The sequence below is a fragment of the Magnolia sinica genome, chromosome 5 (assembly GCF_029962835.1).
Source record: "Magnolia sinica isolate HGM2019 chromosome 5, MsV1, whole genome shotgun sequence".
Lineage (NCBI taxonomy): Eukaryota > Viridiplantae > Streptophyta > Magnoliopsida > Magnoliales > Magnoliaceae > Magnolia > Magnolia sinica.
In genome coordinates this window covers 86,823,744-87,112,101 of record NC_080577.1, presented here as the reverse complement: position 1 = coordinate 87,112,101, position 288,358 = coordinate 86,823,744, and the positions used below count along the sequence as shown (strand labels likewise).

General features: G+C 40.5%; 3 protein-coding genes and 2 long non-coding RNA genes across 8 annotated transcripts in view; 2 read left to right on the top strand and 3 right to left on the bottom strand.

The window, feature by feature from the left end:
- Nucleotides 1-4,147, bottom strand: part of LOC131246244 (uncharacterized) — a 7,273-nt gene extending 3,126 nt beyond the window's left edge. Inside the window, exon 1 of the long non-coding RNA XR_009171259.1 lies at nt 4,029-4,147. This is a non-coding gene — a long non-coding RNA (uncharacterized LOC131246244). The remainder of the gene's footprint in view (nt 1-4,028) is intronic.
- A 59,180-nt stretch (nt 4,148-63,327) lies between these two features.
- LOC131247093 (ubiquitin-like-specific protease ESD4) lies at nt 63,328-64,475 on the bottom strand. Its single transcript, XM_058247533.1, has 4 exons — nt 64,206-64,475; nt 63,993-64,088; nt 63,808-63,900; nt 63,328-63,648 (listed from the first exon to the last, which is right to left on the bottom strand). Exons 1-4 carry the CDS (start codon nt 64,473-64,475, stop codon nt 63,328-63,330), a joined length of 780 nt encoding a protein of 259 aa, XP_058103516.1.
- A 40,822-nt stretch (nt 64,476-105,297) lies between these two features.
- Nucleotides 105,298-107,967, top strand: LOC131247092 (uncharacterized). Its single transcript, XM_058247532.1, has 2 exons — nt 105,298-105,977; nt 107,925-107,967. The coding sequence occupies exons 1-2, from the start codon at nt 105,298-105,300 to the stop codon at nt 107,965-107,967; spliced, it is 723 nt and encodes a 240-aa protein (XP_058103515.1).
- A 16,219-nt stretch (nt 107,968-124,186) lies between these two features.
- Nucleotides 124,187-267,887, top strand: LOC131246242 (probable thimet oligopeptidase). Of its 4 annotated transcripts, none has more exons than XM_058246169.1 (20): nt 124,187-124,478; nt 125,991-126,112; nt 140,272-140,435; nt 142,245-142,335; nt 143,268-143,447; nt 144,164-144,244; nt 153,125-153,205; nt 160,582-160,674; nt 195,570-195,650; nt 195,731-195,893; nt 196,025-196,145; nt 196,244-196,316; nt 205,015-205,122; nt 234,696-234,793; nt 234,886-234,931; nt 236,073-236,169; nt 255,211-255,284; nt 255,376-255,480; nt 255,582-255,662; nt 267,484-267,887. In XM_058246169.1, exons 1-20 carry the CDS (start codon nt 124,211-124,213, stop codon nt 267,592-267,594), a joined length of 2,238 nt encoding a protein of 745 aa, XP_058102152.1. In that variant the 5' UTR covers nt 124,187-124,210; the 3' UTR covers nt 267,595-267,887. The 4 variants fall into 4 exon arrangements, with proteins under 4 accessions (XP_058102152.1, XP_058102151.1, XP_058102153.1 ...); XM_058246168.1 differs by having other exon boundaries at nt 125,988-126,112; XM_058246170.1 differs by lacking the exon at nt 160,582-160,674 and having other exon boundaries at nt 125,988-126,112.
- On the bottom strand, nt 156,616-159,380 carry LOC131246243 (uncharacterized). Its single transcript, XR_009171258.1, has 2 exons — nt 159,071-159,380; nt 156,616-157,024 (listed from the first exon to the last, which is right to left on the bottom strand). It is a non-coding gene; the product is annotated as an uncharacterized LOC131246243 (long non-coding RNA).
- Nucleotides 267,888-288,358: the final 20,471 nt, after the last annotated feature.

The following is a 288,358-nucleotide window of genomic DNA, read 5'->3' as shown; positions in this document are numbered from 1 at the left end:
GCAATGAAAAACAAAACTGAATTAATCAAAACGCTATCTTCAAAATACCTGCAGCAAAAAAATGTTCACACATTCTTTCTTCTCCTTTCACAAGTCACAATTGTGCAGCAATCATACATGCAAGTGTAGAACAAATGTTGGAAATAATCTGATAAAAAACCTATATTCCGTCATTTTAATCTTACAGCAATGTACAACAAGGCTCCGGCTCCCATTTGAGTTAAAGAATTTGACCCGAGCTTTCGCCATAATGGGTGAGGTACTCACTTAGAACCGGGTGCATGCTTCCCATTTGAGTTAAAGAATTTGTCCCCATTTCAGCCATGTGCTTGGATAACCAAGCATGATAACCAAAAATCTACCTTTCCACCAAGCATGATAACCAAATATCTAACCAAAAAAATGCATACATGCATTTAGACAACAGTCGAACTTCAACAAGGAGTAGGTTATAGAATATTTCAACTTTGATTGGTTGATAGGAACCTTATCTGTGATTACTTTCCTAACTATTTCTTTGTTGGCCCCCAATTGAAAGATGTACGATTTTTCCCATCTGGGAGATTTTTGGTGCATGGAGTGTTCATACTTCATACTGACATCTATAATATCAACAATTTGGATCATTGAGAAATAGGCCCCACTTGTACAAAACTGAAAACCTGAGCAGTACCAAACAGTCTTAATCTGTAACTGTAAAATACCTCTACTCAAAATACTCTCTACTAATTCAAATCATGGCATAGTAAAGTAGATCCAAGGTAATAGAGAAGCAAACTAAAATCATATATTCACCTAATGATTCTTTGAGCATTATGAGCACACATGAAAGTCATTTCTACACGTTTAATAGGCTATGTTAAATATTAATTGTTTTCATGCCCAACAGTCCTATTGCCACAAACAAGTGTCCACAAACAAGCTCATTCCCATGGCTGATTGCAGCTCATTTCAATGGTCGATCACGGCTCATTTCGGTTAAAACACCTGATATGTTATTGGATCAACAACAATTCTTTCTTCTTCTTTTTTTTAACACACGCACGCACGCGCACACACCCCACACACTCACGCCTTAGTGGAATTTCACCACCTATGGGTACTCGAACCCTTGACCCGGTGTTGAAACTCCTGAGAGGCAAGAGTAAGGACATTTGTTGCATATGTATCCCAATTTCTCTTAATCTTTCATTTGCTAAAACTCATTTTTTACATGCTTATTGATCTCTGAACTGACTAACAGATTTTTAATGATTTAAATAGGACTGCACATTTAATCATCTAAAGTTCAGATCAACCATGCATTGTCCAAGTCGTTCAAATGTTGTCCACGATCATCAACAACAAAAGGTTTCTTCCTTCCATATCTGGCTTTCATCTTAAATTATAGCTGGTTTTGGGTCAGATGATCTACATGTTGTCATTTTAATTGGATTCTCCAAAACTCAGGCCCATAGCAAACAATGAAAATCCACTGGGACCTCTAAATTCACGTGGGCTAAATTAATTTTTATTTTTGGGGCATCCAAATTTCATGGTGGGGTAACTCTTTTTTGTGGTAGACAAACATCACAGTGGACCCCGTGTCAGCCCTTGTAGAATAAGCTTTTTCTACAAGGACTTGCGGAGGAGCCAACCCATGAGAGTTCAATGGTATTTTCCAAATTCTTTATTCATTTTCTAGTGGCCATTTTGGTAGACACCAAAAATCATCAGTTCATTACATTCTAGTTGATTGTAATTTTGCATGAGTGTTGGCTATCATGATAATTGGTAATTCATACCAAAAAGAAATATGATCTCTAGTGGCAAATTTGTATTACCATTTAAACAATGTATCCTCCATTGATAATATATATATATATACATATATATATATATATATATATATATATATATATATATATATATATATATAAGTTCTTTATTTTCATTTACATTCGTAAATACATTCATCATCCATCCAACTATTAACAACATTTACAAAAACTAAAAGGAAAATCCTCAGGAAGAAACTCACAAGGTAGTTAAAGATGATAAGTTCCCCAAAAAGGGTGGCAATTGTCCACTTAAGTTATTAAAAGACAAATCACTACACCAAGAAATATGTTAGCATCAGCATATAAATATTGGAAAACAAAAGGTTTCCAACTTTAGAAAGACATTCTTGCAAATTAATTAATCCAGTGAGGCCCTAAAAGACATCCGACAATTCTCCACTTAAAAGATTACCATTCAGCGACCTAGGAGAATAAAACAATCAAGACCATCAGTGAAAAGAGCAAAACAAAACAACTCAGACTAGTATGATGGATAAAGAAAATGAGAAAAAAGAAAAATAAAACAATCAAGACCATCAGTGAAAAGAGCAAAACAAAACAACTCAGACTAGTATGATGGATAAAGAAAATGAGAAAAAAGAAACACCATCACAACTGTGCAAAAAAATGAAGAAGTTTCAGTACACCAGGAGCATCCTACAACACAAAATCACACCCGAGCTAAGCCCTACCATCAATAAATAAACAAACCTTGGATATAATCTCCTTAGCCATGGACTCAAAGATCCATTTCATTGCTTGTACCTTTTTTATATTTAAAGCTATATCTGTTGACTTGCAAGAAGTTGTTGCGGTATCTTCGAGTTTTTTAAATTCTCATAAAAGATGCATACTTTTGAATGGTGTCAAACTGCACTTGTTCTATACAGGGAAGATATATGAGATTGGAGCCTCTAACATCAGCAGCTTGAAGGGCCATAGCAAGAGGAGAAACAAATGCCTCAATGACTTTATTTCCCTCTATGGAGCTATGCCTCTTGTATCAACAAATGTGAAAGCAGTAGATGCAAAGCATGAATGGTTCTGGTAGCCTTCTCTTCCTCCTTGCAACTTTTCAGCTCTTACCATTCATCTCCTCTTGGAGCATGCCCGGGATCTCGGCAACATGTCTCTGAATGGAAATACCTCTATCATTTCGAATGGGTGAAGCATCAGAGATATCACTTCAACAGGGTATGTACTACTGTTTTGCTGTTGTAGAAGCTTGGGCACTTATATTGTCATGAATATTTTGAAATGAGGTTGATTTTCTTTAAGATATTCATGATGCAAGCATTACGGCAACTTTTTTTTTTTAATCAAGTGTTTCTATTTATCTGCGGTCTTAGTTGTGAAAGATCGAGTAGTTGGTTAATGCTTTTATTTATTGAAATCTTGTGGATGCAGACATGATATATGTATTTCTTTTTTTAACATGTATTTAAGCTTATGTATTATGCCCTCCAGGAATGGATTTAAGAGAACTTTTAGGGGAAAATATAACTTCCACCCAGTGTGCAGGTTAACTGTGGTGTTGTGACCATTGACCTTGTAAACAAAAACCCTAGTTGCAATTTGGTGTGGTTGGACCTGAAACAGTCTTTGTTGTATTTGAGGGTTATTCTCTGATTATGAATGGAACTTCCACTCACTTCTATGAATTTTTGCTATCGTGTTCAACTGAATGTTGAAAAACAGATTTTAATCATCCTGTGTGCTAAACGAAAATTGGAAAGGTGGAATTTGAGAGATCTGAGAGCTAAAATATTTACTACCAAGGAAGCTCCCTTTATTAAAACTAGCTGTACCTGACTAGTCCTGATTTTTCACAGGCTTGTAAAGGCAAGACACGAACTTGAGACCTGATTTCTTGATGGACCTGTAAATGACGCCCAGATCGTGCTGCAGGTATTCACTGTGAACAGCGTGTGACGAAATGTGAACTCCCTCAGGTTAATAGGCTACACGATCCAAGGCTCATAACAGTTCCAAATCCACGCTCCCAAACAGGCCCTTAGGGTCATTTGGCACCGTGGATTCCAATCATGGGGGTTCTGAATCCAGGGGGTTTCCAATCAAGGGGATTTCCAATCATGGGGGTTCCGAATCCATCAGGTCAAAACAAAACTTAAAAGTGGGCCACGCCACAGGGGAACAGTAGGAATGAGAACCACCACTATCAATCGATTGACAGAGAGAGAGAGTTACCTCAATGTTCGTGGAGAGATCGACGGGAAGAGAGAGAGGTGGGAGAGATCTGTAGGGCCGGCGCTGGGAGAGGGACAGACGGAGAGGCGAGCATATGTGAGGGAGAGAGAAACAGAGAGGGTTTAGGTTTGGCGAAATGAAATGAAGGGAATGGGGTGGCTGACGTCAGCAAGTTCTGTGGGTCCCATCATGAGGTATGTGTTATATCCAAACCGTCCATCCCACTGGCGAGATCGTCAAAAGGCTTGAGACGAAAAATAAGACAGATCTAACTATCCAGTGGACCACACTGAAAAAAGCAGTGGGGAATTGAACGTCTACCATTGAAATCCTTTTGGGGGTCACAGGAGCTCTGGATCAATGAAGGGAATGGGGTGGCTGACGTCAGCAAGTTTTGTGGGTCCCATCATGAGGTATGTGTTATATCCAAACCGTCCATCCCACTGGCGAGATCGTCAAAAGGCTTGAGACGAAAAATAAGACAGATCTAACTATCCAGTGGACCACACTGAAAAAAGCAGTGGGGAATTGAACGTCTACCATTGAAATCCTTTTGGGGGTCACAGGAGCTCTGGATCAATATGAATTTTATTTTTTCTCTCTTCATCCATGTCTTTGTGACCTTATGAACAGATTGGATGGAAAATAAACATTATGGTGGGCTTAGAAAGGTTTCAACGGTGGAAATCATTATCTTTCAGTGTTTCCAGTGGTATGATCCACTTGATCATTGGATATGCTTCAATTTTGGGATCAACCCCTTAAATTAGATGGAAAAACTGATGGACGTCTTGGATAGACTACATACATTCAAGGTGGGCCCAACTGAGTTTACTCAGTACGATAAGAGCGTGCTGAGTAACTCATTGCGCAATCCGTTTTCGAAACGGACTGGCTAGATGATGGTCGGTGCTCTGTGGGCCCTACCATGATGTATGTATTTCATCCATGTGAGGCTCGTATCCTAGCCCATACTGTTTCGTAGGCTTCCACTGTCCTCCCAGTCGAATTTCGGCAACCCACGATCTATTATCTACAGTTGCACGCAACCTTGAGCCGTGTCCCATATTCGAAAGTCGAATTAACCCGAGACTTGTACCCTAGCGACCGCACCGTCGCCGCGGTTCCGATGCCGCGTCTCGTGCGCCGAGGTGATACCCGAGCCAGGAGATGTGGGCCCGCGTTCAGTTTGAGGAAAACATGCGTTGCAAATCCCAAGAGAATCCATCACATCAAATGTCAAGTACAGTCCCATCACTCACCATCACTCACACCCATCCTCAAGTACAACCACCCTCCCCAAAAGTCAACCTTTTCTTACAACAAAGTACCTATTTACATTACTCACCATCCCTCTCTCCCATCACTTCCCTCCCATCACCTCTCTCTCTCTCTCTCTCTCTCATTCTCTCTCTCACTCTCCCAAGCAATCCAAGCCTCAACGTCCAAGCTTCTCAAGCTTTCATGGAGAAGTTAATGTGGCCCACCTTCCTATCTCCTAATCTCACCCTTCAAGCCCCATCTCAACCGTTGGATCACATTCTTTGGAGCTATAGAACGTGTTGATGGAAGAATGAATAAGAGATCTTGAGGTGGGTGCTTTATAGGCTAGATTTTCATGTTTTGATGACGGGTCAAGTGAGAGCTACCGATTGATGGTATGAATCTCACTTTAGACCCTAGGTGTGGCCGATGGCCCACCTTCATTCTCATGATCATTCCATGATGGGGCCATTCTCCATGGACCCCATCATGATATTTATTTTCTTTGCATGAATAGAGGTCATCTAGACCTTTCATTTTGGTGGAGAAAGAATCTCCACCGTTGATCCTTGATTTGGTAGGCCCACGTGTATTGGGACCCACTTGATGTATGATTGAATGCAAGGGAGGGCCTATACTGTCGGGGTCCCTCCATCACACAGATGTCTCTCTCTCTCTCTCTCTCTCTCTCTCTCTCTCTCTCTCTCTCTCTCTTTTATGGTGTGTGATGATGTGGTTGTGTGGCCCATCCGGATGGACCCCACCATGAAGCATGTATTTGATCCAAGCCATTTGTAGATGGGGCTCACTTTATATATATCTATGTTCCACACCACCCAGCCATGTGGTGGCCCACCTAAGCAGGGCCCACCTTAATGATTTATTTGCATGCCCAAAAAGAGTCTAGTGTCTAGATGTGAGCTTGGAAACACAAATATTAGCTTTGGTTAAAAGCTTTTGAGAAGGGTTGTTCATGCAGGCCCCACCTTGATGTAAGGATCAAATACATTCCGTCTATTCTATTTCCCAACTCATTTTAGGCGTTGAGCCGAAAAATGAAGCTGATCTGACTAGTTAGTGGGCTATACCTTTGAAAATAGTGATTTTCACCATTTAAATTCACCTTAAATTTTTCTACACGCCGAAACACGTTAAATATTGGACTCATTTGATTTTTCTTGAGTCGTAGAGTGCAATGGCTTGAGCAGATTCACCAGATGTGGGCCCCGCACATGAAAAACTGTAAAAAAAAATAGATTTAAATACACACACACACACACACACACACACACACACACACACATATATATATATATATATATATGTATGCAGCAGATGCTGCTGCTGCTAGAGGCCCACAGGCAGCGCCTGCTCCATGTAGACGGGCGAACAGAGGACCCACGGTCCAGCCGTGGTCCCCACCATGATGTGTGTTATTTATTCACACCGTTCATTAGGTGGGCCCCTTCTTGAAGTGGGGCCCCTCCAAAAATCGGCCCTATCTAGAGCTCAGGTGGCCCGCATCATAGGAAATAATGGTGATTGAATGGCTGCCATTGAAACCCTTTTGGGTATCACAGAAGTTTTGGATCAGTTATGAAATTTGTTTTTCCTTTCATCCAGGTCAGCGTGACCTTATCAACAGATTGGACGGCATATAAACATTATGGTGGGCCCCACGTGGAACCACAATGATGTATGTGTTTATTCGCACCGTCCACAGTAGTGGACGGTGGAACCCATCATGATTTATGTGTTTTATCCACACCGTCCACACCTGGACGGTGGGACCCACCATGATGCATGTGTTGCATCCATCCAACCATTTGGCCAGCTTGTCTTACAGGCTTAAGACTAAAACTTAGACAGATCTAGGATTAAGTGGACCACATAGCAAAAGGTAGTGGGGAGTGAGTGTCTGCCATTGAAACCTTTTGTTTCAAGTAATTTTTAGATCATTAGGTAATTTCTTTCCTCTTAATCTAGGTCTGTGTGACCTTATGGCCAGATTGGATAGAAAATAAATGATACAGTGAGCCTTGAGAATTTTTAATGGTGGAAATCATTATCACCACTTATATTTAGAATGCGGTCTAGATAAACTTTCAATATAATTTATTTTCTTTATGCTCTAAATTGATCTTAAGCATATAGGTGAATGGTGTGGTTGGTGAGGCTCATTGGTGCGGCCCATTTGATATATACATGAGGCCCATGTGATTAGGCCCACCTTGATGTGTATGAGGCCTGTTGTTGAGGCCTACCTTGATATATACATAAGGCCCATTTGATGTATTGGAGGCCCATGGGTCGAGGCTCAATGGGATGTATATAAGGCCCATTGAATGTGATTCCACCCTGGTTTATGTGTTGACCTTTATGGTGGGCTATACCTTGGGAGCAATGATGGTTTGACGTCCATATTGTAAGAATAATGTTGGTTAAATGTCCGCATTATAACTCTCCCTAGGGCCCATGATAGGCCTATACTTGTTGGGTGTAGGCCACCTAAGCCCATCTTCGTTGTGAGGATAGTTCATCACCTTACTTTGTGTAACTCCATGATTCATGCCCATACACATCATATGTATGCTTGATATGAGTACTGACTGATCATAACATATGCCATTGGGTAGACTATTTATGGGACTCAGTGATAGGAGTTACCCACATGAGTTATGTGTTACATCTAAACTGTACATCGGAGGGCCCCACTGCCTATATTACTGTTGTAGTTGACGTCAACAAGTTCCATGGGGACCACCAGATATATGTGTTGTATACCCACACTATTTGTCCAGTTTTGTGGGAACCACTGTGAGGTATGTGTTCATCTAGGCCGATCGGCCATGTACCCCACCGTGATATATGTGTTTCATCAACGTCGTCCATCTACCTTCTGTGGTGTGGGGCGTATTGAGATGTACATGTCTATATTCACGCTGTCCATTTGGACGGTGCTGATTGGAGCCGACCTTGATGTATGTGGCCTTCCATGATGCGTGTGCTATATTCACACCGTCTATCCATTTGGATGGACGTGTGGTCCACTTTGATTTATTTATTTAATATCCACATCATTCAGATAGTGTTGGACAATGTTTGGACCCTATTGATTTATATAGGCAATGTTTAGGTGGTGTTGATTTACTTGGGAAATGTTTGGACAGTACTGATCACATTAGTGAACCATGTACCCCTATAATAGTGTACAGTGATACACATGATACATGTCACCCCCCAAACCCGAAAATCGGATTCACAGGAATCCCGATCGCCGAATCTGGTGCCGACAGCCTCCGTAGTACCCCATTGTCGGCTCCTAGTATCCATGCACCAGATTCCGATCGTGGGATCCTACAAGGAGGATTTTTTTTTTTAAATATACATTTAACTCATAATAAGCATAACCACAAGATTACCCAATTCACAAAGACAACATCATCATCACATATCCACTAATATAAACATTTGAATACAATACTGAAAGGGAAATACGAAAATCGAAAGTCAAGCTCCAGAAGACCGTTGCACGCTCCAAGCTCAACACTGCTGCAACCTGTCATCATCTGCACGCATCTATCGTGCATAAGCTTATAGAAAGCTTAGAGGGTAGTGTAAGTGTGTGCACAAGGCAAGTACCAAGTATTCAATACAATGTCATTGTTATACAATACCGAAAATACTGGTAATCCATAAGTCGTACAATATCGAAATAAGCAGGAATACTGACAAGATCATGAATTATCAGAGTAAATAGAAATGCTGACAATGCCACGAATCATAAGATAACAGAATAAGCGGAACTATCGACAAGTCCATAAGTCATACAATATTAGAATACGTAATACGAATCAACTATACAAATGAGAGGTCATGAAGAGTCAAATTTCAAATGTCGCCTCTAAACTATATAAATGCACAAACACAGTTAGCACAAAATGCCATATGCCGCGGATGTAATGCAATATGCGGTGCGAATGGAATGATCATGCTGGAGTGTGAAGTCGGGATGATAGTACGTAGTATCGCAGGCTATGGGGTCCATCACAAGGGACTTCTATCCAAACCAGTCCCATACCTAAATTTGGATAGTTAGACTCAATGTGGTAAACTCCCGATCTCAGGTTAGTCGCGCGCCCTAACCGAAATCTTGGCCATTGCGAAGACACACGTAACAAATAGTTGCGCACCACCAACCCGAGTGGATAGTGAATGAATGAATGCATGAATAGTATGCAACTCCTACTCACTAAATCCACATATCAGTATAGTTCATCTCTGGGATCATCACCGGGGTTTAGTACACTCCAAATGGCACTGCCGCTCTCCCAGCCGCACTGTCCAAGTGAGCGTAAGAAACCTCACTATCCGCCTGGCCAATAGTCTGCCAATACCTATTCGGCACGTCGATAGCGGACCCATTCACGAGCTGGTCAAACTCAGCCTAATATTGCCCCCTACCCTCGGGCGGGTAAGGCCACACCCCCTCCCAACCGACCACGACACAGTGGGAGACGCGGCCTCCTGGTATTCAGCACTCGGACGCTCATGTATCCACTCGGTCTCGACGTCGGGGCGTCTCCTGGCCACGGAGGTTTAGGGATTTTCACCCAGGGACATCTATAGCGCCCGTATGCTAGAACCAAACATTTCTGGTGTCCCATTGGCCATCCACGATATGCCTGTGGAGGCTACGGCCCTGATGTCGCTAGGGCATACAGTAATCATAATGCGAGATGCATGAGTCATACAATCCAGTCATGCATCAATCCTACACATACCGCGCGCTCATGCGAGATAACCTCCGCCTATCAGGGAGTCTCATAACAACATGCTCAATAACCTATGCAATGATCAACCACATCTCATAACAAACATGCAGATGATGCATGTGGGCATGTATCATGATGCTATGCTGTCACACACTCATAATCGGTATCAATAACCGGCATCGACAATTGACCTCGACAATGTAGACATTTAACCGACATTGCTCCCCAAGGAATGACCCACATAGAGCCAAACATATAATGGGCCCACGGCCTCACACAAAGGCCTAATATACAACCCAGTGGGCCTTACTCAAGGGACACATATACACAACAAGCGGGCCCTGCTCATGGGCCATGAATACATCACAGTGGGCCTTTCTCATAGGCCTAACATACATCATAATGGGCTCCATAGCCTGGTCCTCAAATACATCCTAATGGGCCTCATCGCATAGGCCTCATATACATCATATTAGGCCTTAAACACGGCTTGAATGCGTATCACAACGGTCCTCAAATACGGGTCGCATATACATCACATTGGGCCTCAACAATCGACCTCGATACTCAGCCTCAATACCCGGAATCGACACTCGGGATCGGCCTCGATAATCGGTACCGATAATCAAAATGTATAAACAAGGTAGGGTCCATAAATGGACAAGTAATCAACAATAATGTAAAAGAATCAGCTCACGGCCATGGTTATATCAATCCAATAGCACGAAGCTATCTATCTATGGCGAATGGGGCCCACTTATTTAGGTTAACTCACGAAGAGAATGGGCCTAACAAGGCCTAAGAGAAGGTTGCAATGAGGACACCTAACCGTCATTGCCCATCAATGTGGATATTCAACCAACATCGCTCCCAGGTAGTGACCCATGTAGAGTCAAACGTAAGATGGCTCAAATATCCAACATGTGGTCTCAAATAGTCATCACAGGTGGGCCTTACACATGTAGCAGATGGGCCTACACATCACGGTGGATCGATACATTGGGCCGCACCATTAGCCTAATATGCACATCATGGTGGGTCGCATCATTGGGCCGCATCAATGGGCGTCAATCCAACAAGTGGGCCGCATCAATGAGCCGCACTAATGGGGCTCATACACATCAAGTCGGGCCTCAATAACTGGGCTGGAAACATGTCATAATGGGACACGACATACGGGCCGAAAATACGTCGCAATGGGCCTCGACCATGAGCTTCTAACATATCATAATGGGCCTTGCATCAATGAGTCACACAAATGCACAATAGGTAGGCCCTGCACATGCGGTAGATGGCCCCCATCAGATGGTTAGTGTGGATATAGAATTCGTACATCTAGTGGGTCATACATCACACGGACAGTGTGAGTAAAACATACATCGAGACTGGCCCTATATGACCTGGACGGTTAGGGTGGAACATATGAGGTGGGCTCTGCTCACGGGTTCCAAATACATTACAATGGGCCTTACCAAATGGACTTTGAATACATCTCAATGGGCTTCAACCCATGGGCCGTGATATATATATATCACAATGGGGTGCCTGCCCTGGATGGCGTGGATAAAAACACATCATGGTGCATCCCATCCAAATAGTTGGACAGTATGGATATAAAAACATATATATATATATATATATCATGTGAGATCCATGCGTTCAACGGATGCATCAAGGTGGGCCTCACACAGATGGACTGCATGGAACGAAATACATATGTCACACGGGTTCCACATCCCACGGCCAGAGATTGGGCGGTGAGGATAAATAAATACATCATGCTGGCCCGCACTGCATATGGACAATATGCTTATTCAATACATAATATCATATAGTAAGGAGGGCCCCACTGTCCAGTAGCTGCTGGACGATGTGAATAAGGAGTGCATGCATGAAGATGGGCACCTCGAATGGACCACAAGATACATCAAAGTGGGCCCGACAAATGGGCCACGAAATACATCAAAGTGGGCCCGACAATTGGGCCACAAAATACATCAAAGTGGGCCTCATAACATGGGCCTCCTATACATTAAGATGGGCCGCCACTGGACGGGCCACAACACATCAAGATCCCCCCCCCCCCCTCCCTCACATGGTCATACGTACATCAAATGGGCCACACCAATGGGCCCCATGTATATCAAACGGGCCACACCCAAATAAAAGTGGTGGTAATGATTTTCACCATTTAAGTTCCTAATGTCCACCATAATATATGTTTCCCATCCAACATATTCATAAATTATCGTAATAATAGATGAAGTGGAACAAATATCAGCTTAATAGCAAACTCCCATGGCCCTTAGAAATTTGAGCGGTGGACGTCATTGTCCACTACCTTGAATGGTGGGGCCCACTTAAGCTTTAGATTAGACTTATTTTTAGTCTCAAGCCTAGTAAGACAAACTTGCCAAATGGTTGGACGGTTTAGATGCAACACATGTATCAAGGGCGGGGTCCACATGAGCTATGGATCTGACTCATTCTTTAGCTCACACCATGAAATGAGCTTTCAAAATGGATGGACAGCTTGGATGCAACACATGCATTATGGTGGGTCCCATGAAGGCCCATAATCAAGTATATATAATATAATATAATATAAAATCTATATATAAAATATATAATATATACAATATAATATATATATATACACACACGCGCGCACACACACATCAGCCCCCACACGTGGGGTGGTCCCACCGTCCAGGTGTGGACGGTGTAAACAAACACATACATCACCGGTGGGTTCCACGTGGGGCCCACTATAACGTCTATACGCCATCCAACCCGTTGATAAGGTCCACAGACCTGGATGAAGAGTAAAAACAAATTTCATATTGATTCCAAAAGTTCCGTGGACCCAAAATGGGTTTCAATAGTATACGGTCAATCCCACCGTTTCCTCTGACGTGGGCCACCTGAGCATTGGATGAGGATGATTTTTAAAGGGGGCCCGTTGTTGGAAGTGGCCCACCATATGAGCGGGTTGGATGACAAATATACATCATGGTGGGGCCCATGGCTGGAGCCGTGGGTCCCTGCCCGTTTTCACGCTGACGCCAGCAGCGTCTGCTGCACAGCAGCAGGCGCTGCACCCCCTTTCTTTTTTGTTTTTTTTTGAAAATCTCATTTATCTGAGGTTTTTCGTACATGGGGCCCACATCGGAAGAATCTACCCCGCCCACTGATTTCTACAGCCCATGACAAGTCCATCAAGTCCAATATTGGACATCTTCCGACGTGTAGGAAAAATTGAGTGAATTTAAATGGTGAAAGTCACTGTTTGCTATGGTAGGGCCCATCAGTAGGTCGGTTTGGCCTCATTTTTCAGCTCAACGCCTAAAATGAGGTGGGAAACATGATGGACAGAGTGGATCAAAGCCCTACCTTAAGGTGGGGCCTGCATGAGCAACCCATCCTAAAGTTTTCATTCAAAATTAAATTTGTATTTTCATTGGTGGGACGGTACCCGTCAGTTCACTCTTCACTCTTCAGCTACTTCACTCTTCAGCCACGTCCAGCGTCCTTGGACGCTGGACGGTTTGGGAAACACATACATATAAGGTGGACCCCACCTACAAATGTGTCACATGTGGGCCACCAAATGGCTGGATGTTGTGGATACAACACATATATAAAGTGGATCCCACCTACATATGGCTTGGATAGAATACATGCTTCATGATGGGGTCCATCCGGGTGGGCCACACGGCCACATCATCTCACAAGATGATAGAGAGAGGGAGAGAGAGGAAGAGAAAGAAGCACCCACTATGATCCAAAGGTCAAGATCTACACAAAAGAAAATCACCCACCTCGAGATTTCTTCTTCCTTCTTCCATCAACGCGTTCTATAGCTCCAAAGAACGTTATCCATCGGTTGAGATGGGGCTTTGATGGTAGAGATGAGAGGTAGAAAGGTGGGCCACACATGGCATTCTCTCATGGAGGTGGATGTGAGTTGCTTGGGAGGAAAATGAGAGAGAGAGAGAATGGAAGAGAGAGAGAGAGTGATGGGATGAGTGATGGGGGTGTGTAAGAGATGGGATGGGAAAGTTGACTTTAGGGATGGTGTTGTGTACTTGGGGATGGGATAGGGTACTTGATTTGATGAGTTGTGTACTTTGATTGATTGATGGGATTGATTTGACATTTGGTAGAGATTCTCTCGAAGTTCGCAACGCGCGATGTTTTCTCGAATTGAACGCAGGCCGACATCTTCTAGCTTGGGTATCGGGTCGGTGCATGAGTCGCGGCGTCGGAACCGTGGCGACGGCGTGGTCGCACTGGTACAAGTCTCGGGTCGAGCCGACTCTAGAATACAAAATACGAATCGGGGTCGCGCGTAACTGCTGATAAAAGATCGCGGGTCGCCGGAATTCGACCGAAAAGACCGCAGAGCCTACGGAACGGTACGAGCTAGGACACGGGTCTTACAATACACCTACAACTATTGAAATGAATTTTGGTGTAATCCAAGCCCACTTGAAGCCCATTGGTGCGGCCTATCCATGAGGCCCATCATGATGTATTATTGGCCCATGTACGGGGCCCACCTGTTTGTATTTTGGCCCATGTGACAGGGCCCCCACTTGCTTTGTATTTTGAGGCCCATGTGATAGGGCCCATCTACCTTGTATTTAAGGCCCATATGATGGGGCCCACCTGCTGATCTGAGGCCCATGGGCAAGGTCCATTGTGATGTATTCGTGGCCTAAAGGCAAGGCCCATTGTGATATGTATTAGGCCCATGATGTGTGGCCCACTTGATGTATTCAAGACCCAGGTACATGGCCCATTTGATGTATTTGAGACCCATGCGCAGGGCCCACCTGTCGTGTATATTAGACCCGTGAGATGTGACCTACTTGATGTATATGTGGCCCATGAGTGAGGCCCATCGTGATGTGTATTAAGTTCTTGAGTGAGGCCCATGGTGTTGTATAATTAGCCCTCGTGTGGGGTCATGGGTCCATTATATGTTAGGCTCTATGAGGGTCATGCCATGAGGACAATGTTGGTTAAATGTTCACATTGTCGAGGTCGATTGTCGATGCTGGTTATTGATACCGATTATGAGTATGTGACTGCATAGCATCATGATACATGCCCATACGCATCATCTGTATGTTTGTTATGAGATGTGGTTGGCCATTGCATATGTCATTGGGCATATTGTTATGAGACTTCATAATAGGAGGAGGTTATCTCACATGAGCGTACGGTATGCGTAAGATTGATGCATGACTGGATTGTGTGACTCATGCATCTTTCATTGTATGCCTTAGCGACATCAGGGCCGTAGCCTCCACAGGCATATTGTGGATGGCCAGACGGGACACCGAAAATTTGTTCTAGCATCGGGCTGCCATAGATGGCCCTGAGTGAAAATTTCTAAACCTTCTTAGTACCAGAAGATGCCCCAACATCGAGACCGAGTGGATATATATGAGCGCATGAGGGCCATATACCAGTAGGCCGCGTCTCCCACTGTGTCGTGGTCGGTTGGGAGGGGGTGTGGCCTTACTCGCCTGAGTGAGGGGGCAATATCTAAATTGGGTTTGACCAGCTTGAGGAATGGGTCCGCTACCGACGAGCCGGGCCCGATATTGGCAGGCGGATAGTGAGGTCTCTTCCACTTACCCAGTTGTGCGCTTAGATAGGGGTGGCAAGCTGGCGTAGAATGTAATAGACCTTGGTGATGATCCCAGAGATAAACAGTACTGATATGTGGACTTATTGAGCAGGAGTTGCATACTCATTCATTCATTCATTCAATATCCACTCGGGCTGGTGGTGCGTAAATATTTGTTACGTGTACCTCCGCAATGGCCAGGATTTCGGTTGGGGCGCGCGACTAACCTGAGATCAGGAGTTCACCACATTGAGTTTGACTATCCAAATTTAGGTATGGGACTGGTTTGGATAGAAGTCCCTTATAATGGACCCCATAGCCTGCGATACTACGTACTATCATTTCGACTTCACACTCCAGCATGGTCATTCGCACCGCATATCGCATTTCATCCGTAGCATATGGTATTTGGGGTTACTATGTTTATGCATTTATACGGCCTAGATACGACTGACGGTATTCGTGGACTCATCAGGATTTGCATATTGCATTGCATCATCGACATCTGATATTTGGCTTGCTGTATCCGCATTGCATAGCTGATCTACATTGCTTTATCGGTATATGATATTATTTTTATTATATTTCTTCATCGCATAGCCTAGATAAGGCTGATGGTATTTATGGGTCTTTCAGTATGTTTTCGCATTACACTGATATTGTAAGATTTATGAACTTGCCAGTATTTCTGATATTGTATGAATTATGAGCTTGTCAGTATTTTCGCTTACTCTGATTTCTCTTATATTGCTTACTTAGCAGTTACCTTGTGCACACACTTACACCAGCCTCTAAGCTTTCTATAAGCTTATGCATGATAGATGCGTGCAGGTGGCGTTAGTTTGCAGCGACGTTGAGCATGGAGCATGTAGTTGACTTCTGGAGTTTTGATTTTAACATATGTATTTCCCTTTCAACATTGTATTCAAATGTTTATATTAGTGGATATGTGATTTTGATGTTGCCTTTATGATTTGGATAAACTCGTGGTTATGCTTATTACGAGACAAATGTACGTTGAAAAATTCTCCTTGTAGGAGCCCAGGATCGGAATCTAGAGTATGGACGCTGGGAGCCGAGAATGGGGTACTACGGAAGCTGTCGGCACCGGATTCGGCAATCGGGAATGTTGTAGCCCGATTTCTGGGTTTGGGGGCGTGACAATCCATTCCATCTATCTATTTTTCCAGATCATTTTATGGTAAAATCTGTTTTTTTTACCACCCATGGTTTCATTATTCATCTAAATTAGGACCATTGATTTGGACAGTTAAATTTGAGTTATTGGGCCACCATGTGTACAATTTTTCGAATCCAGATCCTCTACTTGTCACAAACAGAAAATTCCTGTTTTCCTGCATCCTGATTGGTCCACGTCATCACTGAAGTTGTCAACACTGCTACATTAAATGCAGTGTGTGATGATGTGGCCCAATCAGATTGCAACAAACAGCAATCTACTGTTTGAGGCAAGCAAAGGATCTGGATTCATTTCTTATTGCCTGCATATCAATCATCACACTGGATTCATTGAGTTTGCAAGTTTCTATTTTTCATTTTTCAACATTGTGAAAATTTTCACAATTTTTTAAATATTTTTAATTTTCTTTTTCAGGATATTATTTTTTTCTCAAAATCAACTGCTTTTTTTTTTTTTCAAATTTATCAACTTTATTCAATATTAATTCTTTTTTGTTCCCACAAAATAGATTTTTATTAAATCACGAGTTTTATTTTTTTCAAAATCTAATTTTTTTCTCAAACATTGTTAAATTTTTTAAACTTCTCAATATTCTTTTTCATGTGATATTACAAATCATTTAAATATTAGTTTTAAATTTAAAAATAAAAATAAAAATTCCACTCATTTGATATAAAAACAAAATAAATTTTCTTTTTTACATTCAATCAATTGTTAAAAAATAATATTAGATACAAATACGTACAATTAAACCACTGAAATTCTATTAAAAAATAATTATTAGACTAAAAAAAACTTAATTTTCCACCATATTCTTAAAAGAATAATGAAAAAATTAAATGTTAAGGCAAAAGTCCTTTTACGACAGACCATGATCCGTCGCCAACTGAAAAGCATCGCCATTAGGTATTTTGGGCGGGAATTTGCAACTAATCATATTCCGTCACAAAATCAAAAGTTGTAACGGATTTAATCCGTCGCCTATTTATGACGGACAAAAATCCGTCATAAATACGTCGTAAATCAGATTTTAGTGACGGATTTTGGTCCATCGCGAAATTCTGTGACGTATGGACTGGATTTTCGAGAAAGACGGACTTAGCGACGGACTTTTTCAGTTAGCGATGAATTAAATCCATCGTTAAACCAAGAGATTTTTGCGACGAACAAAGTCCATCACAAAAATACGTCGCAAAATTACGATTTTGGCGTAGTGTGATGTCACACCCCATACCCAGAAATCGGATTCACATGAATCTCGATTGCCGAATCTGGTGCTGACAGCCTCCGTAGTGCCCCATTCTCGGCTCCCAGCGCCCATATGCCGGCTTCCGATCCTAGGATTCTACAAGGAGGATTTTCCAGCATACATTTATCTCGTAAGAAGCATAATCACAAGTTTACCCAAATCACAAAGGCAACATCATCATTACATATCCACTAATATAAACATTTGAATACAATGCTGAAAGGGAAATATATATGTCAAAATCAAAACTCTAGAAGTTAGTTACATGCTCCAAGCTCCACATTTCTGCAACCTAACATCACCTGCATGCATCTATCATGCATAAGCTTATAGAAAGCTTAAGAGGGTGGTGTAAGTATGTGCACAAGGTAAGTGTCAAGTATTCAATACAATGCTATAATTATGGAATACCGGAAATACTGGCAAGATCATGAATCATACGATATCAGCGTACGCAATACAAGTCAACTATACAAATGAGGAGCCAAATATTAGATGTCGATGATGCAATGCAATATATAATTCCTGATGAGTTCACATATAGCGTCTGCCATACCTAGACCATATAAATGCAGAAACACAGTAATCCAAAATGTCATATGCCGCGGATATAATGCAATATGCTGTGCGAATGAAATGACCATGCTGGAGTGTGAAGTCGGGATGATAGTACATAGTATCGCAGGCTACGGGGTCCACTACAAGTAACTTCTATCCAAACTAGTCCCATACCTAAATTTGGATAGTCGGGCTCAATGTGGTGAACTCCTGATCTCAGGTTAATCGCGCGCCCCAACTGAAATCCTGGCCATTACGAAGGTACACATATCAAATAGTTGCGCACCACCAGCCCGAGTGGATAGTGAATGAATGAATGAATGAGTATGCAACCCCTGCTCAATAAGTCCACATATCAGTACAGTTCATCTTTGGAATTATCACCGGGGTCTAGTACACTCAACATGCAAATCGCCGCCCACTGACGCGCGACCATGCAAGTGGAAGAGACCTCACTATCCGCATGACCAGTAATCAACCAATATCTACCCGGCACATCGATAGTAGACCCATTCACGAGCTGGTCAAACTCAACCTAGTAATGCCCCCTACGCTCGGGCGGGTAAGGCCACACTCTCTTCCAACCGACCACAATACAGTGGGAGACGCGGTTTCCTGGTATTCGGCACTCGGACGCTCATGTATCCACTCAGTCTCGACGTTGGGGGCGTCTCCTGGCCCGAAGGTTTAGAGATTTTCACCCAGGGCCATTCATGGCAGCTCGATGCTAATAACATATTTTATCCCGTCTGGCCATCCACGATATGCCTGTGGAGGTTACGGCCCTGATGTCACTAGGGCGTACAATAATCATATCACACAATACAATATGCATGAGTCATACAATCCAGTCATACATCAATCCTGCGCATACTGTGCGCTCATGTGAGATAATCTCTGCCTATCAGGGAGTCTCATAACAACCTACCCAATGACATATGCAATGGTCAACCACATCTCATAACAAACATGCAGATGATGCGTATGGGCATATATCGTGATGCTATGCAGTCACATACTCATAATCGGTATCAATAACCAGCATCGACAATCGACCTCGACAATGTGAACATTTAACCAACATTGCCCTCATGGCATGACCCTCATAGAGCCAACATATAATGGACCCATGACCCCACACGAGGGCTAATTATACAACACCATGGGCCTTACTCAAGAACTTAATACACATCACGATGGGCCTCACTCATGGGCCACATATACATCACAATAGACTCCATTACCTGGCCCTCAAATGCATCACAGTGAGCCTCATCACATAGACCTCATATTCATCACATTAGGCCTTAAACACGGGCTGCATATACATCACACAGGTCGAATATACACCACAATGGGCCTCAACTATGGGTCGCATATACATCACATTAGACCTCGATAATCGGCCTCGATATCTGGACTTGACAGTCGACCTATACAATCGGCCTCAACAATCGGAATCGGCCTCGATGATCGAAATCAGCAATTGGCTATAACAATCGAAATCGATCGATAATAGGCCTCGATAATCAGAATCGGTAATCGGCCATGACAGTCGGAATCGGCAATCGGTCACGATAATCAGCCTCGATCACTAATCGGTAATTGACTACGATAATCGGAATCGATCGATAATTGGAATTGGCAATCGACCATAACAATCGGAATCAGCAATCGGTCACGATAATTAGCTTCAATCGCTAATCGACAATCGACCACGACAATCGGAATCGATCGATAATCGGCCTCGATGATTGGAATCAGCAATCGGCCACAACAATCGGAATCGATCGATAATTGGCCTCAATGATCGGAATCGGCAATCGGCCATGAAAATCGGAATCAGCAATCGGTCACGATAATCAACCTCGATCGTTAATCGGCAATCGGCCACGATAATCAGAATCGATCGATAATCAGGCCATAACAATCAGAATCGATCGATAATCGGCCACGACAATTGAAATCGACAATTGGCCACAACAATCGGAATCGATCGATAATCGGAATCGGCAATCAGCCATAACAATCGAAATCGATCAATAATCGGCCTCGATAATCAGAATCAGCAATCGGCCACAACAATCAGAATCTATCGATAATCGGCCTTGATGATCGGAATCGGCAATTGGCAATCGGCCATGACAATCAGAATCAGCAATCGATCAGATAATTAGCCTCGATCGCTAATCGGTAATCAGCCACGATAATCGAAATCAATCGATAATTAACCTCGATGATCGGAATCCGCCATCGGCCATAACAATCGGAATTGATCGATAATCGGCCTCGATAATCTGAATCGGCAATCGGCTACAACAATCGGAATTGATCAATAATCGGCCTCGATGATCGGAATCGGCAATCGGCCACAACAATCAGAATCGATCGATAATCAGCCTCGATGATCGGAATCAGCAATCGACAATCGGAATCAGCAATCAGTCACGATAATCAGCCTCGATCGCTAATCGGAATCGATCGATAATCGGCCTCGATGATCGGCAATCGGCAATCGGCCACAACAATCGAAATCGATCGATAATCAGAATCAGCATATACAATTGGCCGAACAAGGCCTAAGGGAAGGTCACAATGTGGATATTAAACCATCATTGCCCATCAATGTGGGCATTTAACCAACATTGCTCCCAAGTAGTGGCCTATATAGAGCCAAACATATAGCGGGCCCATAGCCTCATGCAAGGGCCTAATACACATCGTTATGGGCCGCATCACAAGGGCCAGAAATACATCTCAAAGGGGCCTCATCATGTGGGCCAGAAATATATCACAATAGGCCTCATATACATCAAGTGGGCCGCACCAACGGGTGGCACCAATGGGCCTCATAAACATCAAGTGGGCCACATGACATGGGCAGCTCCAATCAAACATGTACGTCACGGTGGGCCGCATCACATGGGCCAGAAATACATCTTAAAGGGGCCTCATCATGTGGGCCGGAAATATATCATAATGGACCTCGTATACATCAAGTGGGCCACACCAACGGATCGCACCAATGGGCCTCATATGGGCTTGGACCACACCAAAAATCATTTCACTAGTTGCAAGTGTAGCAGGTGTATCACTATACACTATCATTCCATGGGGGCACATGGCCCACTAATAATGATCAGCATTGTCCAAATATTGACCAAGTAGCATAATCCAAACATTTCCTATGTAAATCAACACCATCCAGATATTGTCTATGTAAATCAGTACCGTCCAAACTTTGGACAGCACCGTCCAAGCACGTCCAACACCGTCCAGCACAATATGGATGGTGTGGATGAAACAAATACACCATGGAGGTGTCCATGCTGGCAAACAGGTGGACAACATATATATAAAACACATACATCAGAGAGGGTCCCACCCAACCACCGTCCAGGTGGACAGATTGAATAAAAAACAGCCCCACCTCCACACGTGCAACACGTGTGGGGTGGGTCCCACACGGGCTAAAAGGATGGACGGTTTGAATGTAACACATGCATCACATGGGACCCACAGAACCTACTGTCATCATCACACCAGTGGGTCCCACCGCCTGGACGGTTAAGATGAACACATACTTCAAGGTGGCCTCCTCACACGTGGCAGGTGAGTGCCACAGGTACATCACAGCGGGCCCACATGAATGGACGGCTGGAGTGGATGTCACGTACATCACGGTGAAACCCCACCGTCCCACCCATGGACGGTGTGGATATAGACAACGTACAATAAGGTGGGCCCACCCTGCCAATGGATGGACGGTGTGGTATATCACATACCTCATGATGATATACATCAGTTGGGTCCCACGTGGGGCCCATCAATGTATATATATATATATATACACATGTATATTATATTATATTATATTATAAACATCAACGTCCAGCCCCAGACGTTATTGATGGATGGCTTGGATTTCACATAAAACGTGGTGGCCCACAGAACTTTACTGACGTCAATCCAGCCGCAGTAAGGCTGGTGGAGGGACGGTCTGGATTAAACTCATAAATCATGTGGGCCCCCACGGTGTAGGTATGAAACACATACATCATGCGGTGGACAGCATGGATGGAACACACTTCACGGTCAGCAACTATACGTTGCTCGTCCAGCAGATGAACGTCTAGATATAACACATGCTTCATGATCAAGGTGGGGTCCATGTAGGTGGACGGTCAATGATTTTCACCGTCCAGCAGGCATTGATGAGACATATACATCATAGATGGGGTCCACTATCAGATGGACGGTGTTGATAAAACCATACATCATGGTTGGCCCTACCCAGCATGTCCAGATGGACAGCTGGATGCGTGGATTTACTGATCAGGCGGGCCACATCATCTCCAAAAAAAAAGGGAAAGGAATAGAGAGAGAGAGATCGGTTATGAGAGGGGCCCCGCCACCATGGGCCCCTCTTACATACAAAACATACATCAAAATGGGTCCCACCACAAGTGGGCCCTCGAAACAAAATCAAGTGCTTAAGAACACTCACCTTTGATCTCCCCTTCCTTCTTCCGCCAATATATGAAAGAGCTCCAAAGGTACGATTTCAACGGTTAGGATCAATTTTGGAGGATGGGATTAGGTGGTAGGGAGTGGGTCACACCTAGATATGGGAGAGAGGAGCTTGGAGATTGGAGCTCTAATGGAAGTTGGGAATTTGCTAGAGAATGAGAGAGAGTGATGTAAGAGAAGTGATGGGAGAGAGGGATGGTGAGGTGATGGGAAAGTTTACTTTTTAGGGTTGCTTTTGTACTTAGGAATGGGGAGAGTAATAGGTTGAGTGATGGGTGTACTTTTGACAAGTGAGGTGATTGATGTGATGGATTCTCTTGGAGTTTACAATGCACGGTGTTTTTCTCGAAATGAACACGGGCCCACATCTCCTTGCCTGGGTATCGGATCGGTGCGCGAGTTACGGTGTTGGAACCGTGGCGACGGCGCAGTCGCTAAGGTACAAGTTTCGAACCGAGTCGACTCCGATGTGCAGAACTCGGCTAAGGATCGCGCGCAAACGTCGGATATAGGTCAAGAGTCCCCGGAATTCGACCGGGAGGACCGCGGAGGCCTACAGAACGGTATGGTCTAGGATACGGGCCTTACATTTGATCCATTCATTTGTTTCAAGGTATCCAAGGACATCAAAGAGTGTTGATTTCATCTCCATCCGAGCCCTATGTGGCCCCCCAAATGGAGATTATACTGAATTTTTATCTATGCTTTTTCCTCTGGTGTGGTCTACCGTTGATGTCTTCTTTCCTCATAATTGAGGTCATGCCTTAAATTAACTCAGCTAATGATTGGAATGAATTTAAATGGATATACACAGTGAGCCTCATAATATCATTTTAAAAACATATATGTGCGGTTGAATTGGGAGTTCTAAGGCATTTTAGGTTTTTTAGAAGTTTCTTTAGAGAGAGGGTGACCACCACCAAAGAAAATCATTAAGACCATTGTTGTCGCCTCTGTGGAACCCACTCTAGTAATCTTCTAGCGTGCATCCGACGTTATTTCTTTCATTCTGACAAGTTTATGGCTGCATTTCAAGTTTTTTTTCCTTATAAAGTGTGAGACACCCAACTATTCTGAATGTTCTAGCAATTGGAATGTAAATATGTGGACCTTACTACAACCACACAAAACCTTACACTTGAAACTTAGGCTAGCATAGGAAACCCAATTTAATGATTCCTCAAACACTATCCTAGCAAAGGACCCTCCCTTGGTGCGTGAAATTCAGGTTCTGTTGGTTCAACCGATTGGCCTATCGGTTCGACCTATCTGAGTAGATTTGGAAACCTTAGAATTTGTTTTGGGTTGATCCAACCAACAGTTCTATCAGTTTCGGCCGGTCAGACCAGTATCCCCACCAATCCGACCGACAAGATGCATTTTTGTTCTTTTCAATCATATAACAATCCATCCAACCAATTTGGTGGGGGTATATAAAGCTTTAATTTCGTTCTTTCCTTCATTTCTACAATTCTCAGCCATGAGAGAGAGAGAGGGAGGGTGAGCTTAGAGCTGACCTCGTTGGTCGATCTCCACTGTAGGGTCATTCTCCATCACTCGTAGGCTGCCCCAATCTCTTTCGCTGTGAAAATCTTCAAGCTTAGGCTATGTAGAACTTATTCCATCTCAGTAGCGCACCTCCCAACCATTACATATAAGTTTTCTTCTCCCATCTTCATTTATTCAGCGGTTATCGTCGATAAATTCTCATTGATCCCTTATATTCTCTAAAATCCTAACCCTTGGGCCCACGCATGTCAGTCTTCGGACCTTCCATTTGTATAGAGATGCAGCCTAGACACATGCGCATGCCTCGCAAGGGTGTGGTGGCGTCAGATCGTCCAGCTATGACCCAAACTTGGGGACTACATCACCATAATGAGCCGATTCAGGTAATATACTAGAAGGATTGTCCTAATAATTTCTAATTAGGGTTAATTCCAGTTCTAATTGCGGACAATGTTGTTAGGATTATATTTTCCTCAAATATTCCACTGATCAGGGACCATAAAATCCGTTGCCATCATAGGATGTTCATGTCGGAGCGTTCGTAGCTTGGAAGCCCTAACAACAATAAGGTAAAGATCTACCCTTTAAGCTTTGCCCGACATTTTAACTTAGTTCCTGCTAAATATATACATGTATGATTGTATTAATCCTTTTAATGTATGTTATGTTGTTTGTAAGAAGTATTTTGTGTAAATTGATCAAATCATGCTAACATCCATAGTATTATGGGTATATGTTGAATTACTTATTCATGGATGACTTGTGTGTGTTGGAATTGTTGTTTTATACATAGTTAAGTGAATTCATCTAATAATTCTATAAATCATTTATGTAAGTTAATAGTTGCATATAGATTATTCATGCAAAATTGGTTATTGCTCTTATGGACCATCATTTAAGTATTTTGGACTAGGAGCCAAGCCCTGTGATTGACAGACCCCATCTTTAGGAAGCCATGTAGTCCTTTTGTTTGGACTTTTCCAGCCATAACAACGTTTCATGTTAGACCTTTGTATTGTAAGGGTTGTTAGTCAAAAATATTCTTGATAGTTTGGATTGTTTATGTATTAGGTTGTTAGTAATTAAGAATAGTGTCAGTTGAAAATATTTATCCCATAGCATAAAGATTTTACCATGTGCATAACAGTATAGGTGCATTTTTTTTATGTATTTTATAGCCTATTTTGTTTACTATGGGTGTCGCATGTCGGTGAGACACATATCTCCAACTTGGGCATACTGTAGATTAGTTTGTCATTAGACTAGGTCACAATCGGTTGTAGATATGCATCTAGAGCATAAAGAGTCTACCGGGTGCCTAATGATATGGGTGTAGTTTTTATGTATTTTACTAGCTAGTTAACTCACCATGAGTGTCACATGCCGTAAATTGTGCCTTCACATCTTGAATAGTTAAATAGGACGGATTGTTGTTAACTTGACTATATGCGAGTAGAGTTCAATTAGGTTGAAAATATGCATCCAAGGCATGATGACTATTCTGAGCACTTAATCAGATGGGTTGTACTTTTGTGCATTTTATCGGATGACTAGTTCATTATGGGTGTCCCTTTTCTATTGAGGATTTTACCATGTAGATAGCAATACGAATATGCTTTCTTGTACTTTTATCGACTGATCAGTATGAGGGGTCATTCACATGCCAATTAGATGCTCATCCTCAATCCTTGACTATGATTCATGCATTCTAGCATTTGATTATGATTTAATTTATTTGAATGCTCGTTGTATTGACGGATGTGCATTTCTCATTGTGAGCATGAACAATATGTATAACCTGTATGCATGCATGCATGATTCTTTTGTAGCGATTTTATACTTATTTATTATGTTTTGTGTACAATCTTTGGGGTATTTCTTAACTATGTTGGGCTCTGATGCCGTTTATTTGACATATATAGCTGGCCATGAGTATGACATGACAATTGGGGAGCACATATGAGAACATATGCCCAAGTCGAGATTTGCAGAGCTCTCTTCCTTTTTTCCTTTTTGATTAGCCTTATACTCTCTAACATTTTGGACACTGTGTTGTATATCCCCAGTTGTGGGATTTGACTTTTATATTTGTTTGAATATCGACGTATATTGTTATTGGTCTGGTCATAGTTATACGCATCTTTTAATTAATGTTATGTTATTAAATGGGACTTTAATTGTGGACTTCAACCCAAATGTAAACCATATTATGTAAGCATGTGGGAATTTTACCCCCGAACTTGGGTAGTGGGTTCTGTGTGTTACAGATGTGGTTGTGGATGTAGATGTGATTTTTGAATTGAATGAAAGAATATGTGTATGTGAATGTGTGAATGTGGATATGAATATTGAATTGAATGAATGAATATGTGGATGTGGTTGTGAATGTTGATTTGATGAATGAAAATGTGAATGTGAATGCTGAATTTGAATTGACTGAATGAAAATATGAATGTGGATGTGAATTTTATGAATGAAAAAATGAATGTCAATACTATGGATCTCACATGGGAGGGGTGGTGTAACGCACTAACCCTCTAATCATCAAGTATTGAATATCCTTGGGCGTTGCTAGATATTTTTTTCTTAGATTTGTTGCACGATCGTACGTGCTTACATACGTATCCTCTTAAAAACCTAGATTTTTTTAAGCAAAAACCCTAATTCAAGCAACCATTGGCTTTATCCAATTCTATTCGTAAATGAATATGGGTAACTTAGAATCGTGTTAGCGAACCTCGACTTTAAAAACTTATAACTCTATAGATTCCTTACCCCAACTGACTGCACTATATCAAACCCCACAAGACTCGAATTGTTGGGTCCATTGACCTCCTGTCCTCGAGTGTTTGACTAGGTATAGACGCGTTAAAACACATTGAATTGAATGTTTGATTCATTCGATAACCTACCCAGTCCGTTCGATAGTTCATCCATCTCTTTAGCATTCAGAATAGCATTAAACCTATCACGGGAGCCGTTGGTCAACCAGTAGAGGCTTGTATTTAGACCCTAAAACCTTAGAGTGGTAAGTAAGCCTAATTTGTGCTCGAAACCTAGTTTAGTTCAATCAGTCCGACAGGCTACCCCTTCAGTCCAATCGACCTGTGTAGCCCAAGAACCTAAGAAAATCATGTTCTATCGGTTGGAGTTGGTCCAACCGACAGTCCTCGAATTTTAATACTCTTACAATTCACCGACTTTTCAATTGAGATTGTAAATAGCTTTCCACTTATTTCTTTTCATTCAGAGAATGAGAGATGGATTGAGAGGGAGAGATGGAGATGGGAAGAGAGAGGCATACCTAGATCGTGAGAGATGGGTATGCGGGGCCACAATGCATATGCGGGTCTACCCTTCATCAGCGTATGCATGATGCTTGTGCGCTATCTAGCGCTTGCATGTGAGGTTTCCAAAGTCGGATCGATATGTAGTCGTTGCTCAATTGCGTGCTTGAGTTTTCTATTGGTGTTGTGGTACCGGATCATCCTTCCCGACCTAAATTTGGGGCTGCATCGCCGAATCGAGTTGGCATAAGCAATTTAGTTAGTAGAAATCCAATATTAGCTTCCGAATTAGGTTTAATTTAGATGAATTTCGATTCTAACCTTGGATTATGGAATTAAGGTTTGGTTTTCACCTAAACCCCCAATTTTCACTTGTATGAGTCACCATTTGGTAGTGAGATTCAGATTGGAGTGCTCAAACGTATAAACCACGATCACAATAAGGTGAAGAATTACCCTTCAAGCTTTCCACAATGTTTTAACTGATGTTCTTTTTATATGTAATTGATTATGTGTTTTCTTATTAAGCATGTGAATGATTTCTTAATGATCTTCTAAGGTAATGTGTTGTGAATTGTAATTCCTTGATAACTTAATTAAGCACCATGAATTATAACCATTATGAATTATTTAGATCATCCAACCATCAATTTTATAGATTATTATATGTTTTGATTTGTTTCCATGAACTATGTATATATAAGTTTAATTATCTACTACCTTTATGAAGTAATCATATGGCTTGCGGTCATCTATAAGAGTCGGACTAGGTTGCTACTTTTATGAATCTTGCACGTATGTTAACTATTGTATTTATAAAGTTAATCAAGTGTATCTAATTGTTACCTTTACGATTTGTGTGAAGGAAATTTTGGATTAGTAGTCCCATTTTACAATTGGAAGATCCCTGTTTTAATATTTACCCCTCGTGGTTTTTCTTGAAAGATCCATTGTTGTCCTTTTTAGGACTTTTTTTGCATGAGTTGCCATGAAGTTGATACCCTTTTTGTGCTAAAGGTTGTTGGTTTGAAGGATTTCTTGCATCATTTGATGGTTATAATCAAGATTAATATTGATTAGAGGAGGGCATCCGAGGCGTGGAGATTTTTCCAGGTGCCTACTAGTGTGGGAGTACTTTTCTCTATATTTTACCGATAGTTAGCCACTATAGATGTCGCATGTTAGGTAGATGCGAGCTCCCAACTTGATTTGGTTAGGATATGAATTTTTGTAGGATAGGTTATCTAAATTTGTTGCTTATGGATGCCTAGCTTGCTGACTAAGAGTTGGAAGCTTGGAGTAGGTCAACTGGAGAAAAGCATCCGAGCATGAAGATTTTACTAGGTACCTAACTAGTGTGGACGTACTTTTCGCTATATTTTACTAGCTATTATGGGTGTTGCACACTGGCAAGACGCACATCTCCAACTTAAAAATTTTGGTAGGTTAAGTTGTCATAATTTAGGTGGATGGTGGTTGATAATAAACATCCAAAGCATGTGGATTTTACTAAACGCCTAAATTATATGGACATACTTTCGAACATTTTATCGGCTGGCTAGTTTACTATGAGGCGTCCCTTTTCTGTTGTGAATTTTACTAGGTGGGCTAGTTAGTACGGACGTGCTTTTTCATACTTTATCGGTAGGTGGATATTAGGGGTTGTTGCATGCCAGCTAGATGTATACCCTCAATTTTGAGATTAGTTTTTACACCCTACAAGCTAGATAAGATATGCCCTGCGTGATTTATGTGCTATGCTATTTCATTGCATTTCATATATAAATGTTAGGTACGGATTGCATGTTGTAAATTCTCATTTTAATCACATACATGCTTAGTTATCATGTCGCGTGTTAATCATTCAGGTATTTCTTTACTATGTAGGCCTTTTATGCATTCTACTTGACATATGCAGGGAACTTAGGAGTGAAGAGAGAGAGAGATAGAGAGAGACTTGAGGTATAACTTAGCGCCAAACGGATAATTAACAGTGGAATAATTTTCTTTATGTGCTAATTTATGTTCTGTATATCTTGTTTACTGTGGTTGTGTTATCCCTAGTTAAAGGATTTAGACTCGATTACATTTTGGATAATTACTTTAACAGTCTCTAGTTTAGTTATATATGCCCATTTTTTGTTATTACTGTGCTGGTTTACGCTACTCTGATTTCAAATTGTGAGGTAGTCACTAAATTGACTACTCAAGCATGGATGTGCTACTTTCATGTGAGTTTTTATTTAATGGTCACACCTCGATCTTGGGATCTAGGCCTTATTGCTTGGGTACTCGAGATTGGGGTGTGACATGTGGATCCAACTTGAGACACTTTTAGATGTCACATGGGAAGGGTGGATGGCCCATGTGTGATCCATAGTACTCAAGTGGGATCCACCCCTCCCAAGTGAGATCCACGTTATCTTTGGTAGGATCCTTCCTAGGTGAGATCCACAGTTCTTAAGTGGCATCCACTCCTCCCATGTGCGATTTTAGCCTTTCAAAATAATGGATACATTCATTTAATTCAACACTAACATCCACATCCACATTTTCATTCATTTAATTCAACATTCACATTCACATTCACAACTTCATTCATTTAGTTCAATATTCACATTGACATCCACATACATATATTTATTTATTTGAACTTTTCACTTTCCTTTTAAACTTACCTACTTATTTTCTAACTTCTCTTATTTTTCAAAGATTCTAAAGTTTTTGCAATTGTGGATTGCAACTACCCTATAGCAAATGCAATTTAGTTATGAAATATAAAAAATTAATGTATATACAAAAAGTGTTGAAATTTACTAGTAGAGCCTTAGTTTACACCATTAGCAAATAGAATGTAGAATGTATATATTTTCATTGTATCAAAATGCACAATATATATTCTTGGACCAAACTCAACAAGGATGTTAATGGAAATGTAGAACAAAAATACTTGGAAATGATAACGGAGATCTATTTGAGATTGTTATGTTGTTATTCTAAGTCTAATAGCCCAAACTTTTTCCATTCAGGTATAATAATTTTAAAATCATAACCCTTCGGCCCATATATTACCATTATGATGGGGAGCTAGTATATGAACAATAGAGATAGACATACAAGGGTGGTGAATATAAGTTTATCATTGTGAGCGCGGAAATCACATATGAGGAGATCATATCTAAAATGCATAAGTTTGTCCTTAGACTAAGCGTAAGGGTGATTCTATTAGAAATACAAAACAGATATCCTTGGACTAACACTCAGCTTTTTTCCTTTCAAGCACAACAATAATTAAATGTATAATTAATAGATATGAGAAACAAGACAACGTGTATTGGATGTACGACTAATGACTTTAAGAAAGAAGGTGACATGTATTCATTTGTATTTGGAAGTGGGATGCAATGTATGTAAAACTAATTGGTGTTTTACATAACTCTATAAAAATAATTTTTTATAATGTATATTCATCAACATATATGAGTGTTGATAATATTGTGGTGTGATGAGGAACACCTTCGAACAATTTGCTAAGGATCCCTTTGGTTCTCCAATGTAAAATTGATAAGGATCCTTGTTGGATCGCCATTGGAGAAGGATAAATTTTGGGCCTACTTTAGGGTTATCAAATGATATTTAAATAATATGATTGTAAGTCCATTTGAAATTTCATCAAATTTTGTTTCCAGCGAGTATAAGATCACCCTAATCGGACATGTAATGAGAAAGTTATGACTGTTTTTGTAGGATCGCTCTCGCTCTTTTTTTCAAGTGCAATACATGTCATGAAGGACTTTAGGTCCACTTTGTGCTGTTAAATGGTATCCAAATGAGATGATTTTAAAACCATTTGAAATTTCATGAAATTATCTTTCTAATAAGTATAAAATCACTTCAATTGGACCTTTAATGATAGAGTTATGACTATTCTATGGAAATTGTCATAGGAGTGTCTAGATGCGACCCACAATATACTAGGTGTGACCCACCCCCCCTAAGTGTGATCCACTGTCTCAGGTATGATCCACCCCTCCCAGGTGTGATCCACAATACCTCAAGTGGGTTCCACCCCTCCTATCTGCAATCCAGAGTATCGCTAGTGAGATCCAACCCTCTTATGCGTGATCCACAGCGTCTCAAGTGGGATCCCCTCCTAGGCGCGATCCACAGTGTCTCACGTGGGATCTACCTCTCCCAAGTGCGATCCATAACCTTCCAAAATTATAAGTACATTTATTCAATTCAACATTCACATTTACATCTATATCTATATTTTCATTCATCAAATTCAACATTCACATTCACATCCACCTCCATTCAACTCAACGTTCATATGCACAACCACATCAACAACAATATCTTCACCCATTCAATTCAACATTCACATCCACATCTACAACTACATCCATATTCATATCTACATCCACCTTCATTTAATTCAATATCTATATCCACATCCATGACCACATCAACATCAACATCTTCATTCAATTCAATATCTACATCCACATCAACACCAACATCTTCTTTCATTCAATTCAATAACGACATGCACCTTTAGTTAATTCAACAATCATAAAAAAATTGATGAATACGTTCATTCAATTCAATATATATTTTTAAAAAATCATCACACTTTTACCAGGTGCATGACACGTACAAATAATTATATAACTCTTAAAATAGAAAACTGAAATTCCTATACTAAGAGGGATTCTTCCTCTTCTTCAAATAGAATCACCCTATCACCAACCTTTTTATGGGTAGTTGACTGACAATCTTCTCTGACTTCATTAAAGTCAGGCCTCCTGGTCTACTTTCCAACACATGTACCTTATCTTCCCCAAGAGGAAGTTAATAGGGTGTCACAAATGATGACAAATCCTTAGCGGCCGTGGCAAGGGCAATACAAACCTGTAAGACCCGTATCCTAGTCTGTACCATTCCGTTGGCTTCCGCGGTCCTTCCGGTCGAATTTCGACAACCTTCGCACCATATCCGATGTTTGTGCACGATCCTAAGCCGAGACCTGCATACCAAAGTCGGCTCAAACTGAAACTGGTACCTTGGTGACCGCGCCATCACCGCAGTTCCAACGCCGCGACTCGCGCACCAAACTGATACCCGGGGTAGAAGATGTAGGCCCACGTTCAATTCGAAGAAAATGCCGCGCGTACGAATTCCAAGAGAATCTTTACGACCCATCCCATCAATCAATCAATCAATCCTATCAATCAAGTACACATCACACATCAAGTCAAGTACAAGCAACCCATACCCTATCCTTACCTCTCTCTTACATAAGTAACCCAAAGTCAACTCTCTCTCTCCACCCATCCCTTTCTTACAACCCATCACTCCACCCATCACCCATCATACCTCACCCATCCTTTTCACCCATCACTTCTCTCTCTTCCTCATTTTCTCAAAAATCTCTCCAAGCAACAACTCTCACACGTCCAAGCTTCTCCCTCCTAAATGCCAAGTGTGGCCCACTTTCCCTACTCTCCCATCTCCCATCTTAACCATTGATCCATCATCTACCACCATCAAAAGTGTAGGCAAGGAGCTTAGGAGCTTAAGGGAGCAAGGAGAAGGCCTAGAGGTGGGTGATCTACCGTTGTTTCTTATCTTAGGGCCCACTTGTTGGTGGGACCCATTTTGATGTATGTGATTTAATCAAGAGGGGCCCATAGTGGCGGGGTCCCTCTATCTCATCGTGTCTCTCTCTCTCTCTCTCTCTCTCTCTCTCTCTCTCTCCCTCCCTCCCTTCCTCCCTCTTTCTCTCTTTTAGGTGTGGTCCACTAGATCCACACCGAATGTGGACCCACCATGATGGATGTATTTTATCGATGCCATCCATCTGCTTTTTCCATGTCATCCAGTGGGCCTGACCTAGATGATGGAAAAATACAAATATTAGACTGATCTGGTGGGCCACGTACATTGGGACCCACCGTGATGTCCATCCCGTCCAGTGTCTCTGGACGCTCGCTGGACGAAACAGGGGTGGCTAACGTGGAGTGCATGTACTGACATGGGTGTGTACTAACAAAGCAACAAAAAAAATTACTTTTAGGGTGGGCCGCTCATGTAGGCCCCACCTTGATGTATGTATACAATCCAAGTTGTCTAACCTTCTCCTCAGATCATTTTAGGCGTTGAGCCAAATTTTGGGACCAATCCGATTCTCAGGCGGGCCATACCATAGGAAATAGCGGAAATACTGTTAAAACCCACCTTGAATCTTCTATTCGCCGAGAATATGTCGCATATTGGCCTCATTTGGACGATCATGGACCATAGCACCCAGTGGTCGGGTTGAATTTTTCGTACGCTAGCCCCACCTAGGAAAATCTGTAGAAAAACAGATTTTAAAAAAATAAAAATGAAGCAGCCGCCGCTGCTGCTGCTGAGGACACAGCAGCGTCCTGCACTGGCGGGCGGTGAACAGACGAGCTGGGGCTTATGGCCCCAGCTGTAGGCCCCACCGTGATGCGTTTCTAACATCAACGCCATGCATTGGGTGGGCCCTTAAGGCAGTGGCCCCCCTGCCAAAAAATCAGCCGTATACAGAACTCAGGTGGGCCATACCATCTAAAATCATGTGAGGACATGCCTAAAACATATAAAATCACTCGGTGGGGCCTACCTGAAATTTGGATGCGGCTGAAACTTGGTTTGAACCCTCAGTCAAGTGGGACACACATAATGGGTGGACTGGATTTGTGAACAACACTATGGTGGGCCCCAGGCCCACCCCCAGGTCCACGTGACCTTATAAACAGGTTGAATGATAAATAAATATTACAGTGGGCCCTACCCAGGTCCACGTGACCTTATGAATAGATTGGATTGCAAATAAATATTACAGTGGGCCCTACCCAGATCCACATGACCTTATGAATAGATTGGATTGCAAATAAATATTACAGTGGGCCCTACCTTGGTCCACGTGGCCTTATGAACAGTTGGATTGAAAATAAACATTATGTTGAGCCTTAGGTTGGGTGGAAAATAAACATTATGGTGGGTCCTACTTAGAACCCACTTGTGTATGTATCGTGTCCACACCTTTCATCAGTGTGGAACTCCACCATGGAGTATATGATTTATCTATGCCTTCCATCCCTATGGGACCTACCATGATGCATGAGTTTCATCCCAACCGTCCAACCATTTTAGAGATTATTTTAAGGCCATTGATGAGGCCCATCTGAATGTATTTGTGGCCCGCCCACTAAGGCCCACCTGAGATATATGAGTCCATGGTTTGAGGCCCATTTAATGTATTTGGGCCCTTGGGTTGAGGTCCAACAAGATCTATATAAGACCCACTGCAATGTGTGATTCATGGCAGGCCGTGCCTTGGGAGCAATGATAGTTTGATGTCCACATTATAAGGATGATGTTGGTTAAATGTCAGCATTGTCACTCTCCCTAGGGCCCATTAATAGGCCCATACCTGTAGCATATAGGCTGTCTAGGCCCATCTTCGTTTTGATCAGATCCCATCACCACATAATATGTATAATATAGATCTATGATTCATGATCATATGCATTATATGTATGCCTGATATGAGAAGTGATTGATCATAGCATATGCCTTCGGGCAGATAGTTTATAGGCTCCCTAACAGGCGGAGTTACCCCACATGAGTGCTCAGTACACGCAGGATTGTTGCATGTCTGATAGTATGATTCATGTACTTGCATTAGTGTGATTGTGATTACTGTGTGCCCTAGTGACATCAGGCCCATAGGCTCCACAGACACATTGTGGGTGGCTGGATTGGATACCAGAAATATTGTTACTAAGCATCGAGGTGTTATAGATGTCTCTGGGTGAAAATTTCTAAACCCGATGGTACCAGAGGATGACTCTTACGTCGAGACCGAGTGGATATATGAGCGCACGAGGGCCGAATACTAGGAGGCCGTGTCTCCCACTGTGTCGTGGTCGGTTGGAAAGGGGTATGGCCTTATTCGCCCGAGGGTAGGGGGCAATACTAGGTTGAGTTTGAACAGCTCATGAATGGGTCCGCTATCGACATGTCGGATAGGTATTGGCAGACTATTGGCCAGGCAGATAGTGAGGTTTCTTACGCTCACTTGGACTGTGTGGCTAGGAGAGCGACAGTGCCACTTGGAGTGTACTAAACCCCGGTGATTATCTAGAATGAGAACTGTATTGATATATGATGAGGATTAGCATGCTAGCATACTTGAGTTGCATCTCGTATCGCATGACCGTGTTATGGCAGATAGCATTCATATCTTGCACCGCATAGCCTTGGTACGACTGATTGCATTCATGTACTCATCACCTTGATTCCACATTACTCTGACCTTGCATTCTAAGCACACTTATATTGCGCACACACTTACACCACCCTCTAAGCTTTCTATAAGCTTATGCACGATTGATGTGTGCAAGTGACGCAAGGACACAGCCATAGCATAGTAGCAGCAGGAGCGTGTAGACGAGTTTTTGGAGTTTCTATCTTTTACATTATCTTTTATTCCCTTCAGATGTATTGTACTTAAAAGTTTTTGATCATAGTGGATTTTGTGATGGTGTTCTTGTGGTTATTGTTCATGGGTTATGCTTATGGTTATGCTCATTATGAATTAAATTGATATTAGAAATCCTCCTTTTAGGATTCCAGGATAGGAACCTGGTAAATGGGTGCCGGGAGCCGAGAATGGGGTTCTATGGAGGCTGTCAGCACCGGATTTGGCGATCAGGAATTTTGTGAGCCCGGTTTTTAAGTTCGGGGTGTGAAAAAACCTCTCCCTAAATATCCATATCATTAGGGGCCTCCCCTACTTGATCTAATTATTCATAATGGACCCCTGGACTACACTTAACTAGATGGTGATGGACCTTTGCTTCGTCCCCTTCTGTCGTAACATGTTTACCTTATACGTGCATCGAATATACTAGTCAGTATAATATCTTAGATCACAATAACCTATACTTACACATGATAACAATTTGAATTTAAAATACCTTAATCGCTTAACTTGTTCCTTAGACGAATCACTTCAACACGTAATCTCTTATTCTCCTCTCTCACATTGGTCAATTCCGTTGAGAAATTTTCAATGGTTAAGTGGGATCCCACAAAGGCCAGGTGGGATCCACAATGCCCATGTGGGATGCACAATGACCAAGTGGGATTCATAGTGCCCAAGTGGGATCCATAAAAGCCGATGGGATGCATAGTGCCCAAGTGGGATCCATAGAAGCCGGTGGGATCTGCAACGGGCAAGTGCATTTCCAAGGATCTCCACTGTGCATTTCCAACAAGATTTCGATTAAGCATTTTCCAAAGATCCTCGTTGTGCATTTCCAACAAGTCCCCATTGTCACGCCCCGAACTCAGAAACTGGGCTCATAAAATTCCTGATGGCCGAATCCGGAGCTGACAGCCTCCGTAGAACCCCATTCTCGGCTCTCGGCACCCATTTACCAGGTTCAATCCTGGGATCCTATAAGGAGGATTTCTAATATCAATTTAATTCATAATGAGCATAACCATAAGCATAACCCACGAGCAATAACCACAAGAACACCATCAAAAAATCCACTATGATAAAAAACTTTTAAGTACAATGCATCTGAAGGGAATACAAGATAATACAAAAGATAGAAACTCTAAAAGCTCGTCTGCACGATCCTGCTGCTACTATGCTACGGCTGCATCTTGGCGTCACTTGCACGCATCAATCGTGCATAAGCTTATAGAAAGCTTAGAGGGTGGTGTAAGTGTGCACGCAATATAAGTGTGCTCAGAATGCAAGGTCAGAGTAATGTGGAATCAAGGTGATGAGTACATGAATGCAATCAGCCGTACCAAGGTTGTGCGGTACAAGATATAAATGCTATCGGCCATAACACGACCATGCGATGTGAGATGCAACTCAAGCATGCCAATCCTCATCATATATCAATACAGTTCTCATTCTAGATAATCATCAGGGTTTAATACACTCCAAGTGGCACTGCCGCTCTCCTAGCCACACAGTCCAAGTGAGCGTAAGAAACCTCACTATCCGCCTGGCCAATAGTCTGCCAATACCTATCCGGCATGTCGATAGCGGACCCATTCACGAGTTGGTCAAACTCAGCCTAGTATTGCCCCCTACCCTCGGGCGATAAGGCCACACCCCTTTCCAACCGACCACGACACAGTGGGAAACGCGGCCTCCTGGTATTCAGCCCTCGTGCGCTCATATATCCACCTGGTCTTGACGTTGAAGTCATCCTTTGGTACCATCGGGTTTAGAGATTTTCACCCAGGGATATCTATGGCACCTCGATGCTTAGTAATAATATTTTTGGTATCCAATCCAGCCACCCATGATGTGTTTGTGGAGGCTATGGCCCTGATGTCACTAGGACATACATTAATCACAATCACACTAATGCAAGTGCATGAATCATACTATCAAACATGCAACAATCCTGCGTGTACCGAGCGCTCATGTGGGGCAACTCCGCCTGTCAGGGAGCCCATAAACTATCCGCCCGAAGCCATATGCTATGATCAGTCACTTCTCATATCAGGCATACATATGATGCGTATGATCATGAATCATGGATCTATACTATACATGTTATGTGGTGATGGGATCTTATCAAAACGAAGATGGGCATAGACGGCCTATATGCTACAGGTATGAGCCTATTAATGGGCCCTAGGGAGAGAGTGACAATGCGGACATTTAACCAACATCATCCTTATAATGTGGACATCAAACCATCATTGCTCCCAAGGCACGGTCTGTCATAAATCACACATTGCAATGGGTCTTATATAGATCTTGTTGGGCCTCGACCCAAGGGCCCAAATACATTAAATGGGCCTCAAACCATGAACTCATATATCTCAGGTGGGCCTTAGTGGGCGGGCCACAAATACATTCAGATGGGCCTCATTAATGGCCTTAAAATAATCTCTAAAATGGTTAGACGGTTGGGATGAAACTCATGCATCATGGTAGGTCCCATAGGGATGAAAGGCATAGATAAATCACATACTCCATGGTGGAGTTCCACACTGATGAAAGGTGTGGACACGATACATACATAAGTGGGTTCTAAGTAGGACCCACCATAATGTTTATTTTCCACCCAACCTAAGGCCCAACATAATGTTTATTTTCAATCCAACTGTTCATAAGGCCACGTGGACTAAGGTAGGGTCCACTGTAATATTTATTTGCAATCCAATCTATTCATAAGGTCACGTGGACCTGGGTAGGGCCCACTGTATTATTTATTTATCATTCAACTTGTTTATAAGGTCACGTGGACCTGGGGGTGGGCCTGGGGCCCACCGTAATGTTGTTCACAAATCCAGTCCATCCATTATGTGTGTTCCACTTGGCTGAGGGTTCAGACCAAGTTTCATCTGCATCCAAATTTCAGGTAGGCCCTACCGAGTGATTTTATATGTTTTAAGCATGTCCTCACAGATTTTAGATGGTATGGCCCACCTGAGTTCCGTATACGGCTGATTTTTTGGCAGGGGGACCACTGGCCTAAGGGCCCACCCAATGCACAGTGTTGATCTTCGAAACGCATCACGGTGGGGCCCACAGCTGGGGCCGTGAGGCCCAGCCCGTCCTTCCGCCGCCCGCCAGCACAGGACGCTGCTGCGTCCTCAGCAGTAGCAGCAATGGCTGCTTCATTTTTATTTTTTTTTAAAACTATTTTTCTACAGGATTTCCTAGGTGGGGCTCGCTTACGAAAAATTCAACCCGACCATTGGGTTCTACGATCCATGATCGTCCAAATGAGGCCAATATGTGACATATTCTTGGCGAATAGAAGATTCAAGGTGGGTTTTAACGGTATTACCGCTATTTCCTATGGTATGGCCCGCCCGAGAATCAGATTGGTCCTAAAATTTGGCTCAACGCCTAAAATGATCTGAGGAGAAGGATGGATGGCTTGGATTGTATACATACATCAAGGTGGGGCCTACATGAGTAGCCCACCCTAAAAGCATTTTTTTATTGCTTTGTTAGTACACACCCATGTCAGTACATGCACTCCACGTTAGCCACCCCTATTTCGTCCAGCAAGCGTCCAGGACGTTGGACGGGATGGACATCACGGTGGGTCCCACATGCACGTGGCCCACCAGATCAGTCTAATATTTGTGTTTTTCCATCATCTAGGTCAGGCCCACTGGATGGCAAGGAAAAAACAGATGGACGGCGTCGATAGAATACATCCATCATGGTGGGTCCATGTTCGGTGTGGATCTAGTGGACCACACCCAAAAGAGAGAGAGAGAGAGAGAGAGAGAGAGAGGGAGATAGAGAGAGAGACACACGATGAGATAGAGGGACCCCGCCACTATGGGCCCCTCTTGATTAAATCACATACATCAAAATGGGTCCCACCAACAAGTGGGCCCTAAGATAAGAAATAATGATAGATCACACACATCTAGGCTTTCTCCTTGCTCCCTTAGGCTCTTAAGCTCCTTGCCTACACTTTTGATGGTGGTAGATGATGGATTAACGGTTGAGATGGGAGATGAGAGAGTAGGGAAAGTGGGCCACACTTGGCATTTGGGAGGGAGAAGCTTGGACGTGTGAGAGTTGTTGCTTGGAGAGATTTTTGAGAAAATGAGGAGGAGAGAGAAGTGATGGGTGAAAAGGATAGGTGAGGTGTGATGGGTGATGGGTGGAGTGATGGGTTGTAAGAAAGGGATGGGTAGAGAGAGAGAGAGTTGACTTTGGGTAACTTGTATAAGAGAGAGATAAGGATAGGATATGGGTTGCTTGTACTTGACTTGATGTGTGATGTGTACTTGATTGGTGGGATTGATTGATTAATTGATGGAATAGGTCATAGAGATTCTCTCAGAATTCGTACGTGCAGCGTTTTCTTCGAATTGAACGTGGGCCTCCATCTTCTATCCTGGGTATCGGTTTGGTGCACGAGTCACGGCGTTGGAACCGCGGTGATGGCGCGGTCACCAAGGTACAGGTTTTGGTTCGAGCCAACTTTGGTATGCATGTCTCGGCTTAGGATCGCGCACAAATGTCGGATACGATGCGAAGGTTGCCGAAATTCGACCGGAAGGACCGCGAAAGCCAACGGAATGGTACGGACTAGGATACGGGTTTTACACCCATTAAGCTTAGTCCAATGATTTTCGTCATGAATTTTTGATATGATCACTATTGAGCTTAGTTTAAGGATCTCCATTGTGCATTTTCAATAGGATCACCATTAATCTTAGTCTAATGATCTCCATTGTACATTTTCGATGGAATCACCATTAAGCTTAGACAAATGATTTTCATTATGCATTTTCAACAGGATCTCCATTGTGCACTTCCAACGGGATCCCAACTGAGCTTAGTCCAAGAATCTACGTTGTACATTTCCAATAGGATTCCTGTTGAGCTTAGTCTAAGGATCTTCGTTATGGTTTTTCAATAGGTTCACCGTTGAGCTTAGTCTAAGGATTTCCATCGTGCATTTTCGATAGGATCACCATTGGGCTTAATCCAATGACCTCTATTGTGCATTTTAAATAGGATCACTGTTGAACTTACTCCAATGCTCTCAGTTGTGCATTTTTGATAGGATCGCTATTGAGCTTGCTCCAAGTATCTCTGTTGTACATTTCCAACAGGATCCCCATTATGCATTTATAACAAGATCCCCATTATACACTTCCAATAGGATCCCAATAAAGCACCATCCAAAGATCTCCATTTTGCGTTTCTAACAGGATCCCTGTTGAACTTGGTCCAAGGATCTTCGTTGTGGATTTTCAACAAGATTACCATTTTGCTTAGTTTGATGATCTCCGTTGTAAGACTCGTATCCTAGCCCGTATCGTTCCATAGGCTTCCGCGGTCCTCTCGGTCAAATTTCGACAATCCTCGACCTGTATCCGACATTTGCATGCGATCCTAAGCCGAGACCTACATACCGAAGTTGGCTCGATCTGAAACTTGTATCTTAGCAACCACGCCATCACCGCGTTCCAACGCCACGACTCGTGCATTGATCCAATACCCAGGCTAAAAGATGTGGGCCCACATTCATTTCGTAGAAAATGCCACACGTTGCGAATTTCGAGAAAATCTCTACAACGTGTCCTATCTATCAATCAATCAATCAAGTCAAGTATACTTCATACCTCAAGTACAAGCAATTCATCCCTCCTTTTTCCTAAGTCAACACTCTCTCTCCCTACCTATCCCTCTTTTTTCAACTTTCAAACTAAACCTTACCTCTCCATCTCCTTTCCTTACAACACCCATCCCATATCATCCCATCACTCCTCTCTCTCTCATTCTCTAGCAATTTCTCAAATCCCATGAGAGCTCCAATGTCCAAGCTCCTCTCTCCCAAATACTAAGTGTGGCCCACCTTCTCATCTCCCATCTCAACCTTCCAATCACCATCAACCTCCATCAAAAGTGAAGGCAAGGAGTATACAAGTCCAATGAGCTAAAGAAGGAGTGAAATAGGTGGGTGTAACACCCCGTACTTTCCAGTACTCGAGTGTTACTAAGTAACCTAATGTAATATAAATACAAAAATAATACAACTTAAACATATACACTGTGGAAGGTTATTTATATATACTTGTAAGATTTAAGATTTTCATATTGATATGTAACCATAATCCATACTATGTGTATACGCTTCCAACATCATAAATATAAATTACAAATTATAGAATTTATAATACATAAAAATAAAATATACTAGAAAATTTATAGTGGATGACATATTTCAAGCAATTTAACAACTTGTATATGATTTAAAGCACAACACACGTATCACCATACAAATGACACACAAATAATATATAATAAGCTTCGCTTACTTACATTCATACATTTTATACATATTAACAATCTATGGAATTATAAATTAAATATGACAAATTATATAAATGATAATAATAATATAAAATCATAAATGGGACCCACAACATCACTAAAATGCATGCATACGTGAGGGAAATAATAATAGAGAATATGATGATGATGATAATAATAATAATAATAATAGTATAATATTATTAAAAGTTAGTATAACATAATATTTATTGTTATAGAAATCAGAACAGGCCATATTTCCATAATCTGACCATTAAGTCTTAGCTTAAATAGTCCCTTAGGCCATTTTAGCCGTTCACGTTCAATTTCAGGCTGATCCGAAAAACAAATCAGCAGGAAATCCATAAACGAGACTAAAAGGAATTTGTGGGGCCCACCTAGGCTTTGGGTCTGACCGATCTTCGGTCGGAGGCCTTTATTAAGGCCTATTAAGGGAATGAACGGTATGGATTTCATCAAATCCACTTGTGGACCCCACGTTTCCTTGCACGTGTACACAGTGCAGGACTACCCGCCGTGCACCGAACTACCAGGAGCGGTCAGAGCTCCTCTGACCGACAGTTTCCTTAAGAAGAGAGGTTTTCTCTCTCTTCATTTGAGACAGGGACGGACAGCGTCCATTTCCATCCGACCTGGCCCACCAAGATAACCCACCTGGGGGATCCGATCCGTCCATCAGCTTCAGAGGGTGGATCTGACCAAAAACCAACTGTTATGATGAATTTTCCGATACGTGTGGGCACACAATCCTTGACGCAAGGAGGCCCTACAAACACTAGCTTCCGAAAATGGAAACTGTTTGCTCCCTTCCTTTCTTCCAACTCAGCGATCCGCGTGAGCTACTCCTATGCCATCTTAACCCTCCATCCTAGAGAGATCTCAGCCGTCCGTTGATTGCTCACATGAGCTAGGTTTCTTGTGGAAAATCGAAGCCAAAAACCGCCCTTCCGCCAACTGTTTTCCAGAAAACTGGATAACGGGATTCAATCCCGGCCTTCCACTCTCATCCGATGGTCCTGAGGGAGTTCAGGGCACAATTTAAGTCCAAGAGATGGGAGTTGCAATGGGTCTCTCTCCCACTCCCTTGCCTCAACTCAAAAATAGCCGTTTCCTCCCTCCTTCAAAACCACCCACCAAACCTCCCTGAAGCTTCAAAAATCTGTCTCCAAGCTCCTCTTAGCTCAAATACACCACCTACAGCAATCAGTTCGAAGAAATAAACCCCCGTTTGCAATCTGCCATTAACGCTTGCATCTTCTTCCTCGGCGTTTTACCACATCGGGTCGACGTAGTTCGGGTCGGATCTTGCTGGACGTCCGACTATTTCAACTGGACCTTCAGTAGGTGAAAAGAAAAGAAATGGAGGAAGAAATAGAAGAGAGAAAAGAAGAAAGAGAGAAGAAGAAGGAGAGGCGGCAATGGTAATGCAGGCAGGTTGCTGCACTCGTCCGAGTTCAAGGCAGACCCTGCTGGATGTCTGGTTATTTTCGCTGGATGTTCAACAGGCAAAAGAAAGGGACAAAGAAATAGAAAAGAAACAGAGGGAGAAGAATCGGAAGAAAAGATGGTGCGTTGTTGCACCGACTCGAACCGACCCGAATCGAGCCGCTGACTCGCTCAGACTCAGTCAGGATGAGTCCTGAACTGGTTGCAACTGACGTCAGAGAAAAGAGAAAGGAACGGATATTTGTTGAGTGCGACTCTCCTAGCCCGGCCCAGTTGACTCGCCGAGTCATGGTAGAGGGCTGGTGCGTCTGGGAAGTTTCATTTGGGCCTTGTATGGCCCATGGCTTGCAGGACTTTGTAAAGGAGAGAAAGAGGGAGAAGTAAGAAGGAGAAATGAGGGTGATCGAGTCAACTCGGTTTCAAACCGAGTCAACTCACTGAGTCAGGGCTGACCGAATCCCATGCCATTCAGGGACCGTGCTCGGTCAGCGGATCAACTACATTGGGGCTCCCAAATCCCGAGCATAATGCTAGGCACCGTCATCAGGTAACCTTTCCAACCGAGACCAAATCGACTGAGTCGACTCGATGAGTCAATGCTTTCTTTCTAAACTAAACATGTCTCGTTGTATTAATATAATTGTTACCACTCTTACTTATTGGGATTGTTAATATTAAATATGACTAGACGTTAGTGGAACATTTATGCTAGGACTAATTATTATACACAAGTTTCAATTATTAAATCATAGTGTTTCATTTATCATTCTTAAACCTTTGTTAATGATAGTGGATTGCACTAAATGATGTCATCATAATGATTATTAACAAATACTAATTATAATATTAACATTGATAAATATTTCATAATTGTTAGATTAACTCTAAAATTAATAATACACCAAGTAGGGTTCAAATCCTAAGAAACCTAGCCTAGACCTAAACTCTAGGATAAAATCCTAAAGCTAAGTAATCTAAACTCTAGGTCAATACTCTGGACATAGATAATGTGTTAGCTTTGAGCTAATTATAGAACTTCATAACTCATGGTAGATCACAGTGTCTAGTATCATGGCTAGATTCACTATTATTAACTATTAGCATTTGAAAATACTTATCATGGGATTATTATAATACTTGTTAATATAATTAGTCCTTATTGTTTATTCTACTAATATTACCTATATTATCCAAGAGATTATTAGTCATTATAAAAATATTAGATAATGTTGGTACGTGCAAATATGAACTTATGAAAATATAGATGGATTAAAACTCCTACCATGAATAGTATTTGGCCCATGGAACAATAATAATAATAATAATAATAATAATAATAATAATAATAATAATCATAATCTTGGATTCAAATCCTATGATCTAAGCATTTAACTAAACCCTGGGATGGAACCCTAATTCTATATTAAAACCCTAAGATAAGTAAATTCAAAACCCTAGATCATGATCTTAAACCTAGGTAGTACATAGAACGTGGATCTAATGGTAAAAGTTCATGAATTGTGGTAGGATTCAATTCGAAAGGCGCAAGCACTTTGCGACACTAGTAGGCGATTCCAAGTATAAGGTGATGATTCTTCCCCTTGAGCTTTCCATCTTCTCATTAGCTTAAGTTATAGTTTTTATTAAAAATTATAATTGATATCTCTCTCTTATAATCACATGTATTAGCTGGTGGAAATTGAATTGCTATATTGCCTGCTTAATGTTCATCCTGTATATTTGTTCATGCTTGTGGATTATTTGTGTATTGCTTATGGACTTTAAACTGGTACATTAGTGGAAAACCCCCACCTATAAATGTACACCCATACTTGGGATGTAACCCGACTGGTTGTGATTAAAATGGACCTTCGACTTAGTGGTTATTGAGTAGTGGTCTAAATAAATCATTGATGTGGGCCTACCATCCAGGGTTATTGTGTCCAAATGGTTTTCAAGGATGGTCTTTTATCGCATGGTTTTGACACTCGCCCTATGAGGCCTATTTTAATAATTGCCCTATGTGGCTTGTTTGATATCGCCCTATGTGGCTTTGTTCTGATATTTTTCCTATATGGGTTCGATGTTTTATACTGTGTAACCATGCGATGGTAAGCCACATATACTATAATATAATTGGCCACTAGTCGATGGGTTTCCATTAAACATCCTAAGATGGTAGCCTCATGAGCCGGCGATGGTGGTAATGGGACACTATGCCCGAGCTGTCGACCTACGCTGGGCCCTGCGCTCCCCATAGTGACCGTAAGCTTATTCTAAAATGGTTGATTGCAATTGGACTAATAATGGGCTGGCAAATCATGCACGTATAGCATACTACGACGGCTTGGATCATTATGCCCATACGATTACGCTGCGAGTTGCGCTAATGACCAGCCGATCGATTTATGATGATGACTTGGATCACTCATGCCCATACGATTACGCTGCGTGTTGCGTTGATGACCACTCACATCTTTGGGTGACGACCCCATTGCCTGTCTGGATGTTTTTCCTGGGGCACCGACCGTCCGGATGATTTACCCAGGTTGATGATTGCATTCATGCATTCATGCACCTAATAAGACTGCATTTACTCTGTTTTGGTTGTCTGGATGTTTTATACTATTTCTTACCTAATGCGGCGGTGTGTAATCTTGAGGGGAATTCACACTGAGTTGGCCACTCATCCATCAAATATACAACTGTACAGGTAGTGCAGGTGGCTTTAGTGATATGTATGTTCAGACTTGATGAGGAGCAGGGTACAATTGCCAGGGATGCATCGCTGTATTTACCTGGAGGAGCTGCACGATCTTGCGGCTTATATTTATATGCTTTCCGCTATTCTTCATGTATTAAATTCTTGTACTTGTTAAATTCAGAGACATTAGTTTGTATAAGTCATTATGGGCAGCTTCTTGTAAATTTAAATGATAATAAAATTTTATTTTATATCGATTTGTCCATACTACGCTCATTTGCTTACTCTGATGAAGGAAAAAAAACAATGTACACTCGAATTCGATCATCCTTTAAAGCTAACACTCGGGTTTTTTGGACACGGGTCATATACTCAGGTCCTGAAAACTGGGGCATTACAATGGGTGATCCACCGTTAAATTTCATTTTTTAAGACCACATATGGTGGGACCCGTTTGAAGTGTGTAATGTAAGAAATGGAGGGCCCATAGTGGCGGGGTCCCTCCTCTCCATCACAATCTCTCTCTCTCTCTCTCTCTCTCTCTCTCTCTCTCTCTCTCTTTCTCAGATTTTGTGGCCCACCTGATGTGTGAGTTGTACCCACGCTGTCATGGTGGGGCCCACTTTACTGTTTGTAATTCACCAGCACCGTCCATTTGGACGGTATTGTTTAGAGAATCATGACTCTGTGAACATCCTAGCTGTCCATTGAATGGATGTGGACCCTACCACAGCAGCGTGTGGGGCCAACCATGATGTATGTGAACATCCATCTGTTCGTCCAGCGTCTCTGGACGTTGGACGCTGACCCTCCCACTCTCCCACACACATACACGTGTATAGATATATACATATATGATATATTATTATATATATTATAATATTTTATATTAATAAAGATGTGGTGGGCCACTCCCACGTGGGACCCACCTTTACTGTATAAATCATCACCATCCAGATGGGTCTGGATGGTGGGTCTGGGCAATCACTGCCATTGTAATATATATATATATATATATATATAATATTTAATAATATTATTATATATATAGTATATTGGTGGGCCACTTCCACGTGGGACCCACCTTTAACCCATGTGGTGTAGGGCAGCCACTCCCTCTCTCATATATATATATATATATATATATATATATATATATATATATATGTATATAATATTATACTATATTTAAGTATATGATATATTACATTACAGTATAAAATGTAATATACTATGGTGGGCCCCACGTGGGACCCACCAGATGTATATATGTATTTTTGCAGTGGGGCCACTTCCACGTGGAAGCCCACCTTACTGCATTAAATCAGAGTCGTCCATCCTTTTTACGTGTAGGGCCACGCTCGTGGACCGCACTTTGATCTATGTGTTTCATCTGCACCGTCCATTTGGACGGTGCCAGGTACAGCCTCACTATGATGGATGTTTTCCATCCAACCGTTCATTCATTGGTGGACAGCAACGTGCGTGGGCCCCACCACTATGCATGTGCTTTATCCATGCCGCCCATCAATGGGCCCCATGACGTCAACAGTCCTGTGGGGCCGCTGCTGTATGTGTTGCATCTAAACTGTCCATCCATTTGGCAAGACTGTCTCAAGGCTTGGGACTAAAAATAAGACAAATCTAGTTATCAGATGGACCACACTACAGAAAACAGTGGATTGAACGCCCACCATTGAAACGCCTTTTGGGATTACAAAAGATTTGAACAAATATGATATTTGTTATTCCTCTAAATCCAGGTCTTTGTAACCTTATGAACAGACTGGATGGGAAATAAACCCAATGGTGGGGCCCACTGGAATTTAACGGTGGAACTTCTTATTACCACTATTATTTGCGGTATGGTCCAGATGATCCTTTGGATATGATTTTTAGATAATGTTCTAAAATGATCTCTAACAATGGATGAAGGGTGTAGTAGGTACGACCCATTGGTATGGCCCATTTAATGTATCAGGGGTCCACTTGATGAGGCCAGATGAGATGTATTTGAGGCCCATTTGGAATGACCAATTTGATGTATTAGGGGCCCACTTGATGAGGCCTGATTTGATGTATTTGGGGGCCCATTTGATCCGGCCCATTTGAATTAGCCCGTTTGATTCAACCCATTGACTCGGCCCATTTATATCGGCCCAACTGACTTGGCCCATTTGATCCTGCCCATTGATTCGGCCCGTTTGATTCGACTCATTGACTCGGCCCATTTGTGTTGGCCCAACTGACTTGGCTCATTTGATCTGACCCATTGATTCGGCCCATTTGATTCGACCCATTGATACAGCCCAATGTTATAACATTGGATCATGAGCGAGGCCCAATGTGATGCATATATGCCCCATAAGCAAGGCCCATGATGATGTGTATTAGACCCTTGTATGAGATTGTGGACCTATTATACGATTAACCCTATGAGCATCATTCCTTAGGAGCAATGTTGGTTAAAGGTCCACATTGATGGGCAATGATGGTTGGACGTCCACATTGTGACCTTCCCTTAGGCCTTGTTAGGCCCTTCCTCATCATTGTCTCGTGGGTTAACCCAAACACTTGGGCCCCATTGATTTTAATTGGTCCATCATCGATTGTCTATCTATGGACCCCGCCTCGCGTCGAAGTTGAATATCGAGGCCGATTATCATGACCGATTATCGATTTCGATTGACATGGCCGATTTTTCGATTTCGATTATCAATTAATTTCGATTGTCATGGCCGATTGCCGATTAGCGATCGAGGCCAATTATCATAACCGAATGACGATTCTGATTGACATGGCCGATTCTGATTATCGATCAATTTCGATTGTCGTGGCTAATTACCGATTAGCGATCGAGGCCGATTATCATGACCGAATACCAATTCAATTTGCCATGGCTGATTTTTAGATTCCGATTATCGATCAATTCTAATTGTCGTGGCCGATTGCCGATTCCAATTGTCAAGGCCGATTATCGATTCCAATTGTCAAGGCCGATTATCGAGGCTGATTCCGATTGTCAAGGCCGGATATTGAGGCCGATTGTCGAGGCCCAATGTGATGTATATGCGGCCCGTAGTTGAGGCCCATTTTAATGTGCATTCGACCTGTGTTTGAGGCCCAATGTGATGTATATGCGGCCCGTACTTAAGGCCCGTTGTGATATGCATTCAGCTCGTGTTTAAGGCGTAACATGATGAATATGAGGCCTATGTGATGAGGCCCATTGTGATGCATTAGAGGGCCAGGCGATGGAGCTCATTGTGATGTATATTAGGCCCATGTGAGAGGCCCATCATAATGTATATTAAGCTCTTGAGTGAGGCCCATGGTGTTGTATATTTGGCTCTTGCGTGAGGCCATAGGTTCACTATATGTTAGGCTCTATATGAACCATTCCTTAGGGGCAATGTTGATTAAATGTCCACATTATCGAGGTCAATTGTTAACGCTAGTTATTGATACCGATTATAAGTATGTGACAGCATAGCACCATGATACATACCCATACGCATCATCTACATGTTTGTTATGAGATGTGGTTAACCATTACATATGTCATTGGGCAGGTTATTATGAGACTCCCTGATAAGAGGAGGTTATCTCAAATGAGCGCACGATATGTGCAGGATTAATGCATGACTAGATTGTATGACTCATGCATCTTGCATTATGTGTTGTGATTACTGTACGCCCTAGTGACATCAGGGTCGTAGTCTCCGTAGGCATATCGTGGATGGCCAAATGGGACACCGAAAATATTTAGTTCAAGCATCGGGCTGCCATAGATGGCCCTAGGTGAAACCGAATGGATATATATGAGCGCATGAGGGCCGTATACCAGTAGGCCGCGTCTCCCACTATGTCGTGGTCGGTTGAGAGGGAGTGTGGCCTTACCCGCCTAAGGGAGTAGGCATAGTTAGGCTAAGTTTGAGCAGCTCGTGAATGGGTCCACTATCAACGTGTCGGGTAGATATTGGTTGACTACTGGCCAGGCGGATAGTGAGGTCTCTTTCACTTACCCATTTGTGCGCTTGATGGGGCGGCAAGCTGGTGTAGAGTGTACTAGACCCTAGTGATGATCCCAGAGATGAACGGTACTAATATGTGGACTTATTGGGCAGGAGTTGCATACTCATTCATTCACTATCCACTTGGGGCTGGTGGTGCGCAACTATTTGTTACATGTACCTTCGCAATGGCCAGGATTTTGGTTGGGGCGCACGACTAACCTGAGATCAGGAGTTTACCATATTGAGTCTGACTATCCAAATGAGGTATGGGACTGGTTTGGATAAAAGTTCCTTGTGATGGACTCCATAGCCTGCGATACTATGTACTATCATCCCGACTTCACACTCCAGCATGGTCATTCCATTCGTACCGCATATTACATTACATCCGCGGCATATGACATTTTGGATTACTGTGTTTCTGCATTTATATGGTCTATGTACGGCTGATGCTATACGTGAACTCATCAGGAATTATATATTGCATTGCATCATCGACATCCGATATTTGGCTCTTTATGACTCTTCTTTGCATAACTGATCTGTATTACGTACTCTGACATTGTTTAACTCATGGCCTTGTTAGTATTTCCGCTTACTCTGATATCGTATGATTCATGATTTTACCAGTATTTCTGATATTGTATGATTATGGCATTATATCGAATACTTGACACTTACCTTGTGCACACACTTACACCACCCTCTAAGCTTTCTATAAGCTTATGCATAATAGATGCATGCAGGTGATGATAGGTTGCAGCAGCGTGAAGCTTGGAGCATGTAGCTGACTTATGGAGTTTTGATTTTAATATATGTATTTTCCTTTCAGCATTGTATTTAAATGTTATATTAGTGGATATGTGATGATGATGATGATGATGATGTTGCCTTTTTGATTTGGGTAAACTTGTGGTTATGCTCCTTACGAGATAAATGTACGTTAGAAAATCCTCTTTGTAGGATCCCAGGATCGAAACCTAGTATATGAGCGCCGGGAGTAGAGAATGGGGTACTACGGAGGCTATCGGCACTGGATTCAGCGGGATTCTTGTGAATCCAGTTTTCGGGTTTGGGGCGTGACATCCGTTTTGCAATTCAATAGGATCACCATCGAGCTTAGCCTAAGAATCTTTGTTGTGCAATTTTTTTATAGGATCACCATTGAGCTTAATCAAAGGATCTTCATTGTACATTTCCGATAGGATCACTGTCGAGCTTAGTTAAGAGATCTCCATTATGCATTTATAACAGGATCACTGTTGGAATGGACAACAATATTCTTACGAGATATCCGTATTCATATATTAAAAAATATAAACTATATGTTACACCCACCTTCTTTTTTTTTTTGGTTAGCTTGTTAGTACACCCCACTGTCAATTGACACTTCACTGTTAGCCACCCCCAATAGGGATCGATACCAAGACCTCAAGTGTTGAAATGAGGTATCTTTCACTCAGTCTACCTCTCGAGCTACAGATCAGGGTGTATGTTACACCCACTTTATGTCGATAGTCTCAGTTGTCATCACTGAGTCAGTGGTCCCACACTCTAGAAAAAAAAAAACTTTAAAAAGTCATTGGAAACTCACTGGAATGGAGAGAATGATGCCGGATGCATGTCCAAAACTTGCTAGACCCTGGTTGGTGAGAGCAACGGTCCTAACGACCTTTGTGGTGTCGTCCCCTCTATTAAAAATTAGAAAAAGGACAAATGGGGTCTTGGCCCCACATATAGATTTTTGGACCATTTTTGTGGGGCCAATTGTGAGTTTGTGGTGAAATCCATTCTGACTACTGGCTTAGAGATTTAATTTCGAGACATGGCACCAAGAACGAGGGAAGAAGACATCAAGGATGGACCACACAAGAAGGAACAACTCGGAAAAAGGAAGGCCACCATTATCTACATTTGGGGGCCATATATGGCTCAAATCAAGATGAAATCAACGCCTTCCGATGTCCCAGGATGCTCTAAATAAAATAAATGGATCAAATCTCCCAAGGATTGGGCCCATTCATAGTTTAGTGGGACCCACAACCCCTCCTTTGAAGAAGGGTTTTCATCTTCTATGACAAGCTACCGCTGGAGCTGTTCATCAAGTTGAGTTGGATTGGGTTAGGGTTGACCAAATCCAACCCAATTTTAAAATAGACCTGACCCCAACTCGACCCGACTCGGTACCAATTCTAACATGCTTAACTCGATCCCCGATCGAGTTTGGCCTGGACAAACCCGGATCGAGTCCGACGTGGTCACAGGGATTGTGTAAGACCCGTATCCTAGCCTGTACTGTTCCGTAGGCTTCTGCGGTCCTCCGGTCGAATTTCGGCGACCCGCGATCTGTTATCAGCGTTTGCGCACGATCCTGAATCATATCCCATATTCCAGAATCGGCTCGACCCGAGACTTGTACCTTTGCGACCGCGCCGTCACCGTGGTTCTGATGTCGCGTATTACGTGCTGAGGCGATACCCGGGCCAGGAGATGTGGGCCTGCGTTCAGTTCGAGGAAAACTCCGCGCGTTGCATATACCGAGGGAATCTCTACGACACATCACATCAATCCATCATTTCACAAGTCAAGTACACCACCCATGCTCCATGCCACCTCACCCCTCACAAGTCAACTCTCTCTCTCCCCACCCATACTTTTTTACACCATTTTCAAACTAACCCATACCTCCCCTTTCCCATCTCTTACAACAACCACACCTTATCAATCCATCCCATCCTTTCTCTCTTTCATTTTTTCTCCATTTTACAAACAAGCAACCCAACGTCCATGAGAGCTTCCCATGAGAGAGTTAGTGTGGCCCACCTTCCTTCCACCCAATCCCACCATCCAAAGTCCATCTCAACCGTTGAAACTCATCCATTGGAGCTCTAGGATGCCTTGGCGGAAGAAGGAGGAGAAGATCATAGGTGGATGATCTTATTTGTTGATTTTTTTTGATGATTTGAGGGCCCACATATGGTGGGACCCATCTTGATGTAAGCATATTCAAAAGGGGGCCCATAGTGGCGGGGTCCCTCCACCATCCGACGTCTATCTATCTCTCTTTCTTTTGTTCTTGATGATCATGATGATTGTATGGCCCACTTGATCCCTGCCGTCCACGAGATGGACCCCACCTTGATATGTGTGGCTAGTGGGCCACATGTACGTGGACCCCACCTTGATGGACGTATAGCACTCTGGCCATCCAAGCTGTGGAGCGTCCAGCAGCAAAGGCTGTTGAACTGCACCAAGGAAGGCAGAAATATCAACTTGATGCATGTATTCATCTCTGCCGTCCAAAATAGCATAGGATGTGTGGGGCCTGCTGTGCTTTTGTGGAGATCCACACCGTCAAAATCATGGGACCACCATGATATAAGTTTTATCCAGGCCGCCCATGCATGGACGGTCCTGTGGGACCCATGCATGATGAATGTATTAAGTCCATATCGTCCAGCGTCTGGACGTTGGACATGCTGGATGCTGGACATATTATATTAATATATGTACGGGTATGTATATATTATAATATTATATTATATTATATTATATAATATGATATGATATTATATTATATTATATTATATATATATGTATAAAATACTTATAGATATCTCTGTACATGTGGGCCCCATGTGGGACCCACCTTTTGAAATTTTAGCTGGCCAGCAGCCAGCCACGTGGCTGTTGTACGATGGAATAAACCCGCACCGTCCATCTATCTGATGGGACCCACCATCTTTGTATATGTTTCATCTGCACCGTCCATCTGGACGGTGCAATGTATGGCCCCACCATGGTGCGTGTTACACCCACACCGTCCATCCTCTTGGCGATAGCTGGCCGTCTATCTGCTGGATGGTCAGCAGCCTCACCATGATGGATGTTTCCCATCCAAACCCTCCATCCGTCAGGGACGTGGGACCCACTGCAATTAACGTCAGCAAACTCTGCAGGTCCCACGTGATGTACATGAATGTCCCAGCCGTCTTGATGGTGGGACCCATTGCTGGACGATATTTGAATGGTGCTAATACACATGGACAAGGTTTGGATGGTGCTGATTTATATGGACAATGTTTAGGTAGTGCTAGTCATCATTAATGGGCCATGTGCACCATGTATTGATAGTGTATAGTGATACACAGGTTACACCTACAACTACTTAAATGAATTTTGGTGTAATCCAGGCCCACTTGAGGCCCATTGGTGTGGCTCATCCATGAGGCCCACTTGGATGTACTTGTGGCCCACATCAGGCGGCCCAATGTGATGTATATATAGCCCTTGAGTGAGACCCATCATGATGTATTTTTTTTAACCCATGTGTGAGGCCCACCTGTTTGTAATTTAGCCCATGTGATGGGGCCCACTTGCCTTGTATTTTGAGGCCCATATAATGGGGCCCACCTGTTTGAATCTGAGGCCTATGGGCAAGGCCCATTGTGATGTAGTCGTGGCCTAAGGGCGAGGCCCGTTGTAATATGAATTAGGCCCATGCTGCGTGGCCCACTTGATGTATATGAGACCCATGTGTAGGGCCCGCATGCTGTGTGTTTGAGGCTCATATGCAAGACCCACCTGTGATATATATTAGGCTCATGTGTGGGGCCCACCTATTGTGTATTTGAAGCCCATGGGTTGTGGCATGTTGTGAGGTATTCGAGGCCCATGGGTAAGGCCAGACTTGATGTGTTTATGGCCCATATGATGAGGCCCATTTAGATATATTTCCAGCTCATTTGACTTGGCCCATTTGATTCGACCCGTTGATACGGCCCGATGTTATATACACTGGCCCATGAGTGAGGCCCAATGTGATGTGTATACGCCCCATAAGCGAGGCCCATGATAATATGTATTAGGCCCTTGTGTGAGGTCATGGGCCCACTATATGTTTGGGCAATGATGGTTAAATGTCCACATTGTTGGCCAATGATGGTTTAATGTCCACATTGTGACCTTCCTTTAGGCCTTGTTCGACCGATTTAACGATTCTGATTATTGATCGATCCCGATTGCCGTGGATGAATGCCGATTCTGATTGACGTGACCGATTTGCTGATTCTGATCATCGATCTATCCCGATTGTTGTGACCGATTTGCCGATTCTGATTACCGATCGATTCTAATTGTCGTGACCGATTGCCGATTCCAATCGATGTGACCGATTTACCGATTCTGATTATTGATCAATCCCGATTACCGTGGCTGAATGCCGATTCTGATTGACGTGACCGATTTGCCGATTTTGATCATCGATCTATCCCGATTGTTGTGACCGATTTGTCGATGATTACCGATCAATTCTAATTGTCGTGACCGATTGCCGATTCCGATCGACGTGATCGATTTGCCAATTTTGATTATTGATCAATCCCGATTACCGTGGCTGAATGCCGATTCTGATTGACGTGACCGATTTATCGATTCTTATCATCGATCTATTCCGATTGTTGTGACCAATTTACCGATTCTGATTACAGATTGATTCCTATTGTCATGACCGATTCCTGATTTCAATTGACGTGACCGATTTATCGATTTTGATTATCGATCGTTTCCGATTGTCATGACCGATTGCCGATTCTAATTAACTTGACCGATTTACCGATTCTGATTATCGATTGATTTCGATTGTCGTGACTGATTGCTGATTTCGATTGACGTGACCGATTTGCCTATTCTGATTATCGATCGTTTTCGATTGTCATGACTGATTGCCGATTCCGATTGACTTAACCGATTTGCCGATTCTAATTATCGATCATTTCCGATTGTCATGACCGATTGCCGATTGACGTGACCGATTTGCCGATTCCGATTATCGATCAATTTCGATTATCGAGGCTAAGCATCGAGGCCGGTTCCGATTTGTTGATGCCGATTGTATAGGCCGATTCCGATTGTCGAGGCCGATTATATAGGCCGATTCCGATTGTCGAGGCCGAGTATTGAGACCTATGTGATGAAGCCCATTGTGATGCATTTGAGGGCTAGGTGATGGAGCCCATTGTGATATATGTTAGGCCCATGTGAAAGGCCCATCGTGATGTGTATTAAACTCTTGAGTAAGGCTCATGGTGTTGTATATTTGGTCCTTGTGTGAGGTCATGGGTCCACTATATGTTAGGCTCTATGTGGGCCATTCCTTGGGGGCAATGTTGGTTAAATGTCCACATTGTCGAGGTCGATTGTCGATGCCGGTTATCGATACTGATTATGAGCAGGTGACAGCATAACATCATGATACATGCCTATACGCATCATCTGCCTGCTTGTTATGAGATGTGGTTCGCCATTGCATATGTCATTGGGCATGTTGTTATGAGACTCCCTGATAGGTGGAGATTGTCTCACATGAGCGCACGATATGTGCAGGATTGATGCATGACTGGGTTATATGACTCATGCATCTCGCATTATGATTACTGTACGCCCTAGCGACATCAGGGCCGTAGCCTCCACAGGCATATCGTGGATGGCCAGACGGGACACCGAAAATATTGTTACTAAGCATCGGGGCGCCATAGATGTCCCTGGGTAAAAATCCCTAAACCCTCTTAGTACCAGAGGATGACTCCAACGTCGAGATCGAGTGGATATACGAGGGCTGAATACTAGGAGGCCGCATCTCCCACTATGTCATGGTCGGTTGGAAAGGGGTGTGGCCTTACTCACCGGAGGGTAGGGGGCAATACTAGGCTGAGTTTGACCAGCTCGTGAATGGGTCTGCTATCGACGTGCCGGATAGGTATTGGCAGGCTATTGGCCAGGCGGATAGTGAGGTTTCTTACGCTCACTTGGACTGTGCGGCTAGGAGAGCGATAGTGCCATTTGGAGTGTACTAAACCCTGGTGATAATCCCAGAGATGAACAATATTGATATGTAGACTTATTGAGCAGGAGTTGCATACTCATTCATTCATTCATTCACTATCCACTCGGGCTGGTGGTGCGCAACTATTGTACATGTACCCTCGCAATGGCCAGGATTTCGGTTGGGGCGCGCGACTAACCTGAGATTAGGAGTTTACCGTATTGAGTCTAACTATCCAAATTTAAGTATGGGACTGGTTTGGATAGAAGTCCCTTGTGATGGACCCCATAGCCTGCGATACTACGTACTATCATCCCGACTTCACACTTCAGCATGGTCATTCCATTCGCACCGCATAATTGCATTATATCTGCGGCATATGACAATTGGGGTTATTGTGTTTCTGCATTTATATGGTCTAGGTACGGCTGACACTATTTGTGTTACTCATCAAGAATGTATATTGCATTGCATCCTCTGCATCTGATATTTGGTGCTCTATGACTCCTCATTTGCATAGTTGATTTGTATTGCGTATTTTAATATTGTATGACTTATGGACTTGTCCGTATTTTCGCTTACTCTGTTATCATATGATTTATGATCTTGTCAGTATTTTTGTTTACTCTGATAATTCATGATCTTGTCCTTATATCTGCTTATTCTGATATTGTGCGATTTATGGATTACCAGTAATTCCGGTATTATATAATGATAGCTTTGTATTTAAAATTTGGCACTTACCTTGTACACACACTTACACCACCTTCTAAGCTTTCTATAAGCTTATGCACGATAGATGCGTGCAGGTGATGTCAGGTTGCAGCAGTGTTGAGCTTAGAGCATGTAGCGGTCTTCTGGAGCTTGATTTTTTATTTATGTATTTCTCTTTCAGCAATGTACTCAAATGATTATATTAGTGGATATGTGATGATGATGATGTTACCTTTGTGAATTGGGTGACCTTGTGGTTATGCTTCTTACGAGTTAAATGTACATTGAAAAAAAAAAAACCTCCTTATACGATCCCAGGATCGGAATCTGGCATATAGACGCTAGGAGCCGAGAATGGGGTACTATGGAGGCTGTCGGCATCGGATTCGGCAATTGGAATTCCTTTGAATCCGATTTCCAGGTCGGGGCGTGACAGATTGAATCAGATCGAGTTAGCATCGAGTCTGGTCTAGTTGACCTTTTTTGTTTAGGGTTTATGGTTTAGAAATGGCTCAGCCCGACCCAACTCAGCCTCACTCGAGCTGGCTCGGATGCACCACAGCTAATCCATACACACCCCAGCCAATCCAGACCAAATACAAGCACCTGATCCATTCTAATTTGTCCATTCAATCCTACCGAACCCCAATTTCACAAAATCCCCTGAATTAGAATACCCTAACATGATATATTTCTTAAGAATAGATGAAAATAATAAAATAGAAGTCTTCACGAATACAAAATTATATTGATTAGTTTATTTGGAGAGTTGGATGATTGTCGAGTCGGTGATGAGCGAGCTGAGTGGGTGCGGACAAGTTGCTCAGTTCAAATAAGCAGGCGAGCTGGTGACTATCGGGTCGGGACTGTCGGGTGCAGGAGATGAGGGAGAGAGAGAGAGAGAGAGAGAGAGAGAGAGAGAGAGAGAGGAGGGGGGTGGCCTGATGGTGGTGGGTGAGTGTCAGGCTCGGGAGAGTAGGAGGGAGGGAGTGGAGGAGATAGAGGGGAGGAGGATGGCCTGGTGGTGATGGGTGAGTGTCAAGCTTAGTATAGGAGGAGGGAGAAACAGAGGTTAGGTCGAGTGCGGTGGGTAAGTTAGATTATATTTAAGTTTTGATTTTATTTTATTTATATATATACTCCCCAAACCCGAATTGGGTTAGGTTTTAGATTGAATCGAGTCAATATCGAGTCAGATTTTGGATTGATTTACTGATTTACTGGGTGGCTCGAGCTTGACGTGATTTGAGTGGAGTATACTCGGTTCAGATCGACTCATCCATTCAGTTTGGGTCGAGTCGAGTCAAGTTTAAATGAGTTGGACAAGTTGACTTGTCTCATGCCCAGCTATAACTAACTCCGTATGAGGGAGAAGCTAACACAAGGACAATTTCATATGAAAAAAAATTCTCAAAAGTGCCCTTGAGCTAAAGAACTAATGTTTAAAGAGGAGAGGCCACGATATTAATCTTGTCATATCCTAGGGCTATTGTCATAAAAATCCAATAGCAGATTACCTGCCACCGTAGATACAGCTAGGTGGGTGTTACCCTGACCGTGGCACCCACCTCGACGTATACATTGTAATCCACGCGGTCCATCTATTTTTTCAGCTTATTTTAGGTCATGGGACCAAAAATGAAGAGATAGGAATCTCAGGTGGACCACATAATAGCAAATGAATTCTCACCGTTAAAAACATCTTAGGACCGTAAAAAGTTTTGGATCAAACTCGTACTAGATTTTTCCTACGTCCAGGTCAGCGTGACCTTATTAACAGGTAGGATAACATATAAACATTACGGTGGACCTTAGGAAGTTTTCAACGGTTGGCGCTGAATGACCACTCTTTCCTGTAGTGTGGTCCATCTGAGATTTGAATCAGCTTCATTTTTGAGTCCATACCCAAAAAATGAGCCATAAAAAACGGATGGACGGCGTGGTTAAAACATATGCATCACGGTTGGCCCCCACTGTTTACTTCAGTACGCAATCCGCCCCAGAGCGGATCTGTAGATACGTGCAGCAAAGCCAGCGTGCACGTCTCTTACTCCACTTAGTTGGTTCACATTGAACAACTCGTATTGAACGTATGATCGCAAATGATGCACATTTTCTGATACTTTACAACGAGTATGTGGGTGCGTGTGGACAATCCTACTCCACTCGAGTATCGGTACTTTTTTTGTTTGTTTGTAATAGGAGAAATTTACCACTGTAGACAATACCTTTTATCTAGCGGTTTTTATGAAGGAATACAAACTTAAGTTACCAACTTAGACTAGCACGTGCAGACAGCGAATTTGAGGACAAAAATACTCCTACTTTTTGAGTAAGCAGTCCTTTGGCTACGGATTTTTGCCCTCTATAGCTACGGATTATAACCGTAGCTATCGGTACCATAACGAATCAGGTAGCTAACCCCGACAGTGGGATAGGCATTGAATCGGGGTCAACCGGGTCAGTGGGGTGTGGCTTCCTACATGTTTTTCATATACTAATCCCGTAAAGATGAAAGGAATTATCTAGTTCAGTTACAACAATAGTATAAGAAAATTTTCATTTGGCTAGGCTGTTAGTTTTCAACTTTCCAAGACCCGGATTTGATTTCAATGCTTTCTCTCATCAACACCCCAAATATTGTGAATCAAACTATAAACTAGTGGCGAAAGACCATCCAATGCAATGAACATATCAATACCAAAATGAAGCATCTCCATAACTCCACATTGTCAATCAAAATTCACATATAGAGAGAGACGAAACATGCAACGCTCAGTGCTAACTAGCAACATTTTAGTCCAGACCAGCGTTCTGTAGATGTGGGATAGCGCCACTCAGTGATCCCAACCGTTCATCAAGTGGGATACGAGAGACGGCATTAAATCTCCATCTGACAATCTAAGCCGCCATAAAAATGTCCACCCTTCGGAGAGCCGGTATTTTACTATCAAGGAAGTTCATCACCCAATACAAGGTGGGGTCCACAGGCAATTAGTCTAATGACTGAAACGTGGGTTCCACATGCCCACGGCTAGTTCATTTGACGCAAAGACGCTGCAATCCGCAATCTTCTAATATAATACAAAAAAAAAAACTACTTCTGGTAGGTGAAATTTCAACTAAATTCAATTTAGAAATACCCAACTCAATCAAAGAAGAGCATTTAGAAGAAAAAAAACAGCTAGATTTGCCTACATAACACCAAAGAGCCTACCAAGAAAAGGCTTCCAGATAACCAAACTCACACTAGTTAAATTGAGCGGGGTAAACATGAAATTCAGCCGGGCAAACTGAAATTTGAGCGGGGCAAGCATGAAATTGAGTGGGAAAAATATGAAATTGAGCAGGGCAAACATGAAATTCAGCGAGGCAAACTTGAATTTCAATGGGGCAAATCGAAAATTGAGCGGGGCAAACATGAAATTCAATCGGGCAAACAGAGTCTGAGAATGGTTTCTACAATGGTGGCCCACCTGTAATGATGGTGGGTGTGGATCAATCAGGCTATTCAGATTCTTTAAACTCTGTAGTTTCAGCAACAAAATCAGTGGCTAACATCAGAAATAGGCCCCATGTGTATGGAGGAAGTGATCATGGAAGAGAAAAGATGAGCTTGCCTTTCATTGATTTCCTTGGACTTGGGGCCACAGAGACAGAGAGAGATGTTTTCCATTGAAGTTTCCCTTGAGTCCTCATATGTACATGTATTCAAAAAGTAGAAAATGAAATGAATTGAATGACAGAACCTTGCAATTGAGCGAGGCAACCTAGGAATTGAGTGAGGCAACCTAGGAATTGAGCGAGGGAACCTAGAAATTCAGCGAGGCAACCTAGGATTTGAGCGAGGGAACCTAGAAATTCAGCGAGGCATCCTAGAAATTCAGTGAGGTAACCTCGCAATTGAGCGAGGCAACCTAGGAATTGAGTGAGGCATCCTAGAAATTGAGCGAGGCAAGCTAAAAATTGAGCAAGAGAACCTAGGAATTAAGCGAGGCAACTAAGGAATTGAGTGAGGGGAGCTAGAAATTAAGCGAGGCAAGCTAGAAATTCAGCGAGGGAAGCTAGAAATTCAGCGAGGCAACCTATAAATTGAACGAGGTAACCTAGGAATTGAGCGAGGGAAGCTAAAAATTAAGCGAGGTAACCTAGAAATTGAGCGAGGGAACATGGGAATTGAGCGAGGCAACGTAGGAATTGAGCAAGGCAACCTACAAATTAAGCGAGGCAATGTAGAAATTCAACGAGGCAACCTATGAATTGAGCGAGGCAACCTAGGAATTGAGCGAGGGAAGCCAAAAATTCAGCGAGGTAACATATAAATTGAGCGAGGCAACTTAGGAATTGAGCGAGGCAACCTACAAATTGAGTACGCAACATAGAAATTGAGCAAGGTAACATAAGAATTGAGTGAGGAAAAGTATAAGGTGAGCTAGGGAAACTTGAAATTAGGCGAGGCAAACTAGAAAGCAAGTATGAAAGTTGAGTGACAGAAACATTTACACGTTATGAAATTTAATTCATTATAAATTTTCCTGAAGTACAAATTATGCAGGGTATATACAACACTATATATAGTACAACATTCCACAAAATTTTCCTCTTCATCTCATGCCTACGACAAGTATCATTTACAGGTTATAGATAAACAATCATACACTATCGACTTCCTACAATGTATAGTGAATTTTTACAGGTTTGTTCCCTCCAAGGTGCGACCATTGCACAGTATATCGATGAATTTCATTACAAATATGCCACAATCAAAACCATTACTTTGCTCTGGCACAAATTTCTCTTCTTTGGCGGTCCATGTCTTCCCTTCAAGCGCGGTGACGTCTCTAGTGGCATGGAAGAGAATTGAGAGTGCCTCTGTCATCAATTTGATCTTCTGCTTATACTTTAGGAGGGCATGTAATACTAAGGTATCTATAATAATGATCTCCCATTGTCTTGGATATAGGACCATCATGAACCAATGAGAGTTATCATGGTTGACGGGTACATAAACCTATTATATTTAAGAAGTAGGCTATTAGTAAAAAAAACATGATCAAAGAACACATTATAACCAGGCTTGATGTTACGTGACGAATGCATTACCCGTTCACTATATCAAATCTCCTTGGAGTGTGATTTACCCCACCCACTGCTTGGCAATTGCAATTACATTTTTCATCTTGCCTACCAACTTTGCATGTTCCGAAGGAGACTTCAAGTCCCGATATGCCTTTAGAGTCGGCATACTAATTTGAAGGCATGCCTATTACAAACGTAATCAAAGATCAATACAAGTAGAAAAAACACGAATTAATAGAAAAAACATATTAGCGATAATCTGAAGTAAACATTTACTATAAAATAGGTAGGACAGAACTTGCAATCTTGGGGATATGCAATTGCATAATCAGGCTGCCTTTCCACTAGGAAGCCAACATATTTGTCGATAGCCTATTCGAGAAAATAATATGATTCAGCAATAATCGATTAAAAGATATAACTATATGAAAGTCAATATATATAGACACTCTCATAGAATGCTTACCACGCAACCCACGCGTCATCTACCCATAAGGACTTGAACCATGAAGCCGCCGCCGTCTCCTTATTTGCTTCATAGTAGTTTTCTAGCCTTTTGAGTTCATCCGTCGATAGCATCCTGAATGGATCCAACTGTAGATGAAATGGCATCGGAGATGTAGGAAAGGTTACAGCTTCCTCGGGTCGCCTCACAACGTTCGGGGTTGTATCGATCGAAAATAAGGACAAGAATGGAGAAACCATATAATAGGATGGCTTCATTATATAAGCAGGAGGAGAAACGGGTGCTTCATCCATTAGATTATGCTCGACCATATCATACGATTACACCTCCAACTCCACATTTCCCTATTCTTTTTCTTCCATATCTTCTACCTCCACTTTCTTCTTCAACTCCTCGTCCTCATCCCTCAAAAACTGTCCCCTCTGTATATAAAAATCTTCCTTCTCCTTCTTCAAGGCCTCCCTCTCTTTCGCTAAGTTTTCAGTTTCTCTCACCAACTCACACATCTGCCTATTCAACTCCTCTTTCTCCCTGAAAAACAATTCCTTCTCTTTCTTCAACTGCACTCTCTCGTTCAGATATTCTCTCTCCATCTTCAATAATTCTTCTCTTTCAACAATGCCTCCCTCTCATCGAGCCTCTCTTCTCTCTTTCTCAACTCTTCCTTCTCTTTCCTTAGCTCATCCCTCTCCTTCTTCAACTCCTCTCTCTCCTACAAGATTGTTTCACGATATTACCCCCCCGATCCCTCTCCCTGTACGCCTTTTTCATCACTTTCCGTTGATCCCTCCTCACCCTCGTCATCATTCTCGTTACCCTCATCACTCAATTCCTGGGTTTCGATGACCTACAAAATGCATCAATGCACATATAAGAGTCATAAAACTTTTAACGATGAATTAAACAACATTCCATTTTAATTAAACATTCATGATATCTCACCTAAAAACTATCATGAAGCAAGCAAACAGCGTCTGTTTCCCATTCTGGTAGGGTGGGTTCCAAGTTCTTTATTAAGATAGTCTGCAAACGAACCCAGACTGATGTTAATATACGGAGTGTAAGTGTCAAATCAAGCAAAGTGAACGGCGGAGAAATACATATACTTACAGCTTCACTCTTAAAAATTGCATGTATTTTGTTGTACCTCCAACCCCTCCAGCCTCGATATTGAATGAAGCATGGAATTTGCGAGGCAACAAACAAAATAACACACTCTCGTAGGGCCGGTAATCTCTCTACAGCCCATATCTGTTTTAAAGAAATTGCATGAGTATAAAAATCTACAATTGAATATAATCATGTAGAATAAAGAAAGAGTTCTTACCTACAAAGGAAAGACACAGCCATATACATTGTACCAAACCACACCTGATGCTATGACAGCAGCTGCGACCCGTTGCGACATTGTATTATAGGCCAAACTACCCTAAGGATAGCTATAGAAATCCTCTATGGAGTCTACTAGGTACATATAATCCATGTTACACGTAGTTTTTGATTCGATTCCCCTAACAAAACACTCTACACACATAAGTAGAGCAACCTTCACGACATCCTCGTGTTTATTGGTGTCAACTAATTTATTGAACACATCTAATAAATACTTCTTAAAAACTGGATATTCTTTGAAGAATTTGTCCATTAATGTACTCCTGATGAGATGTTTTTTTGGTATTGTAAGCTCCCCAGTCTTAAGCCCTATTATGAGGGCGAAATCCATCTCCGTGAATTGTAACCGTATCCCCCGTATCTCAAATATAAGATCACCTTTATATCTTACAAGAAGAAGGTGAAATAGAGCCCCTATAAATTGAAAGGATTAGAGATGCAATAAGAAGGAAAATGGGGATTGCTTAAATAGACTTAGTCGAGTATCATGCTCCTCTAATCCACCCTTCACCGTGTCGAACCACCATCTCAATTAACACTTCGAGGATAGGTTTGGGAATTGAGAACAAGAATCGTCACCTACAAACATGTAATGAAAAATATATTAAAAACAAATTTCATTACTTAAAAAATCATAACGCAAAAAACTAAACATAGTTGAAATTGAGCAAAGCAAACTAAAAATTGAGTGAGGCAAATTAGAAAATGAGTGAGGGAAACATGAAATTCAGCAAGGCAAACACTAAATTCAGCGAGGCAAGATGAAATTGAGCGAGGCAATCTAAAAAATTGAGCGAGGTAAGGTGAAATTGAGCGGAAAACCTAGAAATTGAGCGAGGCAACCAAGAAATTCAATGAGGGAACCGATACAATGAGCGAGGGAATCGATACAATGAGTGAGGGAACCTAGAAATTCAGTGAGGCAACCTAAGAATTGAGCGAAGAATGCTAGAAATTGAGTGAGGGAACCTAGAAATTGAGCGAGGCAACCTATCAATAGAGTGAGTTAACCTAGGAATTGAGCGAGGGAAGCTAGAAATTGAGCGAGGGAACGTAGGAATTGAGTGAGGCAACATAGGAATTCGGCGAGGTAACCTAGGAATTGAGCAAGGCAACCTAGGATTTGAGCGAGGCAACTAGGAATTGAGTGAGGCAACATAGAAATTCAGCGAGGGAACTTAGAAATTCAGCGAGGGAAGCAACAAATTGAGCGAGGGAACCTAAAAATTGAGCGACGCAACCTATGATTTGAGCGAGGCAATGTAGAAATTCAGCGAGGAATCCTAGGAATTGAGCGAGGGAAGCTAGAAATTGAGCGAGGAACCTAGAAATTCAGCGAGATAACCTAGGATTTGAGCGAGGGAAGCTACAAATTGTGCGAGGGAACCTAGAAATTGAGCGAGGCAACTTAGGATTTGAGAGAGGCAACTTACGAATTGAGCGAGGGAACCTAGGAATTGAGCGAGGCAACGTAGAAATTCAACGAGGAATCCTAAGAATTGAGCAAGAGAAACTAGAAATTAAGCGAGAGAACCTAGAAATTGAGTGAGGTAACCTAGGATTTGAGCGAGGAAAGCTAGAAATTGAGCAAGGGAACCTAGAAATTGAGCGAGGCAAGGTAGGAATTCAGCGAGGCAACCTAGGAATTGAGTAAGGCAACCTAGGAATTAAGAGAGGAAAGCTAGAAATTGAGTGAGGCAACCTAGGAATTGAGCAAGGCAAACTAGCAATTGAGCGAGGCAACCTAGGATTTGAGCGAGGCAACTGAGGGAACCTAAGAATTGAGCGAGAAAAGCTACAAATTGAGCGAGGGAACCTAGAAATTGAGTGAGGCAACGTATCAATTGAGCGAGGTAACCTAGGAATTGAGCGAGGGAACCTAAAAATTAAGCGAGGCAAGCTAGAAATTGAGCGAGGCAACGTAGAGATTGAGCAAGGGAACCTAGAAATTGAGCGAGGGAACCTATAAATTTAACGAGGAAACCTAGGATTTGAGCAAGGCAACCTACAAATTAAGCGAGGAAAATTAGAAATTCAGCGAGGGAAACTAAAATTTGAGCGAGGGAACTTAGAAATTCAGCGGGGCAAACTATAAATTGAGCGAGGCAACCTAGGAATTGAGCAAAGCAATGTGAAAATTCACCGAGGAAACCTAGGAATTGAGCTAGGGAAGCTAGAAATCAAGTGAGGGAAGCTAAAAGTTGAGAGAGGGAACCTAAAAAGTTAACGAGGTAACCTATAAATTGAATGAGGCAACCTAAGAATTGAGCGAGGGAAGCTATAAATTCAGCAAGGCAACCTAGAAACTGAAAGAGGGAACCTAGGAATTGAGCGAGGGAACCAAGAAATTCAGCAAGACAACCTAAGAATTGAGCGAGGGAACCAAGAAATTCAGCAAAGTAATGTAAAAATTCAGCGAGGCAACCAACGGATTGAGCGTAAGTTAAATCATCAACAAAGATGAGAGTGACTTTTTTGAGAGACTATCTATCCTCTCATAGATAGAGGAATAGATAGAATAGAGAAGATCTCTATATCTTTTCTCATAGATATAATATAGAAGAGAGATCCCTCTCCTTTTTTATCAGGAGAGAGATCTCTCTTCTCCGAGGGCTTTGGATTCAACGATTTTTAAGTGCAAGACAGATAAAAGAAGCATTGAGATAATACCTTTCATCCTAATCTCATCTACTAGAAAAGGGGGCCCTCTTGATCACCTGAAGAGATTTGTAGGCAGAATTAGCATAATTATGACCACGGGGATTGAGCTGCCAAATGAGATTATCCTCATTCCTCTGCTGGGGTTCTGAAATATAAGATTTATGCAGTAAAAAAAAGTCTTCTGAATTGAGCGAGGGAAGCTAGAAATTGAGTGAGGCAACCTAAAAATTGAGCAAGGGAACCTAGGAATTGAGCAAGGCAATGTAGAAATTCAGTGAGGCAACCGAGAAATTGAGCAAGGGAAACATGAATTTAAATGAAGCAAGCTTGAAATTAGGTGAGGCTAACATGAATTGGAATGAACTTTAAATGTAATTGACCTAGCCTAACAATTTGCTCTTTAGTGAATTTGACCGAGCAGTTAATGAAATTGACCGAGCTTTACATGAAATTCTCTTCGGTGAATTTGACTGAGCAATTAATGAAATTGACCGAGCGGTTCATAAAATTTTCCATTACATTACATGAATTCGTGGAAGTTCCCCATCATATTTTTATAATATCTCCATTAAATTTATGAATTGCTTAGGGAATTTCACCAATCATGAACTGAGAAGTACGTCAAATGGACCAAAACCTCTTGCAAATTGGATTTATAGTTTGCTCAGTAAGCTCTTATAGTGCTGAGTTAACTGAGTTGGCCACACCCAGATCCATAGCTCAATTGGCAGACTGAGTGGAGATACCTCATGTCAGCACTTGAGGTCTTGGTATCGATCCCTAGCGGGGGTGGCTAACATGGAGTGTGTGTGCTGACATGGGTGTGTATTAACAAGCTAACCCAAAAAAAATTAAAATAAAATAATAAAATAATAAAATAAAAAATAAAAAAACTAAGTTGGGCCCGCCTTGAATGTATGTGGACTATCCACAACGTTCATCCATTTTTCCATCTAAAGTAAGGGTTTCAGCCCAAAATGGTGGCATATCGAAATATCAAGTGGATCATACCACAAGAAACAGTGGTTCCACTGTAGAAACCTTGTTTTGCCCCCACAATGATGTTTTATTTGTAATCCATCATGTTCATAGGATAATTTTTGCATGGATGAACCGAAAACCAAGATGTGAGCTTCATCCAGCAATTCAATGGCCCACAAAAAATTTACATAGTTTAGGTAAATGTACTACATTATACCGTGGTGCGTGCTTTCTTCCATGGAGGGACCCTTTTCAGAAAAACGAGATAGTGCGGATGAATAGAGAGGGTGGGATCTAGCTAGAGGGTGGTGCAATCCAAGCAACGGAAGTAGTGCAGGATTTTTCGTCTCTTTTTTTCAAAAATGGAGCGAGGGAAGGGAGGGAGATGAAATGCAACAGCAGTGAAAAGGAGGGGTAGTTTCGTCCTCAAATTCACTGTCCGCACGTGCTAGTCTAAGTTGGTAACTTAAGTTTGTATTCCTTCATATAAACCGCTGGATAAAAGGTTTTGTCTACAGTGGTTATTTTCTCTCGTAATAGTGGAGAAATTTACCACTATAGACCCTACCTTTTATCTAGTGGTTTTTCTAAAGTAACGAAACTTAACTTATCAACTTAGACTTGCACATATAAATAGCCATTTTAGGACAAAAATACCCCTCCTTTTCACTGTGGTTGCTTACACTATCGTTTCTTTCACCCCCTTTCCTCACTCCCTTTTCAGTAAGAAAGACAAAAAAAACCCTTTTTCTGTGCCCCCCTTCCTTATCAGCATTGGATTGCATCCTCTCCATATATCAGCATTTTGTCATCTTCTAAAAATGGCCGGTCCTATGAAGAAAGCACGCACCACATGTATTATATTTTCATATATTGCCTGTTCGATGAAGCTTGCATCTGGGCTTTTGGTTCATCTATATATACATCATCCGATGAACATAATAAATTACAAATAAAACATCATTGTGGGGCATAGCAATCGAAATCGGATTACGTACTGAGTTACTCAGTATGCTCCTATCATACTAAGTAAACTCAATTGGGCCCACCTTAAATGTATGTAGTATATCCATGCCGTCCATATGTTTACCATGGGAAACAGTGGGGATAATGATTTCCATCGTTGAAACAATAAAAGGCTCAACAGTGATGTTTGTTAGTTATTAAACCTATTCATAAGATCATACAGACATGGATTAATAGAAAACACAATTATAAGCTTGATCCAAAACTTCTGTGGCCCCTAAGAAATGATCAACAGTAGAAGTTCAATTCAAAATTTTCATGTAGTGTGGTCCATTGGAACATTGGATATGTTTAGATTTTTGGGCTCAAGCCATGAAATTATCTGTTAAGTTTGCACTGCTTAATTTCATATTTGCCTTGCTAAAATTCAAGTTTACCCCGCTGAATTTCATGTTTGCCCCGCTGAATTTCAAGTTTACCGCGCTGAATTTCATGTTCCCCCCACTGATTTCATGTTTGTCCCGTTCAATTTCAAGTTTACCCTGTCAATTTCATGATTTGCCCTGCTAAATTTCATTTTGCCCCGTGAATTTTATGCTTGCCCCACTTAATGTCAAGTTTGCCCCACTCAATTTCATGATTGCCCCGCTCAATTTCCAGTTTGCCCCGTTGGATTTCTAGTTTGCCCCACTGGAATTCAAGTTTGCCCCGCTCAATTTCTAGTTTGCCCCGTTGAATTTCATGTTTATACCGCTCAATTTCATGTTTGCCCCGCTCAAATTCTAGTTTGCCTTGCAGAGTATCCAGTTTGCCCCGCTCAATTTTCAGTTTGCCCCGCTCAATTTTCAGTTTCCTCCGCTGAATTTTTAGTTTGCCTCGCTCAATTTCTAGTTTACTCCGATCAATTTCCACTTTGCCCCGTTGAATTTCATGTTTGCCCCGCTCAATTTTCACTTTGCCCCATTGAATTTCATATTTGCCCCACTGAATTTCATGTTTACACCTCTCAATTTCATGTTTGCCCTGCTTAATGTCATGTTTTGCCTGCTCAATTTATAGGTTCCCTCCCTCAATTTCTAGCTTGCCTTGCTGAATTTTCATGCTTCCCTTGCTCCATTTCTAATTTGCCTCGCTGAATTTTCATGGTTGCCTCGTTGACTTTTCTTGCTTGCCTTACTCAATTTTCATGCTTACCTCATGTAATTCCATGATAGATAGCGTCGTTGAATTTAGCGAGCACCAAATGAAGTCAATCGTATCTTTGAAGCCATGATCCATATAAGCTTACTCTCACTAGTTGTTTATTTAAAAAATTAACGCATTGCTAACTCTTTATTTCCTTAAATTCTTTATCATTCTCATCTATTATGGAACGTGAGTACTCGGTCCTCTATTATTTAATAGATTTTTGTATTATGGCAAGCTTACACGAATAGTTTCTAGTTTGCCCTACTCAATTTTCAGTTTGCCCCGCTCAATTTCATGTTTGCCCCACTGATTTTGTAATTTCCCTCGCTGAATTTCTAGTTTGCACCACTCAATTTCATGCTTGCCCCGCTCAATTTGCAGTTTGCCCCGCTCAAATTTCAGTTTGCCCCGCTCAATATCCAAATGTGGTCCGCTTAATTAGCAGTTTGCCCCGCTCAAATTCTAATTTGCCTCGCTTATTTTGATAGTTTGTCTTGCACAATTTTCAGTATTTCTTCGCTCAATTTCTATCTCTATTTCATATGAAGCTTGTTCAAATTCATCAAATGTTACATTATTTTCAATTATGTCTGATTATGTACACTATGTTTATCTTGTGAATTTTATGTTTGATATGTTTTTCAATTCATCTTCGCAGGTGACGAATATTCTGTTGTAATCCCCAACCCAACCTGTAGGTGTACACTGAAATGGTGGCTTAACAAGGCAAAGGGTGGAGTGGATAGGCATGATAGTCGACTAAAATTGTTTAGTCAATCCCCATTGTCATTTTTATTGCATGTTACATCCTTAGATTTATAGGGGCTCTATTTCACATTCTTTTTCTAAGATATAAATGTAATCTAGTATTTGAGATTAGGGGAAGACGATTGTAGTTTATCGAGATGGACTTCGCCCTCATTACGGGCCTTAAGACTGGAAATCTTACAATACTGAAAAATCGTTACACTACCAGTACATTAAGAGACAATACTTTAAAGAATATCCAGTATTAAAGAAGCACCTAATGGATGTGTTTGATAGATTAGTTGACACCAATAAGCATGAGGATGTCATGAAGGTTGCCCTACTTCTGGTTGTGGAGTACTTTCTTAGGGGAACCGAATCGAAAACCATGTGCAATATGGATTAAATTCACCTGGTGGACTCGCTAGATGATTTCTATAGCTATCCTTGGGATAGTTTGGGATACTATACAAGTCGCAAAGAATCGAAGCTGGCGTTGTCGCATCAAGTGCCCCTCGGTACACTATATGTGGTTGCGTCCTTCCTCTACAAGTAAGAACACCTTTTATTTTCTACATGTTTACCATCTATAATCAATTGTGTATTTTTAACCTGGTGCAATTTCATTCTAACAGGTATTGGACTATTACCGGCCCTACAAGAGTGTGTTGTTTCGTATATTCCCCATCAAATTCCATATTTCATTCAACATCGAGGCTGGAAGGGTTGGAGGTACAATAAAATACATGCTATTTTCGAGAGTAAAGTTATAAGTTTATATATTTCTCCGGCATTTACTTTACTTAATCTGACGTGTACGCTTTTTTATTTAACATTACTCTTTGTTCTTTTACAGACATCAGTAGTAATGAAATTAGAACTGACCCTACAAGAATAAGAAATGGATGTCGTTCGCTCGGTCCGTGACAGTTTCCACGTGAGATGCTATGAAAAATTAACTATATTTTTTCTACCATTGTAAAAGTGAAACACCCCGTACCTCTGGTACATGGGTGTTACCCTTTTTAAACCTGCATCAACCAAAATCAGAATGGATTAATCAGATAGTTTGAACTCAACGTATGCAGGATGGGAGTTCCAGTCTGCATTAAAGCCACCCATCAGGGGCCCAAGGAGCTGTGACGAACTCCATGTCAACCGGGAAGGTAAGATCAACCAAAAATCCCAACTTATAGAAGATCTGTGTCATTTAATTAAATCATATTAGGGACAACGCTCCTACAACCAACTCTTGAGTATTAGTTAGTGAAAAATTAAGCCCTCATTATAACATGGACCCCATTTTGACCGTTGAAACCCGAATTCAAAACAATCCAACCTTGGGATCAAGGTATGTTGGCAAAATAAAGGATGTAGATGTATAATATGGCCCAACTGGGCCTCAGCCCCCCCAAAACTCGGTCGGGACCCTTATGTCCGGCCCCCAAGACAATTGGATGGTGTAGATTAAGTACCAGGGTTATAGTGGGCCCCCAAACCACTGTGCACGTGCACCCTAGTGCTAGTGCATGAGGTGCGCTGGACGCCCGTTGCTAGTCAAATAGACTTAAACCAAACCAAAACACAAAAAATTCTAACATTTCTTCCCACCAACGGGTCATTTGAATCTGATGGTCTTTGGGCTCCAAAGTGGCCCACCCTGGGCACTTTCTAAAAGATCTAAACCGTTCATTAAGCTCATGGGGTCCGTCTGACCAAAACGGTATAGGCTTTTAAACCCACGTAAAGGAACAAAGGAGATAGGTTGAAACTGTCCAATGTGTTGCACGTGGCGGATATCCGTAAGGTTGGACCCATCTGGGACCACATGGGTCGCCCATGATTGTCCTGATCAGGCCATCCCATCTGTCCATCGCCAGGGAGAGCCATGCTCTCTCTTTTCCGGAAATGGCTGGGCAAGGCTTGTATATGGGAAAGCAAAGAAGAGACTTTCCTCTCTGGGAAAGTAGATGCTGGCATGATCTCAGCCATCCCCTAGCCATGTGGAGGTATCTCAACCGTCCTTTGTAAAGTAAAAAGAGATTTTGGAGAGAAGTTGCTCCATCTCAAAAGAGAATGGTGAGAATCCGAATATCTCATGAGATATTCCCAAACTAACGTTTGGGGCCAAAAAAGTGGGCCCCACACTGATCATAGACCTCATCTGGACCGACCAAACGGACTAGATCGTGCCCAAATACATCAAGTGGTGATCTGCCATTAATAGTTGGATCATCTTTCCCGGTAAACCATCAAATGAGATGACGAGTGGACTACGGAATTATGGAAGTATACACCTGCGAAGCATTCCCGGCTTGACTCAATTCTCAATCCTAGGCGACTACCAATGGACTCACTGCTTTGGCCGAGCAGAAGACCAGGATCCACCAGGACGAAGAAGGGATACGATGAGCCTTCTACCCTGGTCAGGTAGATGATCGACGTATCGAGTTCAAGCTTACTACAACCGTCTCTCCGTATTAGTCTACCATTGAAAACAAATATTTTTACTCTATATAGAGGAAAACCGTCACCATGAATCTAAATCTTTATAAATAAATTTTAATAAACCATCAGGGTGAAAAAGTTTTAAGGGGGGTAGACTAAAATGAGCTAGCTTAGCATATATAGTATACATCCCACCATGCATATAAACTTGAAATCAACAAACCTAGGCAAATGAAATAATAAAGCCTTTACTTACTACTCTTAGGCAATTTCGGGGATGAAATTATTTTTAAGGGGGGTAGATTGTAACATCCTGAATTTTCACTGTTTTGGATTTTCAAAAATTCATCAATTTTTATTTTTTTTAATTTTATTTAATTAACCTAAATATTACTTAATAATCATTAACACTCAATGTCAGTGTATACAGGGGTGGTACCAGTAAAGAGTTGCACCAGTCCGATTAATTAGCCGTAGGAAGCTAATGAATCCGCCTGATTACTTGAACATCAAGTGTAGTGTAACGTCCGGGCCAACCAGAACAGTATCTTGGGGCGTCCACATAGGATTTGTCACAGCACCGTTCGTTTAAACCACTCGAAGTGAGGTATTACAAATAAATTAGACCAAGATTAGCCCAATTTAATAGGTCAAACGGGTCCTGATAGATCCTGGTGCGGGCCTCTAAGCTAGATGGCCGTTAACACCTAGCGACAGCCCGTGCAGGCTATACCGCGGCACGGGAAGGTCAGAAAATTATAACAATTCAAGGGAGCATAGATCTCACTGGGCTTGGGACCATCGCGGACCACGGACCCAGTGGACACCCAGAAGTGGAATCTAGCACTTGCCAGATGCGCCCCACCAATGCCAAAATTGGAATCTGGCACGTGTAAATAAAACTAAAATGTAAGACATTTCAGCCATCAGATTTCTTCATAATTTACGGTGAGGGTCTAATGTATTTTTCTACACCCGCCCACAAAATCTGGGTCCCGATCGTGGCACGGTGACCGTTGATCGCAAATCAGACCCGTACGACCAAACTCCATATCCGATCATCCCCAAATTTTGCATGGCCCTTCATCGGGACATAGAGCACCTATCCTATAAGTTTTATGGCCAGAGGGCCACCAAAACTGTCCCGATTCTCCAAACAAGCTCTAGACCGCTCGTTGGTAGACCACTAGTTCCAAAACTATAGAATAATGTCCGTCTCATTGGGCTTGACGTCCATCGCGAGAGTCGAACCGGGGTACTGTCCAGAACCACTCAACTTGAGCCGAAGGATGAGTGCATGAGAAGTGCAAGTACCTTAAAGAAAGGAGTTGGAACTTAAGTGAATTAAGTCATCCATTCTTATGCAAAGTTGAGGATTTCAGACTGTCGGTTTGCGACCAAACTTTACCCATGGAGTAAGGATATTTTTCTGCTCATATCCGTATAGCCGCAGCCCCGATCGACCATCGGTGACCGTTAAACAGATTTCTAATCATATCTGTCAATCGACGCATCCAAATGGCGGGCCGATCGTATCCATACGTAGATCATCATCAAGGCTAACTATTTTGCGGTAGGTGTCGATTCTTACACCCCATAGTGGGCCCTAGAGCTTAGAAAGACCTTCTCATAGGTCTAGTATAGTGAAAACCCATCCCTTAGGGCCATTTGCACCAAACCTGGGACTATATAAAGGCCTTATTTGGGGCACCCCCTCCCCCATACGAATTTGCCCTAAGGAACAAAGGGAGAGAGGAGAGAAAAAGGAGAAGGAAGAGAGGAAGAAGAGAAAAGAGGAGAAAGAGAGAAGGAGAGAAGGAAGAAGGGAGAGAAAGGTGGGCCAAAGGGAGGTGAGATCTAGAAACCCCTCTTCCCTTTCCTCAAGAAACCCCACATCCACAAATGCAAGCGATTTCCATCCGATTAGCGAGGTAAGCACCCATCCTTTTTGTAATCCTTTGTGTTGAGCTAGGATTTGTATGAAATCCTAACATGCAAGTGCATTGTCTTAGGATTTCGGCCGATCAACATCGAGTTTGGCGCTTCTAGGTCGTTTTCCAAGATTTCAACGATCCATAGGTGCGGAGTATTATCCTTAGGTGGCCTAGCACCAATTATAGTTGGAGTTTAATGATTTTGTTTGCTTGGTATGTTGTATGGAAGAATCTAGAGGAACCTAGGGATGACATATTGTTGGAATTGTATGAATTGCATGTTTATTCCTCTTTGATGTTAATCTTGCCTCTCTCATGATTAGTGTATGGATGATTACATGCTCATGTTTGGTTGATTTCTTCTTCTCATATGTGTTGCTTCATCTTGTGTTTGATTCTTTTGCTCTAATGTATTTGATCCCTTGAGGTGTAGGAAGTGCTTAACTTCCTCACCAACCCACACCACACACATACACCTTATTCATGATATTGATAGTTTGCTTGCTAGAGAAATTTGAATTGTATATTGGGTAACATGAGAATATGGTGTTGAATATGTTTGATGGTACATTAGTAGTTAGCATGCTATGAATCACTATTCATACCCTTGGGTTGGTCTGGAACATGAGGAGAGCGAAGGTGGTTCCGTTGGTAGGACCACCTTGAGGCTAAACCCATGGGTTTGGGCGAGTACGTGTGGGCGCCAGTATTTAGGCTACATGGGTCGCTTGTACCCGATGTCATTCCGCCACATACTTGCCTGGGCTCGTGCGGTTTAATCCACTGGCTGACCCACCTGGTTGTTAACCTTGTTTGCTCACATATGTATGGAAACTGGAACACCCTACCACTGTTGTAGCCTATCAATACCGGATGGAATATTGATCCATAGTCTCGGGAGCCGGGCATGGTGGAATGAGACACTATGTCCGAGCTGCGGCCTACGCTGGGGTGACGCGCCTCCCCGTAGTGACCGCGAGTGACCCCACATTCAGCACCCCCCATGTGCTTGAAGTCGGGGATGGAGAAAATCCGTCAGGGTCAAGGATCGCGAGGTCTCGACCTCACACATTGGGGGGTCTTGGCCTCACAACTAGTTCAGGGCATTTAATACGTGGGGTGTATCAGATTCCCAAATCTGCTGGATGAATGGACTTTAACTAAGAACTCGGTTAACATCATCATTGCATGGCATTAGCTAGGTTGGCGACTCGGCAGTCGAGGTCGCACTAAGGGAGTGTTGGCATTGGCGATCGTTAGATGTTGTCGCACGAGGGAGCGTTATGGTGAGGACATACATCATATCATCCTGCATGCATGTACATTAACAAGACTAGATAGATGTTTATGATTGATTGCTTTTCATTAAATTCTTATTATAAGTGATGCTTGTTACAACTTATGGCTAATAACACCCACTGAGTTGATCACTCACTCTACTCTGGGACGGTGTTTTAAAACACCAACCAGACCCGTTCATAGATGTAGGTGATACAGATTTCGTGAAGCCTGGCGATGCGAACCTCGAGGAGGAGGATGAGTTCTCTTACTTTCAGCTGGTGGATGGTTCCCCGTCGGCTTAGTAGACAGGATTTGGATCGCTGAGTTGTGGACTCAGCCCTATTCCTTTAGACATGATATTCCTTTTGTGATTTTATTGGGCAACGCCTGATGCGACCCTTTTTATATCCTTTTGGACATGTATAAAATGATCTATTTTCATTTCAGCAGACTAGTTGTGATCGTGCTTCATGTTTCAAGTAATTCCATGCTGTGCCTTTAAACCTGGATTAATCGCATATCAATGAAAAACTGATTATAAGTGACCCCGGGAACTCGGGAGTCGAGTGTATGCACGACCCCCGATTTTCAGGGTGTTACAAGATGGTATCAGAGTAATAGTTTGGAATCCCTTGGGCCATGGGTCATGAACTCACTAACGCGTCTGTTGACTCGAGAGAAAACGCGATAGAGACTTAGAATGCTAGGAACCATCACAGGCCTTGAGCCGAAAATTGTAGACAGAGGGTAGGACTTCTAAGGCATTAGGGTTTGGTAGCGAGAGAGAGTAGTAATGTTAGAGAATGAGATCCGAGAGTCTACCTAATTAGGAGATTTAGTTAGTTTAGTCCACCAAATTTCTAGGGCCCGTTGGGCCAACTAAAGTAGGTGGGATTAGGGTGAAATGAATATTAGAGTAACGATTAATGTAGGTGTAAGGTATTGTCCATGGGATGAGCGCATCCCATGTTCCATGATGACCTGTTAAAATGTATCCAACTAGAGGTAAATTTCGGGTTTTCCTTCTGAAATTTACTTGGAAAGTCCATCATCATGAGATTTGGAAATCTCACATCACGCCTCTCAACACCAAGCTCATCTAGCAAGCCTAGGAAGTTAATCTGGAATCCCATCCCACACTCATTCCAGACATGTCTTTCCCAATCGTGAGTTGGGATTAGCGTTGTAATCCCGTTTCGTACAGCTTAATGCCACTAGGCGAATCGGCCTAAATCAAAATCCCTCTCCCCAACCTGTCCCCTTAAAATCTTCACCTACCATCACTCTGTCCTTTAGTTTTTCTGGAACATTGATAGAAACGAGCCGGAGACTTAACGATTTGACGGTCAAAGGCATCATCCTACACCAAATGAGCGAATATCGGCCAAATTTGATAGTTTCGACCCATTTGGGGGTAAAGAGTTAGGGGTGAATAAAAATTCACCAAAATTAGTAAAATTATAGAAAAATCATATTTTGACCCCTAATCGGGAAGAATCTCATGAAACAAGTAGGCTCATTGCGTAGATCGACTTTTCCTACCCCAAATTCATATATGGCACGTCGAATAACTCATCCTGGTTTGCGAGATATGGTCGTCGCAAGGCGCGACCATCCAAATCCCCGGCGTTGCCACGCCCAACGGGCGTTGCCTACGCCGGACGTCCAGCGGGCCGGCGTTGCCACGCCCAGCGGGCGTAGCCAACGCCCGACAGCGGGCCGGGCGGCCCGTTTTCTATAGATTTTAGCCTGATTTTAAAAATTCATATCTCCTTCGATATAACTCCGATTTAGGTGATTCAAAAGTCAGATTGAAGCTTGATGAGTCTAGTTTTATATAAAAATAATAAAAAAATAAAATAAAAATTATAATATAGTTAAAATTAGGATGTTTTACCAACTATCTAAAAATTATTAATTTCGGATAGTTGTTGCTCCTGGAATTTTAATAATTTATTTACAACTTCAAATGATGTGAAATTTTGTAAAATGACTTTAAACTTAGTGGTGAAATATTATAAAAATTTTAAAAATAATTCAGTTATCGAAAGTACAAGAAACCTTACAAGAAATAGGAACATTTTTGCAATCATACAAAAAAATTTTGTTAGTTTCAGACAAGTGTCAATTCTACGGTCTTAACAATTTTTCTATAATTCAAAATGAGATGAAATTTTATAATATGAGAGTAAACTTATTGATAACTTATTATAAAAATTTAGAAACTAGTTTAGTTACTGTAAATATGAAAGACATTACCAGAAATAGAGGTATTTTAGAAACAAATAAAAAATCATTGGTATTGGATGACTGATACTTCTAGAATTTCCATGATTTTTATGAAGCATGAAATAAATTAAAATTTTATAGAATAAAATTTAAATTATTAATGAACCACTATAAAAATTATAAAATAATAAGAATTTAGTAGCTAAAGTGACAAGGATTTACTTTCAAATAGCACTTAGATTGAACTAAATGAAGCAAAAATCCATCATCCATGGGATTGGTAAACCCATCTCACACTTTCTAACACAAGGCTCATTTTTCATACCTAGAAAGTTAATTTTAATCTCATCTCAAACTCCTTCCAAACATGTTATTTCCAATTTTAAAGTGGGATTAGTAATGCAATCCCATTTGGTACTACTTAATACTACTGTCCAAACACATTGGGAGAATCCTGGGGGTTCTAAATCCAAGGAGCTCTAATTCCACTGACCAAACAGTCCCTTAAGGGGTGTTTAGCACATGGTATTTGATAGGATTAGGTGGGATGAAATTGCATTTGGTCTATGTAATTATATCCAACATTGAAGAGGATGGAAAGGGTAAGATTAGGTGGGATGGAATTGCATTTAATTCCATGAAATTGCATTTGATCCCATGCATGAATTCCATGGATTTTGAAATCTACTACACATGTAGGCCCTACATTGAGGCATGCGTTAAACCATGCCATCCATCCATATGCACCATTTACATGTGACATTCTGATTATATACGTGTACAAATGAACGACATCCGTTGTGAATTTGGTTTGCTGATTACAAAATTTCATGGTCCACCAAACATGATTTAGCTTAATCTGGTGTTTTCTGTGGCAAAATTTTTTTATCCCAAACATGGGATTCGATGGTTGCAATACCATGGTATTTCCAGACATGCAATCATTGTGAAATAATGATGTTAATCCCATCTAATACAATTCAACACTATTCAATTCCACTAACCAAACAAGCCCTTAGGCTTCCAAATCCCAACCCATTTCCTCCCTATTCCACTCACCTCTCTCAAATCTAAGGACTTTGTGGGGCCAATGTCATATATGGATTGTATCCATGTCGTTCATTTAGTTTTTCGAATTATTTTAGGGTATGAGCCAAACAAATAGACGGCTGAAGTGAACCACATAGTGAGGACTGAACTCCCACCACTAAAAATATTTTTGAGGTATATGTGGAAAATGGCATATCAAAGAATGCACTCTACATGTTCCATAATATGGGGAGGTGTGGATGAGGCCTATTTTGAGATCCTGTAACAGTCTCTTCAATAATTTGGTTAGGAGCCGTGAAGCCCGTGTAGCGATTCATGTGTATGATCAGATAATTTGAGTTGCGATCATGCCTGATCTTTTCACTTTTACAACGATGGTGAATGTTTGCTTTAAGAATGGGATGATGCATAGGCCAGCTGAGTTTGTTGCAGGTGTAGAAGATGAGGGGTTTGAGCCAAAATGTGGTTACTTGTAATTCATTGATTGATGGATGGTGTGAGTTGGGTAATACAGAAGTTGCATCGGACATTTTGCTGTTAATGGGTGAGAATGGTATTTTGCCGAATGGGGTTAATTATACTTCGTTGATTAAAGCCTATTGTAAGGAAAGTGAGATTTAAAATATATATTTGTATAAACATGATATAGCTCATTTGACTCTATCGCGTAATTTGCTTGCTCGGCTGTACCATTTGAGGTGTGCATGTAATAGTTGTGTTAGGTTTAGTACTAGATGGGACCATGTCAAGATGCGAGGGTAGTCAATGTGAGGCTCCGCCATGGCCGGCTCCTGGATCCTAGTGTATTATATCTCGAGTACTTCCCTAAGTACAGACTATGAAGCATTCGCACACACCCTTGTTGCGAATGAGTCAGCCTACCACCATAGTGCAGTCAGGCTATTTTGGAGAGGAGAGTAACATAAGAGAGCCTTCAAGGTAAGCGAATTTGTTATACTAGAACTGAAGAATGATGTTTATTTGGTTAGTTACAAATGAGGACTCGTCTTCCTTATGTAGACCTAAGATCCTTTTAGCTACCTTACATGGATAGTTAAGATAAGACTTACGATGTCATCCTACGGTTGAAAAAGCTTTAGAAACCATCTAGATGATCCTACGTAGTCTCTATAATACATTCTTTTACCACTCTAGAATTTTCTATACATGTAGGAACCTCTTAACCTACAAAATATGCCAAAATGCCTAGTTTCATGGAATAGCCTCCTTGAAATTTCTGGTATATCCATAACATCAGTTAATAGATGAAGATTGATGCCCCGTGGGTTGCCAATGAACCAAGTGTATTTGTTTCCATATTTGAGTTAGTATTTTGTTCTTTTTAAAAATTACTTCTAAATATGATAGAAGTCGTCTTATATGATTAAAATTAGATTATTTTTAGTATATTTTTCTACTTCAATTAGTTTCTAGTACTGTTGAACTCTGACTTTTAAATAGGGTTGAGTTTGATTGTTTAATTCTTTTTAAGTTATATTTGATGCAGACTTCACTAAAATATTGTAAGTTTTCTTATTTTCTTATGTAATCAAGATTCATACCACATTGAGGAGATGATGTTCTTCCTCTTTTCATTCCCGCGGCCTTTCTAGGGTCACCATCCCTTCTAAACCCTAGAGAGAACTCTCCCATTCTAGATCTACTTCAAACCTATCTCCTAAAACCCATCTCAAACCCCATTCACAAATTCAACACTAAACCCATTTCATTTTTCCAAAAACATTCTCATCAACAATCCATTTCCTTGCCGAGGGAAGTGACATTCCTAGCAACTGTTGCCTCCTTCTTCTCCATTCCGGTGATTCTTTTCCTCATGGGGAAGAAGCACCCCCACCCTCATCCAACCCAGAAGAATAGAAGCTTAACACACGGATAATTAGTAGTTGTTTTGAGTCGGTTAGAACTATTTCCATGTGTTGAAGGATAATTAGAACTTTTGCTTGATTAAGCTATATTTCCCTTACGTTTGGAATATCTATGCTGAAATCCATACTGTAAGATGTAACTGGCCATACTAATGACACTTTGAATCCAATATGTATGTATGGATTGTCTTGAAATTTTCTTATTGCCTTGTGAATGTTTGTATGTATAATTGCCTTACTGCGTCCTTATTAATGTTATTAGCACTTCAAACCACCAGAATACTTTAAAATTTTTGACTATTCCTTCATTCTTGAAATTTATGAAACTAAAGTGCAGTCTGCTCCTAACCCACTAGACATGAGATCGAATTGGTGATATACATCTAAGATTTTATACTACTAGAAACCTTTTTAGGATAATCATTTGATCATAAGCACCGTGGGAGATTTAAATCACTAAGTTAGATAAGAATTAAAATGAGAACTCTCTCGGACCAAGACCCAAAGGACAACCTTATAAATAGGAGATTTAAACATTCCAATAATGGTCGTTTCCTAAACATTTAGATTGATCGGACTACAGAATTATGGAAGTATACACCTGCGAAGCATTCGCGGCTTGACTCAATTCTCAATCCTGAGCGACTACCAATGGACTCACTGCTTTGGCCGAGCAGAAGACCAGGATCCACCAGGATGAAGAAGGGATACGATGAGCCTTCTACCCTGGTCAGGTAGATGATCGATATATCGGGTTCAAGCTTACTACAACCGTCTCTCCGTATTAGTCTACCATTGAAAACAAATATTTTTATTCTATATAGAGGAAAACCGTCGCCATGAATCTAAATCTTTATAAATAAATTTTAATAAACCATCAGGGTGAAAAAGTTTTAAGGGGGGTAGACTAAAATGAGCTAGCTTAGCATAGATAGTATACATCCTACCATGCATATAAACTTGAAATTAACAAACCTAGGCAAATGAAATAATAAAGCCTTTACTTACTACTATTAGGCAATTTCGGGGACGAAATTATTTTTAAGGGGGGTAGATTGTAACATCCTGAATTTTCACTATTTTGGATTTTCAAAAATTCATCAATTTTTATTTTTTCTTAATTTTATTTAATTAACCTAAATATTACTTAATAACCATTGACACTCAATGTCAGTGTATACAGGGGTGGTACCAATAAAGAGCCGCACCAGTCCGATTAATTAGCCGTAGGAAGTTAATGAATCCGCCCGATCACTTGAACATCAGGTGTAGTGTAACGTCCCGGCCAACCAGAACAGTATCTTGGGGCGTCCACATAGGATTTGCCACAGGACTGTTCGTTTAAACCACTCGTAGTGAGGTATTACAAATAAATTAGACCAAGATTAGCCCAATTTAATAAGTCAAACGGGTCCTGATAGATCCTGGTGCGGGCCTCTAAGCCAGATGGCCGTTAACACCTAGCGACAGCCCGTGCAGGCTATACCGCGGCACGGGAAGGTCAAAAAATTATAACAATTCAAGGGAGCATAGATCTCACTGGGCTTGGGACCATCGCGGACCACAGACCCAGTGGACACCCAGAAGTGGAATCTGGCACTTGCCAGATGCGCCCCACCAATGCCAAAATTGGAATCTGGCACGTGTAAATAAAACTAAAATGTAAGACATTTCAGCCATCAGATTTCTTCATAATTTACGATGAGGGTCTAATGTATTTTTCTACACCCGCCAACAAAATCTGGGTCCCGATCGTGGCACGGTGACCGTTGATCACAAATCAGACCCATGCGACTAAACCCCATATCCGATCATCCCCAAATTTTGCATGGCCCTTCATTGGAACATAGAGCACCTATCCTATAAGTTTTATGGCCAGAGGGCCACCAGAACTGCCCCGATTCTCCAAACAAGCTCTAAACCGCTCGTTGGTGGACCACTAGTTCCAAAACTATAGAATAATGTCCGTCTCATTGGGCTTGACGTCCATCGCGAGAGTCGAACCGGGGTACTGTCCAGAACCGCTCAACTTGAGTCGAAGGATGAGTGCATGAGAAGTGCAAATACCTTAAAGGAAGAAGTTGAAACTTAAGTGAATTAAGTCATCCATTCTTATGCAAAGTTGAGGATTTCAGACCGTCGGTTTGCGACCAAACTTTACCCATGGAGTAAGGATATTTTTCTGCTCATATCCGTATAGCCGCAGCCCTGATCGACCATCGGTGACCGTTAAACAGATTTCTAATCATATCTGTCGATCGACGCATCCAAATGGCGGGCCGATCGTATCCATACGTAGATCATCATCAAGGCTAACTATTTTGTGGCGGGTGCCGATTCTTACATCCCATAGTGCGCCCTAGAGCTTAGAAAGACCTTCTCATAGATCTAGTATAGTGAAAACCCATCCCTTAGGGCCATTTGCACCAAACCTGGGACTATATAAAGGCCTTATTTGGGGCACCCCCTCCCCCATACGAATTTGCCCTAAGGAACAAAGGGAGAGAGGAGAGAAAAAGGAGAAGGAAGAGAGGAAGAAGAGGAAAAAGGAGAAAGAGAGAAGGAGAGAAGGAAGAAGGGAGAGAAAGGTGGGCCAAAGGGAGGTGAGATCTAGAAACCCCTCTTCCCTTTCCTCAAGAAACCCCACATCCACAAATGCAAGCGATTTCCATCCAATTAGCGAGGTAAGCACCCATCCTTTTTGTAATCCTTTGTGTTGAGTTAGGATTTGTATGAAATCCTAACATGCAAGTGCATTGTCTTAGGATTTCGGCCGATCAACATCGAGTTTGGCGCTTCTAGGTCGTTTTCCAAGATCTCAACGATCCATAGGTGCGGACTATTATCCTTAGGTGGCCTAGCACCAATTATAGTTGGAGTTTAATGATTTTTTTTGCTTGGTATGTTGTATGGAAGAATCTAGAGGAACCTAGGGATGACATATTGTTGAAATTGTATGAATTGCATGTTTATTCCTCTTTGATGTTAATCTTGCCTCTCTCATGATTAGTGTATGGATGATTACATGCTCATGTTTGGTTAATTTCTTCTTCTCATATGTGTTGCTTCATCTTGTGTTTGATTCTTTTGCTCTTATGTATTTGATCCCTTGAGGTGTAGGAAGTGCTTAACTTCCTCACCAACCCACACCACACACATACACCTTATTCATGATATTAATAGTCTGCTTGATAGAGAAATTTGAATTGTATGTTGGGTAACATGGGAATATGGTGTTGAATATGTTTGATGGTACATTAGTAGTTGACATGCTATGAATCACTATTCCTACCCTTGGGTTGGTCTGGAACATGAGGAGAGCGAAGGTGGTTCCGTTGGTAGGACCACCTTGAGGCTAAACCCATGGGTTTGGGCGAGTACGTGTGGGCGGCAGTTGTTAGGCTACATGGTCACTTGTACCCGATGTCGTTTCGCTACATACTTCCCTGGGCTCGTGCAGTTTAGTCCACTGGCTGACCCACCTGGTTGTTAACCTTGTTTGCTCACATATGTATGAAAACTGGAACACCCTACCACCGTTGTAGCCTATCGATACCGGATGAAATATTGATCCACAGTCTCGTGAGCCGAGCATGGTGGAATGGGACACTATGTCCGAGCTGCGGCCTACGCTGGGGTGACGCGCCTCCCCGTAGTGACTGCGAGCGATCCCACATTCAGCACCCCCCATGTGCTTGAAGTCGAGGATGGGAAAAACCCGACGGGGTCAAGGATCGCGGGGTCTCGACCTCACACATTGGGGGGTCTTGGCCTCACAACTAGTTCAGGGCATTTGATACGTGGGGTGTATCAGATTTTCAAATCTGCTGGATGAATGGACTTTAACTAAGAACCCGGTTAACATCATCATTGCATGGCATTAGCTAGGTTGGCGACTTGGCAGTCGAGGTCGTACTAAGGGAGTGTTGGCATTGGTGATCGTTAGATGTTGTCGCACGGGGGAGCGTTGTGGTGATGGCATACATTATATCATCCTGCATGCATGTACATTAATAAGACTAGATAGATGTTTATGATTAATTGCTTTTCATTAAATTCTTATTATAAGTGATGCTTGTTACAACTTATGGCTAATAGTACCCACTGAGTTGATCACTCACTCCCACTCTGGGACGGTGTTTTAAAACACCAACCAGACCCGTTCATAGATGTAGGTGATATAGATTTCGTGAAGCCTGGCGATGCAAACCTCGAGGAGGAGAACGAGTTCTCTTACTTTCAGCTGGTGGATGGTTCCCCATCGGCTTAGTAGATAGGATTTGGATCGCTGAGTTGTGGACTCAGCCCTATTCCTTTAGACATGATATTCCTTTTGTGATTTTGTTGGGCAACGCCTGATGCGACCATTTTTATATCCTTTTGGACATGTATATAATGATCTATTTTCATTTCAGCAGACTAGTTGTGATCGTGCTTCATGTTTCAAGTAATTTCATGCTGCGTCTTTAAACCTGGATTAATCGCATATTAATGAAAAACTGAATATAAGTGACCCCGGGAACTCGGGAGTCGAGCGTATGCACGACCCCCGATTTTCAGGGTGTTACACCTTAGTACTTATTTTCCATCCAATCTGTCCATAAGGTCATAAAGACCTGGATTTAAATATGAAACAAATATCGTAGTTGTCCTAAAACTTCTGTAATCTAAAGAGTTTCAATGGTAGGCGTTCAAAACCTGTTGATTTTACAATGTGGTCCACCTGATAGGCTGTTGGATATAACATATACATCATGGCATGGTCCACAGAACTTACTGCCTGAAAATATAGCAGCCAGTGTATAGGGTCCCACCGTCCACATGGACGGTGGAGATACCACCAGGCCCACGTGCCTTGCTGACGTGGATACAACAGCTAAATAGTTGTTGAAAGGTACACCAACCAATCTTCATTCACGTGGGTGGGTCCCACGTAGGGCCCATCATCACATTTATCTGCCATACAAACCGTTGATAAGGTCACAAAGACCCTGGATGAAGAGGAAAACAAATTTCGTAATGATCCAAACTTCTGGGACACCCAAAAAGGGTTCCAATGGCAGACGCTCAATTAACACTGTTTCCTGCCGTGTGGGCCACCTGAACTCCACAAAAGGCTGATCTTTGGAGGGCCCACTATCCCAAAGGGGACCCAACAAATGCATGGTGTTGATGGTCGACACACATCATGGTGGGCCCCATGGCTAGGACCCAACAGTCCCTGCCCATTTACCACCCACGGAAGCAGCACATTACGTTGCTGCATGTCAGCAGCAGCAGCGCTGCCTTATTTTTATTTATTTTATTTTATTATTATTTTGTGTTTTTCAAAGATTTTTCTATGGTAGGGCCTGCATCAGGTGGATCCACTCCATCCATTGGACTTTAGGACTTAAGATGGACCGAACGAGCCCAATATTCGGTATATTTTGGCGTATCGAAACATTAGGGTGGGTTTTAATGGTGAAAATCATTGTTTCCAATGCTATGGCCCACCAGATAGTCGGATGGGCTTCATTTTTCCGCTCAACGCCTAAAATGAGTCGACGAATGGAATGGATGGCGTGGATTGGATTGATACATCTAGGTGGAGCCTATACAAGTGGCCCACCCAAAAGCCTTAACTTCAAGTACCTTTTTTTGTGTTAATACACCCATCTGTTCACACTCCACTGCACGTCCAGCGTCCAGGGACGCTGGACGAACGTCGTAGGTATATATATCATCAAGGTGGGTCCCACGTGTGGGGACCACGGCTGGTGGGTCCCACGTGGACGTAGCCCACTTGATCAATTTGATATTAATGTTTTTTTTTTCATCCTCATTTAGGTAAGGCCCACATGGTTTGGACTGTTGGATAAGACATACATCAAGGTGGGGTACATTCGGGTGGGCCACACGGCTATATCATCACACTAAGATAATGAAAGAGAGGGAGAAAGAAGCATCCACCTTTGATCTCCTCCTTCTTCTTCCGCCTATGTAATCTAAAGCTTCAAGGGGACAACTTCAACGGTTGGGATGATGATCCAAGGGTTGGATTGGGTGGTAGGAAGGTGGGCCACACTTGACTCCTCTCATGGAGAGCTTGGATGTTGGCTCTCATGGGTTGCTTGGAATGGAGTGAAGATAGAGAGAGAGAGAGAGGAGTGATGTAAGGGAGTGATGGGTGATGGGTGATGGGTGGTATGGGTTGTGTAAGAGAGAGTTGACTTGGGGAATGGCTTGTGTACTTGGGGATGGGATGGAGTGATGGGTTGTATGGGTTGTACTTTGATTGATTGATGGGATTGATTTGACATTTAGTAGAGATTCTCTTGTGTGGTGTTTTTCCTCTTACTGAACGCGGGCCCACATCTCCTGGCCCGGGTATCGCCTCGGCGAGCGAGATGCGGCGTCAGAACCGCGGCGACGGCGTGGTCACAGGGGTGTAACTCTCGGGTCGAGCCAACTCTGATATACAAGACACGACTCAGGATCATGCGCAAACGCCGATAACAGATCGTGGGCCACCGGAATTCGACCGGAAAGACCGCCGAAGCTTACGGAATGGTACGGGCTAGGATACGGGTCTTACAGTAAACATGGGCCATCTTTTCATCCGTTGAAACTCTCTCTCCCACTATTATAAAAGGAGCCCTGTAGTTCTTGGGATTTGCACCTAGGAGAGAGAGGGAAAAGAGAGAGAGAGAAGGAGAGAGGAACGAGTTGGTAGAGTGAACTCAGTTCTCACTGCTCTAACCCAATCCGTGCAAGGTCAGACTAAGTCAGATCAGCGTAAGGCTTGTAGCTTCAGGGTCAGAGGGAGAGAGAGAGGAAGAAAGAGAGAGAAAAGGTAAGGGAGCAAAGTGGGGGTGTGTTGCTATCCTCCAGCTCAAACCCGACCAAGTCAGGTAACCCATCTCCTCCACTCTCTGAAGCTTTTAGCCCCAGTTGAAAATGACACTTGCACAGGCCAAAAATAAGTCAAATGATGGTTGTGTTTCGGACCCAAAATGAGGCTAGAAAGCAGCTCAGATTCAGACCAAAACCAAGCCAAACGATGGCTGTGTTTTGGGCTGAAACTAGACCAAGTTGTAGCTCTGTTTCAAGCTGAAACTAGATCGCGTCGTATCTCTGTTTCAGGCTAAGACTAAGCCAAGTGGTGGCTCTGTTTAAGGCGAAAACTGATCCAAACCATGGACGTGTTTTGGGCTAGAGATGGGCTGCAAATTGGGTCTCAAGCTTAGCTGCAACAGGCCTTGAATAAGCCTTCCACCTAGTTGAAAATATCTCCTAACCAGGCCTCAACTTAGGCCCTGGATCAGGCCAAAGGCATGGCTCTGTTTCGGGCCTGGATCAAGCCAATTAATGGCCAAATTCTAGGCCAGGATTTGTGGCAGAAACCAGGCCTCAGTTGGGCCGAAAATCGAGCCCTGTGATGGGTTGAGATCAGGCCAGATGTAAGGCTGAAATGCGGACCCTCATCAGGCCATATGTGAGTCTGAAGGGTGGGCTGGAACAACCCACCGATCAGGCCATAAGACTGCTGAAAACAGAGTCCAGCTGGGCCAGAAATTGGATCGAAATCAGGCCCTCAGCTGGGCCGAAATTCGAGCTGAAATCAGGTCCAATCTGGACCGAAAATGGTGCCACAATAGGCCCTTGTATGTGCCTTCAATCCCAGCTGAAAGTAGTCCCTTGGGAGGCCGTGAGTGGGAGATGGAAACCAACTCTCAGCTGGGCTGGAAGGAAAGCCAGAAAACAGGCCATGGGCCTGTGTAAATCTGAGCCCGGTAGTGGGCCAAAATTAAGCTCTGTGGGCTCCGCCTTAAGTAAATGTGGGCCGCACCAGAGTTTCAACACAGTGGCCACACCATTTTTGAACAATAGTGGGCCTCACCTTGAACACTGGTGGGCTGCACCTTGCAACACAAGTGGGCCGCTCCCTGCATAAGGTTTGTGGGCCGCACGCTGCCTAAGCATGGGTGGCCCACACTCAAATCGGATTTGGTCTTGTTGGGCCATGGATGGCCTAACCCAGCTCCATCCTGGGTTTGTATTGGACCCTATAGCTGGGCCAAAGCTAGGTCCTAGTTCGGCCCTTAGTTAGAGGTGATTTGGGCCCAGATTGAGCACACTCATTGGGCCAGGTGTGTTGGGCCTGGACTCCCCTTGATGAGAGATGGACCATCCTGATTTTGGGTCTTTCAACAAATCCTAGTGTTTTAAAACTTTAGAACTTATCGACTTATGCAAGAAATTTCTCTAGGGGACCATTCGAGCGACATGGAACCACTAACTTCTCAAGGGAATTCACATCAAGGGATGCAGTATGACTTGTCTGGTGATGATTTTTTTTCCCCTTGGGCTTTTCACCTCCAAGTTAGGCTAAGGATAGCTTTATAGTAAAATTGAATGCCGGTGAATCATTCGGGCAGTTGTTGAAATCTATGCTTTACAAGTAGATTAACACTTGGTCAGTTTGTTGGGAAGTGTGATTTAGGACTCATTTGGATACTTGAATAATCTAATTCATGCCTTAGACTTGCTTAGAATTGGTTAAGAATATTTGTGTAATTAGTTCATTACATGTCGTAAAAATAAACTATCTGTTTAGTTCACTTAACACTTGGTAGGATGTTTGGTTAGCTTACTTAACTAGATGTCCTAGAGTTAGTTGGAGTACTTGATTAGCTTGACTTAAAAGCATGATTTGAAATTGTTAGAACATTGATTTGTTTACATGGAAACATGTTCTAAGAATTGTCTTACTAATTACACACGTATAGGAGTCACTTAATTTGCTTTCTTTGAGATATATGCCTTAGAAATTGATATGCTATGAACACATGACTCTCGAACTATTTGTATATTTGAACTTTACTTTGAATGTTGAAGCGTGCCTGAATCTCGATATGGTTGCATTGGTTATAAGTCACATATTAGCTGAAATCTTTTTATGGAAACCTCTATTTAAAGAGAGTCCGTACTTAGAGTGTAACAGGACATATTGTAGTAAGATTACGCCCTCAACATGGTGGTCATGGATAATGGTAGTTTAAATTCGTGGGATGTACCACTTATGGAGTGGTCACATCTAACCGGCTATGAAATGTCCTTTTTCACATTCATCATTACCGTTGTTTACTCGCTATTGAATCATACATACCGTCTCACTTTAGTCGCTCTATTTAATGTTTTCGATGTTCATTCCTAGTCGGCTTATGATGGTAGTTTCCCATATATGAAGATTGATTGACCATGTGCTGATAGGTCCTATACACACCCTAAGGTGGTAGACTCATGGGTCGGGGATGGTAGTCATGGGATACTATGCCCGAGCTGTCAGCCTACGTTGGGTTATGAGCTCCCGTAGTGACCTTGAGCTCAATTAAACTTGCTAGTTATAACAGGTTAATAATGGTTGGACTAGTCATGCATACATAGCACTTGGTCACGTTGGTGGGTTTTTACACTATGCGTGTACTATGTACTTTCGCTGGTGATCGGTTACGTTGGCAAGTCTGGCACTACGCATGCACTATGTGCTTTCACTGGTCGCCGACCATAATGATGAAATGGCACTACGCTTGTACTATGTACTTTCACTGGTGACCAGCTGCATTGCATGAGTCCTGCCCAAAAGTCAACAGGATGAGCATTCCCAGTTGATCTGCACTCATAGATCCACTCATTTAATAAGACTGCATCTTGTATCATTTTGTATGCCTTGTCACTTTCATGTTATTTCTTGCTTAGGGCAGCAATGTGTAATCTTGAGGGAAAATCACACTGAGCTGGCCACTCATTCATCAAGGTTCAACCGTACATATGGTGCGGATACAGGGGCAGATGGATACGCAATAGACCCGGAGGCGGCTGCGGTCAAGGAAGAGTTTTATGATGAGGAGCCACAACAGGAGGCGATTGCTTATTTTGGATTAAATTAGTAGACTATTTACTTATGTCCATTTCGATACATTTTAAGATTTGAAGTTTTATATATGGGCCCCAGCTGAGTGGCCCAGTATATTGCTTTAGGTTGGTTTACATTTATACTATGCTTAATTCTCCATTAATCACACTTTGGCTTGGTTTAACTATCTTTTTAAGTATCAGTTAATAACTGAGTTTTTGGAAACAAGTTGTATACTCAAGTCCCAAAAATTGGGGCGTTACAAAAAGTATCCTTCCTCTTACATATCCATTTATAGATTTTGTAGCTCACTGAGACCCAAGAAGATGATGAGGAGGGTAATGAGAATGATTACGAGGATAATGACGAAGCAGATGAAAATGGTAAGAAAGGCATGGAGGGAGAGGGACCGAGGGGGGGTATTATGAAGAATGTTTTTTTTATGGAGGAATTTTGGGTTGAGAGGGAAGAGTTAAAGAAGGAGAGGGACGAATTGAGAAAAGAGAAGGAAGAGTTAAGAAGGAAAGAAGCGAGGTTTGATGAGAGGGAGGCGTTACTAAAAGGGAAAGAAGCATTGGAGAAGGAGAGAGAGGAGTTGAATGAGAGAACACAATTAAAGAGGGAGAAGGATTTGTTTTTTGAGGATAAGGAAAAATTAGCGGAGGAGAGAGAGGAGTTTAATAAGGAGAAGGAAGATTATCGTACATAGAGGGGACATTTTATGATAGAGGAGGGTAAGGAGTTGAAGAAGAGAGGGGAAGTAAATGATATTGAAGAAAAGGAACCTTAACATGGGGAGTTGGATGTGCAATCGTATAGTATTGCCAAAGGTAATGTATTGGATGCATCAACTTCTCATCCCGTCTATCAAAGGAGAACTAAAAGGTACTGAAGCCCTCATATTATAAGGTTTCTCCGTACTTATCCCTGTCTGCATTTGATACAACCCCTTGGGAGGTTCCCGAACCCGAGCAAGTAACAACTTTTGTTACTTCTCCGATACCATTTCCTCTATAGATGGATCCATTCAGGATACTATCCGCGCATGAATTGAAAGAGGTAGAGGACTGGTATGAAGCGAACAAGGTCATGATAAAGGGGAAATGGTTCAGTATGATATAGATGAAGGATGCGTGGGTTGATAGCGAGGTAAGCATTACTAATTTATTTTCTATATGCATTGATTGACATATAATTAATTGTTATATTAATCTATGGCTAAATTGTATTATCCTATTAATTAGGCTATCGACAAATACCTCGATTTCCTTGAGAAAAGGCAGTCTGACCTGTCAATAACATATTCTCAGGATTGCAAGTTCTATCCCACGTATTTTACGATAACTATTTAATTCGAAAGATCCTTAATGTATTTTTTTTTCTTACATGTGTTGATCTTTGATCATGTTTGTAACAGCAAAGCCTTGAGGGTTGTTTGTCGATGTTGATCATATACTGGGCCTCAAAATCAGTGTCAGAACATACCTCGCTAATAGGCGAGCTGACCACGACCTACGCAATTGCCAAGCAGCGAGATAAATCATACGCCAAAGTGATTTGGTGTTATAAATAGGTAATGCACTCGTCACAGAACATCATCTCTAACTATAATGTGTTCTATTATGTTTTGACTAATATAATATTTTTTGAATCATGGACAGGTGTATACGCTCATAAACCATGAAAATTCGCATCGATTTTTGCTGGTCATCTATCCTAGAGAAAGAGAAATCATTATTGTGGATAGCTTATGTACAAATCCATTACTAAAGTACAAGCAGAAGATGAAGAAGATGACTAATACATCATTCTCTTCCATGCCACTGAAGACAGCACTTGCTTGAAGGGAATAAGTGGACGTCAGAGTTGATGAATCGGTGGCGAAGCCGGACAATGGTTATGACTACGGCATATTCGTAATGAAATTCATCGACATTTTGTGTAGCGGTCTCACCTTGGCGGGAACAGACATGCAAAAATTCACTACCGATTGAAGGAAGTCAGTAGCATATGATTGCTTATCTCTAGTCTGTAGATGATATTTGTTAAGGGCATGGAAGAAATTTTTATGAGATGTTGTATTATATATATTGTTGAATATACATTGTACATTGTTGTCCCACTCATGTACCATTTCATGTTGTATACATTATATTTTATACATTGTTGAATATACATTGAACATTTGCTATTTTCCATCTTATTCCGCTCAAATTTCAGTTTACCTCGCTCAATTTCATGTTTGCCCCGCTCAATTTCATGCTTGCCTCGCTCAAATTTCAGTTTGCCCTGCTCAATTTCATGTTTTCTCCACTCAAATTTCAATTTGCCCCATTGAATTTCATGTTTGCCCTGCTCAATTTCATGCTTGCCCCTCTCAAATTTCAGTTTGCCCCGCTCAATTTCATGTTTACCCTACTAAATTTCATGTTTGTCCTATTGAATTTCATGCTTGTCTCGCTTAAATTTCAGTTTGCCCCGCTTAATTTCATGTTTGCCCCGCTCAATTTTATGCTTTTCCCACTTAATTTTCAGTTTGCCCCGCTCAAATTTTAGTTTACCCCACTCAATTTCATGTTTGGCCTGCTCAATTTCATGCTTGCCCCACTCAATTTTCAGTTTGCCCCGCTCAATTTCATGTTTGCCCCGCTCAATTTCATGCTTGCCCCTACTCAAATTTCAGTTTGCCCCGCTCAATTTCATGTTTGCCCCGCTTAATTTCTTGCTTGCCCCGCTCAAATTTCAGTTTGCCCCGCTGAATTTCATGCTTGCCCCGCTCAATTTTATGTTCTTGATAAAGATTACAAAAGTGATTTGCTACAAATTTTCTACTCAGCTTTTGGTGTTCCAATGGTTCCCTCGACCAATGACTATGTCAACCTGCAAAACGACTAGGAATTAAATGATCAACATGAAGTGAGTTTGGCAAAGAGGACATGGGTGGAGGTAAGTCTTGACAATGAAGCACAAAAATCAAAAAATGCCTAAAAGGACATGGGTGGAGGTAGTAAGAAAAGGCTTGATGACCTATGGTCTAACTGAAGCTGTGGCTCTTGATAGAGTGGAATGGCGAAACCGACTCCAATTAATTGGGATAAGGCTTAGCTGAGGATGACGATAATGGAAGAGAAACCACTCTACTTTGTACATGGATTAACAAGAGAACTTCTATTGAAATTGAGCTTGAGAAAGCCCACAAAAGCCATTCATCTCTCATTGCAGTGTTTTATCTTGGATCCAACTTCTCGATACTTCCCCTTCAAGAAGGATCTGACACATCCTATTTGTCTCTCCTTCTATACACCTTATTCATCTTTCCTTAGATCTCTCTTTCCATACATCTTATTGATAAGAATCTTGTTGTTTTTCTCTTTCCATACTTCCATCTTATTCATAAGAACCTTATTGTTTCTCTCCTTACATAAAGAATCATGTGTTTCTCTCATGATTCATAAAAATCATGGGAATTCTAGTTTCAAATATTAATTGGTGAGAATAAGATTGAGGATTCATAAAGCCTATGATTCATAAAAATCATGGGAATTCTAGTTTCAAATCTTGATTGCCGAGAACAAGATTAAGGATTCGTAAAGCCAATTCCAATAGTTGGGACAAGTATATGATGATGATGACAGCGACAACGAGAACAAGAAGGAAACACATGGGAACTTGGATTTGGCGAAAGCTATCACTACCTATTTCACCTTCTTGACAATCCAGTGCTTGTATGTCCACAAAAATGCTCTAGTTCATTAAAGCCATGACATTTTTGTGCGGGTAATACAAGTCATTAAGGCAACGCACACTGTTAAGTTCATGGCGAAGTTAGTAGATGGTGATGTTAAGCCTACCCATGGGCTACAACCATAAGTAAAATGATCGTATTGACTTAACGAAAGACGATTAGATCATCTAATGGGAGACCACAAGGAGTACCATTTCCAAGCAATTAAAGATTAAGCCCATATGAGGGTCCTGACTAAAGATCAAACCATCCAAGCTGAATATCTAAATAATGAATTAAGATCCAACCATCCAGGTTGAAGACCTGAACCAACCAACTATCTGGGTTAAAGATCCAGACCATATCATAAACCAAACTTACTTATCTCAAATAAGTTATTTATCTACTGCTGCAAGTAGAAAAAGTAACTTATTTAGTGGTATCCAAACGGGGTTGACAGGGTAAGTGGACAGATAGTCGAGGTCGACCGGGTCTACTAAGTTTTGATTATGTGAGGCTTATACCAAGCTAGGCAACATTAGGATACTTTGGCTTGAGAGGAAGTGTTTATGTTTTTTATCCTTAAGATGTGGTTGCCTAAAAAAGAAGGCTATCAAAATATGTTATATTTGGTTAAATAGTCTTTGAACTGGACCAAGGAAAGAATTTGTATATCCTCTTATTATAACTTCTGACATATGTACGAAGTTCTATTAAACTGGTTCTCTTCCCTTGATATGTTGATCTTCTTTGAACAATGACCATATCCTTTTATTGCTGTTGAATATGTTTTAAGAGCTTGTTTGTTGTTCTACATGAGGATATTTTTGCATGTGTGTAAAAGAAAGGATATAAGCCATATTATGCTTGACTAATTGATGAATACAAATACTTCCTTGGGAGAATCTTCCGATATTGCGAAAACAGGAGGTTTATCAGATGTCATATGTTGGTGGCATCTCTGCAGCACTGAACAGAAGCCACATCCATCAAGCTCAAGTTGGGAGAGTTGCTACCACATATCCATCAACGAGGGAACCTAGAAATTCAGCGAGGGAACTTAGGAATTGAGCGAGAGAACTTAGAAATTGAGCGAGGAAACCTAAGAATTCAACGAGGGAACCTAGAAATTCAGGGAGGAAACCTGGGAATTGAGCAAGGGAACTGAGGAATTGAGCGAGGCAACCTATAAATTTAGCAAGGAAACTTAGAAATTGAGTAAGGGAACCTAGAAATTGAGCGAGGGAACCTAAAAATTGAGAAAGGGAATCAAGGAATTGAGCGAGGCAAACTAGAAATTGAGCGAGGCAGCTTAAGGAGGGGTATTTTCATCCTAAGAATGGCTGTCTGTGCGTGCAAGTCTAAGTTGGTTAGTTAAGTTTCATGCTTGCCCCGCTGAATTTCATGTTTGCCCCGCTCAATTTCTAGTTTGTCGGGGTGAATTTCATGTTTCCCCCGCTCAATTTTCAATTTGCCCCGCTAATTTTCATGTTTGCCCCGCTGAATTTCTAGTTTGCCCCGCTCAATTTCATGTTTTCCACGCTGAATTTCATGTTTGACTCACTCAATTTCCAATTTGCCCTGCTGAAATCCTAGTTTACCCTGCTGAATTTCATGTTTGCCTCGCTCAATTTCACGTTTGCCCCGCTCAATTTCTAGTTTGCCCCGCTTAGTTTCATGTTTCCCCCGCTGAAATTCATGTTTGCCTCACTAAATTTTCAGTTTGCCCCACTAAATTTCATGTTTGGCCCGTTGAATTTCATGTTTGCCCCACTCAATTTATAGTTTGCCCCGCTGAATTTCATATTTGCCCCACTCAATTTCTAATTTGCCCCACTGAATTTCATGTTTGCCCCGTTGAATTTCTAGTTTGCCTCGCTCAATTTCCACTTTACGCTGCTGAATTTCTAGGTTCCCTCGCTCGATTTGTAGTTTGCCTCGCTCAATTCCTAAGTTGGCTCGCTCAATTACGAGGTTCCCTTGCTCAATTCTTAAGTTGCATTGCTCAAATTCTAGGTTGCCTTGCTGAATTTATAGGGTGCCTCGCTCAATTTCTACGTTGCCTCGTTTAGGTTTTCTCACTGAATTTCAAGGTTCCCTCACTCAATTTCTAGGTTTCCTCGCTCAATTTCTCGGTTCCTTTGCTCAATTCCTAGGTTCCCTCGTTCAATTTCTAGGTTCCCTCGCTCAATTCCTAGGTTGCCTCGCTCGATTACTTGGTTCCCTCGCTCAATTCCTAGTTTTCCACGCTCAATTCCTAGGTTCCCTCACTGAATTACTAGGAAGGTTTTGATGATAAAATAAATGAAGAAGCTCTAGTGTTAAAGTAGACCACGCCACATAGTGGGGCTTGAACATAACTTGCTAAAAACCTTTTTTAGGGGCTCAAGGAGTTTTGGATCAAGCTGATATTTTTATATTTTCCTTTTAAGCAGGTTTACGTTATTTTATGAATAGGTTTAATGACAAATATATATCACAATGGGCTCTAAGAAGGTTTTAAAAGCAATATCATCGTCATTACTGGTTCTTGTGATGTGGGTGTGATTTACTTGTGTTTTTTATCTACTTTCTTTTTAAGCTTGTGTTCTAAAATGATTTTCAAAATGAATGAACAACTTAAATAAAACACACATATTATAGTAGGCTTTATAAACGCCCCTAGTAGGACTGTTCAACTCTAAGTTACTCAATTAAGCATTTTTGAAACTCAACTGAGCCATATGCAAACTAAATTGTTTAAAAGTTATGCAACTTGCATGTAACCTAGGGTTATATGAATTCCTTATAATTCAAAGGGATGCAGATTGTCCACAACAACTTAGGGTAGGAACTCCTTATTATTAAAAGCTAAGTAGGTCTTATGTCAATTCATTTTGACTACTCTCATAATGATATAAGACAAAAAATGAGACAAATCTTTAAAAAAAATGAAATGATTACTCTCATTATGATATAAGACAAAAAATGAGACAAATCTAAAAAATGAGTGGGCAAGACAATTGACCCACCAACCCGATTGACCTCGACTAGCTGACTAGGTCGACCAGGTCCCAATCCTTCATTCAATCAATGGTAACTATGGCTACGGTTATAATTCGTAGCCATATGTTTACTTTGATAAGGAGAGGATATTTTCGTCCTCAAATTCGATATCCGTATGTGTAAGTCTAATTTGGTAAGTTAAGTCTTGTTTATTTCATGAAAACCACTGGATAAAAGGTGGCGTGTACAGTGGTAAATTTCTTGTAATAATGTTAAAAAAAAACTTTGATACTCTTGCCTAACATAACCAGCCATACGCAAGCACAACCGCCACTGTCCACGTAGTTTACAGTTACCAATTCAATAATGCAGACAATGTACACATGTCACAACCCAAAGATCACATTAAAAGATCATTCTAGCCATCTGACAATTGGTCAAAAAATTGGACGGTTAAGATGGAAATATTACAATAGAACCAAAGATATACATCAATAAGATGTTATAGTCCTATAATTTCCGTATATAATATATATATATATATAGAATGATTCCAGTTATCTGTATATATATATATATATATAGAATGATTCCAGTTATCTATACAGATCTGATATTCCTAAACGTGTGCTTCTTGTACATGGGTGCATTGCACGAGTATGGATATCCATAGTCGTAGTGTGTGTGTGGAGAAAATGACCACTGTAGACAAAACCTTTTACCCAGCGGTTTTTATGAAGGAAGACAAACTTAAGTTACCAACTTAGACTAGCACGTGCGGACAGCGACTTTGAGGACGAAACTACCCCTCCTTTTTACTGCCGCTGCTTTTCCTCTCCCTGAAACAGAAAACACATGCGCTTTTTCTCAGAACACATCCCTACGTTCCATTGCAACGAAAAACCAACGCACGGCCGTTTTACTTATCATTTTCCTTACTAAAATTCGAACTTTATCATCTCTATATTATCATTCTACATTTGGCATTTTCTATCTTGGTGAGGGTTACGTGGAATCCTTCAAAGTGGTTGCACCTCCAATCTTTGGAAAGGTACAAATTAATCCCTCATTTGAAAGCATTCATCCTCAACTTGCATTAAGCAAGGCTACGGTTGCTGGAGGTACAGATATTAAAAAAAAAACCCTAGTGTGGTTTATAGATTCTTTCCTTTGTAGTATTAAATAACGATTAACTAAGTACCTATGGAAATTCAGCTTGTAATTCAGCAAAGGTGCTTGGTCAAACTTAGCCATTGCACACTTTAATTTGAAGAAATAACTCGCGGAAGTCAACGACAATTGATCAACTACTCATCGAATTTTATGTGAAGTTCGGTGAATTTCATGTCAGGCTCTTACAATTTCATTTGTTGGGCTTAGTCAATTTTATGCGTTGATCGTTCAAATTCATGTGAAACTTGTTTAATTCCATTTGAAGCTCACTCAATTTCATTTTAGGGCTCACTCAATCTCATTTTAAAGTCGCTCAATTTCATGTTTGCCCAGCTCAATTTAATGCTATGCTTGCTCAATTCAATGTTTGCCGGGCTCAATTTCATGGTAGGCTCGCTCAATTCAATGTTTGCCCAACTCAATTTCATGGTAGGCTCGCTCAATTCAATGTTTGCCCAACTCAATTTCATGCTAGGCTCACTCAATTCAATGTTCGCCTAACTCAATTTCATGGTAGAATTGCTCAAGTTAATGTTTGCCCAGCTCGATCTCATGCTAGGCTCGCTCAATTTAATGTTTGCATTGATAAATTTCATGTTTGCCTCAATGAATTTCATTCTTGTCTCACTCAATTTCATGTTTGCGTTGCTCAATTTCTAGTTTGCCACGCTCAATTTTCAGTTTGGCATGCTCAATTTCAACTTTCCTCAATCAAATGTCAGTTTGCCTCGCTCAATATATACTTTGCCTCGCTCAATTTTCCCTCTTCCCTCGCTGAATTTCTAGTTTGCCTCGTTCAAAATCTAGGTTGCGTCGCTAAATTTCCAGGCTTCCCTTTCTCAATTATTTCTTTTGCATCACTCAAATTTGAACTTCCCTCGATCGATTTCATTTTTCCCTCATTCAATTTGTAGTTTGCCTTGCCCAATTTCTAGCCTGTCTCGCTGAACTTTCGCTTTTCCCTCATTGAATGTCTAGTTTGCCTCGTTCAATTTATAGGCTGCATCGCTGAATTTCTAGTTTACCTCGTTCAATTTATAGGTTACGTCGCTGAATTTTCATGTTTGCCTTAATCATTTCCATGTTTGCCATGCTTAATTCTAGTTGAGGTTTATTCCATTTTATCCGAACCTCACTCAAATTTATTAAGTGCTTGATATTTAATATTAATGTATATGATGTAATGCTTAAATTCTTATTACTCTAATTCTATTTAACCATGTGTAGAGAATTTAGCCTTATATCCCCTTATGGTACATTTGTGATTGCTTAAATATAGGTATACTTCTAATAGATATGACATGAACCGTTAAATTACATTTTATTTTGTCTTATACACCATACAATGTGGAATATTTGTTGAATGTTGAATGAACTTTTAAATATTCCAAATTGCTTAACCAAACTTGAGATTGATATGACACATTTGTGGGCCGTCATTTGAGCTTAGAGGAATTATAAGAATCCATCTTAAATTCATGTGTTAATGTTTAATATCATGATTTGATAATATGTACAATTTAAAGAGCAATCTGGCCAAATTTTAAGGGATGTACGTGGGTACCATGATGCCATGATGCATAACATCCACCCATGACATATGAGCTTTATCGGGTGCTCAATGTAAGCCACATGCTACTCCAGTTACTAGAATAGCTAATTGAACCTATATAGAATTCCCTCAGAAGAAGTAAAATTGCGAACCTAGAGACGTAAAAGTTTAGGACCTTAGGAAATTACAGATTTAGTTGTTTGAACGTAGAAATGAAACTTAGGTTCCCTTAAAATCATTAGAATAGCCATTTAAACTTGGTTGGAATCACTTTGGAATTATGACATTTGAGAAGATAGAAACTCAATATTTTAAGTTCTCTAGGAGATTGACTGCATAACCATGAAACCTAGGAACAAAACCTAGGTCCCCATTAAAAACTTTTAGAATGACTGTTTGAACTTAGAACTAAACTTAGGAATTATGGGAGAACAAACAATCTGTTATGATGTATATTAGACTAAACAAGAACGTTCCTTGAACTTGACCTCCAATGAACTTTTTAACAACTTAGGATTTGAATTTTACCATAATTTCCCTTAGTTGAAATGACATTGCAAAGACACTCAGTAGACAGTAGGTGAAATGAGTTTAGGCATTGTAAGCGGTTCCTTACCCATTACATTGTATATTAGATCAAATTTAAGCACTCCCTACACTTAAAACCCGCACTAGGAGTTAACAATGAAAATTCACTAAGAAATCTCATTAGTTAGAGATGATATTTCTCATAACTTTTAGCAATTAGCACTAACTAGAAGTGAATGTATAAAGGTTTGAGAAAAAAAATTCCATCACTAAATGGAGCATATTGAGATTAGGATTTTGTATTTCAAATCCTCAAATACATCTCGTTGATCAGAAACAACATCTCCCATATGCTCTAACAATTAGAAATAATTAATAGTGAAATTTTAGGTGAAATTTCAACCCTAGACTCTACTTGTTGAGACTATCTTTGAAAATATATGTAAGTTTAACATATTTTAAACCCAAATCCCCATGTAAAAATGTTAGGTTTGTATATTTTTTTTGAAAGTGTACTATGCCATCATAGAATTGTCCCTTGTTAAAATAGAAGACTATATGGATATTCCATGATAGATAGCATCACTGAATTTAACAAGCACCACATGAAATCATTCTTATCTCTGAATTTGTAATCCATATAAGCTCTTCTTGTTTATTTAAAAAAATTTAACCCATTGCTTACATTTTATTTCCTTAAGCTATGTATCATCGGCATCTATTATGGAACGTGAGTACTCGCTCCTCTATTATTTAATCGAGTTTTGTCTTATGACAAGCTTCCATTGCTTAATGATTCACTAATATAATGTCATTGTATCAGTTTTCAGATAATGTCTACTACGAGAATCATCTGCTATTATGGCAGGAAGATTGAATATGAGAACAAGCGATACTCGTACATTGGTGGGGATTCAAAAACTTTTTCGCTATGTGTCGAGACTACGTATGAGGAGCTTCTATCTAGAATTTACAAGATTATTAAGAGTCAACCAATAGATTGTAATATTAGGATGAAAGTAATGTATCCTTGCACAAACGAATCAATCCCTCCAACTGTAATCGCAGACGACAATGACGTGCGAGAGTTCCTGGCAACACAGTTGGAGCATTCGGATAAATTTATTCTCTTAATCATCGAGACAACGCAACACATTAATTGGACAACACACATAGATAGCTTGCCTGAGGAGCATGACGTGGAATTTGAATACAGGGCATCTCCATTACAAGTGGTAGTGAGCAACGATCAACTGCCCGAGCTGCCTCAAACATCAAACTTTGTGAGTAGCCAAGTAAGCAAGGCACGTGACCTTAACCTCATTTATGAGTATATAGCACCACCTTTAGCAACAACAACAGATCTGTCATCATCATCTACCACTCGAGCTGTACATGTAAGCGACATTCCGCTTTCAGACCTTGCTAAAAGCGGAAACTTCATCACTCGTCAAGTTCCTGTGCCATTTGATGATACTGCATTCACTAATGCAGCACTGCTAGAATATACAGATTTGTTGGGTGAACCGATCGATATAGATGTTGGACAAACATTTAAGGACAAGAGTCGATGCCAGTATGTTCTAAGCCAATTTGTAATTCGCAATAAATTCCAGTATAAGGTACTGTACTCAAATTCTAGGAGATTTAGCGTGGTGTGCTTTGAAGATAAATGCGACTGGAGGGTTGACGTAATTCGGTTGAATGATACCGGGATATTCAAGATACGGAATTATACGTCAGAACACACGTGCAGCATGTCGTGGATGAAGAGTGATCACCGGCAAGCAAGCAGTAAGTTAGCGTGTGATCTGGTTGTTAGCGGCATTGAGCAACGGTTAGGTTTGAGGCCACGTGATATTATCTTCATTGTGCAAGAGAAATATAATATTCTTATCAGTTATAGGAAGGCATGGAAAGCTAAGGAGCTTGCAATTAAATATGTGATGGGGTCTTACGAAGACTTTTACAATCAACTCCCCCTGTATATTGCATGAGTTGAGGATGGTCAACCTGGAGACGGTGACGGGGTGCTTGTTAACCAAGAGACTTGGAGGTTTGAGAGGTGTTTTGTAACGCTCGGACAATGCGTTCGAAGTTTTCAGAATTCTATGTAGAGGGTATTAGTCATTGATGGGACACACTTAAAGGGTAAATACAAGGGTATTATATTCATTGCCACGACCTTAGATGGGGACAATTGTATATTTCCAATTGCGTTTGGCATCGGGGAATCAGAGAACAGCATGAGTTGGAATTGGTTCCTTACCTACCTTAACGATGCGTTAGGGTATCTGGAGGGTCTTGTGATTATTTTCGATCGACTTAAAGGTTTAATGAAAGAGGTTCCCCAAGTATTCCCACATGCAATTCATGGGTATTGTGCGTACCATATTTATAGAAACTTGGTGGACACCTTTAAAGACAAGTCGTTGGAGATATACTACTAGCGAGCAGTTAAGACTTGCAGGAGGGTTGAATTTGAAAAATTAATGCATGATATTGAAATAGCCAACTCCCCAGTACATGCATGGCTGACAGAAATTGGCTACGAAAGATGGGCATCGTCGCACTTTCCAGGTAAAATATTCAACTTGGTCACCACAAATATATCTGAGTGTGTTAACGTCCTCTTCAAAGAAGCACGGGAATACCTTGTTAATAAATTGATAGAGGCCGTAAGATGTAAGATACAAGAATTGTTTTACAAGAGAAGAGAATCTGCAACCTCATTTGTCGGTCCGTTGACACCATGGGCGGAGCAACAGTTGAAGGATCTTATACAGAAGGCGGGAGATGTTCGCTGTCATCCGATTTCTCGAGATGAGTACTACGTTCTAGGAGATTATAATGATATAGTCAAGCTAAGCTCGCTTTCATGTACATGTCGTGAGTTTGACATGAAGGGGTACCCTTCTATGCATGCCATGTCCTCATGTATAAATTACAATCTTCCTCATTACTCGTACTACTCCCCATTCTACACAACGCAAAATTACTTGAGCACATATAACGAATCGGTGTACCCAGTACGTGACATGAGCGAATGGGAGATTACAGATGGCTTCAAGGAGTATTGTGCAAAAATTAAACCCCCGGGACAGAAGAGGCCATCTGGAAGACCAAAAAAGTTAAGAATTCCCTCACGTGGAGAAGAATCAAAAACATTAAAGTGCGGTCGATGCAAACAATCCGGACATAATCGCCGGACGTGCAAGTTCCCATACCTGATGTGTAGCATACTTTGTAATTTATTTAGTGTTTTGTATGATATATGTTGTAATATATTTCCTCTCATGCAATAATCTTTTGGTTGTCTTGCTCAATTTCTAAGTAACCTCGCTCATTTTCAGTTTGTCATACTGGATTTCTTATGCTGCCTCACTTAATTTCTTATGTTATAATATATTGGCACAGATATGATAGTCTGAGTATTTGACACAAGCATAAGGAGCCCTGTTCAAAATCTATTGTGTAAAACCAAGTTGCCAGGAGCACCTGAGCATTAAACTAAGGCTGGACAATTACACGATGATACAAAGATGACAATGGAACAAAGGAAATTAAGAGGAATGTTAGAAAACAAAAAAATTGAGCAGAAAAGAAAAGAAACACAAAAGAAAAGGTACATTTGGTTAAGAAAGTCAAGTGAAGCCAACATATGTGGAAAAATGGCAAAAGAACATTCCAATCAACCACGTGACAGTACCGAGGAAAAGTTACAAAAGATTAAGGCATGATAATTTGAGATATAAATGGCCTGTACAGCAGCTGCTTTCTTTAGTAGAATCTGCACTTATGTAAGAAAAAAGAAAAGTGTAACAAGAAAAAGGATGAATTAGTGGATATCAGAAGCATACCAGAAAAATCACATTACTGCACTGCCTGTTACCCATTGACTACAACTCAGCACTGTAACCTAGTTGCTGTTAGTACCTCACTAGTTTCAAATGGCTGATTTGAATTTAGAAGTATACCCAGGGCAATTTGACAATGAGCAAGTTGCAACTTCCACAATTTTCAGTTTGGCCCACTCAATTTCCAGTTTGTTCCACTCAATTTTCAAATTGGCCCACCGAAATTCATTCAATGTCCCGCTCAATTTCATGTTTGGCCCGCTCAATTTCCAGTTTATCCCGCTCAATTTCCAGTTTGGCCCGCTTAATTTCCAGTTTGGCCCGCTAAATTTCCAATTTGGCCCGCTGAAATTCTAGTTTGTCCCGCTCATTTCCATGTTTGCCCGCTCAATTTTTAGTTTGGCCCGCTCAATTTCCAATTTAGCCCGTTGAAATTCTAGTTTGTCCCGCTCATTTCCATGTTTGCCCGCTTAATTTCCAATTTAGCCCGCTCAATTTCCAGTTTGTCCCGCTCAATTTTGGCCCGCTCAATTTCCAGTTTGGCCTGCTTAATTTTCAGTTTGGCCCACTCAATTTCCAATTTGGCCCACTCAATTTCCTGTTTGTCCCACTCAATTTCCAGTTTGGCCCGCTCAATTTCCAGTTTGTCCCGCTCATTTCCATGTTTGCCCACTCAATTTTCAGTCATTTTCTAGTTTGGCCCGCTCAAATTCCAGTTTGGCCCGCTCAATTTCCAGTTTGTCCCACTCATTTTCCAGTTTGGCCTGCTCATTTTCCAGTTTGGCCTGCTAAATTTTCAGTTTATCCTGCTCAAATGAATATTCCAAGGACTACTAGTTGAGCACTAAAATAAATCCCCAACTAAAAGGAGTAATATGCATATGAAAGAATCTATTTCTTACAATGGAAAATAAACCATGCCTACATAAAGAAAACATAGCAACTTAAAGTTTTCCGATCAGTTATGGTAACAGACCCACTGGCTTTTCTTCCAATAAGACCTGTCTCAACTACTATCTGCAATAATGAATAGGCTTCGCGTTTACATGCTTGGAATGCGCATCTGATAGTGATATGGACCAGTAGTAACGATTGAGGAATTCTAGAAATTATATACTTTCATGATTTTTCAGCAACAAAAAAATAAGATAAGCTTACCAGAAATAGATAAAGGTTTCCAGAAAGTCAATCAAGTTTCATGGCAATTGCCACAAGATATCCAGCTCTAGACTCTTTTGATTAGTGCTTTTTGCAATTTTCAGATATCTTGAGGAAATAAAACCAACTTTTCATAGGAATCCATGATGAAGAGATTGAGGACCCCACTTTTCAGATATCATGAGGAAATAAAACCAACTTAGGTGTATTTTATGTAAATTGTATATCTTGTTTGATAAACACAGTAGGGTTGGACATCTAACCCCACTAGTCTTTCCTTTCTTTCAAAGCTTTTCTACTTACACAGAAAATAGGAGCTTTTAATGAACATCCAATCCCGCTCAATTTCCAGTTTGGCCCGCTCAATTCCCATTTTGGCCCGCTCAATTTCCAGTTTGTTCTGCTCAATTTCCAGTTTGGCCCACTCAATTTACAGTTTGTCCCACTCAATTTCCAGTTTGGCCCGCTCATTTTTCAATTTGGCCCACTCAATTCTCATTTTGGCCCACTTGTAGAATTGCCATAAGGTACAGGTTGTTTACCTCAATATCGAGACTGAATCCAACACATACAATACACTAAACAAAAGATGCTTACACCTAACTCCATAGCCCAACTGACAGACTGAGTGGAGATACCTCGTTTCAACAATTGAGGTCCTAGTATCGATCCCCAGTGGGGGTGGCTAACATGGAGGGTGTGTACTGACATGGGTGTTTACTAGCAAGCTAACCCACATTTCCATGCATTTCACGGTCAATTCGCTTCACTTCATGGTCATTTCCATGCATTTCACGGTCAATTCACTTCACTTCATGGTCATTTCCATGCATTTCACGGTCATTCCAGTGATTCTGTGTTGATTCTTGGTCATTTCCACGCATTTCACGGTCAATTTGCTTCACTTCAGCCCTAAAATCATATATGATATGTCAAGTAACTAATTTTGGTTTAGAAGGTATTCTTGCTATATGAATAAAGAAAGAAATGAGAAATAAAAAAAGAGAAATTTTTTTTATATGCTTATATATATACATATTTATATAAAATGTGTTAGAGAAAAATGTAGGTAGAATAAAATTTTACATGTCAAAATAGAAAGATAAAATCGCACAAGGATACGACTATAGCTACGGTTATAATCCGTAGCCATAGATAACAGTAATTCGGCAATCAATCGCGAATCCCGCGATTCCGCCCCAACTCGCTGTCCCATTCGGGGATCAATCGTAGATCCCGCAATTCCACCGCCAATCTATGGCTATGGATTATAACCGTAGCTATAATTGTATTCCTATGTGTTTTTTTTTTTTTAACATGGAATCAATCCTCTTTGCCTTAACCTTTCCCTCACTACTTTCACCCTCTTTACGTGGATTTTTTTTATTAGTCGTTATTGCATTTGTTTTTTAAAATGGCATTAAATCACGCCAATATTTAGTTCTTTTAGATTGAATGGCAAAATCATTTTAGCAGTTGAAGTTTTGTGATATTTGGTGGAGGTATCCAGAAATGGCCTCTTATGATATTTATGTTACTCAACATCAATTTGTTATAGGCTATGACAGGAATTACTGAAAAGAAGATTGGAGAAATGCAATTGGAAGAGATGCAACTTCAATTCAAAGAAACTGAAAAGATGCTAGTGAAGGAACAAGAGAAAGTGTGTTGTTAGATAAACTGACCTTTGAAAATGAACAACTAAAGGTGGGATTGCAATCTCAAGGAGTTTTGTGATGAATAACATAACATTTCAAATTAGTTTGATGACCCCAATACATGATGAATAACCTTCTCCAATGTGTGTAAGTAATACTTCTCCCTCGGATCCATGCACTGCCTGAATCCTGAATTCAGGTTTTGATGGCCCCAATACATGATATTTCCCATGCTCAAAACTTTGTAGCGTTTCCTTATTAGCACAAGTAATTTATTCTCTACCATGTGAAAGAGATGATGATAATGGTGCAATCTTGGTCCCTTTTCTAACACACATAATTCACTAACTTCACACCTGCCATCACCTTTTTACCCTTCTAACATATAGTGTTTAGCAATGTCAAGGAATCAAAGAAGTGTAGCATACTTTGTGCAATGAAGACCCTCTAAGAATCAGATCCTTTGAACCGGAAGAATGCTCTTTGATATCACCAAACAAAATTTCTGCAAATGACTTTCCACCAGATATGGACTGCCATGGAATTAAAATGGATCACCCTAACATGAAATGATATAGCAGCAAAAAGATCTGAAAAACTACTAAACCATAATAACCAATAAAAAATCAAATTGAAAATGCACTAACATATTTCCATGCTAGGAATTCAAACAATATATAGAATCACAAAGAAAATCAATTTAATTCAAAAGGCTAAAAGGGAGATGGGATAACATAGGTAATGTAAACAATAGAAACATCATGGTAAGCAAAGAGGAATCATAAATGTAACTTCAATTCATTATTAGGTGAGCTAATATATGAGAAATAAACAAAATAGTGAAGTTAACAGCTATGCTGCTCCTAAACAATAAACAATAAATGGATTAATAGTGAAATTAACTTCATCTATCTGTACTTTTCCCCTGTTATATAATATACATGGATCATATTTTCACTTTCATTCACTCATTCACTCTCCCTTTAACACTGGAAATGAACGGAGGGGAAATTGACCGATGAGTGGAAGTAAACTTGTCAGAAGAACTGCAGTTCACCTTTTTTGTAGCTACTTTTGATGGAAGATAAAGATATAAAAACTAGAAAAGAAGTACATAACTGAACTCAAAAGGGATAAAGACCAAGGCTGAAGTAGCAGACAAAGATGAACAAACCCAATAAATAGAAACCAATAGAATTTTAAAATTTTGAACTTAAACTCCAGCAACAATGAGTGCATGTTAGAAACTGGGTCTTGAATGACAACAAAGGGTGGACAGAAACTTACGTATGGGCATTTGATCCTTTAAGCAGAGTTGCATTTTTTCATAAACGGTTGTGACCCTTGGGGTTATGTCGTTTCCTAATCAAAATGATAGGAGAGCACATCATGTCCCAACGTTATGGAATCACTTTGCCAAATTCCTCAACATGGCGACAAAAATCTAAGATCTCAAATGGAGAACCCTTCACCTGTGAGATGAACAACCCAATAAAAACCCAACCTATCAGCCTAATCCATTTATTAAAAAATAAAAAATAAACATCTCAAAAGCTATAAATCCTAAAATGTACGACCATATCCATGGTAATGGTGGGCCGATACATTTTCTTCCTTTGACAAAAAAAAAAAGACCATTACAAAGTCGTGACGCCCATTACAACCCATATCATCACCTAACCTAACCCTACGATCAGTGCAATGACTAATTCTTAAAAGGCCAAAGATCGACTCACCAATTCCTAATGACCCTAACTGACATGACTCGTTGCTGAACAAAAGGAAAGCAAAGGTCCAAGGAGAGCATCCATTTAGAGGACAAAGCAAGTAGGCTGTAACACCAAGCTGGAAAAAGAATGGTTTTTTCAGAAATGCAAGAATCTGCTCAACAGCATAACTAGAAGGAAAGATCAGCACATTTACAGAGAGGTGAATAGTGAAGCAGATATTTTGTCTGCATGTGCTTAATTGCTTCTGTTAATAATTAATGCCTTGAAGAAGAAGAAGAAGAAGAAGAAAAGACATTCCTTCAACATGGTTCTCTTAAGCTTCTAGCATATAATTTTTCACCCGTGTCAATAGGGTGTATAGTTAGTTCACTGGGAGAATCACCCTCCCAACTCAAAAAGTATTTTTTGGTTGGAAGAAATCGATTTCCATGGATATGTATTCCACTATTTCTATTACATAAAGTATCTGTTGAAATTGATTGTCATTATTATGCTTTTCCTCGAAAAACAATTGAATTGAATAAAATGATTATTGTTTCCAAAAATAAAAAATAAAAATTGAATTGATGTCTCCCAAACAAGCTACTCCGTGGGCATTTCCTCTCTTCGCTGGAAACACCAACCAACCATTGAGAGTTCTTTTTGGTTTTTCACACTAAAAAGAGCATCAATCCAAGCAATGACAAAAGTAAAAACAAATAAATTTCCGTGGAAATTTTAGTTGCAAAACAAATTGCAGACTATGGATTCCTTCCATGATTTTCACATTTTTAGTTTTCCATGGAGGTTTCCAATATGCACATTTTGGATTCTTCCTATCCAAACAGACCTGACTATGAAAACTCTTGATGTTCTAGATCAATGCTATCCTTGATGACCAGAGAGGTGTTGGCCGGTGGATATCAAGGTGTCCAATGGCTTAAATCCTTAGTTGCACAAACCTTCTACCTAGGTGCCACTCCCACTATAAATCTCACTCCCCTCTCATTTCTAAGCTGTTCACATTTGCTAATATTTTGAACAAACGCTTCCCCACTCACATACCCAAAACCTATTTCTGCTTCCCCCTTACCCTTTGTGCAGCTGTACTCCAAAACATAACACTTTAAGAAACAATGCTACTTCAATCCATCACACAAGAATATCTCAACAGTTGACTTTAACAAAACAAAGCTATGATGATATGCAGTGGCCATAGAAACAAGATATGACTTTTGTTGAAATAACTCGACAGCAAGAGGACTTCCTTCTTAGATAGAAGAACAAGAACACGAGAGGAATCTCAGTAAGTGGACCTGAGATTTTTCTAGGGTGCTCAATCTATCAAAAGTATGAAATAAGCTTTAAAATGATATATTGTTGACACAGTCACATAGAGACTGCCCACGAAATAAACATTGGATAAGAAGAATTACCTGGTTGTGGTTTTCAGCATACATAAGCATCTTATCTGCATTTATTTTGCTGCTCAAGAGCACGCTTACCATCTACATTAGTTTATAAACTCCCTTCAGCACTTGAAACAACAATAAATATAAAGGTTATAAAGCCTTGGGTCAATGTGAAAGAGAAACTCAGAGCAATTTAATATACAAAGCACACCAAAGAAACAGTTTTGAAGTAGATAAACTACTTAATTCAACCATCACATTATAAACATAAAGGTACTTAGAGAGAGAACAACAACTCTGATGGCAGTCTGATAGTATTCAATCAGCCCATGATCATAACTGAAACCTGTGAGACTTCACCATATAGTCATCCAAAAATCGAGACCACAAATAAAAAGTTGTTCCACAAATAAAAACCTGTGAGACTTCACCATACAGTCAATCCCGGCGATTTCGTGTTGATTCATGGTCATTTCCATGCACTTCACGATCATTTCCCTTCACTTCACGGTCATTTCCATGCATTTCACGGTCAATTCCAGTGATTCCGTTTCATTTCACGGTCAATTCCCTTCACTTCACCATCATTTACATGCATTTTTTTCTAAACAAACAAGCTAAAATATAGGACAACTACTCCATTACAAGTCGTATTTTGTATCAAGTCTTCTTTAACCCCTAAAAGGGTTTCAATGGTAGACGTTCAATTCCCCATTGCCTTTTACAGTGAAGTCTACCCGATAGTTAGATCTATCTTATTTTTCATCTCAAGCCTTAATATGAGCTCGTCAAATAGATGGACGGTTTGGATATAACACAAACCCCATGATTGGACCCACAAAAGGCGGTGGGGATTACAACAGCAACAAAAAAAAAAAAATGGAAAAAAAAATATGAAAGAGGAAAGAACCTATGGCTACGGTTTTCTATGGCTATGGATTATAACCGTAGCCATATCCATAGATCAGCGATCCATCGCAGCTCCCGCGATTCCACCGCAAATCGCTGTCCCAATCGGTAATCAATCGTGGATGCGGCAATTCCACCCCCAATCTATGGCTACGGATTATGACTGTAGCTATAACCGTATCCGTATCCCTTCTTCTTCTTTTTTACATGGAGAATTTTATTCTACCTACATTTTCCTCTAACACATATTTATATAAATATGTATATATAAGCATATGAAAAAAAAAATTTATCTCTTTTTCATTTCTTTCTTTATTCATATAACAAGATTATCTTCTAAACCAAAATTAGTTACTTGACGTACCGTATATGATTTTAGGGCTAGAAGTTGGGCGGGCTCAACCCGACCAACCTGTGGCTGACCCAACATTAGGTTGGGCTCAAGCAGGATGTATCGAGTTTGGTCTTGGGGTTGGGCCATACAAACACCAACCTGATAAAACTTGGGTTGAGCTCGGATTGAGGTCTTGGGTTGCCTGACCCAACACGAACCCGATTAATATATAAGTTTCTTATAAATTAATTATAATTGAGTGCAAATCATCTGTGTTGAAGGCAGAGGAAATTCCAATGCCTCCCCTCAAGCTAACAATATATGCTGGATTTTCCTCTCCTAAATAAATTGCTTAATACAAAATACGACTTGTAATGGAGTAGTCCTATACTTTAGTTTGTTTGTTTAGAAAAAAATGCATGGAAATGATGGTGAAGTGAAGGGAATTGACCGTGAGGTGAAGTGAACCGAATTGACCGTGAAATGCATGGAAATGATGGTGAAGTGAAGGGAATTGACCGTGAAATGAAACGAAATCACTGGAATTGACCGTGAAATGCATGGAAATGACCGTGAATCAACGCGAATCACCGGGATTGACTGTGAAATGCATGGAAATGACTGTGAAGTGGAACGAATTGACCGTGAAATGCATGGAAATGACTGTGAAGTGGAGCGAATTGACCATGAAATGCGTGGAAATGACTATGAAGTGAAGGGAATTCACCATGAAATGCATGGAAATGATCGTGAATCAACACGGAATCACCAGGAATGACTGTGAAATGCATGGAAATGACCATGAAGTGAAGCAAATTGACCAGAAATTGAGCGGGCCAAACTGAAAATTGAGCGGGACAAACTGAAAATTGAGCGGGCCAAACAGGAAAATGAGCTGGCCAAACTGAAAATTGAGCGGGACAAACTGGAAATTGAGCGAGCCAAACTAGGAAATGAGCGGGCCAAACTGGAAATTGAGCGGGCCAAACTAGAAATTGAGCAGGCCAAACTGGCCTAACTAGAAATTAAGTGGGACAAACTGGAAAATGAGCGGGACAAACTGGAAATGAGCAGGGGAAACATAAAATCAGTGGGGCAAACTAGTAAATCATTATGCCCACTGTTTCCTGTGGTATGATCCACTTGATATTTTAATATGCTTCAATTTGGGGCTCAACCCCTTAATTAGATAGAAAAACAGATCGACGGCGTTGATATGCTACATGAAACAGATTGACTACTCCCCCTACCACCAGCTAATGGCTGGTATTCGATGCTCCGTGGGCCCCATCATGATGTATGTGTTTCAACCATGCTGTCCATCTTTTTTTATATATCGTTTTATGATATTATACAAAAAAATGAGGTATATCCTGATCTCAATTGGACAACATTATAAGAAACAATGTTTAATGAACATCAACCATTAAAAACCTTTTGGTGGCCATAAACGTATTGGATCAAGCTGATCTTTGTTTTTAGCCTTCATCTGGGTCTTTATGACATAATAAACAGATTGGATTTCAGATAAACAGTACAGTCGGTCTCAGGAGGATTTAAATGATGGATATCCAATCACTATTATTTTCCTGTATTGTGGTACATCTAAGATTTATATCCCTCTTATTTTTAGGATAAAGCCCTGAAATGACAATAGGGAAGGATGAAGATTTCCTACTAGGCAATTTCAGCAACATAGCCATTGGAATGTTGTCTATCTAATGAAGGACTTGGTCCCATGGCTGGCTAGTGGTAGACTCAAGACATGATTTAAGGTCCAATTTGAGGCCCACATATCCAATCAAATTCCATTGATTGGACTTGGTCCCACATATCCAGAACTGGTAGCCTTATTGTTGGGTTTATGTAAAAAACCATAGAGTATGGGAGGGTTTCATACAGCCGTACACATATCCAAGCCCATGCGATTGTACATAGAAGAAGTAGCTGAGTGGGTTTTTGGAGTCATTTAGTTGGGACCTCTTATTAAATTTTCTTTCCTTCATAATGGATGGATTAAGTCGAGTTCGACTCGAGTTGAGGTGGGCCAAGCTCGGCTTGACTCGTTCATGCTGAGTCAAGTTGAGTTCGAGTCGAGTCGAGTTGCAATACACCATGGTCGAACTCGGCTTGAACTCAACTTTACTCGCCTCGAGTTGGCCTTTCAATCCGAGCTTCTTAGGTTTGATATAAATTTTGTAGGAGCTGTATATTGTTGTGAATGATGTCTTTACTTCACGGTCATTACCATGCATTTCATGGTCAATTCCGGTGATTTAGTTTCATTTCATGGTAATTTATATGCATTGTTCAGGTCTGTTCATAGCTCTGGAGGTGGATGGCCCGCTCATTTTCCAGTTTGTCCTGCTCAATTTCCAGTTTGGCCCGCTCAATTTCTAGTTTAGCCCGCTCAATTTTCAGTTTGGCCCGCTGAAATTCTAGTTTGGCCCGTTTAATTTCCAGTTTGTCCCACTCATTTCCATGTTTACCCACTCAATTTCCAGTTTGTCTCGCTCAATTTCCAGTTTGTCCCGCTCATTTTCCAGTTTGTCCCACTCATTTTCTAGTTAGGCCAATTTGGCCTGCTTAATTACTAGTTTGTCCCGCTCATTTCCTAGTTTGGCCCGCTCATTTCCTAGTTTGGCCCGCTCAATTTCCAGTTTGTCCCGCTCAATTTCCAGTTTGGCTTGCTCATTTTCCAGTTTGGCCCGCTCAATTCTAATTTGTCCCGCTTAATTTTCAGTCTGGCCCGCTCAATTTTCAGCTTGTCCTGCTCGATTTCCAGTTTATCCCGCTCAATTTCTAGTTTATCCCGCTCAATTTCCTGTTTGGCCTGCTCAATTTTCTGTTTGGCCCGCTCAATTTCCAGTTTGTCCCGCTCATTTCCATGTTTGCCCGCTCAATTTCCAGTTTGTCCCGCTCAATTTCCAGTTTATCCTGCTCAATTTCCAGTTTGGCTCACTCAATTTCCAGTTTGTCCTGCTTAAATTTCAGTTTGGCCCGCTCAATTTCTAGTTTGTCCTGCCCAACTTTCAGCCATAAAATCCTATATGATACGTCAAGTAACTAATTTTGGTTTAGAAGATATTCTTGTTATATGGTTAAAGAAAGAAATGGAGAAAAAAGAGATAAAATTTTGTTTATATGCTTATATATATATATATATTGATTATAACTATGTGTAGGTGGAATAAAATTCTCCATGTCAAAAAAATGGATACAGATATTGCTACGGTTTTAATCCGTAGCTATAGATAATCCACAGATTGGCGATCAATCACGGATCTTGCGATTCCACCCCAAGTCGCTGTGACGATCGGAGATCAATCGCGGATTCAGCGATTCCACCCCAACTCGCTGTGAGGTTCGCCGATCTATGGCTACGGTTTATAACCGTTGCTATAACCGTACCCTATTTTTTTTTCATTTCTTTTAGATGGAGAATTTTATTCTACCTACATTTTCTCTTAACACATATTTATAAAAAGTAAATCCCACATGTGACTAGCAGGCAATTTCCTACATTTAAAAACATTATAATCATTTATTCATTTAATTACCACCTGCATAATTATATATACATTCAATGACAATCATTCATTCAATAATGAATCAATTACAATCCTTCATTCAGACTAAAACTTACAATTATAATCATTCATTTAATAATGAATCAATTACAATCCTTCATTCAATCAATTACAATTACAATTACAATACTGATGAAAATAAAAATCTTGGTGAGTCTGTGTGCACTCGCATATGGCCAGGTGCATCCTTCATCCACCGTAGATAGAAAATGGATGCAAGTATCAGTAGTCCACTTGCACATCCAACAACTATACCGATAACTTCTCTTGTGTGTCTTCTGTAATTTTTTAAGGGCGAACCACCGCTAGAAGACTCGACAACATAAAAACAAAGAATCAGTCAATTGAAAAGGATGAAAACTAAATGCAAGGAAAACATAGAATTCCTCTTATGTAAACTGAATTAATGCTCCTAACAGCGTTCCCACAAACAAATTTTTCGAAAGGACATTCATCCAAACATGCTATGAAATAAATTTTCAGACTAAAAATTTGTTTTTGCTTGGCTTGGACCTGGCTCATTTACAGTCCTACATGTGACCAGTAGGCAACAAATGAATGTGCGTATTTGAATGCAAAGACCTTTTGGTAATGAATTTGTCTTTTAAAAAAACATTCAATTTGTCTAGAGGCTGAATTACTCTCATCAAACCAGTGTTTTCTAATTGCCATGTTTGCTTAATGTCATTATTACATTGTTGGGTGCCATGAAGAGACAGGAAGCCTCCAAAGATATTTTCGGGCCACAACAGTAAAAAAAGGCTAGGATCTTCCAGAGTATGAGATTTCAGCAAAGATGATATGACCTCAGCAAGCAAGAAATGTGCCACTTGTGTAGAGAAATAGAATAATCATTCAATCACTTATATCTTGTTTGTAGAATGCTTAGGGATATGGAACTTCTTCAAACGCTTTTTAATTTGTTGGGTTCTCTAAAAAAGTGGCCTTGGTCGTAGGTGGGAGGATGAAATTGTTGTTTAATCAAGTAGGGAGAATTTTGAGGATGCTTTCATTTGACATAATCTGGTGGATCTAGAAGGAAAGGAATAAGAAATTCTTTGAAAACAAAGCATCATTAGAAGTGAGTGAGAGACATGATCAAGAATTTTTTATCAGTTGGTTGAATTTAGTGAAAATGGGTTTTGTGTCACTTTGGCATCTGTATGGAAAGAGCTTGAATAGCAAGAACAATATGAACAAAAAAATTTAGTTGGTGTTATGAGAAGTGACTAGGGAGAAACAATATGGTGTTTCAGACCGGTGAGACTCCAACAAGGCAGGTGAGTCTCATTTATTTTCTAGGCTGGTTATAGTGGAAAGAGATGTAGAAAATGCAGATCAAATTTCGTTGTTAGCAAAACTAAAAAAGTTGGTATAAGGTATGTGCTGATATTTTTATCATGTTTCGAGGGAAGCTAGTGTGGTCACTGACACACCAACAAAGGAATGCACGTTACCTTTACCTTGATATTGCATTTCGAGTCCCTTAGTTTTCATTAACAGAAGCTATGTCAATTATAGGGAAAAAAAACAACAAAAGAAAAAGAAATGGTTGGTTAAAAAAGAAAAAGAAAAAGGTAGTTCTTGGGCTCGTTCATGTACATCTCAAACATTGTTCTTGCCCACAAATGTCAATATTGGGCTGTGTCATTGGCTGTAAAGTATCTGTTAGGCATCAACATTGGAATAACACATTAGTCCTCCAGTGGATATTATATAGTTTTTCCACTAGCACTAAAATTCATGGATTGATATGTATTTCATGTGGACTGGGAAGCGCTGAAGTAGTACCAGTTGGTGGCTCCTCTTAGGTTAGGTCTATTACCTGGTTTTCACTCTGTAGAATTTGAGATTACTAAAAATTCTGTTATATCTCCTAAATTCGTAAGATGTGCTATGGGATTTCACAGCATTTAGTTGTGGGTGAGCATGTTAGATGGGTTTCAAATATGAACAATCAGACGGTTGTGTACCGAATGCAAGAAACAAAACTTTGCAAGGATGGGCTTAAAACTCTACTGATATAAGGCTAAGATGAAGCATACTATCTAAAAAGATAAAAAGATATATATATATATATATATATATATATATATATATAAACACTTCAATAAAAGTGGAACTCGTTGTTACAACTTAAAACATATAAGATTCAGTTTATTTACTTTCTGTAATCCAGTAACGCTCAAACTGGAAATTGAGCGGGCTAAACTAGAAATTGAGAAATTGAGTGGGACAAACTGAAAATTGAGCATCATTCAAAGCATTCCTCAGAAGATCCATAAAGTATTCTTTTGGGACACCTCCATAGTTTAGTAGTGAAATTAAAGTCTTATTTAGGTACGTTTTCCTTGGCTAGTTGCTAAAAAAGGAAGACAAGTAATTTGGATCAACTCTTCACATCACATTTGTAGATAACCCATAACCGTTACATACAAGCACTAAAAGCAAACAAGGTATTCTACTATTATTCACACAACCAATTCGAAGATGGAGAACCCCAACTTCTCACCCTAATAAAATTTCAAATACTCCCAACAAGGATGGAATTTATTCATAGACGGATTGAAATTCTTCCTACAACATATGATGTATAATTCTAAGAAAAGGGCGGAAACAACACTGGCAAATGAGCTAAGGAGTCTTATTAGGACATGGGAGATCGTCAATGTATATAAAATAATCCTCCACGGGTGATGCTACAACCATTTCACTACACAATTAACAAAGAAGTGGTCACGGATTTATCGATGAACCAATAGGGTTGGTTCATAATGGAGTATCCCAATATTATTATGCTTTTTCATCCAAAAGGATTTGAATCAGAAAAGGTTGGATGTTTGGTCCCTTTAAGACATCCAGCACCAAATTGAGAGACCATTCAAAACTGGTTTCTCAGCAATCAGGAGATATTCTTGGCATTCTATAGGCATGCAACCTCAAGAGGATAAGCTAGGATGTTCATTTGAGGAACATTTTCATAAAATTTGAGTAATCTGGTAGATATTCCCGAGGTTGTTGGAAACTTATATTAGGTGCATCCCCTATAACTGATGAAGAATTTTGGATATACCCTAGCCCTATAAATGTGGGATCCACGCCTTAGGTGGTCTAAATAGTTCACATTTTGGCTTCATTGTGCATAGAACATTCCCATAATGTTCTATGTCTTCTACTACAAGTTTTATGTGTTTATATCGAAGAGCCATTGTTTTATGTTATGTTTGCAGCTTTTCAACTTTTCATTGTTTTATGTTCAATTGCCAGCAGTTACACCATCCAGGCATTGCAATGCCTGGTAATTGAAATATCCAATGCATCTAGATGCCCCCAATTCAAATGATCCTGAAGTAATCTCACATAGTTTTGTTTATTAAAATTTTAAAGACTTACCTTTATAATTGGTAAAATTGGAGAAGCTATATTGGTGGGTATTTTGAAAGTGGCTTATTTCCCAAGGTATTCATTATGTCAAAGCACAGTTCTAACATACCTAAAAAAATGATATGACCAGTCTGATATTTGCCATGTTTCAGGACTTGCACATTTGTGTAAGGACAATGGATTTTCAATCTTTTATAGTTTATTAACTACTCCCAAGAGCAGTTGAAGTTGGCAAAGCTAGCCCTTCTCTCCTTGTTCAGGTCTGTTCATGGCTCTGGAGGTGGATGGCCCGCTCATTTTCCAGTTTGTCCCACTCAATTTTCAGTTTGGCCCACTCAATTTTCAGTTTGTCCCGCTCAATTTTCAGTTTGTCTCGCTCATTTCCATGTTTGCCCACTCAATTTTCAGTTTGGCCCACTGAAATTCTAGTTTTTCCAGCTCATTTCCATGTTTGCCAGCTCAATTTTCAGTTTGGCCCGTTGAAATTCTAGTTTGTCCTGCTCATTTCCATGTTTGCCTGCTCAATTTCCAGTTTGTCCCGCTGAAATTCTAGTTTATCCCGCTCATTTCCATATTTGCCCGCTCAATTTCCTGTTTGTCCCGCTCAATTTCCAGTTTATCCTGCTCAATTTCTAGTTTGGCCCGCTCAATTTCCAGTTTGTCTCGCTCAATATCCAGTTTGGCCCGCTCAAATTCTAGTTTGTCCCGCTCAATTTCCAGTTTGGCCTGCTCAATTTCCAGTTTATCCCGCTCAATTTCCAATTTGGCCCGCTCAAATTTCCAGTTTGGCCCGCTCAAATTCTAGTTTGTCCCGCTCATTTTCTAGTTTGGCTCGCTCATTTTCCAGTTTATGCTTATCAATAGCCCTTGACCTTGAGTCAAAAATTGAAATACGAAAAGATTTCACATACACTAAAGTTGATTTTTGCCTTATTTTAAAAGCTTGTTTCTCCTTATTTCAATTATTAGAGGAACAAAAAACGATCTCAAATGTTGGTTTTTGCCTTATTTTAAAAACTCGTTTCTCCTTGTTTTAATTATTAGAGGAACCAAAAACGATCTCAAATGTTTGGGGTGTGAATGCCATTTGCGGGCTCGACCCGGTCAATTCGCTTCATTTCACGCTCATTTCGATGCAATTTCCGGCAATCCGTGATTCCGCTTTGATTTCATAGTCTTCCATCGCATTTCACGGTCAATTCGCTTCACTTCACGCTCATTTCGATGCATTTCACGGCATGCCCCTGATTCCTTTTCATTTCATGGTCATTTCCATGCATTTCACGGTCATTCGAAACCGCTTCACTTTCACGGTCATTTCCATGCATTTCATGGGCAATCCCTGATTCCACATTTCATGGTCATTTCCAAGCATGGCTCCTCCGCATTTCATGCATTTCACGGCAATTCCGGCAATTCTGTATTTCACGGTCCATTCCTTTCATTTCACGGTCATTTCCATGCATTTCACGGCCAATCCCGTGATTCCATTCATTTCATGGTCATTTCCATGCATTTCACGGCCAATTCCCTTCACTTCACTGGTCATTTCCATGCATTTCACGGCAATCCCGAATTCCGTTTCATTTCACGGTCATTTCCATGCATTTCATGGTCAATCCCGGCGATTCCGTTTCATTTCACACGGTCATTTCCATGCATTTCACGGTCAATCCCGGCGATTCCGTTTTGATTCACAGTCATTTCCATGCATTTCACGGTCAATTCCCTTCACTTCACAGACATTTCTATGCATTTCACGGGCAATCCTGGCGATTCCGTTTCATTTCACGGTCATTTCCATGCATTTCACGGTCAATCCCGGCGATTCCGTTTCATTTCACGGTCATTTCCATGCATTTCACGGTCATTTCCTTTCACTTCACGGTCATTTCCATGCATTTCACGGTCAATCCCAGCAATTCCATTTCATTTCATGGTCATTTCCATGCATTTCACGGTTAATTCCCTTCACTTCACGGTCATTTCCATGCATTTCACGGGCAATCCCGATGATTCCGTTTCATTTCACGGTCATTTCCATGCATTTCATGGTTAATCCCGGCGATTCTGTTTCATTTCACAGTCATTTCCGTGCATTTCACGGTCATTTCCTTTCACTTCACGGTCATTTCCATGCATTTCACGGTCAATCTCGGCGATTCCATTTCACTTCACGGTCATTTTCATGCATTTCACGGTCATTTCATGGTTATTTCCATACATTTCATGGTCATTTCCATGCATTTCACGGTCATTTCCATGCATTTCCTGGCAATTCTCAAGACCTCAACCTAATCCCAACTCAAGTTTTATCGAGTTGTTGTTTGTATGGCCCAACCCCAAGACCAAACCCGATACATCCTGACCAAGCCCAACCTAATGTCGGGTCAGTCACAGGTTGGTCAGGTTGAGCCCGCCCAACTTTCAACCCTAAAATTATATATGGTACGTCAAGTAACTAATTTTGATTTAGAAAATATTCTTTTTATATGAAAAAAGAAAGAAATGAAAAAATAGAGAATTTTTTTTTATATGCTTATATTTACATATTTATATAAATATGTGTTAGAAAAAAATGTAGGTAGAATAAAATTCTAAATGTAAAAAAAAAAAAAAAGAAGAAAAGGAAAGAAAAAAGAAAGTGCATAGGGATACGGTTATAGCTACGGTTATAATCCGTAGCCATAGTTCGGGGGTGGAATCGTGAATTCCACGATTAATCGCCGATAGGGACAGTGACTTGCGGTGGAATCACGGGATGTATGATTGATCGCCAAGCAACTGTTATGGCTACAGATTATAATCGTAGCTATATCCGTATCCCTGTCCATACACCATTACCATTCTGCTTGAACGTCCACCGTTGAAACCCTTTTAGGGGCCACACAAGTTTTGGATCATTATGAAATTTGTTTTTCCTCTTCATCCAGGTCTTTGTGACCTTATGAATAGATTGGATGGAAAATAAATGTCATGGTGGGCCCTACAAAAGTTTCAACGATGAAAATCAATTTTCCGCTGCTCTGTGTGGTGTGGTCCAGTTGATCTTTGGATATGATTTTATTTTTGTTGATAATGCTCCGAAATGATCTTGAAATATGGATGAACGTTGTGGATATAATAAATACATAGCTGTGGGCCATGTAACTTTGATCTCTTTTAAGCCGTTGGTACAACTCTCAGTTGGAGGAGCGTCAGCGCTCGTCTTCGCAGTGAAAAGCAGGGGTAGTTTCGTCTTCAAAGTCGCTGTCCGCACGTGCTAGTCTAAGTTGGTAACTTAAGTTTCGATTCCTTCATAAAAACCGCTGGGCAAAAGGTTTTGTCTACAGTGGTCATTCTCTGTGTGTGTGTGTATATATATATATATATATTTATTTCACTGTCGTGTGTCATGTCTCATCGACAGCGCCATCCGACTATAAAAAGTAACGCGATTTTCCGCTGCCCGTCGACCCATATTTTCCCTCCTTTTTTGGCGTTTGGCGCGTTTGGATTGAGGAGAAACAAGAGAATGGGAAAAGAAGAAGAAGGGAAGAAGAAGGGTAGGAGAATGCTAGCGCTGACGGGAGCTGCAGCTCTTGTTGCAGTCGCCATCAATCTCCTATTCACCGCTCTCAACGCCCATAAATCCAAGAACCAGAACAAGAAGAAACCCAAAGGTATCAAAATTCATACTTCTTTAACCTAATTCCATCTTTTGAATCAAATGCACTCGAAGATGGATTTTTCCGAATTTTCCACTCTCCGATCAATCAATCGGATGATTTCTGAGTATTTCGTGGCATCTCTCTCTTTCTCTCTGATCAAAGGCATTGTCATTTTAAGTCGTCTATCTGTGTTAGCAAATCATATTGCTATGGTAAAGAGTTACAAGATTGGCGTCGCATATTAATCATGATAATTAGAGTGGAATGGGAATTTATAAACACACGCCTTATTGTACCATTGGGATTGTGCGGCTGTTTGTGGTTTTGAATGCCGATCATTTAGAACAACTAGGTTGGATAATGCAACTATATCAAGGAAGATGAAGTTCAACATAGCAGCTTGAAAGTTCGAATCACACGAGAGAAAGATGTGATGATGTGGGACGATTGCATCACCGGAGTTGGACACTCTAGGGCCTGTTTGATAACAAGCATAGTTATGTCCAGGACAGCCTGGTTTGGGCACATATTTCATGGACAAGCTGCTATAATATTTCTTATGCCATTTGCCAAATACCTGGTATAGGGAATGATGGAAAGGCACATTTGGCGGATGTGGACATTGGCACATGGCAATGTAGGCATTGTCGCATTGGTGCATGTGGTGCATGTGAGGTGATTGAAGATTGATAGTGACACATGTCGGTGCTTGAAGATGGAGGGTGGCACAACCTGGCACATGCGGAACATGTGGAGCATGTGTACCTCAAAAGGTGGTGTAGCCCCACATGTGTCAGTAGGCTAAGTTGTGCCACCTATCATCTTATAGCCCCCCACATGTGTCACCATCGAGCTTCAATCACTTCACATTTTCTGCCAATGGCAATGTGACAATGTCCACATGTGCCACATGTGCCATTGTCAATCTTCAAGTGCTGCTCTCACAAAATCTAAACTGCTGATCAAATGGCTCCCATAATGATTACTATGAAATTGGCAAAAAATTTCAAATATTTACCATGTGATGGGCCACATTTTGCAGTCTGTACAGTGCAGGTCTGGGTACACATAATTCATCCAGTTCTTCCAAATCATTAGATCCTCTATGGTGGAGTATAGGAAGAAGCACACACACACGCGCACACATACATAGACTTGACCTAACAATTTGACTGGTGTCCGTTGAGTGTACAACAAAAATTCGATAGTCCAAATTTAATTGACGGAATTGGTTGCTTACTATTGTAAGGTCAGTGGGATATTTTGACTATGCTCCTTCCATGTTGGGAGCTTGGTCACTATGTGGATGGCTTGGATTGTAGTATAGTATGCCACGTGTGCTATGGATGGTTTGGTACCCTTTAATGTAGGGTTCAAAACTCCCTCCATGACATGACTGATTCACCAAATTGCTCCATAACTTTTTTAATTTTCCTCAATTTAAGTTTCTCATGTATACTTAGCCATAATAGATGCTATTATGCTTATCTTTGATTTATTTATTTAATTTACTGGTTGTAGCAGGTGTCCTCGGCTTAACTGTTCATGTCAACCTCTCTGCTTCTGAAATTCTCAAGTTAGCTGATCGTGTAATTGCCAAGTCGAAGGATGTTCACGATTATGTAGCTTCGATTCCCTTGGACAAAGTAATTTACCAACTCCCTTTTTCTATTCTATCTACAGGTTGATGTCTGTAGCTCAATGGTAGATAAGAGTGTGTTTCAACGTTGAGGTCTAGGGTGTGAGCTCAGCTTACACAAAAAAAAAAAATATTGCTAATCTTTTTCTTGACATGGAAGCATTCTTCATTCTTTTAGGGTCTCGTCTCACTGGACGTATCCTAAATCACCATTGTATAGGATACCATTGCATAGTGGGATACCATCCCTCATGTCACCCTTTCCAATGCAAAATGGATTATCTCATCCAATGCAAAATGGGTTACTATACCTCAGGTTACCATTTCCATTGCAAAATAGATTATTCCATCTAATGCAAAATGGGTTACTATCAGGCCACCCTTTTTGGGAGGGTGCTATTGTTGGTAATTGCATCTAGAAAGGGTGCACTTCCACCTCAAATTGCTGACTAGATAACTTCCAATTGGAATTTTTAAGTTACCTAGATTGGATCCCTTGGGCTTGGAAAGTGGAAACACCCAAGTGGGCTCTAAACCCCACTAACATTAGTTTCAATGGAATGCTTGTAACTTTTTCTTGATACTGGGTCTGGTTAAGTTTAGCTGATGGATATTTTTGTGCCTTTATAAATCCTGCTAGCCTTCAACATTGATTTCTCTATCATCCTTTTAATACCAGCGTTTGCATGTATAATTTATTTGAATGAGTAATTACTTTGTGTAAGAGAATGGTGTGGGAGCGTGCGTGTACTCGTTCCATATGCTTTTAGGGTTAAATTTTGTAAGACGAGAGAAGAAAAAGGAGAATCATATTGAGAGGGAAAAAGAGGGGAGGAGACTTCATATTTCTACTCTAAACTTAAACCTTTATTTATGATAACCATTTGATGCAAAAGATAAGCTCTAAAAGATACACATCATAAGTATCCTAATTTGTCTAAGATACATGATAATCTTACTAGGTTATGGTACACGGAGTTACTACATAACACTCTGCTCAATAGTCAATAGTACACCAAAGTCCTGTGTACTCTTACACTCCCCCTCAAGTTGTGCATGTATGTCATACATGCCAAGCTCGCCAATAATGTTCCAGGAGCGAAAGATGAGGAAGCCCTGATGAAAATATCCACAAAAATCATTTGAACACATAAAGGGTGTATGGAGAATCTTGGCTGTTAACTTCTTGCAAACAAAGCGACAATCAACTATGTTTGGTGTGTTCATGAAAAAAAGGGATTAGATGGAATATATATGGCCACTTGATTGTCCTAATATAGTGTTGTGTAATAGAGGAGATGACAATAAATCCCATATCCTGTAGAAGGTTTGACCTGTGCTAATTCTCTAGCCGCTTGAGCAATAGCCCGATATTGAGCTTCAACAAAATAGCAATCCACTACTGATTGCTTTTTACTTTTCCATGTGACATGATTGCCACCCATAAATGTACAATAATCAGTGGTGGACTGACAATCAAATGTGGAGCTAGCCGAATTAGCATCACAATGACCAATGATATTTAGGATTTCGTCATTTAAAATAAAGAGTACCTATATTAGGAGCATCCTTTAAGTACTGGATAATTCTATGGACAACCTCAAGATAATGAGTATTGAGATGGGTTACCTGTTGATGGCTTCTTGCTACTGGTTATATAGCCCAACTTCATTCAAGCACTAGCGAATATCTTGGCGGATTAAGACCATACCGAACAATTTTTCCATCCAATTTTACCATTGTGACAACCAATTTAGGATGAGTAATGAGTATCTTAGTTGCTAGACCCCACTGTCACACTTGTTTTTTGATTACCCATTCCAACAATCATAAACAAGTTAACTACCAACTAAAAAACTCCCACATACTAGAACCCAATGAAGCTTCCTCAACTCAGATGCCTTACATTGCTCCAGGCAGAGCTAGCATGCAAAAAGCTCTGTTGAACAACGATGCTGATGAGAGGAGCCTATGAAGCTTCCCAAAGGAGCCGAGTACACTGGCTAAGCTTGTTGGGGAGCTTTGCGTATTAGGGTGTTGGTTGGGCCGATGGGTGCAACCAGTGATGCTAGCTGGTCCAACACTGTATCCTCTGAGAGGACATTTGGACTGATTGAAATCTTTGATCACTTGGTAGATTGAGCATATGGCTTTTACTCTTAACATTTATGTATCAGACGAAGATATGGTACATAAACTTGCCTATTTTCAGGGTAAATGTCCATTTTTTAAAATTCAATTTGGATTTGACTTTTAAGTGTTTGGGTTTGTAGTTTTTTCAAGAGTCTAGATATGACTTTAAGAATTCTCTCCTCTTTGCTGGGATGTTATTGCCAACACATGCTAGTTGGTCTCCTCTGATCTGAAAACATGCATCACATGTTAAATGCCATTCTTGGGAAAATGCTACCCCTGCCTTGTGTGACTTCTTTTTAGATATGCCGTCCTCTTCCTCATAGCATTACTTGGACTTACCGTCAACCTCATGAGATTGCATGTTTCCTAAAGATGGTTTGTATTACCTCCCTTAGTGCCGATCTTCTTATCAATTCCTTCTACCAACATGCTTCTAGATGACGCTGCAGTTCTCTGCCATCGCTGCCATGAAGCAACCTTGTAGGACCCATAGCTGTTAGGTGTTTATTTGTTGTTGTAGATCTTTTAATTTGTCTTCTTTTGCTTCTGCTTCTTCCCATGGTGCTTGGTGGAAAGGTTTGATCCTCATATATTGTCATCTTCAAGTGTTATTGTTGTGGTAAGAATAGTTAGTTATTGACTTCTCTCATTACTCTTGCTTCAATTGATAAGCATACCCAATTGATTTCAGCCTTTATAATGTGGTAAGTTACATCTTATTCTATTATGCTTTTGTTCAATTCATCATTCAATTTCATTGTTGGTGTGTCACCATTGAGGAATAATTAGTTATTGACTTCTCTCATTAGTCTTGCCTCAACTTAGAAACATATATGTTCCGAGAGAGAGAGAGAGAGAGAGAGAGAGAGAGAGAGAGAGTAATAAAACGAAACATTAGAAACCATAATCTTTATGTAAGGGGCCGCACATGTAATCATCACTATCCATCATGGTCCGTTAATACTCCCCTTCAAGTTGGAGCATATATATTATGAATATTTAGGTTGATAATGAGATGATCCAAATGGGTGTGACCAAGTGCCTTAGTGAACACTTTTGCTAATTTATCCTGAGACTTGATGAATGGCATATAAATTTTGTAATTTCCCTTGAAGTGACAATCATCTTCAATGTGCTTCCTTCTCTCGTGAGAAACTAGATCACTGGCAATATGGGGAGTAACTTGATTATTTCAATGTGGCTTCATGGAAACATCAACTAAAAACCCTGACTCATCATCGTCTTTAGCTGAGGACCGAGGTATTCAATAATAGTAGTGGTGGTTGTGACAACCACCATCGTTACTGTTACGATATGATACAACCATTTTATTTTATTTTTATTTTTATTTAATTTATAACTGTAAGGGCCCCTTAACATGCTGTTAGATGCGATTTTTTCGTAATGGCCTTTATGGCTTTGTAACATATAACGTCACCCATTGTTACTATTATGTAACCTTTTTTGGATACCATGTCTTCAGCTAAACAAGCTCACACGTAGTATGAGCCATTGCCTTGTACTCTGCCGTTGCATTTAAACGGGTCGCTTTGCTTCTTTTCTCTACTGACTAGGGTACTTCTCACAAAAGGTATAATAACCTGTAGTGGATCGTTTGTCAAATGGAGAATCGGCCCAGTTTGCATTTAAATATCCATTGCGATTATAGAGATACTGCAACTTGGAGCTTCCTTTAAGTATCTGAGTATATGGAATGTAGGAGGAACATGAGGAGCTTACATAAGGTAGTTGACCGCATTTACAAGAAATGTGATATCAGGTTGAATGATCATTAAGTACGTCAAATTTTCAACAAGTTGAAAATATCTTCTTGGACTATCAATTAACTCTCCGTTGACTATACTAAGCTTCCGATTTGGGTCGATAGGAGTTTCGACTAGTTTGCTTCCTAGAAGAGTAGTCTCGGTTAATAAATTTATCACATATTTTCGTTGCGACAAATTAATGCCTATCTTAGATATTGCTACTTCAATACGTAAGGAGTATTGGAGTATTGAAGATCTCTCAAGTCCTTTATATATAAGTTCTAATATAAAAATGTCTTTAACTTGTCACTATCCGCATTGTCATTGCCAATGACAATAATATCATCTAAATACACTATCAACATAATGATGCTTGCCTCATTTCACCTCATAAAGACAGAGTAGTAAGCTTGACTCCATTTCATTGCAAATTCAAACACCACTTTACTGAATTTATCAAATCAAGCTCGTGGAGATTGGTTTAAACCATTAATGGACTTCTTAAGATGGTACACTTTGTTTGACTTTCCCCAAGCAACAAAGCCAGGCAGTTAATCCATATAAATTTCTTTGGTAAGATTCCTATGAAAGAATGCATTCTTCACATTAGACTGACATAAAGGCTAGTCTAAATTTGTGGCAACCAAAATGATTACTTGCATAAAATTAAGCTTTGCCATAGGAGAAGATGTCTTGGAATGGTCATTCCTAGGGTCTGAGAGTATCCTTTAGCAACCAACCAGGCCTTTAAGCATTCCATTGAACCATCGCAATTGTACTTAACTGTGTACATCCATCAACATCCACACACCCCCCCCCCCCCCCCCCCCCCCCCCCCCTTTTTTGTTGACACCTAATTGCATGTTTTCTCGTAGGTAAGTTAGATAGAGTTCAAGTTTGGTTGTGATGGGGAGCTGTCATCTCATCTTCAATAGTTCGTTTCCATCCATCATGATTAACAACTTCTTGGAAATAATGAGGAACAAACACAAATGACAAGGACAAAGCAAATTTGCAAAAAAGGAGATGAACAAATAAAGGAAACAAAATGAGAAATAGGATGTTGAGTGCAAGAATGTATACCCTTGTAAAGTGTGATAGATAAGTTGTTTTCATTAGATGCTAAAGAATGAGATTAAGGAGGACGATGATCTTTCAACAGAGCCGGGGGATTAGTGGAAACCACAATTGGATGAACTTCTTGACCATGCATGGGATGTCTGCTGTAGACTTGTATTAGTGGAACTAAACTTTGTACAAACATTTCTCCCAATGTAAGTTTTGTGTTAGGCACAATAGGAATAGTAGCCAACATCTCTCTAAATTGCAACGACTTCCCGTCTTAAGAAAAGTAGGGAGTACTTTCAAAGAACATGATATCAACTAACACAAAGTTTGCTAGAGACAAGATTGTAGCATTTGTATCCGCGTTCTGTATGTGAGTATCTAAGAAAAACATACTTGATGGCTTTTGATTCAAACTTGTCAAGAACATGATCTAACTGATGCATGAAACACACTCATCTAAAAACCTTGGAGGGATGAAAAATACAAAATACTATGATGCAAAATGGAAAAAGGTGATTTACTCTCCAAAACAGATGAAGGCATTCAATTTATTAAATGGTATGCAATTAAAACCACATCACTCCAAAACATTTTTTAGAACTTTCATCTTAAACAACAAAGCTCGAACAATCTTTATTAAGTGTCAATGCTTACATTCAACAACACCATTTTGTAGTAACCTGTGTGCTCATGAGGTTTAATAAATAATGCCGTGAGATGAGAGATATGAATTAAATTCATGAGCTAAATATTCATTAGCATTATCTGAATGTAGAGTACGCACCCTAGCATTGCGCTAGTTCCAACTCCTGTTTGAAAGCCATCAATCACTATGCCTCACGTTCCTTCCCTCCAAGCTTACGACATCTCGGCCGGCACATCTCATGATTGAGTTTGGTTTCTTTTCTAGTTGGGTATTAGGACCCGGCATCCCAATTGTTGGAATGACGCGAGCTGGGCTGGGCCTCGATTTCGAAAGATGAAGGGAAAGAGGTTACTAATTCCCCATCTCATTAGGGGCGGAAAATGAATCGACATCTCGATGTGATACAACCCTTTCTATTTTAGTTGGGAAAGAATGGTGGAGTCCATTCGAACCGTCCAATGAATAATAAGAGGAGAGCAAAGCGCCAATGGCGCGCAAAGTGCATGTGGCATACTATTTTTTGATACAATCTTCTCATGCCTTAGTCTTTGCTCAATCACTCTTTTCCAAGTTTCATAGTATGGCTCATAAGTTCAATCCCATGATTGTTAGTGCAACTTTGTATAACTCATTTATTCTTATAAATAGGCACCGTGGTACTTTTTCTCTATTCGTTTTGCATATTCTTTGGTCTTCTTACTTTCTTATAGAGCAACTTCTTTTTTTATGAGAAGTAACAAAATTTTATCAAAGAACAACTACCAAAGCAAGGAGCTATGACGAGAAAACTACAATCTAAGGAAAACTAAAATATTACAAACGTCCATGGCTTTTAAGCCGAATGCCTTGCCCACAATATCAAGTTTCACTCTTATTAATGACTTCTTCCATTGAGGTACTTATATTGCAAAGGCAGTGACTATTTCTTTCCACCCCCATATGGCCTAAAGAACTACCATTATGGTTAACTGCCACACCCTTGTGCCATGCAGATGGGAGACCAATGATGGACTTTGGCATTGCCCAAGCAGTATTGAGAAAGCTAAGGAAGTAAACCCACACCTTGTGACCGAAGGTGTAACGGATGACGAGTCGACTTTGCTATTCATACACACGTACATACATTAGCGAGCACCATGGATCTCCTTTGGAGGTTGTTGATTGTGAGCACCCTTTCTTGCCCATATAAAGGCCGCTATCTTAGGGGGGCTCCATAAAACCAAGGGCAAAAAGAATGAGCTCTGGCTTCGAAGAAGCCTAAAGAAGGATCACACTGTAAAGCGGCTCGCTTTTTCAATGTGCCACACTATTGTGTCTTGCTTCTACGGAGATGGACGGTAGTGCTTCAAAAGAACTAGGAGCTTGACGAAGTCCTCCGTTTCCTCGTCTAAAAGGACCCACCTACAAGGAGGGGTCTAGACTACTGCCTCTCTACTCTCTCGGAACAACAATGAGCTACCGCAATATTTCTAGCTGGAGATAGACAAGCTAAGTGTGGAAACTCTTTCAGAAGCACTTTACACCGCACCAATTCTCTTCCAAAACCGAGTGCGATTTCCATTACCCACCGTGAATGACACTCCTTGAATTTTGGCCCCACCATGGAGACCACCCTCCATAAGCTAGACACTCGATAAAGAGAAGGCTCCTTAGTCTACCATCCCCCTTCTTGCACTCATACTTGTTGGCAATTGCCACTCTCCAATGCCTCTCTTCTTTTGCCAAACTTCCATACCCATTTCCCAAAGAGGGCTAAATTTGTCACATTCCAAATCCCTTATGCCCGCCCTATCCTCTGATAGCGGCTTGTAAACTTCTTCCCAACCAAGGAGATTAAACATATGCGTCTCCTCCACTCCTTGTCACAGGAAGTCCAACCTAAGTATTTCCAGTATGTTCATAATAGTCTTCAGGCATGAGACATAAAATAAATATGCAAGTTGGAGGGAGTTGCATTGAATACTTCCAAATCTATGTTGGTATTCCATTTGGTCCAAGGGCATTTCCTATATTCATCTTTCCCAAAGCTTCTATCACTTTAGATATCCTAATCCTATGAAATATCCATAGATGCCAATGTCATTAAATTTTTCTATCCCTATATTTTTTGAGTGAATTGTCATTTGACAAGTTCTGAAAATGGCTTCTCCACCTTTCGTTGATCTTATTGTACTTGACTAGTACCCTCTGGTCGTTGTTCTTAATGCATCTAATATGATTTACGTCCCTAGTTCTCTCTCTTTCTCTCTCACACACACATTTTTGCAAAGATTGTCACAAGCCTTGAGTTTAGTCTCACTAGCTACTTTTTTAGCAATCTTTTTGGCATTACTAAGTAGTTCAAGATTTTCATTGTTTCTAGTCCTTTGTCATGCTTTGAAACACAAACGTTTCTCGGTAATAGCTTTTTGTACATGGTCATTCCATCACCAAATATACTTATATGATGTTTTTTCCCTCTAGAACTCGTAAACATCTTTTGCCACTTTCTCGATGTACTTGGCCATCTTATTCCACATAACACCTACTTCTTTCTCAATATTTCGCTTTCCTTTCTTCCTTCAATTTATTTATGAATGACACTATTTTCTCCTTTTAGCATTCCACCACCTAGTTTTTGGACACCTGTTAATTTCATTCCTTTTTTTTTTTCCACTTCTTATTGTAAGCATACGTAACCATTAACTTTTGTTATGCGGTCAAATTCTCTTTGGGTATCACCTTGCATTCCTTTCATATTGATCATTATGATCCACTTTTGGAAGTCATTAAATGTTCATCTCTCCTCTCGAAGTATTCGTTTGCTAGAGGTAGAATTTTTTCTATATGAAAATCAAGGATGGTTTCCTCCCATCTCATTTCTCCCAAAGTGAGAATTTAAAGTGTAATGAACATTGTGTCAGATTTGCTCAATGACCCTCAATCGAGTGGTCCTTTTCTTATATAGAAATCATTCTCCCTACTTACAATATATCCCTTAATTACAGCATAATAGCAACCTCTATATCCCTTAATTACAGCCCTTAATTACAGCATACAGCAGCATCTATATCCCCTAATTACAGCCCTTAATTATAGCATAACAATAGCATCTATATCCCCTAATTACAGCCCTTAATTACAGCATAACAACAACATCTATATCCCCTAATTACAGCATAATATCTCCTAATTACAGCAGCATCTATATCCCCTAATTACAACATCTATATCAACTAATTACAGCCCTTAATTACAGCATAACAACACAATCTATATCCCCTAATTATAGCATCTATATCCCCTAATTACAGCTCTTAATTACAGCATAACAGCAGCATCTATATCCCCTAATTACAGCCCTTAATTACAACAATATATGATACAATAATATATGGTACGTTTGTTGTCTATCCTACTAACATGCCCCCTCAAATTGATGCTGGTCGATCAAGAAGCATCAATTTGCCAACAAGAAATTGATGACGTAGTCGTGTCATAGCTTTGGTGAAGACGTCCGCTATCTGAAGATCGCTTGAGACATGTGGAAGAGAGATAACCCGAGTATCAACAGCTTCCCGAATAGAATGGCAGTCCACCTCAATATGTTTGGTATGCTCGTGATAGAAGGGATTGGTAGCGATCTGAATAACACTCGTATTATCAGCATGAAGAGGAGTGGGAGTAGACTGAGGAAAACCTATTTCAGCAAGTAAGCCACGGAGCCACATAATCTTCGAGCAGGTTGCCAACATGGCACGGTACTCGGACTCGGTCGAAGATTTGGAAACACGATCCTATTTCTTACTCTTCTAAGAGATAAGTGAATCACCAAGAAACATACACCACCCGGTGACAGACCGGCGAGTATCAGGACATCCTGCCCAATCAGCATTACTAAAAGCCACAAGGCGAAGAGGAGTACCAGTAGAGAAGAACAAGCCACGGTGAGAGGAACCCCGGAGATATCGAATAATTCGGCGAACTGCGGCAAGATGAAGGTGGCGAGGAGATTGCAGAAATTGACTGACTTACTGGACAACAAAGGAGATGTCAGGCCGTGTAATAGTGAGATAATTGAGACTACCAACTAACTGTCGAAACACCATGGGATCAGGAAGGAGATCCCCCTCCTCACGTCGATACTTGACATTCACTTCCAAAGGGGTATCTACTGAAGAGGAGTCCTGCCAACCAGACAAGGAAATCAAGTCCTCCGTGTATTTATGCTGATGCAGGAAAACCCCAGAGGAATCGGACTGAACCTCCAAACCGAGGAAATACCGGAGAGGACCAAGATCCTTCATATGGAATGAATCATGAAGATTTTGCTTGAGTTGATCAATGAGGGCAGAATCAGTCCCAGTGATGACAATGTCGTCGACATAAACTAGAAGAAGAATGATACCAATAGAAGTCGTTCGAAAAAACAACGAAGAATCATACTGGCTTTGGATGAAAGAAAATCGAAGTAAGGTAGCCCAGAACTTATCAAACCAAGCCCGGGGAGCCTGTTTCAAACCATACAGAGAGCACTTCAGCTTACACACATTTGATGTTGAGGAAGAGCAGAGGCCAGGAGGAGGTGTCATGTAAACATCTTCTTGTAAATCACTGCGAAGAAATGCGTTCTTCACATCCATCTGGCAAAGGGACAATCCCTGAGAGGCTGCGATGGCAATAATAGTACGCACAGTTGTCATTTTAGCGACAGGAGCAAAGGTCTCCTCATAGTCAACCCCATACTCCTGGCAGTTACCAAGGGCAACCAAACGAGCCTTATAATGGTCCACAGACCCATCAGGCCGAAGTTTCATAGAAAAAACCCACTTACACCCAATTAGCTTGACATGAGAAGAACAAGGGACCATGTCCCAAGTCTGATTTTCTTGAAGAGCTTGAAGTTCTTCCTGCATAGCCTTTCTCCAACACTCATGTTTAGCAGCTTGTGAGTAGGAATTAGGAATCGACATAGTTGATAAGGTAGCCGTGAAGGAGGTATGAGGGTAATCATACCTATCCGGTTGATGAGAAGTACAGTTAGATCGTCGAGGAGGGTGCAAAACGGGATCAGGTGGCAGATCAGACTCAAGAAGGGGTAGAGTTGGTCGACGGCATTCATACACAAAACCAGGCTTGAATCGTTCAGGAGGGCACATCAAATCATTAAAGTGAGGAAGAACAGAAACTGCAGGAGATGATGTAATAGAACTAGGAAAGAAATATTGATGCTTAAAGAAAATGACATTACAAGATATATGAAATTTATTGGAAGAAACATCATAGCACACAAATCCTTTTTGAGATAAGTTATATCCCATAAAGACACATTTCACAGATTGCGTAGAGAGTTTGTGACATTGATGCGGAGGTAGATGCACAAAACAGACACAGCCAAAAGTGTGTAAGTCAAGAAAGCTAGGGTGTTGTTTATGCAGACGATAGAATGGAGAATTGAAATTTAGCACTTTAGAAGGCAACCTATTAATCAAGTATACTGCTGTAGCTAAAGCTTCAACCCAAAATTTAGGAGGAACAGAAGATGCAAGTAACAAGGTCCTAGCAACATCTAACAAATGTCGATTTTTGCGCTCAGCCATGCCATTCTGTTGAGGCGTATAAGGACACGAGCAGTGAGAAACAATTCCTTCGTGACGAAGAAACTCAAGAAATTCATGAGACATATTCTCCACCAGAATCAGATCGTAAAGTCTTAATGCTAGTGGTAAATTGATTCCCAACATATGCTAGAAATGATTTGAAAACAGCAAAGACTTCAGACTAATAGTGCAGAAAATATACCCAAGTATGCTGACTATGGTCATCTATGAATGTCACAAAATATTTATAGTGAGCATGAGAAATGACAGGAGTAATGCCCCATATATCACTATGAACAAGGTCAAAACAATTCTTTGCCCTACTCCCAGAAGAAGGGAAGGGAAGAATCTTACTTTTTCTGATTTTACACATAGAACAATCAAAAGACAAAGCATGAGGCAAAGAAGAATATTTTTTTTTTTCCCAACGAACCAGAATTCAGCAAATGAGATAAAACAACATTATTTGGATGGCCTAAACGTTTGTGCCATACTTCACAATTATTGGAGACAGTAGTACAAGCCAAAGAAATGATACTAGGAATGGAAAAGTATAATGGAAACAGTTTCCCAACTTTAGGCCCCTTTGCTATTGTCCTCCTCGACACCGGATCCTGCACATGACAACCATCACGAGAAAACTGAACATTGTAATTATCATCAACTAATTGTCCAACCGAGATAAGACTCGTAGAAAGCCTAGGTGATACAAAAATATTAGTAAGTGATGGTACGATATCACCAACCCCAATAATCGGTAAACGATGGCCATTAGCAACTTGAATATTAGAAGAACCACTGTACTTACAAACATTGCTAAGCATATCAGGAGAACTGGTCATGTGATTGGATGCAGTGGAGTCAACAAGCCAAGATTGAGAGGTTATAGTACGTATAGTACCCTTACCTTGTAGCCCTAAAGCAGAAAATGCCGATACAATCATTTGCTGCACCATTTATGGTGTAAGGGCAGGTGTAGCAGTAGTGGAAGATGACACTGGAGTGAGATTTTGAGTGCTGGTTACCCCATCTGAAGTGTGGCCAGTAGTAGTAGCATGATAAGCATTCACAGGTCGATTTTGAGGACGTGTTGGGCATTCTTTGATGATGTGCCCCTTCTGTTTACAGTAGTTGCAGAACTTTTTAGCACAATGGGCAGCGATATGCCCATAATCTTTGCAACTGTAGCATTGAACTGTACGCATGTCTTGAACCCTCCCTTTGCCTTGAGCAACGTATGCGACAACATTCTCTTGTGGAAGCAAAGATTGAATAAGAAGATGTTGTTCTTCTCGAAGAAGTGCTCCAAAACACATGTCAAGATGTGGTGAAGGATCCCTGTGCATCAGGTTGGAGCGAATAGACTCGAATTCTGGCCTTAGTTTTATTAAAAACTGGTCTCTTTTGCTAACTTCATGAACTGCTTGAACAACAGAGAGGGACTCGGTCGACACGTCGGCATACACAATGTCGGAAAACTCAGCCCAAAGATTTTGAAAACTACAGAAATATTCCTGAACAGAGAGTGTACCTTGGGAATAGGAAGCAAGATCAGTTTCCAACTGAAATCGCTGGGTGGAATGATCGTGATGATAGACCTTTTTCAAGTACTCCCACATCGATTTAGCCGTCTTGTGCGGCCTTAAATTGAGTATAAGCAGTGGATCAATAGACCCAAGAATCCAAGTCATCATGCGAGCATCTTTCACCTTCCATTGAACCAACGTCGTAGGATCGGTAGGCACTGGATCACTCCCATCAACATGACCCCACGACTCCTTTCCCATGACAAAAAGTTGAAACTGAAACTCCCAAGCAATATAATTCTTCCCTGTAAACCGAGTTTGAAAGACTTCTGAGTTGGAGTTGTTAGCCATAACTAGAATCTCTCGAAATGCACCAAAAAAACTGCAAACCAAAACCCGCACCCAAGAAACCAGAAAACCAGAGCCTTGAACCACGAAGATTGGACCAAAGACAAGGTTGCAGAGAGTGGCTCTGATACCATGTCATATTTGCTCAATGACCCTCAATCGAGTGGTCCTTTTCTTATATAAAAATCATTTTCTCTACTTGCAATATATCCCTTAATTACAGCATAACAGCAACCTCTATATCCCCTAATTACAGCCCTTAATTACAACATACAGCAACATCTATATCCCCTAATTACAACCCTTAATTACAGCATAATAGCAACATCTATATCCCCTAATTACAGCCCTTAATTACAGCATAATAACAACATCTATATCCCCTAATTACAGCCCTTAATTACAACATACAGCAGCATCTATATCCCCTAATTACAACCCTTAATTACAGCATAATAGCAACATCTATATCCCCTAATTACAGCCCTTAATTACAGCATAACAGCAACATCTATATCCCCTAATTACAACATAATATCTTCTAATTACAACAGCATCTATATCCCCTAATTACAACATCTATATCCCCTAATTGCAGCCCTTAATTACAGCATAATAATAATATCTATATCCCCTAATTACAGCATCTATATCCCCTAATTACAGCCCTTAATTACAGCATAACAACAACATCTATATCCCCTAATTACAGCCATTAATTACAACAATATATGGTAGGTTTGTTGTCTATCCTACTAACACATTGTGTGGTAATGAGGGTAAAATTTTTACTGCCTTTTAATTTTAATTTTTTTTTAATTTTTTAATTTTTAATTTTTAATTTTTTTTTTTAAATTTAAAATTTAGCAGTTCTACATAACATATCTTGTTAATTATCACCTATTGCATTTTCCAAGGCCTTTGTGATACATAAAGCAGAGCTCTTGTGAATGAAGCTTACCAACAGCTAAATGGATATTCTGTGCTCATCTTTTCTTCTCCTAATTCTGATTGTGGCTGGTTATTGCATTGAGTGGTTTTTTTTTCTTCCTGTTTTATCATATGCTCTTTAATCTCTTCATTGGAAACTTCTGCAGGTCACCTATACAAATGTTATACTTACCTTAGCAGAGCTGGAGGCGCAGCAATTTCCTTTGGTGCAATCTTGTGTGTTCCAAAAAATGGTGGGCCTTTCAGATGATGTGCGGAAAGCCAGCGCTGAAGCAGAGAGAAGAATAGATGCTCACCTTCTCATATGCAGGTGTAGCTTCTTTTAACTTCTTTTCTCTTATGCTTTCTGTCCTGAACTCCTCGTCCTTTAGGGGGACTTGTTGACATCAAATCTCATAGGGACTTTAACTGGTAAATACCTGTATTGGGTAGGCTACTATCATAGAGATGACTAGAATCCATTGACATGTCAGATATTACCCTCCCAGGATTTGAGGTTTCTTTCCATGTACACGACGATCACTTACATCAGGTTGTCCTTCTAGAGCTTACTGGATTCTGTTCAATATTGCTGGAAACCCATATGCTGAGTTGGCTTGCCTTGATTGCTTACCTTTTTTTTTTTTTGAAAGATGACGATATTGTATTAAGAAGCAAAAAGATTACTGAGAAAAGGAGAGAGTCTGCTTTCTTTCTACATGAATAGCCCATTCTATCATTAACCGCTTTGCCTTGGAAGCAACCGCCTTTACAAAATTTGAAATATTCCTAAAGCATCTTCCATTTCTTTCTACCCAAACCGACCACCTAACAGCAAGAATGGCCATCCTCCATAGCCTCGTCCTTACCTTGCCAATGTTTACCCCATGCCAAGCATGATGAAGATGATTAACTGCACCAGGAACACACCAACTGATATTAAACCGAGAGCAAAAATCGGACCAAATTGAAGGGACAATGCACTAGAAGATGATCAACTGTTTCTTCTTCCCGCATACAACATAAATAAATGTTTGCAAGAACCATCCCCTTTTTCCTCAAGTTATCTACCGTGAGGATTTTCTTCTTACCAACTAGCCAACCGAAGACCACACACTTAGGGGGAGCCGAATATTTCCGGGAGAAAGAAGACTGCTGAAGATCTTTAGTACCCAGGTTGCTATGAATCAGATTATAAAGAGATTTGACTGAGAACCTGCTGGACTTTTCCAGTCTCCAAATTAAGCTATCTGAGCTAGAATGATTTGGATTAATTGAATAAATGCACTCCAAAAGGTCCACGTACTCGCTGATCTCCCAATCTTGGAGATTTCTTCTGCTAACCAAATTCCACTCCATCTTACCATCGGAAATAGAATAACATCCAACAACAGAAATTTCTTTGTTGGGGGCGAGGAGATAGATGTTCGGGAATCTAACTTTGAGCGGCACATCCCCCACCCAAATATCTTCTCAAAATCGAATGTCAATCCCATTACCAAGATCAAATCCAATACCTTTGAGGACCTCCTTTTTCATCTTTGAAATACCCCTCCAAATAGCCGACGCCCTATAGGAAGAAGAATCTTTAGTCCACCACCCACCCACTGATCTCCCATATTTGCATTTAATTCTGTTGTTCCAGAGGTTCCCATCTTCTGACCCTAATCTCCATATCCATTTCCTGAGAAGGGCCCGGTTCATCGCCTTTAGATTTTTAACCCCTGCTCCACCTTTAGATATATCCTTACACACCTCTTTCCACTGAAGAAGATGAAATTTCTGCTTATCCTCCTTACCATGCCATAGGAAATCGTGTCTTAATTTTTCAAGGACAGCCAAAACCGAACCCGGACATCTGAGAAGTGACGTAAAGTACAACGGAAGATTGGAAGGAGCAGCCTTGATTACTTACCTTGTTGATCAACCTTCTCAATTAGTTATAATCCACTCAGTCATTGGAGGTTTTCTAGGGCATTGATCCTTGCCTAATCAGTAGTGACCCTCCTGATTAATTTGATTTATTGCTGGTATCTTTGTGGGTTTTCTTTTGCAATTTCTATAGAAGAATGGATTTTCTTACAGTTCATTTGGCTGCATTCGTAATCTAATATTCTGTTATTACATGCAAGGTGATCAGCAAACGTGAGGATGTATACCGTGTCATCAAGGCTTTTGCTGCAAAAGGGGAATGGATGAATGCTGAAAACAAACATTATGTTAATTGCTTGGTATGGAAATTATAATGCATTTTCTACTGTTTTCCAAATGGTAATGAATTTCTCAGTTCAATGCCTGTCTGGAGATTTGTCTATTGGATGTATCTAGTCCTTTGATAACCAAGAAATTTCAGTTACAATACTTCTTTAATCTTAGTTGCTTTGATGATTTTGTTCTGCTTGATTTCCAGTTTGAATCCTTGGTATTGAACTTCTTCCCATAAATTTAGATCAAATATGAGTGAACTACCAGAGTTTTTTTTTTTTCATAAATTATTTCTACTGTCATATTCTGATAGTTACTTATAGATACTTCTACATCCAGAAACCTTTGAAAGGATTGATACAAATGATTGGGTCCTTAAATGATACAATGTATGGCTCGTGTCATGCAGATTATACTGCCCATTGCGTGTGTCACAACCACCAATTGATTCATATGTTTTGAGACACTACTTATCTTGGAGCATCCGGTTAGAGTTGTCTAATATGCAGTTGGGAAATCCTTCTACAAGCTCCAAAATCATTTATATTACTTCAAGTCAGACTCATTGTATATTTGACCAGGGAATGGATAATTATGGAACAATAAGCTTCAACAACTTCTCTGACATTGTGCCATTTTTTCTTAATGTTAAATTTTAGTTGGGTTCCCTTTTCCAATGTTTTCTTGATGAAATCCTGTTGTAATTTCTATTATGTATGCCAAAAGATGATAATTTTCTTTTCAACACTGTTCTATGGTCTAATTACATTTGGAGCTTAGAGTTTAGATTGAATTTTCTTTTTATTGTAACTAGTCGAGGTATCTCCAGTTGTCATTGTCCTTTGCATATATTTGTATATGATAACAAAATAAAAATAGGGAGAATCTACTTAATGCCTTTCTTTCAGTTCATCATCTTATACAACTTTTTTTTTTTTCTTTCTATTATCAATGGCAGGTTAGGGATTTTGAGCGGAACGGTATGAACCTTACCTTAAGCAAGAGGGAGGAAGTTGAACGTCTGAGAACTCAAATTGATGAGCTCAGTATGCGATATATCCAAAATCTAAATGAGGATAATACTACTATCATCTTTAGTGAGTCGGAGCTAGCTGGGCTTCCGCGAGAGTTCATTAAGGTTATTTATGTTCTTTTCTTTTGTTAATTTCCTGCAAGTTCTTATGCCAAGGCCCTTAAACATGGAGAATTTCCTAAATACCATGCAGACATGTTGTATTGAACGATTATTCTTATTACTGTTAGCTACCTTAATTCTCATCTTCTAATCTAATTGTTTTGCTTATTGATTCATGAAATATGTCAACCAATAAAAAAAAGCTTCAATATCGAAATGGGTGATGCATGCCTGTTTCAATATGATCGAAAATATACCTTTTCAACAAAGTTGCAAAACAGAAATGCCTATTTGCTTGCACAGGCATCACAGACTCTGAGCGTTTTTGTTGAGTGCAAGGTTAAACCTGGAGAACTCTTGAAGTTGACTTCCTCATGCAGACCAAATCAAGAGAGCTGACACACTATTTTCGATCTTGATCATAGTAATCAATATCCTGGAACAGCTCTGATTGTCCAATTAATTTATGCTGAGTCATCTATTTAGGGACTGATTATTGTCTAGGGCCTATTATGGATCTTTTGGATGGTTTGATTGATGTAATTCTGTAGGATCTTAATTCCAGCTTAATCTCTTGTGCTTATTCTAAATTTTTTCAGACCCTTTGTTAAATATTCTATTTTCACTTTACCAGGAAGCTGATTATGTTTTGGGTACTTTTCGTTGCAAGTAGTTTTGTGAATTTGGTTTACTGATAACTGTAACATAATTCTATCCAGGGCTTAGACAAAGCTGAAAATGGAAAAGTAAAGGTCACCTTAAGAAGTCACCACATCACTCCGATTTTGGAGCATTGTAAGGTAGCTGTTCTCCAGTTTACTAGCCATGAATTGCTTTGCTTTTCCTCTTGATGTGCTCAATTCCTTTAGCTTACTAATTGCTATTGTTGGATTTCTACTGAGGAACTGATGCATCAGTTAGTGCAGCGTACAAGTTCTTTTAAACAAGAGGCCCAATGCCTTAGTTCCACTTCATTTTTATTTATTTATTTTTATTTTTTTTATTCCTTCAAAACGGAAATCGTTGCATACTATGTTCGTGCATTCCATATTTTTTATTTTTAAGGAAAAAAGCCCCCTCTTACATGCTTTTAGTACCAACCGTCCCTTACATTTATTTTTTTTCCAGCCAAAACCCTACTTTTAAAATACCTTTTCCATGCCCCCTTGCTTTAAAGAAACGGCAAAACCATGCTAGTTTTTTTTTTTTTCCTTCCATATTTCCAATCATTCCTTTGTTGCTAGATTATCTTCACAAATTTAAAAAATATTGGTCACTATTTCACCAGTCATAAAGCAATTATTCTTCGTCAATTTAATCCATCCAAATCTCTGGCCCAAATTTAGAGGGAGAAGCCCCACCCTTCCCCCCCCCCACCAGAATATATAATTGTAAGATCTGATTTGCCCTTAAAATTTGGACTGATCACTGTTTTACCTTTACTAGTGCAATTGATAGCTGTCAAACAATTAGTTAGGATTGATCAATCAGTGTGATTTACAAAATAGCCCCTTCCATAGCTTGCCCCACAATTTGAATGGATCTGGTAGCTTTATATTAATGACATATAAAAGGAGAATGGGCCAAACTATTGTAAGAATGTTCTTTTTCAAGAGAGAGACTTTGATAAAGCGTAATGGATGATATGCAGGCATTTAGAAATTACCTTAAAATTGCATAGTGGCATACAAGTAATTCAAATCAAAATTTCCAAGCTATGGGTCTCAGACAAGATGTATTACGAACAAAAAAAGAAAAAGGAAAAAAGAAGGATGATTACTTGAGCATGTGACCACCAGATTGGTGGATTTTTTGAGCAGTTAAAAGTGAAAAGCATCCAATAATCCTATTTCTGCAAACAAATGTGAGGTTAGGATTGTTTAAGATATTTAATTTTGGTGCTGTGACTTAACTACAGTGAAATCCATAAATAGTTTGTGTTATTGCATGGCACATCCTTTTTAAATGGAAACAACTCGTGAGTCCAGAGGTTCTTGGTAAGACGTTGCTAGAATGCATCCTGGCGTATTGTAATGCCATGCGTTGGGACTTTTTCCCTTGAATTTGGGTTATCTTCTAATGATCCATGCCGTTTATATGTGTTTCACTTTGTAAGGTGGATAATGTATAAATAAAAGTTCTCAATTGGATCATTTGAGCCCTTTTGTAATTTGGCTCTTTTTCTCTGAATATAATGATCATCATAACCCTTGTATAATCAAAGGGTAAAATATTCAATATGAGAATACTTTGGGAATCCTTGACCTACTTGATCACATAAACGGGTTGTGTCCTTGAATAAACATCAAATCTAGCAGCAAGCGTCCTAATGCATCTTATTGAAATACTTCAGGATGTATTCTAGAAAACCTCTTGAAAGGAAACATGGGGAGAGGAATGAAAATGCTATGTGACTTATGTGGTCATATGAGGGCGCGACTTTGCCGCTTGGATAGAACAATTGAGAGCTATGCTGTCTACCAGTTGTGCTGCCCGGCTACTGTAGCCAATGAAAGAGATTTGTCAATCACACACAATTATGTCAAACTCTATCACCAAATCACACTTCAAAACACATCCAATCCAAGAATAGAGATTCTTTAACTTGAAGGAAAGGTAAATCAATGCAAAAACCAGCGAATAATCAAAGCTCTCACTCAGTTTGATAGCCTTGATCACATGCCCCACTTTTCAAAACTTGCATGTCCACAAACCCTAGAGAGTGGTTGACACCAGGGTATCCCAAATCGGTTACGTATCGGCCGTAACGGCCGATATGTAATAGTAACGGTGGGGCCCGTTACGCGATACGGGGGCGTAACGGGCGATGGGCTGATATTGTAACCATAACGGCCGTTACGGGGCCATAACGGCCGTAACGGCTGTTACGGGTTTGAAAAAGAGAGAAAAAACTTACCTTTTTCCTTTCTTTTCTTCTTCTTCTTCTCTTTCTTCTTCTTCTTCTTCTTCCTCTTCTCGGACAGCTGCGGCCCTGCTGTGGCTGCGGCTGCAGCCTTCGTTTTCTTCTTCTTCTTCTTCTTCTTCTTCTCTCTCTCTCTCTCTTTGTTCTTTCCCTCTTTCCCTCTTTTTTCTTTTCTCTCTTCTTTCCCTCTTTTTTCTTTTCGGTTTCCCTCTCCTTTTTTTTTTTTTGCAGGTGTACCACACACCAGCTTAGCTGCTGTAGGTACGTGTCACGCTAAGACAAACGTTGACACTCCTCGAGCTCCGAGTTGTACGAATGGTTCAAAGGAGATCAAAGTTATATGGGCTCCACAGTGATGTTTTTATTAGATGTACACCGTTCATCTATTTTTAAATATCATTTTAGAGCATTACCCAAAAAATGAATCATATCCAAAGATCGTCTGGACCACACCAAAAATAGCAGCGGAGATGATGATTTTCACCGTTAAACAATTCGTAGGCCCACCATAGCATTTATTTTCCATCCAATCTGTTCATAAGGTCAAAAAGACTTGAATGAAGAGGAAAAACAAATTTCATATTGATCCAAAAGTTCTGTGATCCCAAAAAAGGTTTCAATGGTAGATGTTCAATCCCCCACTGCTTTTCGCAGTGTGGTCCACTTGATAATTAGATCTGTATTATTTTTCGTGTCAAGCCTTAAGATAATCTCGTCAAATGAATGGACGATTTAGATATAACACATTCATCACGGGTGGGGCCCAAAAAACTTTGACACGTGTGCTACACTTCACAATCCGAGTCCTGCCTAATTCGAGCCCTTCAAAAATTGTACAGAGACATATATTAACTTAAAATTTACCAATTAAATTATGAACTGCAATTGCTAACTCACAATGCCAAAATCAAATTATTTGAATAGTTTTAATTGTTATTTTGTGGACTTTTATTTTTTAAAATAGGGCCTTTTGATTTTTTTCATGATTCACTATCCAATAAATGTCCACCAATACATAAGTGCGATAATGGCAATAAATTGCATGAATTTGAGGCTAATTTGGGGCATAGATTGGTCCTCCAAGTTAGCCTGAAATTGGCAATGCCATCTACCTGAATTTAATTTAATTTTTTTAAAGAACTATTGGGAGAAAGATATTAAATTGTTAAGTATATAAATTAGATATTTAGAAAATCAAATATATGAATTTTGTAGTCAAATTCAGGTTACTTGGTTCAAAAATTAATCAGACAGTCCGATACAACTTCTCACTAAAGAGTGGACCATTACACCACCATAAACATGTTCCAATTTATAAATGAATGCATATTTGGAATGCTTAGAATATTCCGAATTTAAACCATATTTTTTCATATTTTTTTGGCAAAAAAAAATTTGCGCTGTTACAGGCCGTTACGCCCCTGTATCACCGTTACGCCCCCGTATCTATATTAGTTTTGGAGGGCACCGTTATGTCAACCGATACCGATACGGGATACCTTGGTTGACACCCAAGGTTTGTAGAGAGAATAAAACGTCCTGAGAGCTAAGGACCATTCTTCTTTATTAAGTTTCTATGTGGAGAAAGCAAAAGAGAAGCCTTAACATTAATTTGGGCTGCACATTAAGCATGAACTATGGTCTAGATGTTATAATCTCAACCTTAAAATATTTACTTAAAAGTAAAAGAGGTAAAATACTTCTATCTACTTAAGTGAGACATAAATAAAGAAAAATAAACCATAATTCATTAAAAAATACTATAAAATTCATAACTTGGGGTAAATGCCGCCTGTTGTGGACCCAAAAGTGTGCCAGGGGTGTTAATACGTGTTGTCCATTGATGGATCTATGGATCTGGCCCATTATAGAAGAGATTTGAGCCCCTTTCCGCACTCTAATTCATCCGAAAACTCTCCAGCAAGTATATAAGCCCAATCCATCAATATTTAGTTCTCCATGTCCTCATCACCATTGTTTGTACTTGGGCTGAAAAATCATTCACGTTCAAAACTCAGGTGAGCCACAACATGGGGTAGGGTTGAGACGGGATGCTCATCCAAATTGTGTGTGAGGTCCTCGTGGTGTTTGCATGCTATCCACTCTATTAATTTGATGTTCCCTATTGATATGAAGTTATTCCCTGTAATTCATGACATTCCAACACTCACGTAGACCGCACCATGTGAATTGATAGGTTTTAGGCTTGATTTTACTATGTTCCGTCGTTCTTTATGGTGTGGCCCACCTAAGCATTGAATCAGACTGATATTTAGGATATAGGGTGAAAATATGGCGCCACATTTGATGGATGGGGTGGGTTTCTCCCACATAGCGCTTAGTTCATGCAAGCCACTCTCTCCGTGTGACTATGCATGTCCATGTCCGTCTTAATAAGGGATATGAAGGGATAAAAAGAATGAGGATGAAGTTGGAAAAAAAATAAAAATAAAACAATGAGGCTAAATTATTATCTTTAATGATAGAGTATTCATGACCTATTTTCTTAACAAAGGGGTTTAATGGAATTAAAATATACACATGTTGTGGTAGGGCTGTAAAGCATGAGCAACGGGGACATTGGTCATTTTCCCTATATATATTTTTATCATTATGTGTTCCATCTAAATTTAATTTGTTATTTATAAAGGAAAAGTATGATATATTCTTCTTGAGAAATCATTATGCATTTGGATTTGCTTGAAACTCACTTAGATGTTTGGGAAAGTTAGCGGTGTTGAGTCGAGTGAGTGCTTGGCCAGGAAAGTGGATTTTAGTATAAGCCATTTTCAAGTAAAGAACATACAAAATTCACAAAAGTTTGTGACATGCATGGAAAATAGTTGGGGTCTATATGTGGATGCTGGGCTCGGATTCGCGTAGTGTGGATCGCGCTTTTCTTCCACGGGTTGCCTCTCTCGAGGGCTTTTGGGTTCTAGGTTGAATAATGTTAGGTTTGACTAGAGTTGCCACTAGCCAATTACTTTGTCTCTACACTCGGCTAGGCCATATAGAAACACTAGGGAAGAGGATCCGAAGATTCTTGACGCTAAAATGACTCATTGATCTGTGGACAAATTTTTGGGTAAGGGACCATAATTACAGATAAAGAAGGTGTTAGGCACCCACTCCGCTCATACAAATGTACAATCTCTACTTCACAAGATCTGACCAATTCTTGAGGATCGAGATTAGTTCTTGCGCACCGATGAATGCAGTGTGTGTAATATGCCGTGTTTAATCCGATAAACTAATCGACCAGAGTTTTCGATGGGCAGGATCCGATTATATTGGCAAGTCGTAGAGCATATGCTCATGGTCGATTAGGTGCTCGATGCTAAATGATGCAATGTTATCAGTTGAATAAGTAGGGGGGTGGAGAAGGGAATCAATGTTGCACAATGCTAATGTTGAAATTAGACGAAGCTGATTAAGGAATTGGATGGTTGGATAGACGGATGTGCCGCAAGGATTGGGTTAAGAGGCTAGGACTAGGGTTTCGATTACTCAAGAGGCTTTGGGTTGAACTGGATTTGGCTTGACTTGGTCTGGACTTTCCCCTATTACTCTCACTTCTCATTGGTGGAGGGATGGAGATGGGTGGCTAAAGGCATTTGTGAGGTACTCTTGGTGAGTTGTGGATGTTTTGAAATGAGGGAGAAGGGGGAACCTATATTCTCACAGCTCCTACTGTATATGATCACTTTGCGGCTCTTTTCTCCAAACTTGGTGTAAGTGTGGAAAATGATGGTTCTGCGCCAATCTTTGCTTTCCTTGACTTGGGTTGAGGCGCACTTCACCATTGCAAGTGGGGTAGTCTCCACAGTATCATCCTTAGCATCACTAGCCGGCTCAAGGGATGTGATAATGATCTCCTCATTATCCTGGTCACCGTTAACTTTATTTGCCACTTCTTCTTCTGTGGAGTGTTCGGAAACAAAGGCAATGTGCCTAATCTTATTTGAACACTTCTCGGCGATGTGACCCATGCCACAACAGCGGTAGCGTTGCCCTAGCATTGCGGGCCTAGTTCTTGGTCCAACCGAGTTGTTACTTCGATTTCTGTTCACTGGATGGGTACCAGGTTGAGCTCTGGGTTGATTTCCGACTCGGGGTCTCGCTCCCTGCGGAGCTACTTTAGGCACAATAGGTCGAAGATCACGCCCCCTCACATTGGACTGGCGTACGCAGTGCTCCAGTTCCCTCACCACCTGGTAAACATGTTATACTCTGGTGACCATGTGAAGCGTGAGCTCCTGCTGAAGCTCAGGCCTGAGGCCCATATGGAAACGGGGGAGAACCACAACAGGGTCCTCATCCACATCGCACCTCATCATGTATTTATCGAACTTGGTGATGTATTCCGTCACTATCATGGATCCTTGACGCAAAGTGTGCCATTGATCTAACAACCTCTGCCTGTAAGAAATGAGAATATACTTATCTCGTAACAACTCTTTCATCTTAATCCAAAAGAGAACTAGCCCCTCTGTAGATCGCTCGCGGCGTCACTCTACATTTCCCTAATATAGTTTCGCCTGGCCCACCAATTTCATCTTGGTGAACCTGACCCGTTGTGGGTCTGGAAGACCGTGCCACTCAAAGAAGTGGTCCATGTCTGCTAACCAGTCGGAAAAAACTTTGGAGTCCAATCTCCCATCAAAACTGGGGGCATCAACCTTGATGCCTTTTATGACCCTACCAATAGTGTCCTCGTGGTCATGGTATCTTTGAGGTTGTTGAAGACGCGCCCCACCACGGCCTTTCCATTGGGCGGGAAGAACATGATCACGATTGTGTGTGGGTAGTAATGGGTATACCCTATTGTGTCCATTGCTAGGCCCACGGGCCTGGCTCGCGCCCAAACGATCCCTAGGCGGATCAGGGCCCACAACTTGGGACTAATCGACAACCCCAGTGTTGGGGGTTGCCTGGGCACCACCTACAGTGGCAGTTGGAGTGCCAGCCTCTAAGCGTGTAACTCTCTCATATAGATGCGTGAACCTACCATCCTGATGCGCGATCTCATCCCTCAAGGTTCGAAACTGTTGATTCATTCTCTTAGTTAGGCCCTCCATAGCCTTGACAAATTGATCGGAGTCCATGGTGTAATGGAGACCAAATCCACGACCAGTGCGCGTGGGCATACACCAAGAATGAAAGTGAAGGGTCCTAGATCTATCTGGGAAAATGGGTAAAAAATGATGATACCAATGCAACACAACTATCCTATATGGCCTAGATCTATATGAGGACTCAACAAAACCTAGGAAAAGGGCTAACTAAACTCAACAAAATATGTTCCCTTCGTAGAGTCGGTACACGGGTTAAGGGGTTCTTTAGTAAATTTTCACCACAAAGAGGGATTGTCGATAGATTGACCTACGCTAAAAACCAGACTCTGATACCAAAACTAATGCAGGGACATGTGATGGCCTAACCATAGATGCATGTATAATCAGGTTGAAGAGATTCAAATAATAAAATTAATCAACTAATTGTTATCAATCACGTTGATTAATCAAATCTCAACACAGAGATGAAATCATTCTGTCATGATCGTGCCCCTTAGCATAAAATCACGTAAATAGTAAAAATGGAGGACCTAGGGATATGAAGATATCCCTAATCTAGCATAAACCAGTCCACAATCAAGTTTGGATCCAATTCTCTTGACTAGCCATCCCTCTTTTCTGTTCAAACCAAAAATGAATATCTAGAGAGGAATGAAAGAGATGAAGAAGAGATGGGTTCAAGATGAAAGAGAGTACGAATTCTAGGGCATAAAAGGAAAGAAGACGATAGATTCTTACATTTTCCTACACCTTGAAGATTTAGAAAGAAGGAAAATCTGAAACCGGGGTGGAATCCTTAACACCCAAGGGCTAATACTGAAACCCTAATCTTTTTGTTAAAAGATGAAGAAAACATATGAATTCTTGTTCATTCACTAAATAAAATAGGGTTTTTCATAGTGTATATATAAGCCACGGAAAAACAAAAAGTGCACTAAAGCCCTTGGAAACAAGGAAAATAAAAGAAGACGAAAAAAAAACAAAAAGTGCATTAAAGCCTCGAAAAACAAGGAAAAGAACAAAAAAGACGCCTACAACTAAAATACCCGTGCGACAGGGTGTGAAATCCGCCCCTTGGGCCTGCGATTAGGGTGTGGTCATGCTGCTTCTGCACTAGTAGCGCGTCAGAAAATGAGTCCGATGGACCCGCTGTCCATCCGCATTAATTCCTTCACTCCAGTACTCTGTCGGCGACGCCTCCTCCTCTGGTACACTCTAAAGGGTGCACCATTGATGTCCGCATTAAAAACCAATAAGGGAAACAACTTTTCCTTTCCACAATTTCTTGACAAGGGTGTTTACACCATCAGGCGCTAAAGAAAATAATAAAATTTTGGCTGTGCGTGTACTTGTGAAGAACTCAATGTACTCACTCTATTGTTTCCGGGTCCTCATCATACATGCCCTGGCTAAATTCTTTTGTCTAATTAACGAATCCTTTCATTGAGTATGTAGTCATGCTGAATGTACATCAAATGTCTGCATTAACCGAATGTATAACTATGGAAAGCATGTGTTCAATTAGTTCCATTGTAAAGCTTTATTTCCTTAATCATTCTGTTTAATTTTTCCTGTTATTTTGAATCAAAATCCCCTTCAAATCTTGTTTTACAAAGTTATCTCAGTAGAGTAACATTACTGTACATTTCCTTGCCTACAACTTCTGCTTCCATTTCTTGAAGGTAGGTAGTACCAGGAAGACAGTTGCAGTGGCACAAGGGCAGAGATGTGGTGAAGTGAATCTTTCTATCCTGGAAAATTTGGTAATGTCAATAGAAATACATTTGCTGCAGTAAGCTCTGATTTGATTATGAGGAAACGTTTGCATGAAGCTTTTACATTTGTAATTGGTCTACAAAATGAGCTGTGTTCAATTGTTCTTTTCTGATTATTGTTATGCCTTGAATCTTTTTGTAATATTGGACATGGTGAATCTGTGGCTTACAATAAGTTACACTGAGAAGCATTTTGCAACTCATGGTGTCTTCAAGATGCACAATGGTGAAACTTTGTATTATTATATATTGTATTTGGTGTCCCCAATTTTAACGATTTATAATGCGTACATTGTATTTGCCATCAGACTTCAAATTCTAAAAATAAGATAGTTCATGTTGACTAAAATCATAATGAATTTTGATTATTTATACTTCTTGAAGCATGTACCAAAAAAAGCATATTTTGAATAAGAATCACTTAATTGGTTATGGTTTGATGGATTTGCAGTTTATGTTCCCTCTCACTGCTAGTAACTGCTAGTATGAACAGAGAGGGGAAGGGAGGGAGAAAATAATGCATAACTGTAACCTTTTTGAAGGGCACAATGTTACACATGCATGGTCAGATGGAACTTATTCACTGGTACAGTAACTTGCCGCTCTCTCTCTGAGGGAGGGAGAAAATGCATAGCTGCAACCTTTTGCAACGGTAGGATGTCACATGCATGGCAGGATGGAAATCATCCACTGGTGCGGCAAATTAGTGTTCTGTCTGTTGCTCACACGTGTAGCTTTACCAAATCTGAGTGATGAAATATTGAGTCATTTATTGCCATTCAGAAAAAAAGGAAAAGAAAATTCTATATTATATAGTTTTTCTAGTTAGATATGATCTCAAGAAGTGTCCAAAATATATTATGAAGGAATGGGATTTTATTGAAGAACTGGGTATTTTAGTGAAATGGCAGTGTTTTATTCAAAACTTTCCCATGGGGCTTAAAGTCGTCTTCATGCCTACTAGTCAAGGGCACATAACCAGGGGGGAAGGATGGCTTCTGGAAAGGTAGTGACAGAAGTAGTCGAAGTTGAATTTCTGTTGCAAGATTGTCATTTCAGCCAAAGCTCGACGCATGGCTCTTTTCTGAGGCACTTTGTCACATGCTGTCTTAGTTTTCAGTTCATTAAATAAAATTCTCTATTGATATATCATTTTTGAGGGAGGGAGGGAGGCCCTCTACGTCGCGAACATTCTGCCTAGTCGCCATCAGCAGCCATACCCGGATTTGGTTCTAGCTCCTCCTCTCTCGATGAAAAGCCCAAGGCCCTCTCCAAATCCATCCCCACCTCCAAGTATGCTGGCTTCCTGAAACTCGACGTCGTGAACATCCTGCCTAGTCGCCATTAGCAGCCATACCCAGATTCCGTGCTCCTCCTATTTACTGATCTAGCCAGAGTTCCCTCTAATCCCTCAGTGTCAGTCTTTGACTGCTTCTCTTCTGCTGGTGCAGGAGCCTGGTGTTCTTGTCGAAGAGCGCTGTCAGAATCTGAAATTGAAGACCTTCTCAACCTTCTTCGACTCCTACAAGTCATCCAGCCAGACCCTCATTCTGCCTCTGGAGTCTTGTCTACCAACACCTTCTTGAATATCATCAGAAGCCCCATTGAAGATCAAGAGCCTTCATTCCCTTCTTCAGCAACACAACTTCACTCTTCCTAATGTTTGCTCCCTCTGTCTTCGAGATGCAAAGACTGTTCTTCATCTCTACCTCCAATACATGGAAATCAATAGAAATGGAAAAGGTTTTTGATTGATGTAATGGTTTGAGATTTGGATAGCATAGAAAATGGAAGGTCCTACGAAGCAATCACTACACTCTTCAATTGTATGGATTCTTGGGTAGAAGAAATTGGGTGAACTTTGTCTCACAAATATGAAATATTCACTTGCTTTCCAAACAAGAACCCTAGAAATGGGATGCGAGTTTCCAAAGAAGACCTCAGTGGTGGCATGGAGAAGAATGTGAAGCTTTGTTGTGGAATGTTATTTACAGGAAATATGATGAATTAGAACGGGTTTGGTCCTTGTGGATTCAAATGTATGGATAGTGTTCAATGTTTTGATAGTATCGGTTGATATTATTGATAAGTTGATATTGCAATGTACAACTATGAAATATCAGATGCATAACAAATATTCCCTTGTATCGATGTTATCATCAATACATGCCAATATATTGGAATATCATTGATATCATATTTGTGGGGATCTCTTCATATAGTTGCATTGTATAGGTTGATATTCACAATATTTCACAAGTATCAAGCGATAGCAGTGTATATCACTGGTGTTTGAGAAACAGTAAAAAATAGCTTTTTTAGTCCTTTTTTTGGGGGGGGGGGGAATTGTTTTTCCTTGTGTTATGACAACTCCACTCGAGTTGTTTTTCATCAAAACATAATTTTGGTGGGGAAATTGCGATTCGAGAGCAGATTCAGGTTGAAACCGCAAAGGTGAGAAAAACATGATGGTAGTTGTTTAAATTCATATTTTCTTTGATAGATTAGGAAGAAAACAAGTATAAATCCATATCCATGCACGAGTTTCATGCATTAGCATCAATTTAAAGTAATGAATTTCCATTTTGATGGTGAAAAATGGAAGAAATTTGGGAAATATGTATTTCTTATGTTTTGGCTCAAGCTTTCCTTTTTATTGCTATTGTAGTTAGATGTAAATCTAACTAATACTGAAAGAAAGAGGAGATAGAAAAAGATTTTAATATAAGTTATTGCTTTTCCTAGATTGATTTTCTCTTAATATGAGTACTCACTTAAATAGACAACATACATCCTTTTTTTAGATATTATAGAATATTACAAGATAAGTGTAAATGTTTTACAACTACGATACATTTGAGTGCAGAGAAAATCTAAATGGGACCTTTAAAATGTATAGTACTGAGGGTTTAGAAACGTGGTGTACTCCAATACTCCCCCTTCATGCTAGAGCACATATATCAATCTTGCCCAGCTTGCTTGTGGTGATGGGTCGAGCTTTAGAGAGAGGCTTAACAAACATATCCGCTAGTTGTTTTTTCTATCGAACAGGAGTGCCAATCTTCTTAGTAGAAATCTCCTCTAGGATGAAGTAGCAATCAACTTCAATATGTTTGGTTTGTTCATGGAAAACAAGGTTTGAAGATATATGAATAGCAACTTGATAGTCTCACCCCTATTTATAGGTTCATGGATTGCAAACCCAAGTTTGTCAGCAACTTTTTTCTTTTAACCAGAATGGTTCAAAAGCACCGTGCGCCATTACTCGAAATTCAACATTGCATTGGATTAGGCGACGGCGACTTGCTTTTGAACTGCCCTAAATGCATGCCCATGATTGATAATGGCTCAGAAGTATGACTTATTATGTATATTTTTTTTTTTAAAAAAAAAATAAAATTAGATTGCCATAATGCCTTCATATGTTCTTTTTTCATATCAAGTCAGTATTATGCTAGACCCCTTCCATATTGCCACCTACCTATTAATAAAGTTGTATTACTCAAGGTGATTGAAATGGATCTTTAAGTTTGCAACCCTTGGTGGATGGCGCATATGGGTACCCACAGGAGGAGAACCAAGGTCTTGAGGGCACCATACTCCTTTAAATAGTTTCATCCACATTGTCTCATCATCATCATCATGTAAGCCTTGTCCCAATTAATTGGGTTGACTATGTGAATCCTGTTCTACCATTCCACTCTATCAAGGGCTACCTTCAATTTGACCATAGGTCATCAAGTCTTTTCTTACGACCTCCATCACGCCCCTTTGGGCCTTCCCTTTGCCCTTTTAGAGCCTTCGAGCCTGTCACGACCCTAAATCTAGTGTTGGTACTCTATGATTACTATACACCAAATTTTGGTTGACAGCCTCCGTAGAACTCCAATTTTGGGACTTCCAACTATCACATACTAAGTCCCATAAGCGGGGCTCCACAAGGAGGATTTCTGAAAGTAAAGACGACAAACACGTATCCTTTCTCAAAATTTCATCATATTCAACATATATTACTGTGTACAACTGAGCACATCAAGGCAAAACCAAAACATAAACCATGTCATATATTTACTATATTGATATACATATTTAGGGTATTACAAAATATATATATATACACTGATATGTACAAAACAAAAAGGACAACTGGAGTTTGTAGCCTCTACTCCTGCAGCTCCCCACTCTCACCTGAAAAAATAGAAAGGAAAGCTTGATCTACTAAGCCCAGTGAGTGCGTGTGTGCAGTGAAGATGCATGTTTCATGTCATGCTCATATAATGCACAGGCTTTCTGGATCGATAACAATAAAATAAAGATACAATGTATTATGCCACTTTTTATGTTCCAAATCATTTTTATATAAAAAGGTGGGACTTCTACCCACTTGTAACGTACATACTCTTTCAACGTTTCTACAACTTTTCACATTTCCCAATTGGATCACCAAAGTCTGAAACAGAGGTGGGATTGACATATGATCGCTACCCACTTGTATAGACTTTTCCACCGTGGTCAACTACAGAGGTGGGACTACATAGTTCACGGGCCGAACTAGTCTAACCCACTTGTGTTGAACCTCACTATCCGCCTAATAGCGAGAAGTCATAAGTCGCTTGACAAAACGATAGCGGACAATTTACGAGCTCGTCACACACAACCTATCTTTGCTTGCCCATAAGCAGGTTAGGTCAAACCTCTCAACCAATCGACATGCGTCAGTGGGAGTTGCTGCCTTCTTTGGTATTTCGGCATTCTAGCGCTCTGTTCTTCCACCCGGTCTGTGCATTGGTTGCTCCCAATGGTACCAATCAGGGTTTTAGGACTTTCACCCACAGATCCTCTAATCATGTCTTGTTGAATTACACATTTTCGGTGTGGTGTCCAACTCACGTCATAACAAAATATGTTTCATCGCATTTACAATCATCGTATGCATGTATGCATGAGTCCACACACAAGCACAATAGATCATGTTTTTCAAGACAAGCAAAGGATGACCTTCCTCATGTGGTCTCCTCATGAATTTTAAGTTTCTCATAGGGGTCTCATGTAATGCATCCTGTATCTAGACGGTTCAAATACTAGTCATAGACACATCGTCTGTCGCAACACAACCCACTATGATCACCATACCATGATATGAATCATTCACTTTCAATTATACAATGATACATCAACTATGAACCATGCATATGATATGCACATGACTTAGCCAATCTAAATTCAATTCGGAATTCATTCCACTATGAGACTTCACACTCAACAAGAAAGAGAGTGTTGGAAATGGGATGTTACAAGAGGGTTTTCATATTTATGGACTTGAAAATGGTTTTAAATTGGCTTTTGTCTAAAAAGGAGGGTTATGAGATGTTTTGTGATGATTTTGAGAAGTTTAAGCTTATGGTAGCAATAAACAAAATGTTATTTAAGTGATTTAAAAGAAAGCATTCCAAGGATTTTAAAAAAATCGAGGTCATTTGAGTTATTTTATCAAAATATACATGTGCATATCTATTTATAACTTACAATCCGGGTATCCTATTGACATGCCGTTTTCGCCAGTAACTCCGTAACTCGACTACGGTCACAAAGGTTAGGCTCTCGGACCTAACGGATTTTGAAAACTCGATGTTGGGGCTCCGCCAGATAAAATAAGGACATAAGTGTTATTTCTCAGATTGTTTAATTTTAAGTCCGTATCTTAAAATTCGGACATCGGGTTGAAATACAGCTTGTAGCTCGATAAAAGAACAACATTATGATCAAGTCAAAACATTCTCGAGGCCAATGGACCTACAGTCAACGACTATCCAGTGTACAAACCAGATTTCGGAGCCTCGGGTCTTACAGAACCAACTCACTCCTTACTAACCGCCGTGGTTTGTGGTCTTCATTGCACATGTCCAAACTATCTAAGTCTACTTTCCCTATCTTATTATCTATCGGGGCTATTCCTAAGTTCCTTCAAATGCATTCATTTCTAATTCTATCCTTCATCGTCATGCCATCTATCCATCTCAACATCCTCATTTCAGCAATGTCTCTCTACTTCTTATAAATCATGTTTCTCTAAAGCAAATGTGGCCTCTACTTGGTTGAAAGGAATGCTTTTCACTTGTGACTGCTTTGGAGCATTGTATTAAAACTTGGTGCCTTGACTCGATATTCACCCCAATCAACTCGACTTGAAATTTCAAGCCGAGTTAATAGGAAACTCACTCTTGAGCTTAAGTCAGCCACGATGCGGTAAGACTCATTGAGTCGGTTTGTGGGTTCAGTTGACTCAATGCAACTTGTAGTAACTTGATCCTAGTCACACAATAGGTGAACAATTAGAATTAAAATGTAGAATGTGAGAGTCGAGCACACGATCAAATGTCACAGTGACTCAAGTTTTTCAACCATGCTTTCAAGTTCATGAGAGGAAAACACCCATTTTACTATGAATAACTCTTCAATGAATCAGACGTTTGAGGATATAACCAATTTTAGTTTTCTTTTCTTTTTTTTTTTTTTTTTTTTTTTGTTTCCCTTGGATAAGAAAGTGAAGGTTTCCATTGTGACCAAATTTTGAGCTCTGTTTTCCTTTTCTAGGTAATGTGAGCTCCTTTAAGTTGTTACCTCCCTTTCTTTTGATGTTTAGTTAATGTTTGTCTTCCTTTCTTCTTCTCGAATTCCCTGGTACTTCTGTTCGTAGTTTCTTTAATGTATTTTGTTTTATGTTATGCCATCTTCTTTCTTTCTTTCTTTCTTCTTCTTTGAAAGAAATGATAGAATCTAGTGCAAGCTTTTGGGCCTTCATGTGAGAGGAGCTTTGGTACACAACATACATAGATGGTATGGCACTTAAATAGATGAATTTTTAGGCATGGGTACTTCTGAAGAAATTTCCTGGCAAATTCTGTCGTTTCATAAGTTGTTGGGATTTTAGAACTAAGAACTTGTTCTGGATTTAGTTTCAACCTCTTGTGGCACTGCTTTGAGATGTCAATAGCATGCTGTCCAACTAGATACTTGATTTAGTTTCCCACAGGGAATTTTTGATATTTGATATATTATTATAAGTTTATAAGATGAAGTGAATGTATGTTGATGTTTAGAATTACAAAACGAATGTACGATTCTTGTGCATATAAATTCTTACTGATGAAAAATTCAAATTAGTTACTTTGAAATATGCCTGATAGCACAACAACTCTTCCATGCCTCAATGAATGTAGTGTTGGTTACATGGATCCCATGCCTTGTTTGTCCAGTTTAAAGTGCACAGACAGTAAACATGCAAAACAAATCTTCATTGTCTAATGTATAGTGCATAAACATGCAAGCCAAGATTAACCCTAGCCTTCCTGTTCTATTGGCAGGTCCAATTACGCCATAAACTCGCTCGATTACTCGGGTATTCCAATTATGCGGACTATGTTGTTGAGCCTAGAATGGCAAGGACATCAGCTAAGGTTTGTGCTATTCTCGTGGTTGTTGATGAGATATGATTCCTTGTCTTCGATGTAGAAATTTGGACATCTGTTAATTTTAAAATTTCATACATGTGTGGGAAATATTGATAGGGCGTTAGCAACATCCCCAAAGCTTTTAAGCCACACATGGCACAGCCGTATGATTGATCCAAATGTCCAATCATACAATTGGGAGCATGCCATGGTCCAAAAATCATGCCAATCAGATGTTGCAAATGAGTTGAATGTGGTTAGTTTTGTTACAACTGTCTGTTCAGATGGTTAGCAACTTTAAACCGAAGTGCTTATTTTGAATCAAGCCATCCATGGTTGTACCTATTGACTAGATGTTTCTAGATCATGAATTGGCTTATTTTGTTTCTTCATTCTTATCTTACAATCCATTTTTAATTCTATTGCTCAAATGGTTAGGATCATTTCATCGGTGTTATTTTTGCATTGTGGCTTGCTCCTAGTGGTACAATTGAATGGTCTGTCACATCAAGGATTATATATTTCTTTTAGTGTACAATATCGTTCACCGTTGGTATTGGGTCATATTATCCCACGTCATTCATAGAGAAAACCAATACACATAGGGCGATATGTAAGGATTTTGGACGAACTTTAACACTTGGTTCAGACTGATGGATTTAAAAGGCTTGTGAATGTTGCTAAGGTCTCCATAAAGGTGTTGGCATTCCCATGTGCGCCTGCGGTGGGGTGGGGACCATGGGGTTGGGAAATGCTAACTTCTCCTTGGTGATGTCAACAATTTCCCCAAGCTTTTAAAAGACACATGAGATGTCAAATGATCCAGATTGTCCATTCTTTCCATATCAATATGGGAAATTAATGATGTAAAAATACCCTGATATGGATGATCCTAACCATTTGAATGTTGGTAACTTTGTTATAACCGTCTGTTTCTTATGAACTGTGTATTGGATGATTAGCATTATTGATGAAAATGCTTCTTTGGAGAGCTGTGTATTGGATGATTAGCATTATCGACCGAAGTGCTTCTTTGGAATCATAGCCAATCCGTTTTTATTTGTCTATGTAATTTTTTTTTGAAGCGATAATCACTTTGTTTATAAAAGGGCCGAAGCCAAAGAATACAAAAAGAATAAAACAGAAAATACAATCAAAAGCCCATTACAACTCTGACCAACTAGTAGGAAAATGATTGGAAACTAAAACATTAGCTGCTTGCGCCCATTCCATTACATTCAATTTTGCCCTATTAAAAACTTCCAAGATGTGACCCTTTTGATATCTGAATGCGCGATTGTTTCTTTGCAACTAAATATTCCATAACTCTGCTAGTAAACATACGTGCCAAATCCGCTTCCCAACTTTACCCTTACCCCCTCCATGCCAAGCTAAGAAAAACTAGGCAATCGAACTTTGATTAACCCATGCAATTCCAAACAGGCTAAAGAAACCGATACAACTCTGAAGCACAAGAGCAACGGATAAAGAGATGGTCGACCGATTCCTCATCTTGAAAGCATAATACACACACATTTGGAATAATCACATGCCGCTTACGCAGGTTGTCAATCGTGAGGACCTTATTCCTCCCAACTAACCATGCAAAAGCTGACACATTTGAGGGAGCACCATAATGCCAAACATGGGCTGTATGACACTAGACTTTCTCACTAGGCTCCCCAAAAATCATAAAATAAAAGGATTTTATTGAAAAATTTCCAGATTTTTATTTTAGCCACACCATCGAATTTGACTAGGAAATTGATAGATGGCCATTTGACACCATATCAAGCAACCTAACCAGATGTTCCACCTCTTCATCTTTGAAGTGCTTTCTACAAAGAGGCACCCAAATATCTCTCTCCATGCATAGAGAAGCACCGGTCAATCGAAAGACTAGGCTCTAGAGGAATTCTTGTTAACTGAGGAAACACAACCTTCAACTTTTGATCCGCAACCCACAAATCCTCCCAAAAATGGAACTTCCCACCATCCCCGACTGAGAATCCCACCCCCTCTCAAACCTTGGCTTTTAACAAATTAATTGAGTTCCACATTGAAGAAGTCCTATACAAAGAAGAAGATTTTGTCCATCCACCTCATTCCTCAATCCCATATTTTTACCCAACACTCTCTCTAATAACTACCCTCAACCCCAAACCTCCAAACCCACTTTCCCAACAAAGCCAAATTTATTACCTCCAAACTCAAACCTGCACCACCTTGAGCCATCGATTTACACAATTCTTCCCACCTCAATAGGATGGAATTTGTGATTCTTTTCTGACACCTGCCACAAATTCTCGCCTAATCTTTTCTAGTTTTGCCACAACTGATTTAGGAGACTTGAATATATACAAAATAAATAGGCAAATTTGACATAATCAATTTAATTCATTTTAACTTACTTCCCAACGGAAGATGCCTACCCTTCCAAGAAGACAATTTTCTTTCGAACCTTTACATCCCATAGATGCATGGCTGGTTTACCTATACATAGGGGAAGAGCAAGATATTAAGATGGAAAAGTATCCGCCATGCATCCAAAACAAGCCGCAAAACCCTCGACCTCCGCCTTAGAAAGACTGACCTCTAATAATTTGCTTTTTTCGATGTTGATCTTTAATCCTGACGCCGCCTTGAAACATGTTATAATCAACCACATGTTTTCCTTTTTTGATACATTCGACTCACATAAAAGCAAAGTGACATCTACATGTTAAAGATTGGGAGATCTAAAATTTGGAATTATTAGTGTGAAAACCTTCCAACAATCCTACCGTGATCTCTTTTTCCAACTTCCTCCTGCATGCCTCTGTAACCTCTACAAACAGACAAGGAGATAATGAATCTCCTTTACTCAAACCTCTAGAAGATGAGAAATTCCCTTTTGGTGCACCCTTTACCAACACCGAATATTTCACCGATAGAACACAAACTTGAACCCATGCTCTCTATTTCTCCCCGCATCCCAACCAACCCCAACACGCAGTAAAAAAAAATCCCAATCCACATGATCATATACCTTTTTTATATCAAGCTTACAAATAATACCCTTATATCCTTTCCTATGACGAGAATCAATACTTTCATGAGCTATTAACGCACTATCGACAATTAGCCTTCCTTTCATAAATGCTCATCGAGATTTGAAATTGCATCATTAAGAAGCACAAAAATCTACACGCTAATATTTTTGCCAAAATCTTATCTCATCACCGCCCCCCCCTCCCCCCCCCCCCCCCCCCAATAGGTTAATTAGTCTAACATCCCTTGCCTCTTCTCTTTTAGGGATTGGAGCAATAAAAGTCGCTTCTAATTATGATGCCAAACAACCCTAATAATAAAAATTCATTTATAACTATACACAAATCTTTCTTAACCAACTCCCAAAAAATTTGGAAGAAGGCTATAAGGTAATCTTGAGTATGCTTTTCTAGCAATCTGCCGCCTCAATAGATTTTTTTTTTTTTTTGAAAGGCAACAAATTTTATTGATAGACCTGCCAAAGTGCAGGAAAAGAATGCAACGCAAAACTACATACCCAAAGAAACAAAAATAGGAGCAATAACTGCTCCCTTGGCGTAAGGAACCCAACTAGACACTAAGGCTCTAACTATTCCTATAACTCTTTCCACCGAAGTCCCACCATTCCTAAATCATCGTTCATTTCTTTCCTTCAGGTCGCCCAAAAAATAGCCAAAAAATAGCCATAATGAGAATCCCACCAGCAACTTTACCGTTCTTGCCTATGCTTCCACCATGCCAAGCCCATAAAAATGTATCCATAGATTTTGGCATAACCCAAGAGACCTGAATTTCTGCCAGAAATGCGTCCCACACCATGTGAGTAGAGGAGCAATGGATAAAAAGGTGATCGATAGACTCTGCATCTTCCGTACAAAGCAAGCAAATGTTTGGGAGGACTAAGTGCCTTCGCTGAAGATTGTCAAGAACTAATGGTGAAAAGGATGAAGTGGCTCATTCACTTTGGTAGGCTCTGCCAAAGTTATGAAGGAGTGAATAGAAAATTTCCCGGACCTATGCGCTTTCCATAACCATGCATCCTGATGAAGAGCGGGAGTGATAGTCTTGAGGTAGTCAAGAAGATCAATGTACTTAGACATCTCTATGTTGAAGAGGTTTCAATGACAAGGGGGAGACCACACAACTGATCCTCCAGAAATGGAGAAGCATCGAGATGCAACAATGTCCTCGTTGTGGGCGAGAGGCAATTCTAGGGAACACTTCTTGCAATAGTCTATCCCCGCACCAAATATCTACCTAGAAACAGATTCGATTCCATTTCCAAGGTTGAAGGCAATGTTTCTACGAACCAGTGCTCTACCAATGCTATAACTTTCCATATGCTAGATGCACAATACAGGGATGATCTTTTGACATACCAGCCTCTTTCCTGGGTGCCATACTTGCTGCCTATAATCTTCCTCCAAAGATGCCTCAATAGATAAGGATGCAAAAGAAATATTGTCAAGCCTTGGTCTATCCCAATATGTCTTCTTCAACAGATCCCTACAGAATTTAACAATTGCTGCACATACTTATCCTTAGAGCTGGGCATCGGACCGAGTCGGACCGGATTCGATCCAACCCGATTCGGTCCGAAATCTATGTGGCTGGATCTGAACCCGATCTGATCCGGCACCGAGTTTGGGACATCTGACCCAAACTGATCTGTTGCATGCTTGGCCTGACCCACACCGAGTTTGACTCGGTCAGGGAAACCGAGTCGGATTGGATTGGGTACGAATTGATTTTTTTAACGGTGAAAATCATTATCCTCGCTACTCTTTTCGGGGTGGTCCATTTGAGCTTTAGATATGATTCATTTTTTTCCAAATGCTTTAAAATGATCAGGAAAAATTGATAAACGGTATGGATATAAAAAATACATCATTGTGGGGCCCACGTAATGTGGATTTCATTTGAGCCGTTCGTACAACTTGGAGCTCGAGGAGTATACTTGTGTTGACGTGCATAGCACGCTAGCAGTTGTTACTTGCTGTGCACGAAAGTGCCATGCATGGTGTAACGTTAGCAAGTTCTGTGGGTCTCATCATTGGGTATTTGTTATATCCAAACCGTCCATCCATTTGACGAGCTCATTCTAAGGCTTGAGATGAAAAATAAGACAGCTCTAACTATCGAATGGACCACACTTAAAAAAAGCTGCGGTGATTGAACGTCTACCATTGAAACCCTTTTTTGGATTAATTTGAAATTTGTTTTTCCTCTTAATACAAGCCTCTGTTACCTTATGAATAGATTGGATGGAAAATAAACATTATGGTGGGCCCTACGAATTGTTTAACGGTGAAAATCATTCTCAGCTGTTATTTGCGGTGTGGTACAGATGATCTTTGGATATGGTTCATTTTTTAGATAATGCTCTATTATAATCTCTAAAAATATATGAACGGTGTAGATATGATAAATACATCACCGTGGGGCCATATAACTTTGATCTCACCGTTCGTACAACTCGGAGCTCGAGGAGCGTTAGTGCTCGTCTTCGCACGACACGTACCTACAACTAGCTACTGCTAGCTTTGTGTGGTACACGGGCAAATCCTCTTACTGTAGTGAGTAAACTATGTTGGGGCCCACCTTTAATGCATGTGGTTTATCCACGCTGTCCATTCGTTTTTCCATATCATTTTAGTGGTTGAACCCAAAATTGATGAATATCCAAAGCTCGAGTGGACCATACCATAGGAAAAAGTAGAAATATCGATATGAACCACTTCGGATCGAGCCGGATCAAATCGGTCCGGTTCCATTTGGATCGGGTTTTCGGATTGAGTCTGTCCGGATTAACCACGACCCGATCTCGATCCAAAAACGGTCGGATCTGAAGGGCCCCTACTTGATCCGCACCGATCCAGGCCATCAGTTCGGTTCAGAACGGATCGGATCGGGTCCGATCGGGTTGGATCCACCGAATCGGGTCTGATGTGCCCAGCTCTACTTATCCTTATCTCCAATTCTTTCCCCTTCCACCATTAAACTTTTGATTTTATTAACTCTAGCTCTCACACTTGCCATAACATGATTTTTTTTTTTTTTTGTGTTCTAATCCCGTTCTTTCAACCAAATTGCTTGAGACCTTTGCCTTTATTTAATTCCTTCCTCTCTCAACCTTGCATTATATTCAAGGTGTCCCGTATCAGTATCGGTTGGCGTAACGGTGTCCTTCAAAACCGATATGGATACGGGGGTGTAACGGTGATATGGGGGCGTAACGGCTCGTAACGGCGCAAATTTTTTTTTTTTGCCAAAAAAATATGAAAAAATATGGATTAAATCCAGAATATTCTAAGCATTCCAAATATGCATTCATTTATAAATTGGAACATGTTTATGGTGGTGTAACGGTCCACTCTTTGGTGAGAAGTTGTATCGGACTGTCTGATGAATTTATGAACCAGATAACTTGAATTTGACTACAAAATTCATATATTTAATTTTCTAACTATCTACTATCAATGATAGATATATTAGAACGAATGTAAAATGAAAATATCTTACATTAAGTGTTTGCAATTATTTTTGAGGAATTTCTCGAACATACCTGTGCAGTGTGCACGTGACTGTGATAGTGTGATTCCTGTCTATGACCTGTCATCCTCAAGTCAAGAATATTAAAAAAAAATAATTGGTAGTGTCTGATATACTCCCCTGCAACTTGATTAAGGATTACTTGATTGGTTGTCAGGGGAGTTATTTTAAATACAAGTTCGGTAGTGTCAAGTGTGTGCGTGGCTTCTTGCAACAATACTGTTGTGAGCTATCTGCTGCAAATACTTACCTTAACACAAATATATACTCACAATCACAAGTCACCACCAAAATGAAAATCTGCTTTTTTGTGGTTGCTCGACCTCCACATCATCGTCATCGTCACCATCAGGCTGAGGCTGTCCAATAGGTGTAGGTGCTGCATATCCATAATATCCAGTGCCAGAAGGAAATACTAGATCAACGAAACTAGAAGATGATTGATCCTGACTAGGCAATGACTCTGACCCGGAGTAAGGATATCCACCAGTGCCCGTCGAATAGCCATACTGGTGCCCATACTCAGGCTGTTGAGAATCTTGAGATTGAGAGTGCGTCTACTGTGGTGAGTAACTTGGATTTGGATCTGGATCTGGATATCTATAATCATATAGATATTGATCGGGAGGGCTACTCCAACATGAATGTGATGGAACAGGCTCAGTATAACCATCATAATTCAATTGACCATAAGAATATCCATCATAATAACCAAGACCATGAGCCTGCTGATGTTCTGGACCTCCCGGACTCAGTGCACCACTAGATGTACCCACCTCCCGTTGGCTGTATCGTGACTCGGTACACTCATAAGTCCGACCTCGTGTACCACCTCGTCGATGTTCATCGACATCGTGATCTGTCAACGGTTGTATAGGGCGCTGAGCAACACCAGAAGTGCCAGCACCAGGGGCAGGGGGTCATCGTCATCATCCGACACGGTCACGCTACCACTGCTCGTACTCTTTTGTTGATCTTGAGCCGTATCCGTACTTGGCATAAACGCTGCCCTTCTTACTGGGTCCAACACATCTGCACGACTCTCTTGTTGCGCTTTGCATATTTCTGGGTCATCAATTTCCAATTTTTCACTATCCTCTTCAATTTGCTTTTCCCTTATTTCCAACCAAGGTAGAAGTGGGTCATCATCATCATAAATATTGTCCAAGTTTATTGGACAGTAGTCTCCGTCATCAGTAGCTGCAATGCTCCTATGATGTCGTCGCATTCTTAGTTTTATATTGTAGTGCATGAAGACAAGTCTATCTAATGTTCTAGTCTGCAATCTATTCCTATTATTTGAATGAATGAGCGCAAAACAACTCCAATTCCTTTCGCAGCTAGAGGAAGATGTTGTCTGGCTCAAAAATTTTACTGCAATTTTTTCAAGAGCCTTCGTACTCTCTCCGAAATTAATTCATCATTCGGCCGGTTGCAATCTAGATACTGCATGCTGTGCAAGAGCATCTCCAAAGCTACCAAGGCGATTTCCAAATGTATCTAATTCATTCAATGCCTTTATTTGCAGATCTAAGTCAGGCTCTAATCTCTTTATCACATTTTTTAGCCCGACACGAACTTCATCATCCGCAACAAATGATTGGGCATATATATACCTAAGATTTAGGTAGTAACCTGCTGCATGAAGATCGTGATGGAGTTGTTTTGTCCATCTCTTGTCGATCATCTTCCAATAAGTCTCCTAACTTCTACAATCACGTTGAATTGCAAACTTTGCCTTATCCATGGCATCATATAGGAAGCCCATGGTAGATGCTTCATCGGATTCAACAAGACGGAGTACCCTCATTAGTGGCTCCATCACCTTTAGGATCGCCTTGACCTTCTTCCAATATTTGTTGTCCCGTATGGTGTTCGCAACTTCGACCGGTGTCCCTGATGTCTTCTTCCCATGTTTTGTGTTGAGCCATTCTCGGGAAGTGAACATCTCACTCAACTCTTCCCTATGCTGGAATAAACTCTTTAATACTATAAAGTTTGTTGCGAATCTAGTCGCCACAGGCCTCAACAACTCTCGTCCTTTCGTGAACTTTCTCATTATTGCAATTACTTGATTATGGTTGTAAATAAACGTCGTCACTTCCCTTGCCCTTTCGACCATTTCCTTAACATTCTTCTTCTTCCCAATATCTTCCAATATAAGATCAATACAATGGGCAGCACATGGTGACCAAAAAAGATGTTTTCTCTTGTCCATCAACATATGTCCTGCAAGCTTATATGTTGCTTCATTATCTGTCACAATCTGCACTATATTCTCCTTTCCAATCTCGTCTACAACTTTATCCATTAGTCCATTAATATAAGCAAAATTTTTTGTTGCCTCTGAGGCATCAATTGACTTGTGGTATATAGTTCCTAAGTGGCAGTACACCATGAAGTTGATCATGCTGCGTCTGATTGGGCCAGTCCAACTATCACACATGATTGTGCATCCTCTGGCTTGCCATACAGGTTTAAAGGTAGCCACGTATGCTTTCACATCCGCATACTCTGCATCTGTCTATTTCCTCCTAATCTCCTTAGTCGTGGGAGCTTTTATTCCTTCACTTGCTTCTGCTGTTGCATCAATTACCACCTGCCAATATGGAGAATTGGCTGCGTTCGGAGGTATGTTGGCATGTATAAATAACTTTGCTGCTGCTCTACCTAATTTCTCAACGGAAGTTCTACTCCAGATTTGTTTTATCTTCTTTTGTTTAGTTGATTCTTTCCTAAATAGGATTGGATCAATAGAGGGTCTCCTAGGATCATTTACTTCTTCATCCAAACGTATAGGGGCATCACGTGAAGATGTCTGTCGTCGGCTCCCAAACATACATCGTAACCCACCAAACCTACCCCCCACCCCCACCTGCAAAAGCAGTTGCACTTCCAGTTGCACTCCCACTGCCTGCCCCCCCCCGTATCACTCACTGACCCATGCGTGCCAAACATGCGGCGACGTTCTTCCTCTTCACGAGCTAGACGCAAGCTCTCTCTCCTAGCTATAGTAAATTCTCGATCTGAATTTTCGTCAGAATCAATAATATCTTCATCACGAATGCCCATATATTTAGGACCAAACACTTCCTGTCGAGCTGCATCCAAAATATCATCTTTCTTCTTTTGTACAGCAGCACGTTTACCCTTCGACTTATCCAGACTAGCTTGCATTAAAAGCATTATCTCTTTCGGTACTCTACTACATGGCGCAACTTGACCCTTTCGATGTGCCAAATGTTGTTTGAGACGGGTAATTGCACCAGTCACTAGTCTATCACAATACTTGCACTTCATTTGGTGCCTAGTACTACCAACCCTCTCATAATGTTGCCATCCAATATCATCACTTGTTGTTGGCCAGGCCCAGACATTTCTTTAGGTTTAGGTAGATACTAGATAATTAGATATGAGTATGAGTGTATGACCTATGTTAATGAAGATGATTTTATATTCTAACTAAACCCTAAGAAGCTCCAAGGCAAAACCTGTCCAATATAAGCAAATAAAAACATAAAGTCACTAATTCGAAAATAGAAAAAAATTATAAAATGATACCCTAAATCTGTAAAATGCACATTAACATGTTCTACTATGATTAACACATCATATGGCATGATTAAAACAGTAAAACAATCGTTAAAAAATTAATTTTCGAATTTAAAAAAAAAGGGCCATAATTAATGCGTAAATAGAAAAAAATATTAAAAAATTATAAAATGGCACCCCAAATCTGTAAAATGCACATTAATATGTTCTACTATGGTTAACACATTATATGACATGATTAAAACAGCAAAACAACAATTAAAAATTGATTTTTCGAATTTAAAAAAATGGCCAAAATTCATGCGTAAATAGAAAAAAATATTTACAAAATATAAAATGACACCCCAAATCTGTAATATGCACATTAACATGTTCTACTATGATTAACACATCATATGGCATGATTAAAACAGCAAAACAATCATTAAAAATTGATTTTTTGAATTTTAAAAAAAAAATTCATGCGTAAATAGAAAAAAATATTAAAAAAATATAAAATGGTACCTCAAATCTGTAAAATGCACATTAACATGTTCTACTATGATTAATACATCATATGGCATGATTAAAACAGCAAAACAATCATTAAAAATTGATTTTTTGAATTTTTTAAAAAAGGGGCAAAATTCATGTGTAAATAGAAAAAAATATTTAAAAAATATAAAATGGTACCCCAAATCTGTAAAATGCACATTAACATGTTCTACTATGATTAACACATCATATGGCATGATTAAAATAGCCAAACAATCGTTAAAAATTGATTTTTGAATTTAAAAAAAAAGGGGCAAAATTCATGCGTAAATAGAAAAAAATATTTAAAAAATATAAAATGGCACCCCAAATCTGTAAAATGCACATTAACATGTTCTAATATGATTAACACATCATATGGCATGATTAAAACAACAAAACAACCATTAAAAATTGATTTTTCGAATTTTTTAAAAAAAGGTCAAAATTCATGCGTAAATAGAAAAAAATATTAAAAAAATATTAAATGGCACCCCAAATCTGTAAAATGCATATTAACATGTTCTACTGTGATTAACACATCACATGAGATGATTAAAACAGAAAAACATATTAAAAAAAGTATAAATACCTATTTTTGACAAATTTCTAAAAAATGGCCCACCAAGCTTTGATTCACAAAATCCACAATATAATGTGTTTTTTCCTCAAATATCCAGCCAAGGTTGGTCGAAATTAGTAATAGAAGGAGTGAGAAACAGTTTGGAAGCAAGAAGCTTCAAAAAACAGCAAAAGCGGAGCTTAAAATGCAAAAAAAAAAAAGTTACCGTTTTTTGACCGTTACGGGTTAGCCGTTACGGGTCAGTAATGGCCGTTACTGGCAGTAACGGCCGTTACTCCCGTAACGGGGCCATATCGGCTGATACGAGCACAAAAAATCATAACGGCCAATACGGCCCCGAAACGGGTGACGGTTCCCACTGTTACCATTACGTATCGGCCGATACGTAACCGATTTGGCACACCTTGATTATATTTTGCCATATGAACTTCCTTCAAAGCTCACAATTCTTCCGATGTAACTCTTCTATCTTCGCTTTTATGTGAAGGGCCTACATATCTGATGTAGGCCTATGGCCGAGTTAGGCCCATCTAGGTTCGCTGTGGGGCCTAACACACTTAGGCCCATAGCTCACCATAGGCCCAAGATGTGCCGATTTTTGGGCTGATTATTTACATATTTGGGGGCCCAAGTCAAGGATTATTATTTACTATTTTTGGGAGATGTGGGGGGCTGATTTAAAGATGTAATGAGGGGGTAATCTAAATGATGGAAGATATGGCCTGGTTTTAGAGATATAATTACTTTTCATGTTTGTTTTTTATTAGTCTTTCACCATGTCAAGGAAGATTAGATTGGTTTGTAATAATTTATTCTCTTCGTTGGAGAGGTTTCAATTAAAGATTCATTTAAGATCTATAAAAGGGGGTGGTGGTGTAGGAGTTAGTCATTCAAATATTTTTCAAGTATGATTTTTCTTAAAGTTTTTAAGAAAGAAGGTTGATATCAATAAAGTTCTCTCCCTCTCTACTTTATTATTCTTGTGGGTATACTTTTTTAATATTTTTGCAATTTGAGTATTGAGATCTCATTGACTTGATAACTAGGTTGCACAATTTTCGTATTAGAGACAAGTTTTGGGATTTTTGACTCTACATCATCCTCTACTGGCTTCGTAGGGGGTGACAAATGAAGAGTTTGTGCTACTAACCTAATTGATCTGTGCAATCACAGAGCACATAGATCAACTCACGCATGCGATAGGCAACCTTACCAATCCAGTGGGGGAGCTCTAGTGTGGAGGGAATTTGGATATCGAAAGACGTGGGGGGGGAGTAGCCGCGAAGTTTCCCAATCACACGTTAGCATGGTGGGACGATCTCCAAGCTGAATGAATTTGTCAAGGTAAGGAGAAAATAAATTCTTGGGTAAAAGATGAAAAAAAGTTACAAGGGAAGTTCTTACTTGTAACTTATGCTCTCAACCTCTATTAAAGATGTTACAATCTACATCAAGCGGACAAGTCAATAAATGAATATACTGAGTTCCATACCTTGACATCACGGGTAGGTTTTGTGAATATGAAGACTAAACGATTTCTAGATATCTTATTGGTCTTAACCTAGGTATAAGAAATGAATTGGCTTTCAAAGTTTTTTTTTTTTTTTTTTTTTAAATGTTTGATGCATATACACTTGCGTTGAAAGCTAATGAGATATTTAATTAGGGACTTGGGAGACGATTTGGCGCCCCACGAAGGCTGTCATCGATGATTGGGCAGCATGCTAACTTCCCACCTAAGGCAACTATAGGGCTTCCTATAGGCCGATGGACAATGGGTCAACGATCAATAATAAAGCCAAGCCCCAACACTAGGGGAGGTGGTTATGGACAATAGGCCAATGCACCCATGATGGGACAAAGCAATATTTCTTTCACATGCTTTAAGTGCGGGCAACTAGGGTATCATTCCTTTCATTGTCTTAAACATTAGTCCACAATTAAAGTAAATTTGGTTGAGGAAGGATAATATGTTGAAGATACTCCCGAGCGCATGCAAAACAAAATTGAAGTGGACATAGAATATAAAGATTATGCATATGAAGATGAGGTGCTTGTTGGGGAGGATGTAGTGTAGATGGCGATTGGGGAGACTTGTTGGTTATCCAAGGGACTATGCTATAGAGTCCTCGAGTGGTTGATGAGGGGAGATGATTGCAACACAATATGTTCCACCCCACTTGTACTTCTGATGGGAACATATCCACCATTTTGGTAGATGGAGGGAGTAGTGAGAACATTGTCTCACAAGAAATGGTGAACAAATTAAAACTCAAAGAACATAGCATCTGTGACCATAACAGATTCGTTGGTTCAAAAAGGGGGAGAAGTTTCTGTTAGCTCTAAGTGCTTAGTTTCCTTCTTTATTAGATCCAAGTACAAGGATGACGTGTGTTGTAACGTAGTCCCCATGGATGCATGCTGCATTTTGTTAGGGAGAGCTTGTTTGTGGGACTGCGATATGGTGCACATGGCTCGGGCTAACACCTATTCCTTTGTCAAGGATGGTGTTAATATCACATTGCACCCTATGAAACATATTCCAGCACCCAAATCTGATAAAGAGAGGGTTAAAAATCACTTAATGTGCAGGAATTTGAAGAGGAAAGTACGGAGAATGGCATCATCTATGTTTTGGTTGCTAAAAACGACCCCAAGCAGTCAAATGTTCCACCTCCTATATAGGAGCTTCTTTATTCAAATAAGGACTTGGTGCCCGAAGAATTCTCAACTGGACTTTGATGTAGGACCGATGCATGAACTCAAATATTGTGTGAGAACAATCAACAAATTAACTTAATTAATAAAAAAACACAAAACTTGCTATCATCATCACAAATATCAAAATCCCAAGAGAAGATCATGCATTATTCTAGCCTAGGTTAACAAGCATCATCCTACAGGGCCACCAAACAAGGGAAACTAGGATCTAATAGATATAGGGACATCCAAGTAGCAGGGTAAAGCCTATTTTAAAGGAGAAGGCCTAATACTATCTAGGGTGATATTAGGGTTTAGGGAAAATTGGGGAAAACTTGGAATTAGGGTCAATGGGGTAAATTGGGTAGATGAGTTAAATGGTTTAGGTACTATGATAAAGGAATTAGAGTTTTAGATGGAAGGATTGTAAAGATTTGGGCTTAATTGAAGGATGTGTAGAATTAGGGTTTGGTAATTTGGGGAAATAGGAAAATTAGGGACTTATGGTTTAGGGTTAGGGTTAGGAAAATGGAGAGTAAGGTTTTAATGCAAGTGTAATGGAAAACCAATGGGACGAGAGTGGCCGTACAACTAACCCTATGGATTCACACGTGTGGCCGTATGGTCACACGTGCGGGCTAGGTTGTGAGGGTTTGGGGTCTTTAGGGTTTGGTTCGTCGATAAGCGTGGAAGGATGAAGGATTGGAAGAATGGGGTAGGTTTGGGATGGAGAAAATCGAAGAACTTGAAGAATACCTCGATGATTGATGAAGGGATGATAATGAGAGTGATAGATGGAGACCTCGCAGTTCTGTTGATGAAGATTAGCTTCGCACCAATCTTCCTTCCAAATCACATGGTAGGCACTTGCAAATCACATGAAGATGGAAGAAGAAGAAGCAATGAGCTTTTCCTTTGTTTTTTTTTTCCTCAAATAACCCAATGAAGAGAGGTCACACGCCCGCCCTCCCTGCCCCCCACACTTTTATAGCTTTAAAACTTTTAAGAATTACAATTTCAACCCTCTCTTATGCAATTTGATGAAAATGACCCTAGTTTAAAGAAAAATCAACCAAAATCACTCATGAGGTGTCCAAACATAAAGTAATCATAAATTAAATCCTAAAGAATAATAAAGTCTAAAAACTTATGAAGATAGTCCAAGATCAATAGCCAGATCATGTGGTCTATGTGATCCAACGTCCTGATCATCACATCCCTTGAATCTTACAGTTCAAATGACTTCCTAAAGCAGCCCATGTGCATCTTCTCAGTGTGAGGTCTTCCAGGTGCTTGTACATGCACATGGGGTCTTCAACATGATCAAGGGTACTTGCCTAGCCACATGGAAATCGGTGTGGCCTGCCTCTTCCTCTGATACATACGCAAAGGTGTACGTGAAGTGATGTCCTCATTAGACTTCCTCCTATGGGGAACATTCAACACCACATTGATTTAGTGCCAGGTTTGAGTCTACTGAATCTTGCGCACTACTGGATGAGTCCAGTTGAATATGTCGAGCTCCACCGACAGGTTACTGAGTTACTATAGAAGGGTTTAATTTTGGGAAAACATGTTATTGTGTGATGTTCCTACATTATTAACCCCGAAGAAAGATGGGTCTCGGAGGATGTATGTGGACAGTCGTGGGATCAACCAGATTACTATCAAGTACTAGTTTCCTATTCCTCTCTTGGATGATATGCTGGACATGCTGCGCTAGGCAAAAGTCTTTTCAAAGATCGACCTAGGGAGTAAATATCATCATATACGTATTCGGCTCAAGGATGAGTGGAAGACCACATTTAAGACAAGATGGGTTGTGCGAGTGGATCGTCATGTCATTCGGCCTTTCAAATGCGCTAAGCAGTTTCATGAGGCTGATGACAGAGGTACTCTGCCCTTTTATGGGAAGTTCTTGGTTGTCTATTTGGATAATATTCTTGCTTTTAATCCCAATGAATTTGTTCATTTTGATCGTTGACGACAAATATTTGATGTATTATGGAGGGAGGCACTGTGTTGCTTGAAAAAGTGTTCCTTTCTTGTTGATAGTGTTGTATTTTTGGGGCATATTGTCTATATAAGGGATCACGATTGATTAAGAGAAAATCAAAGCCATTGCGGAGTGACCCACACCACGAACCATTTCGGAGGCTTGTTCTTTCCATGGCTTGGTGAGATTTTACTATAGATTTATCCAGAATTTCAGCACCATCATCACACCTGTCACCGATTACATGCGGGGAGGCAAGTTTGAATGGATTGAAGTGGCAGATCGAAGCCTTGGTGCCATAAAAAAAGAAGAGGACAGAAGCTCCAATTATTGCACTTCCGGACTTCAATAAAGTCTTTGAAGTGGAAAGCAATGCTTCAAATGTTGATATTAACGCGGTGTCAAGTTAGGAAGGAAAGTTGATCACTTTCTTTAGGGAGAAGTCTAATGGTGCATGGAAGAACTACTCCATGTATGATCTCGAGTTCTATGCAACGGTCCAAGCACTACAACATTGGAGATATTACTTGTTCATAGGGAGTTCATTTTATACTCGAACCATGAGGCATTGAGATACCTAAACTTCCAAAAGAAGTTGAGTGCTCGTCATGCGAAGTGGACGACTTTCCTATAAGAATATACTTTCCTTTTGCGTCATAAAGCTGGAAGTTAGAACAAAGCAACTGATGCTTAGAGTAGGAAAGTGGTTATAGTAGGAATTCTCACTGTGGATGTCATTGGATTCGAGACATTAAAAGAACAATACAAAGAGGACCTCATTTTTGGCAAAGTACTTGACAGATGTGTGGATGGTCGAGATCCAAAGTATAAATTCATCTCAATCGATGGATATCTATTCAACGGTTCACCAATGTATTCTCGAAGGATTGATGTGAGAAGATCCTATCCGAGCTACACGGAGGACTGGGTGAACACTTTGAAAGATATAAAACATTGACCGTATATGGCATGACGATGAACGGTTTGTAGCACGATGTCACTGATGCTAAGTTTCTAAAGATTATGTGCAAAATACCAACCTTTATGCGTCGCTTCCCATTCCAGTCGTGCCTTTGGTGGGTATTTTTATGGACTTCATTTTGGGTCTTCCAAAGACTTAAAGGGAAGCATATTTGATTTTCGTTGTGGTGGACCGTTTTTCGAAGATGGCCCATTTCATTCCATGCAAAAGGACGATGAATGCTACGCATATCGCCAACATATTTTTCCAAGAAATTGTGTGACTTCACGGGGTACTGAAAGCAATAACTTCGGACTGTGATACGAAGTTCGTGGGCCACTTTTGTTGCACTTTATGGAAGCTGTTGGCGACTAAGCTTCAATTCTCTAGTGCATATCATCCTCAAACAGATGACTAACTTGATGTAGTCAACATGAGCCTTGGTAACGTCTTAAGGAGTGTCTCGGTGGGACTTACCTTTATCTCAGGCTGAGTTTTCCTACAATAACTCAGTAATCCATTGAAATCGTAGATGGGAGAAGTCCACATCATTTACTTGAAATAGTACCATTAATAGTACAAGGTTAAGTGAGTGAAGATGCTGATGCTTTCGGCAAGCATGTCCAAGACTTGCAAGTTTAAATAAAGAAGAAGATTGAAGAAAATAACACTATGTACCAAGAAGCTGCAAATGAACATCGACATGAGAAAATATATAACGAAGGTGACTTAGTTATGGTGTATCTATTTAAAAAAAGGTTTCCTAGGCGAACTTACAATAAGCTCAAGTCTAAGAAGATTGGTTTATTTCGAGTCAAGGGAAGTTGGGTAACAATGCCTATGAAATTGAGTTGCCGGATGACTTGGATATCTCACCAACTTTCAATGTAGCGGGCTTATTCAAGTACCATGGCGAGGCATCTAACATGAAAAATGAAGCCATTGTTGATATGGATTAACAACTCCCAAAGAAAAAGAAGGAAGAAGTTGAACACGTATTGCGAACGAAGACTGCTAGCACTTGATGGGACCAATACAGACAATACTTGGTGAAATGGAAGAACAAGCCCTATTCTAAATGCACATGGATAACAAGTAATGTTGTCAAAATCATTATCATTTCAGAAATCGTAGTAGGGGTTGAATCTTATCGACATGTCATGTTAGTGTTAAAGGATTCTTATTCCTTTATTTTTCGTCTTTTAAGAATTTTCCCATCAATAATTTTTATTCTTGTTACCTTTTGTGTATGTAGAATCACGTGGAAAAGCGACCTTTGATACTGTAGATTGACGAAAAAAGATATTTTGATTTCCAAACATCATTCCATAATAAATATAAGTTAGCATCATCATAACAATCCGAAAAAATATTACAGGTAAGTCATACATCGATTTGGTGTTTCGACAAGTTAAGAAGTAAGAAATAAAAAAAAGCTACATGATTGATGGTTGAAGAGAATATATATTGTTTAATCTCTTATAAATAACAAATAAAATAATTTGCCTTTTCTAAACGATTTTTAAAGCCTCCACCAATTTAAAAACATAAAATGAAAGCTAAGTGAAACTTGAAATAAAAGAGAACAAGTATAATTTAAATCGTAAATTTGGGGATTCAAATCATAGAATTGTAGGATTTATATAAAAAGGGACTCAACGTTGGGATTCAAATAGTTTTGCTTAAGATTCGACTAAAATCGTATATCATAAATAGTAGGATTTTGACAACACTGATCATAAGCGACAAATTGACAAAATTGTATTCGGACCTCTACTATTTCTATGAAGCTCCCAACTCGTTAGGGTCGAGTTCTTTTCAACCTAGGAGGACTGATGCAGGCCCACAACCCAGTTAGGCCTCGTCACCACCAGATTCAGAGCTCGGAAATTATGTAAGCCCATTCACCGAGTTCGGGGCACTTGTGGGACCCACCATGATGTATATGTTAAATCCACATCGTCCATCTGTTCCACCAGATCATTTTGGGGTTGGGGCCCAACTCTAAACTAGATCCAAAACTCAGATGGACTGCACCGCTGGAGACAGCAGGAGCATGTGCCTGATCTTTTGGACTTTTGTTATATTATGTATTTCCCTTCTAGCACAGTACTTGAATTGATATTATAGTGGAAATGTGATGATGTCTTTAGTTTTGGTACACTTGTGGTTATGCTCATGTGCAAAAAAAATAATTTCACCTTCAAAATGATTCAGAATCTTGCGTATGAGAGATGGGAGCCAAGAATGGGATACTACAATGGCTGTCACCGCCGGATTCAGAGCTCGGGAATTCTGTAAGCCCGTTCACCGAGTTTGGGGCATGATAGAAGTTGGTATCAAAGCATAACTTTGGAAAACCTGCCGATGACATCTCATATTTACTAATAGCCTTAGGTAAACTATCCTTCACCGTGTGATTGTTGTGAACTTAGAATGATTAGAATTCCAATCTCAAAAATTTAGAAACACACCCTAGGTTTCCATTGCAACCTAGTCTAAAATTAGCATTCCCATTTGAGAACTTAGAAACTTTCAACATAGCACCCTACCAAGTGTGCCTCATGTAAGGTTTGGTTGTTAAGAAATTTCGAGGACGATTTGTTTTTTGTTAGGAGGGTAGAGTTGTAAGACTTGTAACCCTGTAAGACCGACCGTACGCTTTGTTTTCGGTGTCGGAACGTTCCTGGAGGGGCAAATTGGCGAGCTTCGATCATAACCCTATTTTAGTACCGCAACGACTCGAGACCTATACCTTGACAACCCCATGGGCGCTATGATTCCAATGCCACGTGGTAAGTCTCATTTCGATACTCGGTTAGAGAGATGCATACGTGTACACAAATCGAGATAGACTCATATTACGATGCACGTATGCATGGCGAGTGGGGCCCACTTGCAAGGAATCTTGGATAGAATCTCATAAAGGAGACTTTTCTAAATACCCATTCTACCCTCACACCCTTACCCATACCCATTCCAACAACCCCTAACCAAAAGACCAAAAATACCCTTACAAAGCTCCCTTACTCACCCTAAACTACCAAGAATGCCCCTACCCACTTCCTTCTCTCTATCCTCATTAGTCAACAAAGACCATCCCTAGCCCATGCCTCCCATTACTCACACATGCCATGATCCATACCACTCCTCCCTCTCTCATTTTTCTCTTTCCCTTCCATCTTTATCCCTAAAATCTCTACAATTATCCTAAGAACTCCCAAGCCCCATGCGTATTCACCAATGTTAGCTAGTAAGAAAGTGAGAGGAAATAGAGGAGAAGAAAAGAGAGATTAGGAAAGAAAGAGAGTGAGAGAGAAAAAAAAGTTGAAGATATTAAAGAGAGAGAGAGAGAGAGGAATTTTGAGGGTTAGAGGAGTCTAGGAGGAGCTAAGACCATCAAAGCCGTCTGATTGACGATTCGACCCAATCCGGCCAGTCATCACCATTGTGAGTGCAAGAGAGAGAGAGAGAGAGAGAGAGAGAGAGAGAGAGAGAGAGAGAGGAATTTTGAGGGTTAGAGGAGTCTAGGTGGAGCTAGGACCATCAAAGCCGTCTGATTGACGATCCGACCCAATCCAGCCGTTCATCACCATTGTGAGTGCAAGGGAGGACAAACTCTTCATGTCCCCTCCCCCCCCCCCCTTCCTTTATTTCTTTCATTTTTCATGGGACCTCAAGGGTGGGACTCACTTGGTGCATGTGATAGATGTGTGTGGAGGGCCCCATAGCGGCGGGGGCCCATCCAAGGGCCAAAATCTTCATTTCTTTTTCCCTCATCTTTCTTTTATTTAATGTTGTGGACCATTGTGGGGCCTACAAGTGGGCCATGCTATGAGACAGCGTGCCCCTTAAGCTATCATAGCATGGACTACCTTGTGTGGCCCGCTGTGATATTTATTTGCTATTCAACTTATCTTTAAGATCACACAGATTTGGATGAAGGAAAGATACGAGATCAAGTTGATCCAAGGCATTTTGGGCCCACCACGAGGTGGCCAAACAGATGGATGGAGTTGATTGTCCACACGTGGGCCCACTAGGATGCAAATCAGTGTGTATATACATGGATGAGTTGATATACATATAACAGCAACAACAAAACAGAAAGGGAATGGTTGCTAGCTGTCCAGCGACCAGAGGGAGGAGCCTGTCTTGGGCGTGAGCAAGGGCCCAACTCGTGGCGCCCACCAAGATGTATGTGTCTCATCCACGCCTTCCATCTATTTTTGCATATCATTTTAGGGCTAGAGCTCAAATATTAAGCCGGATCCAGGCCTTGTGTGGGCCACACCATACCAAACAGTGATGGTGGTGGTACCCACTGTTGAAACTTTCCAAGGCTTACTGTGATGTTTGTGGGAGGTGGACCTTGCCTAAATTTGGACTCCTTGGGTCCACAGCGAGTTGGCTAACAGATGGACGGTGTGGATTTATCATATACATCATGGTGGGTCGCACGAGTGGGACCACCTCTCCTTGCCCAAGAGGGCTACCGCCACCTCACGTTATTGGCAGTAATGCCCATGCACGTGAAACATTTTTCTTTTGTACTTTTACAAGATCCAAACCGTCCATCAGGTTGGCCAGCTTCCCGTGGACCCAAGGGGTCCTAATTTGGGTAGGGTCCACCTTCCACAAACATCAAGTGGGCCTTGGAAAGTTTCAACAGTGGGTGCCATCATCATCACTGTTTGGTATGGTGTGGCTCACACAAGGCCTGGATTTGCCTGATATTTGGGCCCTAGCCCTAAATTGTTACGGAAAAATAGATGAGAGGCGTGGATGAGATGCATACATCATGGTGGGCCCCACGAGTTGGGCCCTTGCTCATGCCCAAGACGGGCTTCCTCCCTCTAGTCGCTGGACAGCTAGCAACCATTCCCTTTTTGTTTTGTTGTTGTTGTTATATGTACACATACTTATACATGTATATACACACTGATTTGCATCCAAGCGGGCCCACGTGTGGACAATCAATTCCATCCATCTGTTTGGCCACCTCGTGGTGGGCCCAAAATGCCTTAGATCAACTTGATCCTATATCTTTCCTTCATCCAAATCTGTGATCTTAAAGAGAAGTTGAATAACAAATAAATATCATGGCGGGCCACACAAGGTGGTCCACGTTGTGATAGCTTGTGATAGTGTGCCCTGCTTGTGGGCCCCACAATGGTCCACAACATTAAAAAAAAAAGAAAGAGGGAAGAAGAAATGAAGAGATCGGCAATGGATGGGCCCCCGCCGCTATGGGGCTCTCCACAAACAACTATCACATGCACCAAGTGAGTCCCACCCTTGTGGGCACATGAAAAATGAAAGAAAGAGAGGAAAAAAAATGGAGAGTGTCCTCCCTTGCACTCACAATAGTGATGAACGACCGGATTTGGTCGGATCGTCAATTGGATGGCTTTGATGGTCCTAACTCCTAGACTCCTCTAACCCTCAAATTTCCCCTCAAGCTCTCTCTCTAATCTCTCTTAAACACTCCTCTTTAATCTTTTCATCTTTTTTTTTTTTTTTTCCCTCTCTCATTCTCTCTTTCTTTCCTAATCTCTCTTTTCTTTTCCTTAATTTCCTCTCACTTTTTTCCTAGCTACCATTAGTAAATACGCATGGGGCTTGGGAGTTCTTAGGATAGTTTCAAAATTGGAGAACCATCTCTTTCTCTACTAGGGTTTCGAGCACAGAGCCATGCGCATCCCTCCCTGCTAGGGTTTCGTGCACAGAGCCCTCGCATTTCTCTCCATTTGAAATTGCAGCGAAGTCGAAGAGCCCTCGCATCTATCTCCATTTGAAATCGCAGCAAAGTCGAAGAGCCCTCTCTCTCTCTCTCTTTTCATTCCAAAGGAAATCGGACTGCGTACTGAGTTACTTAGCACGCTTTTATCATACTGAGTAAACTCTGTTGGGCCCATCGTGAATGTATGTGGTTTATCCACATTGTCCATCTGTTTTTCCAGCTCATTTAAGGGGTTGATACCAAAATTAAAACATATACAGAGCTCAAGTGGACGATACCATAGGAAACAGTGGGAATAATGATTTCCACTGTTAAAACCTTGTTAGGCCCCACAGTGATATTTATTCGTCATCCAATTTGCTCATAAGATCACAAAAACATGGATGAAGGACAAACACAAATATAAGCTTTATTCAAAACTTCAGTGGCCCTCAATAAAATTTCAACGGTAGAAATTCAATTCACACTATTTCCCGTGCTGTGGCCCATTTGAAATTTGGATATGCTTCATTTTTGGGATCAAGCACTAAAATTATCTAGTAAAATGGATGGAAGGAGTGGATAAAATATCTAAATCACGTGGACCCTACAGAGTTTACTTGGTACGCAATCAACTTCCATTCCAAAGAGGCTACGTGGCTCATTTCCACCTAGTTTTCTTTTTAATAAAAGGTCCATGTGCTGTGTGGGCCCCACCATGATGTATGTATTTTATCCATGCTGTCCATCCATTTTGCCACATCATTTTAGGTCACGATCCAAAAAATTAGTAAGATCCAAATCTTAGATGGGCCACACCATAGGAAAGAGTGGTTATAGAATGCTCACCATTAAAAATTTCTTAGGTTCCACTGTAATGTTTATGTTCCATCTAACCTGTTAATTGGGTCAGAGTGACGTGGATGAAGGGAAAACACACATGTCAGCTTGATCTAAAACTTTTGTAGCCCCCAATAAATTTTTAATGGTGGACGTAATCATTGTTGTTTCTTATTGTGTGGTCCACCTGAGCTTTAGAAAATTAAATATATGAGTTTTGTAGTCAAATCCAAGTTATCTGGTTCATAAATTCATTAGACAGTCCGATACAACTTTTTACGAAAGATTGGACCGTTATACCACCATAAACTTGTTCCAAATTATAAATGAATGCATATTTGTAATATTTAGAATATTCCGGATTTAATGGATATTTTTTCATAGTTTTTTGAGCAAAAAGAAAAATTGCATCGTTACACACCCCGTATCGGTCGATATGGGGTGTATCCGTATTAGTAAAGGTGGGCACTGTTACACCCACCGATACCGATACTGAACACCTTGCTAGGGATGGTCTTTGTTGACTAATGAGGATGGACAGGGAGGTGGGTAGGGGCATTCTTGGTGGTTTAGGATGAGTAGGGTGGCTTTGTAGGGGTATTTTTGGTCTTTTGGTTAAGGGTTGTTGGAACGGGTATGGGTAAGGGTGTGATGGTAGAATGGATATTTAGAAAAGTCTCCTTTATGAGATTCTCTCCAAGATTCCTTGCAAGTGGGCCCCACTCGCCACGTGTACGTGGATCTTAATGCATTCCTATCTCGATTTGCGTACACATGCATCACTCCAACTGAGTATTGGAACGAGTCTTCCTGTGTGGCATTGGAATCGTAGCACCCATGGGGTTGTCATGGTATACGTGTCGGGTTGTTGCGGTACTGAAATACGGTTATGATCGAAGGTCGCCAATCTGGTCCGCCGTGAATATGCTAGCATCGAAAACGAAGCATACTGTTGGTCTCACAGGGTTATGGGTCTCACAGACCCATTCAAGCCCATGGTAAGGCCCAACTCACTTAGGCCCATAGCTCACTGTAGGCCTTGGATATGCTGATTTCTGGGTTGATTATTTATAGATTTGGGGACCTAAAGCATGCTTTATTATTTACTATTTTTGGGAGATATCAAGGGCTCATTTAGCCAGGCAGGCTTCCCATGTAAATCCTAGCATAAATTAACGTTATGATTGTTGAGGCCACGGTGAGTGCAATGATGATTACCTCGACGACTTCTGCCACCACGACCACGACCACCTCCAAATCTACTATCTCGACCACGACCACCTCCAATTCCCCCATCACCTCTGGCCGATGTAGAGATAAAAGCCAAACGATTTGATTAGGTGGAATTTTGAGTAGACATGCCAATTGTCCTCTGAACTATGGTGAACGCTTCTGTCACCGAGCAAATTTCACCACGTTCGAGAATCTGGGACTTCACAAGCTTGAACTCAGATCGAAGGTCAGAGAGGAATTTGGCATACACGAAATTCCTTCCTTTGCCTAGCATAACCTCAAAATCTGTTGACAACAGTTGGTATACATTCAACTCTTCCCATATGCCTGATAATATTCTCTCACACTTGTACCATCTAGTTGAAATGCGAATATATTTTGTAGAAGTTCTTAAATACAGATTAAGTTTTTCTCACCAGAATACATCACCTTCAAGGTGTCCCAGACATCTTTGGTGGTCTAGAGGAAAATTACATTGGCACTGATATGTGGTTCCATGCTATTCCACAACAATGCCCTAATTTGCGCATCCTCTGCCACCCAATCATCGTAGTTTGTTGTAGTGATATTAGGTTTAGGCAATGTCAAATATTTTACTTTTCTCTTTCTAGTTAGAAAAACTTCTACAGATGTGGCCCGCTGTAGATAATTCGTGCCATTCAATTTTGTTGATTTTATTTGGACTTGGAGAGGCACCAAATCCGATGAGGATAAAATACTGCTCTTGGGATAATTTTTGGAATCCATCTGAATAATAACAAATAATTTTTCTTGAACACAAATTCTTCAACACACTGACCTACTAAATCAATACTTGCTTCCTAGCTTCAACTTGTCTCGATCTATACAATAAAGGAGGGTTTAACAAAACTTCTGAATTTTCAGCTTTCAAATTTGTTTCCATATTTCAAAATTGACCATATATTGCATACGGGATGAAAGATGGCCAACTTTGTCCCATCACCTGGGTAGAATGCAAAAGCAAGCATTGCACGCCTTTGTTAAGTACGATTACACTACCCATCACGTGGGGGTAGAACAATCGAAAGAGATTAGGTTAGGTCAGACCCATACACGTTAGGGTTTCCCACTAGAGAGAATGAACAAAAAAGAAGTAAGATGAAGAAGTGAGAGATCAAGAAGAAAAATGGATCAACATAGCTCTGATACCATGTTGATTTTGGATAAAAAGAAAGGAAAAAGAGTAGAAAAAGAAGTAGAAGAACGTGAGAGAGAGAGAGAGAGAGAGAGAGAGAGAGAGAGAGAGAGAGAATGGGATGCTCTAGTAGCCCCACATGCCCCACCACTTGTTTTTATTATATTAGGGCTGTCACTTAAAAATGTGAAATTATGAGGATACCCTTAATTGTTGAAAATCACTACACAAGAGCCAAAGGCTCATGTACACATGCCCCTAATAAATAAATACCGAACCCAATCAAGATGACTGCACATGTGATCACATCACACGTGGACATGTCACATGTGTCCACATGTGTGATCATTCTAACTCAAAGCTTTAAAAGCACAAAAAGGAACGGGAGAAACAGGAGATTGAAGCACAGAGAAAATCCAGCATGTTGGAAGAGAATGTCAGGGTGAAAGAGAAGGATTGGTTCGAGGGAAAAGAAGAAAGCTTGACCTGCATCTTCTAATTACAACGATGACTCTCCCTCGTTGTGATCTCACGTAAAGAAAGCAAGAGGGATGATAAAAGACTCAAGCAAAGGGACCGTTCTCTGAGAGACATTGGGAGAAAGAACTTCTTGACAGGGATTACTAATCAGATCTGGCAACTCCATCCTTTTAGAAGCCCCCCAATTGAAAAGGATTGGTGTTGGTGGAAAAGACGGGAGGTAATGGAGATCAGTGGTTCATGGAGTACATGTCATGTTCGAACGGTAGAAAAGAAAGATGAGATCAAGTGGAATCTTGACCCAAGCTCGGTTTGTCGAAAATCTTTACGAAGGGCATATCAGAATGGAGAGAGAGGCAACAAATTTGAAACGGTTTGTCAGCTCTTTTAAGGTAGCTTCAGATTGAAACCCCTTGGTGAATTTCAGGTTCTTTTAAACTTGCAACCAGAGATAGGTTCGAATCCTATCCTCCTAGTTGGTGTTACGAACAAGGATGGCCCTGACCTCTATTTGTAGATGGGGCAATTTCTCCGCTTTCGGCTCCGTAGTTCTTTGGTTCTGATTCTTCAGCATTCCTTTGGAACCCTGGAATCTCGAGTTCCTTCCTAAGTTGGGTTCTTGTGGTGGAGAAGTAATTCAGTTCGATCCTGCCACTGAAGCAGGTTGGGAGTTGCCATCAGTCGGGATTTAGATTTGGAAATGGCGGTTAGTCCCAATCATCTCATCCATCTCCATTACTGTAGGGAAGTTAAGATTGCTGATAATTGTAGTAGAGGAGGAAAATCATCCAGCGTTTGTCGATTTCAATGGTTCTCTCTCGTGTCTGGCCTGCACGGGAGATGAAGGTACACGCGATAATCACAGTTCTGGTGGAGCACTTTTTTTGGGCAACAACCAATCACGGAAGGGCACATGGAGGGACAAAGCACTCCATCTCCTCAACCTGATTCCATCTTGACCGTTGATCTTACTATGTTGATTGACGCCTCAAATTGCTCCATCCCAGGCCGACTCCTTCCACCACGTGCCACTCTGATACCATTAGATCGACTTATCACTCCTTTTTAGATTGACTGCAGTTGTGCGACGGTGGTCCATTAGATCAATCCCAACTCATTCTATCTCCTTATGCCACGTGGTGAGCCCAACGATTGTCTGACCTATCGAGTGGGGCCTCCGGTTGATCCTAGCCCTTCTTTCGACCCTCTTTAGCCCAATGATGGATAAGGAGAAGGCAGATCATATGTGCCGTCTGCAGATTTGCTGACGCATGCCATTAATGAGCCAGGCTCTTTCTCGCCACGTGAAGGGAGAAATGCCGATGCCTCTCTTGTTCCGTTGCCTTCTAAGGAGAGAGAAATGTTCGTCCTCGGGCACGACGGTCGAAAACTGTGTTGAATTCTCCTCCAAATGGCATTGCTTACAAGCTGACATGTGTCTTTCTAGAGTTGTCAGTAGATGCACTAGTAGTGCTGATGTAGGTTCCTACATGTCATCCATCCAACACCATTCACTTGCCTCGTCGGATCTCGACTCCACATTGCAACCGCTAGATGCCTTGGAGGTCTTCGAGTTTGCATTGCAGCCGTCCATCTGCCTTGAGATTTGTCCCGTGCAAGATCTTTACCTCTGGTTTCGAAATCTGGTAGGAAAGAGTTGTTTGTTCTATCGAACCTCCAGTCTATCCATATCCTCTCTTTCTCTGGTCTTTGACGCAGGACAATTAACCATTTGCTCTAAAAGCTCGAACTGATAGAGCATGGCGAATTAATCCCTTTATCTCATAGCCCAAGCCCCACATCTCATGGGTTAGCACCTCGGCTGAACCCCCCTCGTGGGCCCCAAATCACATGGGTACTGCTTCACACGAGCTACTCGCCTCACACGGGCCGCCCACCCTGAGTGTGCCCCTACATCCCACAAGCAACCCCACTCGAGCCCGGTGTGAAAATGCCCCCCCCCCCCCCAAAAAAAAAAAAAAAAACACACACACACACACAAAACCCATAGCCTCTCCACTCTTGCAAATAAAGGGCCCCCTTTAATCATCCCTTCTAATCTTAGATTCCCCCAGAGGGTATGCCTATGAGGAGTTTTGGGAATGTCATTCGGGGATTTTGAAGAGGAGTGCATCTCTCTTCTTCAATTCATCAAGTAACGAGGGGTAAAAGTAATGGTTATATCCAGAAACAACCTGAAATCTCCTAAAGGATGGAGGGACCGGTAAGTCTCCTATCCTCTATCAATTATGAGGTGTGCTTTTCCATCCACAGATCTTTAAATGGGAGATGGGGCAAATCAAGTGTCTTATGAAGATTCTTTCTTATAATGTTTGTGGTCTTGGCTGTGCCAGGAAAAGAGAGCAAGTAAAGGCATTGCTTAGTAAGTACATAGTCTAAATATTAGCAATCTAAGTAACTAAGCTCCCCTCCATTAGCCAATTTGACCTTGACTCCATCTGGAGGTTTAGGCAGAAAGACTGGATCTCCTTGGAAATCAAGTGGAGGCAATGATCTAGAGCCCTATGGCTGAAAGCCGTCTACAAAGGCACCCTATTCTTCCACATGATTGCCAGTGCGAGATCAAGGGCCAACAAGATAAGCAGTATTTTCATTGATGGCTTTAGAATTGAAGATCCTCAGCAGGTTTCAAACCTGATTATTCCTCTCTTATCTGCGGAATCGTGGACTAAGCCTTTTCTGGACAATTTAGATCTTCCCATAATCTCTAAGGAGGCTGTGGCAGTTGATGCCTCCTTAGAGGTCGATATCAAATCAATGGTTCTCTCTAGGTAGACATAAATCTCTTGGTCCTGATGGATTCCTGCTAGCCTTCTTTCAAATCTTTAGGATCTTTTGAAGGATGACCTCACGGCTTTTTTTTTTTTATGGATTTCCATTGGTTTGGTAAAATTTCCAAAGCTATGGGAGCTTCTTTCATAGTCTTAATCCCTAATATTGAAGGGGCAGCTAAGCTTAAAGTGTTTTGGCCTATCAGCCTGTTGGGAGCTTCTTATAAAATTCTAGCAATAATCTTGTCGTCGAGACTTCGACTTGTGCTTTTCAAGGTTATTTCAACAGCATAGGGAGCTTTCCTAGCTAATAGGCAGATTTTGGACCATGCTTTGCTCACCCATGAATGTATCGACTTTCGTTTCAAAGATGGTAGTGGGGGAATTGTGTGTAAGCTTGACATTGAAAAAGCTTTTGATCATGTTGATTGGGGTTACTCACACTATCTTTTTAGAAGTTATGGTTTTCATCAAAAAGGTGTGGTTGGATAAGCTCATGCCTCTCTTTAGCATCCTTTTTGGTGCTTGTGAATAGTTCTCCTAAAGGTTTCTTTCGCTCTTCGAGGGGTCTAAGACAGGGATATCCTCTCTCCCTTTCTCTCTGTCCTAGCCTCTGATGGCTTTAGTTAAATGCTCAGCAGAGGAGAACAAGTGGGATTCTTCATTGGTTTTAATGTCTGTCCTGATAGCCCCTCTATTTCTCATATTTAATTCGCCGATGATACTCTGCTGTTTTGCAAAGCTTCTACCTCTGCCGTTTCCAATTTGAGGAAAGTGATTCGCTGTTTTGAAGCAATCTCATGGCTTAAGATGAATGTGTAAAAGCAAAATGATCGGGTTCAATGTCTCTTAGACCACTATTTCCTCGTTGAGTCCTTTTGTTGTATAGCCAATTCTTTTCCTTCTCTTACCTTGTGCTTACTCTGTGTATAAGTAAACCAACGATTCATCTCTAAGACGTTGTCTTAGAAAGAATGGCACAAAAACTCGCTCCCTGGAAGAGTCGTTACTTGTCGTTGTGAGGTCAGTTGACTCTGATAAAATTAGCCTTATCCAATCTCCCCACCTACTTCCTCTCTCTCTTTGGTTGCCCTGCTTCAATCCTCTCCATAGATATGAATATCAGTATTGTATAGGCCGATACAGCCATGTTGTATTTGTATCGGCACGAGATGATACGCAATATGGGGTCGTATCGACTTGTTATGAAAAAAGTAGACCTGTATCGGTTAATATTTCCGATACAGGCCGATTGGCCCATAAAAGCTCAATTTTGATTTTTTCTTTTTCAAAATTTCACTCATGCCTCCTTATTTATTTATTTATTTTTTCAGTTAAACCATGGAAGAAGCTTAAAACTCATTTTAGGCTAGATCTAGAGCTATTTTGGGGTCAAAACAAATGATTTGAATGGGATTTGACAAATCGAAGCGAAGTGGACCATTATTGCAAAAATCAGAAAGAAGGGTAAACCTTCGCTTTTGTTTTGATATTTTCGTCTTCCTTTTGTTGTATTTCAATGAAATGGGCCCTAGTTCACCAAATCATGCTTGGTATTCTCATCAAAGAATGGATCAATACACTATCATATGCATGTCTAAAATACAAAAAAATGATTGATTCTTGAATATCTTACTATTCTCTCTCTCTCTCTCTCTCTCTCTCTCTCTCTCTCTCTTCCTTTATATTTTCCTTAATTCTTTGACTTTGAGAACAATTCTGACCGATATGGGTTGATACGACCCCGATATCGATACACGACACCGTATCGTATAATTTTTCTTTTGGGCCGATACGCCGACTGATACCGACATTTGGAAACATGGTTGTCTCTAGGATTGAAAAACTCAGGATGGATCTCCTTTGGAATGTCAGCTCTGATAGTAAGAAATTCCACCTCTTAAGCTAGTCTGAAGTTTGTAGGCCTTATAGTGAAGGGGGGGCCGGTACCAGGCTCCTTTATGATATTAACTAGGTTGTTTTGGGCAAATAACTTGGGCGTTTTGGTTATGAAATCGGATCGAGGTGGAGGGGTATTGTTACTTGTAAATACATAATTCTGGAAGGGGTTGGCATGCCAAACCTTCCTCCCTCTACAGGGCCTTTGCAATATGTAAGGCCATTTCCTCCAACCTTCCCTGCTTCAGTGAAGGCATCATTTCAGTTTACGAGATGGGTCTAGGATAAGATTCTGGTTGGGCCGTTGGATTTCCAAAAGACCCCTTATAGAGGTCTCTGCTGATTTGGCCAGAGTGTCTTCTAACACCTTAATTTTGATGGCTCAGTGCTTCTTTGTTGATGGCTCAGGTGCTTGGTGCCCCCCTTGTAGATGAGGCCCTGTCAGAGATTGAAGTTCTCGAGTTGTTGGAGATGTGAGTCTGCTGAATGGTATTCAACCTGTTCCTGGGGAGGAAGATCATCTCCGCTGGTTACTCCTTCAGCCCTCTCGTCATGTAAATCCTTTTGGAATGTCATATTGTCATCAGATCGCAAAGTACGTTGCCCCTTCTTCAGTTTCCCTCCTTCAGGCCTTACAAGGCCTCTCCTAAGGTGTTGACATTCATGTGGATTCTAGCTAGAGGAAGGACGCTTACGAACGAGAACCTACAATGCTGGGGAATGATCCTGCCCAACATTTGTTCCCTTTGTGGTAGATACGACAAATCTATCCCTCACCTCTTCCTTGACTGCTCCTTTACAGCTGCAATCTGGACCTCTATCATTTCTAAGTTTTGGGCCTATTGGGTCATGTTCACACCTGGCATGATATTCACATCTAGATAGACCGCAGACCTGTGTGGCACATGGTGCTCTTAGTGATCCTTTGGGGTATTTGGAATGAGAGGAATGGTCGGTACTTTAGAAACTCTTCCACCCATGCTTCTTTAGCGGTTATTCAAATTCTAAGAGTGAAGGATTGGTCTGCTTCCCTCGCTCAGGATGTAGTTCTCTATTCTCTTTTGGGTTGAGTGCATACCCCTATCAGATCCTTTCTGGTTTTTAGCTTCTCTTGGGTTTGGGTTGCTCTTTCATAGGCGTTTTCTCTCCTTTCTTTTTGGCTCGTTTTGGGCCGCTCTTGCTATAACTTTGGGTAGCTCTTGGTGGTTTGTCTTTGCTTTGTTTTTGTTTGGGGCCCTTTGAGTTGTATAGCTCTTTTGTTTTTCTGTTTTGGGTTGCTGCTGCCCCCTTTTAATAATATTCATCCTTTAAAAAAACAATTTTGGAAAAAATAGAAGGAGAAAGCTATCATTCCTTATTGGTTTTTCTTCTTTTTATTGTATTTGAATATAATGGCCCTAATCTATCTAGGCATTCATTTTCGATTAGGGCCTATTTGGTTGACTTTTAGCATGTGAACCTAAGAAGCAACATTCTTACCAAAGTGTCTAGTACACCATTGGATACATGTTGAAAGCATAAAAAATGGTAGGTTTTGGCATTTTACATTTTCTCCTATTTTCCTGATAAATTTGCAATTTTTTTTTTCTTGGTGGAGAAAAAAAGGCTGATACTGGCCCGAAAATCTTCGAATATGGGACTGATACTCCCCATATCGTATTTTTTGAAGGTTGATTGATACACCTCCCGACACCGAAAGTCGGAACCTTGGCTTGCACATTTCCTCTGCTGAAGTTCTGGTCCTACAATGGCACTCTTACTAAAATTGATTTGGAGACCTGAGATTGCTTCAAAACAATGAATACTTGATTTGATGGATCTGATCTGGGCATGAAAAGCGTTATAGAAATTAATGGTATTTCCTGTGAGTACCAAATTAATGGTACCCTGCACCTTCTTTGTCTGTTTAGTCTTAACCTCATAATTACAACATAAAGAGTATGAGAAGATGAAAGCAGGTGAAAAGCATATTGAGACCCAAGAAATGGTGAAGCTTTCCCAAGATATGTAAAATCAACTCGCTAGAGTTTGCATGGAAATCTGTTGGAGTAAGCAACCACTGATTAGAAAGATGTGGTCAATGCATAACAAAGGAGCAAACATTATCAGTTGGCTTAGATACTCGGAGCAGTGTCTCAAAAACTTTACTTCTCTTCTAGTGCTCTTTATCCTTTATTTATTTCTAGGATTTTTACTTCCTGCATGAGGCTATCATTGTTTTGTGGATGCACTGGCAAAGATCTTAGCTACGTATGTAATTTCAGGTCTATTAATGACGAGTTTCTTTCTTCATACAATCTTGAAGTGGTGTTTGCTTTCTACATATTGTTGTTCCTGACCACCCCAATGTGATTTGTTGTTTCAGGGTACTTTTAGGGACCGAGGTTAAAATCTTATGCATGCAACATGTTATGAAATGTGGGCCCGAGACTTGGCTTCCACCACTAAACATTTGTTTAGCAAACGATTGCATAAACGACTAGTAAAAATATTACTAGAAGCCCAAATATTCTCCCAATGTTTCTTCCCTTTGTCCCACTAAATGGCAACTTACTGCTGTCGTGTTGGGTCTCTGGAGTACATTTTAGAATATGTTGGATCCCGTGAGTTTGAAAACTAAGGTTTCCAAACTCAACATTGTTATTGCATTAAGACTTGAGGTTTACGATACATCAAATTAAATGGTTTTATATATCTGCATGAGAAATGTGAGGAAGCAGTTCCGACAATAGATCTTGTTAAAGTCCCTTGATATATACATTGATATGCCATCATCTAACGGCTCGAGCTTTTTTAGCAACTGGTTGTTTGACATGGTATCGGAGCGGAAGGTCAAGTGTTCGAATTCCAGGGGTAGTGAATATGCCTCTGTAATATATTCTCCCACGGGGGCCATTATTTGTGGTGTGAGTGAGTGTCCCTCCACCCTTGCCCAGTATGTTCCTATGTGGAGTTCCACCCTGCACGTGCGGGGGAGTGTTCAACTCCATTGATATACACTGATATGCCATCCTCTAACAGCTCAAGGTTTTAAAGCAGCTGGTTGTTTGACAGATCTTTTTAACTTCCATTTTTTATTGCTGCCAAAAAACGGCCATTTTTTTTTTCTTGTTCTTTTTAAATCCAAATCCCTCCCCTCCCCCTCCCCCCCCTTTAAAAAAAAAAAAAAAAAAAACTTTTCTCATTCCAAAAACTCTCCTAGATCATTCTACAATAGATTTCAACCCCTCTTACTATAGTTTGTAATATTAAAATCATAGATTGAAGTGATTTAAAAGAATAGAAGCTCTGATGGCCTTTTTTTTTTTTCAAAAAAGTTGAAAAAGTAGTATTTATGCCTTTTTTTTTTTTTGTCTCCTTATTTCTAGTTTTAATTCTTGATTGTGATGTGTAAATATTAGATATATATAATCATGTTCACAAATTCACTAGATAGCCCGATACAACACTCTCACTAAAGAGTGGACTGTTGCACCACCATAAACATATTCAAAACAAAAAATGAATACATATTTGGAATATTTACATTATTCTTGATTTTCTAAATATTTTTTCAGATTTTTTCGGGCAAAAGAAAATTTTCAACCGTTATGGTGGTTGTAACTATCGTTACGCCCCTGTATTGGCCATTACAGCTGATACCTATATCGGTAATGGTGGTGACCATTACGGTCACCATTACCGATATGGAATACCTTGCTTGTCAGCTTGTTGTGTAACAATTAATATTAGTCACAAGATATGTTTTTGATACTTATATCCTATAAAATTAATTGCTCTTATTGTAAGTCCTACTTGATTGTATTTGTTCCTTCCTTGAGCTAACTGCTAACTAATTTAGTGCTGTACTCGTGATCCTGTGAGGTTAATTTCTAATGGGAAGCATTTCCAGGTCTTTGAATTTTTGGAGGAAGTTTCCATTCGGTTGACAGATCTGGCTACTAGAGAACTTAACGTGCTCAAAGATTTGAAGGTGCACTATTAAATGTTGCTGGAATTCAGTAATTATATTTTCATTGACATTGTATCCTTACGAGCATTTTGGGGCCTCAGAGGAAGGAGGAAGGGGTGTCTAGCTTTGGAATTGAGGATTTACTATACTATATAAGGAGAGCTGAAGAACAAGACTTTGATCTAGACCTTGGAGTAGTTAAACAATACTTTCCAGTCAGTTTAGTTCTGTCCGGGATTTTCAAAATATTCCAAGACCTTTTTGGTAATTATATGTTGCTGACAATTACTTATGCTTGTCACTGTTGTATTTATGCTGAACAGTCGTTTGTTTTCTTTATTTATTGGTTTCTTTGTGATGGATATTTAATACTTTGGGACCATGACATCATGCAGGCCTAAGATTTGAAGAAATTGAAGAAGCTGAAGTTTGGCACAATGATGTTCGCCTGTTTTCAGCCTTGGATTTCAGTACTAGCGAACGATTGGGTTATTTCTACTTGGATATATATTCGAGGTTGAATTCTTATTACTTGATATCTATTAGGTTCCTTTCCTAGAAAAATATCTTATTTGTGATAAGTGTAAGAAACAGCGATTTTATTTTGTGAATAGGAAAGGGAAATATGGCCACACATGTGTTGTGGCTCTTCAAAATGGATGCATCTCTTCCAATGGTGCACGCCAGGTATCTTTCTCTCTCTCTCTCTCTCTCTCTCTCTCTCTCTCTCTCTCTCTAGTGAATCCTCAGGGTTTATGCAACAAAATTTGCTGGAGTTCCAACCTGGCACATGTGTGGAACATCTGAACCGTTCCTCCAGCGAGCCAAATGGTGAAGATGACCCATGCTGCGGCTGCAGTATAGGTGCGGTAAAAGATCGGTAGTGTACCTCACAATCTTTTGACAAACAGAAGTGGGCTCCAGGATCTATCTAATTAGTGAAGTGACCCTAGCCTTTCAATTGAGATTCGGCCCCACAATGTATTCAATCAGGGATTTAGGCCCAATGAGTTCTGCACCATGAATTTTGTATTGTGCACGTCACTTAGATGGGCCCCGAAAAGTCGCATAGGTGGGAGTAAAGAAATAGAAAGTGAACTAATAGAATTTGAAAGAAAATATGAAATTCAGAAATGAAAAGGGATCGGATTTTCTTTGTATTGTATCTAAAATGAAGTTGTTCAGGACCCATGGGGATGTATGACTGGTATGTGGGCCATTGAGCGATAGGTCCATATTGTTGATATGATTGTGGCTGTTTTCTATATTAGCAGTTAGTGGCTTGTTGGGTAAGCTTATCTCTAGTATATAGTTCCATGATTTGTATAAAAAACATCCTTTCGCATTTTATTGTCTCACGCATGTTTTAAATAGCTTATGCTACGTATTGTAGCTTAGCCTTCGCGCTACATAGCTCATGAAAATAGCTTTAGTCATGTGTAGCTTGCATTGCACACTAATTAGCGTACTTACATGCTATGTAGTCCATGTTACTCGTTATGTAGTATACACTACAAGTTATTTTTCACTAAAACTTAATGTTTTCAATGATTTGTTACATTTTTCTTATTTTCAATAAAAATTTGTTAATGTTTTCAATTATTTTAGTAAAGTAGTTGCAGACACCCCACCTCAGGCTGATAAGCTGATAGAATTTGAATGATGGATGGACAACCACACCTCGATCCTAAACCCTAACCCTAGAAGCCTAAACCCTAGGAAACCTAGTCCTAAACCCTAAACTCATCCTATCCAACCCAGTCAACCCGGTTAGCCGTAAACCCTAGGAACCTAAAACCCTGGAGCCTTGAGTGAACTTGGCGAATCAACTTACTGAGTCAACTCACCCGGTCAGCCTACCCAAACCCATGACCCAGTCAACTCACCTAGTCATGCCCAAAACCAAGCTCGAACCCAAGCCTAATTGGAGAAATGACTTAAACCTCAAAGCAGCAACCCTCACAATAGAGCCTCCACACACTTGGAGGATGCTACTTGCCAAAGTAGGGAGTCTAAGTGGGGACTGACGGCAACCATGTTGCCATCGGCCACGTGTCACTCTCCCTCTTTTGGGTAGCATCCCTCAAGCATGTGGGTTTCTCCTTTTTCGAACCTTAAGTGTGCGGTTGATGTGTATTTACTCCAATGCCCATCTCCTTACCCAAAATTACCATTTTACTACCTCATCCAACCCATGAGATGATGCCATGTGGTAATATCCAATCCCAACCATTCGACAACATTTTGCCCCTAGGATTACCAGGAATTACAAGAAAACTGGATTGGGAGGATATAAATAACCCCCCTCCCATTCTCTTTTCTCACACCTTGGATCCCTTTCCATCCTTAAGGATCCACTTCCATCCAGAAGCACTAGGAGGGAATCCATTTAGCCATCCCTCCACCAAGGAGAGAGAGAGAGAGAGAGAGAGAGAGAGAGCCCAACCTTGGTCTAGCCTAGCTTAGTCAGAGTCCAAGCCTCCTGAGCTATCCAAGTTCAAATCTGAACCACTCAATCTAGCCTTGCGACACTACCGTTCATCCTACCATCTAAGCCTCTATCAGTTCCATCGGATCAACGCATTAACATCGTGCAACATTCATTCCCTTCTCAACCTCTTGCTCCTCATATACATCAGTATTATAGCGCATTTCATCGTTTTCACGCATTTGACTGGTGGGCGTATGCTCTATAGCTTGCTGATATAATCGGATCTTGTCCATCAGAAACTTTAGCCAGTAAGCCGTCGTTTTAGCATATACATTGCATTCCATCGTTTTTCATTGTATCTGACTGGCAGGCATATGCTCTGAGACCTGCCGATATAATCGCAGTAGGTCCATCAAAAACCTTAGCCGGTTGGCAGTTGTTTTACCACAAGCTTCCATATATCATCAAGCATCCTTTGCACCTTGCACTTGATCATTTCGAACATACGCTCTGTGGCTTGCTAATATAGTCGGATCCTGCCTGTTAGAAATTCGGATTGATCAAACACCTCTACTACTGCATCACATTACATTTTCTGCACGCAAGAACTACCGTTATTCTTTAGAAATTAGTCAAATCTTGTGAAGTAAAGACCATATATTTGTATAGGCACGTGGCGTGTAATGCAAGGGCATTTTCACACCGGGCTTGAGTGGGGTTGCTTGTGGGATGCGGGGGCACACTCGGGGTGGGCGGCCTGTGTGAGACGGTACCCATGTGAAGTGGGGCCCACGAGGGGGGTTCGGCCGAGGTCTTAACCCATGGGATGTGGGGCCTGTGCTAGGAGATAAATGGATTAATTCGCCACGCTCTATCGGTTCGAGCTTTTCGAGCAAGTGGTTAATTGTCCTGCATCAGGGTGCCTAACACCTTCCCTCTCTATAACTGCGATCCTTTACTTGGAATCTCTGGAACATAAACTCACGAGTCATCTTAGGGTTAATGATCTTCGGATTCTCAATCTTAAGCGTTTCTAAGGGCTCTAACTGACTGTAGAATCGTAATAATTGGTTAGTAGTGACTCTGGTCAAATATAACACTTTCACTCCCATCACAAAAGCCCTCGAGCGAGTTAACAGGTGGAAAGAAGAGAGTAGATCTCCCGTACCCTCGGGGGAATCTGCCCTTTGGCGTCCATAGACGCAACATTATTAAATAAGTTTTGTTGGTAACTTGCTATTTCTTTATCTTTATACTTAACAAGGTATTTAAAATGGTTACGTAATAACTGTAACAACCGTTTAAAATGGTTACATAATAACTGTAACGACCATTGTGTAACAGTTATGGTGGTAATTTTTACGCGATACTGGCTGTAACAACCACTATGGAATAAATGGCCCAGTAACTGTCCATTATGGGCTGAAACTATATATATATATATATATATATATATATATATATATATATATATATATATATATATATATATATATATATATATATATATATATATATATATAACCATAACAGCCGTTAGGCCCGCATTTATTGGTAACAATGGTGGCCGTTATGGAATACCTTAGTACTTAATCTCTATTGTTTTAGGATGTGTTTGGATGCGTAAAATGCTATGATTTTTTTATCAGCAAAATATCATGAAATTTCATTATTAATTAGTCTAATTTGGTTCAAATATCATCACTTTCATGATATTTGATGCATCCAAGCACATCTTTAATTAAAAACAGTCTTTAGAGGGGTGAAAGTTATGCTACTAGCCATTTTCTATTTGAAACACTGGTCTTACACAAAACATTATATATTTATTAAGATTTTTTTCATCTTCTCTAAACTTTGTTAATCCATCTTCCGAAGCCAAACCCCAAATGCCCCCAAGTAAAAGGGAAAATTTGGAAACAGGAAAAAGGTTAAGTAATAACATAACTAATAACGACAAAGGTCCACAACAAAAGCCAGGGGCACATGACCAGCCCATATATACTATAACACTCATTAAATGGGTGGTTTGTTTTTCTGGTGATTTAGTACTCCTTTGCCACGAGTGTTGGTCTTTTAGATTGTGTGCTGAGACTCCATAAAACATTGATTTAGACAGATTCCAACCTGTCTATCCTTCTCTTCCATTCCATCCCCATCTCTCAACCTACAAACTGTCTTATCATAAATTTACACCCTTTTCTTATTCATCCTGGGTCAACCGAACCACAATAAATTGTGACGGTCCATTCATCAGGCAAACTACCTCACATTAAAGGATGTTGGCAAATATTGAAACCATCTATTATTTTTTGTGCACGTGGCTTACTTCGAATAAGGATTATTGGCAGCTTTTTAAACCCTTGATTTTTATTTTTTTAATTTTTAATTTTTAATTTTTAATTTTTTAATTTTTTAATTTATTATTATTATTATTTTTTGTGTGTGTGTGGCTTACACGATGAGTTATCTAGTCTGATTCTGGCTAAGTCACCTATGTAGTGAGGCCTTCCACCTACCTGAGCTTAATTAAATGTTCCAAATTGGCATGCTTGCTTGTGGGAGGTGCATGTGGGCATGGTGAAGCTTGTTTGCCTGATATTAACATTTGGAGTGTCCATATGGTGTATATTGCTTGATGGAATTACGTAGCACGCACCTAGGACAATGCTTATCTTCGGAGTGAATATCATTGCATCATGTAGTTAAGGACACGCTTAGCTCAAGTAGAGAAAAATAATGCATGGTTTGAAATTTCTACTTTTAGCAGAAATTTTCAAAAATAGCAAAATGGAGCTATTTTGTGTTGGATTGGAGAGAGCTCTTTCTTATCCGTGCAAGTTTTGTTTCATGATTTTTGGAGATTCTACTAAGAGTATAAGTCGAAATAATCACAAATTATTTTACTCATCGCCCTAGCCAAGCTAATCCTAACCTTTTTAGATGTTTTAAAAATCTGCTTTAGAGGCCTCTATGTTCTAGGTTAGTCTAGGCCTTCATGATGTTGAGTTTCCTTGTCTTCAATGGTGCCACTTTGTGGTTTTTTTGCTCCTTAGAAATAACTATTGTTTGAACTATCCATGATATTATTGAAATATCCCCGATATTATCTGTGTTTCCAGCCCGATGATACCGATATCACAGGTAGCGATACCGATGACATTGGTAGTAAAAAAAATTCCAGGTGTAGGCGATGTATTGCCAAGCATCGCCAATATTTTCGATTCCATAAATTTCAGGTGTCGCTTGTATTACCAATGTATCAATATTGCCAATGTATCGTCTTTTCAACTGTGTAAATTCCAGGTGTCACTTGTATCGCCAGTGTATCGACAACATTTCTATAATATTGCCATTGTATTGATATTGCCAAAAATTGATTTATTAAAAAGGTTTCTATTTTGAAAATTTTTATGGGAGCATGATTGTATGTAGTGTTCAATTTGTAGACGATACTATTGATAATATTGCGATGTTATCATTATCACAACATGGGCGATATCGAGACTATAATTTTTCATTTCCTTTTCAGTTGTCGACGATTTTTCAGCAAAACATCATGTGTTGTCGATATTTTGAAATATCGATGGATGTGTGGTGGAAGGTTGGATGGGTAAATGAGATGGATCGTATGGTTAGATTGATTTCTTGCAACAACACATGCTTTTAGGCCCCCATTAAATGTAAACTTATTATGTATGCATTCTTTTGCAACTTTTTGATTCCAAAATATGCAAATATGCGTATTTTAGCATCTACTAAAGTTTCACTAAAAAATTTCACTGTTTTCTCCGTGTTTCCGCAATGTTTCCCCGCATTTCCAGTTATCCGCAATATTATCGGTGATATTGATATTGTTTCCGTATCCTCGGTCATCGAAACTTGTAGCGATACCAATACTTCGAACATTGGAAGTATCTTGGGGTTGCACTCAATTTTCAAGTTTATAGTTCCATGATTAAATCCCTTTTGTCTTCTACAAGTAATGGAGTTCCTTTCACCTCGCTCTTGTTGATTGACAAAAAGGACTCCTAATGTATCCACTCATTAGAACCAGTGTTTTAAATAGCGAATAGCATGTAGCTTAGCATTCACCCCTTTGAAGCGTGAGGCGTAAGTGACATGCTACTTTTAGATTTTTAATCAAGGTTAGATTTTTAATCAAGGTTTCGCTTGGTTGCACCAATTTTATGATATTTTGCACCAAATTAGACCAATTAATAATGGAATTTAACAAAATTTCATGATATTTGGTACAACCAAATGCAACCTAAAGTCATAGGAAAGGGCAATGATAAAAGTATAAAGGTAAAGAAAGAGCAACAAAATTGATTTAATATTGTTACTTATATTATTATACTAAAAGCAATGAAAGATTAACTTTTTTTTTTTTTTTTTTTTTTTTTAAATTTTTAATCGAAAATAGAAAAATGTAACCAATCATTGAAGGCATTAATTGATTTTAATGTTGTAGTGAAAAATTACTTGTAATCTGAACTACGTAGCGTGTAGCGTAGAGTATGTAGTGTGTAGCATATGCCAAGTGTCATGTATTGTAGGGATTCATTAACGAGACTAAAGCTATTTTCATGAGCTACATAACATTAAAGCTAAGCTACGCTACATAGTGTATGCTACATGCTACATAGTGTAGCTATTTAAAAGACTAAGTAGAACATATAATGACCAAACTAACAACTTTGCATCTTAGAAGTATAATAACCTTTTGGAATGAGTGGAATATAGAAAAGCCCTTTGAAATGTCCATAATGCCAAAGCCCCCAAGAATGCATGTCCATGTACTTTTGGAGATACTATCTTGGTGGAAAAAGTTCGACTAAGAGTGTGATTGGATTATGATGCTAGATGTTTGGAAGTGTGATTGCTTTTGAAGAGGGGAGGCTCCTTAGGTGCCTGTAGCTAATGATGCTACAAAGTGAGAGGTACTTGGGCCACTTGGCACAAAGTGAGACGGTCACTTGGCGGAGCAAAGTGTGAGTGTGAGTTGGGTACAAGAGTGTAATTATTGTTTCAAAATGTCAAGAAGTGTGCTTGCACACACCTAAAATGTTATGGGTTGCGAATACTCATGGATTTGAATATTGACATCGTATCGGCCGATATGGCAGTATTGTATCCATATCTTCCTGTCTTGAAATAACTAATATTGTTTGTTATCGTCTGCGTCGACACTAATACGTCGTACACTTATCGTTCTGACTAGTATGGACTTAAAAAGCCCTATTTTGCTAGGGATCGTTTTTCACTTTTCTCCTTTCTTGCATCTCCTTTCGAATTTCTTTATGCCAGGGATTGTTTTAAGCCCATTTCTAACCATATCAACAACTATTTCTAAGATCAAAACATGTTTTTTGGCATCAAATCGAAGGATTGAAGGCCAAGTCCCTGATATGGGGAAAACGAAAAAAATTAAAAAACCTTTTTTAGGTTTATTCTTGCCCTAATCATCCCTAATTAGGGCCTTAACCCCAAATCGATAAAAATCATACTTGATTTGTGTTTGATTCAAGAAGTTTGCATTTTTTTTCCTGATTTGTTAGTATTTTGTGAAATTTTCGGAAAATTTATTTTTCTTTTAACTTTTTGAAACTATTCATTGTAATGATGCGTGGAGAGTTTCTTAATACTATAGATCCATAGATTTCATCAATGCTATGCTTTATAAAACTTTATTATTATTATTATTTTTATAACATTGTTGATGCAGGAAAGCTAACCACTTGCTCCAAAAGCTTGAATTGATAGAGCATGGCGAATCAATCCCTTTATCTCGTAGCTTAGGCCCCACATCCCATGGGTTAGGTCCTCGGCCGAACCCCCTCGTGGACCCCACATCACATGGGTCCTACCACAAATGAGCCACCCACCTCACACGAGCCACCTGCCTCCCACGGACCGCCTACCCCGAGTGTGCCCCTGCATAGTGAATGATTTTGTCAATCATGTACATATAGGTAGGGCCCTCCTTTCTGATTGGCCCATGCTTGGCTTAGGCAGCAGTGGGCTAGGGCCTGGCCTAACATCTGATCATGGACAGATAAGAAGTCAGTGTTGGCCACAGATACTAGGTGTTGGATGTGCTAACTTTTAAGGTCAATTTTGTGTACACACATACAAGTAGTTCAAATTTTAAGATATAATATTTTAATATATTGTATTTATTTCATCATACTCATCATCGTCAAAGCCTTATCCAATGGGGCCGACTACGCGAGGACTGTTCCACTGTTCCACTCTATCCATGACCATGTCCTTAGCTAAACTATAGGTCATCAAATCTTTTCTTACTACCTCCCTCCATGACCTTCTCGAGCCTTCAACTTGAACCAACTGAGTCCTAACCAGAGCCGTTCTTGATCTCGTTGCACATGACCAAACCATCTAAGTCTACTTTCCCTCATGTCCTGACTTATTGGTTCTATCCCCAAGTACCCTCCTATGTATTCATTTCTAATTCTATCCTAATATTCCTGACTCTGCTGTTGGAGTTTTGCGCTCTCATTGCGAGTCTCAAGCCCGGAGAGAGGAGGGTTGTGTCAGGTTGGCGGCTGGCATTGAACTTCTGCCACTAATTTTTCTCATGAATCATGGCACTATTTGTAATTATTTAAATGTGAAAAGTTCAAAGTAACTAAATAACAGTGACAACCTAAAATCAATTATTTTTATATAAGAAGGTATCATGGAATCAAACGATAACCATTAGATTGAAAAAATATTGTTTTATACCAGCCACGTTCATTGCATAGGATTGTTGGAAATTGGTTCTTGTTTCACCACGCGTCACCTGATGATTTCTAGCATGTAGTTTATGTAGGATGCATCTTATTTTTTGTCACTTAACTACTTTATCCTTATTTCCAATCTAATGTATTTCGATAATCTTTCTGGTTTGTTGTTTATTTCATTTACTTAAAATTTTCTTTTCTGTAGATTCCAGTGGCATTAATTACATCTCAACTTCCCAAGCAAATTGATGGTAATCCAGGATTAATGCGGTTCTCTGAAGTGGTTAATCTTTTCCATGAGTTTAGTCATGTGGTAAGTAAATTGCTATCAGCCTGTCAATACTTTGTTTTATATGCAGTCTCTTTTCCAGGAATCCAACATATCCTTTCATTTATGCCTCTATTTTGTGAATGTTATTGATCAAAACATGGTATCTCCATGAATTTGCTATATGCTTTTCTTTTTCATGTGTTTGAATATATTGGTATTCTGTCTGCAAGTTGCAACGTCTTGTGTTTGCCATGTTTTTTGAATATTAGGTGCATAACATGGTTGGAAGAATCCAGTGGAAAGGTTGTTTGCATCCGCATGGCAGATATATCTTCTAAATTTAGTTCCTGCTTCTGGGATAGCCTAGTTTCAATATCAAATGATATGTCTTCAGTTGGAGACAATTTTCGTTCATTTCTTTATTTACAACTTATGGGTTGGTTTTAGACAGGCAAGGGAAGATCATTGTGAGGACCAATCAGGTTTAAGTATTTGTTTCTTTTATTTTAAGTATGATTTGTGTCAATGCTACATATACATGGCTATTTGTTTGGATGAGATTGATTTGATTTGATAATTTTGACTTAATAGAATTATTTTTGTTTGGTTTCTTGAGTCCAAAAATAATTTGAGTAGTGAGGCTCATTTAGAACCATTGGATCGAGTCTTCTAGGCTTTCATGTGGAGAGACTCTGCAAATCTATCCCCTATTTCTTTATTTTTGCTTATTTACTGCTGCAATTAGAATGATTTAGGAGCTATCGAAGGTTTGAGGTGCCAAAGATTGAGGTTGTTCTTTAAAGTTTGTATCTATCCTATTATTCTTAAAGAAGACTTGATTCCATATTTGATTGCTTCATCATTTTTTATACCTGAGCAAGCTCCACATTGGGAATTGTTTTCCCCCCCTTTTCTCCCTTCTCTCCTTTTCCATTTAATTTCTCCCAAATCTGTCAAATTATCCAAATCTCAGCCCTAACCCTAATTGATGCAGGACACATGATTTGATGCTAGCATGCAACGTGGAAATTATGAAAGATTTCATAAAGGAATTTAATTAATAAAACATGTTAATCCACCACGTAATGAAGAGTAAACGATGGGAAATAAAATCTTATTCAACCTACATCACATGCCCACATGCTAAGAAATCATATAAATCAATTAAAACTAGGCCTGATGGAAGGATAAAACTTTCAATTTAGCATAGACACGTTCTACACTCAAAAGGGCTGACTTGTAGGTTCTAGGATTAGGGTTAGGAAGGGGAAAATATGAAATTTAGAAAATTAGGGTTCATGAGAATTAAGGATTTTGGAATTAGAGTTTTTAGAAATTGGGGAAAATAGGAAATTGGAGATCTAGGATTTAGGGTAGGGTTAGGGGTGGCGAAACAATGGGTTTTGATGGGGGAAGCAAGGGATTGAGGGGTTGTCCATACGGTGGCCGTATGGTCACACGTGTGGGTCGTTGGCTAGGGTTTTGGGGGTCCTCAGTGGTTAATTTCGGTTGGGGTTGAAATTGGATGATGAAAAGTTGAAGAAAAAGATGACTTGAATGGTTTTGGATGGGAAGGGAAGAAGAGATAAAGTTTTTTTGAGAAAATACCTTCTTTTGGATAGAAAGGAAGAGAGAAGGAAGATGATAGATGGAAGCCTCACACTTCCGTTCAATGGGGACTGAAATCACTACATCCAAGCTCCAAATCACATGAAGAAGAGAAAACACCAAACTTTTTTATTTTTCCTTTCAAAATAATGGCATTAGGGCTCTTCATACCCATACCCCCCCCCCCCTTTTACTTATTTTACTCTCAAAATAGGCCTTTTACAAATAGGCACTTTTAAATAAGATTCTTAACATAACAACCCTTAATAAATTAAAAGTTGTTCCTAACTCCATATTCTTAACACAAATATAAGTTATATTAAAAATAACGAAGCATGTAAACAATCTAAACAACTAAACTATTTCGTGGCCCATGGGGGTCCACCATCAATATGTCCGATGATGATGATCTAACGGTCCGATCATCGTGTTCACCCGATCCAACAGTTCGATGTATTCATCAAGCTCCTATATGCAACCCACATGCATCTTCCCAGTATGGAGTCTTCAAAGATGCATGAACATGCACGTGGGGTCTTTAACATGGCTATGAATGTGAATTGGGCCAAGTGGGCCTCATGTAATGGTCGGCTAGTGATGTAGAGTGGGTCGCGGATAATTTTGATGGCCAAGATGGACCAGAAAAGGCCCGATCGGAGACGAAGGTGATCCGGACCGTCAGAACTTAAAACGGACGTATCTCGCAAACTAGAATGAGTTATCGAACGTACCGTATATGATTTTGGGCAGGATGAGCTACTTTAGCCACCCAACCCCACTACGCCGGGTTGCCCATGCCGAATTTGCGAGATTCCATCAGACCGATGGTCAAAATCCTTGTTTATTTTTGTTTTTACTATTTTTAGTAAGTTTTAACTTGATTGTAATTCTTCGTACGTTGGGATTTAAGAGTTGTGTTCAGTACGAAGTGCTTAGAAAAATTAGGGGAATATCATGGTTTAGCTAAATAGGACACTTACTATTTTTGGCCGAAAACCATGCGCGTTAGTAGGAATCACGACCATCTATAAATAGTAGGTGTACTATTTATAGTAAGTCACAATTTCTAGGAGTTTTAGTTATAGTATGATTTTGAAACTTCTCCCTAGGGTTCATAGCCTTTTTTCAAGAGTTGTAAACTCGTTTTGCATCATTAATAAAGTAATTTCGAATATTCTAGAATTAATTTCTATTTTTCCTCGTGGATTCGAGGCTTATCTGTGAGGAGTCTAGAGAAGCTCGGTGGATTTGAAGTAGTTATCCTTGAGGAAGACGGTGCTTGACCTCTACACGTCCTTCCCTACGTCAGTTTGGTATCAAAGCGAGGCTTTCTTCTCAGATCTATGGCTTCTAACAACGGGTCGGGCAACAATCCTATAGACGGTGCTCCAGGGAATTTACCTTTAACGGCGGCGGCTTTCAAAGCAGCACAGTGAGAGAATCGGCAAGTCATGCAAGGGCTGCAGGCTGCCATCGATCGCTTGATGGAAGCCCTAGGGCCACTTCGTGTTCATGGTGGTGATCCGCCACCAGTAGGTGCTGGAACTCGTAATCGCCTTGATCACAGGATGGTGCTCGCAGTGCACCAAAGGATCATTCCTAAAGAAGGGGTATCCAACGACGAGGAGGTTGAAGACATGATCGTCCAATATCCCAGACAAGGTGGCGATCGAGCAAATCAGGCAGATCGAGAGTTCAGGATGAAGGTCGATATCCCTAGCTTCAATGGCCAACTTCACATTGAGAATTTCCTCGATTGGCTTTTTGAAATCGAGCGATTCTTCGACTATATGGAAATCCCTAAAGTGAAGAAGGTCAAACTTGTAACCTACAAGTTGAAGGGTGGAGCTTTAGCTTGGTGGGAGCAACTGCAACTCGCACGGACAAGTCAGACAAAAGCACCAATCCGCACATGGCAGTGGGTGAAACAGCTACTACATACACGATTCTTCCTTAGCGACTACAATCAGGTACTATTCCAACAATACGAAAATTGTTAGCAGGGTAGTCGGTCTATGAAAGATTAAGCAAAAAAATTCTACTGCTTGGCGGCGTGTAACAATTTGGTCGAGACTGAATTGCAGCAAGTCGATCAATTCAACGGTGGATTGCGTATGGTGATCCAGGATCGGGTCTAGACGCAGTCCGTTTGGTCCACCAAGGGAGCTCCACAACCTAGGGGGAATGAGCCTATACGAGTGCGCACTCAACCTCTTACACCCATGAATCGAGATCAGGGAAGTGGGCAAGCTAGGCCCCAAAGGAGCGTATCGACTGCTGTTGGTCTGAGCAGGATCCCAAACCCATATGCTTGGCCAAGACCCGACCATTGTTATCGTTGTGGCCAACCAGGTCACATATCAAATACTTGTACCCAACGACAAGTGGTGAACCACGCCATCAATGATGGTAGTGTTGAAAACACCGATGAAGATAGATGTTGAGGAATTGGAGCACGCCACAGGACGTGGCGGATGAGACAGGTCGGGTTCAGCAAGATCATGGTGAGTCGCTCGTTGTGAGGTGACTATTGTATGCGCCAAGGAAAGAGGTACACCCACAATGACATAATATCTTCCGAACTAGGTGTACGTTGAATCGAAAAATCTTTGATGTGATCATCGATAGTGGGAGTAGTGAGAATATCCCCAGGGTAATGGTGGAAAAATTGCAATTAAAAATGGAGTGTCATCCTACCCCATATGCGATCGATTGGATCAAGAAGGTTAGCGAGACGAAGGTAACTGAACAATGCACTATATCCTTTTCAATTTGCAAACATTATAAAGACGAAGTAGTATGCGATGTAGTTGACATGGAGGCATGTCATATACTACTCGGTCGACCATGACGCCACTCATGAAGGGCGAGATAATGTTTATGTTTTCGTCAAAGACGGTCGAAAAACCATATTAGCCCCTATGGATCCAGAGGGGCCACCCGAAACTTCTAAAGTGAATGACCGTTTTCTCTTAACCATACAGGACTTCGTGGAGGAATCCAAAGAAACAGGACATGCCTATGCATTAATCGTAAAGGGGAAAGAACTCGACCCCACCATCATCCTCGAGAAACTAAAACCCTTACTGCATGAGTTCAAAGAAATTTGGCCCAATGACCTTCCCGATAGATTGCCTTCCATGCGCGATATTTAGCACCATATTGACCTTGTCCTTGGGTCCAGCTTACCCAATTGTCCTCACTATCGGATGAGTCCGAAGGAGTGCAATATTCTACAAGGGCAAGTGGAGGAACTGATCCGTAAGGGTCTTATTCGAGAAAGTATGAGCCCATGTGCCATACCGACTCTATTAACTCCTAAGAAAGATGAGAGTTGGTGTATATGTGTCGACAGCCCAGTCATCAACAAACTCACCATAAAAAACGGGCTTCCCATACCACGACTAGACAATATGCTGGACATGCTTGAGGGTGTAAAATTATTCTCTAAATTGGACTTAAGGAGCGGCTACCATCAGATTCGAATACGGTCGGGTGATGAGTGGAAGAAACCTTTTAAATCCAAGGAAGGGTTGTATGAATGGATGGTCATGCCTTTGGTCTTTTGACCACGCCTAACACATTCATGAGGTTGATGAACCAAGTTCTGAAACCATTCATTGGGGCGGTTCGTTGTGGTTTATTTTGATGATATTTTGATATATAGTCAGGACGAATTAAGCCATATGGAACACCTTAAGAAGGTCCTTCAAGTGCTCACTGAAAATAAAATGTATCTCAAATTTAAAAAGTGAAGCTTCTTGACCGACAACCTGTTGTTTTTGGGCTTTGTCGTGACATCCACGGGCATTCAAGTGGATGAGGAAAAGGTGAAAGTCATCAGGGAATGGCCAGTCCTAACAAACATCCATGAGGTACGAAGTTTTCACGGATTGGCGACATTCTATCGTCGGTTCGTGAAGAATTTTAGCATTATTGTATCTCCAATTATAGACTGCATGAAGAATGGACAATTTCAGTGGACTGATGAAGCTGACTGGAGCTTTGCCGAAATTAAACATAGGTTATCCACCACCCCGGTTCTTGTACTTCCCAACTTCGACAAACTATTCAAAGTTGAATGTGATGCTTCATATGTTGGGATTGAGGGTGTCTTGTCTCAAGAAGGTCGGTCGGTAGCCTTCGACAATGAAAAGCTTAGCGATATATGCAAAAAGTGGTCTACATATGAGATCGAATTGTATGCAATGGTCCAGGCACTGCGACATTGGCGACATTACTTGATTCAAAGGGAGTTCATTATTTACACAGACCATCAAGCTCTCAAATTCATTAATAGGCAAGCTAACGTGAATCATGTGTATGCTAGGTGGATTTCGTTTCTGTAAGAATTCAAGTTTGTACTAAAATATAAGTCTGGGCAGCAGAACAAAGTAGCTAATACACCGAGTCTTCGTGTAACTTTGTTAGTCACTATGAGCAATGAGGTTGTTGGGTTCGAGTGCCTCCAGGACATATATGCCGACGATGACGACTTCAAGGACGCATGGGTTAAATGCCAAGAAGGTCACCCCAATGACCTACATATGCAAGATGGGTTCCTTTTCGAAGGGAATCGACTGTGCATCCCCAAAAGCTCACTGAGGGAGCAGATCATCCAAGAGCTACATGGAGGTGGCCTTAGTGGACACCTTAGACGGGATAGGACGCGAGCTCTTGTTGAAGAACGGTACTACTGGCCACAGTTAGTACGTGATGTGGGTAGAGCGGTGCAGTGCTATCATATTTGCTAGGTCTCCAAGGGGCATTCTCAGAATACGGGCCTCTATACAGTTACCTGTACCTGACGGCCCTTGGGAGGACCTATCAATGGACTTCGTGTTGGGTCTTCCACGAACATAGCATGGCATGGATTCAGATACATGGGGTCCCCAAGACTATCACTTCTAATCGATGGGCAAACGACTTTAATTCAGCAGTGCCTACCACCCACAGACCGATGTACAAACTAAAGTTGTGAATCACACGTTGGGAAACCTCCTTTGATGTATTTCAGGAGAAAAGCTAAGGTAGTGGGATTTAGCCTTATCTCAAGTGGAGTTTGTATTCAACAACATGGTGAACCGCTCGATAGGGAAGTCCCTGTTCCAGGTTATTTACGGATGAGTGCTTTGCCACCCACTTGGTCCCTTTGCCCAAACTCCCAGGCATGAGCGTTGCAGCGGAACATATGGCAAATAGGATCATGGGCATTCATGCGAAGGTCGAAGACAGGTTACACGCCTTGAACGACAATTACAAGGAGTAAGCCGCCAAGCATCAACATCAAAAGGTGTTCGAGGTGGGGCGACCAAGTTATGGTCCATCTACACTAGGAGAGTTTTCCGACTGGGACATATAACAAATTGAAGAATAAGAAGATTGGGCTGGTACCGATCCTCTGAAAGATCAATGACAACGCGTACGTTGTTAATCTTCCGGATGACATGAAAATTTCGCCTACTTTCAACATCGCAGACCTGACTGAGTGTCATGAACTGAAGTAGGACGAGTTCTTTCGAAGTGGAGGGGACTTATGTAGAGTGGGTCTTGGATAATTTCATGGTGAAGATGGACCAGAAAAGGCCTGATCGGAGATGGAGGTGATTCGAACTGTCAGAACTTAAAACGAACGTATCTCGCAAACTGGAATGAGTTATCAGACGTACCATATTTGATTTTGGGGTAGGACGAGCTACTTTAGCGACCCAACCCCTCTACGCCGGGTTGCCCACGTCGAATTTGTGAGATTCCATCAGATCGACAGTCGAAATCCCTGTTTATTTTCGTTTTTACTATTTTTAGTAAGTTTTAACTTGATTGTAACTCTTTGTACATTGGGATTTAGGAGTTGTGTTCAACACGAAAAGTGCTTAGAAAAATTAGGGGAACATCATGGTTCAGCCAAATAGGACACTATTTTTGGCCGAAAACCATCCGCACTAGTAGGAATCACGGCCGTCTATAAATAGGAAGTTTTCTATTTATAGTAAGTTGTGATTTCTAGGAGTTTTAGTTATAGTATGATTCTGAAAGTTCTCCCTAGGGTTCATAGCCTTATTTAAAGAGTCGTAAACTTGTTTTACATCATCAATAAAGTTATTTTGAATTTTCTAGAATTAATTTTTATTTTTCCTTGTGGATTCAAGGCATATCTGTGAGGAGTCCAGAGAAGCTTGGTGGATTCAGAGTAGTTATCCTTGAGGAAGATTGCTCAACCCTCCTTCAGTATGGTTCTCAGCTGTCCTCATCACTAATTTGTCCAAATTATCTCCTTTTTAATTTTTTTTTTTTTTTATAGGTAAGTTAGGCTGAAACCGAAGACTTCAATGTTGAAACATGCCTTGTCTACCATTGAGCTACAAGCTCCAACGTAAATTATAATCTTATTAAATTTCCCTAATTTCCCATAACCCCAAACTATAATCCTATTAAATTTCCCTAATTACCCAAAACCCCAAACTCTAATTCTATTAAATTTCCTAAAATTCCTTTTGAGAGTTATTTGAGAACATGGATTTGAACCCATTGATCTCTAACCCTAAATATGAAACCCTAGATTTCAAATCTTGGATTTTCAGTTGTATTTGGCAGCCTGGATTTTTAAAATCCTAGAATTCAAAATTTTGATTTGGCAGCTTGGTTTTTGACTTTGGGGATTCCATAATCTTTTTTTCTTTTCTTTTCTTTTTTTTTTTTTTTTTTTGTGTGTGTGTGTGTGTATATTCATAGAATAATGAAAGTGATAAGTAAATTGTCTGAAGTATTTTAAGATGACATATTGTGCGACATGTAAGAAATTCGCTATACTGAGCCCATTGTAAGAGAGGTTTGCCTAAAAATAAGGCAATTCTAAGAATCAGGTGGTCTACAAAAGTGGGCCCACTAATTTCATGAGTGAAACAAAATCCCATATATATATATATTAACTATAATAAAAACATTGTTGTATCCAAATAGCCCCAAAGAATCTATTTGAAGAGTGAAGATGTGGGTTCAATTTAATAAAGGTCACCATGGATTTTGTGAATGGCTTCACTAGGAGATTTATTTATGTTTGCATGTAGGATACACAGAAAGGCAATTAACAGGGTGATTTACTTAGATAGTATTAAAATTTTCTCTCATAGGAAGGCAATAATGGAATCATCAAATTTACGTTGTACTATGGTGTGTGAAGAACATCCAACTTGGTGACACGTACCATATTCATTTGGAGACGAGTATTTGGAAGATGTGTGGTGCAATGCAATTTCATTCCCATGGACTATCGCCTTCTACTTCTTGTGAGACTATGGTTGGCTGATAGAAATGCCATCTAATGTGGTGAATAACACTTGTTTGTGAAAGGAGAGGCATAATTCATCATAATGCTTATATCTTAGAATATCATGTGTCCTTGAAGCAAATAGGATAGAAATACAAGGACAATCTATCGATGAACTGAAGGAAGCTTGAACAAGTGAATAAAAGGTGAACCTTCTGATTAATCCCAATGGCTAAGACTAACTTGATGCCTTTGAAACCTATAGGAGAAAAGTACAAGGACAATTGATCCACGAACTAAAGGGAGTGTCAACAAACGAATCTAAGGTGAACTCTATGATGGATCAACCTAATATAAATCAAAGGATGAGTCGGTGTCTAGAATGAAGAATTTTGAACAAAAAAAAGCTGCTAGAGCTCAAACCCACCCCTCTTGCTTTGACTTTGCACAAGATTCAGGAAACCACCCAAGGTCCCAAGCACTAGAGGATGATCTATATGTAGCAACCTTCCATTCCGTTCAAGCAATTGGAATACTGAAAAAGTAGAGGCCATCACAGAGGACACTGGTGACACGAATGAAAAAGTGTTCTACTCTATAGTGCCAACATGTGAAGGAGGCCCTTGCTAAACACACGGGTCTTCATCATGAGGTCCCATCAAAGCCATCAAAGGAGCAACACAAAGCTGATGGGCGAAGAGTGTTATGCAAAAACCCTATGTCGAGATCCTCGTAGCCAGGAGAATTGGTGCAAGATTATTGGGAAATGTTTTAGTAGTCAAGTAATTATATTTTTGTGAACCTTTGTGTATATATACTATTGATGGACCATGATGGTCTCACATGTGGCTGACTTTACGGCCACCTCCCATGTCACTACAACCACCTCTTCCACCACGTTCGCAACCGCGACCTCGTCTAGGGAATGATATGAGAGCCGAGTTGTGATTGGCTCCACTTATAGAGCCTAAAGATACATGTTGGAGGCGTGCACACACCTTGTTTAAAGATGATACCCAAAATGTGTATAAATGTGTTTATATTAATGTTTCAGCCCAGATAAGAACTCATGCACTTGGAACTCTTGAAGGTGCTGACATAGTTTCTCCAAATCGTCAGTCAAGGGATGATACACATTCAACACTTCCCACATTCCTTTAAATTTGGAATAGTATTCACCTAATGATTTATCTCTTAGTTGGAGCTAAAATAATTTTTTTATTATACAATTGTTAAGTATGTGTATATATATATATATTGCAGATGAATACATTTTTTGTGCAACATTCCACAATTAGCTGTACCATTGTTCCCATTGTCGACGAAATGTGTCGATAATATCGGTGTCGCTAGACCAAGGTATTCCGTAACGGTAACGGTGGCTGTAACAGCCACCATTGTTACCTTTACGATACGGGCTGTAATGGCCGTTACGGTCCCATAACGGCTGTTATGGTCTCTCTCTCTCTCTCTTTTTTCCTATTGAAAAAAACCCGAAAAATCTGTACGGCCCCGTAACGGCCCGTTACGAGGGATGTAACGGCCTTTTCGGGTCATTTTATCCGTAACGACCTTTATGACCCCATAACATGTAACGGTTGCCACCATTACCTTTACGTAATGGCCTTTACGGCACACCATGTGCTAGACTAGTGACACCGATACCCTATTTTTTTGTTTTTGTTCGGATTATCGGCGAAATATCGGAGATATCGTCGATAATTGTGTTATTGTCGAGAATATTGACTGTAGCCACCAACCACATAACCTATCATGGGAAAATTGTAGCCAACAAACTCTTTTTTCGATAAATAGGTAAAATTGGAAGATCGCTTTGATTTCGCTATTTTTGTAAATACGTGAGAGTGATCTCATACCTGGTTGATCGAAACTTAGAAGTCGGAAGAACGCCTCGATTGACAACACCGATCTTCAAACATTGCATATAGAAGTAAGAAAAACCTCGAAATTTCCCTTTGCTTTCTTGATTGGAAGCTCGAAATTTTGGCAAAAATAAGGGATTTTGGGAATTTCCTCATGATTTGGGAATCATTTAGGGTTTTGAAACCCTCCCTCAAAAATCCCTCTTTCTTCGGTGAGAATCCCCCTTTGAAAGAAATTTCAAAGTTTTTTTTTTTTTTTTTTAGGGTTTTTTTTCTTTACTTCGAGCCTTCGACGATATAGGAGACGTGGAATAGCTACAGACGGGCTTAGGGGCGATTCGCTACGTCACCAAGTTCCGTGGACCCCACCATGATATATCTGTTATATCCATACTATCCATCCATTTGGTGAGATCATTTTAATTCATGAGTCAAACAATGAGGTATATCCAAAGCTCAAGTGGACCCCACCGCAGAAAATAGTGGGGACAGTGACGCCTACCGTTGAAACCTTTCTAGGGCCCACCATGATGTTTATTTGAGATCCCACCTGTTTATAAGTTCGCACAAACAGGGAAGAAGGGAAAATTATAAATATCATCTTGATTGAAAACTTCTGTGGTCCTAATGCATTTTTTAATGGTAGGCGTTCAATTTCCATTGTTTTCTATGGTAGGGTCCACTTGAACTTTGGATCTTCCTCATTCTTTGGGTCATACCATAAAATGATCTCTCCAAATGGATGAACGGTTTAGATATAACACACATCATGGTGGGTCCACATAACTTGGTGACGTCCCTACATTAATACAATTTTTTTTTTTTTTTTGGGTACTGAGTAACTCGTACGCTTAATCATATGGAGTAAACTCTTTTGTGCCCACCGTGCGTGCATGTAGTTTATCCACACTGTCCATCCATTTTCCAGATCATTTTAGCGGTTAATCCCAAAATTGAAGCATATCCAAAGCTTAAGTGGACCACACCAAAGGAAACAGTGAGAATAATGATTCCATCGGCCCACAGCAATGTTTATTTGTCATTAAAACTATTCATCAGATCATACGGCCATGGATGAAGGTAAAACATAAAAAATCAGCTTGATCCAAAACTTTTGAGGCTAGTAAGAATTTTTCAACGGTATACGTTCAATTCACCCTGTTTCCTGTGGTGTGGTCTACTAGATGTTTGGATATGCTTCATTTTTTACATGAATCCCTAAAATTATAGGGTAAAATGGATGGACAGAGTGGATAAAGTACATAAATCACGGTGGGCCCTATAGAGTTTACTTAGTACGCTCAGCATACTTAGTTACCCAGTGCGCAATCCGTTTGGGATTTTTCCCGATGAAGTCGTGGGCATGCGACTTTCATGGCTTGGTGCTGTGGGGCCCACTGTGATGTTTTTCTACCATCCAACCTCTTGATTAGGTCATACAGACTTGGATGAAATGAAAACACAATTATCAGCTTGATCGGAAACTTTCATGGCTCCTAAAAAGTTTTTAATGGTGGGATTCAATCACCATTGTTTTCATTGGTGTGGTCCGCTTGAGATTTGGGTCTATTGCATTTTTGGGGCCATGCACTAAAATGATTATCTGAAACAGATTAATGTGGTGGATTTGTCACAACGACAAAATTGGGCCTCACATGATAAAGATAACACAGTGTTACCTGGGTAACATCGAGCGGCTTTGGTGGATCCCCAGATCCACTAGGTGCATGGGACCCTGACTCTGGGGCCATCTTGATGTATGTGACTACATCCATGTCGTCCATCTGTATTGGAAACTCATTTTAGGGCATGATCCTAAAAATTGAAGCAAATCCAAATTTTAGATGGACCATAGTATAGGAAACAGTAGTAATTGACCATTAAAAACTTCTTGTGGGCCACAAGCTTTGGATCAAGCTGATATTTGTGTGGTCTTTTCATATAGGTCTTTTGTGACCTTATAAACAGGTTGGATGGCAAATAAACATTCTGGTGGACTCCATGAAGTTTTTAGTTGTGGGGATTCAATCACGACTATTTCCTATGGTGTGGTCCACTTAAGATTTGGGCATGCTTCATTTTTTGGATTATGCCTTAAAATGAGCTTTGAAAATGGTTGGACGGTGTAGATTTAAGGCACTTGCATCACTGTGAGCCTCACAGGCAGGGGTCTCACCCACCTCGGTGGATCCAGGGGACCCACCATGATGTCTATGTTTATCCATGTTGTTCGTTCATTTTTTCAAATCATTTTAAGGTATGAGCCAAAAAATTAGGTATATCCAAATCTCATGTGTAGCACACCATAAGAATCAATGTGATTGAACGCCACCATTAAAAACTTCTTTGGTGTCATAAAAGCTTTAGATGAAGCTGATATTTGTTTTTTCCTTCAATCACCACTGTTTCATGTCCACTTGAGATGTGGATGTCTTATTTTTGGGTCCAAGCCATAAAATAATCTTTAAAAATAGATGGGCGGTGTAGATAAAACACATATATCAAATGATTCTCCTTAATGTATATCATACACGTTATCCCATTAGCCTGATTTTTTCATGCCAGAGCACCAAATTAAGGGACCCACCTAATGGACGACTTTGATCTTATGCTTGATTTAATTTATTCATGTATTTTATACTCAAGTGAATTGGATTGAAAGGTGTTAGTTCAATGCTGGGCCCATGGTTCAAGTAATTTGATTTGTTAGTAGATGGCCCATACACCAAAAATCTCCTTAGATGGAAAATACTGATTTGGGCTTATTACACTGAATAGGAGCCAATGCTCTTTTTTTTAGTCGATTGTTGCAAATTTGTATGCTACAAGGGAGCAAAATGTTGTCTGGATAGGGAAAAGGAGCAAAGGACATTGGATGAAAGCATGTACGGCTAGTGGAGGGAAATAAATATGGAGCCGTATGCAACTACTGTGGTCAAGAACGTAACAAAGCCAGTGAGAGGAGATGAGAAGAGTTTTGGTTGAGGCGAAGTCACACAAGCTACAACAGAAGGATTGGGAGAGGGATCTTAGGGAGTAGCTACGGGCAGTGTTTGAGTTGTCGGTATTACTACAAGTTTCACTGCCCGGAGATAAAGATATAATTTCGTTATCGCCGATAACCGGAAATGCAGGGAAGAAGGGGGAAACATGGAGAAAATGGTGGAATTTTTTAGTGAAACTTCAGGACATGCCTAAATACACATATTTACATATTCAGGAATGAAAAAATTGCAAAAAGAATGCATTAAATAATAAGTTTCCATTTAATGGGGCCAAAAGGCATGCGTTATTGTAAAAAATCACTCAATAGTAACCAAAATGAGTTCATATTATACAAATGTAATCTTACAACAATTAAGACATGCAAAAGTAAATGAATTCAACATTTGTGGCCATATTTCATCCCCACATAGAGTGACGAGGTGGCTCGTAATCATTGTCTGGATCCCGTGGCAGTTGAGAGTAGTACTGTGGCCCAACATGTTAGCAGTACTGTTCCCAGGTCATCCTCTACTCGTACTAATTGAGGAACTCTCTTATGTACCTCTGATAGTTCCTCTTCAAACTGTACGAGTACGCCTAGACGTGGGTATTGCGTGGCATACATCAATGGCATTTGCTGAGCAGGGTGCTGAGGGAACAAATCAAGTCCAACCCCGACTCCTTAATAGTATTACTGCCAGTCATACGGGTACCCCGAATATCCTTCTGTCAAAGGGTCAACTCGAAGAACTATTTTCCGATTGCCTGTACCCATGGGTAGATGAGCGTAATTGAATGTCAGAGCTGTTATGGCCATACTCGTGATATCTCTCATGAGCATAAGGTGGCACAGAGGTGGAGCTCCCTTGATCTGAACTTATGTCCATAGATGATAAGCTGCGTGTGAGAGCATCAGCCACGGCTTGTCCGACTTTCTTCTTCGCACGACGCTCGAACATATATGTGGGCTCTGATGCTCTCATCCTGGATGGTGGATGAGATCTATGGTCCTCGTCCTGAGTGGCATGGTCAGAGCTATACTCCTTAGTGAACTGGCCTACAGATCATTGGCTCTGAGTCATCGTGTACCCCCCACCACTGCCACCCCCACCCCCACTAGTACCACCTATATTATGTCGGTGCCTCCGTCCCCTCCCTCATCACTGTCGTCATCGTCGTCCCTAGGACCAGTGTCGAGTAGGGGTTGAGTGGGAGAGGGATCTCAGGGAGCAGCTACGGGCAGTGTTTGAGTTGTCGGTATCACTACAAGTTTCACTGCCCGGAGATAAAGATATAATATCATTATCGCCGATAACTGGAAACACAGGGAAAAAGGGGGAAACATGGAGAAAATGGTGGAATTTTTCAGTGAAACTTCAAGACATGCCTAAATACACATTTACATATTCAGGAATGAAAAAATTGCAAAAAGAATGCATTAAATAATAAGCTTCCATTTAATGGGGGCCAAAAGGCATGCGTTTTCATAAAAAATCACTCAAATAGTAACCAAAATGAGTTTATATAATACAAATGCAATTTTACAACAATTAAGACATGCAAAAGTAAATGAATTCAACATTTGTGGCCATATTTCATCCCCACATAGAGTGACGAGGTAGCTCGTAATCATTGTCCGGATCCCGTGGCGGTTGAGAGTAGTATTGTTGCCCAACATGTTAACAGTACTGTTCCCAGGTCATCCTCTGCTCGTACCAATTGAGAAACTCTCGTATGTACCTCTGATAGTCATCCTCCCCAAACTGTACGAGTACGCCTAGACGTGGGTATTGCGTGACATACATCGACGGCATTTGCTGAGCAGGGTGCTGAGGGAACAAATCAAGTCCAACCCCGACTCCTTAATAGTATTACTGCCAGTCATACGGGTACCCCGAATATTCTCCTGTCAAAGGGTCATGACTCGAAGAACTATTTTCTGGTTGCCTGTACCCATGAGTAGATGAGTGTGACTGAATGTCAGAGCTATTATGGCCATCCTCGTGATATCCCTCATGAGCATAAGGTGGCACATAGGTGGAGCTCCCTTGATTTCAACTTATGTCCATAGATGATAAGCTTCATATGAGAGCATCAACCGCGACGCATCCGGTTTTCTTCTTCGAACGACGCTCTAACATATATGTGGGCTCTGATGCTCTCACCCTGGATGGTGGATGAGATCCATGGTCCTCGTCCTACGTGGCATAGTCAGAGCTCTACTCCTCAGTGAACTGGCCAATGGATCGTTGGCTCTGAGCTGTCTTGTACCCCCCACCACTGCCACCCCCACCTCCACTAGTACCATCTATACTAGTGTCGGTGCCTCCGTCCCCTCCCTCATCACCATCGTCGTTGTCGTCCCTAGGACCAGTGTCGAGTGGGGGTTGAGTCTCGTCATCATCATCACTCACTACGACTTGATGATGGGGAGGGGACTATGAAGATGCTTCCTCACCTTTATTGGAACGTGCCGAACTCCTCACCAAAGGATTAAAGGAGTCTATCTCCACCTTCTGTTGGCTTACTACCTGATCGACATCTATACCCAAAGACGCTGCTCCCTCGGCTACTTGTGGAGCAGGGCCTCCCTCCGCATCATCTAAATCAGCTGATTTGACCCACTCATAAAGTGAGTCCTCATCATCATCACCTATCTGTGCTATCTACCTATAGACAACAGGTCCAGCGGGTCCAAATTTTCCTCCACATCTCGGTCTACTCACAACTACCTCTCTCTTAACTTCATATTGTAGTGGCAGTAACCTAACAAGGTTTGGGCGAATGATCTTCACCCTAGGTTTGCTCCCTACAGGTGAGGGTTTGATTCCCCTCCTTGGCTTTACCCGATACACGTGGTTGTGGGTGATTGCGTGTATCCGCATAGATTAGTCTCACTTTAAAAAGAGGTGGGGACACCTTGTGTCTTCAAAAAAAATAATATTGTAGTGGCAGTAAACGAGCTTCTACAACTTCTCATATGCCAGCCTGTTCCTCCAGCTAGTGTGTATGAGTGACCATATGCTCCAGTTCCTCTCATACGGTGAAGAGGATACAGTTTATGCGAGAACACGGACTGCCAATATATCTATGAGGAGCTTGTTTTAGTTTGAAGTTTAAACGAAAAATGTAATTACTTACTTATGTTACCATACTCACATGACATCATCGTTTCCGTCGATGCTTTTGCTAGTGCAGATAATAACGTACCCCTAGCATCCCTAAACTGCAACAACTGTAAACATGAATTCACGGGTCATTATTTTTAATCACCCATATTTCTAGAGGATATAAGGAAAATTTATTGCATTACCTGATTACTGAAATCTGGTTTTGCTGTTGATTCTGGGAATAATCGTTCGAACACCTCGTGGACGGCCATCGTCAAATCATTATTCTCATGGAGCCGTCGTTTATAATGAAATTTAGGATTTAGGTAGTATGCTGAAACCCAAATATTAGTGACTCAGTTGTATTAACATTTGAACAAAAGTGATGCTTAAAGTGCAAGTGCAAGTGATAAAAAAAAAGGCAAACGTAACAAACTTACCAGCTTGGTGGAGTGGATGCTTGAGAGTCACGGTCCATTGATGATTGATGATATTGATCACCCACTGATACGAACCGGGGATTGCAGTCATTATTCCCTCTCTCATAATTCTCATAAGCTCATACATTGACCCCATCGAAGGCCACATCTCATTATCTACAACTTGTAGGACCTTGGAGATCGGATGCAGGATAGAAACGATGTTGTGAACTCTAGCCCAAAAGGAATCAGAAAGCACTATGTTCGAAACGTTCTTTGTACCCTCATTCTTCCTCTGATTCCACTCGAAGTATCTCTCAGATCTGAACAAATTTCTAAGACTCACGTGGTGCCTGTATAAGCTGTCTAGTGCAATGAAGTTCATGACAAACCGTGTCGTGTCTGGTCTAACGACGTCTCCTTCACAAAACTCATGCATTGCAGCCAACAACCATGAGTCATTGTATATAAAGTTTGTCACTCTCCTCGCATCCTGGATGGTCCTCCCGACAATCCCTTTGGCTTATCCCCCCGAGCATTAAATTAATACAGTGTGCCACACACGGGGTTCAATAGAGATTGTACTTCCTCATTAATTTCTTCCCTGCCTTAATGAACGCATTGCCGTTGTCCGTCAAAACTTGGACAACATTCTGGGACCCAACATCTCTAATCACTCCTTCTAGGAGATCATATATGTATTCGTGATCTTTTATTTTAGTTGATGCATCAATGGATTCAAGGAAAACGGGCTGCCCTTCACAGTACACCATGAAATTGATAATGGACAATTTCGTGGGTCCCGTCCACCCATCACACATGATTGACACCCTGTACTGCTTCCAGTTTGGCTTGAGTCCACGTACCCAAGCCTGCATCTCCTCATACTCCTGATCGAGGTAGACACCAAGAATCTCCTGTAGCGTGGGAGGCTTCACGCCGGGCCCAGCACGCTGCACCTCCTCAATCATATTTTTGAAATGAGGATTGGCTGTTGCATTTGCTAGTACATGGCTCATGATGAACCACCTAGATATAGCGCCCCCCACTTTCTCCCTGAGCCCCTTGTTCTACATATTTTTTAATCTCTTTTGATTAATACTTATAATGGGGGCATCTGTGATATGAGCACTTTGCGTGCGTTGTAGGCCATGCCCGTCGCCTCCCTCAATTCGTCTGTTGCTCCCACTGGCCTCATGTCGGGACGTCCCAAACGACGGCCTACTCTCATCAAACTGTCTTTTTTGCTCCCCCTCCCACTCTAAAGCCCGAGACTTCACGAATCACTTGTTTAAACTCCCTCCTATCTCGAGCTGTAACGCATTTATCGGGATATGTGATCCCCTCGTCGTCGTCATCTTGCTCGTAGATAGCGCATAGGTCCTGTCTAGTGCCTCGTAGCTCCTCCCTCAGATCTCTCTCCCAATCCTTCTGTTGCAGCTTGTGTGACTTCGCTTCAGTCAACACTCTTCTCATCTCCTCTCTCACTGGCCTTGTTACACTTGGGCAGTCTTTCACATTCTTGTATCCCCCTGCCAAATGTTTCGTTAGCCTACACACTCCCCCACTCCGTATCACTTGGCCACAATAGTTGCATATGGCTCCATATTTATTCCCCTCCACTGGCCGTCCATGTTTCCACCCAATGTCTCTTGGTCCTTTTCCCGATCCAGACGACATTTTGCTCCCGATCAATGCTATATACAGATACAACGAAACAAATTGTATATAACTCTATAATGAAGGACGGATCAGATTGAACAGAATGAAGCATATACAAAATTCAGGTGGACCACACCACGTGATATTTATTTATTTTCCTATCGTCCAATTGCCACTGTTTACTATGGGATGGTCCACCTGATAACTGTTAGGCCCACCATGAATGTATACAGAATAAATACATCGAAGTGGGCCACATCACAAGAAACTCTTTAGGCCCAGCATGAATGTATGTGCTTTATCCACACCATCCATCCGTTTTACAGCTCATTTTAGGGGTTGAACCCAACATTAAATCCTAAACAAAGTTCCAGTAGACCACACCAAAGAAAACATTGGGAATAAACAAATGGAGAAAATAGATCCAGTGCATTAAGTGCATGGAAAAAACCTTCCTATGCACATAGCTGCATTTGGACTTGTTGGCATCACATAACCTATCTGGACCCTTCGTTAGGTCCATTCCACGCTTCTCCTATTTATATGAAAAAATCACATCAGTCTAATGATCCTATCCATCCATCATTGGACCTTTGATCTATATATGCATTTCACTAATGAGATGGTTTGGTTCATCCAATCAGAATGAATTTCCAAGGAAACTTACAAAGAGAGGGTGGAATCCAATCAGATGGAGATTTGTATGCTAACGAAATCCAAATGCAACCTGTGCTTGGGATAGCTATTAAGAAAGAAATGGGATTATCTTAGAGAAGACATACTCCAGTGCTCTCCGAGACTACAAGTTACAGTGCACCTAGTTACACCGATTCACATGGACAATCCAATCCATTGATCTATAGTTTTCATCCATTTTGGGAGATTATTTTAGAGCATAATCCCAAAAATAAATCATATCCAAAGTATAAGTGAACCACACCACAAATAACAATGGGACAATGATTGGTATCATTAAAACATTAATAGGGCCCACAATAATGTTTATTTTCCATCCAATTTGTTCATTAGATCACACGGACCTGGATGAAGAGGAAAAACAAATATCATGTTGATATAAAACTTCTGTGACCCTAGAAAAGGTTTCAGTGGTAGATGTTCAATCCCCTATTGCTTTCTGCAGTGTGGTCCACTTGATATTTGAATCTGTCTTATTTTTTTGGTTCAAGCCTTAGGACAGGCTCTCCAAATAGAAGGATAGTTGGGATATTACACATACCTCATGAAGGGACCCACAAAACGTGGTGACGTAAACACGCTAGCTAGGTGTGTGGTACACCAGCTAATTCATTTCTGGAAACGGATTTCCTGGGCTGTGCCAAAGGAAGCAGATTGCGAGTGCATTGAGTAAACTTTGTGGGGCCCACTGTCATTCATGCATTGTATCAACTTCGTCCATTCATTTTATCTATAATTTTAGGGCTTTAAACCAAAAATTAATCATAACCAAAGCTCAAGTGGACCACACCACTTGAAACAGCGTGAATTGAAGTCTACCATTGAAAAGTTATTGGGGGCCCACAAAAGTTTTAGGTTAAGATGATATTTGTGTTTTCCTTTCATCCATGTCTGTGTGATCTTATGAAAAGTTTGGATGACAAATAAATATCATTGGGGCCTTAGAAAGGTTTCAATAGTGGAAATCAATACTTCCACTGTTTCCTTTGGTATGGTCTACTTGAGATTTTGATATAGTTCGATTTTGGGCTCTACCCTTAAAATGATCCGAAAAAACGGATGGATGGTGTGGATAAACCACATGAATTCACAGTGGGCCCAACAGAGTTTACTCAGTACGATAAGAGCGTACTGAGTAACTAAGTACACAATCCAATTTCTACGAGAAGGCTCTAGCAGGAATTTCCTGCGCTGGGATGCTAGGTGGGGCCCACCATGATAATTTTGAAAAATCCACCCCATCCATCCGTTTTTCTAGATCATTTTAGGACTTGAGAAGAAGCATCAGATGAATCCAAAACTCAAGTGGGTCATACAAGAAGGAAAACTAGAGAAAGAGTTTGCTACCCTTCAAACCTTCTCAGGCTCCACCTTGATGTTTATATGCCATCCAAACCGTTTATAAGTTCATTCCTATTGAGATGAAGTCAAAACACAAAAAGTTTAGCCTAATACGAAACTTTTGTGGTTACGTGAATGTTTAAATGATGGTCACCAATCTTCACTGTTTCCTTTCTTGTGGCCCACTTGAGTTTTGGATCCACGTGGTTTTTGGGCTCATGTCCTAAAATGATAAGGAAAAACAGATGGATAGGGTGGATTTTTCAAAAAAACATCATGGTGGACCCCACCTAAGCATCCCAGTACGCTAAGGGTGTGCGTACGCAACCCACTTCTTTAAAATGGATGTAGATTAGCTACTGACGAGTAGCGACTAAGTTACGTCACCAATTTATGTGGGTCCCACCATGATGTATGTTTCATATCCACACCGTCCATCCATATGGAGAGACCATTTTAGGGCATTAGCCAAAGAATGAGTCAGATCCAAATCTCGAGTGGACCCCACCATAGAAAATAGTTGACAAATTGATGCCTACCATAAAAAACTTTTAAGGGCTACAGAAGTTTTCGATCAAGCTGATATTTGTTATTACCCTTCTTTAATGTCAGTGTTAACTTATGAACTGGTTGGATCTCAAATAAATAGTCCACTGGACCTTAAGAAGGTTTCAACGGTGGGGTCACTCTCTCCATTGTTTTCTGTGGTGGGGTCCACTAAAGCTTTGGATCTACCTCATTCCTTGGATCATGCCCTAAAATGATCTCTCCAAATGGATGGACCTTGTGGATACAACACATATCATGGTGGGACCCACAAAACTTGGTAACGTTACAACAATGTTAGTCGCAGTATTAACCTGCGAGTAGCTAATCCGCGTCCCCTTTTTTAAGGGTTAAAAATTGAAAAACCTTCCCCAATTTCCTCCGAAACCGAAAATCCCCCCCACCCCCCCCTCGATCCCTTTAAAAAAAAAAAAAAAATTCCTATATATCTCCGAATTTTCATAGCCCTGCCAACGGGTTTCGAGGTTGGCAAGCCGGAGAAGTCACCATTGGAGGATCCTTTGACAGAAAATGCAAAATTTTTGGGGAATTTCGTTCTTACCTCTTGAAGAATGGTTGTCGTCGTTGCCAAGCTTTGAAACGTTCCTCTTCAAATCGATTTGAGCAAAAAAAAAACAAAAGGTATTTTTTTTTCTTGGATTTCGATGATGTTTTTGTTGAAAACGTGGCCCTTTTATCGATAAAATGGGGGTAGTTAGCTACAGTTCCCACCCGTGGTTGGTGGGAACAGTAAATTATTGGCGATATTCTGAAAATATTGGAAAATCGACATTATCGGAGATATCTGGCAGCGCAACGAAAAAATGGGTTTTCAGTTTCGCTGAGCCAGCGATGCCGATATTATCGGCGATAATTCGATATTGTAGCTGATAATTTAAACATTGGCTACGGGGTACTGGACAGGGCCCAGGTGTTGTCGAGGAGGAGCTAGATGACGACGACGACGATGAGGGGATTGCATATCCCGATGACTATGTTACGACGTGGTATAGGAGAGCGTTCAAATATGTGATCCACGAGTTTCGGGCGTCGGGGTGGGACAGGGAGCAAAGGAGACGGCTCGACAAGACTAGGCCGTCGTTTGGAAGCTCCCAACATGAGGTTGGTGGGAGCAGCAAAAGTTTTGGGAGAGGCAGTGTGGGTGGTAGTGATTCTGGCGGGGCATAGCCTACAATACACACAAAGCACCCACGTTACAGATGAACCCATTGCATATGTTAATTAGAAGAGGCTAAAAAATATATGGAACAAGGCGATTAGGGAGAAAGTGGGGAGCGCCATATCTAGGTGGTTCATCTCGAGCCACATACTAGCCAATGCAGCCGCTAGTTCTCACTTCACAAATATGATTGAGGAGGTGCAATGACATGGGCCTGACATGAAACCTCTGATGCCACGGATATTCTTGGGGTCTACCTCGATCAGAAGTACGAGGAGATGGGGTCTTGGGTACGTACACGCAAGCCGAATTGGAAGTAGTACAGGGTGATAGTCATGTGCGATGTGTGGAAGGGACCCACGAAAATGTCCATTATCAATTTCATGGTGTAATGTAGAGGGCAACCCGTTTTCCTCAAATCTATTGATGCATCCACCAAAATAAAAGATCACAAATATATATATGATCTCCTAGTGGAAGTGATTAGCGATGTTGGGCCCCAGAATGTCATCCAAGTTGTTACGAACAACGGTAGTGCGTTTTTCAGGCGGGGAAGAAATTGATGAGGAGATAACATCTCTATTGCACATCGTGCGTGGCACACTGCATTGATTTAATGCTCGATGCAATAGGCCAAAGGGACTCTATCAGGAAGACAATCCATGATGCGAGGAGAGTGCCGAACTTTATATACAATCAATCGTGGTTGTTTGCAGTAATGCGCGAGTGTTGTAGATGGGATATCATTAGACCAGGTGTGACACGGTTCGCCATGAATTTCATCGCACTCGATAGCTTATATAGGCACCGTGTGGGTCTCAAAAATTTGTTCGGATCAGAGAAATACTTAGAGTGGAACCAAAGGAAGATCGATGGTGCAAAGAAGGTTTCGAAAACGGTATTAACTGATTCCTTTTGGGATGGAGTTCATACCATTGTCTTTATCCTACATTCGATTGATAAGGTCCAACGAGTCATAAATAATGAGATGTGGGCTTCGATGGGGTCAATTTATGAACTTATGAGAAGTATGAGAGGAGATACAGACTGCAATCACCACCTTGCATTAGTGGGTGATTGATATCATTGATAATAGATGGACCAAGAAACTCGAGCATGCACTCCATCAGGTTGGTAAGTTTGTTACGTTTGCCTATATTTTTTATCACTTTCACTTTAAGCATCACTTCTGTTTACATGTCAATGCAATTGAGTAAATAATATTTTGATTTCAACATACTACCTAAATCCCAAATATAATTACAAACGCCGGCTCCACGAGAGAAATGATTTGAAGATGGCTGTCCAAGAGGTATTTGAAAGGTTGTTCCCTGAATCACCGGTGCAAGTAGAATTTGGTAACCAGGTAATGCAATTTGAGCAAATTTCGTTAATGAGCATATTTCCTTGTATTATCTAGAAATATGAGTAATTAAAAATGGTGACCTGTGAATCTGTGTTTATAGTTGTTGTGGTTTAGGGACGCTAGGCTTACGTCCTCATCCGCACTAGCAAGAGTATCGACAAAAACGATGATGCCGTGTGAGTATAATTTTTAATATATTTACTTATGGTATATGTTTAGGTAACTGCATTCCCCATTTAAACTTCAAACTAAAACAAGCTCCTCATGGATATGTGGGCGAGTTGTGGGCGATGTATGAAAGTGACACACTTGCATTGCAGTTATTGGCAATCTGTGTTCTTGCACAGACTCTCTTCTTCACCACGCGAGAGGAATTGGAGCACATGGTCACTCGTACACACTATGTCACAACCCTAAATCTAGTGTTGGTAATCCAGGATTACTATACACCAAATTTTGGTTGACAGCCTCCGTAGAACTCCAATTTTGGGACTTCCAACTATCACATACTAAGTCTCATAAGCGGGGCTCCACAAGGAGGATTTATGGAAGTAAAGATGACAAACACGTATCGTTTCTCAAAATGTCATCATATTCAACATATATTACTGTGTACAACTGAGCACATCAAGGCAAAACCAAAACATAAACCATGTCATATTTATTATACCTGATGTACATATTCAGGGTATTACAAAAAAAATATATATATATACACACTGAGATGTACAAAACAAAAAGGACAACTGGAGTTTGTAGCATCTATTCCTACAGCTCCCTACTCTCACCTGTAAAAAAAATAGAAAGAAAAGCTTGAGCTACTAAGCCCAGTGAGTGCGTGTGTGCAATGAAAATGCATGTTTCATGTCATGCTCATATAATGCACAGGAATGCACAGGCTTTTTAAATTGAATTAATAGACTAGAGATATAATGCCTTATGCCACTTTTTATGTTCCAAATAATTTTTTATATACAGAGGTGGGACTTCTACCCCATTGTAACATACATACTTTTTCAACGTTTCCACAACTTTCCATATTTCCCAATTGGATCACCAAAGTCTGAAACAGAGGTGGGACTCGTATGTGATTGCTACCCACGTGTATAGACTTTTCCACCGTGGTCAACTGCAAAGGTGGGACTACATAGTTCACGAGCCAAACTAGTCTAACCCACTTGTGTTGAACCTCACTATCTGCCTAACAGCGAGAAGTCATAAGTCTTATGGCAAAACGATAGCGGAAAATTTACGAGCTCGTCACACACAACTTATCTTTGCTTGCCCATAAGCAGGTTAGGTCAAACCTCAACCAATCGACACGCGTCGGTGGGAGTCGCTGCCTACTTTGGTATTTCGGCATTTCAGCGCTCTATCCTTCCACTCGGTCTAGGCATTGGTTGCTCCCAATGGTACCAATCGGGGTTTAGGGACTTTCACCCATGGACCTTTTAATCATGTCTTGTCGAATTACATATTTCCAGTTGGTGTCCAACTCAAGTCATAACAAAGTATGTTTCATCACATTTACAATTACCATATGCATAAGTCCACACACAAGCACAATATCTCATGGTTTTCAAGGCAAGCATAGGACGACCTTCCTCATGTGGTCTCCTAATACATTTAAGTTCCTCATAGGGGTCTCATGTAATACATCCTATATCTAGACGGTTTACATGCTCATCATAGACACATCGTGTGTCGCAACACAACCCACTATGATCACTATATCACCATATCATGATATGAATCATTCACTCTCAATCATACAATGATACAACAACTATGAATCATGCATATGATATGTACATGACTTAGCCAATCTATATCCAATCCGAGATTTATTCTACTAGAAGACTTCATGCCACAAGCATCTAATCTTCCATCTAATCTTCAAGAATTAACTACATCAAAAGGATGAAGAATATTTCTTTTAAACATTTTGTCAAACAGGTAGTGAGCGCACTTTGTAAGGGACAAAGAGAGAAACCGTTAGAAATACGTACGACTTTAAACAAAACTAAATCATCTCTATCATTTAATCTTCCATTAATAACCTAATCAACTAACTCAGAAAATCCAGCCATAACCTTAAGAAAATCCAGCAATAACCTAACTAATTTAAATCAGAAAAGCTAGTCTTCTATGGGGCTTTGAAAGAAAATCTAGCAATAAATTAACCAACTCCATCATAAATTCCAGCAATAACCTAACCCTAAATCAGAAAAGCTCGTCTTTTATAGGGCTTTCAAGGAAAATCTAGCAATACCTAACCCGAAATCAGAAAATTCAGCAATACCTAATCTGAAATCAGAAAATTCAGCAATACCTAACCCGAAATCAGACAATTCAGCAATATCTAACCTGAAATCAGCAAATTCAGCAACACCTAACCCTAAATGAAAATTCAGCGATAGGGGTTTCAAGGAAACCCCAACATACACATATGTGTGCTCCTAATCTATGCACTCACCTGTAACTAGCAGAGGATTGGTTCTCAACCTCAACTTCAATTTCCTTTTTTTTTTCTTCTTCTTCTTTTCAACTTCACAGTCAACAAGAAAGAGTGTTGGAAAATGGAATGTTGCAAGAGGGTTTTCATATCTATGGACTTGAAAATGGTTTTAAATTGGGTTTTGTCTAAAAAAGGAGGGTTATGGGATGTTTTGTAATGATTTTGAAAAGTTTAAGCTTATGGTAGCAATAAACAAAATGTTATTTAAATGATTTGAAAGAAAGCATTCCAAGGATTTTTTTAAAATCGAGGTCATTTGAGTTAATTTATTAAAATTACATGTACATATCTATTCATAACTTACAATCCGAGTGTCCTATTGACATGCTGTTTTCGCCAATAATTCCATAACTCAACTACGGCCACAACGGTTAGGCTCTCAGACCTAACGGATTTTGAAAACTCGATGGTGGGGCTTTGCCCGATAAAATAAGGACATAGTTGTCATTTCTTAGATTATTTAATTTTAAGTCCGTATCTTAAAATTCGGACATCGGGTTGAAATACGGCTTGTGGATCGATAACAGAAAAACAGTATGATCAAGTCAAAATATTCTTGAGGCCAATGGACCTACAGTCAACGGCTATCCAGTGTACAAACCAGTTTTCGGGGCCTCGGGTCTTACAGGTCTTTACACAGTAGTAAGAGGAATATGTTAGCATATGTTATAGAAGCTCATCTACTGCCATTACAATAAGAAGTTAAGAGAGAGGCAGTTGCGGGAAGACCAAGACATGGAGCGAAATTCGGACCCGCTTGACCTGTTGTCGATAGGTATCATGGCACAAATAGGTGACGACGTTGAGGACCCACTTTATGAGTGTGTCAAGTCAGCTAATTTAGATGATGCAAAGGGGGGCCTTGCTCCACAAGTAGCCGAGGAAGCAGCATCTCTTGGTATCGATGTTGACCAGATAGTAAGCCAATAGAGGGTAGATACAGAATGCTTTGATCATTTGGTGAAGATTTCGGCATGTTCCGATGAGGGTGAGGAAGCATCTTCAAGGCCCCTTAATCATCATCAAGTCGTTGTCAGTTGTGGTTATGAGACTCAACCCCTACTCGACACTGGTCGTGGGGGCGATGATGATAATGATGATGAGGGAGGGGACGGAGGCACCGACACTGATATAGGTGGTACTAGTGGGGGTGGAGGTGGCAGTGGTGGGGGGTACACGACGGGTCAGAGCCAGCGATTTATTGGCCAGTTCACTGAGCAGTGGAACTTTGACTATGCCACTCAGGACGAGGACTGTGGATCTTGTCCACCATCCAGGGTGAGAGCATCAGAGCCCACATATATTTCCGAGCGTCGTTCGAAGAAGAAAGCCAAACGCGCCGCAGCTGATGCTCTCGCACGCAGCTTATCATCTATGGACATCAATTTAGAGTACGGGAGCTCCACCTCTGTCCCTGTATCTAGAAACATGACATTTGCACTTAATGGATAGTTCTATACTATTCCATAACCAGGTTATAATTTGGGCGATTTCTTGGATCCATTGGTCATATTGGATTCTTCATCAGGTTTCTCTGTGGTCAGATATCTCAAATTTCCCTTGGCCGTGAGAAAAACTTGGATTGACGTAGACCAATGTAAATAATGTCCCATGTAACTTAATAGAGGTTGTCTGGACCCCAAAAAAATCAGATGAGTTTATAAATCCAGATTTCAAGTAAGTTTTTCTCTCAATAACAAATACAAGTAGAGTACCTCACCAGTTCAAATGTGGGTGACTTAGCACAATCGATGAGCACTACACTTGAATACTTCACATGATGCACATGTCACCTAGGATAGAAGAATCAACACACGTCCACTGCTCCCAATCAGCCACGGAGAAATATAGTCACAAGCAAACGTCTAACACGGGCAAATAACCCACACGTTTGTAACAATCAGACGTGAGGTGATATTATTCAAGCAGCCGATGTCTTAATTCCCCTACGCACACACAAATCATTACAGAAGGTCCGACATACAAAAGAAGCAAAAAAAGAAACCCTAGATTTTGTTAGAAATAGGCCATGGCCGTTGGGTGATGATGACCTTGGTGCCTTAGAAGAAGCAAGGATGGTGAGATCATTCGTATTGAACACATGTATCAGCAAGTAGTCAATGAAGAAGAGTCACCCATGTATTGCAAAGAAGAGCTCTGGAATTCTTCATTTTCAATTCATGTATTCAATAGACCTTTTTCCTCTTGTGTTTCCATGTCTTCTCATCCTGTTTGAAAGTTGTGTTGATGCTGCGATAGGATAATGCAAATGGTTTATTTTGAAGACCAATTAAAATCAATGCTGTGACTGTTAGATTCAAAATTTCTCCTTTATTTTTGTTTACACGTGAAATATGTTTCTTGCAATTATTTAGAGCAGTTTACATTGGGGAAATTTCCTTAAACATTGGCTAGAAAACCCTCAAATTTAGTCATGTAGTCCATAGAATATGTCACAAGGGAAGATGTTGTGTGGGAAGAATCTATGGTAGCCGTAGCTGCCAAATTGATTCTCTAATACCAGTTAACATCATTTGTGCAGAGTTCCATTGGTTCTAATTGCTGCACATCACATTTAGCTCGAGAAGATAGTGAATGCAGTGCTGGCCTTTTGAAAAGTTTGCTGCCTGTACTTCCATATCAGCAACATGAAGTGCTAACTTGACACTGTTGTTCATCCACTTGGCTTAAGCTGTTGGGGGGATGCGAATTTTGTCTGTCAACACTCTCAGTGCATTGAAATTTGTTTGAGGTGGTGGTCTTAATAGGATGTTAGTGCGCATCTTTCCCATTGCTATATTTTCCTCTTCTTGTAGATCACCAGTCATGCTGATAAAAGATAAAAAGGAAAGATAAAAATAAAAGATGATCAGTCATGACTGTTCTAACTGCACTTTTGTGTCACTACTTTCTGAAAAGTTTATAAGTTTGTACTCAGAAGTTTAGATAAGCGATAGGGCAATTGAACTTACTGCAGTACGTTAGTTTGTGACTAATTTCGTAATGATGACCTTCATGAATAACGATCTTTCAGGTCCATCATATTTGCAATTGTGCATCATTTGCTAGATTCTCTGGTCTTCGGGTTGAAGCAGACTTTGTGGAAATTCCTGGAAAGTTACTAGAAAATTGGTTAGTCTAGTTTATGCTTATTCCTTATTTCAATTATAGAATAAACATTTGCTCATATTTTTGCAATACTTGATGGAAATTTTGTACCTTAGGTGTTATGAAAGCATCCCCCTAAAGATGATGTCCGGTTTCCATCAGGTGACGTGTTCTTGACATCTTTCGCTTAAACATTGAAGAGAAATGATCCAGTGGGCTAAGTCAATGCAAACCTTTCCATGCATATGTTGCATTTGGACTCATTGGTATCCATGTCACATATCTCGACCGTCCATTATGTCCAGTCTTCTCTTCCTCTGCTACTATGAGAAAGTAGCAGTAACTAAAACTCCGTGACTGGACCTATCTTCTTCCAGTGATCTTATTTATCCATTTTTTGCTTGCCACTGACTGAATGGTTTGCAGATTAATATTTACAAGGAAGCCTATGAAGAGTGGTCTGGACCTAATGAATGGTCTAGGACTCTAGATAGGTAATGGGGATACCAACGAGTCCAAATGCAACTATGTGCATAGGAAGGTTTGGATATGCTTACCCCACTAGATCTTTTCCCAACATTGAATAGAAATGTTCCATAACAATGAAATGGATACTGGAGTTTTCTATTTTCTTTTCATTTTGCCTCGGCAATGCCATCTCATGCAATATGCATTTTCCTCCAATATTAAGGCCAGCAAACTTGATCATCATCACATTCTAAGCCTTATCTCAACTGATTGGGATCAGCTATATGAATCCTGTTCCTCCATACCACTATATCGAGGACCATATTCTTAATGTTGAGAAGGATATTTGTCATTGTTATTTGTAGGAAATAACACTTTTTAGTTGGGATAGTTATCATTGCTATTTGTAGGAAATAAGTCACTGTTCGTCGGCATTATTTGGATTTTTGTTTTTCTTTAATAGGTAGCAGACTGTTCTTCATGATCCTTGTGCTAAACTAATATCAAAATAGAGGTGAAAGAAATCACATTTTATTAATTAATTTTGATAAAATCTTGTTATACCCAATTCTGAAAACACATCCAATGTTCACAAATACTTGAACTTGAAACATGGGCAACTCATTTTGGGCAGGACATGAGTACCTCCTTCTCCAATCAATGGATTAAGTGTCAGAATCTTTTCTTTTCTTTTCATCTTTGTGCTCTGATGCTTTAGAGAATTTGAATTTGGTCTGGCTATATGGAGCGGCCATCCAGTAACAGGCCAATTATCTTCCTTTTCATGGATAACTTGAACTTTTAATTTGACCCGTCTAAAATTTATGATTTGCAGGATATTACGAAACCCGTCACTGATGAAATGTGCAGATTGCTGAAAAGAAGGCGTGATTCCTTTTCCGGCCTTAAATTGAAGCAAGAAATTCTTCTTTGTAAGTTGTCCAATGTTTTCCTTCTCAAGGAAAATAACAAGTTATTCCTGCAACACTTCTCATTGATGAATTCAGCATGAACTGCATAGGAAGAGTAGGAATGGCACCCAGCCATACTCTGTTTTCATGTGTTTGCATCTAGCTGACCTTTGTTGAGCATCCTTTAGTTTTATTTTATTTTATTTTATTTGTGTGTCATATATGGTTCCGTGGCGGTGCTTGTAATTACATGTCCAACCCCACACACACACACGCACGCACAAACATTTTAATCGAAGCATTCAATAATGGTAATGTTGGCCGTTGCAAGACAGGCCATTGTGATCATTAAGACCCTGCAACAATTGAAAATTTTTTTTGAAGGAAAAAATGTATTCACCTGTTATGGGCCTTATTTTCAAATTGGGTGTTACAGCCTCATATCGCAAAATGATCACCACCCTTTTACGTAATGGCCATTTGGGCTACAAGATAACATTTTTTAATACCATGATTTTAATTAGGGCTGTCAACGGGCCGGGCCTGGGGTTGGCCTTGGCCTAGATTTTGAACTGTTTTGGGCCAAGCTTATTCAAAATATTGATTTTGGCAAGCCCAAGCCTGGCCCATTGATAACCCTAATTTTAATGTCTACACAAAATTCGGTTATAGGCAAAATCAATATTTTGAATAAGCCCGGCCCAAAATAGTTCAAAATCTAGGCCAAGGTCAGTCTCACACCTAAATCCAGCGTTCGGATACACCTAATACTGAGCTTGAAGGCGCGAATTGGGAGAAAGTTTTTTTTTTTTTAGTTAAGTGCACTACTACTCATTCAATCATTACAACATTCAACTAATAATAACTAACATCAACCTCATTTGATAACTATTCGAGCTTGAAAAACAATACTTGCTTCTAATATGAATATTACAATAGATGCTTCAAAAAATAAACCAAGCAAAATATCCTTAGGTTCATGCCAAGCTATCGCTGCGGGTTAACTTTTCTTGAAGATTAAAAACAACTTTGGTGAGCTTAATAAGTCCAATGAGTACATCTCTATGCATTTGAGATAATTAAACACATCTTACTACAGTTAATGACAATTAACATTGTAATTTGGTAAACATGTATAAAATTATGCATGAGAGATAATTATTAATGCGATGCTTATGAATGCAATAGCCGATACACGTCAGTACAGTTAACTTCATTGAACAATGTGGTCATTTTACACCAATTGGCCAAAACTTTACCAACCATTATTCAACCTGGCCAATGGGAACCTATTGCACACTCAATGTGCTCACCTAACTTAGCACGACGATAGGGAACTCCCTTTTATTGCAACATATGTTGTAGGCTCATTACACCTCTTTTCCATTTGACCTTGGCAGTGGGGACCTCTTGCAACTTGTGCTCACTCCACCCATCCTGACAATGGAGGTCCTAATTAGTACCTAATGGGGTTTAGGGACTCACCCAAGGGACCTCTCGATGTTCCGTTCCATTTGGCTTTAAGGATTTTCAACTTCAGGGACTCGATTGTCCCTTTCGAATTTTCTGGTGTTCCAAAACACTCTTGTGGTTCTAACCAGTGTTTGCAATATCAATACTATCGGCCGATATTATTGATATCGCAGTCCAACGATACGAAACACGTCGGAAGAAATATTCTGAAAAAATCGGAAAAAAGAGAGGGAAACTGTTAATAAGGTGGATTTCCGTACTTGTAGAATAGATTGCCCTGATTGGAAGCTGCATTTGGTGAGCCATTCGAATTGAAGCTCGCTATTTGTAGGTTAGTGTAAAGAAAATCTCGATTCCCTTTCTTTTCTTTCTTCGATTAGATTGTTACTTGAAAACGGAATTGATTTAGGAAGAAAATGCGAAAAAAAAAAATCCAAAGAAATTCGAAGATTTGGGGGAGAATTCAAGGTTTTAGGGTCTCTGTAGTAAAAAAATGGCTTCGGAGCCCTTTTTTATCGGGCGCGGATTCGCTACTGACAGGTTGAGTAGCCAGACTGGCTACTGAAGTGACGTCACCAAGTTCTGTGGGTCCCAACATGATGTATGTTTTGTATCCACACTGTCCATAAATTTTGAGAGACCATTTTAGGTCATGAGCCAAAGAATGATTCAGATCCAAAGCTCGAGCAGACCCCACCACAGAAAAAAGTGGAGAGAGTGACGCCCATGATTAAAAACTTATACGGGCCACAAAAGTTTTCAATGAAGCTGATATTTTTGTTTTACCTTATTTAATGTTTGTGTTAACTTACAAACAGATTGGATCTCAAATAAACATCACAGTGGACCTTAGGAAGGTTTCAACGATGGGTGTAACTCTCTCCACTGTTTTCTGTGGTGGGGTCCATTAAAGTTTTGGATCTGCCTAATTCTTTGGATCATGCCCTAAAATGATCTCTCCAAATGGATGGACGGTGTGGATACAACACAAGCATCATGATAGGACCCACATAACTTGGTGACGTTACTTCAGTAGCGAGTCTGGCTACTCAACCTGTCATAACTAATCTGCGTCCTTTTTTATCGGGCACAGCTACATGCGGAAGCCTTCACGCATGAAGTTCGTGCAATGGGATGCTAGGTGGGGCCCACCGTGATTTTTGTGAGGAATCCGCCATGTCCATCTGTTTTACGAGCTCATTTTAGGACATGTGACCGAAAATGAGGTGAATCCAAAATTCAAGTGGGCTGCACGATAAGAAACACTAGGGATTTGGTGACCACCGTTGAAACATTTTTATGGCCACAAAAGCTTCATATCAGGATACTTTTTTCATGTATTCACTGCATCGCAATGGGAATGAACTCATGAACGGTTTGGATGGCATATAAACATCAAGGTGAGCCTCGGAAAGTTTCAACGGTAGGAAACTCTTTCCCCAATTTCCCTCTCATATGGCCCACTTGAGTTTTGGATTCACCTCATTTTCGGTCGCATGTCCTAAAATGATCGCACAAAATGGATGGACGGGGTGGATTTCTAACAAACATTAAAGTGGGCCCTACCTAGTATCCCAGCACAGATACTCTTGCAAAAGCCTTTAGCAGGAAGAGGCATCTCATCTGCGCACCTAGGCACGTGTGCATTTTTGCACACGTGTCATGGTCCTCCAATTTGAACGGTTCTGTGATGTGGCATCCCATGAAACTCCCAGGGACCAAATTTTACCCTGATCTAAAACTCTGGTGGGCCATAGCAAAGAAAGATGCAAATTAAGGGACAAAAATGTTTTCTTTTTTAATGGCCCACCAAATGTTAGATCAAAGCAAAAGTTGAACCATAAAGGTTTCATGGAGTGCTGCATCACTTGGACCGTTCAGATTTTGGACTCACATTACGTATGATGAGTTCTCAAAAAGTTCTCACGATAACTTGGCTTCAGGGAAAATCCCCGTTCGCGCGGATTGGGAGCCCAAAGATGATGGTCTGTCAGGGCTTTGTAGGGCCCACCATGATATATTTGTTTTATCTACACCGTCCATCCATTTTGATAGGTCATTCTAGGGAATGAAGCCAAAATGTAGCCAGATATGAGGCTCAAGTGGTCCACACCACAGGAAGCTGTGGTGGGAATGATATCCATCGTTGAAGCTTTCCTGGGGCACATCATGATGTTTATTAGCCATCCAATTTGTTCATAAGGTCTAATAGACCTGGATAAGGGGAAAACATAAATATTAGCTTGATCCAAAACTTATGTAGCCTTCAAAATTTTTTTAATGGTTGCCATTCAATGATCACTTTTTCGTGTGGTGTGGTCCACCTAAGATTTGGATTTGTTTCATTTTTTGGCCCATACCCTAAAATGATTTGTCAAAATGAATTAACGGTGTAGATACCAAATCATTTTAGCATATTATCCAAAAAATGAAGCACATCCAATTATCAAGTGGACCATACCAAAGGAAAAAGTGGTGATTGACTATTAATGGGCCACAAAAGTTCTAGATCAACAGATTGGATGGTAAATAAACACTACAAAAACATTAAGGTGAGCCCTAAGAAGGTTTTAATGGTAGGGTCTTCAATCAACACTGTTTCTTATTGTTTCATATGGCATGGTCCACTAGATAATTGGATGTACTTCATTTTTGGGATGGTACCGTAAATTAAGGAGGCAAAACAGATGGACGGTGTGGATGTACATGTCTTAATACATTTATAAATGTTATGCATTATATTTTAATATAGATCAATCAGACAACGCATAACTTAGGACCCTATACAAAGTAAACCTATTGTGTGCACTTTTTTTTTAATGTTATGATTTAAAAGTGTGTATTAAGATCTTTCTTAACAATACCCAAAGTTTCATTGAAAAATTCAATCATTTTCCTAATGTTTCCCCATGTTTCCCAAAAGGTGCGATAAATTATGCGATACAAACGATATATCCAGTGCGAAACTGATATGTATCTATATCCCAAGGTTGCGATACATTGTGCGATACCGATATTTCGAACACCAGTTCTAACCATCCACATGCATGGGGTACATGCGTTCATCATTCTGAACCATCTCAAGGTTCTAATCATTCACATGAGCTCACAAATCCGAACCATCTCAAGGTTCTAACTATCCACATGAGCTCACAATTTCCAACCATTCCATGTGCACATGCATGATTTCTTATGTATGATTCGACAGGAAGTTCTTTCAAGTTATCAAATGGTGGGTTTACATATGATTTGCTGCTTTAGTAAAGGGCTAGTCGACATATGATTCACCATTAAATAAGAGGTCTAATTTACATACACTTGTTTCCCCTTGTGCAAGGTCCCTTTGATGAATGGTTTGGGTGCCTAGAAGTGTGGCTCCTCTCTCTCTCTCTCTCTCTCTCTCTCTCTCTCTCTCTCTCTCCCTCTTCCAAGCTTTGGGTGCTTGAAGGGCTAGCAATGGGCTAGTTGGCTGTGCTTATATATAGAGAGAGGGATGTGATGTAAGGTGTGACGAGGTAAGAGATGGGAAGGATGGAGAGAGGGATGAGAGGTAAGTTGTGATAAGGTAAGAGAGAGGGGAGGGATGGAGAAGGCATGGGAGAGGGATGGGAGTGGAGAGGAGATAGCTTAGAAGAGGAGAGGGGGGCCATGGGGGGAGGGGGAGGCCTTGCTTAGTCAAAGTCAATGGGTGAGGTGTAAAGGGAAGTGATGTGGCATGTGGGTCCCATGGTCATGGTCAGCGAAGATGTGTGTAGGTTTAGAATGTTAGTATTGTACAATGGGTGGGTGTGTGTGTGTGTGGGTGAATGTAAATGTGTGAAGGCTTGCATGCATAAACACACATTTTAATCAAGGTATTCAATAACAATAATGGTAGCCACAACTGTGAGCCTTATAGCCGTTATGATGTGGGCAATAATGATGATTATGACCCTATAATAGTCGAAATCTTTTTTAAAGGAAAAAATGTATCAGCCTGTTATGCACCCTTATATATATATATATATATATATATTGGGTGTTACAAGCTCATATTGCGAAACAGTCAACTCCGTTAGTTTTAACGTAACGACCATTATGGTTGTAATATAACCATTTTTTAATACCATGATTTTAATATCTACACTAATATCTTATGTTAAAAGGAGAAAGATCGGGTTTGGTATTTAAAAATTGTTGTGTTAGGAGAACATGACAAATGAATTAGGACCTGGTGGGATTGGCCTTATAATCAAAGCCACAAGTGATGATGATATAGGACCAATGCATGAACTCAAATATTATATGAGATCAACCAGCAAAATTAAATTAATTATAAAAATGACAAAACTTGCTACCATCATCACAAATACCAAAATTCCAAAATGAGATCATGCATAATTCAAGCCTAGGTTACCAAGCATCATCCTACAAGACCATTAAATAAGGGAAACTAGGATCTAATGGATGTAAGGACATTCAAATAGCATAGGGTAAGCCTATTTCCAAAAGGGAAGGTCTAATACTACCTAGGGTGAAATTATGATTTAGGGGAATTGAGGAAAATTGGAATTAGGGCTAATAGGTAAGGGTTTGAGAGGTTTAGGTACTAGGATAAGAGAATTAGGGTTTTGGATGGAAGTAATGTAGGGATTTGAGTTTAATTGAAGGTTGTGAAGAACTAGGGTTTGGTAATTTGGGGAAATAGGGAGATATGGGATTTGTAGGTTTAGGGTTAGGGTTTGGATGTATAAGGGATGAAGATTGGGAGGATGTTGATGGCTTGGGATGAAGGAGAACGAAAATCAAAGGACGTGGAAGAATACATTGCTTGTTGATGAAGAGATGAGAGTGTGGGGGATAGAAGGAAGCCTCGCACTTCCGTTGATGAAGATGAGCTTCCCACCGATTTTCCTTCCAATTAACATGGAAGTTACCCTCACATTGCATGAAAATGAAAGAAGAAAACAAGAAGCTTTCCCTCTCTCTTTTTTTTTTTCTTCTTCTTCTTCTTAAAACAAAAGTAATGTGAGGTCTTGCACAAGGGGAAACCTTATCTCATGGGATATCGGTTGTATTGCGTAATGTACCGATGTTGTTGGAAACATTGGGAAATTGGTCAAATTTTTTAATGAATCGTTAGTGATTGTTAAAAACTACATCACTAGTAAGTCAAAATATATATATATATATATATATATATATATATATATATTTTAAAAAGTGCATATGGAGTCCTAATCTATTCGTTGTCTAACTGAATTGATGGAAGTATATTCAAAATTTATTCATATAATTTATTAATGTAAGAAAACGTGTGGAAACACAAGCAATACATTAAAAAACGAAATAAGAATCACTAGATTAGGTTACATACATGTTTGAATTTATGTTTGGACATAGATTGTAACCGATTTGTGAGAAATTGAGAAATTTTGATTTTTTTTTTTCCAATTTTCAGCAACTTAGCCCATCTCCTCCCAATCTCAAAATCGAAGCTCCAAATCTATGAATTTTCACATAAAATATGAAAAAAATAATTGATTTATAACAACTTGACATTGATTTAATATGATTTACAGAAAAACAAAGGATTAAAAATAAAAAAATGCTCACCTAATCAAACATGTGGGATATATCGCACTACTTGTGCATTTCGTATCGCATAGGTGGGATACAAGATATATCGTGGGATGTATTGACCGATATCATCGATATTTAAAACACTGCATATAACTCATTAAAGTCTGGGTAGGTAGGATACTCCTCTCAGTCGCTCAAACCCAATCACTTCCAATCTCATACTTTGGAGTAGCATCACACGACGACTAAGGGCATCAACAGGTTTGTTCTTGATCCTAGCCTTATGTTTGAGAATGAAAGAATATTCCTGAAGAAATTGGACCCGTTTAGCATGCTTAGGGTTTAGTTTCTAATGGGAACTGAGGTAACGCAAGGCCTTGTGGTCAAAAGAACAAGACAAATTCTTATGATAGTAAATAATGCCGCCAATGGCGCAATGATTGGACAACTGCATGGAACTCTTTGTCATAGGTGAAATACCGTTGCTTCGCCTCATTCAACTTCTCACAAAAATAAGCAACGGGGTGCCCTTCTTGAGCACTCCACCTTTTCCTACTCCCGATGCATCCCACGCAATTTCAAAGACTTTAGAAAAGTCTAGAAAGCGTATGAAGGGAGCTTCGCTATCTTGCCCTTAATCTCCGTAAATGCTTTAGAGGCAGCTTTAGTCCATACAAATTCCTATTTCTTTATGCAATCCGTGATGGGAGCCATGATGGAACTAAACTGCCTATAAAAAGTTGCTAAGCCGTGAAAGCTTCTCACCTCGTAAATATTACGTGGTTCAAGCCACTCAACTATAGCCCTGACCTTCTCGAGATCCACTCTCATGCCCTCAGATGATACAATGAACCCTAAGAAGATAACGCTCTTTGACATTAATGTGCACTTAAGGTTGGCATAAAGCTTTTCAGTTCTAAGGACCCTACAAATTTGCCTCAGATGGTGGAGATGTTATTCCTTTGATGTGTTATAAATAAGAATGTCATCAAAATGCACCAAACCCATAAAGGGTCTTAACACCTGGATTATCACTCTCATAAATGTGCTTGGGGCGTTAGTCAAGCCAAAGGGCATGACTAGCCACTTGTATAGCCCATCCTTCATCTTGAAGGCCGTCTTCCACTCATCTCATGGGCGTATACGTATTTGGTGATACCCGCTCTTGAGTTCAATCTTCGAAAAGATGGTGGCACCCGCCATCATGTCAACATATCATCAAGACGTGGTATGGGAAACCGGTACTTGACCGTGGTTTGATTGATGGCTCTACTGTCCACACACATGTGCCACGTGCTGTCTTTCTTAAGAGTGAGATGTGCGGGCACAGCACACAGACTCATACTTTCCCAAATAAAACCCTTCTTGAGGAGCTCATCTACTTGCTTCTTCAACTTTGCATGCTCCGTATGGTTCATTTGATAATGAGGAAGGTTTGGTAGAGTCAACTAATGGACAAGATCAATGGCATGTTGGATGTTCCTCATGGGTAGAAGCTCATCTTGTAAGTCCTTTGGAAATACATCATGAAACTCATCCAGAATCGAATTCGCCTCAGGGGGTCCCTCTACACTAACCTTGGGTGTTACTTCTCTAGCCACTAAGGCGTACACCATCGAATCCACCATAACCTCTCTTAAACTCATTGGCGTTGATAACATGGAGAGACTTAGGTTGGGATTTCCTCATATCCTTGGGTTACTTGACTTTCCTTCAGCTTTCTTCTTCGCATTGCTTTTTGGTAGGAGAGGAACTAGAGTGATCTTCTTGCCCTATTGCATGAATGAACACACATTTGAGTGGCCATATATCGTCACATCGTGGTCAAATAACCAAGGCCGGCCCAAAATGATGTGTCTAACATCCATAAGTAAAACGTCGCACCACATCGAATCTGAGTAGGATCCAAAGTTAACAGGTACGAGACATCACTGGGTCACAAGCATGAAAGATGCATCCACCCATAAAACTCTATAGGGCTGAGGGTGCAGTTCGGGTTTCAAACCCAAATGGGATAGTGCTAGTGGAGACCACATTGGTACAACTACTACTATTGACGATCACCTTGCAATTCTTCTCTCCACATTTTGTATGTGTAAAATATTGTAGCCCGATGCCAATCATCATTCTCCTTAGCATTGGTCAAGGCACACCTGACTACTGCAAGTGGTGTGGTCTCTTCTGCTTCTATCTCCTCATCACCAGCACCAGTGACATTAGGTTGATAGACTTCTTCAAAATTGCCCTATTCATCTCCTTCTTCCTCACATTTGTCAATCACTAGGGCCATGTTCCTCTCTTTCGAGGGACACTGATGCGCAAAGTGACCAAATCCTTGGCAATTGAAGCCTCGCGTTTGTTCACCTCCCCTAGAGCTAGCACTAGCTATCCATTTTCCTTTGACATCTCTAGGGTTGGAATAGGAACCAACTTGGGGCTTGGACTTGCTCCCCATGTTAGACTTAGTCCCTTGAGGGTAAGGCTTGAGACTCTGGACACTTGGGTCCCAAGAATCATAACACCTACCGACGGGTGCTTTGAGATAGTATTCGATGTCTTGCACCATTTGATACATATGTTCCACTGTGCCAACGTCACGAGAATAAAGTTTTCGTTGGATCTTGAATCAGAGGCCCATCCTGTATCTAGATAATGTAATCATTAGGTCCTCGATTTCACATCGCATCATATACTCGAACCTGGTGATGTAGTCTGACACAATCATGGATTCCTAGCGCAAGGCCTACCACTGGTCCAGGAGCATTTGGCGATAAGAAAGAGGGAGATACTTTTCTTTAAGGACCTCTTTTATCTCAGCCCAATAAGCAATCGAGGGTTCTCTCATTCAATTTTACGCTCCATGTTGGTCCAAAAAAGTTTGGCTTGGCCCACCAGCTTTATCTTGGTAAATCTCACTCGACGGGCTTTAGACGTATCATACCACTTAAAATAGCAGTCCATGCCTGCTACCCAATCATAGAATACTTTGGGGTCCAAGCGACCATCAAAATTGGGAACCTCAATTTTTACACCCTTCATGACTTGCGCGTCTAGATCATGCCAGTCATGATGTTCTTCACTATGTGGTTGCGCTTGTGCTCGACCACGGTCAATGCCTTGGCCATGACCATGCCCTCGCCTATCAACTTGATCTCCAAGTTGGGATTGAACATCTTCCCCAGTGTCGGGGTTTGCTTGTAGGGAGGCCTCAAGTTGATTGACACGTGCATTGGTCGCAATCAATTGAGTAGCGGTCGTTCTGTTGCAGGGTGTTCCGTATCCGTTACAATATGGCCGTATCGGTCGATACATAACGATAACAGCCCAGGCCGTTACGCGATACAAGGTCGGTCATTTTCTCCGTAACGGCTGTTATGGGCCTAAAGAAAATAGGAGAAAAAGGAAAAAAAAAAGAAAAGGAAAAGGAAAAAAAAAGTTTTTTATTTTTCCTTTCTTTCCTTCTTCTTCTCCTCCTCCTTCTTCTTCTTCTCGAGCTGTGGCTCTCGTTTTCTCCTCCTCCTCCTCCTCCTTCTTGGGCTGCGGCTGCAGCTCTCGCTTTCTCCTTCTCTCTCGTTTTCTCTTTCTTTCCCTCTCGTTTTCTTCCCCTCTCATTTTCCCTTTCTTTCCCTCTCATTTTTTTTCTTTTTCCCTCTCATTTCTCTCTCTCTCTCTCTCTCTCTCTCTCTCTGGAAAAAAATGAATGGGTGTTATTTGTTTATGTGGTCTGCGGTGCACGCTGCTTAGTGCACTTGCACTGTTTTAGTGCATGTGGCCCACCTTGATTTATGTATTGTATTATATATCCATGCCACTCATCAGTTTTTCCTGATCATTTCAAGGTATGGTCCCTAAAATGAAGCAGATCTAGATCTCAAGTGGACCGCATAGTAGGATTGAATGCCCACCATGCACCTGCATTGTTTTAGTGCATGTGGCCCACCTTGATTTATGTGTTGTATTATATATCCATGCCACCCATTAGTTTTTCCTAATCATTTCAAGGCATGGTCCCTAAAATGAAGCAGATCCAGATCTCAAGTGGACCGCACAATAGGATTAAATGCCTACTGTGCACTTGCATTGTTTTAGTGCATGCGGCCCACCTTGATTTATGTGTTGTATTATCTATCCATGCTACCCATCAATTTTTTCCTAATCATTTCAAGGCATGGTGCCTAAAATGATGCAGATCCAGATCTCAAGTGGACTGCACAATAAGATTGAATGCTCACTATTAAAAACTTATTATGGCCCATTATAATGTTTATTTACCATCGAAACTACTGATAAGGTTGCATGGACTTGGATCAAGGAAAACAAAAGTCGCAACTTAAAAATAAAATAATAAAATAATAATAATGATGATGATGATAATAATAATAAAAGTTTTCATTGTGGGAATTCAATCCCTACTGTGTGGTCGTGGTCACCAAAGATTTAGATTTGCCTCATTTTTTGGACCATGCCCTAAAATGAGTTGGCAAAAAGGATGGATAACATGGATATACAACAAATGCATCAAGAATTCAAGGTGGGTCCTATGTTCAGGGCGTCATTCACTCACAGTCCACCTAAGGTTTAAATCTGCCTGTTTTTTTGGATCATGCTTTAAAGTGAACTGGCAAAATAGATTTGCGACACAGATATTCAAATACATTAAGGTGGACCCCAATTTCAAGGCCTCGCCACTAGTGGTCCACCTTAGATATGGATCTACCTCATTTTTGGACCATGCCTTAAAATGATTTGATAAAACGGATGGATGTCATTGATATACAATACATACATCGTGGTGGGGCCTGTGTACATGGCCGTAAAAATTGTCCATGAGGCATACATTAACTCAAAATTAATAAATTAAATTATGGCACCATTGTTGCCATGTCACAATTCCAAAATTAAATTATTTAAATGATTTTCACCGTTAATTTGCAAACACTTGTTTTTTTGAAATAGGATCATTTGATATTTTCCATTCATCACTGTTCAATAAATATCCACCAATCCATTAGTGAGATAAGTGCCAATAGATTGCATGAATTTAACGTTTATTTGGGGCATCAAATGGTCCACCAAATCAGCTCTAAATCGACAACACTATTTACTTGAATATAATTTCAAATTTTTTCTTAAGATTTATTGGGAAAAATTATATTAATTTATTAGATATATGAATTATATGATTGGACATAAAAGTCCCTAGATTGTATGTTGAAATAAAATGTACACAAGTCACAAGGTATGTAATACACCAATACCTACAAATATGAGATATTTTGGTATTAGATTCATTCTAATTAATTCATATTGATATTATATAGTTAGATAAATAAATATAAAATATCTATAGCCAATACTAGGTTGTCTGGTTCATAAATTCATCAGACAGTCTGATACAACTTCTCACCAAAGAGTGGACCGTTACAACACCATAAACATGTTCCAATATATAAATGAATGCATATTTGGAATGCTTAGAATATTTCGGATTTAATACGTATTTTTTCATTTTTCTGGCAAAAAAATAAAAAATAAAAATTGCACCGTTACGCCCCCGTATTCATATCCGTATCGGTATCGGTGGGCACCATTACGCCAACCGATACCAATACGGGATACCTTGTTCTATTGTGTGCTTCAATGGTCGTCAGACGGTGGTTGATAACATTAAGGGCCTTGACAATCTACTTTACATTCATTATGGGTTGTAGACCAAAACCACGTCCAGAATGAGTGGGCATACACAAGGAAACTCTTAGGGAAATGACCTAGATCCTAGGGTAATGTTGTGACAAGGACACTACCAACTTAGGGACCAGATTGGATACACTGGAGACACTAATATGATAATTCAGTAAGCCATTACCGAATTTGTATTCGTATCGCCGATACACCCCCGTATTCGTATCTGTATTGGTGGGCACCGTTACACCAACCGATACTGATACAGGATACCTTGTTCGATTGTGTGCTTCAATGGTCGTCAGACGGTGGTTGATAACATTAAGGGCCCCGACAATCTACTTTAGATTCATTATGGGTTATAGACCAAAACCACGTCCAGAATGAGTGGGCATACACAAGGAAACTCTTAGGGAAATGACCTAGATCCTAGGGTAATGTTGTGATAAGGACACTACCAACTTAGGGACCAAATTGGATACACTAGAGACACTAATATGATAATTTAGTAAGCCGTTACCCTCAAATATTATGTTGAAAATTCAGTAGGCAGGTAATCTAAGAGTACCAAACTGAAAATTCAGCAAGTGTGTAATCTGAAAATTCAGCAAGGTGACAACCTAAGATTACTACGCTGAAAATTCAGCAATGGTATAAGTGGGAACACGCCAACGGAAAATTCAGAAATAGGTTACTCCAAACTATGACAAAAAAAATCAGTAATATGATCGTATATGCAATGCATACTCTACTAACCCTAGATGCGACTCTAACCTAAATGCAACACAAAAATCCTATGCTAAACCTATGGGCTTTGATACCAAATTTGATGTAAGACCGATGCATGAACTCAAATATTGTGTGAGATCTACCAACAAAATTAAATTAAATAATAAAAATCACAAAACTTGCTACCATCATCACAAATACCAAAATTCCAAAATGAGATCATGCATAATTCAATTCTAGGTTACCAAGCATCATCCTATAAGACTATTAAATAAGGGAAACTAAGATCTAATGGATGTAGGGACATCCAAATAGCATAGGGTAAGCCTATTTCTAAAAGGGAAGGCCTAATACTACCTAGGGTGAAATTACGGTTTAGGGGAATTGGGGAAAAATTTGGAATTAGGGATAATGGGGTAAATTGGGCAAGAGTTTGAGAGGTTTAGGTACTAGGACAAGAGAATTAGGGTTTTGGATGAAGGGAATGTAGAGATTTGGGTTCAATTGAAGTTTGTGAAGAACTAAGGTTTGGTAATTTGGGGAAATAGGAAGATTTGGGATTTTTAGGTTTAGGGTTAGGATTTGGATGTGTAAGGGATGAAGATCGGGAGGTTGTTGATGGCTTGGGATGAAGGAGAACGAAAATCGGAGAACGTGGAAGAATACCTTACTTGTTGATGAAGAGATGAGAGTGTGGGGGATAGAAGGAAGCCTCGCACTTCCGTTGATGAAGATAAGTTTCGCACCAATCTTCTTTCTAATTCACATGGAAGTCACTCTCACATCACATGAAGATGGAAAAAGAAGACAAGGTGCTTTCCATCCTTTTTCTTTTTTTCCCTCAAAACCAAAGTAGTGAGAGGTCACCACCCCCCCCCCCCCCCCCCAAATAGCCTAAAGAACTTTTCAAAATTACAATTTAAACTGTTTCATGAATTTTGACCGAAATAACTCTAGTCTAATGAAAAATCAAATAAAATCACTCATAAGGTGTCCAAAACATAAATTAATCATAAACTAAATCTTAAAAGATAATAATGTTCAATAATGATGAAAAAGATTCACTATCAATGACCCGATTATGTGATCCATGCGATCCAACGGCTCGATCATCACGTCCCTCGAATCCGATGGTCCAAATCACTCCCTAAAGCAACTCATGTGCATTTTCCCAGTGTGGGGTCTTCTAGATGTTCACACATGCACATGGAGTCTTCAACATGATCATGGTTACTCGCCTAGCCACATAAATCCGTGCAGCCTGCCTCCTCCTCTGATACGTACGCAAAGGTGTACATGAAGTAATGTCCTCATTAGATGAAGTCATGGATGTTTTCTTCTGAAGTTGTTAACGAGTTCATGAGCAGAGTGAGGTGAGGATTTCAAGGAGTAACTGAAAACTTGAAGTTTTAGTGATTTCATGAGCAGAGTGAGATGAGGATGTTCGGGAGTAACTGCTAATTGATTGATGACCAGCACTATGTGGGAAATATTTTGTAATATTTGATAATTTATATACGTGATTGAGATGACCTCTGAACCTAGTTTAGAATATCAAATCGAGCTATATACGTCATCCCTAGTACACTATTTGAAGGTGAATTTGGGTACCCAAAACTCATACTGAATCAGATGATATGGGCATAATATGACCAATAAACAATGACTCAAGCAATTTCTACAATGTTTTCATTTGTTTCTAGGGGAGAAGTGGGATTCGGGTGCTATTTTACTATTCCTTACTAGATTTGAGCAAGGAAAAAAACAATTACTGAAGCCTATTTTGTGGTTTCTATCACAAGCAAGTATTTAAGAAAAGTCTTAATGAGAGGTAAAACATAGTTCTTTTTGTTATCTTGATAGATTTTCTTGTATCTCACCAAAATAAACCTTGGACTAGCAAGTTATGCTTTGGTTACATGATTTACATAATTTGGGTCTGTATGTGATCTGATTTTTTCCCCTTTTTTTTTTTTTTTTCTTCTTTTCTTTTTAGGTTTTTCTTTCTCTTTTCATTTCTTTATTCCTTTTATTATACTGGATACTATCTTAGATGTCTATATCTCTGTGGTTAAGTTTAGATCAATTTAGACAGGCCATTATTCTTATATCACATGTACCAAGTTCCATTTAGATTCAATAATACGATTCATCTATCTCTAGTCTCCCATGGTCTATTGTATAGTCTATAGACTGTACCTTGTAGGTTTTGTGTAGTTCTATTGTTCAAAATGGCCAATACATATTGGCTGATACAATCACGTTGGCTTGATTGGTACATGTTACAAGGATGAAACACCATATTGGCCTGATTCGATATGTTATAGGGTTAAATGGTGAATTGGGTGCAAAGGTGGGGGTATCAGGCCTTATGGATCCCACCATGAAGAACACCTTATGTACCGAGTTCCAGTTAGATTCAATAATACGATTCATCTATCTATAGTCTCCCATGGTCTATTGTATAGTCTATAGACTGTAGCGTGTAGGTTTGTGTAGTTCTATTGTTCAAAATGGCTCATATTGGCTGATACAACCATGTTGGCTTGATTGGTACATGTTACAAGGGTGAAACACCATATTGGCCTGATCCGATACACGTTATGGGGTTAAATGGTGAATTGGGTGCAAAGGTGGGGTTATCGGGCCTTATGGATCCCACCATGAAGAACACCTTATGTAACAATTTTGCCATTCCATTCATCAGATTGGCCACACCATAGAAAACAATTGACAATTGCCAATCTGATACAAAGTGCTTTTGTGGCTTACCTGATTATTGGATTGTCCTGATTTTAGAGCTAGTGATCTTCGTGGTGTGACTGTATCTGTTGGATGGTTTGAATATCATACACACTCGACATGTTGGCAATTAAATGCTAGTTGGATCATGCTGATGGTGATGAATGTTGGTTTTGTGATCCTACAACCCATCTAAGATGTTTGTCATGTGGGTTGTACCATTGTATGGCCCACCTATCTTCTTCAATTGTGTGGCCCCTTGTTCTTTGGTACACTGTGTACATAGCTTATTGTAATGAGGGGCAGTTTTGTCTCTCTCTTTTTTTTTTTTTTTCATTTTTTAAAAAATAAAATTACTTTGGCCTGTTTGGCTTGCTAATTTAAGTGATTTTGGCATTTTTAAGTCCTAAGATCACTTCCACTTGAATAAAATGCATTTGGTTAGCCTTGGAAGTTAATTGCTTGTTTGAAAGCAATTATAAAAAAATTGCTACTGCAGGAAATGGTCTTGGGACATTTTTTAGAGTACTTCTGCATTAAGGAGGGTAGACATCATCTGAGGGGGCCAATTACTGTGTTAGATACATAAGTACAATGCATGCGTTAGAGATCCGGGCCCTTCATCAAGTAGGGCACGCATTCAATATGCCCTACTAAAAAGGAAAAACAATAGGGTAGTTCACTCATCGAGTGAGCCACACATGTACGTTGAATTTGGATTTTTTGACCTTTTTTTTTTTTATTATTTTTAATGTCGTATTTTTCTTATACAATTTTTTATCTGCCTAATTAGAGGACCAAGGTTCTTTTTGGTCCATGGCATGTTCACGGTGTACAACGTCTGATGAATGGCCTAGATCACCAAGAGGTGTAACAACCACCCAATCTCTAACACACTTTTCACTCACCAATAATAAGCCCTATTGCTCATGACTAGTTGGAGAGTACTCCAATTTCATAGGCAAAAAGGATGCAATTTCCCTCTCTTGGAGATTTCTTCTCCAATTCACGGGAACCATGCTGTAACAAAAAGCTTTGTGGGCCCACCTTGACTTATTTGTGACATCCACTCTATCCACAATTGTGTTAGCTAATGTTAGTACTCGAGCCCAAAAATCAGCCAAATGCAAAACTCAAGTGGATTACACCATTGGAAACAGTGAGAATGGAGACGCTCACCATTATAACCTTCTTCGGTCCACTGAATTTTGGATTAGGCTCATATTTGTTTTTTCTATTCATCCTGGTGGCACCTGCCTTAGGAACGGGTTGGATGGCACATAAACATCACATTGGGCCCTAGTTGACTTGTTGAAGGTCAACTAAATGGGCCGCAATTGAACACAAATCAAGCATGATTCGGTGAACTAGGGCCTATTACATTGAAATACAACAAAAAGAAGATGAAAATATTTTTTTAAAAAAAAAAACCGAAGTGAAGGTTTATCATTCTTTCCAAAATTTCCCATAATGGTCAACTTTGCTTCGATTTATTCAAATCATTTGTTTTGATCCCAAAATAGGTCTAGATCTAGCCTAAAATGAGTTTTTAAGCTTCTTCCATGGTTTAAATGAAAAAGAGAGAGAGAGAGAGAGAGAGAGAGAGAGAGAGAGAGAGAAGAAGATGAGGAGACACGAGTGAAATTTTGAATTTTTTTTTTTCAAAATTATGCTTTTATGAGCATATCGGCCTGTATTAGCTGCATCGACCCTGTATCGGTGTTGATACACCCCGTATCGACCGATATGGGCTCATACTGGTCAGTTTTTTCGTATTGGGTTGATACGACCCCATATCACATATTGTCTCGTGCTGATACAAATACGATACGGTCGTATCGGCCGATACAATATCAATATTCATATCCATTCCTACAACACAAGAATTTGCATCTGGCCAAAACACTGATAACGTGGCAGCTATTCTGCAAGAATTGGCACGTGCAGCCTACTATGATGTGTGTATTACAATCAACCTTACCTTTTAAAAAAAAGTTCTACATCTAAACTTTTCTGTAGTATCACCCGCCATGAAAGTTGGATGCCCCAAAAATTAGGCCGATGCAATCATCATGTGAGCCACTACATGAATTTGGATGGATGTCAATTGCTTCCTATGGCGTGGCCCACCTAAGGATTGTATTGGCTTGATTTTTAGGTCAGCCCATCATCATGGTGGGGCCTATGCAATGCAAAAGTTCGATGGCATATACTCAACAAGGTGGAGCCAACCCAAGCAAGCAATGAACAACTGCAAAAACCTCCAAATTCACATGGTGGCTATATGATGGTTGGATTGGCCTCAAATTTTTTTTTTTCTCGTGTTTACCAAGCATGTCTCTTGGGAATCATTTCTGCATAATTTTTTTTTTATTCCATCAACTCTGGCATTCTGACTTCCTAGAAGCAACACCAAACAGATCCTTTAAATTATATGAGAAAGGGGGAGGGGATGCCGAACCCCCCAGATGATTCTCTCCCATTCTCCATCTCTCGTCATCTTCATCTTCTCTCATTTTTTCCTTCTTCCTTATATATGACAACACTATTGCTTGCATGTGAGACCTCGTCTTTACAATACATTATTAAAACGTTATGTTAATATTTATTATCTCAAATATTTATATGGACTTGTCTGCAACTTTTAAACGCCATTGTGTTCGCCACCCTGCATACTTCTGCTCCCAGTATTTGACAGCAATAGATATTTCCATGTAAAGTTATGCAGATCATTCTTTATCAAGTAGGGATTACCAGAAAAATGCACCAACTGTGTTCGTCTAAATTAGTCCAGATTATTTGCATGAAATAATGATTAAGAATAACTTCATGCACTTTTAATGTAATCACAAGTATATTTATGTAAGTTATCAGGCTATTTCGATGAGATTATACATTCCAGTGAAAACGTTGACATGGTGGAGCTACTCAAGCATCTCCATCCCAAGGTAAAAATTCTATCTCAAACTTTCTTTGGGACCTTGGGTAGACCAATCAGTTTTTCACTATTTTGAACCCAATACTGGAAATTTTTTCCAGATAATGTTAGGAATTCCTTTGTTGGAGGGAAGCAATCCAGCTTCATGTTTTTCACGCCTTGCTATTGGCTATGAAGCGGCTTGTTACAGTCACATTTGGAGTGAGGTATGAGTTACCTTCTTTGTCTACATTTTCTAATCACATGTTTCATCTCTTGTTTCAACACCTATTAGAAGAGTAATTGATTCTTCACGTTGGTCTTTTAGGTTTTTGCTGCAGACATATTTGCCTCAAAGTTTCAGGATGATCTTTTAAACCAGTATGTGGGGCTGCAGTTCAAGAAAAAGGTAAGATCTCTGCTCACACTAATTCCATACCGCCTAACTCCAACTGTGACTTTTGGCGCCAATTATATTAACATTACCCTTTGCTTGATACTAGTTTACCTATTTGCAAAAGAATCAAGACTACGATATCCATTTGAGGAAATGCAAATTTGAACTTGATACTTTGAATCAAATGATCAAAACCTCTCTTTTAGTAAGTGGTGTAAACTAGTGGCTGATTGTTCAAATCAATTCTGTGATTTACCCATGATCCTAAAAGAAAACCCACATGCTGGATTAGAGAATAGAGAAAATCACCAATAAGATAAATAGTCTCATAATCAGTGTTCAGATCATCGGTATTGCTACAAGTTTTGCTGGTCGAGGATACGGAAACAATATCGATATTGCTGATAACCGGAAATTGGGGAAACATGGGGAAAATGGTGGAATTTTTTAGTGAAATTTCAAGAGTTGCTAAAATACACATATTTGCATATTTAGGAATTAGAAAATTGCAAAAAGAATGCATACATAATAGGTTTTATTTTATGAGGGCCTAAAAGCATGTGTTGTCATAAGAAATTAGTCCAACCATTCCATCAATACCATCCATCCATCCAATCATCCATCCAACTTTCCGTCCAAACATCCATCAATATTTCAGAATATTGACAACACATGGCATTTTGCTGAGAAATCATCAATAACTAGAAAGGAAACAAAAGACTATGGTCTCGATATCGCCCATGTTGCGATAATGGTAATATCGCGATATTATCAATATTATCGTCGATAAATTGAACATTGCATATAAACATGCACCCATAAATACAAATTTGAAATGATTTTTTTTTCATAAATAGATTTTTTTGGCAATATCGATACATTGGCGATATTATCGAAATATCGTCGATACACTGGTGATACAAGCGACACCTAGAGTTTTGCACATTCAAAAATACTGGCGATACATTGGCGATATTGATACATTAGCGATACAAGTGACACCTTGAGTTTACAGAGTCAAAATTATTGGTGATACTTGCAAATACATCGTCGATACCTGGAATTTCTGATACCACCAGTGTTATTGGTGTTGCTACCAGTGTTATCGATATCGCTGAGCTAGAGATATAGATAATATCGGGGATACTCCAAACAATGCTCATAATCAACCTGAAATTCTGCAATAAATAAATAAATGACTTCAATCTAGTAGTAATAGAGAAAAGAACCAGTCCAAACACAAGTCCATAAAGAGCATTTAGCTCCAAAATACTATAAGATCTTAGCTCTCTCTTCATTATAATCTCAGCTATTTGTTTTCTTATGTTAGATTCTAAATATATTGACAAGATTAAGGATATGAGGGAGCAGCAACAAATGTGAGGACTGTTAGTAGGATAGACAACAAACCTACCATATATTGTTGTACCATATATTGCAGTAATTAAAGGTTGTAATTAGGGGATATAGATGTTGCTATTATGCTGTAATTAAGGGCTGTAATTAGGGGATATAGATGCTGCTGTTATGCTGTAATTAAGGGCTGTAATTAGGGGATATAGATGCTGCTGTTATGCTGTAATTAAAGGCTGTAATTAGGGGATATAGATGTTGCTGTTATGTTGTAATTAAGGGCTGTAATTAGGGGATATAGATGTTGCTGTTATGCTGTAATTAAAGGCTGTAATTAGGGGATATAGATGCTGCTGTTATGTTGTAATTAAGGGTTATAATTAGGGGATATAGATGCTGCTGTTATGCTGTAATTAAGGGCTGTAATTAGGGATATAGAGGTTGCTGTTATGCTGTAATTAAGGGATATATTGTAAGTAGGGAAAATGATTTCTATATAAGAAAAGGACCACTCGATTGAGGGTCATTGAGCAAATCTGACATGGTATCAGAGCCACTCTCTGCAACCTTGTCTTTGGTCCAATCTTCGTGGTTCTAGGCTCTGGTTTTCTAGTTTCTTGGGTGCGGGTTTTGGTTTACAGTTTTTTTTTGTGTATTTCGAGAAATTCTAGTTATGGCTAACAACTCCAACTCAGAAGTCTTTCAAACTCGGTTTACAGGGAAGAATTATGCTGCCTGGGAGTTTCAGTTTCAACTTTTTGTCATGGGAAAGGAGTTGTGGGGTCATGTTGATGGGAGTGATCCAGTGCCTACCGATCCTACGACGTTGGTTCAATGGAAGGTGAAAGATGCTCGCGTGATGACTTGGATTCTTGGGTCTATTGATCCATTGCTTATAGTCAATTTAAGGCCGCACAAGACAGCTAAATCGATGTGGGAGTACTTGAAAAAGGTCTATCATCACGATCATTCCGCCCGGCGATTTCAGTTGGAAACTGATCTTGCTTCCTATTCCCAAGGTACACTTTCTGTTCAGGAATATTTCTGTGGTTTTCAGAATCTTTGGGCTGAGTTTTCCAACATTGTGTATGCCGACGTGTCGACCGAGTCCCTCTCTGCTGTTCAAGCAGTTCATGAAGTTAGCAAAAGAGACCAGTTTTTAATGAAACTAAGGCCAGAATTCGAGTCTATTCGCTCCAACCTGATGCACAGGGATCCTTCACCATCTCTTGACGTGTGTTTTGGAGCACTTCTTCGAGAGGAACAACGTCTTCTTACTCAATCTTTGCTTCCACAAGAGAATGTTGTTGCATACGCTGCTCAAGGCAAAGGGAGGGTTTGAGACATGCGTACAGTTCAGTGCTACAATTGCAAAGATTATGGGTATATTGCTGCCCATTATGCTAAAAAGTTCCGCAACTACTGTAAACAGAAGGGGCACATCATCAAAGATTGCCCAACACGTCCTCAAAACCGACCCGTGAATGCTTATCATGCTACTGCTAGTGGCCACACTTCAGATGAGGTAACCAGCACTCAAAATCTCACTCCAGTGTCATCTTCCACTGCTGCTACACCTGCCGTTACACCAGAAATGGTGCAGCAAATGATTGTATCGGCATTTTCTGCTTTAGGGCTACAAGGTATGGGTACTATACGTACTATACCCTCTCAATATTGGCTTGTTGACTTCGCTGCATCCAATCACATGACCAGTTCTCCTGATATGCTTAGCAATGTTCGTAAGTACACTGGTTCTTCTAATATTCAAGTTGTTAATGGCCATTGTTTACCGATTACTGGGGTTGGTGATATCGCACCATCACTTACTAATATTTTTGTATCACCTGGGCTTTCTACAAGTCTTATCTCGGTTGGACAATTAGTTGATGATAATTACAATGTTCAGTTTTCTCGTGATGGTTGTCATGTGCAGGATCCGGTGTTGGGGAGGACAATAGCGAAGGGCCCTAAAGTTGGGAGACTGTTTCCATTATACTTTTCCATTCCTAGTATCATTTCTTTGGCTTGTACTACTGTCTCCAATAATTGTGAAGTATGGCACAAACGTTTAGGCCATCCAAACAATGTTGTTTTATCTCATTTGCTGAATTCTGGTTCGTTGGGAAAAAAAGATTCTTCTTTGCCTCATGCTTTGTCTTTTGATTGTTCTACGTGTAAAATCGGAAAAAGTAAGATTCTTCCCTTCCTTTCTTCCGGGAGTAGGGCAAAGAATTGCTTTGACCTTGTTCATAGTGATGTATGGGGCATTACTCTTGTCATTTCTCTTGATCATTATAAATATTTTGTGACATTCATAGATGACCATAGTCGACATACTTGGGTATATTTTCTGCGCTATAAGTCTGAAGTCTTTGCTGTTTTCAAATCGTTTCTAGCATATGTTGAGAATCAATTTACAACTAGCATTAAGACTTTATGATCTGATTCTGGTGGAGAATATGTCTCATGAATTTCTTGAGTTTCTTCGTCACAAAGGAATTGTTTCTCACCGCTCGTGTCCTTATACGCCTCAATAGAATGGCGTGGTTGAGCGCAAAAATCGACATTTGTTAGATGTTGCTAGGACCTTGTTACTTGCATATTTTGTTCCTCCTAAATTTTGGGTTGAAGCTTTAGCTACAGCAGTATACTTGATTAATAGGTTGCCTTTTAAAGTGCTAAATTTCGACTCTCCATTCTATCGTCTACATAAACAACACCCTAGCTTTCTTGACTTATACACTTTTGGCTGTGTCTGTGTTGTGCATCTACCTCCGCATCAACGTCACAAACTCTCTGCGCAATCTGTGAAATGTATCTTTATGGGATATAACTTATCTCAAAAAGGATTTGTATGCTATGATGCTTCTTCCAATAAATTTCATATATCTCGTAATGTCGTTTTCTTTGAGCATCAATATTTCTTTCCTAGTTCTATTACATCATCTCCTGTAATTTCTGTTCTTCCTCACTTTGATGATTTGATGTGCCCTCATGAGCGCTTCAAGCCTGGTTTTGTGTATGAACGCCGTCAACCAACTTTACCCCTTCCTGAGTTTGATCTGCCATTTTATCCCATTTTGCACCCTCCTCGACGATCTGGCCGTACTTCACATCAACTGGATAGGTATGGTTTCCCTCATACCTCCTTCACGGTTACCTTATCAACTGTGTCGATTCCTAATTCCTACTCACAAGCTGATAAACATGAGTGTTGGAGAAAGGCTATGCAGGAAGAACTTCAAGCTCTTTAAGAAAATCGGACTTGGGACATGGTCCCTTGTCCTTCTCATGTCAAGCTAATTGGATGTAAGTGAGTTTTTTCTGTGAAACTTCGGCCTGATGGGTCTATGGACCGTTATAAGGCTCGTTTGGTTGCCCTTGGTAACCGCCAGGAGTATGGGGTTGACTATGAGGAGACCTTTGCTCCTGTCGCTAAAATGACAACTATGCGTACTATTATTGCCATCGCAGCCTCTCAGGGATGGTCCCTTTGCCAGATGGATGTGAAGAACGCATTTCTTCATGGTAATTTACAGGAAAATGTTTACATGACACCTCATTATGGCCTCTGCTCGTCATCAACGTCAAATGTGTGTAAGCTAAAGTGCTCTCTGTATGGTTTGAAACAGGCTCCCCGGACTTGGTTTGATAAGTTCCGGGCTACCTTACTTCGATTTTCTTTCATCCAAAGCCAGTATGATTCTTCGTTGTTTCTTCGAACGACTTCTGTTGGTATCGTTCTTCTTCTAGTTTATGTCGACGACATTGTCATCACTGGGACTGATTCTGCTCTCATTGATCAACTCAAGCAAAATCTTCATAATTCATTCCATATGAAGGATCTTAGTCATCTCCAGTATTTCCTCGGTTTGGAGGTTCAGTCCGATTCCTCTGGGGTTTTCCTGCATCAGCATAAATACACGGAGGACTTGATTTCCTTGTCTGGTTGGCAGGACTCCTCTTCAGTGGATACCCCTTTGGAAGTGAATGTCAAGTATCGACGTGAGGAGGGGGATCTCCTTCCTGATCCCATGGTGTTTTGACAGTTAGTTGGTAGTCTCAATTATCTCACTATTACATGGCCTGACATCTCCTTTGTTGTCCAGCAAGTCAGTCAATTTCTGCAATCTCCTCACCACCTTCATCTTGCCGCAGTCCGCCAAATTATTCAATATCTCCAGGGTTCCTCTCACCGTGGCTTGTTCTTCTCTACTGGTACTCCTCTTCGCCTTGTGGCTTTTAGTAATACTGATTGGGCAGGATGTCCTGATACCCCCCGGTCTGTCACCGAGTGGTGTATGTTTCTTGGTGATTCACTTATCTCTTGGAAGAGTAAGAAACAGGATTGTGTTTCCAAATCTTCGACCGAGTCCGAGTACCGTGCCATGTCGTCAGCTTGCTCGAAGATTATGTGGCTCCGTGGCTTACTTGCTGAAATAGGTTTTCCTCAGTCTACTCCCACTCCTCTTCATGTTGATAATACGAGTGTTATTCAGATCGCTACCAATCCCGTCTATCACGAGCGTACCAAACATATTGAGGTGGACTGCCATTCTATTCGGGAAGCTATTGACACTCGGGTTATCTCTCTTCCACATGTCTCAAGCGATCTTCAGATAGCGGACGTCTTCACCAAAGCTATGACATGACTACGTCATCAATTTCTTGTTGGCAAATTGATGATTCTTGATCGACTAGCATCAATTTGAGGGGGGATGTTAGTAGGATAGACAACAAACCTACCATATATTGTTGTACCATATATTGCTATAATTAAGTGCTGTAATTAGGGGATATAGATGTTGCTGTTATGCTGTAATTAAGGGCTGTAATTAGGGGGATATAGATGCTGCTGTTATACTGTAGTTAAGGGCTGTAATTAGGGGATATACATGCTGCTGTTTTGCTGTAATTAAGGGCTGTAATTAAGGGGATATAGATGCTGCTGTTATGTTGTAATTAAGGGCTGTAATTAGAGGATATAGATGCTGCTGTTATGCTGTAATTAAGGGCTGTAATTAGGGGATATAGAGGTTACTGTTATGCTGTAATTAAGGGATGTATTGTAAGTAGGGAAAATGATTTCTATATAAGAAAAGGACCACTCGATTGAGGGTCATGGAGCAAATCTGACAAGGACCACTTGTGCAACAGAGACAAGTCAGTTCCAAATTATTGGAGGCTTGCACTAGGGGTCGGCATTGAGCCTGTACCTTTTTACATTGGTTATGGACGAGTTAATGAGGCATTTGCAGGAAGATATGCCATGTTGTATGTTATTTGTAGATGACATTTTTTGATTGATAAGGCGAGGGAGGGCATAAACACAAAACCAGATTTATGGAGGGGTGCTTTAGAATCTAAAGGATTTAAAATTAGTCAAGTTAAAGTAGAGTACATGGAGTGCAATTTTAGTAAAAATAGGAGTAGGAACAAGGAATTAGTTAAGATTGTTGACCAAGAAGTTTCCCAAAATAGCTACTTTCGATACCTTGGGTTGATAATTCATGAGAGTGGAGAGATTGAGAAGCATGTTGCCCATAGAATTCAAGTGGTGTGGAAGAAATGGACATGTACCTCTGTTGTTCTACATGATTGTCATGTGCCACTCAAACTGAAAGTGGAAATTTTTAAGACGGGTATAAGACCAGCCATGCTTTATGGGATGGAATGTTGAGCAGTTGAGGAACAACATGTTCATAGTATGAATGTAGCTGAAATGACGATGTTAAGACGGATGAGTGGCAAGACAAGGACTGATAGAATTAGAAATGAATACATTCAAGGGAATTTAGGCATCACACCAATAGGTAATGATGAGGGGAAGTAGACTTAGATTGTTTGGTCACGTGCAATAAAGACCAAGAGCTGCACCGATTAGGAGTGTGCTCTAAAGGGGCTAGGGGAAGGCCCAAAAGGACTTGGGTGGAGGTAGTATGAAAGGACTGATGATCTATGGTCTAAATGAAGTTATGGCCTTTGATAGAGTAGAATGGCAGAAAAGGATTCATGTAGCCAACCCCAATTAGTCAGGATAAGGCTTGATGATGATGATAAAAGACTGAATAAACACTAAATGTATTGGTGTTGCGTACTGTAGCAGCACTATAGCAGGAAGTACTGTAGCACTTCTCTTTTCATGTAACGCGTGGTGGTTCGCAATGAGACCATGGCAATTTTGCATCAAAATATCCTCCATAGCATCCATCTCTGGTGCCCTAGCCATCGCCTCTATCATCTACCACACCAATGTGCATGTCCAAAGGGAAATACTGAATGTAACTGGAAGGTTAGGATTTGAGAAGAAATATGAGAGCATTTAGCTTGACGAGAGGTGTAGGCTAAGCTAAGCTAGCAATACATCTCTTAAATCGAATACTGAAGAAAGTTGTCATTCTCTAGTTGTTGCTTCAAACATGATCTCAAACCCAGAACTTGAAGGTTGCTTTTCTCATTGACATTCCATGAAACATTTGCGTGCATTCTTGAAGTGGCATATAGTATCATAACCACCAGCAATCAAAGAGTTTTGTTCAGTTTTGAAGATTTCTCTTCCACTGCAAGATCATCTTTGATCTCTATCAAATTTAGCTTCATGAATTTGGTGTTGGCAGGCATAATTACTGTTGGTTCCAGAAGAAAGCATCTTCTATTGCCAGTTCATTTACTTCTTCACAATCCGTGGCTGCCCATTGTTTAATTGGAACATTATTGAAGCTACTCATATCACCAACATGCCCACTGTTAGTCTCCATGTTCAAGTTCTCCTTTCCATTCTGAGATGCCTCCAATCGTCAGTGTTAATTGATCCATTTTCTCCATTAGGGTTTGAATTTCCTGAAGTACTTGCTTCAATTGCACAAACATTGACCGACATCATCTGGGGTATCTTTGCTATTGGAAATGATAATCTCTACAGAAAGCAAAATTTTACTGCTGAACAGGTGCAAACTAGGGTCTGATTCTTCAAACTGGTATTTTGATTCACCAATAATCTCAAGCAAAAAAACTAGAATAGAGAAGAAAGGAAGATCAACAATAAATCAATAAACTTGAATAGTAGCAATGCTAGAAGAGAGTGTAGCAGTAATGTAGGATGCCTTTTCTCGTGGAAATCTATGATGGGTCCCCATATTTGAGTGAATGGGTGAGGCCAAGATTGCAAGCAAGGAACTGTGCCATTGGCCCATTGCCCTGCCAGCTACACAGCATACCCTGTTGCATGAGTTGGGCTGGGCTAGGCTGACCAGGCCTTTAAGCTGCATCAAGCCCAAGTTCATATTGAAAAGTTATTGGGCTGAAAAATCAGGCCTTGAACCAACCTAGAGTCCTCTCGGATGATCTCAAATAGGGCTTTCAATGGTATAGGCCTGCCTTCAAGCCCTCGGGCCAAGCTCACCATTCCGTGGATGTGTAATTTTAGATCTGCGGTAGGGGCCCAAAAAATGATCAAACGTCTTGGCACGAGACTAGGCCCCTTGTATCTGCCAAGTGATGGGGATTGATCTAATTTTCAGGGCCACGGGACTGTTGAACACATGCACACGCACACACATTCAAATTAATAAATAAAATTCATGTTCTGACCATTCACTTGCATGCACTACTTGTACAATTAGGATTTTCCTTTTTCTGTAATTTTTAGTTACCCATCCATGTCAGACCCATTGGATGAAAAAATCTAATTTTCAAGGTGGGTTGGCACTAAAGTTGGGCAAACATGCTCTGGACGGCCTTGATATTTCATATTACCAAACGTTGATGAATCGGTGCACGCATCTGATACCATTCAGTTAATGGTGCAAACCATTGGTATCATTACGTGGGGGCAACCTTCAATATCCACCGCCCCTCATGTGATGCCCACCTTTGATGTGGACCGTCTATCGTGTGGGCCCCACCTTTGATGTGGGTCATCCATCATACGGGCCTGCCTTGGATGTGGGCCATCCATTATGTGGGGCCCACCTTTGATGTGGGCCATCCATTATGTGGGCCCCACCTTCAATGTGGGTCATCCATCAAACTTGCTTTGGATGTGGGCCATTCATCATTAGGGGCCTACCTTTGATGTGGACAATCCTAGATGTGGGTCATCTATTGTGTGGGCCCCACCTTTGATGTGGACTGTCCAACGTGTGGGCCCCACCTTTGATGTGGACTGCCCATCATGAGAGAGAGAGGGAGGGAGGGAATATCTTAAAATTTATTTGTAAAATTCTGAAAAAGATGTGAAGATTTTCTAGTATGTCTGCCTTTTTGGTTTTTGACATATATTTGATAATGTAACTAATGCGGGGGCATTTTCACACCGGGCTCAAGAGGGGTGGCCCATAGGATGCAGGGGCACACTCAAGGTGGGTGGCCCGCAGAATCCATGGATTTGAGGCCTGTGTGAGGCTGAACTCATGGATTTGAGTCCCACTTGGAGGGTTCAGCCAAAGACTTAACCCATGGATTTGGAGCTTGGGCTATGAGATAAATGGATTAATTTACCATGCTCTATTAGTTCAAGCTTTTAGAGCAAGTGGTTAATTGTCCTGCATCAAATTGGTATCTGCGGGAGGTCTCGTGTTCAAAACTCCTCACGAGGGTGATTAATGCAGGGCCGCAAGGTGTCCCGTATCGGTATCGGTTGGTGTAATGGTGCCCTTCGAAACCGATACAGATACGGGGGCGTAACGGCGCAAATTTTTTTTTTCCCAAAAAAAATAAGAAAAAATATGGATTAAATCCGGAATATTCTAAGCATTCCAAATATGCATTCATTTATAAATTAGAACATGTTTATGGTGGTGTAACGGTCCACTCTTTTGTGAGAAGTTGTATCGGACTGTCTGGTGAATTTATGAACCAGTTAACCTGAATTTGACTACAAAATTCATATATTTAATTTTCTAACTATCTACTATCAATGATAGATATATTAGAATGAATGTAATATGAAAATATCTTACATTTAGGTGTTTGCAATAATTTTTGAGGGCCAAAATTCATGCGTAAATAGAAAAAAAATATTAAAAATATATATATAAAATGGCACCCCAAATATGTAAAATGCACATTAACATGTTCTACTATGATTAACACATCATATGGCATCATTAAAACAACAAAAGAATCATTAAAAAATGATTTTTCGAATTTTCAAAAAAAGGGCCGAAATAAATGCGTAAATATAAAAAAATATAAAATGGCACTCCAAATATGTAAAATGCACATTAACATGTTCTACTATGATTAACACATCATATGGCATCATTAAAACAGCAAAAGAATCATTAAAAAATGATTTTTCGAATTTTCAAAAAAAGGTCCAAAATAAATGCGCAAATAGAAAAAAATATAAAATGGCACCCCAAATCTGTAAAATGCACATTAACATGTTCTGCTATAATTAACACATCATATGGCCTCATTAAAACAGCAAAAGAATCATTAAAAAATGATTTTTCGAATTTTCAAAAAAAGGGCCAAAATAAATGCGTAAATAGAAAAAAATAGAAAAAAAAATATAAAATGGCACTCCAAATCTGTAAAATGCACATTAACATGTTCTACTATAATTAACACATCAAATGTCCTGATTAAAACAGCAAAACAACCATTAAAAATTGATTTTTCGAATTAAAAAAAAAAAGGGGCCAAAATTCATGCATAAATAGAAAAAATAATTAAAAAATTATTAAATGGCACCCCAAAATCTGTAAAATGCACATTAACATGTTCTACTATGATTAACACATCATATGGCATGATTAAAACAGCAAAACATATTTAAAAAAAGTATAAATATCTATTTTTGACGAATTTCTGAAAAATGGCCCACGAGCTTTGATTCAAGAAAATCCGTAATATAATGTATTTTTATCTCAAATACCTAGCCAAGTTTCGTCGAAATTTGTAGTAGGAGTGAGAAACAGTTTGGAAGCAAGAGGTTTTAAAAAAAACAGCAAAAATAGAGCTTAAAATGAGGGAAAAAAAAAAACAGTTACCGTTATTCGACCGATACGGGCCCGTTACGGGCGTTACGCCCCGTAACAGGCCTGTATCGGCCAATACGGGTACAAAATTAGGTAAAGGTCAATACGACCCTGAAACGCGTAACGGTTCCTACCGTTACCGTTACGGCCGATACGTAACTGTTTTGACACACCATGTGCAGGGGGCATTTTCGCCATGCTCTATTAGTTAACCTAATAGGCGCCTCACCAATGGATTAGTAAAGTGCCCTTTAGTTCATTGTAGCCTAATAATTTTCTAGAGTTGATGAAAGCATTGACCTAGATTGGCACTTACTATTGAAATTTTGTTGCTTTGCTTTTTATTTTTTGTCTTAATAATATATTGTGTATCCATGTGAGGGGAAAGTTGGATACAGATGGCAACTTTAGGGAGTGACCATCACATTTTCTTTACAGAATATATGGCCCAATTGGTTAAACCAACTAAACAAATTTTTACACTTTTGCAGGTATTGGCCCCTGGAGGATCAAAGGACCCCATGGAGATCCTGTTTGATTTTTTGGGAAGGAAACCATCTGTTCAAGCATACGTTGAACACAAAACCAGAAACAGTATATGACTGTTGAGTTTGGATCGTGCCGTGGGAACGTTGTTTTTTTTTTTTTTTTTTGCTACCACTTCCCTTCCCTGCCATAACTTGCTTCTACATAATTCAGCTGCTCAGTCCGAGCAAGGTTTTGGTCGCTTCTTTCATGTATTACAGTGTTTTCTCCTGTGTACTATACTTATATGGTGGTGCCGCTGCCGCTTCAAATTCATGCTTCCTCACTGGCAGACGGTTCTTCGCTCCTGCACCCAAACAAATGGCACTCATGCGATGTACCGCTATAATTCTGGATGAATTCATGTTCACTGTACTGTTTTACAGTTTTCTTTGTTATGTCTCTATTCTTTTCAGTCTGCCTGTTCTCGGCTATCTTTGCAGTAAAAGATCAGTCTCAGTAAAGAAAAGAATCCTACAAGCAATGCAAAACAATCAAACTGAAAAGGGTCTCCACGGTATAGATATGTAGGGAAGAGATGGCCAAACACTAACAGAGGACTTCAACACATGCTAACTAGTCTGCGAAACAAATGCCATTCAGAGGAATGCTGTGTAGCATCCTTGGGTCCTGAGTTTTGTACATGTGGGACCCATCTTTCATTCAGTCTCAGTGCCCTAACCATCAACCAAAGGGGAAGATGCTAGATTTTGCGTGCCTATTCTGCGTGGACTATGTGCGGGTTAGGGATCCCACACACCCAGTGGGACTCTAAGAACAAAGGGTCAGAGATCGTTGAAGCATGGCCCCCACTTGCACAAAAACTTAGGACCTCATGATGATATCCGGCTGAGATTTTATATTCCTGAAGGTTACTGGATGATCACTGATGAAGGTGTTCGCTCACCATCTACACAGGATTTAAATGCTCCACACGGCACGCCCTAATAATGGACAGTGAGAAATACCTTTCTTCTGCACACCCAACTACGTGCAGCCGGATCCTTACTCTTGCTGGGGTGGTAGATTCTCACGAGTTTCAACACCTGGTCAAGGGTTCAAGTATCCATAGGTGGTGAAATTCCACTAGCGTAAGTGTGTGGGGTGTGCGTGCGTGTGTAAAAAATAAAAAATAAATAAATAAAACTACGTGCAGCCCCACATGCCGCCGGCAACGTACCATATTGGTGCTACATGTCAGTGGGCCTCGCATGAATGAAAATAATGGAAGCTACAAAAAGTTTATGACAATCCACATTCAACCTTGACGTGTGACCCATATGTCAAACCAACCAACCTGGTTTTTGGGCAGTGTATATGCTATCCTGGGCTCTATTTCATGCATGGTCTGGATGTGGTGCATGGGGGGTGCATTGGCATATGTAGCCTTTTATAAGTGGGTGCATAGGACATGCAGAAATGACAAATCTTGGTACAGGTGATGTTCGTTGGACTGGAGGAGATAGGGAGGATTAAAGGTGAGAATTTGCTATGTCGTAAGCAAGAGAATCAGTGGAGAAGAAAGATCGCATTTAAGACAGTTTTATGCCCCTCTTCTGGGGGAGATGTCAGAAACGTCTTTATCACTGCACCAGTGATGACCTTTCCGTATGGACAGGTAAAGAACGGTGGGGAGCTTTACAGACATAACCTCTTCAGGAAGCTCCACGACTGGACCCTCACTGCGTCACATCAGCCGGTACGATCTTATTCCTGTTCATGGTCTAAAATTGGTCCGATGGAGGCTGTTGCTGGCATTTAGTTGTCCACTAGCAGGCCACAGTTTGGAAAGCTAGGACATTCATGTTGGGTTTTTTTATTGGCCATGCCCATCGATTCGTGCCCACTAGAACTGTCAGGATCATCCTGATGATGTGCGGTTTGACAGTGCTTTCTGACGTATTTCAGACGCCGTTTGTTCTTTTCCACATGCCTATTCCCTTTTGCATACGTTTTCTTTTACCCATACACCCCATTTGGCACCTTTGGATACCGCGTGAATGGGTGTATTTCAAATCCAAATAGCTGCTTCCTTTGTTTGGTAACCTTATAGGTAAATAGAGTAGGTGTCGTCCCTTTTTTGGGTTTCAATTTTGGTAACGTGGTTTGTATGGGCATGTCGGAATTGAATGTGTGACTCAATTCAAACCATACAACTACAACCACAAGCACCAAGATAGACAAATAAGTTGGAAATCAACCGTATGTGACCCAAATCGAATAAGATCGGTTGCATATTCATCCACTTGCACAACATTATTTAAGATGATTAGGTGATTATCCAATAGTGGGGTTCATCCTCTGAAAATGGTTACACCTCTGCCTTCCATACGAAAAGATTTTTTTCCAATGCAGATAAAACGAAAGGAAAATTCTTATAGTCAGCTGTGGAGAACAACTACAAAGTACATTTCTAAATGAAGAATTTGATTGATGCTTGAACCGAGACCGGCATATGAGCGTAGGCTCGAATTACAGCTAAGATTAACAAATACTTGATTACTGCTACGAATTAAACTAAGGAATGTAAATGACAGATAATGTTAAAGTTAACAATTACTTGATTAATGCTATGAATTACACTAAGGAATGTAAATGAAATATAATCCTGTAACGCCCTGAAATTCAGGGGTCGAGCATAACTCAGCTCCCGAGTTCCAAAACATCACTTATGCAACATATTTAATGATGAATGTATGTTGACTGTATTAGTGCATAAAACATGGAATAGATTAGGCCAAAACACAGATATGATTCAGGGATAAGTGAATAAAGCAAGCGGAAGACTTATAGTAAAATGTGTACAAGTGTAAAACCCTGAATTTCATATACAAGCCGGATCGTGTGAAAGTGTTATTTAATAAAATTTAAGTATCAAATACATCATTTCAGTTCCCAAAATATAATCCCAGAGATCCCGCGCAACAGACCGAAGCTCGCTAGAACCCGTCTGAAAACTGCATATAGGAGAAAGCAGCCTCGTCGTCATCCAGCTCCCGCTCTGCCTCAGACGTCGCATCCACATCTGCAACATCAGAACCTAAGACAGAGTCTGGTGGGTGTGAAACACCGCCCCAGAAACGTGGGAGTGAGTGATCAACTCAGTGGAACAATAAGGCACTGGTTAACATGTTATCAGTTCAATCAAACAGTAATGATAAAGCAGGATAAGTAATTAAATCCTAAGTACTCTTGTTAATGCAAGTATGAATGCAATATGATGCGTGCCCTCACGCGTACACCCTCAGCGTCTTCATCTTACGTTACGCATGACATCGCCTCAAAGTGCGCCACATCTACAAAGCACATGCAAATGCGGTGCATGGATATGATTACCAAGTTGTTATTAGTCCGTTTCACACAACAGGATTGGGAAGCTAAGATACCTTCCTCATATCACCATCCAAACAGTGATCCATACTAGGGTCGTCAATCCTAGATATCTCATACGATCATATAGTTGAGGCCGTAGCAAAGGGCTCGACACCAATCAATGCACGCCTTTCATGCCTTTACTACCACAGATCGGCTCGTCACCTCCTTGCGGCATCCAGGTATGCTCGAGGTCACTACAAAGGGCTCGTCACCAATCAATGTAGGCCGACAAAGACGAATATAGTGTCCCATACCACCATAATCGGCTCACGAGTTTAGTTGCTCACGGTCACTACGGGAGGCTCGTCACCCCGGCGTAGGCCGACGGCTCGACCACTTTGTGCCATACCACCATGTCGGGCTCATGAGTCTTAGCGGATCAGGTACCATGGTTATTAGGATTTCACTGGTAAGTTCGGTACCCTAGATTCAAGCAGTAGCGTCCATACATGGTTAACATACATCGGACAATCGGGTTATTTGACGAACTCGACTAGCACGAGCGCATGTTGAGTTGAACGACATAGAGTGCGCAAACACTCCGCGTGGCCAAACCACCGCGCCAACTCTAATACGGCTCGGGTTCGTCTAATACGTCCCCACGTGGCGAAAGCAATCTCAACCACGATTCATAGGGTCAATTACCGATTTCCTGGACTAAGGCATAATCCCAAACATCCTACACTACGACAGATATTCATATGGAATGTAAAACAGTAATGGAACAATAACTCAACTCATGTTACATACACATCTGAAGAATATCAACTTAACATAAATGTAAGCATAGGAGATGCTTGAATTTAAATAACTTGAAAGGTAACTACATAAAGGAAAACATGCGCATCAATAGGAGTATTGAGAATCACTTCTCAACGCCCACAATTAGTGTAATCAGTTACACTTAGATCATTCATGCATTTCTACAAACACTTAGCATACAAGGAACAACATACATGACGTATGTTGGAATACATGCACTTAGACAATTCCCTTTACCAAGGAGTTGTCATACATGCATCTAGCACACATACATGACAAATAATCATGGCAAACACAAGTGCGTATTTTATACGTATACGGTACTTTATAAATACACTTAGAATACACAAATCTCAATATAGCACATGCATGTCAGGAAAGCAATGTAAACACAACATTTGGCATGTGAAATCTCATCCATAACAAGAATAAATCACTAACTGGGATTGAAAGCCTTGAAAACCATAACCTATACACTTAAAGTCCGCACCTTAAGCGAAGAAAGAACCGCCGAGCTGATTTAGACGAGTTGTCTTTGTCAACGGCGCTAGAATACCCTAAAATAAGGATAGAAATGAGATACAACAACACCAAGTCTAATCTAAGCTCTAACACAGGTTAGGGTTAGGTTAACTTACCCCAAAAGAACTCAAAATCGTCAGAGGAACGATTCAAAGTAAAGGTTCAAAGGTGAAGAAGAACAAGGAAGAATCAAGATGATTCACCAACCAATCTCTCTCACTAACTCTCTCTTTTCCACTCTCTTTCCAAGCTAGGGTTAGAGAAAATTCATATGGAAATGAGAGCTAGGGTTTAAGGTCTATATATAGGCCTTAAAATGATGGAAATAACCCCAGGGTCAAGGTATACTTAGGTTATAACCAAAGCAAGCCTTTCTCGATCCAATGAAGCACTTCTGGTGGGCTTATAACCACGAAAGGTCGGACTTAAGCTCCTTGACCATGGATCTAGGTCAAGCAGAGTTTTCGTACCGACCGGCTCTTCAGATCAGCCGTGGCGGACCACACTCAATTCAACGGTCACGGAAACTCGATCAGGTCCACAAGCACTAGGATATGCCTGGGCTAACTATCCTGATCAGAGGGTGAAATTGGGTCAGAATCCAACGGTCCGAATGCTTAAAATCGTCGCGCAAGCGACACGACTCAGATTTCAATAAAAGCTTAATAAGTTCCAACCATTCTCACACTCTTCACTCCGAGCTCAACCAAATCGACCCAGAACATCAGATCGACTTGATTTTCGAGGTGAAGATCAAGCCCAACTCGGTGACCGCAACAGCCTAAGATCATCGCCATCGGACTTTCGACGCGCGGTCTAGGTCCGACCCAGATCTTTCAAAAATTCTCCAGAACAACTGGATTTAGCGATGGATCCCAGATTTCAGAGTAACGTAGCGCTCACTAATCTACACGTTTAGAGCCATGCAGATACAATTTAAAGTGATTGATGCGAATTTCACAAACAATCGAGTAAAGCGCTAATTACCCCAAAACAACTACTTAAGGAAAGATTAGCACAGAAAATTCCAAGGTCGTTACAAATCCTAAGGAGCATAAAGTAATTGAAAGATAAGTTTGATTTGGTTTAGTCAGAATGAGATACATTCTGGTGAATTCCCTTGCTATTTATAATCTAAAACTGACAATCTAGATGCTTCCAATGTTCCGACAATTGTTATAATCACTTCAGCATTACTGACATTCTGGAGCCCTCCTTTTAAGCTTGTCATTTGTCCTATAATTGCTTCAAGCTTCCTTACCGACTCAAGTACATTCCACTCAACCGCCCTTGCTTCGTGGATGATGTGGCATCGATTGATAGACGTCAGTAATATCACCGCAAAATCTACTTCAATTAACTCTACAAATTTCACATACACCACGCAAGTTTCATAAAATTACACATGTCCCTCTCTTATTGGCTCTCGTAGGAACAGATAGAAATAGGGTACAATATTGCCCCCATGTCACTTCACCTTTGGTAAAAAGGTAAAAGCGACGTGTGACCCTTCATAAATGAAGCTGTTCTTTAGGCCACGTGGCAACACTTCATTTATTACGCATGACTGATATGATTCCGAATAACTGTCATGTTTTTCTTTCTTGAACAAAGAGTTATCCCTATGATGACGCATGTATAAGCATTGTTCCATACGAGATCATGATTACACCCTAATTAATGCACCAGATTTCGGCCAATATAAACCCTATTTCCACATGTTTTTGAGTTTCTCAAGCTTTCTCCCATATTTCTTCATTTTTGAAACCCTAACTCTCTCGTCCTATCAATGGCTGCTTCCTCATCCTTAGTCTCTCTAGCCTTCCAACAAGATGATCTAATACATATATTAGAAGGTCTTTCAAAAAAATTCACTAACGAGATCATCTTCAAATCGCCACTCAATGATTATTACCATGTTGGCACATCATTCTTTATTGAAATCAAAGTTGATGAGATCGGCTTAATGGACCATTTCTTTCCAAACTGCCCTGGCGAGAACATGCTAATTCAATCCCAATCAATTTCCAATCCTTCTGATGCCCTAAAATCTTCACGATCCTGGCTGAAACTCTTGCTAGGATGATGCGATTGGTTTGACCAAATCACTGCACAACATGAGGCTTTTTGGAGAGAGATCAGTATCTATAAATGTATCAAATTGTCACTACATGACTATGCACCAAATCCCCATCTCCTCACTTCAGCATCAACATTCTGGAATTCATCCACAAACACCTTTTTCTTCTAATGCGACCCCATGAGTCCAACAATTTTGGATGTTTATGCTCTTACCCAGCTTCTTTCTTTTGGCGTAGTAATTTTTTCAAGCTTTGCTCATAATGAACAGATACATTTCAACAACAAGGCCGGCAATACCTATTCCCATTTCATGCTTGCTTATTGTAAACGTAAAGGTACAATCGAGTATGAAGAACACATGACCTTCTTACTACTATGGATCTGCCGCCATCTACTCTGTGTGAATGCTCTTCAGATTACTAACGAATACATTCGATTGACCAAGGCACTTGTACAAGTTAAAAAATTAACACTTACGCCCTTCGTGCTTGGCCACCTGTACAGAGGCATGTTCGAGCTAACCACTAAAGGTCTATTTCACAGCAGAGGACCGTTATGGCTTCTCCAAAGCATATTTTCATTCTTTTCTTATATATTCTCCTCCTCCTTCCGATATCATCTATACCTCTTACAACCATCACAACATTCATCTTCGCTAAGAAGTCTATACGTTTTCTTCATACATGGACTCTCTTTTCTTTCTCTTTAACGCTGGCAAGTGTTATCGTACATTTACCCCATTTTACTTAAAAGAGTTTAGTCCAACTTGGTTCATAGGTGATTTTAGAGAAAATGACGAACAATGAACCTCACTAATGCTTCAAGCTTGGGAAAGTTACCTCATTTGCAGGGACCTTTCTTATGGTGGTACTATAGAAACTGGCAAGAATGTTAAGGCTAGAATCGAGCAATACTGTCTGAATTTACCTGCTCGACGATTCAGCTTCATCCAATGAATTCCCTGTCCCTTCACCCAAAAGACTTGCAACTAACCCCCTTATTCTCGGCCGATCATCGATCAAGTTGAGCTCCATTGTTCTCTTCATTCCACTTTCCAGTCAACAAACATGTCTTTCGAGCTTCCCAAATTTTTGAACCATCCCCAGATGATGGGCATCTTTTCTGAATAGTGGGAGGGGCATTATAAGCAGTTGGTCACCACATCTACTGAGCTTATTACAACTCACCTCTACTCCTAGATAGACTTATGAGGAAAGAAGAAAACTACATCCCAATTGGTCGGACCGAACAGTTTATTAATTATGTTGTAAAACTTTGTGATTTTGCTAGTCTTTTCTCTCTCTCCTTTGCAATTGGTTTCCTTGGATATTCGCACTTGAATTCTTCATTAAATACCTTCAACTCTTCAAATCTTCACTTGGTTATTCTTTGAGCAATAAATCTTCTTTTTAATCATTCTTTTTACCTTAAACTCTCTAAATCACCTAGCATAGGAAAACATACATAATTAGATTGATTAAGTGCATCTATGCTTATAAAACCAATGTATAATAAAGGGGAAATATATAATATTTCACGCTCAACAGGGAGCGCTCTGCTATTCATGTGGAGTCTAAAACCCTTTCGTCCCACTATGACATGGCATGGAACCATCGCCTGCACTAGAACCACCAACATCACTTCAACAAGGTAGTGCTACGAATGTTTCGAGTCCATTGCCAAGAACTAGTTGATGATCTCAATGAGGCTGGACGTCTCTATCATGGGAAGGATCATCTTGTGTCACGCCCCAAACCCAGAAATCGGATTCGCAGGAATCCCGATTACTGAATCCGGTGCCGACAGCCTCCGTAGTACCCCATTCTCGAGTCCTAGCGTCCATACGCCAGATTCCGATCCTGGGATCCTACAAGGAGGATTTTTTTTTTCCAATATACATTTAACTCGTAATAAGCATAACCACAAGATTACCCAATTGACAAAGGCAACATCATCATCACATATCCACTAATATAATCATTTGAGTACAATGCTGAAAGGGAAAATCGAAATCAAAGCTCCAAAATACAACTGCACGCTCCAAGCTCAACGCTGCTGCAACCTAATAACACCTGCACGCATCTATCGTGCATAAGCTTACAGAAAGCTTAGTAGGTGGTGTAAGTGTGTGCACAAGGTAAGTGCCAAGTATTCAATACAATGTCATTATCATACAAACTGGAAGTACTGGTAATCCATAAATCGGAATAAGCAAAGATACTAGCAAGATCATGAATTATCTGAGTAAGCAGAAATTCTGACAAGAGCATAAATTATACGATAACAGAGTAAGCGGAAATACGAGCAAGTCCATAAGCCAATCAATATCAGAATACGCAATATATAACAGCTACGCAAACGAGGGGTCATAAAGAGCCAAATATCAAATGCCGAGAATGTAATGGGGTATATAATTCCTTATGTGTTTACAAATACGTCAGCCATATCTAGACCATATAAATGCAGAAGCACAGTAACCCAAGATGTCGTATGTCGCAGATGTAATGCAATATGCGGTGCGAATGGAATGACCATGCTGGAGTGTGAAGTCGGGATGGTAGTACGTAGTATCGCAGGCTATGGGGTCTATCACAAGGGACTTCTATCCAAACCAGTCCCATACCTAAATTTGGATAGTTAGACTCAATGTGGTAAACTCCTGATCTCAGGTTAGTCGCGCGCCCCAACCGAAATCCTGGCCATTGCGAAGGCACATGTAACGACCAGTTGCGTACCACCAACCCGAGTAGATAATGAATGAATGAATGCATGAATGAGTATGCAACTCCTGCTCACTAAATCCACATATCGTTCGGTTCATCTCTGGGATCATCAGGGGTTTAGTACACTCCAAATGGCACTGCCGCTCTCCCAGGCGCGCAGTCTAAGTGAGTATAAGAAATCTCACTATCCGCCTGGCTAATAGTCTGCCAATATCTATTCGGCATGTCGATAGCGGACTCATTCACAAGCTGGTTAAACTCAGCCTAGTAATGCCCCTACCCTAGGGCAAGTAAGGCCACACCCCTTTCCAACCGACCATGACACAGTGGGAGACGCCGCCTCCTGGTATTCGGCTCTCGTGCGCTCATGTATCCACTCAGTCTCGACGTTGGAGTCATCCTCTGGTACCATCGGGTTTAGAGATTTTCACCCAGGGACATCTATGGCGCCCGTATGCTAGAACTAAATATTTTCGGTGTCCCATCTGGCCATCCACGATATGCCTGTGGAGGCTATGACCCTGATGTCGCTAGGGCACACAATGCAAGATGCATGAGTCATACAATACAGTCATGCATCAATCCTGCGCATACCGTGCACTCATGTGAGATAACCTCCGCCTATCAGGGAGTCTCATAACAATCTGCCCAACGACATATGCAATGGTCAACTACATCTCATAACAAACATGCAGATGATGTGTATGGGCATGTATGATGATGTTATGCTGTCACATACTCATAATTAGTATCAATAACTGGCCTCAACAATCGGCTTCGACAATGTGGACATTTAACCAACAATGCCCCCAAGGAATAACTCACATAGAGCCAAACATATAATGGGCCCACGGCCCCACACAATGGCCCAATACACATCACTTATGGGCCTCACTCATGGGCCTTACATACATCACATCGATCTCCATACAAGGGCCTTGAATGTATCACAATGGGCCACGCCCACGGAGCTCAAATACATCATAATGGGCCTTGCCCATATGCCACGAATACATCACAATGGGCCTTACCCATGGGCCTCAACTACGGGTCGCATATGCATCATGTAGGTATTGACAATAGGCTTTGGCAAATCGAAATCGACAATCGGTCACGACAATCGGGATCGATCGATAATCAGGATCGGCAAATCGGTCACGGTAATCGGAGTCGGTAATCGGTCACGACAATCGGATCGATCAATAATCAAAATCGGTAAATCGGTCACGGTAATCGGAGTCGATAATCGGTCACGACAATCGAATCGATCGATAATTAGAATCGGCAAATCGGTCAGGGTAATCGGAGTCGATAATCGGTCACGACAATCGAATCGATCAATAATTAGAATTGGCAAATCGGTCAGGGTAATCGGAGTCGATAATCAGTCACGACAATCGGATCGATCAATAATCAAAATCGGTAAATCGGTCACGGTAATCGGAGTCGATAATCGGTCACGACAATCGAATCGATCGATAATTAGAATCGGCAAATCGGTCAAGGTAATCGGAGTCGATAATCGGTCACGACAATCGAATCGGTAAGAATGGGCCTAACAACGCCTAATGCAAGGTCACAATGCGGACATTAAACTATCCTTGCCCATCAATATGGACATTTAACCAACATCACTCCCAAGCAGTGGCCCACATAGAGCTAAACATAAAGTGGGCCCATGGCCTCTCTCAAAGGCCTAGTATACATAGCAATGGGCCTTACTCAAGGGCCACATATATACAACAGGAGGGTCCTTCACATGGGTCTCAAATACGTAACATGTGGGCCCCATACATAGGTTTGATATACATCAAATGGGCCACACCAACGGGCCTAATACATTTCACAATGGGCCGCACGATATGGGCCTAAGATTCAACCAGGTGGGCCCTATCATATGGGCCTCAAAATACAAGGCAAGTGGGCCCTGTCACATGTGTCAAAATACAAACAGATGGGCCCGCGCATGGGCCATAAATATATCATGATGGGCCTCATAGATAGGCCGTAACAATGGGCCTCAAGTGAGTTTAGACTACGCCAAAATTCATTTCAATAGTTTTAGGTGTATCATGTGTATTACGGTACACAATTATAGGGGTACATGGTTCACCAATGTGATTGGTACTGTCCAAACATTTCCCAAGTAAATCAGCACCACCCAAAAATTGTCTATGTAATTCAGCCCTGCCAAACACTGTATAGTACTGTCCATTACAATCTAGACGGTGTTGGTGAAATAAATACATCGTGGTGGTCCCATGTTGGTAAAACCGATGGATGGCTTGTATAAAAGAAAATCAAAGATGGATCCACCAAATGAATCGTCCAGATGGACATATGAACACATAACTCAAGGTGGGGTCCACGTCCCCTAGATCGGACGATGTGGATGAAACAAGGTGGGCCTTATAAATGGGCTATAATATATTAAGGTGGGCCTCATTAATGGGCCTCACGGCAGGTGGGCCCGCACCTTCCAAATGGGCCTACCAGCTGAACAGCATGGATGTTCAACACATACGTCAAGTGGGCCGCATGTCCAACAAACTGGACAGTGTGGCTAAAACATACATCATGGGCTGGCCTCACACACAGGCCTCATCACCATGTGGGGTCCGTGAATTGGGCAGTGTGGATGAGACTCGCACATCATGCCGAGGCCACGGGGAAGGATGGTGTGACTATGCAATGCATCACAAGGCAGGCCCCACCCATCCAGTATATGGACGGTACAGATAGTGCACATACATCATAGTGCATCCCACTCAACTGGCAGGTGGATGGCGTGTATAAGACACATACCTCACAGCTGGCCCCCACATGCATGGACGGTGTGGGGACAAAATTCATACAGCAAGGTGGGTCCCACCCCCCACACGTGTCATACATGTGGGGTGGGCCCACGCCTAAGATAAATGGACGGTGTGTATATAAGCACATACACCAAAGTGGGGTCCAGCATCCCAAAACGGGCGAACAGTTTGGATGGAAGAATACATACATCCAGGTGTTCCCACCCCACACATGTGACACATGTGGGTGGGTCCCATATTCAAGGCAGACGGTTGGACGGTGTGGTATGATGCATACCTCATGGGGACCACAACTTGGTGACGTCAATTCACCAGCTAAATAGCAGGTGTGAGGTACTCCATCCAATCCGTCCAGCAGGTGGGTCCCACATGGGGCCCACCACACAATACAATATAAAATTATATATTACCAATATAATATGAAATTATATATTATAATATATGCTATATATGCATATAGAAAAGAGCCGTCCAAGTTCAGGACGTCCGTTGATGGATGAACAGGATGTAACATATACATCAGCGGCTCCACAGAGCTGCTGGCGTCTCCTCAGAATAGCAGCCACACTGCTGGGGCCCACCGTCCAGATGATAGATGGCTAGGATACAACATATACATCCTGACCGTGGGGTCCATATCCCAAACGGACGGACGGTGTGGATGAAACACATGCAGCGTGGTGGTCCACACACCACCGTCCAAACATTGTCCAGCACCGTCCAGACAGTCTGGACGGTGTGGAAGATCACATATATCATGGTGGGGCCATGGCTGGGACCCACGTCCCAGCGTCAGATGTATAAGGACGCCAGCGTCCTGACTATTGGCAGCAGCAGCAGGCGCTGCCTTGTTGGTCATTTTTATTTTTTTATTTTTGCTTTTTATGTTTTTCTGGGGATTTTCTTAGGTGGGGCCCACATCCGGTGAATCTACTCCATTCACTGGCTCCTATGGTTCAAGAGAAGCCAGACAAGCCCAATATTAATATGCTTCGATGCAGAGAAGGGTCAAAGTGAATTGTTTAATGGTGAAACTCACTGTTTTCTATGCTATGACCCGCCAGGGAATCGGATTGGCTTCATCTTTCGTTCCAACGTCTAAAATGATCTGGGGAATGGGATGGACGGCGTGGATTTGATTAATACATCTAGATAGTGCCTGCATGAGTAGCCTACTCAAAAAGGGCTAAAGTAATTACAGTTTTTTTTTTTTTGGTACTGCAATGGCTGCAATGGCTACCTGTTCACGCTTCAGGCCACGTCCAGCGTCCCTGGACGCTGGACTATTCAATTCATCAAGATGGGTCCCACGTGTGGGACCACGGTTGGTGGGTCCCATGTAGATGTGGCCCACTTGGCTTGGATCAATTTGATATTTGTATTTTCCCATCACCAAAGGGTATAGTCCACATGACTTGGACGGTTTGCCTAAGGCATACATCAAGGTGGGGTCCATCCGAGTGGGCCACACATTACACAACAATGAAAGAGAGAGGGAGAGAGAGAGAAGTACCCACATCATAAAAATGGAGATCTTCCCTAAAGATGCACCCACATTCCTTCTTTCTCCTCCATAGTGCTCCAAAGCTCCAATGAGGCTCCTTCAACGGTGGAGATGGACTTCTAGTGGTTGGATTGAAGGGGATCTAAGGTGGATGTGGCTAGAAATGGGAGGGTTGCCATGGACGTTTTCACCCCCCCCTTTTTTTTTGCTAGGGGAGAAAAATGAAGAAGAAGAAGAGAGAGAGAGAGTAATTGATTCATGTATGGCCATAAATGCTAGGGTTGACCCATGGGGAGAATAAATGCCATAATTGCTTGTAAGCATTTATTACTTGGCATGGGGCAATGACATCACCCCATAATAACCTAGGAAATGGTGCCATTGTGATATGTGGGCCCCGCAAATGTGTGGTCCATAGATATTATAATGCGCGAGTTACATCTCATGATCTAAGCATCGCATTGACGCACGAGACGCGGCGTTGGAATCGCGGCGTCGGCGCGGTCGCAATGGTATAAGTCTTGGGTCGAGTCGACTCGGGTTAACGGCATGTGAATCAGAGTCGTGCGCAGATGCCAGTAAAAGATCGTGGGTCGCCGGAATTCCACCGGGAGGACCACGGAAGCCTACGGGATGGTACGGGCTAGAATACGGGGCTTACATCTTGACTCTCAGGAGGTCATGGTCTTTGTGGAATCTCATATCGACTTTTACCAAGCTTGATCGCAAGAGAGCGGGGCCTGAAAGAAGGAAGCTAAAAGCGAGGTCACTTAGTTGGTCGTTACACTGATGAAGTCTTGACTTTCCTCGACCATATTGCAGTTGGGAAGAAAGCTTAGAAGAGTCAGAAAAAACCGACCGAGAAGGTAGAGCATCCACGCTCAAGGAGATTGAGGAGATCATGCAGCCTATACCTAAGCTGCTTGAAGCCCTTGCCTTTTCTTATCACATTTTTTTTCTTATACAACTGAAAGCTAACTTCCTTCATGAAATAATAAAATCCTTTTTCTTTACATGATTAATGGTAGGACATTTATTGGTTATCCTTTTTTTTTTGTTATTCGGCTTGACCTTGCATCACCTCCCGTAAAGAAAGGTTGTAAGTTTTCAAGAATTCATTGTTAATTGAAGCTCTTGCAACTTTTTCATCCTTATCGCGCAAGAGATAGGCTCCACTCTTAAGAACTTGGACAACAATATAGGGCCCATCCCAAGTAGGCGACTGCCTCAGGCTTGGTCCTTGTGAACTATTGTTAATAATGCCTTCCAAACCTTATCTGCTTCCCTGATGGACTTCTCTTTCACTCTTTTGTTATATGCCAGAGTGACCTTGGGCTTGTTGGCGACTATAGAATTTAGGCTTTCATGCGGGTCTCATCTAACCTTTTGAGTTTAGCCAGCATGGCTTCTGTGAACTCAAGAGGGGTCAACCCAACATGATGCACGACCCTCAATGATGGCACAATGACCTCCAGGCATACGATCGCATCCTGTTTATATGTTAATGCAAACAAACTCATTTTGGTACTGGTGTGGGGTGAATTTATGTATGCCTAAAGTTCCTCAAATAGCTTCATATGCCATTCGCGGAAATTTTCTTCAATAATCTTCCTCAATATATTTCTTATTACCTTGTTACTAGTCTTGGCATAACCATTTGCCTATGCAAAATATGGCGTTGAGAGTAAAATTTTAATTTTGTATCGGTTGGCCATGACCTTAACCACTTTTGATGAAAATGCCAAACCTCGATCCATAGTGATTGATTCAGGAATTCCAAACCTATGGATGATATAAGTTTCGATGAAATCAATTATCTCCTTGTGGTCAACCCCTTTTATGAGTCTTGCTTCCACCCACTTGGTGCAATAATTACTAACCACAATGATGAAAGAATCCATGTGTGATAAAGGTGGATGAATTTGGCCTATCAAATCGATATATCATCCTCAAAAAGGCCATGGCTAAATAATCGAATGAATCTCAATTGCGGGCACGTGTTATATCAGTTCGTTTCCCTTGGCATATTGAATACAATCAGCCATCATTGTTGGCTAGAAATATCTATAACACCCAAGTGTAAGCCTCATTTCCCTCCTAGCCTGATGAACTCCACACAACCCTTCATGGACTTCACCCATAGCTAGCATAACTTCTCCTTTAGTTAAGCATCTCAATAGCACACCATTGACCCCTTTTCGGTACAATTCATCGTCAATCAAGACATAATTGACAACTAATCCTCTTAAATCTCTATGAGCCCCATGTGCTTTGAAGATAACCCATAAGGGGAGCTCTCTAGTTATCCTTCTCTATCCCGACCTGTCATATTTCCATAATTATTTCCCTCTCGAAGATTGAGGGTAAGGATCTCCTTTCATAGTGACCGTCCTTTCGTTCGATCCCTTTAGGATGTCCAGGCTTGCGGCCATTTGTGCCATTTCATTGGCATTCATGTTGTGATCTTGAGTTATGTGCATTAATTCTACCTCATAAAAATTGTCCATCATCTGTGATGCTAATGAATGGTATGGTAACAGTGCCTGGTTGGTACACTTGAACAATCCCACCATCTGATTTATCATCAATTGTGAATCACCCACTACCGTCACATTTCATGTGCCTAGTTCCATCAGTATTATGATAGCCTCATACTCGGCCTGATTGTTGGTGCATTCTAATTCTAACTGAAACACGAATTCTTGCCTGTTTTTGTTTAGTACGATCAGGATAATCCCATCTCTTGAAGCTTTATGGGTCTTTAAGCCATCAAAATCAACTTTCAAGGTGTCAAATATACATAATGCAAGTTTAAAACCACTAGAAAAAGTTGGCTTTCTATGTCAGATAGATGGTTGACTAGGAAATTGGCTGTAGCATGACCTTTTACTACTTTTTGGGGTAAATATATAAGATCAAATTCAAACAGAGCGAAAACCCATTTATCAATTTGGTCGCACAAAATCGGCTGATTCAACATATATTTCACTAAATCAGTTAATGCTATTACATTAACTCTTTCAAGTAACAGATAATGCCTTAGTTTGGTGGCCGCAAAGTACAAAGATAAGAATAACTTCTTTATCACAGAGTATCGTCTCTCGGTATCGAGTGTTTGACTTAGATAATAGACTGCTCGCTCTTTCTGATCATCGTCATCTTGGCTAGTAGTGCTCTAACCGACTCTGCCGATGCCGTGACATGCATCTTGAGTGGTCAACCTTTGACTGGTGGGATTAGCATTGTCGGCATTATCAAATACTCTTTAATATTTTTAAAAGTCATATGATATGTTCTAACTCCCATTTGAACTCAACTCCCTACTTTAGTTTTATTAATGGAGAAAACACGTTAGTTTTTCCTACACTATTGGAGATAAATCCTCACATAAAATTGACCTGTCCAAGGAAACATTGTAATTTTGGTATGTTCCTTAGCGGGTAAGCATTTATCATTGCTCTAGCCTTATTTTGGTCCACCTCGATCCCTCGATAATATACAAGGAATCCTAAAAAATTACCAGTCGACACCCCAAAGGTGCATTTAAGGGGTTTTATTTTAACTTGTGAAACCTCATTCACTCAAATGACCTACGTAAATGAGCAAAATGATACCCTACATCAGTCGTACTAACCACTATGTCATCGACACAAACTTTCATGAATTGGCCAATCATAAATGGAATATAGCATTCATTTCCCTTTGATGCGTAGCCCGGCATTCTTGAGCCCAAACAGCATAATTACCTAACAATAGGTTCCCAAAGGCACAAAACACATAAATGCCATTTTCGGCACATCATCAATCACAATGTATATCTAGTTATCCCTGGAATAGCCTTCTATGAAGGAAACTATTCACAACCCTAAGTGTAGGGTCGTGATGTTGTAATAATCTCGGTAAGACCGAGGTTGAATCCACAGGGGCTAATCTCATGTGTATGCTGAAAGTAATTAGAATTTGAACTATGAGAAGATCTAAATCTAAATCTGAAATATAAGGAAGTAATGTTGAAGTATGAAATTAGAAACTTAAGAAATTAAAGGTGGGAACTAGGGTTTCCAGGGATCCACTTGCAGCTATTAGGATGTTTCCTTATTTGATTCAAGAAACTCAATTGGAATTGGAGTCCTATCCTATCCAATTAGAAGATATATCAATAAACTCATATTCGAACTTCCATCAATATAATTCTCAACGGATGAAAGTTGTAAAGATTGGAAGTGATTCCATCATTCAACCATGCCCAAGACACTATAGCAAACAATAAGATATACTGATCCAACAACCAACATAAGAGAATTGTGAGAGTTAGAAGAGAATCTATCACCCAACCATGCCCAAGGGACGATGGTGGACAACAGGATTTACTAACTTCACAATCTCATATCAGGAAAAGAAGATACTTCAAGCTATTACAGATCTATTGTAATTTGAGTCACAACAAACCATTAAAAACTAAAAGTATTCCTTAAATATCAAAGTAGAATCAAAGGAGTTCAACAATAACAAGAAGCAAACTAGAAAAACATCCCGATCACACTACAAGCTTCACCCCTTAGCCCTAGCTAAGGGATTTAGCCAACCATAGACATGATTGGATTCAAAACCCTAGAAGAAAGCATTAAAAACTAAGAAGAAGTTCTGCTCCTCCAAAACCTAAATATCCCAAAAAGACCTAGGAAACCCATATTTATAATTAAAGTTCCGCAAAATCGTAAAATCGGATCGAATTTACGTAGTCCATATAAACTCTGAGTAACGCCTTCGATGTCATCGAAGGGGTTTGAATCCGGAAGTCGCGCCTTTTCTTCTTTCACAATGTGTAAGTCTCAGTATCATCGAACGAAGCTTCGAGTCATCGAGCATGTCTTCGAAGAATCGAAAAACTGTCCAAAATAGTCCAGTGAGTTGCTTCATAATTCATCATTATATTCGATGTCATCGAGTAACTCCTCGATGTCATCGAGAGATGCTTCGATGAATCGATAAAAGCACCTAATATGTCCAGCGACTAACTTGATTTTCTTGTATAAATTCGATGTCATCGAATGATAGCTTCAATGTCATCGAACGGTGGTCGATGACACAATCAATGTATTCTGCGCTTGTTCTTTCGACTTCCTTCATTCTCTACTTGGTTTTCTTGGATCTTGGAGTCTTGAAATCTTCAGTCTTGGTCTCCAAAGATCCATTCTTTGCCTTGGCAATTCTTGAGCACTAAATCTATGCTTTTAGCATTCTTTCCAATCTAAGCTCTTAAATTCACCTTGCATCACAAACATGAATAAAATGGGACATTAAGTAGTATCATGTTCATAAAACTATGATATAAATGGGGGATAATATGCAATATTTGACCCTTAATACAATCCTTAACCGGCATTTTTACTAGTCCCGAGCAAAAATATGCTTAAAATAATCTTCCATCTTCATAGTTTAAAACTTTTTTTCAGAAAACAATCTTTTATGTAATCAAGTATGAATAAGTAGCGTTAAGACAAAAAAGTGAGATTTTGAAAACCTAGAGCTGAATCATATAAGCAATCAATCAAATAGGTTCTTTATCAGTTTTAAAATTATGAACTCATGTATCAAGTTTTGCCAATTTGCTTGGTGAATATCAACTTACTCCCCATAAGAATACTATCATTTCATAATGTTAGCCATATTCATTATATCAAGTGTAGTTTTAAAAATTCAAGTACTGATTCCAAACTTAGCCCCTTCTCATTCTTTTTCAGTTTTTGATTTTATATCAACAAATACTCCTATTCATTCTTTTTAAGACATTACATCCTTTTTAGAGACCTTTTTCATTCTCCTTAAAGTTGTTGTCATTCTTCAAATTGTGGCCTTTTTGTCGATCTCCTATTTTTTAATTAGTTTTTCATCTTTCAAGGTAGATAAAATTTTCCAGACTCAATTCTCAACATCTATCAATGATTCACATGCTATCCATTAGAAATTCTAGCATGACTTATAAAAAGTAAAATGATCGTGTCTTTTGATTTAGATTAACATGATATTTGAACTACCTCATAATCAATTACATGCAAGGACTTAAGTGATAGACTACTTAATTGATCAAACTCCAACAATCCAACATTCACTTTCTACCTTGTCATCATACTCAAAGTAATCTTTAGTACACAAACTTTTGTTTCCAAACAGATTCCAACTTGAAACATTGAAAATTTTTAAAAAATTTGTAAAAATTTCATTCAAAACTGAGAAAACACTGATTAGTTTATCTAATCCCTCATCCCCAAACGAAAATCTACATTGTCCTTAATGTAAAAGAAATAAGCGTGTAATGCATATGAGGCAATGAAAAGAAAGGGAATGTGATGGAAAGATAGAACTTGGAGGAAGGAAATTTGAAACTTTTCCACGGATTGCAGTATAAAATGGATTAGCATAAAACAAAACTCAATAGAGTATAAGCAAACTACCTTAACAGCGGGAAGCAAACTATCCTAGTCCTAAATCAAATCAAAGTGAAAAACCTAACTATACCTCCGTCAGACTAGGAGGTCAATCCTAGTAAACAGGATCAATTAGAGGTATGGACATGTCCTCCGAATCAAAATTTTCAACAAATGACTTTAAACGATGTCCATTCACTTTGAAAGCATTGTCATTGTTTGGATTCTGAATCTCGACGGCCTTATGAGGATAGACATTAGTAACTGTGAAATGGTCGGTCTAACGAGATCAGAGTTTACCTAGAAAAAGATATAACCAAGAATTGTACAAAAGGATCTTCTGACCTGGTGTGAGTAATTTTTGAAGAATATGTTAGTCATGAAACACCTTCATCCTGTCCTTATAAATTCTCGAGTTCTCGTATGCTTTATTCTGGATCTTCTCGAGTTCATTCAATTGTAATTTGCACAGCGAGCCAATGTTGTCCAAATCAAAGTTCAGATTTCTAATAGCCCAATAGGCTCTATGTTCCAACTCCACAGGTAAGTGGCTAGTTTTCCCATGAACAAGTCTAAAGGGAGACATTCTAATGGGGGTTTTTAATGTAGTACGGTAAGCCCATAAAGCA

Bases quoted from the DNA above. Each gene is read 5' to 3' on its own strand.
- LOC131246242 (XM_058246168.1), top strand. From the start codon at position 124,211: ATGTCTCATCGACAGCGCCATCCGACTATAAAAAGTAACGCGATTTTC. The intron at 124,479-125,987 runs GTATCAAAATTC...TACTGGTTGTAG, and splicing joins GAACAAGAAGAAACCCAAAG to CAGGTGTCCTCGGCTTAACT. The intron at 196,317-205,014 runs GTATCTTTCTCT...TCTTTTCTGTAG, and splicing joins CTTCCAATGGTGCACGCCAG to ATTCCAGTGGCATTAATTAC.
- LOC131247093 (XM_058247533.1), bottom strand. From the start codon at position 64,475: ATGGATGAAGCACCCGTTTCTCCTCCTGCTTATATAATGAAGCCATCC. The intron at 63,901-63,992 runs GTAAATGTTTAC...CGTTTGTAATAG, and splicing joins TCTGTCCTACCTATTTTATA to GCATGCCTTCAAATTAGTAT. The intron at 63,649-63,807 runs GTAATTGCAATT...TAAATATAATAG, and splicing joins TGGTAGGCAAGATGAAAAAT to GTTTATGTACCCGTCAACCA.
- LOC131247092 (XM_058247532.1), top strand. From the start codon at position 105,298: ATGCATGATATTGAAATAGCCAACTCCCCAGTACATGCATGGCTGACA. The intron at 105,978-107,924 runs GTGCGGTCGATG...TGCAATTTTCAG, and splicing joins GAAGAATCAAAAACATTAAA to ATATCTTGAGGAAATAAAAC.